General features: G+C 39.7%; 15 protein-coding genes across 44 annotated transcripts; 7 read left to right on the forward strand and 8 right to left on the reverse strand.

Moving 5' to 3' along the window:
- Positions 1-1,915: 1,915 nt before the first annotated feature.
- Positions 1,916-8,800, reverse strand: LOC147172095 (ferroportin). Its single transcript, XM_086078295.1, has 9 exons — positions 8,610-8,800; positions 8,349-8,454; positions 8,190-8,257; positions 7,210-7,369; positions 6,815-6,930; positions 6,527-6,653; positions 6,195-6,449; positions 4,265-4,939; positions 1,916-3,083 (listed from the first exon to the last, which is right to left on the reverse strand). Exons 2-9 carry the CDS (start codon positions 8,449-8,451, stop codon positions 2,782-2,784), a joined length of 1,806 nt encoding a protein of 601 aa, XP_085934421.1. The 5' UTR covers positions 8,452-8,454; positions 8,610-8,800; the 3' UTR covers positions 1,916-2,781.
- Positions 8,801-11,985: 3,185 nt separating this feature from the next.
- slc6a19b (solute carrier family 6 member 19b) lies at positions 11,986-16,747 on the reverse strand. Its single transcript, XM_086078342.1, has 10 exons — positions 16,549-16,747; positions 15,417-15,557; positions 15,207-15,344; positions 14,965-15,146; positions 13,435-13,545; positions 13,106-13,218; positions 12,897-13,025; positions 12,657-12,813; positions 12,248-12,452; positions 11,986-12,149 (listed from the first exon to the last, which is right to left on the reverse strand). The coding sequence occupies exons 1-10, from the start codon at positions 16,745-16,747 to the stop codon at positions 11,986-11,988; spliced, it is 1,539 nt and encodes a 512-aa protein (XP_085934468.1).
- Positions 16,748-17,898: 1,151 nt separating this feature from the next.
- Positions 17,899-103,768, forward strand: fhod3b (formin homology 2 domain containing 3b). Of its 3 annotated transcripts, XM_086078341.1 has the most exons (27): positions 17,899-18,393; positions 23,590-23,696; positions 30,358-30,422; positions 62,437-62,504; positions 66,286-66,391; positions 78,354-78,448; positions 78,901-79,012; positions 79,692-79,786; positions 80,147-80,290; positions 80,375-80,625; positions 84,762-84,899; positions 86,252-86,284; positions 87,528-87,635; positions 87,711-87,845; positions 87,927-87,977; positions 88,421-88,611; positions 88,863-89,438; positions 91,213-92,108; positions 92,284-92,442; positions 93,609-93,791; positions 94,450-94,569; positions 96,362-96,523; positions 97,722-97,912; positions 98,001-98,193; positions 100,810-100,996; positions 102,119-102,280; positions 102,559-103,768. In XM_086078341.1, the coding sequence occupies exons 1-27, from the start codon at positions 18,229-18,231 to the stop codon at positions 102,639-102,641; spliced, it is 4,776 nt and encodes a 1,591-aa protein (XP_085934467.1). In that variant the 5' UTR covers positions 17,899-18,228; the 3' UTR covers positions 102,642-103,768. The 3 variants fall into 3 exon arrangements, with proteins under 3 accessions (XP_085934467.1, XP_085934465.1, XP_085934466.1); XM_086078339.1 differs by lacking the exon at positions 84,762-84,899; XM_086078340.1 differs by lacking the exons at positions 84,762-84,899; positions 86,252-86,284.
- Positions 103,769-103,817: 49 nt separating this feature from the next.
- LOC147172098 (retinoic acid receptor RXR-beta-A-like) lies at positions 103,818-112,514 on the reverse strand. 3 transcript variants are annotated; one of them, XM_086078343.1, is made up of 12 exons: positions 112,329-112,513; positions 111,377-111,528; positions 109,316-109,469; positions 109,011-109,190; positions 108,746-108,790; positions 107,104-107,264; positions 106,811-106,940; positions 106,598-106,724; positions 106,476-106,517; positions 106,284-106,375; positions 105,093-105,198; positions 103,818-105,008 (listed from the first exon to the last, which is right to left on the reverse strand). In XM_086078343.1, the coding sequence occupies exons 2-12, from the start codon at positions 111,482-111,484 to the stop codon at positions 104,861-104,863; spliced, it is 1,293 nt and encodes a 430-aa protein (XP_085934469.1). In that variant the 5' UTR covers positions 111,485-111,528; positions 112,329-112,513; the 3' UTR covers positions 103,818-104,860. The 3 variants fall into 3 exon arrangements, with proteins under 3 accessions (XP_085934469.1, XP_085934472.1, XP_085934471.1); XM_086078346.1 differs by lacking the exon at positions 111,377-111,528 and having other exon boundaries at positions 112,329-112,514; XM_086078345.1 differs by lacking the exon at positions 108,746-108,790 and having other exon boundaries at positions 112,329-112,510.
- Positions 112,515-114,594: 2,080 nt separating this feature from the next.
- On the forward strand, positions 114,595-119,075 carry LOC147172099 (macrophage mannose receptor 1-like). 2 transcript variants are annotated; one of them, XM_086078740.1, is made up of 6 exons: positions 114,595-114,702; positions 114,825-115,184; positions 115,273-115,614; positions 117,107-117,247; positions 117,395-117,490; positions 118,210-119,075. In XM_086078740.1, exons 1-6 carry the CDS (start codon positions 114,663-114,665, stop codon positions 118,572-118,574), a joined length of 1,344 nt encoding a protein of 447 aa, XP_085934866.1. In that variant the 5' UTR covers positions 114,595-114,662; the 3' UTR covers positions 118,575-119,075. The 2 variants fall into 2 exon arrangements, with proteins under 2 accessions (XP_085934866.1, XP_085934867.1); XM_086078741.1 differs by having other exon boundaries at positions 114,878-115,184.
- An 8,858-nt stretch (positions 119,076-127,933) lies between these two features.
- Positions 127,934-135,542, forward strand: LOC147172100 (uncharacterized). Of its 2 annotated transcripts, none has more exons than XM_086078759.1 (15): positions 127,934-128,019; positions 128,904-130,353; positions 130,435-130,566; positions 130,666-132,756; positions 132,827-132,949; positions 133,037-133,180; positions 133,260-133,379; positions 133,468-133,623; positions 133,709-133,821; positions 133,907-134,039; positions 134,108-134,259; positions 134,344-134,440; positions 134,547-134,708; positions 134,783-134,946; positions 135,034-135,542. In XM_086078759.1, exons 2-15 carry the CDS (start codon positions 128,997-128,999, stop codon positions 135,130-135,132), a joined length of 5,043 nt encoding a protein of 1,680 aa, XP_085934885.1. In that variant the 5' UTR covers positions 127,934-128,019; positions 128,904-128,996; the 3' UTR covers positions 135,133-135,542. The 2 variants fall into 2 exon arrangements, with proteins under 2 accessions (XP_085934885.1, XP_085934886.1); XM_086078760.1 differs by having other exon boundaries at positions 130,669-132,756.
- Positions 135,534-139,821, forward strand: cyp21a2 (cytochrome P450, family 21, subfamily A, polypeptide 2). 5 transcript variants are annotated; one of them, XM_086078765.1, is made up of 12 exons: positions 135,537-135,787; positions 135,866-135,988; positions 136,089-136,178; positions 136,405-136,559; positions 137,621-137,716; positions 137,840-137,950; positions 138,031-138,117; positions 138,286-138,357; positions 138,475-138,591; positions 138,774-138,940; positions 139,169-139,272; positions 139,356-139,821. In XM_086078765.1, exons 1-12 carry the CDS (start codon positions 135,643-135,645, stop codon positions 139,601-139,603), a joined length of 1,515 nt encoding a protein of 504 aa, XP_085934891.1. In that variant the 5' UTR covers positions 135,537-135,642; the 3' UTR covers positions 139,604-139,821. The 5 variants fall into 5 exon arrangements, with proteins under 5 accessions (XP_085934887.1, XP_085934890.1, XP_085934888.1 ...); XM_086078766.1 differs by having other exon boundaries at positions 135,571-135,787; positions 138,478-138,591; XM_086078761.1 differs by having other exon boundaries at positions 135,534-135,988.
- Positions 139,822-141,447: 1,626 nt separating this feature from the next.
- On the forward strand, positions 141,448-145,093 carry LOC147172102 (allograft inflammatory factor 1-like). The gene is made up of 6 exons (XM_086078767.1): positions 141,448-141,543; positions 141,624-141,685; positions 141,792-141,858; positions 141,942-141,983; positions 142,059-142,224; positions 142,291-145,093. Exons 1-6 carry the CDS (start codon positions 141,525-141,527, stop codon positions 142,373-142,375), a joined length of 441 nt encoding a protein of 146 aa, XP_085934893.1. The 5' UTR covers positions 141,448-141,524; the 3' UTR covers positions 142,376-145,093.
- Positions 145,094-145,123: 30 nt separating this feature from the next.
- On the reverse strand, positions 145,124-172,603 carry LOC147172103 (uncharacterized). 15 transcript variants are annotated; one of them, XM_086078746.1, is made up of 33 exons: positions 172,466-172,603; positions 166,272-167,842; positions 165,886-166,161; positions 165,707-165,811; positions 164,977-165,095; positions 164,613-164,831; positions 164,441-164,528; positions 163,921-164,073; positions 163,421-163,518; positions 162,964-163,136; positions 162,762-162,869; positions 162,015-162,197; positions 161,766-161,900; positions 160,838-161,650; positions 160,386-160,580; positions 160,097-160,315; positions 159,749-159,970; positions 159,446-159,664; positions 159,171-159,365; positions 158,858-159,079; positions 158,591-158,755; positions 158,255-158,458; positions 157,945-158,142; positions 157,293-157,486; positions 157,039-157,104; positions 156,911-156,949; positions 156,264-156,326; positions 154,753-154,926; positions 150,869-151,246; positions 150,398-150,520; positions 149,969-150,079; positions 149,286-149,366; positions 145,124-147,855 (listed from the first exon to the last, which is right to left on the reverse strand). In XM_086078746.1, exons 2-33 carry the CDS (start codon positions 167,832-167,834, stop codon positions 147,826-147,828), a joined length of 7,131 nt encoding a protein of 2,376 aa, XP_085934872.1. In that variant the 5' UTR covers positions 167,835-167,842; positions 172,466-172,603; the 3' UTR covers positions 145,124-147,825. The 15 variants fall into 15 exon arrangements, with proteins under 15 accessions (XP_085934872.1, XP_085934870.1, XP_085934871.1 ...); XM_086078744.1 differs by having other exon boundaries at positions 161,748-161,900; XM_086078745.1 differs by having other exon boundaries at positions 165,886-166,164.
- Positions 172,604-178,367: 5,764 nt separating this feature from the next.
- On the forward strand, positions 178,368-184,294 carry LOC147172104 (potassium channel subfamily K member 5-like). Its single transcript, XM_086078439.1, has 5 exons — positions 178,368-178,634; positions 179,914-180,025; positions 181,935-182,101; positions 182,258-182,426; positions 182,510-184,294. The coding sequence occupies exons 1-5, from the start codon at positions 178,449-178,451 to the stop codon at positions 183,199-183,201; spliced, it is 1,326 nt and encodes a 441-aa protein (XP_085934565.1). The 5' UTR covers positions 178,368-178,448; the 3' UTR covers positions 183,202-184,294.
- Positions 184,227-187,348, reverse strand: LOC147172105 (serum paraoxonase/arylesterase 2-like). Of its 2 annotated transcripts, XM_086078441.1 has the most exons (9): positions 186,991-187,343; positions 186,846-186,916; positions 186,714-186,769; positions 185,647-185,809; positions 185,358-185,484; positions 185,075-185,278; positions 184,920-185,001; positions 184,717-184,845; positions 184,227-184,605 (listed from the first exon to the last, which is right to left on the reverse strand). In XM_086078441.1, exons 1-9 carry the CDS (start codon positions 187,065-187,067, stop codon positions 184,444-184,446), a joined length of 1,071 nt encoding a protein of 356 aa, XP_085934567.1. In that variant the 5' UTR covers positions 187,068-187,343; the 3' UTR covers positions 184,227-184,443. The 2 variants fall into 2 exon arrangements, with proteins under 2 accessions (XP_085934567.1, XP_085934566.1); XM_086078440.1 differs by having other exon boundaries at positions 185,358-185,809; positions 186,991-187,348.
- Positions 187,349-187,936: 588 nt separating this feature from the next.
- On the reverse strand, positions 187,937-191,069 carry LOC147172106 (serum paraoxonase/arylesterase 2-like). Its single transcript, XM_086078442.1, has 9 exons — positions 190,863-191,069; positions 190,713-190,783; positions 190,587-190,642; positions 189,997-190,159; positions 189,459-189,585; positions 189,040-189,240; positions 188,860-188,941; positions 188,616-188,744; positions 187,937-188,504 (listed from the first exon to the last, which is right to left on the reverse strand). The coding sequence occupies exons 1-9, from the start codon at positions 190,937-190,939 to the stop codon at positions 188,343-188,345; spliced, it is 1,068 nt and encodes a 355-aa protein (XP_085934568.1). The 5' UTR covers positions 190,940-191,069; the 3' UTR covers positions 187,937-188,342.
- Positions 191,070-192,403: 1,334 nt separating this feature from the next.
- Positions 192,404-200,965, reverse strand: LOC147172107 (casein kinase II subunit alpha). The gene is made up of 15 exons (XM_086077926.1): positions 200,821-200,965; positions 200,005-200,096; positions 199,734-199,815; positions 199,488-199,616; positions 199,304-199,415; positions 199,108-199,209; positions 196,190-196,240; positions 196,041-196,100; positions 195,890-195,973; positions 195,688-195,798; positions 195,510-195,611; positions 195,341-195,441; positions 193,505-193,653; positions 193,346-193,435; positions 192,404-193,262 (listed from the first exon to the last, which is right to left on the reverse strand). The coding sequence occupies exons 4-15, from the start codon at positions 199,586-199,588 to the stop codon at positions 193,147-193,149; spliced, it is 1,179 nt and encodes a 392-aa protein (XP_085934052.1). The 5' UTR covers positions 199,589-199,616; positions 199,734-199,815; positions 200,005-200,096; positions 200,821-200,965; the 3' UTR covers positions 192,404-193,146.
- On the forward strand, positions 200,076-204,633 carry LOC147172108 (uncharacterized). 4 transcript variants are annotated; one of them, XM_086077929.1, is made up of 10 exons: positions 200,076-200,969; positions 202,009-202,169; positions 202,242-202,294; positions 202,387-202,419; positions 202,969-203,016; positions 203,154-203,201; positions 203,310-203,351; positions 203,418-203,459; positions 203,531-203,839; positions 204,176-204,633. In XM_086077929.1, the coding sequence occupies exons 2-10, from the start codon at positions 202,162-202,164 to the stop codon at positions 204,211-204,213; spliced, it is 621 nt and encodes a 206-aa protein (XP_085934055.1). In that variant the 5' UTR covers positions 200,076-200,969; positions 202,009-202,161; the 3' UTR covers positions 204,214-204,633. The 4 variants fall into 4 exon arrangements, with proteins under 4 accessions (XP_085934055.1, XP_085934053.1, XP_085934056.1 ...); XM_086077927.1 differs by having other exon boundaries at positions 202,067-202,169; XM_086077930.1 differs by lacking the exon at positions 202,387-202,419 and having other exon boundaries at positions 202,067-202,169.
- Positions 203,100-205,432, reverse strand: tyrobp (transmembrane immune signaling adaptor TYROBP). 2 transcript variants are annotated; one of them, XM_086077933.1, is made up of 5 exons: positions 205,348-205,432; positions 205,254-205,271; positions 205,049-205,183; positions 204,928-204,974; positions 203,100-204,856 (listed from the first exon to the last, which is right to left on the reverse strand). In XM_086077933.1, the coding sequence occupies exons 1-5, from the start codon at positions 205,403-205,405 to the stop codon at positions 204,800-204,802; spliced, it is 315 nt and encodes a 104-aa protein (XP_085934059.1). In that variant the 5' UTR covers positions 205,406-205,432; the 3' UTR covers positions 203,100-204,799. The 2 variants fall into 2 exon arrangements, with proteins under 2 accessions (XP_085934059.1, XP_085934057.1); XM_086077931.1 differs by having other exon boundaries at positions 204,923-204,974.
- Between the last annotated feature and the right edge of the window lie 636 nt (positions 205,433-206,068).

The following is a 206,068-nucleotide window of genomic DNA, read 5'->3' on the forward strand; positions in this document are numbered from 1 at the left end:
TTGGCAGAAAATCGGCTGTGTTCCATCCCACAGCAGCGCATTACGGAGCGAACGCCCCCAATTCTACCTGGGCAAAATCTAGGAAAGTACCAAAACAAAGAAAACTAAATCCATGCACACAGTTAGACTGTTCTTTGCGTAAGACTTGCACTTGGCACCAAAATAGGCCCCTCAATGTTTGAAATAGAAATAGTGCTCATATTAGTGATGTAATTGTGCTCGTTTGCAGTAAAGCTTATTGAAACTTGTTATATGATCATCACCTTTCGAGTTACGGTGAGATCAAAGGAATGTTACATCGTTTAGAGTCACCAAGCACGTTCATTTTTCCCATATGGCCATTTTATCTTTTAGCGTTCTATCGATTTGTCCGCAGTCAGCAGCGAACGCTTGACTGGGTCCTTGCAAGGCCATTCATTTGTGCTGGTGTCCCAAATGTGCTGACTTATTGAAGTGACACATGAAAAAGGATCTATGATTTCAGTTGCCCTTGCTTATCTTATAATTTTCCCCTTTGAGTTGTTTGAGAAAGTACAATAGGAGTATACCTACTTTCATCTGGTGTGTGCTTTTTTTTTGACTCCACAAGCAAGGCACACTAACAAATGTGCAGTCTTAAAGCGTAAATTGACTTTATAATTGCTTGTATGCTAACAGTTGGGTTTTTTGCACACCCGCCTGCCTACCTACCAAGTGTGAAATTAAACAACCTCTTGTTATCTTTTCGTATTTGCTTAATTCTGCGAAAATGATAATACATTACGATCAACATGACATAAGGAATTGATCATGTAGACATCAGTAGGAAAGAAGCTCTTCCTCATCCTCTGTGTCTTGGCCCCCTGCAGGAGCCGAGGCGCGCTTGTCAGAGGGGAGCTGACGGAAACAGTCTGTCGTTGGGGTGGCCGATATCTTTGATGATTTTCTTGGCTCAGGACCTGCACCTTCTGGTGTCGATGTCCTGGTGCAACCGTGCATGTCCCCTTCAATTGTCCAGGTGGGTGGATTTTACAGTGGAGGACATGGACGATGGCCTCATCAGTACGCCTGTAGGAGCCAAAAGAGGTGGGAAGGGACGAAGGAGATGAAGTCTTTAATGAGTCTTTCGTAGCGTCTCATCATTGCTGGACAGGAAGACTTGAGTTCTTGATGCTTGCTTAGCGTAAGTCTCCCAATATTTTCTAATATCTTATGTGCTGGGTTTACTCTTTGGATTTTTTTTTCTCATGATTTTAGAGGCATACTTTCAGAGAATATTGTGCTCCTTTTCCCAGTTTCTCAGTGAGGCAACTGTAGCCTCCGTGTGCTACCACTGACCCAGTTTCCAAAGTAAACGAATTTCAAAGTGAGAATGCCTAAAGTCAGACTTGTTAGTGTGTGCACGTTAATCAGGGAATAGCATGAAAAGCACCAGGGATGCTGCAGGCCTGCAGCGGAAGGAGGAGGAAGTGATGAAAGCTCATTTTGCTTGTTGCGCTTTTTCACTGATACCCGGATATTTTAACCTCTGGATGTTTTCTTACACTTTAAATGATGATAAATTATGGAGACTTTTACATCGTTCCTGATGTCCTATTCGTAACACATGAGCCTAACTACTTCGAGTGTAGACTAGATAAATCAACATAAGCAGATAAAAGTACTGTTGCATGAAAATAAATTATAATCATAGAACATGATTTGGAGCTTACTGCCACATAGTAAAAAATCTGGCTGCTCAGTGCCATATATGTGGTACATTGTTTACCATGATAAATTACAGATAAAAGTAGACATCGTTAAAAAAAAAAAAATCCTTGTTACTACATTCATCATGTCAAGACAAAATGTCATTTGAATAATTATTTATTGTTTATTATGATGTTGATGTCAGTCTAAAATAAACAGTGACAAAACACGAGATGAAGAGGTCACAGTGATACAAATATATTGCAGAGGTGATGCTGGTTGTGGGATGTACATGGAGGCCATATGAAAACATCGAGGAGCATTAAATAATCCCAAAGCGGTATTTGCCCAACTCTTTTCTTGCTGTTTATTGAGGTGAGGTTATGGTGAGTTCATTTGAAATAGGAAAGTGTGGTTGAACACCACCAACAACATTTGGAAAAATATTTCATAACACTATGATACGAGATTTTAAATGCACGAGCCATTGGAGAAAGGTTTTGTGACTAAGTTTATATGGCATGTGTTTGCTTGAATCCTGCACAGGAAAATGAATCTGGTGAAGAAAATGTTTTGTCCATTAAAGTGGGAGCTGCCTTTCTTACTTTTATTTCAGCTTTATTTCATACGATCTCATGTGTAATTCCCTTTATTTTCCTTTATTGGAATATTTCCAAGTGGGTGGATCAGTAAGGTCTTGTATAATGTACCGGGTATGTCTTCTTCTTTTTTTTTCAGTGTAGTGTTTTCCTCACAACAGCAGTTCTTTTGTACGCGCAGGTTAAAAAAAAGTCACCATCCATCCACTTTCACAGAGAAAGCTTTAAAAGGTTCATTGAAAGCCTTGCAGTAATCCTATGGGGTTTACGAAGTACTGTTGTAAATTCCACTAGGACATCTCCCCTGGAGGTTTCATTGCTGCGTTTATAGCGGCCATTCATATTCATGATACTGTGTTGCTCCCATTCTATTGCACCTGAGTTCTGGTTTGCTGCTTTATCACATGCAGGCCCTGCAGGGAGGAAGCAGCTGAGGTGAGACAGACTCTGGCTGCGGTGTGCCGAAATGAATGGCTAAGTCACAGAACAGGAGGGAGACATTCATGTCACGTGGTCAGAGCGGACTCGGCGCTGGTAAAGCATCACATGCTTGCATTTGCGGGCCTTGCCGACGTTTTCGCTTGGCTTTGTGCGCATACAGGAAGTACATAGTGTGTCCAGTGGTGATGAAGAGCACAGAAATGAGAACTAGGATGCCAAAATGCTGTGGCTGTGGAGCAGAGATGACCATTATGAAGTGGAGCAGGTCCATCAGGTAATTCATAGAGCTCTGCACCCCATTTACAACACCTCGCTCGGACTCACAGATGTTCTCCTGCAACAGCTGGGTGACTGTCAGGTCAAAGGACCACAAACCTGCAACACAAATGACACCGGCCTTGAAAAACTTAATTTGTAGTCGTAACAGTGTACATCGTAATGATCACTTCCACAATAATATCCAAAAGTGCCTTTACAAATAAGGTGCAGTTTTGATTGACAGTGCAAGAATTGATCATCATTTCTTTATTATTGTGGTTGTAGTCCGCAGGTGGTATAGAACTGTCCTACTTACTGCATCACAATGAAAGCTATTTTGGATACCTTAATTAGTTAGACAAGAGTGAAAAATATTGGGAACGGCTCTCATTTTGATGCAATACAATTTTACATCACTGTAAACTATGAAGCAAAAAACGTTTTTTTTGCTTTCATTTGTATGAAAAGAACATTGTATGAAAAGATTATTATACCTATTAGCAAAAATTCACATATAATTGACAACCATTATAAGCGCATTTGGAAAAAATAAAATAAAATGGTGGTTGAGGACCAGTGCTATTTTTTTAATTATTTTTATCCCAGCGATAATTGTTTTTAAAGTGCTCTATAAATAAAGTTGATTCTAGTTCTTCATTCAATGGCAAACTAGCTGAGACTGATGAAACGGCACCTCTACTGGTTGCAGAAAGTGCTGCACTCTTTTTTTTGCCATATCATTCCCATGTTTCAAGAAAGAAAAGCGCTCTATAAATCTTATGCATAATTATTATTATTATTATTATTATAGAGCAGCGTTTCTAAATTATTTTTTAATTACCCCCCCACCCCCAAGAAAAAATTACATATTTTCACCACCCCCCAACTCCCTCTATAAAATTGCTTTAAGTACACTTCTGCAGAGGTGCTAATATGCTCCTTGCGCACTGACAATGAGAGCAGCACGCCCACCTACTATAGTGGATGAGCTTTATTCTATTACAGAAACAAATTAAATGAAAAATAATCTTGCACCCTCCTATCTGAGGACTGCTAGTTTAGTTCGGATAACATTGATGCTACGTCTACAGAACAGACATCATTTGACAAAACCCAGTTGTCTTATAATTCAGTGTAGTTAAGAGATTTTTTGTTGTTGTTGCATTTAACCAGAAGGTTTGGCACACAGATTGAGTATTGATTGTGACATTTAACAAGTGGGAAAACACTGGTGGATGCACTGTATAAAAGTAAATGAAATCCACTGAATGCCGAGTGTTGTTTTGTTGTCCGCTCACCGATGCGTGCCGTGATGACCCCCATGAACAAGAGGATAATAGAGATGTAAGACTCTGGCGCGCTACCGGAGGGCACGTTGTCAAAAAGTACAGTGTTGTTGGTCCAGTGGATGGAGGAGCGGTCAGGGAGAAGCGGCTGGTTGCTGCCTCCCCTCAGAGGAGACGTGTGTTTTTGTCTTTGGCTCGCCATCCCTCCAAGCTCCGAGGAGGAGTTCGAGGTAAAGTAGGGTATGAGCAAGCTAAGATCCATGGGGCTGCCTGGGGCAAAGACGGAGCACACACACAGGAGCAAGCAGCCCAGGTGGATGCAGCTGGAGATGATGCCAGTGTTGATCAGACCGTACGTCTTCCTCAGTCGCGTAAACATGACGGTGCCCATCAGCCCCGTGATGGCCGATACGCCCATCAGCAGACTGAGGAGGGAGCCGCTTATGCCCTGAGTGTAGGCGTAGCCGGTGGTGATGCAATCAAAGCCCAGTACGGTGGTGTAGAGGAACGCCAGGCCCATTCCCGCCAGGAAGACCGGCTGCTGATAGTAGGACCTCCACCCGTCCTTGCAGGTGCTCACAAGCCAGCGAAACCTCCGGAAGCACAGCGGGAGATAGGTGATTTCTTTTAGGTGAAGGCTCGCATCGCTGTTGCTTTCTGTCAGAGGTGGAACGACTTGACTTTCACCTGATGACAAATAATAAACAGACAATATATAGGGTACGTTTGTGCAATGTTTCACATAGTAATAATAATTATTTCTATCATTTAATTTAATTTAGATTTTATAATTTAATCTATAATTTAATATGAATAATTTCTGATAATTTCTCATTTCAAACACGGGTTCTAGGTTCACGGTCCTGCCATTTTTTTTGGGCAAAGTTAAAGTTAATAATTATTACAAGGTCGTCCAGGTCATACTAGAAAGTGAGCACCCCTTGACAATGGCAAGCCCCATGAAGAGACAGACCGTGAATGGAAAAACATCAGATTTTTTTTTTACAAGATTTTAAACAGATATTTATGCATTGTTATTTTATGTAGTTATTTGGAATAGGCTCACAACACAACATGATTTGGAATGACTGCGTTAACCAGAACAACAATTTACCGCATTCAGTCATCTTTGTTGTTTACATTTGCCTCAAATGCTTTGAGGTCGGAACTGGGAGAATCCAAGTCAGATATATCCGACTTCCCACCATCCTCTACTGCCCCATTAATCTTGTCTATTTTGGATGTAATTCCATTTTTGACCACCAGATGGTAGCACACAATTTACTGAGACGGTGTAAATTTGAAACAAGAATAACAAGAAGAAGAACAAAAAAGCAACGACAGTAGGTTTATTTTATAATGTACATATTTTTTTCATGATTATTGATGTATCTTGTGAGATAAATTCAGTTTGTTAGTTTGGAGAAAAAACGGGGTTGTTTACATTACATTAATGTATTGACAATTCCAAACATCCGGGCATTTCTAATATTTCCACAATGCAACGCAATGCTAATGTTTCCTTAACACTATGAAAACAAATGTCGTATTGTATTGCCTTTGCCTGTGACTTGCATACAAACGGCATCTCATCACGTTTTGAAATCAAAATAATCCTCACAAATCAAATTACAACGATCCAAAGTCCAATGTTTTTCAATGAGTGGAAGGCTTTCACCGAATTGGCCGCCATTTTGATTTGTGAAGTAAGCTCGGAATTGTCAATATTCTGCAATCATTTTTGATTATTCATTGCGTTTGTTTAAATATGTGTTTAAAGACTTGAGAAATTAAGTGCCATAAATGTTATACAAACATGTTTAGGGATTATTTGACTTCAGTAGGAACGACACATGGATATAAATGAGATGTATCGGATGTGACTACGGCATGGACGCTCACGTCGTGCTCAGCTCGCAGGGAGGCATTTGAAATGTCATACCTTGCGATCCCCTCCTGTCCGTCCCTTGCAGATTGGCCTGGTCCACCTCCACCGTTGGCGCTTTGACGGAAAGAGCGGGGACGATGCGGTACACCCGCGACAAGAAGAAGAACTCCACTATGAGAGACACGAGGTTCCATCCCAGGATGAAGCCACACCCAACTACGTTGGAAGCCAGGGTCATGACCTGTCCCACCGCAAGCGGCGCCAGGATGTTCGTCACCTGATCTATCCGCCTCATGGTGGCATTCATTCCTTTTGTCAGGATCAGGGAGGCCGAGGTTAATGCTTTCTTGCCCGCCGTCACCACGTGCGAGAACGAGCCGTCTTACCGGCAAGGTGGCCACGGTTGTAGCCGGTGATGACTATGATCCAGTCCCGCTGGATGGCAATGGTCAGCGCGGTGCTCGCAAGGTTTGCCACATCTGCCAGGACGATCACCACCGTATAACAAACTACCTTGTGTAAGTTTTGCGATGCGACATGTTATTACGGAAGCGCTGACGGATTGCAGCCACAAGCTCACAGCACAGAAACAACAACAGCAGCAATATCACAGCCGTTAGCCGTTATTGAATATGAGTGAACGGACATGCTGTCATTATGTCGGGTGTACTCACAGTAAGCCAGCCATCCCAGATCTGCTCAATCCTTTGCTTATAGGAGAAGACCAACATGAGCACAATGCTACAAATTGTCACTGAGATGTTCTGGATGAAAAGAGACGCATGTGCAACTGAAATAAGACACACAAAAATAAGACCTCAGAGCCTGGATGATATTTTTCATTCACGAAAGCTAACTTAAACCAGATTTCAGTGGCTGTGAACCGTGCGCCGAGCGTAGAAATCAAATCAGGAAGTGATTTACGCTCGAGACGCCGGAAAGGGAATGCAATTTACCAGCACGCGGCCCAGCCTCGAGATTGAGATGCACTGATTTATCACCCGCTCGTCTGATGCACAGTAATGCATGCTAAAATTTTGAGGTGGGTGTGAAATTGCTGCCCGCATACCTTTGTTCCTGGGATTGCGGTCCACCCAGTCTCCGATCAAAGCTCCCAGCAGGAGCACCGAGCCGGCCACCACCAAGCCAAAAACAGCCGTCAACAGCAAGTTACGTCCGTACAGCTCAATCAGGAACACGGAGATGGCAAAGTGCCACATTCGGTCGCCCTGATTAACACAACATCAACGGACAGTCAAGTCAGCTAAAGTGAGAATTTCCATTTTTAAAATAATATGCTATGCATTACTGTGGTGTGGTTCCCTTCACCAGCTTAGTCCTACATCCCATTCCATAGTAGTTTGTAATATTGGCGGACCAGCCACAACACCAAATGTTATGTTGCTAAACAAAACAGCAGCACATACTGAGGCACTTAAAGGGGAAGTCAACCCCCATTTTTTTCTTTTGACAATAATCCCACTAGTCTATGGTATTCTGGTTAATATTGCGTTAGTGGAATATGAGTTAAGCAACAAAATGCAGCCATTTTGCCACTTGCTGTCGAGTGAAAATGACATCAATGTTGCTCCAGTCTCAGGTAACAACCAATCACGGCGCAGCTTCAGAAAACAGGTGAGCTCTGATTGGTCGTTCCTTGAGCAACATTGATGTCATCTTCAATCGACACCAAGTAGCAAAATGGCCGCCCCCTTAGATGGATTAAAAACAGCTGGATTTTGCTTCATAACTCATATTCCACAAGTGTAACATTAATCAGAATGTCATGTTTAGACTAGTAAGGTCACATATATTATTGTCAAGAAACCTTTAAGGTTGATTTCCATTTTTGGTTGATCAGTTCAGTCCGGTCTGCCTAACCTGCCTGGGTTCTTGCCATTCGAGTCATTTTAGCTTTCATTATCTCCAATTTGATCGATGGTGATATGTGCACTTTGACACATAAGGGAAACAAAAACAACTTTAATGATGCTGCCTTGTGTTTTGCTAGATGTGTGTGCGTGTTGGTGTGCAGGAGATGATTCTTACCCACATTGACAACGCTCCACTGACATAGATGAGGAACTTGGGCCCCTTGAGGTAGATAAGCGCCGAACCTTATAAGAAATGCATTTAAAAAAAAAATGGAATGGAGGTACGTTTTTGATTCTGATCAATGAATTCCAAATTCTCCAAAGATGAGCTCACCTGGTATGCTCCTGGCTTTTTTGGCTCTCGCATCCCTGATGTCGTCAGGCTCGAACTCCACCACAACGCCGCCACATTGGGAGGACTCGGCTCGCTGGGACATTTCCTGTGGAAGGCGGTAAACTTGTTAACTCTTTTGTTCAAGTGTTTGAGGTTGACATCAAGTCGTCACCACTAACAGCTCGTCCGGTGAGTTATTTTGAAACGGAACTCGGTCAGCAAACCAAACGCAGCTGATAAAGTCAAACTTAAGTGAGTCACCTCGTTTCCGGTGTTACACTCGATCCTCGCTGCTGTTTCTTGATGATGTATGTTGTGCCATGAATCCTACATTGGGATGCTCGTCTTTCCTGAGAGCTGGAATTCAAGCTGTAGTAGTCTGAAAGGCTTAATAGCATCCCAGTGCTCAAGTGCACCATTGTATGAAAGTGCCAGAAAAGCAGAACAGGCAGTGGGACAACAAAGGCGGCCAGCATATTCCACAGCACGTGACAGCGGGGGAGGACAATGTCACCGTCCGCCCACTCCACAAAAAGCACAAATGTGTGGCTGCACACATGTGGGTGCGCACACGCATAGGCACATATACCTGCATATTGTACTGCATGCTATATTTCCATGAGTGTTTTCGGTGATTCGACACACGCCTGTCAAAATGACCCAGAGACATTATAACCGGCCCTCAACCTAATAAACCTTAAAAGTCTTTAATCTAGCTTTCTAAAAAAAAATTAAACCGTGATCAAAATATGTTGTGCACTAAATATCATTGGTCTAATAGCATAATTGCCTAAGTCACTTTTTTTTTTTAATGTTTTGACCTTGATTGTTTGTGGCCCAGTGGAATAATTGGAAGAAAAAAAACATGGCACAGGTCAGGTGCGCTGTCTTCTAAAATTGAGCCCTTAATTTAGCATCCTGAAGATGATTCTACCATGAATTGTATTGTGCACATGTTCATTTTGAAGATTTTGACAGAATCACCTCAAATGTAAATTTAAAGCCATAAAAAAAAGGTAATAGTTGCTCTCAAACCTAAACCAAACGTTGGGGACTCAAAATTCTTGCTGTATTTAGTTTCATGTTGAATATGTATGAGAGAGAGTGAGCGATATAATGTGCAACGTTTTGGCGCGAGATATGGATTAGTGAATTAGTTGTTGACAGAAAAGCAAATACATAAATAAATATCAAACATTTATGTAAACGGCGCTGCTGTGCCTGCCTTACAATTCACATAAAAATTAAAAATAGAAATCAACAATATTGCTTATTTTGAATGACTTTGACATGTAAGCATATGAAACGGATGTGGGCATGATTATTTCAGTCCGAAGCCTAAATTTGTTGTTTTTTGAAACATTAGCTATTCTTCACATGTATTTTTTTGCATTAGAGATATATTATAATACATTCATGTCTTGGTTAATTAATGAGAGGCTTGCCTTTGCCTTCATTTATTATTCAGCTAAATCGTTAATTTATACCATGAGGAGAAATACAATAGCGTTAATTGGCCTTAGATGATCTAGTCCCTGTCTCAAGACTTTATTTCTAAAAATAATGGGGGGGGGGGGGGGGGGGGGGAATGCCGTGAAATTTAAATTAAAAACGGTCATGCTTTGCTTTTTGATGTAGCAGACATATTACTTGTGCGATGTATTATTGCATGTGTACTTTAAAGATCATTATATTACTTTTCTCCTCAGTCATTAAATCATGACAAATTAAAATTATGGTTAAATCCCCCAAAAATACAATAAAATGTGCACAAAAGTTTATTAACATATATGTTATATGGTACACATTAAAAACATCACAAGCTAGTATTAAGGACTTAACATTTTTAATACAAAGTACATAAACAAGACAAGATTAATGATTGCTGGAGAAAAAATACAGAAAATAAACAACAGTAATGCTAAATTGCAACAGATTTATTTGACTGTACTCACACGCCTCAAAAATACTTTACACTTAACAAATCTCTATACTGACCCCTGCTGGACATATAGCTACAACAACATAAAGCTCTACTGTATTTTAGTTGTACAATATGCACCTTGTCAGATTACTGGAAACAATAAATGAGTATCTGGTTTTGAAAACAGATTCAAACAAAGCCTTTATGTCAGTTTATTTCAATGCTTAGCTGTGACTTCTTTGTCGTCTTTGCCCTTAAACATTTAAAAAGTGCAACAAGAGGTATAGCAAGACTGGGGATGCCTGCCAGGATGAAGATGATCACAAAGATCCATGGTGGATACGACTTCTCGTCCAGAGTTGGGAATTTCTCCTGAAAACAGCGATTATTGCAAACTAGTTACATATGGCGTAAAAGACCCTTATTCATAATACTTCCAAACAGATGTTGATAAACGTACATATTCGGGATCCCAGGCTTTGTAAGAGAGCTTTTCTGAAATTTGGGTGATGAAGTAAAAGATTACGATGAAGATCATGATGAGCGGGCTGATGAATCTCCACGTAGCCTGCCAGAAAATGTTTGGCTTGTGTCCAATCATGAACTCAATGTCTTCATTGAACCTGAGCAGACAAACATACAAAAATGCACGGTAATGTCATAGTCATAATCAATGTACCTAACAAATGCACATACTTATACCAGTGCTTTTGAGTTATTTTTGTTAACCCCCCAGGAAGAAGAACAGATTTTGTTGGTTTTATGTCTGCCAGGCCACTAAGAATTTTGTAGGATTTTTTTAGTAAAAGTAATGAGCCAAAAAAACTATATATTTTTGGGCTACATGAAAAAGCCTGGTTTTTGTTTTGCCTTTTAAAAATGAATGCTATGTAGCATATTGCCATGTGATTAGTGAAAAAGCGGGATTTTTACTAGGATTGGGTGCGTACCGATAACAGGTATCGGCATTGGGCCGATACCCGCTTTATTTCAAGGTATCGGTTTTCGTAACAGCCTGCTATTTTTTGGCAGTTTCATGGTCAGGAACTGAAAATTCGAAGAACAGAAAATAGCCATTCATTTCATACAATCTTAAAGATGTTTAAAAAATAAATAAAAAGCTGTTTTTTTTGGGGGGGGGGGGTTATATGTAATGAAAGGACTAGTGGTATCGGTACTTGGTATTAGCATCGAGGACTACTCAAGTTGATCAGGAACTGAAAATTAGAAGAACAAAAAATAGCCATTAATTTCATACAATTTTAAAGATGTTTTAAAAAATATATATATCTGTCATTGTTTTTTTTTTGGGGGGGGGATTATATGTAATGAAAGGATTAGTGGTATTGGTACTTGGTATCAACATCGAGGACTACTCAAGTTGATCAGGAACTGAGAATAAGAGAACAGAAAATTGCCATTCATTTCAAACAATTTTAAAGATTTTTTTTTTTAAATATCTGTCATTGTTTTTTTAGGGAAATTAGATGTAACGGAAGAACTAGTTGTATCGGTACTTGGTATCAGTATTGGTGACTACTCGAGTTGGTCTCGGTCTGGAAAAAAAGTAGTATTGAACATCCCTAATTGTCGTAGGATTTTATACAAAATGTAACGAAAACGGACATTTCGTTGGGTTACCTGAAAACAAAACATAAAGTGAAAGTGTTATTTTGTAAGGTGGAAATGCAATTAAAAAAGAGACCATTTTAATTACCTGTCTATCCCGTATATGTAAACCACTGAGATCATCTCGCAGAATCCGATGACCAGCAGTGGGATTGATCCTCCATAAGTGTCGAATAAAGACAGCCAATAGTTCCCTGAGCCTTGGACAAAGATCAGGCCCACCAGACAACACAGCACACATGTCACACCTGAGGAAGTGGAACACAATGTTAAGATGTTACTTACAAAAAAAAATCACAGAAAATCCCTCACATTGTTAAACATGTGAAACTCGCGTGTGACCTACCGGTGACGGCTTCTTTGGGCCATTTCTTTGGAAAAACCTTGAGGTCTTGCAGAGGTACCACAACGCCTTCAATGTTCCCAAACATCGACGATAGGCCGAGGCTGAAGAGCATGACGAAGAAGAGGACCGACCACAGCGGGGACAAGGGCATCTTGGTGATGGACTCTGTGAACACGATGAACGCCAAACCCGTACCTTCAACTCCCTAAAATAAAGAACAGACACAATTTAGCAGCAAAATACTGCCTGGCTATTGAAAATTGAAACTCTAAAAAAAAGAAACACATTTTAAAAATCCCGTAACCAATAAGGTAGGCTTTATAAACTGTTGGCAAGGTTACATAATTTTAGTATTTCACCTTTGTTCAGGCACTTTAGATATAAATAAAGAGAACAGTTGCGTTGTTACCTCACTGAGAAACGTTTTTAAATCACAAATGCCCAGCTCCAGCCCTTGAATAACACCGGGATGTGTTGCATTGAGTTGCTGTAAAGCCTCCGTGTAGTTGCTGTCAACGATGTATCCCTCAGGAAGGTCAAACGTGTTCAGGAGCGTCAGGATGTTCCTGAAATGTAAAAAAAATAAAATAAATTGCGTAAAATAAGACGTTTCAGCTCGTAGAAAGGACATTTGATGAATAATAAGCACTCATTAATGCAGGTATCAAATTGTTGCGTTGCCCTGAAGCCGATGACCGTGTAGATGACCGTAGCGGCAAACACAGATGTGAAGCCATTAATGATAGAGATGATCACCGCGTCCTGTTCACAGTTGTTACTGAAAGCATATGAACACATACAAGATGACGTTTTGCGTATATGTGCGTGCTTTGGAAAGCTGTCAAACGTTAGACTCACTGTACTGAGTTGTAGCTGGAGAAGGATATGAGGCCCCCAAAAGCCAGAGAGAAGGAGTAGAAGACCTGAGCACCTGCGTTCATCCATGTCGACGGGTTAGCTAGCTCCGCTAGCTGCAGATTGGAAGCAATTCATCGTCAACTTGATCTTGGTTTACGCAAGGATTTAAAAACGGACCCCAACGACAGGCCCCAACGAAAATATGAACACAATTGGTTAAAATTGGATTCTTAATGTGCCTGGAAGAACTCTTGTTTTCCCATATGAATCATTTTTTGCATTATAATTTCTTCACTAAAGTCAATCAGGGGTAAACATGGATAACTTACATCAGGTGTGAATAGAAACTTGAGTCCACTCAAAGATCCCTTTAGTGTCAAACCTCTGACCAGAAAGATGGTCAGCACCACATACGGAAGAGTTGAAGTCACATATACAGCCTGACAAGAACAAGAACATTATTATTCTTATTTTTTAAAGTATGTCACTATTGGTTGTCTCAAGGAGACATATTATTGATTTTCCGCACAATTTAAAACAACAAACCTGCAAGCTCATTCATGAAATTAGATGACAAAGACCAAAATTAAGGACATTTTCACTATAATTATTAGGGTTGGGAATCTTTGAATTCCTCACGATTCGATTTGATTCCGATTTTTGGGTGTACGATTCGATTCAAAAATCGATTTTCGATTAAGACCGCTTTTTGATTCAAAATGATTTGATCGACAATGATTTTTGCTTCAATTTATAGATGTTCAAGGAATCGTCACGATCTACTCCAGTCTGACTCGCTAATGCTAATTAGTGCTCTACTCGCGGCACTTTTATCACTCAAAAGAACGGCTCCACGCTGCAAAAAAACAACTTTTATTGGAATAACTAGATCGTGACTTTTTCCTTCTACTCTTTAATATGGCTACAACTTAACAGTGCATCAGACCGCGTGGAACCACCCTGCCCCTAAGTGGCCAAATCGGATACAACATGAACAGCGCTCTCAATAAAGGCACACACAATCAAAGGTAAGACAGTATAAAATAATTTAAATAAAATCGATTTTGGGACACATGATACTAAATGAGAATCGCGATTATTATGAGAATTTATTTTCAGTTAGTTTTTGTTATTTTAAAAGCATTCTTGTTTATATTTTTATTTCTTTAAAAGTGAAGTCAACCCTTTTATTTATTTTTTTGGTACAATATGTTCTATGCAGCCCCACTAGTCTAAATACGGTATTCTGTTTAATATTGCTTTATATGAGAATATGAGTTAAGGAGCAAAATCCAACCGTTTTTATCCATCTCAGAAGTCAGCCATTTTGCCACTTGCTGTCGAGTGAAAATGACATCAATGTTGCTCAGGTCTCAGGTAACAACCAATCACAGCGCATCTTCATAAAACAGGTGAGCTCTGATTGGTCGTTGCCTGAACCCTGAGCAACTGTGATGTCATCTTCAGTCGACGGCAAATGGCAAAATGGTCGCCCCCCCCCCCCCCCGAGATGGATAAAAACGGCTGGATTTTGCTTCATAACTCATATTCCAAAAATGTAATATTAATTAGAATGTCTTGTTTAGATTAGTGAGGTCCCATATAACATATTATTGTCAAGAAATGTTTAACTTCCACTTTAACATATTTTTCAGTTTGTATGGGTGTTATTATCTAACTCAGGCAGATTGTGATGACACATTTTCGCAAACAGGCAGATTAAAAAATAATAATAATAATAAAAAATATATATATATCATACTTGGAAAGCACTCTAGAGATTCAACTATTTGCATGTAAACATTATAAAGGGATTTTTTCCCATTATTTGTCCAATTTAAAAGGAAAGTATGCAGTACCTTGCCAGTCGTCTCGATCCCACGCACGATGCAGATGTAGAGCACAGTCCAGGCACATATGTGACTTAACAAAGTCCACCATTGTATGCCGCCATCATCTATAATACTCGTAGTTGTGTTCAGAGTCTCCCTGTACCAGAAATAATCCACTGGGGAGCTCCTTGCACACTCCGAGACCAGGCCTGCGATTATATATATATAACTTATTTCCTGCAAATATTTACGAACATTCTGTGAAATACCTGTTAAATTTTCGTTCATTGGACAGTAGCTCCAAGGCAGAGGGTCTTGAAACGAATTGAAGAAGTACCAAAGAATCCAAGCAATGATGGTGTTGTAGTACAGGCTGATGGTCAGAGATACACACATGGAGGCGACACCTGCAAATATATGTGTCCATTTTGTTTAACGTCCTTGAAGGCGTTCTACGACAATTTTTGAACGATGCTCACCAATGCCGGTCAAATAAGGATGAATAGACGACCACACCCCCAAACCGCCTGCCCTCAAACGCTGACCGATGGCAAACTCCAGATGCAGCAGGGGGATTCCCTCCAGAACCAGCAGGATTAGAAAGGGGATCATAAACGCCCCTGCGTGGAAGACAATTCCGAACGGTTATCTTTATTTACATCCTGTCATATAGAGGATGACATTGAATGACTCAAGCAAACATAAAAGCAGACAGCTGATGCAGCCTGTTCTGCAACTCAGAAAGCACGTGCACTTTTACAAGAATGCCAGCCTTTGTACAGAATATTAAAAAAAAACTTATCTTCCACTCAGGATATAGTGTTGCTGGTTCAGCAGTTTTAACACCTCTTAGACAAATCATTTCAGTCAAATACAGACTACAAAACATGCCCGTGTGAGCTGAAAAACGTTTACTGTGTTTATTTCTCAGGGCAACATATTTACATAATGCAATAAAATGGTATAAAATACACTATATTATAATGTATGCAAGAATATAAGTGCATCTCAATAAAGTGGGGGAAAATACATATTTTAACAGCTCAGTTCAAATAAGTAAAACTCATATAGATTCACTACACGTGATGAGGATGAGTCTGTCTGTGTCTTTTCAAGCATGTCCATACAGTATTCTTTCAATTTTGATGCAATATCATGAAAAACGCCTATCGTTATTGCAGGGCCTTCTACATGCAAATCATGTGTCATGTTGACATCAAACCACAACCTCTACTTGTAGTAACAATCAAAAAGTACATTAATAATCAATTGTGGAAAATGGTGTTATCTCAAAAACTAAAGCCAATTAAAAAGTGTCGCCATTGAAATATCTTTGGTACTCAAAAAAAGTTCATGTCGTTTTTGCCAAAAGGGTGCTGTCTTGGATATTTTTCATCGAGCACAAAATAGAGCTTTGCCAAACATGTAAGGAATATGCGTGCGAGATTGTTGTCACATGTAGGACACTTCCGGCAGCCCCTTTAATCCCCCCCCCCCCCCCAAGTAAATTTTATGGTTTATAATTCAGAGAGTAGAGTTTAATAACCATTCAGCAATATTACAAAGAATACATTATACATGGGAGTAAAACTTACTGAAGTCCTCACTCACCTCCTCCATGACTTTGACACAAATAGGGGAAGCGCCAGACATTTCCCAATCCCACACAGAAGCCCACGCAGGTCAACATATACTGTGCCTTGTTCTCCCATTTGGGTCTATCCCCCGCCTCGTCATGTTCCAGCTTGTCCAGCTGCTGGTGCGACAGTATCCTGTCATCCAGGCCCGGGTTGGGGACTGTGAGCTTCATCATGTGTCAATAACGCGATGCTATGGTGGTGCACTGTACTGGGATGTAAATGAGGGACTATATAGCGACCCTTTGTTACATATTGACAGAGAGCATGCATCTGGAGGTGTGACACCTTTTTGAAGCTCACACATGAAACTTAAGTAGTGTCTTATCTGACAGTGATGGGTCATTGCACTTGTAAAAATCTATGGGGAAACATTCCGTTTTAATAGTGTTTACTGTACAGGGTGGCCTTCAAGGCTTCTGTAATCATCGTCTTAGCACAAATCGTAAAAGTGAGAGGAGGAAGCAAATGGAATTTCTCTGTGTCCGTTTATTTATATGTTTGTCTCTGTGTCCATCCATCTATCTACCATACCACTGATATTTTGACATAATTTGACATAATGAAACAAGGACTTGTTATTCTGATAGCACTAGCCATGCTCATTGACAAATTCATTTGATTTGGAGGGATGAACTAAGGATTTTGAACAACAGGCTGGCTGTTGCAGGTCATCAATGATGTTTTCCTGTTTGCACAAATTGTTTTGAGAAAAACACTTTACCAAAGTGATTGAGAAAAACTATAGGCCTAAGCTCTGGCAAAGGCGAACAGGTGGGTTGGAGGAGAGACTTACAGGAATTGGGTCTTTCAAATAAAAGGATGGGCAGGAAATAAGATGAACATGACGTCAAGCTAGCTAGCTTTACCTAGCCAGCTGGCTAGCTTTACTAGATGTCATCTCATTTGCTCATCATTTTATAGTTAGGTAGCTATAAAGATAGCTAACTAGGTACCGTTACTATAATAAACTAGAAATGTATTAGTAAATTTAGATTTTATAAAAAAAAAAAAAATCTGTGTTGATGGACGGCTTTGACGTATTCATATTAATAATAATTTTAAAAACAAAAAAAAATAATAACCAGGTAGTTTATAAAAGATGCGTTGCAGTCTTTAATAACACGTTTTATTATAGAATTAAATTACCTAGGTTATATTACATTTGTAGTTTGTTTTGTTTGTTTTAAAGCACAGCTCTTGTGGTGCATCTCATTATTATTACGTGGGATGTGTTCATCAAAATGTACTTTTCATCACGGCCCCTTGAGGGCGCCACCACGCTCGTAACATGAGCCGTGTTCTGCTTCCAGCTTGTGCTTGGCGTTGGCGCATCGCTCTCTAGAGCAATGACCAAGAAGTGAAGTCCTCATCGGCTTCAGCACCACAACACTCCTGGATGCCGCATAAGAGAGAGACACAGAGCGCGAGACAGAGACAGAGCCCCGGATTTTGACTTCCTTGCACCGGCTGTGTCTACGACCCTGTCCCGGCTTGGTGCATGGGTGGTGTAAGGTGGAGGTGGAGGTGGTGGTGGGTGCCCCGCATGGAGACGCTGCGAGTAGGATAAGAAGAGACAGCTGCGGAGGAACCTGCGCCGGAGGCGTCCGCTGTTTTGACCCCCAATCAGTCGGCCTTGCATGGAGGACACGCCATGGCCACGTTTGTGTGCAGGGTGCAGTTCTTAGATGATACTGATCCATTCAACAGCACCAACTTCCCGGAGCCCAGCAGACCTCCAGTGTACACATTCAGGGAAGATATTCCTCTCATCAATCAGATTGCTGGAGTGCACCGATTGCTCCGAGCCCCGCATAAGGTATGCACTGTTGACATGCTCTTTAATGCTTAACCTGCTCCTTCACACATGCACATTAATAATTAGCTGAGGTTGCTACCAACAAATACAACATGGATGGGCCATTGAGCAAGTGCCCTTTACGGATGGGGGATGCTGACATGCACGGTAACACAAAGAGTGCTATATACAATAACTTTATGGTAATTTGGTTGTGATTTTAATACGGGGTGGGAAGCATCTGCTTATATTTACTTTAATCACATTAATCCCTCAGTTTGACCTAATTTTAGAAAACATCATGCCCAGGAGCATTCATAGTGCTATAGTGGTATACATCATTTTAATTTAAGGGATTGTTTTAAGTGCAGTAGCACCGTGGAGTAGTGGGTAGCGCATCCGCCTCACAGTTGGGAGGTGCAGGGTTGGGATCACTCCTGTGTGGTTAGGTTATTTTCCCTGCACTTATTGCATGGGCTTCCTCCTACACTCCCAAAACATGCATATTAGATTAATTGAAGAGTTTATTTATATACAGTACACAAAAGTACCAAAAGACCCAGACTTCATCGACTGTGTATTTCTTTAGATCAGTGATTGTCTAAGATAAGATATGGAACAGAAGCCTCGGGATGCTCCTCCCCTTTCTGCAGCTCACTCCCTGTGAGTAGATAGAAACCCTCCACTATCTGCAAGTGAGAACAATTAAAAACACTTAAGAGCAACATGCAGCTTTTTTCCCCCCCAGAGATGTTGCACACTTACAATTTAGATGCAGTTGTACACAGATGCTTACAAATAAATGCTGGCTCTGCATTAATGTCAGAAAAGTATTTAACTGTAAACGCATGCAACGTTTTTGAACATCAGAAATGAAGTGAGATTTTCAGCAACCAGGTGACATCTTTAAGATTTGGACTCTCAGAGATTAGGGTCGTCCCAGTGAAAACCTGTAAGAGAGAAAGGTGTTGTCTTTAAATTCTACCTGTTTATAAATAGCACGCTTCCAACACATGATGCCCAGGGAGTTGAAACGGCTCATGTGCAATCCCGGCGCATTTCCTGTCACTGTCATTCTGCTGTCTTTGCACTGGCCACATGTGTGCGTTTCGGGACTGATTGGGTTCTACAGAGGATCACAAATGATGCTCGTTGTGAATCAAACTATTGCTTTTATATATATATATATATATATATATATATATATATTTAATACAATTTATGTAGTTACAAGGATGACGTTTTAATGTTAGGGAATTAATGTACCGTAATATGAGGAAAAAAATAATACTACTATTTTGGTTTCAGTGCATCATAATAATGCATTGTCATGAATGGCTAAGTGCATATTCTGTTCCATGCCCGATGGACTTGTTCCAGATCTACCCTTATCTACAAAAATCAATTGATCAACAGTCTTTCAAAATGCTTTCCTCCTCCTCTCTTATGGTTCTTCCTAGTGAGTGACTTGGTGGCCTTGAGTCTGGTTTGCAGAGTGTGCCCAAAGTGAGAGGAAAATATTGCTCAGTTTTGGAGGATGGACTCTCACTTCTCACCAATTTCAATCTGGACACGTTGTTTTCCTGCATTTTTCTTCCACTAGAAATTATAGAGTCCCATAATGAGAAGTTATGTGAAATGTTGTAAAAATACAGGTTCCTCCTCAGCGCCTGTCAAAGGACCTTCAAATACTTTTACACATTGTTATGCACATTTGTGGTTGTGCTGGTCTCTCTGCAGTTTGGATTGTTATTTCTCAGCGCAGGATTTCCCGCAGTAATACTTCTGTAGTCTTGATTACAATTTGTCATAAAAATTGTGTTTTCAAGCAATCTTCTTGAAGGTGACATAACAAACAAGAAAGTACAGAAAGTGCTGTTTAATGGAAGTGTTTAGGGTAAAGTGCATATTATGCAGATGCGCCATGCATTGGAGAGAGATAGCACAGTTCAATTGTAAATTGCATAGTGTTTATTTTTAGTCTTTCTGCCTTTACTGCCTGCCTGGTCAGTGGACCACAGTACGGTGGTTGAAGGGAGAGGCTAAGGCTCAGTGTGAGTGCACACAACTTGTGGTTCCCTCTCTGGACTTGGTCACAACACAGGGCCACCATGGGTTCAAATCCTGGGTGGGGGACAGCTAAGAAAAACCTCCACAACCTCTGTTGATGTGATAACACTGCTCTTGGATTTATTTGCATTTGTCTACAAAATAATCCGACACAAATTCAAATTACTTGAGGAAAAGCAACAGTTATTAGCATTTATGCTAACGTTAGCATTGTGTGCAGGGCTTGTACAAGCCCATGTAAAGAAGATCAGATGATTTGTAAATGTTAGCATGATTGGTTTTATTTTGTATACATTCATGTTTGTTTGTTTTTAGCCTCTTTGTTACTTAAAAATGTACCTTTAGTGACCTCACTTGATTTATTTACATCACCACTTTTGGAGGTCACCTAGAGCAAAACAAAACAATAATTCATTGCCATAACTTTGTTAAACAAACAAAGTTACTGCATTCTACATTCTATTTTGCACTGAGGGAATGAGTAAACAAGGACCATCTATTTGAACTGTTTGATATCAAGTTTGTGATTCATGTTTTAGGGCTCACGTTACATAATATTATAAGCAGACTAAACAGTTTTGATTTCATCTGTAACTTTGTGGCAGCAATTTCTTTCTAATCAATATTGTTAATCAGTACAGTATAGTGCAGTGTTTCCAAACATTATTTGAGCAAAGGCTCAAATTTTACTTACTCATTGTACACCATTCAACAAATATAAAACATATACATATGTATACTGAAACAATGACAATATTGTCTAAATAATTATACTCACAAATTAACTTATTGTGAAATCTGAACCTGTTTAGCTAGCAACTGGTGGATACACAAATTAATTGGAGCTAATGCCATTTGGTGGAAGAACATTACATTTTTGAAATAAAGACATAATGTTTAGCGTTCAGTGAAAGTGGATATTGTTCCACGGTGCGCAAGACGAACGCTCATGTGACACTAGTTCCCTTGCAATGCCACATTCCGCCACCAGATATGCTACTGAGTTTCTGCTGCAATTCTCCTCCACCTGTCAACCAAAGAGGAAAAGTATTACTCTTGCTAACTAAAGTTGATGTTTCCAGGTTTGTACTGTATATTTCAACTTATTAGGAACAGCTGTTACTATTTAAGAAATGTACATTTTGGATATTTAAATCAAGTATAACTATGTAAGTATACGATAAAACAATATAAATCTGTATTAAAAAACAGCTTTGTCATGGTAAATACATTCTTACACCGAACTCTACTAGTGTAAAATATATATCTACATAAATCAAAACATTTTTTAACCCACTTATCTTCACCTAGCTGAGTTACGGCAAGAGACAGGTTATTTGTTTTTTTGTTTTGTTTTTTGCTTAGATCCTGTTTTTGTGCTCTTGCTGGTCATAGCAAAATATGAGTGCGCTAGCATTATTCGGTGCCAAGGAAACACTTTGAAATGAGTTGAGAGCGTCAGTTGGGCAAATGTACAGTCGTTTTTTTTTTGCCGGCCGCTTGTGGCAGGGTTTGCTCCTTATCCCTGCAGACGTATGTAGTTTAACTGGATATCAAAAGTATTTTCCCCTTTTTGGTGTCTGCCTCTCAAATAGTGTCCTCATGACACGTTTCATGTGACTGTCACTCACATTTGGGTTAGAGGCAAGTCTCTTGGCATAAATAAATGGTCAGCCTAACTTTGGTGTGTATGTCTGGATGTGCTAGTCTGTAATTTGCAGTCTGGAGAAGCGCTCTCAGGCCTCATCTGTGTTTGTTCGGCATAGCTGGCCTCGCTTGCCTTCTTTTTGTCTGCCTCTTTCGATTACCCACTTTACTTTGGGGTTGGAGCAGCAATCAAAATATGATTGTCACCCCCACAGAAGTGCAGTAATAGGATTGGCACATGTTTACTCTATCTTCATAGACTATTTTACAACGTCCTTAATAAGTGTATTAATCGTTCCTTTTTCAAGGACGCAATCCTTAGAATGTCAGCAACACAAAAATGATCTCACTTCTTATCATCATCACAATTTATCGTTTTGTGGTTCTCACCACACTGCAGTTGCCCTTTTGTGGTGGCGTAATAAAAAACACAAACAAGTTAAGGACAAACCAAAACATACTTTGGATATCCAGTAGGCGAAGAGATAAAGTTGTGTGTGACTTTGGATTTCTTCAGATACTTGAATCTTGTTTGGGCTGTACTGACTTTTACAACCTCCTGAATATTTTAAGCTCCACTATCGTGAATATTCTAAATCTTGTGCGGGTTTTTCTGTGCAGAGGCAAATTAGACCCAGTAGTGGTAATTTCACAGACTGGGCACTTGGAAGACTGCCACCCACCCCTGATTTTTGTGTCCACACATTCGTAGCTGTGAATAAAATATAGTAATGGTGATAATAACAATAATCATGGGTTCAATGAGTTGAATTCTAAACGATTCAGATGATTTGATGCCCACAGTTTAAATATTAATGAATCAGCGGTTTACCCTGTGCAGGCACTTAGACATGAGCGTAAATCGACTTTGTGCCACTAATGTATCACTCTGCCAGACGCATCTCCAATGACACTTCCTATGCTGTGCAGGCATGTCAACAAAAATAGACCCTCAGAAGTTAATTTGGAGGTCACCATCGCTCTGAATCTTGGATACCACAATCAACTCATGAAGACCTGACAAATGACACGTCCTCCTGTGTCTTTTTATCAAGCAGAACAGGACGATAGATAAGAGACACCATACTGCCAAGCTGCTACCAAATTTGTCATTGTTAAGTGCTGACAGGAGCTGATAAGAGGCCCCTCTTGACATCCACGGGAGCCTGGACACATCAAACACTTTACGCGGCACACACGTGACCAGTGCACCGAGAGGCCAGACGCTCGCTACGTTGGTGACAGGAAGAGGTCAATGACATAATTAAGTGGAGAGAGAGCAAAACAGGAGGAGGATCTCCTGGTGGAAGAAGAGCCAGATTCAAAACATTTGAAAATGTCATCAGCCGCCTCAATAGAGACAGCAGACACTCCACTTGATGTTGGAAACTGCTGCTTTTTGCACTGATCTGACGAAAGTGCAATTGAGAAATGTCATGCTATCTATGTATCACAACCTTAGCACATGGTCTTTAATATGTTTCTCTCTGCCCTCTGCAGCCCGATGACTGTGCACTTCAGTTGTCTCATAATGGAAGCTATCTGGACTTGGAGTCGACGCTGGCAGAGCAAAAAGATGAACTGGAGGGATTTCAAGAGGAAGGAGGGTAAGATTGTTTCCTTTGTCTGTGTGTGTGTGTGTGTGTGTTTTCCCTCTCATCGCAGAGCGTTCATGTGGTTTTAGTGCCGCAGTGTCTTCACAGTATGTTCAAAGTGGTAAAATGATCCTTCTCACGAAGCTCAGCTGGTTGATCTCGCTTACCCAAACTTGGCTTTAGGAGCTAACCTCGTGTGTCCATGATTTGAAGGGTTTGCCTTTCCAACGGCCTATCAGCACATGTGGAAAACTACAGTTTCAAATTTCATGTGTGCTTTTTTTTTTCTCAAGCTCTGTAAGCAAATAAAAAAATATATAACATATCCTGTTAATAGTCTTTAGGGAGTCGGATTAAATCTCTGAGGCACAATCAGTTTACTCTCTGCTCATATACCTTACACTGGTTTGACTTTAGGAACAATTTTCCCGCTAGAATGTTGGTCGAACTGTCATCATCATCGTCATAAAAAAGCTGGTATTAGGACTGAGCAACAAATCAAATTAATTCGATTAAACGTCATTTTAAATATCGAATCTTTGAAAATGGGCTAAATTGTGAAATCAAATTTTGTCTTCTGGATTATTAAAGGCTGTTGTTTTTATGTTCTGTTACTTTTAAATGTTATTGTGAGTTGTAATTTTGCAGAGCGGCGGAATGCTGGATGGGTGGTTTACAAGACATGCTTACAATAGCTGCCAACTCCTTAATTGGGGCATTAAAGCACAAATTATAAATGTTAAGTTTATGTTAAAATTGATTTAGAATCAGTATACATTATTGTTGTCTGAACATTTTGCACAGGAATTATTGAATAAATGAAACCTTTAAATAAATGTTTTTTTGGGTTTATTAGATTAAAATGGATTCAAATCGTAATCGTCCTGAATGACTGGAAAAAAAAATATTTTATTTTTGGGCCATCTCGTCCAGCCCTATCTGGTATGAAATGCAGTCCATGGCATATTTGTGTACAACTTCTTTATCAGAAAAAAAAACAAGACAGTAAGAGTTTCCATGACCCCCACAAGTCCATGTCCAATAAAATGCTTGGCCGCAGGTCAATGGTGATGTCATTGCAACCACTTTAGAGGTGTAGACATGTTTCATGAGTAATTGCCCTCATCACAATTCAGTTACCTCAGTCTTCTCATTAGAAGTGACTCGACCGCACAATTCCTAACATCTAATATGTTTTGTCATGACATACTTTCTAGACCTGGATGAAGAAGAGAAAGGTTGGAAATTGTGTTTGTGTTTTTTGATACACTTTTTTGGCCACGTTCTTTATTGACTCCATATGTTTTATGCACTGTGGATTGTGTTGACGTATCCACTCATACAGAGAATCACAATCCAAAAGGTTGGCATGCGCTTTCCTGGTCGGCTGGACCACAAACATGTATGGGATTTATTTATCTAACGTGGAATTCGCATGCTGCTCTCCAGACGACTGTCTTTCCCCGATTCCAAGTCAAGTGAAATGGTTCGGAGCTTAAGGGAAGATGGTGAGAACCGTGAGGTTAAAGTGGTCCGCGTGGTCCCTCCTCACTGATCCATCCTGCCAAGACGGAGGGTTTGCCAGCTGGCACAAGCTGGCATGGATGTGTGTCATTAAATCCACACTGTGTTGTCTGAGGAGGCCGGGGGTTGGTGAGGGGAGTTGGGTGAAGGTGGCCAGCCAATTATTTTGTAAAAATAGGGCAGTAGACCTCCTGGCTTTTTATGGCAATGATATGTGCAAGAGTACACCCCCAGACACCCCCCCACCCCTGCCGGGACAACCATCCCGCCCGCCCGCCCTCCCGCCGTGGTTCTGTTGTTGATTTGATGACTATTACATCTGATGAGGCCTTTTTCTTTTACAAGTCTCATATATAAAAGCCAACTAGAGTACTCCAAAGTACTTAAAATGTTGACCACATTTTATATCTACGCCAAGTCATACATGTTGACCTTGGTATAGCACCATTGCACTAACAAGCAGAGGTAACTAACATTTTTGTTTTTTAGGCCGAGCCATTATCCCGTTGGCCATTAAATGCAACTGTAATTGATATTAATGGCAGGTTACATTCCAGGGGCGCCTGTGTCATACGTTGGGTGTTCACTATCAGATTAAAGTGCGGTCCTCCTGACAGAACCGGGAGATATCCATATCACAAGGGCTTACAGGCCATAATCACTTCCACACCACCGCATCAAGCTCGGCTATAGAAGATTGGCTCTCGTAAATCCTCCGTCCCATCACCGATACGGTGTTTCTTGAAGCTATAAAGTCCAGGCATGCGCTCAGACACATGTGCACAGCTTTAGGTAGTCAGAGGGGCATTTAGGGATCGTGCTTCTGATGGTTTAATTGAGTCCCATCCATAGCGCCCTTCGTTCTTGTGTGACAGTAGTTTTAGGATCACATGACCTTTGCTGAGACTTATCATGAAGTCATCTAGAAAAGTATGCGCCGACGTTTAATTGTGGACAATTTGTTCGACCAGTAGATCCCTTGAAGATGTTTCTTGTAGGAATTTATCTGTGATCGTGATTTCATGGTATGACTTGGCTTTGCTACAACTTTTCTGACTTGAATACGTTTTGGTTATTCTTATGCAATTTGGCTGGTGATAGGAACATAAGAAGCATTGATTATGTACAGTAGGGTTCACTTTTTAGCATCCCTTCTGGGCGTTCAAGGTTTTTTTTATAAAGTCATGAAAATGTCCGTTTTTCATTGTATTTTCACGGGACCAAATAGCATGTTCTGTGCGCGACAAATGGGAGGCGGAGTGCAGCGTGTTGTTACCGGCGTATGTGTGACGTGGACAATTTGTGGGAGTTAGGAAAGCTACAAGCAAAATAATGTTTTGTTACGATACGTGAGAGCCAGAGAAAACTGCTGCTGAAATAGGATGGAATATGAATATAATATCTAATGCAAGCAAAAATGACATCCTGTTCATTCGTCTGTCTTTCACCACTGTTGGTGAAGTCAGCAGTTGAACGAGCTGCAGTCAGTTCGCCACTGAGTGTTCAAATTTGGTACTGAGCTGTGTCGGCCAACCAAAATCTTAGCTCACTGGTAGCGCTCAGCACTCGCAAACCGGAGATGTGATCATGGATCGGGTTCGATCCCTGATGCCGCCGGCAATAGATATTGAAAAGGTCTTGAAATCTACATCTTGGGGCGAACTCATTTATTCAAAGATGTCATACATATAACTATTTTAACATATGCCTCCTTTGTATGGGTAGAAAACAAAGGAAAAAAAGTATATTTTTTAAGTTTTACTTGACAAATGAATAAATTCAGTCATGGCATAATGTTCTAAGCTGTTAGCATCATTCCGTCTTGAGGCTGGGCCGAATGTACTCTTATTTTCCTTTTCTTTTTTGGAAAACAAAATCTGGTCACCCAAGATTATATGTCAGGACTAGTGACTGGTGGTGGTTCTTCGTGTACGCTGGCTTCCTCCCACATTCCAAAAACCTGCATGTTAGGTTAATTGAAAACTCATTCACAGAAAGGGAGGTATATGTAAGCAGGTCATGACTCAACCACATACTGTACATGCACAATGTAAAATATATCCAAGGCGGCGTTTTTGCTTGTAATTCTTGGAATTTATTGAGTGTTTTGGATATTTTTGACAAGCAGTTACGAGTCAAGCATATTCAAATCCAATTGTTCTTGTGAAGTTTTTTGTCACGTTCTTAAGGCTCTCAATGTTTTTCATTTTCTCTTGACCCACTTGGACATTGTAGACGGACTCAAGTGCGCATTAGATTCCATTTGAAGGAATATACTCTCGTGAAACTTAAACATCAAGGGGAAATAAAATACCACTTGGCCGCATTGTGTGCAGAGCTGTTTAAGGGTATCATTAACAGCGCCGTGCATGTAGTCATTGTAAACTGTCCCTCAACTCTGGATTCCTGGTAAGTCATTCGTAGGGATGTCATGCGACCAGAATTGTTATTTGCTAGCACAAGTGCGACTTGGTTCTTTTCCAAGCAAACTCGACTTTAATAAACCACTTTGCTGTATAAGTTATATTTAATGTTTATGTCAAATGATTCATGTCATAAAGCTAACGATCAATCCTGAAGTTCTTTTCTGACCGTATTAAAAATCCCACATGGTTGGAGTCAATAACGATTTTTCAGACTGGTGACCTCTCGGAAAAGACAATTATATTTAATCGGGATTTGACTTGGTGTGATCAACCATCACCTGGGCATGCATAGAAGAATGTTGGATCAAGAAACAAACATAAAGTTTATTAGGTACCACAAGTTCATCTCAAGGATTACTTCTGCAGCTTTGGGCTTCACCTCTACACGCATGCCGCGTTCTTTGTTGGAGTGCCCAGTTTTCATATTTAATTGGAGAAAGGGTGGGCCTCTCTTATATTCCGTGCGTGTTTGTTTAATTTGATAATGAGCACGCTGGCCTGTATAGCCTCAGGTGCCGTAAAGGGATACTGTTGCAGTGAAGCCGACAGAAAGCAGACGTTTGTGACTGAAGGCTTCTGGTTACCCTTTTGGATTAAGTTCCTGTTTGGCGTCTCATCTCGCCAGCCGCGTTGACAGATGTTGCTCCTGTCTCACATCTGCCTGTTGCTTGCTATTATATTTGCTAAATGCCGGCAGTGTGTGGACGTCCCCCGCTGCGTAATCTGCTTGTGTGCACCCCGGGTCCAGACTCCCACTGGCTGGAGCAGGAAAGATGTCAGCTTGAATGCACTGAGCAGTAATAATGCTTGTTTAGAGCAAGGCAGTACTGCGATCTGCCCTCTGAGTCTGAGTCTTTTTCTACTGTCAAGCCCACTGCTGTTTGAGTGCCACTAACAGACTGCCGCTTGGTGCGGTGCCAGTCAGAGGTTTCTCACAGTCTTTGAGCAGGAAGCATAAAAGATTATTTGTCAGAGCTAAATTGGTGGTGGAAGTAACTGTATCTGCGGTGCTCTTCACCATAGTTGTGTTGACTAGGCTTGTTTGCGTAATTAGTTTTTAGATAATGGAGATGATAACTGCTCAATTTGTCATTAAAATGGGTGCAGGATTTAAGTTTATATCAAACACGACAGCACGTTATGATTGTGATAGTGGGTGAAGCAGCATAAAATCAAGAATCCTGCATTCACTATATGGATGATAGTGATGTAACAAAAATGCCAATATTGCAGTATTAAAATTGCCACAATGACAATATCATTGTCGTCATGCTGCGATATTAAAAGCAGAACATCTGATAAAAATGCCAGGTTTTTCATTTTTGTTCCAGCACCCTCTGGTGGTTAGTTTATTAGGGCAGTTTAATTTTAATTAGGCATGTTTGGGCCACTTACATTTAAGACCCATGCTAATCGCCAGATGAAGGGAACGTAGCAAGCTTGAGCTCCTCCACAAATTGACTCAATTCACAAGTGCCTCATCAGCCTTAATGTTAAGTGTTATTAGTGATTGTAGGTCATTTATGTACGTTGATGTCAATGTTACTTGGGCTATTTTGTATAATTATGGCCTCAGCTAATAAGCATCGTATAGATGATACATTTACATGTGATTGCTCGTGTTTTGTCAATTTCCATTAGTATTTTCTGTTTTATAGAAACCACACACGCATATCCCACACAAACAACCCAAAGAGAAAACCTGGTCTGATTGCTCACTTGGACAAAGCTATGTTTTAACCGGACCAGCAAATATTTGTCAACATCTCCGTCAAAAAACATGACTTTTCGCCCGCTTCAGCCGAACACAGCATTGTGAACGACATAGATTATGAAACTTTGCGCCACTGAGCCACTAAAAGCACATGACAATAAAATGACTGGTCAAGACTATTTCTTTGTCACAGCTGCTATGTACAAAAAACATTTTTTTCTTCTTCAGTATGAGCTATGCAAAGTGGTTTTTGAGTTACGATTACAGCAATTTAATAAAACATTTCATTAAATAGTGCTGGGCTCTTACCATCCATTTGTTGAGCAATACATGTGTTCTTATCTACACGTAAGGGGGGATGACGTAAATTGTTAATCTTATTGATTGATTGTCTTACTGATATCAGTAAAATACTGAATTAACTGTTTTTGTATGATGTGATTTTATTTTATTTATTTTATTATAATATATGTATATGTATATATAATATAAATATTTTTTTAATGATTTTTTAAATTTATTTAATATGTGGACACACAAGCATTATCCTTCTAAAACGCCAACTTCCAGGAAACTTTAGACATAAATCCCAGAGAAGGCTTTTTAGTGGAGAACTGAATAGCATTGTGGTGAACTGCTGGCATCTTTCTCTTTGATTGTCACTCAGACATTGTAAGCTGTTGACAGGATGGTGATCGAGTCTTTGCATGTCTCCATTACCACTGTGGGCGGAGTTGACCCGTGGGCTGCTCCCATCCTTCATTTTCACCCATGGAGACCTTTTCCTTGTTGTGTTGCTTGCCCTGCTTCTTTTTGTTTTCTAGCAGCTGAAAAAATAAGAGCTTTAAATACACGCTTTGTTTTAGGTTTTCTCATTCCCATTGAAGCTGCTCTCTACTCTATTTTCGTTATTAGTACTTTTACGTACGGTTTTAAAGAAGATCATATTTGATTAAATCATTCAATTTCTGTCTTAATGAACACAGATTTTTATTTGTTTTCTTTTCAGAAGAGGCAGAAAACACAACCTCGTACTTCGAACGCAGCTGTCAGTCAGAGTCCACGCTTGCATCGGTGAGTACTGTAAACCTACACTGCAAACTTTAAACTGCACATTTATCACTCCTATAATCGTGAATTTTGCGCTGCATCACGAGTGTGGTATGAGCTGCCATTACCTCCTCCATTACCAGCAGCTTGTTTTATTGCTGCTGCACATAATGCACAGTGGCAGCTTTTGGGAAACAGCTTGAATCTTAATTTGAGTGCAAATTACCAGCATTTCAGCGACACTCTGCAAAACTGGGCACAGATTGAAAACATTTTACCTTTTTATAGTTACTATGTTCTGTCACTTTGTTTTATTGGGTCTCCTGGTGTCTGAATAATGGAAGGGACCTTGCTCAAAGAGCTGAGCGAAAACACATGCAGGCTTGCCCACTTGTGACATACTTTGTACACACACACACACACACACACACACACACACACACGCGCGCACGCACACGCACACACACAAACTCACGATGAACATATCGGCAGCTGCTTACACTTTTAAGAATATAAAGTCAGTCATGTTTTGGCACATGCTCCTGTTTTACAGATTCCTCTCACTTAGTTATGTAATTATTTTCAACTTTTACAAGCACAGTGATGTTATTTACTGCCTATTTACACTGTCAGCAACAGAACACATGGAAGAACACACACACGCACACACCAAATTTTTATTTTATTTTTATTTTTATTTTTTATTTTTTTGTACATAAATAAAGAAGTAGACTGAAATAAGGCGGCAAGATGGAGTTTCTGTCTTACCATATTCCAGAAACATGCATGTCAGGTTTAGTGAAGACTCAAAATTGCCCAAAGGTGTGATTATGAGCGTGAATGGTTGTTTGTCCGTACTGTATGTGCACTGCGACTCAGATTGGCTCCAGGTCAACCCGCAATCCTAATGAGAACAAGCGGTCCAGAAACTGGATGGCTGCATGGATTAAAGTAAACAAAGTCACTGTGGTCTGGGAACGAGTTGTCACTGTGTGAAAGCATTCTGGTGATTTGTTCTCCTTACTTGGACATGACCCCTAATGGAGTCTTAAAAGGATCATTCATATTAAAAAATGCTGAGTTGTTTTCCGACCACACTTACTGTGGATTTTTGTTCAGATTGGGTTACTTTTACCCAAAGTTGGGTTAATTATTTTGACCAAGCAGATTGGGTTGAAGATTTTGATTTAATTTGGGCAGATTTAAGAGTTTTTGGACAGGTGGATTGAAGTTGAAGTAAATTCAATGTAACATGAGAAAATATTTGAGGTGGCTGGCTCAGTAGGTAGCACTGCTGATTTTGGACATGGGGGTCAGGGTTGAAATCCCAGTTGATGGTAACCATCAGGTGAGTCTCTAGGCAAGAAACTTGCCAGCCACTGCAGCTCTTGAGCCTGGATAAAAATGGCAGGTTGTGTCTAACCTTGCCAGCAAGATGAATTCTCGCGATATTTGTGAGTTCACAATCTCCGGAGATTACATTTTGTACCGCTCCCGCTGATACGTTTGCAGCCGATCTTTTTCCGATCGGACCAATCACGCGTTGTGTAGGCAGGACGAAAACAATAAGCGCCTATGGCGGGGGGAAACAAACAAACCTAACAGACAAATGGATGCTGCAAATAATTATGTTCTCGCAGCATTTCCTACCGTTTCCTTGTTGAATATGAACAGCGAGAGGAGTTTCGTGCATTTGTATCTGGTAAAGATCAAAATCTTGATTCAACATGCTGAGTGAAATCCTCAAAACAATGCTGAGGAGACAAATAACCCGGGTTCCAGCAGTTTTAAGACCGTTCTTTGCGGATTAGGATTCAAATAGAAAAATTCACAAAAACAATTTTTTGCTTGAATTTTTGTTGAACATGATCCATTTGAGGAGGCCATTTGACGTTCACTTTTGATTTCTAATTATTATTCCCCCAAATAAATAAATAAAACAATAAAACAATCTCAGTAATGGTTAATAGTAAAACTAAAACAACTAAAAGTGAACCTTGACTTTTGTGGGGATTTAATTTCTCTTGCTGTGCATACAACAATGAAAAATCTGACTAAGGAAAGGGATATACGTCATTGGCACTGCTTTGTCAATGTCGTCTCCCATACTTTCCTTTATCTTAACCTTTGAATGTCAGAGTTTCACTGTATTATCACAATACAAATATGCTAGTTCTTTATAAGCGGACATATTAAAGTGATTTTAGAAAGGCCTCATTTTTAATCACTAAGTGTTATGAAACTAATATATCTTGTGGCCTTCTTTGTTTTACACCTTGTGGCCTTCTACCGGCATGCATGCTACGCTGAGATAGTCCAGTTCAAATCTGATTTAGTGCTTAAGCTTTCGTTTACCCGCTAAAGTGTCATGATAACATGTTGACTTGGATACCGAAGGTGTTTTTTTTTTACTGTGAAGTTGCTCCACAGAGCCTCATTCCGTCCTCCTGCTGTTGCTTGGTCGAGCTTAGCTCAGCCTGCAGAGAGGTAGACAGACTTGCTGCTCTTCCCTAAGTGGATGATGTCCATCTTTCTCTTTAAGTTGACAACCACCTGTTGTCCTTCCCCGGTCCTGCCCTGAGACTACCAATGAGGCGAGCTGATTTATTTATTCTAGTGGTCACTGTTACTGTAACTTGTCCGGACATTTGAGCCTGATTTTATCTGACTGGAGGGTTTACCCAGAAGCCCCACAAGTGCAGCATTACGAGGTGATTTTCCGCCTCAACTCGGGAGATCATTCCTGAGTTCTTTTTAGTTTTCATTAAAAAAAAAAAACGGTGTTGGTTAGCGCACTGCTCTTGTTGTTTATGAAGTCTTTGAGCAGAAGTCCTGTAAAATCTTGTAAGGGATTTTGTTGTGCCTTAGAAAAAGTGACTTCATATTATGAGGGGTCATCAGGATTCAGGACATCCACGAATGAAAATCTCACACTCTCACATAAGAAAAATGATTCACTCATATTCACTACTGAAATGCTCTCACACCCACTACCTAAACTCTCTGACATAACTGAAACGCTGTCACACACTCACACAACGGTATAGTTCTCACACACTTCTGAAACACCATCACATGCACAACTGTAATGCTCTCAGATTCTGAAACACTCTCACATTCACTATTGAAATGCTCTCTCATTAACTACTGAAACACTCTAATGCACAAATGAAACACTCTCACACAACTCCTGAAACACTGTCACGCACTCCTGAAATGCTCTCATGACTCACGTCTGAAATTCTCACACACACAACTGAAGCACTTTCACATTACTGTGAAACACTCTCATATGCACTACTGAAACACTCTCTCACACTACTGAAATATTCACATTACAACTGAAATGCTCTGACACTACTTCTGAAACACTCACATGCATTCCCTCAAAGCTCTCACACACACACACACACAATAAAACACTCACATTTATGACTCAAGTCCTATCACATGCACTACTGAAACAATTTCACATTATTCCTGTATTGCTCTGACAAACACAAGAGAAGTGCTCCTTTTAGATACGTATGCTGAAGTCTCGCAGGGAGACTGTATGACCTCTAAGTTTGGAGGCATATTTCCACCAAATTTTGTTCTGATTTCCAAATTGTCTGAACTTAATTCTGAAGATCCGTTACTTGGATTTCCCAGAAATGACCCGGCTGTGTTTTTATGTGTCATAAACCACAGGAAGACGTAATTCAGCCTTACTTAATCACTACCATTATCTCCTGTGTACAGTAGCCTACAACCTACATGGCTCTGCAGGGGCCTGGCACACATATTTGCAACAAAGCCAGTGCAGGAATGAAAGTGGTCACCTGAAGAGTTAATGATATATTAAACTTTGTTTTATAGATTCACTATGGCTGCACTAATTTGTTATAATATGGTGAACTTGGCATTTTGTTTTTAAAAGTCTTCCTTCAGTGCGCAATTTCCTTAGCATGAGTTTTTTGTTTTGTTTTGTGAAGGCAGCAAATACTTGGTGCAAACAGATCCCAAATGAATCACATTAACATCTGTTTCCTTGGCAATATGTCCAAGGAGGCATCCGTGTTGAGAACCTAGTCGTAGCTCATAGATCTATAAAAAAACAAACATATGATTTACAACATAGATCAATGTTTTCCTAATGTGAAACAGGATGCGCTCCATAGTTTTTAAATAATGCTTACCAAATGAAGAAGGAAAATTTTTCCAATAACATTGTTATGAAATTAGAATGAATTGGGGTCCTACTGACCAATGTGTTCACTATACAGACATGAATCATTTTGCTTAATAAATGGTGGGCAAAGTATAGTACAAAGGCCATGTATGGTCTGATCTGTTCTTAAAGCTGGCCCACCAAGCACATGATATGAAATCTAATGTGGCCCTTAAGCACAAATGTTTGCCCACCCCTGGTCTTAATGATGGTTTTTACTCGCATTTAAGGTGTTGGCATTCTCCCTCTAAATGGCACTTTATCTGTCCATATGCTGATCCCGACCGAATAGCGACAACCGTAATCAGATGCGGCACATTCGTAGTGGATTAGCTGCCTTGTCTTTTACAAGCTTTTATAATCCCAACTCAAGACATGATTGATTCATTGTGGCCGCTGATGACTCGCGTTGCTCCTCAGACTATAATTTATTCAAATTGATAGTTTTGATCTTCATGTTGACAACTGGAAACTCCAGTTGTCAATGACACTGAAAATGGAATTCAACGAGCAGTGCATTTTCTTTTATTATTGTTCCTTGCAGCTGACAGCATCTTTGCATACTGGGAAGTGTGGCCTTTTTCATGATTTTTAATGGTTTGTTTATGTGCATGATTATATGTAACCAATTTAAGTTCTGAACTACTTTAGTGAGGAAATTTGGAGTCGTTTTATATGACGTCAACTGCGCCGCTTCAAAGGGCTTTGAGGGTGAAGATTTGTTTTTAAGGTTACCATTTGTTTCAAAGTCTAGTTTAGGATAATGTCAGGCAATTGACTCTCGAGGCGAAGATCCAATGTTTTCCACACACGGTGCCAGACCGGTGCTAAGTTTGTTGAGTTTGTGGGCACCAGCTGTGAAGATGCCCATAAAAAACAAGGTCAGTTTGGAAAATCTCAAGTTGTTTTGATTGGGACCAAGACACTGTAAATGGTGTTAATCATGTATTTTACTACGAATTCATTAATTATTTAAGCGCAAGATTTTATGACATCTTTTATGTGCTGTTCATATATGTATTTCAGCAAGTTTAAAGATGAGGTTGATATTGCATAACTTCAACTTATTTTTCCAATCTTAATCAGGTCGTCTCATCAAATTTCTCTCCTTGTTTCTGCGACCAGAGCTTGCAAGCAAGCAGACGCAACTATAGTCGAAAACACGCATATCACGTGGCGCCTCAGGGACTCCGTACAAGATGAAATGGGCTATCTCTTCGACTTCCCTCCAAGAGACCCAAAATGGGATTACAGTCACCCTGGGAGGCCAACCCAAACAGCTTAGTGCCAGAGAGGGGAAATGTGAGGCAGCCAACGTCTCAGAGCGACGGGAAAGTGAACCAAGTCTTGATCCTCAAATCAGTGGAGGGATCGCTCGTATCACTCACCTCACACTTTTTCACTCAACTGTTTTTGTATTCTGTCGGTTTGGCCATTAGCCCAACAGCCCCGTGCTGTGCGATAACAGCAAAGCCTTGGTGTGTGCGTCTTTTTTAAGCTGCAGTGCAGAAGATTGTTTTCCCTGTTGTCCCAGTGCCCTTGGAACAAAAACATTTTATCTTTAGTGAAAAATTGATCTAATTTTTTCTTCTTTTTTTTTTTTAATGCTCTTCGCAGACAGTACAAGGCTAGGACAACTACAACAGTGATTTGTCTGAGGACAATCACATGCTCATGTTCTCACACACTCATACAAAGGCATGCGCGTTTTAAGAAGCCATCTGGTTCCAGTTGAAAGCCCCCTCAGCTCTGTTCCTCGCCCGTCCAAAGAGAAGAGAGCTGTCTACATTTCCCTCCAAAGAAAGGTTTTAGTTCTCTCGCTGTGGACATGAGGGGTTGAACAAGCAGACTGACCCAGTGACAACTTAAGATACGTTTTCACTGAGCAGTTTGGTTCAGTTCACCACAGTATGCTAATCTTTAGGCCCTGAATTTAGATTTTGATTTGGAATGTTGGCAGTTTTGGTCCTCCATAGTAGACAAGATAGTCTTCCATTGCTAGAGCTCTCCATGCAAGCCGGCGAGACTTCCTTTTTCGCCGAGCCGCTCACTCGACCAATGAAAGGCAGTTTGCAATGGCAGAGTCCAACCCAAGACACGCTTAGGACCACCTCCTCGTTTGAATAACATTTCGTCCTGGCAGTATGAACCCAAATTGCCAAAATTAAAAATAAATAAATGACTAAATAAATAAATAAATAAATAAAAGTGAGAATAAAAACGGACATACAAAATTTAAATTAATTCACAAATTAAATACAAATGTATTTATTCATGTGTATGTATTTTTTTTTCCGTTTTTATTTCCATTTATTTTTGGGGATTAAATTTTTTTATTATATTTTTTATATCTGTTTTTATTTTCACTTTAAGTCATTTATTTTTTAAATAATTTATTTATTTTTTAATTTGGGCAGTTTTGGTCCTCCATACCAGATAAGCAAAATTCCCCTGATTAGCTGTAGTAAGACTGTAGCAAGAAGAGCTGATTATACGACTCGACTCATCTTCAGCTATGTGGCAACATGTTTGTGCAATCACAATTGAGACAGTGTCGAGAGGTGTGTGCAGCTCCCAATAAATCAGTAGTTATCAATAAGTGCAAACACAAAGCTAGTATAGTAGTAGATAAGCCATATCTTTTGTATAAACACAATAGTGTTAAATAAACATTGCCATCATGCCTGTTAACTTCATATTTCATTGCATGTCTGCATTTTAATTTATAGTTCAAAAACTTGATGTGATAGGGGAAAACTGAGATCAGTTATGGATTCTGCCCCCAAAAATGAGTGAAAAAAAAGTTGCCAGACCTAACTCAACAAAAATTTACAGCACAAACTCTCGGGGTAGGATACCTATCTCAGCACGATCATTCATTCACCAATCAACCACAGAAGAGCAAATTACCATGCCACAGCCAAGCTCATTTTATTGCCTGAAGCCCCTCCCACTGTCTAACAACAAAACTACTCCACTCCAGTATTGTACAATATGCTTTAAATTGCCTTAGAATAAGTTGCACTAAACCAAGGCTACCAATCACATGTGTAACTGACCATAAACCTGACTACAGCTGCATAAGATACATGGGTGGGACGACATAGAGTGGCGACCATGTGAAGCAGAGCATGCTGGGAAAAGAGCACAGCTGTGAGACTGGCGCATTCAATGTTGAAGCGGACAGGTGTGTAACCTCAGTGGCCACAGGCTTTAAACAACTGTCCGCTCACTGGAAAGAACATCAGAGTGGTTTGTTTTTCTTTGACCAACGTATATTTTAATTCTGCAGAATATAGTTTATTGTATTTTAATGTCAGAGTTTGTGGTGTTATCGAGCAAAGGCTTGAGTGCTTCTGCAAGCAACCAGTGTCCACCCACTCGCTAGATTCTTCATGCGAGAATGAAAAGTAGTAGCACTGGAAAAATTATGATTTTTAAACATTCAATTGACTATGCAAACAAGCTTTAAATATATCCCGAGTGCCTAGAAAACTGTCACAATAGCATATGGCCTTAATTTTGTCACAGCCTATTTGGGCTGCGTTGTAGATGCATGAAAGTAATGCTTATAGAGAAATACTCTTTTCTAATTGTGTCAGTATCATTATTCTTTAGCTGACCAGTTCTGGTACAGTACTGTATTTATGGTATCCATGATGGTAGGCCACAGCAAAAAATGTAGCTTTAAAAGATTTACGATCCGTCATGCTTGAGTTTTGCATCGGGATTTATGGTTGGCTCCAGAATTCAAACCAAAAGAACTAGAGAAGCAGTAAAAACCCCGATGGCTAGTTCAGTACGCAACTGGCCTTCAGCCAAATCCCAGTGTGACATTGAATTCCATTCCACATCCTACCTCACTTTTCTTTCCTTCAGCTTTGATGCTGGCCACGATGTAAGGAAACGTCAGTTTCCCGTTCTGCATCGATCAAGACAATAAGCCTAATAAGACCAAAAACATATTTTCTGTTTGTCGTAACACTACTGTCAGTCATGCGGTCTTATGTGAAGCATGGCTGTTATTTCTTCTCTCGCTTTGGATCAACTGCTGTTGCCTCAGCTGGCTAGCTTTGAATCATTTACATTGCTGTTTGGCTTTCAAGGGGATTTATTGGATATTTGTCACATTTACGCGCTGAGATTGAGCCAATGTTGAGCCTGACATCAGCTGGAAAAACTGCCACAGGTTTAAGTTTAGAAGGATGTGACAATCTCATTCACACGACTTGTCACAAGTCCAACATGGTTGCCTTAAAACCCAGGAATGCCACTGAAGACCCAAAGAATTGCCTTTGTTTCTTTAACAACATTAACACTTATGAACTATCCGGGGAGAAGGGATTTATTGAGGCGGAATGTTTATTATATTTTTCATTCAGCCGTGTGCTGCCTTTGTAATTGTGTTTCATTTCCTGTTAAAATCACTTAGTTGTTAAAGTAATCTTTATTGATTTACAGCATTGACAATAGAGTGAAACATCCATTGTCAAAGTCCATCTGTTGCGGGATACTGGTCAAGTTGTTTTTGTATAACACTGCCAGTTAACATGCACTAACCTTCCCAACAACTATTCAGTGGCACAGTCTTCACTGTATTTAATCATCCCTGAGGCTATTGGTGGTCAGCTCCTGACTCAGCGCAGCATTTTATGTAGCTGGCATAGCACTGAAATACTCGGCAATGATGGATACTCCATAAAGACAGACACTGAGTTTTCTTCTTCTTTTGGTGTGCATTACTGCCACCCATGCCGGAGTTTGGCATCCACTATTGCTTCACAACTTTTACGTTGTATGGGTTTGAAGTTCTTTCTAAAAGTTCTAGTGTAACCTTGACTCGTCTTTTCTACGAAACCGTATAAGCTACTGGAAACAATAGTGGGTATACTAGGTATTCGTTTAATTTATCAACTGCAAACATGTCCAAGGCCAAGAAAGAGCTATGACTGTTATTTTTAGAGGTGATGTAAGCTTCAAGTGCAAGCCAGGAGTGGGATAAATAATATTTATATTGCAAAGCCTATAATGAAACATAATATCCTTTTCAGTGTTATTTGCTCAGCTCCTTGCCAGTTCTGTCATTCTTTTCCCATCATAAAGAACACGAGGTGACTGAGGTTCCTGGAGAATAAAATGTAACCTATAGCATGTAGCGTATAGTATAATGCATACGTAGCACTCAAACGTCTAAAACTAGAATGTTGCACAATAGAGAGATGAGCACGATCAAAACAAGGCAATTGCCTATTTACCAATGAATTTTTTTTTTTTTTTAAGATTCACAAGATTTTCATATAAAAAAAAAAGTCCACATCTTCATCCACTCCTGCATTAAAATGGGTTCTTCCTATGCCTGATCCCTGTACAAAGTTTCATGTTAGTCTCTGGATAATACTGCTGACAAATTTTGATATAATGACTACCCAAAGAGCAACCCTTACTGTAGCTAAACTGCTCGCTAGGCTTCTCACCGGACCTCTCTTCTTGGCAACAAGCAACCCTGAAACACTCACTCCACTTGTTTTCATTCCAGTCGTCAATGGAGGATGGGAGCTTGAAGCTCCAATAAGGAACTCAAGCACCAAGACATGGTTCTTAAGTGGACCACTCGAACGGGCCTTGCAGGACACAATTGAACAACTTTTGTATCATGCCCTAAAGCAAATGAAAATAGTGAAAGATGGGAGGCGGCGTGATTTGTGGGAGCATCAGCTAAGAGCACACTTAATCTGGTCAGCATTGTTTGGCAAGCAGGGATGGCTCTGTCTCAGTGCAGGTTAAAAAATGTTGGGTATGCATGCTGGTCAAGTAGACGTGGAAGAGTAGTTCTAAGGAATAGTTCAACTTGACATGTATTAATAACTTGAGCATCATTATTAAACACGCAACACTAAAATGGTTTGTTTAGACCTTTTGTATACAAGCCTAAATACAAGATTTGAATTTCTTTGTTTGGAAATGTGAAGATGTTTGAGTCTGCAAGTCATGCTCGTTCAATAGCCTCTCGACTCTTTCTGTTCTGTGTTGAATCCCCTTTGTTCAGCTGAGAAACCCCATATGAGGTTTCACTCCCATTCCGTTGCTTGAACACGGAGATAGAAATGGAATTCATTAAACTGTCACCCAATTTAGTTTGAGCTGATAGCTGTAGCTCATCATGCCATCTTTCCTCAAAAATATGATTAAATGTTTTTCTGTGATACCTGACCAGTCCAGGGGTTATCCTGTAGCTAGTCCCATGAAAGGTATTTTTGATATCTGCTAAATTAGTGTGCGATGCTGATAAAGAAAATGGATAGAGAATATTTGGATTATGTCATTTTATGTAAAACTTTGTGCTCTATTTTATGTCTCGTTTAAATGTGGTGACCAAATAGTTATTGCAAAGAAGGAACTTGTGAAATCATACATCTTTACACTGATATTCTAGCACACTGACTAAACAGAAATTAGAGAATTTGGATTTTTGTTTTGTCTGATGTGTTTGCCAGTTGCATATTTTGATACTTTTGTTTTCAGGTTTCATTGACCTAGATAACCACATTTTTATACCAACTTCATCTTGTCTGAGTAATTTACGCACATCATATTAATTTTGGATGGGCCTTATTTTTGTATAGAATGCAGCAAGTGCACATTTAGAACTATCTGTAGTGTCCTGATGAACCTTGTATCGATACCACACTTGCGCCAACTTTCCATTTGCGGCTCAATGCAGTTGACTGAAGGAGGCAGGATCAGCTGTGCTCTGCATGGAAAAAGTATCTGTGTTGTCTGGTCTTAATTATACCTTTAGCTTACGGGTAGCCTCAAGTCCGAACACTTTTATTCACTAGAGTCAGCAATGGTCAAATGCTCTAATATGAAACAACATTTAGTTTAATTGGATTCCTGTACTGAGTTAGTAATTGACTTTTTAGGCTAGGCAAAAAACAAAAGCAAAGCAATACTATGATACGAAAAGGTTTTTGAATGTTGTCATTATGTTAATAATAATGAAAGTTATGTAATTTTTTGGTGGTTCTTGGTGTAAAATTAGATTAGATTTAAACCCTTTAACCTAGCGGTGGAATAACACAATATTTTATTTTTGTGCTAACCAGTGGCATTTTGAACATCTGACATGTTTGTGGAGCGTGTTGCAAGCAGGAATGTTTCATTCGATTTGTTAATAAATCCACAGTAGAACATTTTGCTTGTCATCACCTGGACATCTTAAATGGCTCGATAATGCCAAGACTTTTTCCTAACTTGACGTTCGCTATTAGTAACAGTCTACAGTTTGCAGCAGTCAGCTACTTTAGCTTATAAACTATTTAATATGACACTGACTGCCTCCTCCCCTAATCTTTCTGAGCCAATGTGACATGTGCTTAAACACACTCCTTTTTCCTTTACTGGAGCACATACCAGTTGTTTACGACCCTGAACAGGATAAGCGTGATAGAAAATGGATGGATTTTGACTGCTGTCATTTTATTCCAGAATCTGCAACATTTAAACATCAGGTGCCATCAGTTCCTTGGCAGGCTCTAAATCTTTAGTCTCTCAGATCACAGATGAGGTCACCATGGGTTAACCCCATCTAAACCTGTGAGCCACCTATACAGGGGGTCCTGCACTGCTCACTGGGATTATACTACAGTATAGGGTTTATAGAGGTTTTGTCTAACGCTTTCTCACATCTGCGGCTGCGCACACTCGGCCGCATATCCTCTGAATAAGGGATCGCCAACCTTTTTGAAAGTGAGCGCTACTTCTTCGGGACAGATTAATGCAAAACGTTTGCTCAAATTACCTTTTAATTATGTTATTAATCATGGATGATATTCATCTACAGTATGTGAAGACACTGATCATGTGAATGGTATCCCACAATAATTTATCAATGATTTAATAAGGTAGGAAACAGATCAAAAACAATAGGCAACACTTCATTTTCAATTAATCACTTGTACTGTACAACATTCCTAGGAAATGACAATGTCCCATCACTGGTTTGCTATTTTTAGAACAGGCCCACGGGCTACTTATCTGGTCGTTGGAGGCTACCATGTTGGTGAGCCCTGCTCTAAATGGATGAATGGAGTGGCTTGTCACAGGTCACTACGTGATGGCTACGGCAGGCTGCTTAAATAAATCCCTTCTTAGTCAGATGAGAATGGCGGGAAGCTGTCACCTCCAAGTCTAGAGGGCAGGGTTGGGTGGACTGAGTGACTAGAGGGCCACCTCCCGTCTCAATGGAGTGATTTATGGACAAGTGACACAATCACAACTTCTGTAAAGCTGCAACTGAATACTGAAGCCATCAGATCCTGTCTGCCCCCTGCCACTTGAGTTTGAATTTAAGCGCATTGCAGGAGAGGAAATATTTTAGTAACCCTGTGGTGTGTGTTTTAAAACATGAACTGACCTTCTTTGAACAGCTCGAAGAGTAACGTGAAGTGGAATTCAGTCTTACCTTACTGTGGAAAGTTCTAAAATGAGATTCTTGTTTCATTACGTGTCTGGGAAATATCTCGTATGTCATTTTTATGGTTTAATTTTCGATTAATTTGCCACATCAGTATTTTTACACCAAACCACTTTTTGTGCAAACCCGTTTCTAAATCGGGAAAGGGTTTTTTTTGAAGCAGTGTGAAACACACGTAGGAATGTTCCCCCTCTAAGATGTCATGCGGTGCGTGACTCTGCACACGGCCAGGCCACGCTGGCTCACTCCCGCTGCAGACACCAGCCGGAATTCTCATTTCACTTCTTGCTTAATAGAAAATATTATAAGCATATGTCTGCATGCAACAGGTATTATGGAAGGGCCTGCAATATGATGAGCACATTTGCCTTGGACCTTGCCCTTGTATTGGACCCCATCCTCTTTTTTTTCACTGATGCTAGCATGTTATTGAAACATGACCATCATTTCTACTTTGTGGGTGCTTTTGAGAACAAAAACTTATGTGCATGTGGCTCTTGACCACTGTGAGTATGTATATATAGTTATGTTTTATCAAAAAGGAGCAGCATTAAAGATGAGACTGTGAAGTGTAATACTTTAGCATCCGGAGCTAAAGTGTTAGCTCATATGTTTCTATTGTCAGGTGTTGCTTACATCAACCATTTGGCGCATGTTTGGACCCAAAGCTGACTACAAATGTGCCCGATTTTGACATACATAATTTAAGGATATCATGTAGCTGATACAGTGCTCTGAATTGGATTCTGCAGGACATATCTTGAGCTGTTTTTGGTCTGTTCCCCATCAGGAAGGCTGCCTCAGCAGTGCCTCAGAGTGGAAATCTTTGGCTAGTGTTATCTTTGGAAAGTGTCGAGTCCACAGAAACCGGCAGCAAAGGAGTCCAGTGTCAGCTAACACATCCCAAGCTCACTATTGCATTGAATGACAAAGAGTGTGTGTTGCAGGCAGCAGAAGGAGGCGACCTGAAAAAAGCATTAGTTGTTATTCTGCGTTGAATAGACTCAATGAAGGGACATAAGGAGCGCTTTGATTGTTCCGGTGAGATAGTCCAAGATCAGGCCTTGCTTGAGGCACACTCGTGCTTGGGGGTTTCTGAGGCAAGTAAAAGCTCCATATGTGAAGTATATTGCTACTCAAGTCCCATAGTGAGGAGGGCCTCATCCACTTAATGCAGGAATCCATTTCATTCTGTCCATCTACATCGCTCTTCATGATTAGCCCAGAGAGCCAGCAGGAGATTGAATAGTCTCATATAGATCTCGCATGTTGTGCAGAGCGTGACAAATTAGCACCCTGCCGCAGTTTTGAATCTCTGCGGATGTTTGTCTCCACAAAAGAACATGGTTACTTCCTGACTTGGCAAACAGAAGGTTCTGGTGTAATGTACCATTAAAAGAAACAAAAAGCTTTTAGGCAGTCTTACTGGAGTATAATTTCAGACTTCTTCAACATGCAACCCATTTGGTACCAGATTAAAGAACCTTTTAGATTGAACATTTTATGATAACAAATTCACATGGTTTTGGATTATTATGACTCCAATTTTCTAGGACATGATTTATAATTGGATACATTCAATGAACCATAGACTATTGCATGTACATAAAGGATCATTTTTTCTGCAGACAAAAATACCGACCTACTGTTTTCTGATTTGACGAATATGTTCAGACCAACAGCAACGTCTACATTTATAGCACAGTTCCTTAGAGGAATTGCTTACATCTAACAGATTATTCTTGCTGTCATCACACGACTAAAGTTTGTCACTTGATCTTCCTGCATCACTAAAATAATCACTCTCATTTGTAGATAATCTCAACTATATAAAGAGCAATACTGAGTGACTGACCTGAATAATAACAAAACATTGTGATTTTTTTTTCTATTTAGAGAAGAGCCGGGTATTAGCATGCTAAATTGCTGATTAGAGACTTTTGCCATGGGCCTCACATTTCAAATGTTGCGTACTGTATTTTTATCTCATGCTTTTACATGTGCTTGAATGTATATTTAACCTCACCCCTATTTCTAAACTGGTCAGCTGGTGGCCGGGTTGTAGTGGTGTTCATTTATTTTCTGATCTAACCCACATGTATTCTGGGGATAGACAGGTTTCACTTTCTGAACATATGCGGACAGCAAACGGCAGATGTCCGCTTAGAAATGTGCTCCATGCTAACGGAAATAACAGATGTGCGATCTATAGTCTTATTCAGATTAAATGTATTCAAATGATGATGTTTTCATATTAAACCACATATGGTTGTAGGTATTACGTTCTCACATTTGACTCTCCATTATTTTAGCAATAAAAGTCTTCAGGTAAGCAGTAAAAACCTTTTCCCTAAAAAGCCTTTTTGCATTTTAGTTGTGAAATTTGCTTGATGTTGAGCATTTGTGGCAGCGGCTCTGATGATTGATCTTTGATTGGTTGGCAACCAGTCCAAGTTTGTACCCTTGCCCAAACTCATCTGGGATCAACGCCACTATGACTCTGATGAATGGATGGATGTTGCTTGAGCTTGCCAGTCTGGAACAGAGAACTTCAGTTGTCAGTCACAAGCCAGCCTCTGTGTTTTGGCTTTTCATGTCTGCTGGGCTCTGTATAGATGACCGCTGATTTAAAACATACCCAACATAGACATCTCTCAACCCCATTACTCATTTGGTTTGCTTCCTTGTCTGAAGTCATACGGAATCAGAATAATAAATCAAATGAAGGAAAATAATAATATTGTGCTGGAGGTTTCTTTCTGTCAAACCTTTTGCTCTTTGACATAAGTAATGAGACATGCGTATGATGAGATATGACCATGAAAGTGTTGGAATTCACTCAGATGATCATAAAGCCACCCTTGAATTCGTGTAGCTGTGGATTTGGGGGTTTTGCCATCTCTGCATGCTCCAAGGGAACAATGCATCAAAAGGTGCACTTAGTCCTGTAAAAACGCCTTATATAGCGCGGCGGCTACACTACAACGCAATGCTCACCACAGGCATAATAGCTGGCACAGCAATGCGTAGGAAGGTGTGATAATAATTTATCACACCATATTTTCTTAATGTTTCCCATACTCACCAATTTGCAACATGGCAGTAAGCCATATTGTGGGCTGTCCTGTGACACTATATTTATTCTTCATATGCTTTTCATTACTTGCATTTATGTATTAGGTTATTCATTAAAACAGATTGTAATTTTTGGTGATGATTGATCACGATTTGCAGACATTAAGCAACATTAAGTTTTTTGTCTTATAGTGAGCTTTGAAGAGAAAAAGGGTTAATGTCCATAAAATCCAAAATATTGGGGCATGGTATAAATCAAAAGAAATAATATTTTTGTTGCTTTTACTGCTTTAATGTCATGTGACATGATTTGTGGAATTGATAGTGGCGTCCACGGGAGATTAGTTGTGACACCAACTCAAGATTGACGGTTAAAATTGTTACATATCAAGTCCTTCAAACTCATCTGAAAAATAATTTATTTCTTGCATTGTGAGTTGATTGCGCTTGTTTGTGGTCTGAATGTGTCAGTTAGCTGTAATTGGATATGATGCCAGTATATTTTCTCCGCCGTTTGCTGTTTGTTTGTTCTGCCTTTGCGGTCTCAAATTGCTGGGATGCACATATTTTGGTTTCTGTCCACAACAAGGACTCAAAAGGCTTTCATTTTCTCCTGATCCAAGTCGAGTAGTCTCGCGAGACTTCTAAGCAGTATAATCTTAACAAATACATATTGTTATTATTTAGAGATGACTGTTGCCATGCATTGTCTATTTTCAATAGTTAGCCACAGTGGTCAGTAACTACAACTTGATTAGCCAGACAAATGTTGTGGGTTTATTTTAACTGGTTTCTATTCCCTCAACGGTGGGCAGTAAGATATCGGCCTAACATGAAGCAACATTGGGCTTTATTGTGCAAGTGTGAAAGAAACAAGTGGTAGTAGATGTAATCCAGTTTAACAATGGATAGTGTGGACTTAGCGAGCAGAAGTGATTTGCATATTACTGTGTAACAGCAAATATACAGTAGTGTATATTCCTTGTGAGTAAAATGAGACTATGAGGTGCAAAGAGCAGACATTTACCTGCGGCAACTCTTTGCTTGGCAGTTTGGATAAACACGGAAGGACTCAGTGACCTCACTGTCAAACAGAATGATATGGATCGCCTCTAGCTTTGGAGAGCACTCCTTGCCATCTAGCACCGCCATCCTAACCCCATTTGCTTTTCATCTTATGACCTGAAGTCATATTTTGAGAAGTTTCTAAAACAAAACAAGGCCAGAGTGGGTCAATCCAAAATGCATCAGTTGACGACTCGTTGGCCAGTGAGACGGAGCGGATCACAGCGGCCCTGTGAACCGGGTGTGAGGCTGTCACACACACATCACACACATGCAGCCCTTACGTCCCCACCCCCCTTACTATTGAACAACTAAACAAAATGCTCTAGTACAAACTTACTCTCCCACAAAGCCTGAATAAACTGGTCGTTCTGCTGCAATCATTCACATCGCAAGGGAGACAATTTTCTTTAAATTTGTGTAAATGCTTGGTTTGGGAAAGCTCATTTATAAAGGGATACTTTGTGGCTGTGTTAACATTAGCTGAGAGGATAAATAAAGAAAACAGGATGGAGGTCAGAGGTTAACCGAGGAGATACTGTATGGCAAGTTGAGTTAGGAATCTCGGTATAATACATCATGCTTCCTCCAGCTGATTGTTTTGACACTATACATAAAGTATATGCAAAACCCCAAAGCACAAATATATATTTTGAATTTAAAACCAAAAGTGTGAGGAATATTCACCTGTTTCCAAATTCAGGACAGATTATAAATATGTGAGTTTTCTAAATAAAGCACAAATAAATCAGAGAGCCCAGTCATCTGCCAGGATTTATTGCTGAAAGTGTCTGTCTAGCACACTTTACCTATATTATATTATCAGCCCAGTGTGAAGCACCAAATCAAGATATAAATCTTAAAGTGCAATCCCGACATTCTCTGGATTTAACATTTGGTGTGATGTCTCGGGAAATTCCTTGGCTGTCTCACCAAAAGATAAATCACAATGTTAAAATCAAGCATTTGTAGTGCTCAGAACAAAAGAAAGTAGAAGAACCAACTTTCACCACAACAATATTGGCTGATTTGTATGGCCATCATTACTGTAAATACTGTTGTTTTGTTGTGCTACTCAGTCAGTCGGTCAGTGGGTTAGATTACAATTTCACACACTGTGCAGCATCTCCACAAAGCTGAACTCATCAGTCACAAATGACAAGCTATCGAACTGGTTTTGTGAGCAGTGAGTTGCCCCCTACAGATCCGAAAACACAGTATATTTTTCTAAAGGGACAATTAGCACATGATGAAGCAGTGAGGCTCTAGGAGCTGTTGATATCAGGGAGTCAAAGGTCACTTTCCGAAGTGGAAAGTATCCAGTGGCAGAAACCTCTTCAAGTGGGAAAACTACACCAGTGCTTTCTGGGTCTCTTGGTGGCTAAGTTAATAATTGCTAATAGATTTGTAGTCCATTTGCCTGAGCCAACCTACTCCACTTCTTCACAAATTATTTTTAAAGGGGTAGTATATCTATCAGGTTGTTGTTTGCTCTAAAAGAACCAAGTCGGTTTTATTGAAACAAGGTGGAGGAGTGGATCCGGTCAAGCATGGAGGAAACCATTAAATTCAGAAGCAGAGCTGTGCATAGTCATTATTTTCCCAGGTAATATTACGCAGGCCCCCACATTTACGGCCGCCTTCATTTTGATGTTTGTAAAGGCTGTTTTTATTACACCTATAAAAACAGATTAAAAATATATATATGACTAAACATCATGATGTGACGTGATGAAATACTGTAAATGTTCCCATAGGAAATAATGGAAATTGAAATGTGTGTCAGAGTCTCAATGAACTGTATTTTAACTTCTTTTTTTTTATTTCGCTCTTTAACTGTCACACAAGTGTACAAAAAAAGGTTAACCACAGTGATCATATTAAGACATGAAAGCAATAAAACACTAATGACTTACTGATTTGATGAAGTTTTAATGCTTCGTCTTGCACAGCTCTTAATGTTCTTAATCTTCACAGAAGTGTAAAAATATGTTTTAAAAAAAGACAAACAATATATGCACAAAAAAGTATAACAGTGATAAGTGAGAATTTGCCGCAAACTGACATAGAAACTGCTCAAACAAACCACATCATGCAATTTCTGCCAAAGAGGAATTGGACTTTCTTTTTCAAAAAGCATAATCATTTAAAACCATCCTGTCATCTGAAAATTGAGCTGAGCCTTGATCCAAAGTATCTCATTCTTTCATTGTAAACCTGCTCGCTACAACTTCTTGGCTAGTCAATCGTGGAAAATGTAGCAAAGCAGTGATAGATAGATTTGGCAATTATATCCTCCGATCCTGTGATCAAACATAACAAAAACGTTTGAATGGGACCAAATAAAATAACATGTCCATTATCCTGACATGTAAACAAACATGTCCGTATCCACCTCTGGATCCCATTAACAAAGTTTCAATGTTTGTTTAAGTCATTGAGCAAAATGTACTTTTTTGTGCCCCTTATGCGCTAGCATTATGCAAATCTCACTGTTCATTTGAAGGCTGCCATTGTTCTCAGTCCAAACATATCTTGTGTTTGTAAGTCTGTAATGGTTTTGCTGTAGTCTGTGCTGCTTATCTAACTTTCTTGTTCCAATCATGTAATATTTAGAACATAGAGAGATTGTGTTGTCTGTTTAGCTAAATCCTGTGGCTTCTACAAAGAGCGCAATGGCGGCTTTGAGGCCTTTATGGAAGCCAGCTGCCTCGGTCAAGTGTTTCCAGAGTTCCATTTATCTGGGTCGAGTCAGAATCAAGTGACTCTGACACAGTTTTCAACAACTTCAAGAAATTTCAATATGATGGTTTCAATCATTTCATTCTCCCTCATTGACAAGGAGACATAAGACCAAAACAAATCTTACTCTTGTATATTTTGTCGAGCGAACACTGCAGTTGAGTACAAACTGAACCATTGCCCACGCCTATGAAAATCTTGACACATAAGGTGGCTTCATGTTTTTTTATTTAATGTCATTTTTCCTTGAACTTTTTGAGAAGAAAGCTACCATACATGTTTGAAGACTTCTAATTTGAAAATGAGGTTTGCTACAGAAGGGGAAATGTTTAGCAAAGAGTTGGCAGGCTAATACAATTGATATTTCCGTACTATCCTGATGCAGTGCAGGTCTGGTAAGGACAGAGAAGTGGGCAAGTAAGCGATACAATCAGTGCACAAGCACTAATACCCCCTACTGCTGATGGCCAGGAATATTTTTTTGTGATTTACTTAGCTATTTTGTATTCCATTTGCAGAGTTGGAGCTGTGTACCAAACCAGATATATTTTCAAAGCAGAGCTGGAAGGCCATGATGTATGAGATTTAAACAAAAAATGTCATGTTAGTGTCTATTTTGATGATTGTTCTATGATTGTGCATTAACCTGTTTGCCTATGTCCTCACTATGAGATCACCTTTTCAATTTAGAAAATTGTTTTAATGGGTTAGTAAGAGCACCTTTTCGTCAAGGTCTTCCTCTTTTTTTATGTTGCAGAAACACTCTTGAGAAATTGCACTGGTATTGCTCACAACCACTACCAGGTGTGCCTGAAACATTTTGGTGAAATTGGCAAAGGGTCAAGACGGAATAGAAGAAGGAGGGGTGGAAAGGAAAGGGGTGGGGGGTACTGCAAGAATAAAGTACCTAAATGTAAAAACATGGACCAGTCAGAATGTGGTGCCAGTGTGCTTGGCCCAAGTTGTCTGAACTTGTTATGCTGTAATTATGCAGGGCAGCTGCGTGCTCTCACATAAACATTATTTTCACATTTTCCTTAAATTCCCAGTGAATAATGCATGAATCTGAGGGCTTTCACACTTGCACCGTTTAGTCCATTTAAATCGAACATTTGCTTATTTTCCCTGTTGGCATGGTTGATTTGGTCAGGTGTCAACACACTAATCAAAGTTGGGCATGGTCCAAACCAACTCTTCTCAGTGGTCTTGGTATGGTTCCAGACAAAATTGGGGCCTGTTTGTTTGGCTGCAGCTGTGAGAAACCCAAAAGTTACGCTAAAAGGCATAGCACTGACATAACTACAGGTAGTAAACTGATGAAATCAGTGATTAACAAAATCTATTGTGGGTTTAGGATCGGTTGTATGTTATTTTCTTTACATGGGGTAATGCAGACTTTGGGTGTCAACTCAGCCAATGATGAAATTGAGGATTATGTCTATATGAAAGCATACGATTTGATGCTGATTGTTTGGTCTCGGTGGACATATTTACTCCACTGAGCTATATGGATTTAATGCCATTCAACGTTCATTTGTCTAATTGTTATTACGTAACACATTACTATGCATCCTCCTGAGCAATAGATGATTCATTAATTTGTAAGCAATGCAAATACTTGTACGGCGTACACTTTCAGATTGTGATAATCCAGCCTACTTTGTTTAATTCAATGATATCCAAAACTGCAGGATTCCCATTTCTGTTACGTGTGTTCCCATCGTTGCAGCCATGTGTAAAGCTTACCCCCTGCTGAGTAGTGATCAAAGTCTGTATGTCTTCTTCCTTCCCCTCGATGGGATAGTTAAGCATGTTAACTCATTAAAAAAAAAAATTAAAAACAGACTGTCCTCTAGAGGCTGATCCAATATCCATCCAATATCACTTTTGCAATGTTAATGATAATGAATTATATCTCATTTTAATGTATTGTGCAAGGTTGTTAGTCCCATATGTCCTTACTATTGCTGCCAGGAACTTCTTATCTCTGTCAGAGACACAAAAAAACACAAATTAAAAAAAGGTTGTTAGCACCATTTGTCATCCACATACCGTGAATGTCTTACATTGCAGTGTATTTTGTTGACATACTTTTTCACAGCTTTGGACCATAATCTTGGCAAAATCTCAGATGTTGATGCCGTGACTGACTGTCTAAATATGTGGAGAAAACATGACATTCTGTTTTGCCCAAAGAAGGCAGAGTCTGTAGTGCTGTGAGCCAGAACACCTTTTGTTTTCTTCCTTATCACTAACTGCAGGTGCTCTAAGCATTATGATCAATCCCTCCCCACCTTGACAATGTCACGCTCCTGGGATGCATGACTGGCTCCTAATGGGGGTTGTCCAAAATCTTGCCATTTTTACTCTTTAATGCTTAGACATGTTTGTTAGGATGTAGGTATGTGTCCACACCTAGAAAAGTACATGATCTCGAATTTCACTTTTTTAATGCTGCCGATATTTTTTGACAAATGGGATGATATATTTACTGTGGTTCGTAAGATTTTTTTGTTTTCCTATTGGGACCAAATTTCTACTTTCAGACCTCTTTGTGCACTGTAGTCTGTCCATAGGATTCTACTAGGATATAATCAGATGCATGATAGAATCACAGGCATAAGCCCTCTCTCTACCTTTGAAGGCAGCAGGCAAACGTGTTTTAACAAAATAGTTAAGAGGCAGTGTGGGTGGGATTATTATCATTGGCTTGCCAAGCAAATATTTAATCCTTATCTAGCAGCACCAGCTGGAGTGGGGAAATGTCTAATATGATCTACATGGGGTAAAATAGAAAACACATCAGTCTTGAGAAGTCAGTCTTGAGATGGTTCCAGTTCGGCGAGCAGGTTGACGGGAAAGTTCTCCTATTACTCTGATTGAAGCAATGCTTATCAAAACAAAATAAGAGGCAAAAACTGTTCATTTAGATGTAGGATATTAACAATGCAGGTCAATCCAAGCAAGACTTTTGTAGCTCATTAATTGCGGTAAGCTATTCTTGTTGTAAGCCAACAGAGCTTTTTTCTTAAGGTGTCTATGGTAGCTGCTAAGCTGACCCTTTCCCAGACTCTGCCACCTGTCAGCAGTCACATAGCCCTTCACACCAGCTTAGCATAGCGAAGCCGGTGCCAAGGCGAAGGAATGCGACATGACAAGGCACCCATGCAAGGCCAAGATCGTAGTGATAGCTCGCATATTATGCACTCGGAATAACATGAATGCTTCATTTTACGTCTGCGGTTAACCATCAGAGAATTTTTAATGAAGCTCATTTATCACTGAATGTCTTCCATGGATTATTTGCAAAACCTTTCACCGTAAAGACTTGCAGAGCCACATGCAAAAGGGGGAGGTTTACACACTATGAAAACAAAGTCATGAGCTGGCTAGTTAGGTGACTGTTGTCAGTGGTCGCTGGATCAAAGTTAATGACTTTAACTACACACAGCCAAGAAAAGAGATATTACATTGCACCTGAGAACATATCAATGTTAACATTCGCTACATGGCCTGCGACACGTAAAGCGTGGGTGTTCTTCACTTTGGCACGGGTTGTATTTAATTTTCCGTAGGTGTTTAGGTACGGATGATATTGCACGTGTCATCGTTAAGATTTAGCGCTCATGCTGACTAAAGCACAGTTCCTCTGGTTCCAGGTGTCTTTTCTTCAGTGTTTCTTTTTGGGCAATGCATAGTTTGTATGCATTGCTTGTTCTCTCACATGTTCTCATAAGAACTGACAGCAATGTAGGAAAATATTAAAAAATCATGTTTAAACTGCAGTATATTTTATGACAACCTAAAAAAATATAAAGATGGCTGACATGCCACTAGTATACTCATAGTTAGTGTTTAGAGTTTGGTACTTTTGTAGTCAAGACCACACCGACAGAGACCAAGACTATATTGAGACTAGAGAGTTTCAAGACTGAGACAACACCATGACTTTTGGAGGTCAAGACCGAGACAAGGCAGTCTAATCCAGACTTCCCCGTCTCCCCAGACACCTTGTATGCAGCAACATCCTCATTAGAGTCCCTTGTAATTGAGCCTATCCCATCTGATGATGGACAAACAGCCACTGACAATTGGGTGCAAGACAGTCAGACAAGCAGCCAAGAGGAGCGAGTGACTAGTTTTTGGTCATGTTTTCCCCCTTGGGGGGGGGGGGGGGGGTCAACTTCACGAAGTGAAATGAATGTTTTTAATTGTTGTGATTTTAAAATGAAACTCCAGTAACTCACTTGGTTTTGTCAGCCTCTTTCATTGGTTAAAAAAGAAAATAGAGAGAATCTGCTATTTCTGCCCAATACGAAAACCAGTTGGCTTCAATGAACTTGTAGTTTAACTGACACAGTTACAGAAATAAAGTTCACGACTATCATCTGGAGGTGGTTAGGTTACCACAACTTTTTAACGCATTAGATGATTTGATTTAGCTGCGGTACAGCTGGACCTGACAGACGGCCACCACCCCCAATCGGACCAGCCTGAAACGTTGATCCGCTAGTTTGTATGTGTGTCAGGCTTTTGTCTGGTGCGCTGAATGCTTGCATGCCTTTAGTCAGTATCTGTGTCAGTGGTGCTTAGCGCAGGGAAACCCTGCTGAGGAGGTGAATAGAGGGCAGTGGGCTACATAAAATAAAAACAGAGGAAAGAAAAAGGGTGGGAGTACTCAAGGGGAAGGGGGAGTGTGGGTCACCTGGTAAGGAATGAGTCATTAGGCAGGCAGGTCCTAAAGAAAGTTTTGCCTGTCCTCACATCTCTGTGAAGAACCAACTAAGGGTTTCATCTATTGAGTCAATCTGACAGCATCTGATAGCATCTTGATGTGTGGTTAACGTACATATTACACGGATAAAGCAATAGAGCTTTAACATGCCATGCCCGTCAAGCACCAGCAACCCCCTAATAAAGACTCTTTGAAGAAAAAGTCTGAGATACTCCCAAGATAAATGTCACTGCTTCCTTCAAGTAGAATTATCGTGACTGACAAAAAGCTCAACTTTGACCACATGTCGTATGTAAACACGTCAATAAACACCACAATCCAATTTCCACTTGGGCACAATGGGTGCTGTTGAGCTCTGTGGGGCAGGTTTTGTGTTTATATGAACTTGGCTGTGGTATGTCTTTGCATCAAATGGGCCAGGCAGGATCGGGTGTCGCAGCTCAGAAACACAAACTCACGTGTGCCCTGCTCCCATGAGATTACAGACACCATGCCCTCCACATGTTGTGTTGAGGAAATCCAGCTATACCGCACCTGTGGGGGAAATAGAATTAGAAGAAATTGCAGTGGTTTATTTGTACATTTCTATCTTCGTAAGAATATCTTCTGAACAGCAATCATTGCCATGTCTGCTTGCGGTGTGCTTATGATTAGATTATGTGCCGGTTTATTACTTGTTTGGAATTTTCAATTCTCCTCCATGTCTCTGCTTTTTGTGTGCTTCGACTTTCACGCCCTGTGTGTCTTGTGAGGCCTTCCTATGGCTCCCAGTGACAGAGGCTTCTTCAGTCTGTGTTGCCAGACTCAGTTTTCTCTAATCTAAACCATCATCACCACATGGCTTTCATCATAGCATCCAAAAGCATTTCCAGGCAACAGGAACAAATTAATGATTGCCTTTATTCCTTTGCGCACATTTTGAGCAGTCTTAATATGTGTGAGCGAGAAAGTGCATATTGGTGCAGACATTGTCTTAATCCAAGTTTTACTTGCCGCCAAAAGCCAAACACTGAATGTGAGCTCAGTCTTACCTGAATTGCTGCCAACAAATTTCCACCTGAGTGCTATAATCTGCTTTTATTGACCCTTCTTTCACCTTCTGTCAGGCAGAAGGGGGTAATTCCTGGCGAGTAGCACGCGCAACGTCAATGTCGGAAAGTCATAAAACCTGATTTTATCGATTTTTTCTTCTTCTTTCTTTCTTTATAGTCTGGAAAACTGAATTTTTACCAACACTTCAAACCAACAGGAATGTGGCTATGTATTAATTTGTCCTGTTGACTGAAGTTCATCTATACTGACAAATACCAAATTCTAACTATTTGCAACTTGTTTTCTTATTTACAGTATAGTTCTGGTGGTCTCCACCAGGTAGCTTGTAACCTTTATTGTCCTACAAGATTTGGGAATGTTTTCCCCGACAATGCAGTAGTTGCAGCAAACTGTGAAATCCAGGTTTTATTCAAATATCAGAATGAGACATGCTTAGCAACAATGGGCATGAATTAGGTTTCTTGTATTCCTCTTTATTTGCCACAGATTTTATTAAAAAAGACACTGAGGGCAGTGAGGAAACAGACCGATGCAGAAAAGTGGAAATGTGTAATAGCCTATTATACTTACAAATAGAGTTGCCACCAATACTGAACCATTTTTTTAATGATTTTTATTGTGACATTACTTGAGAATGTGTCCATTTTTGTCATGTGTTCCCATTACGTGGCTAGCTGTTGCTTACATTACACAAATGATATCTGATTGGTACACAAATGACCAGGTACTACTAGGAAGAGTCATTAGTTGTACCTGATTTTGCATTACCATGCTGAGGAGAAACAATAGCAAGCATAATAGTACTGGCTCCAATTAGGCATTGTACCACAGATTTACATTGATTTCTTCAAAGGACTATTTCAATACCCATCATCTATTTTTTAGTTAAATTTTAGAGGCAGCACCTTATGGATTTTTAAGCATTTTCCATCCTACATGTTTGATGTTGCTGGGGTCAAAGGAGTTTTTCCATTTCAATTTACTTTTCTCACTTTTAATCAGTGGTCAACCTCCTCTTCCAATAAAGAATTCACCATTGTCGTTTGTTGCGATCCATCTTTGCTTTAGCTTATAAGTGAAGCCAGAGAACAGTTTATTGATGTTGCCGTGGCTGTAATAAAACTTCTTAGAAATAATCACACAGATGGAGGATTTTATTTCCCCTGGCTATTCCAAAAGCAACCCAACCCTCAGTGCTTGCATGTTATGTTAGTCAGTTAGCAGTAAAAGCAACACAGCCCTCAAGAACAAAACGGCTAAATGGGGGATGACAAGGCCTGCATAATGAACGCCAACTGTAATGTAACTGGAATTATTTAACATTGTGTTTTCATATTGCAAGAAAGTTTACAATAAAACAGGTAGAGACCATCTTTCTGCGCTGTATTGTTTAAGCTGCACTTTTAACCACAATTTGCTTTGCCATACTGCCTGCAGCATTGTCTGGACCAATGAATTGGGGGCTTTTGACTGCATTAAGCCTGAATAGCCATCGTCACCTATTTTATTTTTTGAAACTTTCTTTGAACAGATGCAATTGAGCTGTGACTCAAAATGAATATAAGAACAGCCAGTTTTTCCCCTCTTTCTAATACAGTGAATCTTATTTTGTGGTATGAGGATTTACTCATAAAATATAATTAGACTCGACCTATTATTAAATCAAAATATGTATTGCATAAATCATCAAGCTGTAAATGATTCAGGCTTATTATGCAGCTCAATTATGGTTTAAGCACAGTCATACAAAGGATGAAGCCAGAATGATATTGACTGCCTTAAACATATGTTATCACTTGAGATTTATTTGGGTTCTTATTCCAAGATTTGCATTGGTACAATAAGAAAAGCCCTGACAAATGCAGTAAGCTATTAAGTTGGAAGTCTCAGCCGGTTTCAGGTAAACATGACTGTTATGGTTGAGGTCCTGAGACTTTTTTTTCTCTGAATGAATAAGCTCTGTGGTTTCGTCCCTGGCTAAGAAAACGCCTGCTCTTCGGTGTGTATCCGTGCCAAACGGTATGGAACTAATCTCTACTGAGCTATTTCTCATTAGAGATGGGCCTCTGAGCGCTTCATCAGAGGGTGGACCGTGGACGGGGACAGGGAAAAGATCTGTCTGTTCCTGCAGATGTGCCTTATTTAGTGTCGGGAAGGAATAACTTTCTGACAGTTTTATTGCAGTCCGGAATAAAGGAGAGAATAAGTCTTGAGTATATGGCTACAGGAAGATGGAAGTCTCAACCATGCACTCACATTCTTCTGGATTTACTGAAGCCCAGTCAATGTCAAGCCAGGTGCATATGCATCACTGTCATTGGGTCTTGCTGTGATCTGGTCACAGTCACTTGTTAAGCAGGGATGGGTGTCAGTTATTTGTTGGCTGATTTACATTCAATGTACGTGAGGAAGAGCAGTCAAATGTTCCAGCTTTAAACACTAGAGTGAAAGGGAAAATCACGGGGCTGTCATTTGGAGAAGTTCTATTGGAAGCTTTTTTCCTTTTGTCTTTCCACCTCAGGGATCACATTTCATTTTGTTTGAGACATTGGCATTTGCTAGAAGGGCATTCATTTGCCATCCAGGGGAAGCTTATAGTTTTAAAAACAAACTACTTTACCATTGGCCAAATCTTTATGGCAGAATTAATTCACCAGATGTTAATAAGATGTCACTATACCCCAACCCCCCACCGCCCCATTTTTTTTTTTTTAAATGTCCTCAAAGTGTATTGCTTTCTAACACCTTATGTTGAAAGGGCCGGGGCTTTGATGAAATGTATTAACTTCACCACTAGGTACATCAGCTATGATGTAATTATGATTTCATTTATTGAAATATATGATAGATTAACATACTACTTTTTTTTCTTTTTTTTTTAAAGGGTATATGTAAGACGCCCCAAAATTGTCATTAATAGTGTATATTTATTTATTTTTTAAACCACAAAAGAGAATATATAGTATTTGTGATTAGCATATGCCATCATTATGGGTTTGCAAAGCTTACTGTACCCATGCGGCTAACACAATGTAGCAGGCAAAACCAAAAGTAGGCTCAGGCACGTTCTGCTATTTAAAAACTCATTTATCGCCACCACTGCTCAGCTTCCCCACAGCTTACAGATTTATTATTTGTGGATGCTGTTGCATGTGACTGTGACATTTTCCATAAAAGACTAGCCCTGCTCATTAGCTATTTCAACCATGTATGGCACTGAATGTGCAAAGCATTTTAAGCTCTGATCCGCTTCCACATAATACCATCCCATCATAAATCAGAATCAGGGAAAGATTGTTAAGTGAACAAGAACAGTTTGCAGTCTGAGGTGTTGCATTTCAGCAAGCAAGTTCATTAATTTGAAGACTCTCGACCATGTATGGTCTCATTTCAGTTCACACTTTTAACCATTTCTTACAGTAAAACGTAGGAGTGACGTTTCAGTGAATTGTACAGTGAAACCTATAAAGTCTAACCCAATCTGTTGTGTGACATTAGTTGATTTCAATTTATTGTGATTTCAAAATCCCCAGAGGGATTAATTGAATTAATTTGCTCCAGGGTCAAACTGCCACCATCATCAACCATGTAATTAACTGCACAGGTTTGCGCAAAGTGTATTTTGTTGGCAAGGTTCTGTTCATTTTCACACTAGTCATTTATCATTGTGCTTAGTTAGCTACATTATATTTACCTGAGCATTTGCTTGGTCATTAATTTGTGCTTGTGATTGATATTTAAGATATGCTTGTTTTTCTTTTCTTTTTGCTAACTTTAGCTAGTAGCGCTAGCTATTACGTTAGCCCGGGTAACATTAGCTAGTAGCGCTTTAATCAATCATCTTGTTCAATGTAAAACAATATTATACTGTTCTAGAATGTTGTCTCTGGACTTAAGATGGGAATTGGGTGCCTGTGCCTTCAGTGGGGACTTACCCGACTTAAACACCTCCTACAGTGCGTAAATCCTCAACCATTAGATAATTGACAGAACATTACTTTGAAATTGTACACTTTATTGGCCCTAAACACAAAACACATGTGCACAAATGTTTTTTCCAGATTTGACTGACTTCTAAAAACAACGTAACACACAAACATCCCTCGCATATGTCTAGCAAATATTAAAAATAACATTCATTCATTCATATTCCGTCTGAGTACTGTAAGAAATTCACCAATGGATCTGGAACAGGGACATTGCAGTATGAAAAATAATTATTTCTTTGTTTAGGCAAGGACGCACTTTGTATTTCTTCCAGTCGACAAGTGTGAAGTGGCTTGTGCAGTGTTTGCATTAATGTCTGGTTTCCAACGTTGGGAAATGATGAAGGCCATCCTTCCTCAGGTCGTGGGAGCTCCAAAAGTGTCTTCAATGCAGCATTCTTTTGTGACCTAAAAATTAAAACATGGACACAAAACAGATTGTTTTACTTCTCGGATTTGTTAGTAAGTAAGTCAGTAAGCATAACTTGACCTTACATACCTGTCATTTTAAATGTGATACATACTTTTTTTTAAGGCAGCTTTATAAAAACGTATTTTACATTGCATCAACCCAGTAACTTCTCCTATTGTTGTTTGACAAAAAGAATGTAAACAATTGTCTCATTCCTTCATGGCAATCTTGCAGCCTCATTGAAAAGCCTGCTGGTGAGCTAATTGCTACTTTCTTATGGACTATCCGCACATTGCATGTTTTTTTTTATAATATACATCTGGCCTTTCAAGAAGAAATACTGTATATCACACTGATAATGTGGAGGCCTAAAAAAAACACACAAAAACTGGCAAAGTTCACAATCAATATTTAACTAATAACATGACAACATCGTAAATAAATAAATAAAGCCGATCACATTTCACAGAGATGCTGATTATTGGAACTGTCTAGGTTTGCTCTGCCCAATCAGTCACAGGACAGAAACATGCTGATGTTGTTGTGGGCCAGCTATCATTCTCTGTGAGGTGGATTTGCAATTTGATTGGTTAAGGTAACAGTCCCATTGCTAATTTAGTGCTAAGTTATATCAGCCAGCACTGCTTGCTAGGGCCTGAGCAGATTAGATTGACATGGGGCACATTGAGGCTGAAATCTCGTTAGGCCAAAAATAAATAGGTAAATGAATGAATGAATGAATATATAATTAATTAATAAGTAAATAGCTGTACACATACAGATCCAACATACACATATGTCAGAAATTGCAGTGAAGAGAAATGCTATACAAATTGAAGAGAGTACACTAAATTAATACAATTTAATGGAACAAATAATGTGAGTAATATTTTTTTGTTTTAAATGAAGATCAGTCAAAGGCCTCGTCGGCCCCAATGGCCCACAAGTGCTAGAATGACACGCAGTAGAGCACACTCGACTACCACCGCCATTAGCCTAGCAATATTGACCAAAAGGGGAAGAGAGTCTGCATAGATCATAACAACAGTTGTCCTCTGAGGGGTAATGAGGATGTACATTTTAAAGATCTTCCTGTTTACATGATGTCATCTTTTTACAAAGTATGTCGTGGTATGATGTTGCACGATTGTTGCATCAGTGAGCCTACGCGCTCAGTGGGAAAATGCTGTGTGTCATTGGAAAGGCACCCTAAAGACATCAGACCCAGCCCGCTTATTCTGTCTGGAAGGAGGCTGTGTTGTGCCCACAGAACTGGCAGCCAACATACATCCTCTGTCTTTCTCCTTCTCTTCATCCGCTAAAGGGATTTACTCACTCGCTGCCATGGCCAGCAACAATAATGAATGGGAACCTTTTGCTAAGAATCCCAAGCGTATGCACCAATCGGTGTGTGTTTCTCACACTTTAGAATGGGATTAGCAGCAGCTGTTTGTAAAGAAGAGTTGCTCATATGCACTAGGGTGTGTATATTTGTACGTGTGCTTTTCTGCAATGCAGCATTTAAGCATGTCTTATAGAGGAAAAAAGGAGACAAGCCTGTCTAGTCCTTGCTGACAGTCATTATGTTTTTAAGTGCACCTGTCCAATACATACACCAAAATTGTGCATCTATTATGTATGAAAATATACTAAATAGACAAGAAGAGGGAGAGTAACCACTGCATTAGGCCGTTAGTTGCTGTATCTGCAGCAACAGCTTCTGCTGAGTCAGAGATGGAACGTCTCACAAAGTGCTCAACACTGCCACTCTCTGGCAGCAGTGCAGGCTGCTTGCAGGGTGACAGATGACCAAAAGTTGTTGCAGGAAATGTTCACGACCATTAGAAGGACCCACACGGTTTTCAGCATGTTTCCACAACTGATTAACGGGAAGCTTGTTTCTTAGCCATTGTGGTGTTTCTGCCATGATTTTTGCATAATCGCAAGCTGCAGATTCAGCACTGTCAGCAGGAAAGTGCTCGCTAACTCTGCACAGATGTGGCGTCTGCTCTTCTTTTGCGCCGACTTTTTGTCTCGCAGCATATTTTTCACATTTAGCTACTCAGGAATAATTGCTGCGATTTGAGAATCGTCGGAAACAATGGAGTTATTTGTTATTCGTGGCACACAGTTGTACACTTAAACCACAGTTCATAGGAGGCTCATTTAGGGTAGGATAAAACAAATTTGTCTTATTTATTCACCATTTGCTTTGTGACAACATTATAGGAGGGTTCCTTTGTCCACATGTGTGACTGATTTATCTCTTTTGCTCTACATGCAGAAAAACTCTACAACTCCACTGGAAGGGAGCTGAGAAGAGCCCTCTTTTCCCTCAAGCAAATCTTTCAGGTAACTCACCCTTTTCAGCAGCTGCTTTCTTCCACTTCCACACTGGTAGTAACAATAAAGTGTCTATGGTAAAGCTGTTATGGAAGCAGTTTAACCCCCTCCAGGGTTGAGAAGGAGTCTTGATGGCCCCACAGTGTTGGGCTGCTGTCTTCCATGCTCCCATCTGAATGCTGGCCTTTATCAGAACATGCTCCAGCTCGGCTTTAAATAACAATGTTACTGACAGGTGAGAGTCGCAGGTGGTTTTATCATTGGGGGTAAAATTGCCAGGACAACACAGTCCTTTAAACAAGCTGTAATATAAGGGATAACTTTTTTGTTTCGTTTTTTTGTGAGCATTTAGCATAATTTGCAGAATACTCAAATCTACTCACTCACGAAATTTCAACAATTTTAAGAAATAATGGATTTGTTGGATCTCTAAATGGCATTCTACTTTTCTACTTTACTGGCTTTTTTTGTTAGTTTTTTTATTTATAAAAAATGACTGAGTACATGTTTTGCAGGCATATTTCCCCATACAAAGCAGTAGGTCAGATATGGAGCAATCATGGTGTTATCTAAAATGTAATATAAATACAGTGCTTTGTTATCCAGTGAATTCTCTACTTTATTTAACAGAGCTATTGTTTTTTTCCCCCTATTTTTACCTTTGTGTACTGTATACGTGATTTCCAACACAAAATGTCATCCACAATAACAGTCTTGCTCTATTAATTCCAATACTATCTATTTTAATTGAAGCACCGGTGTCTCTCGTTCTGTTACTGACTATCCATCATGAAGTTTGAACATTTAGCAATCATTTATTTACATCAAACCACATTTTTATTCCTACATGGACATTTGCTCTGTGTCATTAATACAGTATACGCCCCTTCATGTAGCATTATGTCACCTAAAAATTGAAAGTCTGGGTGCTTATAGACAATTGGACTCCTGCACCGCGTCATCACGACATCATCGTCATAATTCTGGAAGCTACAGTGAATGTAAACAAAGGATTACTGTCTTGCTGTTTACTGGGTGTGAATTTGTCACATTTCTTTGCAAGTCAAAAACAACTGGTGGGTTATAAGGGCAATCTAAAACAAAAATCTAGAGACCAATATCGATACCAATACACATTATAAATGGTTTGGATCCCAATGAAATTACAAGCCATCAGACGTCACTATGTGATCTCTGAAACGAGCCTTCCTTCTGCCTTTTGCCAAGAAGGGAACTTGTTATTGTGATTGCAGGAGGCATTGCTGTCTTGAAAGCAACTGTTCACCATATTTCTATTTGGCTGGCTAAATACGACAACTCAGAACACTGCAAAGCATGTCTTGCGTTTGCAGTCCCGTCGCCTACAAAATGGCGGCTACTGTGGCTCATATTCAGCCCTTGAGTTTCAGGGCTCAGACTGGCCCACTTTAGTTCTCGTTTTAATGAACATACACAATTTTACAGTTTGTATATCAATGTAAAATTTTATTAGCATTCCCTCCAACGATATTCATATTGCATTTGATCAAAAATGTCATTTACAATTGAATGCTCTTACAAGAGCACGATCATTGTTTATTTGAACAAGTATGTGAACATAAAATGGGGGGCGGGGGAATTCTGGTGCACTACTGAGCTGACTAACGCTAACTTGAAGAGAGCAACGGTAATGGTAGGAAGCTTTCCCATCATGCTTTGTTGCTCTTACTAGTAACACTTGTGATTGTGTTTTTCCTCTTTTATGTATTATTTTTGTACAGACAAGGTTTAATATAGTTATATTGTTATTGTTTCTATTAGTGAATTAAAGTTGTGCTACTTTTGGTCTTAACGCTGCAATATGGAACATTTCCCCCCCAAAAATATCTTTACAGTAGCCTTTTTATATGATCATTTATGACTGAAATGTTTTCTAAATACTAGATTAACACCTTAGCTGTTCACAATGGGTACTCCTGCAAGCATCTGGCCAATAGTTTTCAGACTGGATTCGGGTTCGAATTTCCCACGCCCTGTCTGCGGATAATGTGCTCGGTGTATGTGAAAAAGGGAATGTGCAGTTTTGTTTTTCATCAGCAGGTGTCTGTAGTGATTCGAAATTAAATATTCTACGTTCAGCATCTTTAAATGATTGTAATTCGGTGACACGCTTAGTAACAAAGGCAAGCAGTCAGTGCTATATATATTATAATGGCCTATGGAAGGAGCATTGGAGTTACAGTTGATTGACAATGAGACAGTCAACTTCAGATGACGTGGATACTCTTTATTTACAGGCTGATTTCAAAACGAATGTGTGGGTTGCTGCCTGCGTGATTTGGAAACAAATGTGCGGGCTCCTGCCTGCTGATTAGCGGTCCACCGGGAATTGTTCCGTCTCTCCAGATGGCCGAGGATACGTACACGGTGACGCGCATTGCACGCTAACCTAAATAAGTAAACATAGTTAGGTTAAATATATTTGAGTAAGCCTGTTTAGTTTAAGTAGTAGTTTAAATATGTTAGCCATGAAGTTAAGCGGTTACAGATTATTTTTGTACTTATTATAGTGATAGTCAGCTCATTGTTTTATTTATGGCATCACTGATGGTTAAAACCTTTGAAAAGAGTTTGTTTAAAATGATGTAATCATAGTCATTTGCTTTGTGAAGTAATAAAGCATTTTGTCCTGTCAGGGGTTGTTGCGCATGCAGTTTGTCCTACCAATTTAATCCGTAACAGTGTAGTAAATTAGTGATATTTTTTGTGTATTACGATATATATTACATATTTAGATTTTGGGGTGGTGTTGGGTTGATGTTCCTGTACAAAAGGATATGATAGCAATATAATGTATGTGTTTGGAAACTCAAGAAATATGACTTTTCTTGTATTTCCTGAGTAGTGATTTTGGAGACGTGAGGATTTCACCCCACAGTAACGGTATGATTTATACATTGAATATGTTGTGTGTTTGTCACACAGTTTTAGATGAACATTTCACTTTGCGTTGTTTGTATTCAGGGCTCTACACTAACTTTGTATTGCATTGTATTCGCACCACCACAGGATTTGGTCGCACACTTTTTGGGGGAGGTACAGCATGAGCATACTGCTGAGGCATAGAGTGCTTCGAGTACTTCAGATTACCCCGAATGCACTGCCGGTGGCCACATTGGTAGTCAAGCACCGCTAACAAAGTGTCATTTGTCATTGTTGAGCAAAATAGGAAGGACGTTTATTATCATGCCTTGTACGTGTGTCTTTGTTGGCTGTAATAGTCGGGGGAAGGCGGAAAAGGTTTCTTTAGACTTCCGAAAATTATTACAAACCACGGATCTGACGCCCTTAAGAAAAGTGAAAACAAAAACGTCCACTCCTCCATTTCTCCCCAAACTGTTGCTATGGTTGCAAGGCAGGGATGCTGTCCCAATGTCCTTCTGGATGAATAGAATAAAAATCCTCAGATTTTCACTATTTTTTGTCATTTAATGCACTCATTTATGATCATTGGGGGGGCACTTGATGGTTGGCTTCTCGACCACTCAAGCCAATGTTAACTTAAATAGCATGAGCTTGAGGTTAAAAGGCTAGATTTCCCACTTACATTCCAACACTCACCTATAGCCACACGATGTGCATTTAGTGACTGAAAGACGAGATGGCTCCTACAAGCTGTTGAAACGTGTTTCCTCCATATGCTCACTCGCTCTGATGCAGTGACTCACCATTACTGCTGCTGGGTGAAAGACTCAGCTGAGAGCAAGTATTGCCCTTTACGTTTTTTTATTCTTCTTCATCTCCTCTTTAGGATGACAAAGATCTGGTGCATGAGTTTGTGGTGGCCGAGGGACTGACTTGTCTGATCAAAGTGGGTGCTGAAGCTGACCAAAACTACCAGAATTACATCCTCAGAGGTACGTGAGCATCAGAACCGCACGGTGTTCTATTACATTGTCACACTTTCGCTTTGGGTCTGAAGGAGGACTTTACCAATCAATCCCCAAACACTTGTCTCTTCATAAACCTGTCCAGAAGCACGTGCTTACTATGTAAACTGATACCTCGGCTGTATAACCTTCTCACGTGAAAAAAAATATATGAAGCACTGTTGAGGCCTAGTCTAGTGGCTGGTTAATTTATCAGTCCCCTGGTAGAGAAGGTGAGAGACCACATGCTTTCAGGCCAGATAGTGGAGGACTCACTCACCCGCTGCAAGGTCAGTGACATTTAACTGCCTGCTATCAGGGTCACACATGCTTAAGTAGCTCATAAAAACCTGTTAAAATCATAAAATGTACTCCCCTTTATATTGTGTTTATCTTTTCCAGGGCTCCTTTTTTTCTTTTTCTTTTTTACGTATCTTGTATTTGTTTGATAAGCCAGAGCCAATAGTAACAGGCTGGCTTTATTTTATGTGATCCAAGTAAGGATTGCAAAATTCCAGGTCGTTGGAAGCTGTCCATTGTGATGTATGAGAATTATACTTAAATGTATTAAATATGTAATTCTGTAATATTCTTAATTAAAATCAGATGATAAATCAACCATTAAATCAAGACTGACCAAAAAATGCACTCAGTTGAATTTCATTTGTACATGGCAAAAATAAATGTTCGTCATTAGTTATTACAGTTTTTCTATACATTCTCATGGTAACTCCCGTGGAAAGCGCAACATTGGAATATGACCTTTTCCAAAAAAGAAAACACATCTTTGCAAATCGAACTGGATGCTTCACAAAATAACTTGTTTCAGCCAAACACATTTGTGCTTTAATGAGCATCCCTTAAACCAGAGTCATCCTTTAGTTGACCTATATTAATTCTTGGGCCCCTTTGTGTTTCTTCCATTAAAATGCGTCATGGCAGCCATGTGCAACCTTTCTAAGATTTGACCTTGGCTGGATGTCAGTGACAAGTTACCTCTGGTGCCCCCCCCCCCCCCCCCCATGTGTGGGTTATAAACATGAACACGACCCCTGCTTGCTTTCTGTTAGCCCCAGTAATGTTTTTCTCATTCACCGCACAGATTAAATTGTATGTGAGTGGCAGGAGGTTTTATTTGGACCCTCCAGCATTAGGGGGGGAAGTTGGTGTCACTTTGTAATGAATCATAAGACCACTTCTCATATTATTTCACTCCCTTGTCTGATCAAAACATCCTTATCACTTATTCGCTCCTCCTAGTATTTCAAAGTCAGTATGAGAAATTTAACACGGCCGCCCTCCCACAAGAACCTTTAACCCATTTTAATTCCTCATCTTATTTCTCTTGACTAACCGCAGAATAGTCCGTCTTTCTTTCGTGGCAAGTAGAACATGAGCAGGGGCACACACAAGCGTAGCTTCTAGTTGTGTGTAAATATGGCTGCTGTACATTCGATGATTGAATGAAATGCGGAACTGTCAGTAGGGCTCCTCGAAGACCCCTCTGAATTGTATGATGATGAAAGAAACAACCACTATGTCATTTTTAAACATCTATTTTCAGAACGGTTTTCAAAATGTCCAAAATGATGATGTCTTGTAAACGAACAACCACAACACACTTTTTTATCTGCTTTGTAGATTAATCTCTGTGTGTAAATTAAACGTCCGCTAAGGGTGAAACACTGACCGTTTGTCTCTTTTTTTTCTTTTTTCTTTTTAAATTGTGATGTCTTTCAAGTTAAAGCCAGTTTCAAAAGGTAAGCAAGACAGCCTTGAACTTTTCTGTCTGGAGTGCCTTTGAAAGCTCCCTCATGAATCAATAAAACTATCTTGGAAGATGGAAAAAGTATTCACACTTGCAGCTCGTGAGCATATATTTACAAGAGCAGGTTCCCAGACTTCACTTCCTGGAATAAAGCCATCTACACCCACATCTTGCTTTTTCCCTGCTTAGTTCTTGTTGCCCTGAAGGTGTCTGTGACCAGTTAGTGCTTTCAGGGTCCGGTCCCTCCTTGGGGCCTCCTCACACCTGGCTCGGAGGGCTTCCAGACTGGGATTTAACTTGCTGGAGGCCTGCAGTTCTGGCTCAGAGGCGACCTTGTATGCCTTCATCACCCCATCAGTGCAAATGGGAATGAGGTCACTCTTTCTGAGGTGCCTTTTTGTCATCTGGTTGGGCTACTTTATGCTCAGCCATGCTGCAAGGTCTCGAATACACCGGTGTAATTAAAGCCTCATTAGAGCTAGTCATTCTTCCATCCATAGGTGATTAACACTTAAATTAAGTTTATGGTGCTTACTTGCGACAAAGGAGAGCCTCTAAAATAGCACACGATGACCAACCTACAGAGGCCATTGAAAATAATAAATAATTTGCATAAAATTGGTGTAATCAGATTGATTTAAGGCCATTGAAAATAATAAATAATTTGTATAAAATTGGGTGTAATCTGTTACAGGGCTGTAACTATCATAAAAAAAAAAAAAAAAATACTGCACAGGGTACATTTTTTTTGCACCATATAGTAAGTGTAAAAATAAATTATAATTATAAATGTCTTGGTGGTAAATGATGATTTTTATTTTATTATTTTTTTACACTTTCATAATTTTCAATAATCATATGTATAAATAATCTCATGGGCTATGCAGTCTGTCAGTTCGAGTTTAATGTAACTTTAATTGTGTAACCTCAAGGGTGTTCAACATTAGTATCTGTATGCTCAGTTATTTTGCTTCTTTCACCTGATATAAATGGTAGCTGACTTTTTATATCTTTCAAACTACAGTGCGTTGCAGACATTTTCTTGAATGAAATTCTTTCCAGAAGGTTTAAAATGTTTCATTAATTTGGTTTTAAAAAAAACCCAGTAAAACTACCAGAAATGGTTTATTAATAAGATTTTTAGCATTTGCTGTAAGAGCAAAGCTCCTTTAAGTTGGTCAATTAAATAAAATAAAATTTAAAAAAATAAAACAGACCTGGGAGCAGAATCAGACAGACAAACCAATTACAGCCAACTTGAAGCAATTATCTTTCTGTGAAACTGTCTCTGTGGACAATTTTCAGCATGATCTATGTTTTTACTGACACCAACTCTGCTATTTCTACCTCTGCACTGTTTTTATGACGAAACACACTTAGGAACTAAGCTTGACATTTTTAATCTACAGGAATGTGGAGAAACTTTCCCTTATACCTTTTAAAGTCAGTGAGCATAAGGGGTAATGCTGCATGTAACACTTGGATAGCCTACTCAGAGGAACATAAGTCATTACATGCTGTATTATGTTGTACAGTGGATTACATGCTATAGCTTTGAGAGTTGGCCGTCCAATTGTATAGTAGATAAGTCATGCTCATGTTTCTTTTTGTGCTTTATCTCGTCTTTTTTGCTCTTGCGTTTGTGTCTTGAGTACTACAGTTAGGAGGTTTGCTGTCTTTCTTGACATGGTGGTTACAAGGCGAACCTCCTTGTAGAGGGGGTAGATGTGTGAACCCACGGCCTATTAAAACATGTAGTGACCTCACCAACAGTCTACAAGAGCACCTGAAAACACAACACCCTTTTTGTTGGAGTATAGAGCTTCTGTGGAACACAAAATATTCTACTGCATTTACTACAGTACTGATTTGCTCTATTTTAAAACAGGCAAATAATCGCAAATGTCCAGCACAATCCCTTCTCGGACTCTGGGCAACCTACAATTTATTGTCAATTTTTTCTCCTCATATTTAATTAAGAATGGACATTTTAAGAAGATTCAAACTGTTGTGTAATACTTTGCTTTGTTGCATTGATTCCATTTCCAGTTGTATGGTCATGATCATACTTACTTTTTTGCATATATTTGGACATGCAATGTGTGTCAGAAAAGCTTCAGGAGTAGCGTCTCTAAAGGTAGGTTTTAAAACCAAACTATAGTGTTCCACTTCAGTGTAGTCCAGGCAATCAACCAGCACATCTACAAAGAGATCTGGTGGTGTTTGCTTTGTTCACTGCACAATAAACGGCAAGAGTTGTGTCAGGACAACTCTGACCTTGGCAATGCGACTACTTGCAATGCCTTGAGCATCCGACAGTTCCTTGCCGAGAAGAACATTGCCATACTGGAGCAACCTCTCTACTTACCCAACTTAGCTCTGTGGAATTTTTTCCCATGCTCAAGGGAATCATCAAGGGGACTCGTTTTGAAGATTTAGACGACATCAAGATGGTCATGATGACAGCGCTGCAGTGGATCCCGGACAAATCCTTCCAGAAGTGCATGAAGGCATGGCAAAGACGGCTGGGAAAGTGCTTTAGACTCCAGGGGGATTACGTCCAAGGGGAAAGCTTGTAGTTGGTTGTTTGGATTTGAAATATATCTTTTGTGACATCATTTACTATTGGTGAGCATTTTTATTTTTCATTGTGAATCGAATTTATAGTTTTCACACTTTCATACACTTTCTCATTTTTGACAGAGGAACAATGTTGTCAGTCAAGTGCCTTGCCCCGTGCAACAGAATCCTGTCCTTGCTGCTTTGACCATTTGGTGAGAAATAAGTGAAAGCCCAGGCGTGACTGTCATAACGTGCTGCTGGAAGCTGTCGTTGGATATGATACACTGTATTGTGTCGTCTGGCCATGTTCTAAAGGCTTGGCTCTTCCAGAGAGGCCGGACCTTTCCTGTAGCCCGTCGTCTGCATAAACATGCATGCTGCTTATTACGGGAGCAGTGATTTCCATTTCTCGGAATGATGAACGGGAGCAGATGAAAAGACAGAGATGCAATCTCGAGGGTATAATAGAGGAAATGTGTGGGAGCAAAAACAGATATGACTGACACATGTACAGTGAACAAGCTTTGTAAGAGAGGTGCAGATTGCAAGAGTGTTCCCATACTGCTCTTAAACATGCATACACATAATTTCTTTACTTGTAATGTGTGTGTTTCCTGGGTGTTGGTTGATTCCCATACCGGTACCTATTCCATTGTTGTGTATTGTGATTGACTTGCTACTTGAGAAACGACTACACATTTGAGCAAATGAGTGCCACACATGTTTTCATGCTGCAATTGCTCACCTCCACGGGTGACATTTAGCCTCCAGTATGGTTTTCCTCCAAATGACTTCATGCGCCATGCTCTGGCAACTCAATTGGCGTGTTCAAGAATCAAAAGCTTTTGACTCGGCAACCTTTCAAAGGAACCCTGACCTGGTGACATTGCTTTTGGTTAGCTCATACAAGTAACCCCCACCCCACCTGAGTTGAAACCTAGCAGAGCCCCTTCATGTCCTTCTCAAATGGGGTAGACAATTTAATCCCACCTGCATGACCTTCATACTACTTTCTTCTCCCTTCATACCTGCAAGCTTTTAGGAAAGAAGAATTTGCATGTTGTTACTCTATGTTGCTGTGTCTACTAGATTCAAAACTAGACTGGGTTGGGTGATGATCGCTTGGTGCATCCAGTAGTCTACAGCACATCCTCAATTGAGCACCCCTATCTCATTGAATGTTTTAGCCGTCCTCAGAAGACACCCTCAACAAAGGAAGTCCAAACTGGAAGCGCCAAAGCTTCAGTTTTTCTGGTTGAGCAGTGATGTGGTGGATCTTCTAATGACCGTTGATAGTATCCTGCCTCAGTTGTTCAATTTGAGTCAGGTCTGCGCTGTACTAATAACTAGGGCTTTTGATGGACTACTCCAGGATTTGTGGTATTACTGGTAGTGGAGATACTGCCAGATTTGCTGGGTCTAATCTACATTCAAACTGAATTGATGTGTCCCTGTTGTTTATCCAGCAGACGTTTGAGGCTTAGTTGTTTTTATCGTTATCACCATACAACAAGATGCATGCCTTTTGAGCTTCAATGTGATGGTAAAAGCCAGTGGCAAAATGGTGTGGTCATTATGATCTCCCGGCCTGTGTAGTTTGGCAGAACCAGGGCTTTGACCAGCCTTGTGACGAAAAAGCAGTTTACAGACTCTCATAAGACACTGATCCAAAAGCATTGGCAAGATCTAAGAAAACCACAGGTAGCTCTTCATTTAACTTGTGGACTACACACATACTGAGAAGCCTTGTCTCCCTGCACTGAGGTATCGACAGTCATTTTTCTGCAGGAATACTCAGACACTCAAGGTAACAACAAATGAAACTCACCTTGCTTCAAGTTCTTTCCTGTCCACTTCCAGTTCCAGGATTTGTTGTCTTGGCCCATCTTTTGGAAAAAAAAAGAAAATAAATGTAACCCACTTATGGCATTGGTTCCCCGCAATTTTTTTTTCTTTAAGAAAAAGCACATGGTTACCAGTGCCAATTATGCCTCTATACTGTCTATTTCTTTTGTTCTTTTTTTCTGTAAACTTACATTTCGAGAATGTCATATTGTATTTTGTCTCCAAAGTCTCTCCCTTTTTGTATTTTGTCTCCAAAGTCTCTCCCTGTGCAAGGTATGATAGGCGTAGACACCAGTCGAGCTTTCAACAGGTTTTCATGCATAGCATCTGAGGTATCACTTTAAATATAGAGCAAGTTTTGGATGTATAGAGAGTGCAACATACTTTCTCGACTACTCAGGATTTTTAGTTGTTCACAGCCTCCAGAGCTGACCCACTCCGTTGCTGTTAGATTTGTTTGTATGTCATTAGGGAGTTTATTTGGGCTACGGCCCACAGTGAGTTGTCAAATTCCTGCAGACGTGTGCTTCACTTCAAAATGGCATCCTCCTTTTATAGTATTGCCGCTTTTGTGGCCTCAGTGTATGTCTGGCAGTCAGCTTGGGGACTGGAAATGTTTTGGCAGGGTCAAGTTGTCTTGCTCTAATGTCTGAACTCATGAGTAGGTTAACCATGAACATGTCTTACTTTAGACTCGACTTTGGAGGTTCCTTTTGTGTATGTATTTATGTTTTGAAATAAAAGGTATTGATATTATCTGATGAATCCACTAACATGTTGCAGAGGCTTTTAGGGTGTTTGAGCTTGTTTTGGTTTGATGGCTTCTATTAACTTTGCGATTCTCATCTGTTGTTCCCAGTCAACTTCCTATTCTTTTTTTGTTATGTCTTTAAATGGATGTTAATGTTATTGCATGAGATGTTAAAGTTGATGTCAGCAAATTTAGAGATGAAGAATCTACATTAAGCAGTTTCTATACTCCAAAGAGCTTTGAGTGAAGCGTGTCCAGTTCACGTGCATGCACGGAGGTCTGCACGTCTGACCTGTGAGTGCAGCTGCTTGCTAATGCACAGCATAGCAAGATAACAGCCTGAATGCGATGAAGATTTGGCTCCTCTCCCAAAGTGCTGATAAAATAAATTCTCCTCGATGACGGACAGTCCAACTGACCCAGTTTTGTATACATTTCAAAATTAAAAACCAAAGGGGCCAAGTGATGAATGAGTTTGGAAAGGAGGCTTTTGTGTTGACTTTACGCATCTTTCCAGATAAGGTCGCTCGGCTGGAGCCAGCTGACTCATGTTGGCGCTGCCACCCAAACCTCAGAGATTTTCTCACCTTGGCAGCGGTCAGGGAGCAGCCCTTCCTGCACATTCCTGTGGATTTGCAGCATAATTGCTGCGGTTTACGAGAGAGAGGTCTTTAAGAAACACTTTCAGAACCACCGCTGGAGCTCAAGACGCTGGCTTCAGGTCTTTCATACAGAAGGTCTTTGCTTGTTGTCCTTACGGCCATGTGTTTTCTTCCCAGGCTAGCCTTTCCCATCGTGGATACATTTAAATTCCAATCATTGAAGCTTTGAAGGCAGCTCACCGTCTGCCAGCATCTCATTACGTGACATCCAAGCAAAAGGGGGCAGAGCTATGTTATTGTTGTACTTTGTGTGAGGTATTTTAGAGCTGCTCATGATTAACCCAAATGGAGGCCCACATTTTTGGCCCCAGATCGGTGCCTGAAGTGGACGCTGTCCTGCACGGCTTCAGCACTCACATGCTCTTCTTATTAATTATCCGAAGAATATATTGATGTTGTCTGTTAAACAGCAGGTTTTTGAGGTGGGGATCAGGATTGGCTATTTGCTCTCATCCATGTTATTACAAGAAGATCCATTAGATTCATTATTTTTACATGAAATATATAAAATAATGACAAACACTTCAGTTCATTTGAATCTTAATGAAGTTTTTTGGGGGGAAGGCATGGCATTCGTGGCATCAACTGATAATGTATGATTGTCTTCATTTTTTCTAAAGCTGTGTATTTGGCCACCAAGGAAGTTAAGAGTGAGCCCTCAGAACTCTGCTGGGCAAAAAGTGACCACTGCAATGTTTGATCTAACCAAGAAAATCTATCAATATTTCCTCTGATCTGTCGCCGTGCCTATTTGCTAGCTAAGACAGGAATTTCTACCACATGTATGTTTAGCAGAAGCTGGAAATATGAGGTATTATTTCTAGTACCTGGTGAGCCACAGTTATGTAAACCACTGCTGGATGTTGCCGTGTTATTGTAATTTTTGACTACGGCAAGAAATGACAAAAATGTGATTCCATCCATCCTTTTTTATAGAGGGATGGCCCTCATTATGGTCATGGGTGAGAGCTGGGTGCTATCCGTGCTGACTTTGGGTGAGAGTCGGAACATCACCCCACCTTACCTTTGCTCTTTGCTCACCAGGCAAACCACCACTTGCACTCTACATTCAAGCAGATTTATTAACCTCTTTATTCCCAAATTCTGCACTGTTTGGTCGATTTTGTGTTAAATGTTCAGCCCCAATGAATGATAACTTCATCCTAATATAATTTAATAAGTTGTACGCTGCACCTGTCATGTAGCATATCACATTGTGCCGTCCATACAGTACATGTGTGTTTATTTTGCTTTGTTTACTGTCTACTTCCAGGTTAGCATTGCACATAAAAATCTGTTCTAAATGCCTTGCCTGGATGAATAAATATGCTGACAAGTAAAAACAGGAGCCCATATTTAGTGTTAGCATGTCTCTTCGACTAGTTTAGTTGCTACTGTGTGTGGTAAAAGCAAGCTAAGAGGGACTACTTGAGTTTTTCCTACTTGTATGTAGCTTATTCAAGTTTGGTGTGCCAGCATTTTTCCCCATAAAAACACCTAAAGAATTAGGAAGTCTGCTTCACGTTTTGGACAGACAGGTATTTTTTTTCCCTTCCAGTAGCAGTTTCATGAATCATTTAATCATAAATAGGGGGAAATAAGCTTGCTTCTCACTGAGGTGGCCGCTATGTGAATAATTAGATGTTTCCCAGGGTTGCATTTTCCATAATGAATGGTAATTTTAGTTTTTTCAAACAAGTTACAGTATCGTATGCGGTTTCATGTATTTACATTTAAATGTTCTTAAACCTCCGCTGGCATGAACTAATTCCATTACTAAGCATTTTTAACGACTTTGAGGGAAAGATCACCATTGTGCTGTTTTTGGTACCGTGTATAAACATTTACACATTTAATTTCTCGATCTAATCCAAGGGCTACACAAAATCCTCGCGTGTGTTATGATAATCTAAGTATCGGCTCATTTAGTGGTCGACTAATGCGTCATCTGGTAGCAACTGAGCATTCATGTTGTATGATGACACATTGAAGAACCTCATTAAGGTCATGCATCTTCTCCTCAACCTAGTATTTGCTGAAAACCTTTGCGAACCACGCAGGATATATTCAGCACTCAGGTGTAGTCGAGACACAAACATTGGCCCAGTGGTCACATCGTAGGCCAGCTAGAAAAGAAGAATGTAGCTCATCATGGAAAAGTCTGGAAAGTGCGTTAGTTTTGAGTTCTTAGCTGTTTGGATGCTGCATTCTGGAGTCAGTCAAGCAGCTGTTCATCATGCCTTTACTGCTGTCACCCATCCATCAGCAGTGCTCCCAAGCAAAGCGGGAGCGTTAGGGGAGAGGGTGACACTTGAGTCCACGCTGACTGAGGAGGTTAATCATGTTTTTCTAAACACACTCTGATGTGGTCTGCCCCGACTCTCCACATTGTCCACGCCGCCGCTCAGGGCTGGCCGCGCGAGAGGACTGTCAGGAATGCTCGGGCTTGACATGTTGTGAGTAATTAACTCGGATTGATAAAAGATGAACTGTAGCATTCACACACGCAACGGCCAGGAGCGCTTGGCAGCTGCACCTGAGAATTCTGGCTTATCTATGGCACACTGATAACTCACCGCCCCTCCGAAGATGAGAAGTTATGTGACTGAAGGTGCAGCCTCACATCTCATCATGACATGAGAAGCTGTTTAACATGCCCAAGTGAAGATTAGTTGCTAACTACTGAGGAGCTCTCAGTAAGCCATTGTAAGTCTTGGGCCGAGCTGTTGGTCAGATAAAACCTGCTTTATTGGGTCATCGTGCCCACAAGAAATGTTATATTTATGCTAAGTTCCTGCTTGTCTATTATGATTTAGGAGTAAATCTCTTAAATACTAATGTTAGTCTTGTCTTGTCTAAACAGGTTCTTTGTCTGACCCATGGTTTTCAAAGCCAAGGTTTATTTAGACAAGAATTCAGATGATCTCAGATTTTTGTCCTAAATCTAATAGACAGTGTCATTTTGATAAAAGGGTAAAAGTAGAAGTTAGTAGTAGAAAGAGTAAAAGTAGAAGCATGATAATCAATGAATTGCTTCGTGTTATAGTTGTTGGGTAATTTTAGCAATGACATGAATTTGTGGCAGAGGACAGCTGAGCTCAAAGGCCAAGGCACTTCTTTTTTTTTTCTTTTGGTGTCAGAGCAAGAATCCTTTTGAATCCCAATGATTTAGATGACATTTGATGGACCGTAGTAGACACTTGGGACTGCAATTGTTTTTGCAGATGCGGAACTTGAAACTTAATTTCAAGTAAAATGGACCAAAAGTTGAACAAAAAATCCAGAATCTGAAATGAAGATAGGACAAGATGACAAATTTCACACACTAATATTTTATTTTTGCCCTTTAAAGGGGTTTTAGTGATGGCAAGCCCAAGTGAACAAAAAAAATGGTATTGGTTTACTACATCTTTTACTTCTGACAACCCATACCTTAAAGTCATGGTAAAGCGTTCACTATCGTATTGTTTTGTTTTTTTCAGGTGAAAATGTTAACCCTTTAACAAAGTAATCTATTTACATTATCAGATATATTTGAAATCAACACAAATCTATGGGTGAACAGCTTCCTGGAACAGAATCTATTTGACTTCAGATGCACCATTATATAACTCAAGTACCTAATTGATTTTGAAAGGTGTCTCGTTGGACCTGGAATAACTGAGTTTGACATTTTTAACAAATTCTTTCAATGTTGCCATGTTTAATGTTTCGATACCTTTGTTGTCCGATCCTCCCTCCCCCTTCCCATTAACTGATTAATGGAGGTAGTGGGGTCAAGCTGGGCTCATCCTGTTAGTGTGAACGCATTAACCCCTTGTGTGTGTGGCAGTGACCACTGAGGCTCTACTAAGCACCTACTGTTTTGGGGGAAGAAGCAACGTTTGTCAGTTCAGCTGTACTTCATCCCCTTCCCCCAATTCCCTCTTTAACAGAAGCCCCACACTTGTCTGACCCGAGCTCTTCCCCACTGAGATCCCTTGGCTCTTATTTTCCTTTTATTTATGTATCCGCTTACACATGGAAGTCATGTCAGCGTCCATCGAGGCGGTCTGCTCAAATATTTTCCTTACAGTCATGTCGGCTGACTTGAGGGATGAGTGCGCTGAGTTGTTTTTTCAAGTTTCTCCTGGACAGTAGCTCAAGTTTCTTTGTGGGGCACAGCGATATAATTAACACCTTTCGCAACAATACACATCTGTCAATAATGCTGTTTTTGTCTTGATATTCGTTATTTCAAAATTATTATTTCTCTTGTTTTGAGAAGGACACTCCGTTCTTACAGAGAAGACAATAACAAGACTTGACTGGATTGATGATTAACTAAACTTTCTCCCCATCTCGTTTTTTTCCCCTTTCCAGCTCTTGGACAGATCATGTTGTTTGTGGATGGCATGAATGGCCTCATAGCACATAAGGAAATAGTCCAATGGCTCTACACCCTTGTTGGAACTAAGGTAAAAAAATAAAATAAAATAAAAAGTATGGTTTGAGTTCTATCATGAGTCTACTAGTGCCATATGTCCACTGCCTGATCATAAATAGTACATTCTAAAATGTCACACTCCTTCCTTCATGTTAGTGTAGTCAATTCAGCCCCCTAGTGGCTAGATTGTTCCACATACAGCAACTATGAGTCGAACTCCCCTGTTGGAACATATTTTAAATTACCGTACTTCTATTTATATTTATAGAAGCCCCCGATTTATCAGTAACCTCATTCCCATGTTACATATCTATTCAATTAACATCCTATGCAATTTTTACTTGGGGTTTCTTTAGACCATCATACACAAACACAATTTCCTGCCAGGCTGTTAACAAATCACCCAAGACAGGACACGATGATGACATGACTTGATTTGTGGAATGTTTTTATTATCAATTGTGTCTCACTCCCGCTGTGCAGTTCCGTCTAGTGGTGAAAACGGCGCTGAAGCTCCTGCTGGTGTTCGTGGAGTACGCAGAGTCAAACGCTACCCTGTTCATTCAGGCTGTGAACACTATGGATACCAAAAGAGGTAAAGTGACACCCAGGAAAACCAGAATATTAAAAACAGAGTGGATCAGTACAAATTAGTACAGTCTTATTTCAATCATTTTTGTACAGTGAAGTCACTAATTGCAGAGGTATGCATCCCATAATTAGATCAGTGCATTGGTAGAGTTAAGACGTAATCTCATTTAAATCCACGTTGAAAGTATGCAGTCCCCTCCAAAAGTATTGAAATGGCAACGTCAATTATTTTGTTTGTGTTTGGGTTTCAGAGCAAAATATGAGGCAAAAGTTCAGAATTAAAGCTTGTATTTCAGGGTCTTTGCATCTAGGTGTGTTAAACAAGGCAGGACAGAGCACTTTTTGTTTGAAGCCAACCACTTTTTATTAGTGCTAGATTTTAGCTTTGAGTTTTACACGTGAAAACTGTATTTGCTGTTGCGCAACAATGAAGAGCTGTTATCTATGGGAGAAAATGAAACCATCTTGAAGCTGAGAGAAGAGGGAATTCATCAGGGATATTGCAAAAACATTGGGAATGGCCAATACAGAAATTTGGAATGTCCTGAAAAAGAAATAAACTACTGGTGTGCTGAGCAACAGACACCTCGAGATGTAAATACAATGACGTCAAAGCTGGAAGTACAAATGGATGTCTGATTCTCCAATGATTAGCATCTGCTGTCTCTATTTTACTATTTCAGGCACAAAAGTATGGGGGAATATCATGGAGATCCTGAATGAGAAGGACGGAGTAGATACTGAATTGCTGGTGTATGCAATGACACTCATCAACAAGGTCGGTAGGACTCAAGTAAACTGTTTATGTGCACTAAATTGTCAAACGTCTTGAGAGACGCCTTCAGTTCATCATTCAGGGTTTGGACTAGGCCCCTCTGTTTTCCATGAATCTGAATTCTCATCAATGTATTTTGAACAGTTATTTCCAATGTTTGCGGACCAACTATATTTTCTTTAACCTACGACTCACTTGTAGATTTATTGGTCAGATGTGCTAATAAGATTTCCAACTCAGTCTTGTCATTTTCTTCACATTGCTTAACTTGGCTTTTCACGTTTCCCCACATATCCCAGTTTGTGCTCCTTTCATCCACTTTTGCAATTTCTGATGCAGCTCTTAAGTGTGTGGTTGTTTCAGACTCTGGCCGGTCTGCCTGATCAAGACTCTTACTACGACATGGTGGACTGTCTGGAGGAGCATGGCATCGAGGCGTTGGCACAGAGGCACCTAAGCAGGAAAGGCTCTGACCTTGACCTTGTAGAGCAGTTAAACATCTATGAGGTCAGGAAGCTAGCTCCTCATTTAGCAAACTATTGTGATGGGTCATTGTGACCGTTAGTTGACTTGTGTCTTGATTTGTCCCAGACGACTCTCCGGCGCGAGGACGGTGACGATAGGCAGTTGCCACCGAACGACAGGAAGGAGCGCCGGCGAGCGAGCATGGGTGGCACCAACGAGCGGCGCGGTCTGGAGAGACGGCGCAGCCGCAGACATTCTCTCCAAAACAACAGAGGGCACGTCTCGGCGCCGGCGCCGGCGTCGCCGTGTAGCCCTCACGCTCATAGAAGCAGCTATCTGCCCTTTGGTGATCAGCATGTTGAAGACATCAGTGAAAGGTGAGGAGCACAGAGGGAGATGCAGGAAGAAAACCAAAGGCTTCGATTTTGACTTCAACTATTGTATTAGGCATTGCAAATAAATGCACTGCAAAAAGGACAGTAGAAAATTTAAGAAAAAAATATAGTAAAATAAGAAAATTACTACTTCAAATAAGCAAATTATCTGCCAACATAACATTTTACTTAAATTTACCTAAGAAAATAATACTAGGGCCTCTGATGTTGGTTAGTTGTCATGTTAAAATGTGGCAAATGCTTGTTTTAAGCCTCACAGTACTTAAAACTGGCTGTTAACACTCAATGCCAAAACTGCTTGATCAAATAAGATAGTTAAGTAATAACTATCTTAAAATAAGCACAATGATCTTGTCTGTAAAAATAACTTTTCAAAGCAAAATAAGCAAATATAGGTTAAATTGAAGAAATTATATCTTTCTTAAGATTTCAGTTTTTGCAGTGTGATTCAGATATCGTAGTTCTGAACTTTATGAAGCTGCATCGCAATAAATTATAATAACATGGAAAGCTTCATTTCAGGAGTGAAGCAATACTTGTCTTTTTCTCATTTTTATTTTCAATGAATATGAGGCATTACAGGATCAGGATTTCTGGGTCCGATTACATATGCCGATGCAAATATGACATTATAATCGTTGGCAGTTTTCATCTGTAGTTCCTGTGCAAGTTGTAACATTTGAAGTAAAAGTGTGTCATGTTTAGCAAAGGTGGGCACGTCAATGAATTTTGAGCATCCCTCATTCGTTAATTGTCGTTCGTCAACAAAACAGGCGTCCGTCATTGACGGATTGATGGATAACATTGACGAAATGTCCATCTCTGGTGTATACTGAGCATCTTACCGAAGTATTTTCAAGCATTTTTGCAAATGTTTAAAACATGCTAGAGAAGGGGAAAAAAAGTTCTACATTATTTTAATGAAGAACTTTGTGGATTTGTGCATCGTTACTCTTGCATGTCAGGAAGTGAAGTGGGACGCTGACATTGTACAGCAGTCTTATACTGTATTGATGGACATGGGACTTTGACATGTGACGAAGCAGGGTCCTCACATTAAGTGACAGTTGCATCTATATCTTTGTTTCACCATTATAATATAACCAACTTTAAAACTATATAATTGTGGCCCAAGGGAATGTGCATCGAATTATCTGGAGCCATCTATCATGGAGCCGACCGGACTATTGTAAGTGCTCTGTCGTCGTGTTCCCTTTGAGTTATTGTCACTTTCCGTAACCGTCTTTCCTAGCATCAGGAGACAAGTAATTTTCATCACTTTAACTTTCCTATTGGATTAGCGCTCCCTGACCGTGAATGGGATGGAAACTAGATGGACTGAGACACTTCTCTTCATTAAATATACCATTTCTAATTAAGATGGACCTGGTCCAAATAGATTAGGCATGACTGTCTGAAGTATGTTATTAACTCATTCACTGCCATTGACGGCTATAGACGTCAAAAATTCATTTGAACTATTTATTTTAGTTTGACAGTTTCTTCCACTTTTGTTAACAGGTTAAGAGTATGAAAACCTAGGGAAAAAAATATTGCACATTTAGACCATATAATATTTGTGATTAATCACGAGTTAACTATTGAAGTCATGCGATTAATTACAATCGCCTGACGCCCTAATTTTTAATAATATTTTCCTTTTTCTTTTCTTTTTATTTATTTTTGAAAAAAGATTATTTAAATAAAGAAAAGAAAAGATTATTAAAAATTAGGTCGTCAGGCGATTACAATTTTTAATTGTAACTAATCCCATGACTTCAATAGTTGATTAATCACAAATGTTATATCTGGTCTAAATGTAATTTTTTTCCCCCTAGGTTTTCATACTCTTGTTACCAAAAGTGGAGAAAAAATGTGAAACTAATAGAAATAGTAAAAAAAATTGACGTCTATAGCCGTCAATGGCAGTGAATGAGTTAATTATTACTAATTTTTGATAACATCTATTGTATGTCTTTCTCTAGCTAGGTTTTCTCCAGTACATAAAATTTGTCTGTATATGCACTCTAAATGTCTCATGGCATTATTGCGGGAAGTGGTGAAACAAAAGCAAACATGCACTCTAGGTTTATTGTATTGTTTCTCATCTTTATAAAACCAACAGGATGAAAAGGTTATTCTATCCCTGTTCAGTCAGCAGACAAAAATCGGTTCAAATTTCAATCTTTGCATTAGTATTTTAGATCTTGCCCCCTTTTTTTTTAACTATCACCTGATTACTGCCACCCTTAATGCATCACATCCCAGCCAGGTTTTGAAATAGCATACCAATTAAACCTTCTGGTAGCTCCCAGGTCTGGCCGGTCATGTGATACCTGACCACTACAGGAAATTCTAGCGGCCTTTGAAGATCAACGTTTTTCCATTTTGTTAATGAAAGCCAGAAGAGCCGTGCGAGCGATGGATCTAAATAGCAAACGGGCAACAAGACTCACGTGTGAGAAGGGAGAACAGGAAATAACACTGAGCGTATCTCCTACAGCCTTTCACGCTCCTATCATGGAAATGAATCACCTTCTCCTCGCTCGCAATCACTAACAGATTGTGTTTGTTATAATATTTGACATACATGTAAATATACCCCCTGTGTCTTTCTATTTTTACCTTCACCAGGGATGTTGTATTCCCATTTGCTTGCGTTTATTACCGCCTCAAAGATCAAGGTAGAAGGTTACCGGGATCCATAAAAGTCATTAAACAGTACTGCCACCTGGAGGACACATTTGGCCTACTACATCCCATTCTCTTTCTTTATTCATCTGCAACCTCTGGTGACAGGTCTTTTCTATTTCAACCTGAATTTATGAGAGCGCTAATTCAATTTTAGTCACCGTTCACATTGGGAGGACAGCATTTAAAAAAAACAAAAAAAGCATCCAAATTATAATAGCCATATGTGTATGCAGGTTCAAATATTTCTCTGACCAAAGGTGGAATCCTGGTAGGTTATTGCGCCTTTTGGCGCGGTAAATAGTAAATCCTCGTTGAGACGGATGCCGCATGCGAAACTAGCAAGATAGCTGGGGTGATGGCCTCTTCGTTTGTTACATTGAGAAGCAGCAGAAAGTACACAATATAGGCTACGTCACATATTAGTTGCCATGGCTTCTTATCATTATTATTTTTCATTTTCTTACTTTCATACTTTTATCGGTTGGCAAATACTTTGGGTGCATTACCGCCACCTTCTACAATGGAATGCATGTGACAATGATTTAATCCGATTAGGGATTGGTTATGGAAGCGAGGCCGAGCTCTAATTATAATATTTACAAGTTGCACCTGAGTATAAGTTGCAAGACCAGTCAAACTATGAAAAAAGTGTGACTGATGTGTCCGAAAAATACGGTAATACGATATAGCAGTGGGTGGTGCATGAAGGAACAACCAGTTACATTTCAGTCCATTTCAGTGATGAAGAACTATTATTTTTAACCATGCGAGTCGGTATGGAGCCACTGGAACCTTTCAATTGCTAGAATCATACTGGCCCGTCTATTTCACATCCTCTCTTAACCAGAAAGTAGAATGCTAACTAACTAACAAATTAAATCAAATACGAAGTTCTCTGGATTGTTCTCATCCAGATCCACAATTTGTGCTCAGCATTCAATGCAACTGTCTAAAAAATGATGTGTAATGTACTGGGTGGGTGTTAGGTCACAGAACACAAATAATAACCTAACAAACTTTCTTGCACCTGTTTCTCTGTCTTCTCCACTTGTAACTACTTGCTTGCTGCGTGTGTGTGTTCAGTGTTTCCCACAAAATTACGATAGGAATAAACTAAATCGAAGCACGAAGATTTCTAGTTTGTTTTGAGCCTGTGCTCAGTCACACGCAATGTCACATGATAAACTGTACTTTTATGTGTTTACATACACTCATTTTGGATTTAATGGCTTCCAGAAGTGGAAAAAGTGAATGTTGAAACAACGCACTGAGGAAAATGTTACGTGGGAAACACTGAGATTTGTCGCCATGTTTGTGTGGAAAGTCATGTTTGCTTCCGTCTTTTCACTTTGCCTGTGTCATACTTGTCGTTCCTACGTCCTCCCTTCCCTCCTTTCAACCCTCAAACCATCCCCCTACCACAGAGATGAGGAGGAGGAAGGAGAGGAGGATTTGGAGGAGGATGAAGGAGAGGAGGATGAGGATGATGATGATGATGATGAGGAGGAGGCAGATGATGAAATTCATCCAGTCACTGAGTCCTCTAGGCAGGACCATCACAGGTATTGTAGGCTAACTCCGTCCTCGATTGGACACAACACATTCACAGTCACCTTTTGGTAGACAGTTAGCACAAGTCGCTAACTGGTTTGTATAATACTAAGGACCACTTTCACAGCCATCAACCTCTCAATAAAGCATAATAAAGTTCTCAATGGACTGACAATAAAGTAGATACAGTTGTGTGACTCTGCAGGGTTTTTTTTAAGGTGTGTGACCTCATCATTGCTACCACAATATTTAAAGCAGGCTTGTGTGAATCACCCACTGTGATAAACCTCTCATTGTAATTCTTGGTGTTTCTTTTTTGATGCTCTTTATTTTATTTTATTTTTATTTTGGGCAGTCCTATGGTTTCAAATTGTTTTGGTTAGAGATTTACTGCGCTTAGCCAGGATTAGCGTAGCGCCGCCATAATCAGTCAAATGGAAAATTGTGAAAAGAGTATTTCATTCTTCTGGTTTGGCTCAATGAAATGGTGCTCAGTTCAGTTGACTGTTGTGTTTTTGTGCTTTGAATCCCCAAAAGACAGAAAGTACATTAGTTTAAGGACCATTACATTGTGTCTTGTGCCTATTGCTAATCAACAACAACAAAAATAGTCTAAATTCCAAACCCTGATGTCTATGCACCTTAGATTTTTAATTGTAGATTGAATTGATGGTAAAGTTGCTCCTTTTTTGTTCCTTCCTGCCTCTTTCATGTGTTCGTTGTGTTTTTTTTCCACCACTGTTACCAAAACACCTCCTTTCCCACTACAATTTGTCTGACATCCTTAACGATGTGTGGTTAAAGGGAAATGAAGAAAACGTTGTACTTACCTTCTTTTCTCAATTGCTGGAAACAGTTATTTTGAGATTTTTATCACTCATCTGTCCTTTCATTTTTGATCCAAGCCTCTGTTAACACAAGACAAGTCAACAACTATATTTTAAGAAGGGATTTTAGCGTGAGTCACCCTCTCTCTCTCATCACTGGTTTGCAGAGTTTTATAATAGTCTTGAGTCTAAAGTTCACTGCATACAAAGGGGAATTACAAGAATAAAGTTTTGACTACATGATTCAGGAAAAAATACTACGAGGATGTAGTACACACATAGAATGCATCATTTTAAAGATAATTTCCCAAAAGCTTAAATATGCATTTATATTCTCGGCATCTGATAGCTTTATTTTTTTTTATTTTTTTTTAACTTTAATATCACTCCTTTGTAGCGTATTACATTTTTGTTAGCTTTATCTTGTATCCCTGCTGTCTGTCTCCATCCACCGTACTTCTTTTAAGTGTGACACTAACTACTGTCTCATTTCAACTTTTTGGCTCTTCTCGTTTCACACTTGCTCCCATCTTCAGTCTGACTCTTACAAAGACCTGCTGGGCTGAAAGGTAAAAAGCAGTCATACTTGAATGATGCTTTGTTATAGAAAGTGAACCTTTTACTACATCAAACAGGAACTTGATTCCTGGTTTCTATTTTTATTATTGGCCTTGCTGTTGTTTCTACTTGTTTGCCAAACTGTTCATTTGCCTATTACACTTTTTTGCTGCTCTACCAATCTTGTAAATGCTCCTCCTTACTCCTATCTAAGGTTGTGTTGTATTAATAGTTGCTGCTGCCTTGAACTTGTCATATTGTTTGGACTGTGCAGTAAGTTTTAATATAAAGTCTACTGGCCAGCTTGTATCATTTAAGAGTCGCCGATAAACAGTTTAGAGGATAACGTTTTTATAGTAGCCATAATAAATATTTTAGCAATGCATTCAACCTCTCATATTTGCAGGTCAGTGTTTACAAACTCACATTTTTTGTTATTGTTGTTGTTTTTAAACTCAATTACTGCCATAAATTCATTTTTTTTAAAGATTAATAAAAATTTAAGGCGATTACAATTTTTAATTGTAATTAATCGCAGACTTCACTTGTTAACTCACGATTAATCACAAATTTTACATCTGTTCTAAATGTACAATAAAAAAATTATAGGTTTTCATAACCTTCTTAACAAAGGTGGGGAAAAAATGTTAAACTAATAGAAATAGTTCAAATGAATTTTTGACGTTTATAGCCGTCAATGGCAGTGAATGAATTAAAAAAATAAAAATAAAAGATTGTTAAAAATTCAGGGTGTCAGGCGATTAAAGTTTTTAATCATGATTAATCGCATGACTTCTCTAGTTAACTAAATTTCATATCTGTTCTAAATGTACAATAAAAAAAATCTAAGTTTTATACAAAAAAGTGGGAAAAAATTACAACTAATAGAAATAGTTAAAATTAATTGATGACGTCTATAGCTGTTAATATATCCTACCTTCTGTTATTATTATAAATGTTCCACCATCTTGTGGCACCTTGTTTTCAAGGAGCTATGTTAATGTGAGTTGAGCAGTTTAATTTGGACAAAAATAGGGCTTTGCTGCCATGGTGTGGTGTTTTGTTGTCACTGAACTACATTGAAGCGAGTTGAGGAGTTTCATTAAGGCAAAAATAATCATTTTGCATATATAGGTTATTATTAGCCCTGTTTTGAGGGGTTGTCAATTGCTCCCTGATTTTTTTACTATCTGTGGTGGGGCTTGGTCCCTATTCCCAGTGAATAATTGTGTTCATGGCATCCTCTCTTTACAGGGTTACTTCCAATGGAGCACCACATCCAGGCACGCACCAGACTCCAACATCAGCCAGCCATGGCTTCGCTAGTTCGACAACCTGCACGCCAGAGTCTAAAACTGACAGGTTGGCCTGAATAATGTACATTATGTAAATTGTCAACAACACCCTCCTAGTAATATGATATCTTTATACTTGTAGGCCTGCTTTGGGAGGCCTGCTGAGCTCCTCGTACAGGCAGCATCAGGAGTCTTTGGCTGCAGAGAGGGAGAGGAGGCGCATGGAACGAGAAGAGCGACTGCAGAGGATCGAAAGGGAGGAGAGGGACCGCTTCAAGTCAGTCTCACCTTGCAAAACACAGCACTGTCATCATGTTGCCAATCCAGACAATCATTTTTTTGCTTTATCCGTCCTCAGTCGAGACTATGTTGACAAAAGGGAAGAAGCAAGACAAGCCAGAGAGGAAAGGTGGGTTTTATTTGGCGCACTTGCGTTTGCATTGACTGACAATATTGTTGCAGTTGTAATGATTGATTAAAAAAAAAAAATCATCTACTGCTTTAATTCAAATAGAGAGCAGATGTAAAGAGATCTTCACAGGCTGAATTCACCATTAAGATATCCCCAAATTAACATGACAACTGTGTAATTGGCTTTTGGCATAGATGTGGCCCACGTGCCTTGAAAGCTTTATAGCTCAATGTTCCATCGTTGGGCATTTCACCCCTCGAAAATTGAAATGTCTGTGCTTTGCAGAGGTGGCAAAAGTATTCACACTGTAAGTAGAAGACTAATTTACGTCAATAAAAGTAAATGGCAGTTGACAGCTGTATTTGTTAAAGCAAATTTCATTTATGTGGTCACCAAGTCAAAGCGTCATCGTAATTTAGTGTTATCCTCTGCCGTGGCAGGTTAAAGGCCGTGGAGAGGCTAGCAGCCGACGAGTATGAGCGAGAGCGGCCCAGGGTGCCCGTGCGAGGCCGCACGGAGATCACGCTGTGTTTGAGTTCCAATCCCGCCGTCCGCTCGGCATCCCGCTGTGTCACCACGTCATCCATCGCCTCACATCAAGACAAAGCACCCGATGCTCAGCAGACGTCAGGTAAAAGGTTTACCTTTAGTCGTACAATGTAGAATATACATGGATGTACTGTCATGTTAGGAAGGAGAAAAATATGCACTTATTTAGATATACAATATCAACCCAAGTGAGTTTTTTTCCCCTGGCAATGGTTTTAATGTGATTATAATAATAAAAAAATGCATATGGATTGAATGTACTCCAAAGAAGGTTCTGAATAGTCAAATTTTCACACACTTTACCTATTTTACATTTTCCAAAATTCCTTGCAGGAAATGAATCCATCCCAGCATCAAAACCTGGCTCTCCAACAAGAACAAAAAGTCCAACATCAGAGTTAACGGGATCAGAACTTTGTCCCTCACCTCCATCGCAACCAAATATGGCTGCGAGGGAGCCGCCAGCAGACACGGAGGATGTTCCTGACACTCAACCAGTTCAGAATGTAGCTGAAGAGCCAGAGGGGTGTGAAGAGGGAGGAGTGGGGAACGAAGAGAGACAGGAAGAAGGGAAGCTTGAGGAGCAAGGGCAGTGTGAGTCTGGGGGAGAAGTAGAAGAGCAGGTGGACGCGCTGGAAGTGGCTGATGAAGTAGAAGTAGCTGAGGAAGCACAGGTAGATAGTATAGCCGTGGTAGCGGATGTAGAGGACGTTGAATTAGAAGAGCATTGTGAGAGGGTTCCGACGATTGAGAGGGATGTCGAGGAAAGTATCGTGCTGAGCGAGAAGGAGAGACAGAACGAGGAAGTGAACGAGAAGGACAACTGCTCGGCATCCAGCATCTCCTCCACCAGCAGCACTCTGGAGAGGGAGGAGCGGGAGGAAAAAGTCAAAAATGACATTGAAGCAGGTATTACATGCAGCTTTTTTCTTTGAATAAGGGATAGGAAAACTTGTCATAAAAGGGCCGCATATCGATACGATTTTTAAAACAAACAGATGACCAGGTCATTCGTAGATGAGGTTAAAAAAATAGTTCAAAATGTCCAATACTGTATAAATATGGGTAAAATATTGTAATTGATTTTGATATTAATTATTATTGTCTTCAAATTGTATTTGATTATTTATAATGATTAGCAAATTATTTAATAAGATGTAGTCTGTATAAATACGTCAAATATTAATTAATTATTAATAATTAATTTGAACTTCTATTAGTTTAACATTTTTCCCACTTTTAACAAGAATTTAAAAACCTAGAAAAAAATGTATTGTACATTTTGAACAGATATAAAATTTGTAATTAATCATGACTTAACTATTGAAGTCATGCGATTAATTACAATTCAAAAAATTAATCACCTGACGCGATAAAAAAAAAAAGGATTATTAAAAATTAGGGGCATCAGGTGAAAAAAAGTACAACTAATAGAAATTGTTCAAATGAATATTTGACGTCTATAGCCGTCAATGGCAGTGAATGAGTTAATCAAGTAAATACTCAATAGATAAAGTCATTTTAAAAAGGTAGCGGTGCAACAAAAGTTGATTTCTCAACAACTAATTGATGTTAAATTAATCAATAATTATTTTTAGAATAAATTAATCAATTAGTTACCTTGTTTAATTTAAAATTTGCCAATACCTCAGAATTTCAGCCTCTCAGCAGTAAATATTCTCGAATTTCTGTAGTCCTCCATAAAAGAAGACTGATTATTTTTGTGTTTTATTCAAATAAAACCAAAAATTGCATCTGTTCATCATCTGTACAATGGTCAACATTTTTACTGATTTAAAACAATTTTTTAACATGTTACGAACCAAAAAAGTAACTTTTTTTTTAAGAGAGAGAGCTCAGTATTGTTCATTCGGTAATCTTACCGATTCAACATGTCATCATCATTGCTCTCTTCTTTTCTTTTTTTTCCTTTTTTTTCTGTGTGTGTGCCTGTGCGTGTGCATGTGCGTGCGTCCGTGCGTGTGAGTTTGTGCTCATTAATTCACCTGAAACCTATTAAAAATCCCATACCCTTCACCTAAAGCGAACTTCAGAATCCTGATAGAGTCGTGAAGTTGTCAGGAGACCCGAGGAATGATAAAAAAACAAACTAAAGCCTTTTTTTTTTTTTTATAAAACCGATTCATCAATTAACCGACAGAATAAGTGATTATTTAAAATAATCGTAAATAGCAGCCTTCAAAAAGGAAAAAATGTTTATGTAAATTTTTACCAAACTCATTTTAACCCCTTCAGACCCATAGATGGTTGCAGTGGACATGACATGTCGTGTCTAAACCAATAAAACGCATAATTTGGATGATGTCAACACTTCTGGTTCATGATTGGATCTTAACTAACCAACCATAATTGCAAGTTGATTTGCATGATGTTCATGTTAAAAATGTTGCCTATAAGCTTATATATTTTTAATTTTAATTGAACACGTTACAGGTATGTTATCCTGGCGTCCACTATAACAACTTAGAACATGATACCCCCCCCCCCCCCCCAAAAAAAAAAATCCATGTTCTTGTGTGGGAAAGAGTCCAAATCAAGCAAAAAATAAATACATTTTGCCTAGGAGAAAAAAATGCAGATCTAAAGGGGCTATGAGAAAAAACAGTGAAAGAACGGCCAGTGGGCCTTACGTTGTGTTCATTGCATGTTTTCCTCCCACCAGGCCAGTGGAGCGAGTGCATTGAAGTCTCCGAAGAGAACGACATCCTCAACAACAAGCGCTTCATGCTGGACATGCTCTACTCTCACACCTCCAACAGGGAGGACAACAACGGAGGCGGAGAGACAGAGAAAGAACCTCAATGTAAATGTGAAAAGGACCCAGAGGTGGCCGACCCCGCTGTGGCAAGCTTGGCCAGCAGGATCTCCACACTGGAGGCTCACAGACAGGCCAGAGAAGAAAATGTGAAGAAAATGGAGGTGGACATTGCGGACAAGCAAGGCACTGTACGGGCCGTGGCGGAGAAATTTGGTGATTTGGTCAAAGGGCTGACGTCTCCGACTGAAGCGGAGGCGTCAAAGGAGCTGCAGCACGCTCTGAGTGACACATTTTCCGGCAGCATCCCGTCGGCCCAGAAGAAGGAATCGGACCAAATCTGGGACCAGCTGATGGCCGTGCCCAGGGAGCTGCGCATCAAGGAAATGGATTTCACCGACCTTCGGGACGAGGATGACGTGGATATTTTAGAAATGGACAGCATGATGAGGACCGGTGATCTTCTCCCGCTGCCGCCGCCGCCGCCGCCGCCTCCTCCATCGTGCAATGCGCTTCTACCGCCACCCCCGCCTCCTCCCATCCTTGGCAAAATGGTGCGCCCACCTCCACCCTTCATGCCACCTCCTTCCTCTCAGCTCAATCGGGGGGATGTTCCGCTATTCCTCAAGAAGAAGAAGACAATTCGGCTTTTTTGGAGGGAGGTGCGCCCCATGGAATGGCAGTGCAAGAGCCATAAGTTCTGTAAGGACTCACTGTGGTCCAAATTGGAGCCGCTTAAACTGGACACATCCAAGCTGGAGCAGCTGTTTGAATCCAAATCCAAGGAGCTGCCTGTCACCAAGGTAACAAATGAACAACTCACTGATGAAAAATTGTGGCCACCTCTACTATTTCAGTTGCTCGTCCCTGATCTACACCAATGAAATGCTGGAACGGGATGAATTAGAACTAGTGGAAAATGTATGAACCTTCTGCACGTGGCTCAGTGAAATGGTTGTCTTGCGTTTTGTCTCCTAGAAAGCAGCAGTTGACGGCAAACGACAAGAAATCATAGTCCTGGACTCCAAACGCAGCAACGCCATAAACATCGGTCTGACTGTCTTACCGCCTCCTCGCACCATCAAGACGGCCATCCTCAACTTTGATGAGTATGCACTGAACAAAGAAGGTATTGAGGTAAGGACAAACAACACACGTCTATATTAATAATGCTCTCAAATATTATTACAATTAAAATATATAATTATATATTAACTCATTTGCTCCCAAAAATGCATAAATGTGTTTTATTTTTAAATGTTTAAGGGTCCCAAAGACTGATTTTTACGTTTATTTTTTATTTATTTATTTTATGCTTGAGCACACCAAAAGAAGGCTTAGATGCAGCCTCTGAATTGCAGAGAACGGGTGAGGCAATGGTAATATTTACAAAAACGGCCAGCAGGTGGCAACAGAGTATAAGAGATCAACCAGGGCCATGTTGCAAACAAGCTGATGTCCCCACAGTTCTAAACAGATTTTGGAATAATGATGAAACTTAGCTATATTCTAATGCTAATTGCTGCAAAACGGAAACAGATGAAAGAAAAAGTATCATCTTTTTTGGCCGGTTCCATGTTTTTATAGCAATAAAACAAAATATTCTGTGGGCCCTGCGAAATCAGTCAAAACCCAGTAAAACAGCCGGGAGCGAAGGGGCTTGCTTCAGTGAAAATAGCTAGGAGTGAATGAGTTAAATATATATTATATAAATATATATTATTACAATATATATAATTAATAATAAACTGTCAGGAGAAATGCCGGCAAGTCGAACTGGCTCCAAAATAAACTGATGCTGTAGACTGATGCTGCGCCAACGCAACCAAAATGCACAATTGGATGTCCAAATAAAGACAATGAATTCACCTTGTGGAAAAGTGTTGCTATATCTTACGTCTGTCTGGCAGCAATTAATCACCATGATGATTAAAATGCCGACCAGCACTTAAAAATGATGTGAAGGACATCAAGGATGAATGTTGTGTCCCTTCAGTATTATGTAAGCTTTAGACAGATCGCTCTTCACAAAGAGTTCCGCTTCACCTTTCGCCTTTTGGATTCTTTTTTTCTCTCCAAGCTAGATAAAAAGGTTGAAAGTTTACACGTCACGCATATTTCCTGGAATGTGGAAACATCTTAGATAAACAGCGGTGGAAAATGTCAGGATCAATTTGTGTCCTCTCCCGTTCTGATTTACCTCCAGACGTGTTATATGAAAACAAGGCGATGAGGACTTGATAAACGATCCCCCCCCCCTGGAACTCTCCGTCCCCCTCTCTTGTCATCTCGTCTCCTCTTAGAAAATCCTGACCATGATCCCCACGGAGGAAGAGAAGCAGAGGATCCAAGAGGCTCAGCTGCTCAATCCCGAAATTCCCCTGGGCAGCGCTGAGCAGTTCCTCCTCATCCTCTCCTCCATCAGCGAGCTGTCGGCCCGCCTGCAGCTGTGGGCCTTCAAGATGGACTACGAGCTTATTGAGAAGGTCGGCGCCTGCGCTCGCTTTAATCACATGCACGTGCATCCGTGAAAGTAGAAGCAGCAAATAAAGTTCAGCGGTTTGCGTTCTCAACTCTCGGGCTACGCTACTCTATACTGACACTGACGACCTACCTTGTCACCATATGTCATTGGCATAGGTGGCTAAAGATACATGAACTCATTCACTGCCATTGACGGCTATAGACGTCAAAAATTCATTTGAACTATTTCTATTAGTTTCACTAGTTTCCACTTTTGTTTGCAAGAGTATGAAAACCTAGAAAAAAATGTACATATAGAACAGATATAACATTTGTGATTAATTTTTAGTTTAAATAATTAAGTAATCAAACAAAAAATAAAATGTAAAAAAATTTGGGGCGTCAGACGATTACATTTTTTAATTGTAATTAATCGCATGACTTCAATAGTTAACTCTGTTATAAATGGGAAAAAAACTAATAGAAATAGTTCAAATGAATTGTTGACGTCTGTAGCCGTCAATGGCAGTGAATGAGTTAACGGAAGTAGAATGACTATTAAATACCTCTGAAGATTTTACAGGTCTTCCTAATGGGGCAACAAAGCGGGAGAATGGTTTAAAAAGAAAACATTTAAGTGTATTTGTAATCGGGAATGACAATGAGTTCTTGTGTTTCTAGGAAGTCGCGGAGCCTCTGCAGGATCTTAAAGAAGGGATGGACCAACTGGAGAAAAACACAACCCTTCGCTACATCTTGACCACACTGTTAGCCATTGGCAATTTCCTTAATGGCACTAATGTGAGTAAACCTCAAATTATAATGTGCTCATTGTCACTTTGTGGCCTAACTTTGGGTTACATGTGATTTTCCTTATTATCCTTAAACATTGCTTGACAATTATATGTTATATGTGACCTCACTAGTCTGAACAAGACATTCTGATTAACTCATTCACTGCCATTGACGGCTATAAACGTCAAAAATTCATTTGAACTATTTCTATTCGTATAAAAAAAATTCCCACTTTTCTCAACAAGAGTATGAAAACCTAGGAAAAAAATGTACATTTAGAACAGATATAAAATTTGTGAAGTCATGCAATTAATCACAATTAAAAATTGTAATCGCCCGACGCGATTTAAAAAAGACAAGATTATTAAAAATTAGGGGCGTCAGGCGATTAAAATTTTGAATCGTAATTGAATCGCATGACTTCACGAGTTAACTCAAGATAAATCACAAATTTTATATCTGTTCTAAATGTACAATAAAAAAAATCTAGGTTTTCATACTCTTGTTAACAAAAGTGGGGGGAAAATGTTAAACTAATAGAAATAGTTCAAATTAATTTTTGACATCTATAGCCGTCAATGGCAGTGAATGAATTTGTGGAATATGAGTTATGCAGCAAATTTTTTTTATCCATCTCAGGGGTCGGCCATTTTGCCACTTGCTGTCGACTGAAGATGACATCACAGCTGCTCAGGGCTCATTCAACGACCAATCTCACTTTTTTCTGAAGCTGAGCTGTAATTGGTTGCTACCTGAGACCTGAGCAACTGTGATGTCATTTTCACGCGACAGCAAGTGGCAAAATGGCCGCCTTTTGATATTGATCGAAATTGCTGGAATTTGCTGCTTAACTCATGTTCTGTGAACATAAATTTAACACAGCAATGAGATTTTATTTTTTTGTTGACATCAATAGTGCAACATTAACACTGATGGTAAGACCAACACGATGGCGTAGTGGTTAGCATATGAAAAGTTCTGGGTTAACTGCTCCAAAAACATGATTTTTGTGTTAAACGAAGATACTAAAGTGCGCAACCCTGTCTGAGTTTAAATCCCCACATACAATTTACTGTACTGTATTTGTATTTATTTATTTTTTTACCATAAAAACATGGAGCGATTGTCAACAACGAAGAAACAGATGGCCTCAAAGAAGAAAAAACAGGAAAGTAGGGATATTTTCAGAAGCTGCCCCTCATGCAGTATCGGCACTTTCCTAATATTGTGACTGACATCCTTTCAAAGCAACACCGGACAGTGTGTGAGAAAGCTCTTTCTGAGAAGAAATACACATTTGAGGGATTGTGTATTTTCTGGTGTTGTGTGTGAGGAACACACATCTGAATTTCTGCTATGTGCTTTTGTGAATGAGTTTATGAGGGACAAACACGCAAGGGGAAAGTACAAGTCATGGACATCAAAAAAGGCAGTTCCCATAAATAACGTCTGGAATTCTTGTTTTCAATTTGACATTTAAAGCTGGCACAGGAACAAAGGAGGTTGTGTTTGCGTCTTTCATGCTATGTGCTGGCTTGAAATCCACTGAGGCCGGCGCGGCAATCTGCCCGCCTGCAAGTAGATTGCGGTTCCTGATCATCACAACCTAATGAAGCTACATATCTTCTTGGCACGCTTTGATAGCCGCTCTGTGTCTTTGCCAGAGAGGAAATGCGCTGCAATTTGGTGCTCTTGTTGGGCCTTTTGATTGTTTCTGTCAGAATGCGCAACCACCACCCACCCCCCGCCCCCTCCCTTTTCTCCTTTTTAAGTGTGCTTGTGTTTGCTTGCTCTCCAGGCCAAAGGCTTTGAGCTGAGTTACCTCGAAAAAGTCCCTGAGGTTAAGGACACGGTTCATAAGCAGTCCCTGCTGCACCACGCCTGTGCCATCGTGGTGGAGAAGTTTCCAGACAGTTCCGACCTCTACTCCGAGATCGGAGCCGTCACCCGTCTAACCAAGGTGGGAAATTCAGCTAACGGTGGACCCTCACAAGTCAAATGCTATATATAGTCGGGCTGAAATTTTATTAATCATTAATAATTAATTAATCATATGATTTCAATAATTAACTCCATTTTCAAAACGCATCCATATTCCTCACAAGGGTCGCAGGGGTTGCTGGAGCCTATCCCAGCTGTTTTCGAGCAGTTGGCGGCGTACACCCTGAACTTGTCGCCAACCAATCGCAGAGCACATGAACTAGTTAACTTGTCATTATTCGCAAATTAATCACACATTTTATAATGTACAATAAAAAACAATTCCCAAGTTTTTCATACTCTTGTTAATTACCGTAACTCTTTTACTGCCAAACGTTATCCAAAAAAACAACCCCGACAGTGCCAGCCGGAAAACGGAATATTGTGTGTTATGACTTCATAAACATGTTTCTACCTTATTCCGTTCTTTAGTAATCACCATTTGAAATTGGGTAATTTGAGTGACATCTCGTGAAAATGGATCATTCTCATCATCCTTGAAAACGGTCTATTTCCTAAGATCCGCCATGTTTTCATGTAATTTGATACTACCCGGGAACCCATTGAAAAGAAATACAACGCGGCCATCTGCTGGCCATAGTTAGTGGGTGTTTTGGGATTTTCCGACCCCATTGGCAAAGCAGCACTGCACAAGATGTTGTTGACGTTATTGGGGGTATAAAGTGGGCGTGACCTTAACGTCAATGAGAAATGTTGGCAACATAACAGTGGGAAAATATGTGAACCTATTTGTATTAAGTTAATAGTTATTTGAAGTTAAAAAGATGTACTGTAATAAGGAGTGTGTATCACTGATTTGTCTTTTGACCATTTTTCTTACACTAGATGGTATTAGCGTTTCATGTTGGACTGGTTGGTGCTGGTTAATTTTCAAAATGAAGCAACTTGTGGAATTGAGCACATTTTTAAATTGTAAATTACAACTTGTGTAATAGTGCCTCCTTTGCACAACGTTGTATGCCTTTATTTTGTTAAGTTTTATACGGATGCACATTGTCGTTAGTGATGCCGTATTCCTGCAAACAAATTGATGTGTTACGCAATTTAATTGCTGAATTAAATAAGGCCTCACGTCTAATACAATTTTCAAGGGTCCACTGTATGTGCTTGAGAGAGAGAGAGATACAGGTACACCATTGCCTGTATTTTTTTTTCAGGTGGACTTTGACCAACTTCAAGACAATCTGGCCCAGATGGAGCGAAGGTGCAAAGCATCATGGGATCACCTCAAGGTCATCGCCAAACACGAGATGAAACCGGCGTTGAAACAAAAAATGTCCGACTTCCTCAAAGACTGCGCGGAGAGGATCATCATTCTGAAGATCGTACACAAGAGGATCATCAACAGGTACGCACTGATTTCATTGCCGCTTACCTGTTGCCATTGTTGTTGTTGCTGGTTTAGTCTTTTATGCGTGTTTGATGTTCTCCTGCAGGTTTCACGCCTTCCTGTTGTTCCTGGGCCATCCCATATACGGCGTCCGCGACGTCAGCATTCATCGCTTTAGCAAAATCCTCAGTGAGTTTGCACTGGAGTACCGCACAACCAGAGAGCGCGTGCTACAGCAGAAACAGAAGAGGGCCAATCATCGTGAGAGGAACAAGACCAGAGGAAAATTGATAACAGATGTGAGTGGACATCGGTCACTTTTACTTTATTCCTCATCCATTTCCTTCTCCCTCTCTTTGTTTCCTTTGAACTGTCTCCACTCTCATCAAGCTGCTGGTTGATGCATACCAATGGCGTGTTGTGCAATCGGTTACTGAACCTAATCCAACTCCTAAAACTACCAATATGACCTTGCAATTAGGCATGGGCCTTTTACTAGTTTGGCAGTTTACCATGGTTTTAAAAAGTCACGTTTTCAAGAGCAGCTATTGCTAAGTCGAAAGGGATGCTTACATAGATGCCTTTCGATTAGTGTGCTCTGTCCTAAAAAAAATAAAAAATAAAAACATATGCCATTTTGTACTTGTTAGCCCAATTGGCAACATGAGTAGCCCACGGATCTGTCAAAATAGCAGTGACGTGCTAAGAAGAATTAAAACAGAAGAATCGAATAGAACAGAATGCCTTTTATTGTCATTTTACAGCAGGTATGCAAATAATAATATAAAATAACATACATTTTTTTGTTTGTTTATTTATTTATTTGAAGTTAAAATGGTACACATTTATTAATATACTAAATATTTTACATTTTGTTTAAAAATATAATAGATTGTGTAAAAAATAAATACATTTCAGGGCTGTAATGGAACACTGATAGCACAATATTTTTGTTCATGGTTATCAATCCTTCTACTTATCATATCATAACATAGAAATTATCTATCCATCCATCTATCTAATATCAGCCATGCTTACTTGCAATGATGAAAACCATCAATAATACAAAAATACAATATAACAAAATGCAACTGTCCCACATTTGTCATCTCGAGATGTTCAGAATCATTATTTATTAACATGACAAAAAAAAAATGTCATTGAATACAATACATCGTATTCACTATAGATACTGATTTATGTGTGCAGCTTTCTGCAGACACATTTTGCAAGTCAAACTTGGAAAATGCTGACGTCATCAAGCGGCAGCTCACTCTCCTCGGCTGGCCCTCAAAGGGCAAATTTCAAATCTGTTTTTCAGCTTCTAGTTGAAGTTACATCAGCCAACACGACAGCCTACAGATTCTGAAGGCCCTCATTTTAGATTGGCATAGAGGCTGAAATCTGCAACGCTAATATACCACTCGAAGCTAAAAAAACAAAAAAAAACGCTATGAAATGAAGGGAATAGCCTATCAGAAATTAACATATACAATTTAATGGCCAAAATGTTAGAATTAAGGTTGAAAATGTAGGTCAGTGCTTCTGATAGAATTTAGGCCGGCAGACAAAGAAAGACCTTGCTGACACATTTGTGATGACATCAGCAAGGTCCTCACATGGACACGTTACTGTAACAACAATCAGTCAGTTGCCGTCCCGTCCACTCCGATTGTGTTGCATCAAAAGGCTTGAGTAGGCCGCAGCAAACACCTCGCACCATGATCACAATCCCTTAAAATCAAAAGCCTGAGAATGTCTGGAAAGGGGCCCCAATACAAACGTGAGGCGTTGCTGTACAAGGAATGGCAAGCCCGTGTACATTTATGGTGTTCAAACAGGTCCTCATTGAGATCCAATACAAGAACTGCTTTCTGCCTTCTTAAAATAAAAATGTTGTACAGTATATTTAACTCATTCACTCCCAGCCTTTTTCACTGAAACAATCCCTTTCAGCTCGCAGAATATTGTGTTTTATTGCTATAAAAACATGGAATCTGCCAAAAGTAAGATTAGTCTCTTTTTTCATTAAGAAAAAAAAGTATATTTCTTTCTTCTTTTTTTTCCGTTTTGCAGCAATTAGCATTAGAATATAGCTAAGTTTCATCATTATTCACAAATCCATTTAGAAATGTGAGTAAAAGCGCTTTTTTTCCAACATGGCCCTGGTTGATCTCTTTTGCTCTGCTGCCACCTGCTGGCTGCTTGTGTATTAACTACCATTTCTTCAACCGTTCTTTGCAGTTTAGAGGCTGCATCAAAGCCTTCTCTGTGCTTGAGCATAAAAAACGTATAAATACGTCTTTGGGAAACTTATGGTTTATTATTTATATTATTATTTATACGTTTTGGGGAGCAAATGAGTTACGAGTCAAACCTCGCCATCACAGTATATTGTCATACTGCTTTTGACAGCCAGAGAAAATCAAAACTCAAATCTTAACTCTCTCCGTTTCGAGTAAACGCTTCCACTCACTTTGTTTGACCGCTCCCTCCCTTCTCTCGTGTCTGTAGAGCGACGGCGAAGGTGACAGCGAGGTAGGGCCGCCGCTGCCTGCTATCGGCCACATGAGAAACCTTTTGCAGTGACTAACATTCAAGACTTGAACTTGATTGACAGCAAGTGCACGCACATACAGTAGTCATGCAGTTAAAGGAAATAATTGTTGGTTTTGCAGTTTTGACACTAACGCTTCGAGGAGAATTGAATGATATAATACACATTTTTTTTGTAAGCGATTACTGTTTATAGTGTGTTATTAATGAAGTTATTGTAGAGTGCTGACTGTCAATATAAGAAACTGTTGACTCATCAAGCCTGAAAAGTGCTGTGTCATAAGCGGTCTGACCAAATCGCGGCAGCATTGATCCGTCGATTCTCACCTTGTTCGCTACGTCCTCCCCTTTCCCTGCAGAGTGGTCAATTTGGTGGCGCTCATCCCGACACGCCCGAGAGGCAGCCTCGGGGCATCCAGTACGCCGAGGACGCCGCCGAGCACGAGAACATGAAGGCCGTGCTGAAGGGCGGCGTGCAGAGCGGAGACGGCGAGACGTCCACGGTGCCGGGCCTCCGCGCTCGCACCCGCGCCGGCGGCACCAGAGGTGACTATAGTACATACGATAACAGAACAGGAAGCCTGGCGGGCCGCCTTTCAGCGCCCCGCGGTTTTTTATAGACCAGGGCTCAGCAAGCTTTCCTGTCAAAAGAGATATTTTAGGCCCCAAAAAATAACCACAAATGTGTCTGGAGCCGCAAAGCATTGGATGATTGTGATGAAAGAGCTGATTGAACGTAACAAAAAAAATGCAACAACCAATACTTTGACATTTATTTTTTTCTACCTTTCGTCTTTAGTTTGTGGATTTTTTTTTGTATGTGTAATTTTTCATACTTTGTTTTTCATACATTTTCATAAATTCCTGAAATTTCTGCTTTTTCCTCATCCTTTTTGGACATTTTATGATCACTTTTTGGACCTTTTTAATAATTTTTTAAAAAACTTAAATCTTTTTCTGACAACTTAAAAATTCATTTTCATACATTTCTGAAATGTTTGCCAATTTTATGGACATTTTCTGCCTCTCTTCTTCCTATTTTAGGTATTTTATGGCTTTATTTTTTTGACATTTTTTCTGTCTTAATTTGCCAGCAAATTTCTGACATTCTCGGCAATTTTGGGGACTTTTTTTTTTAACCATAAAATGTCAACAACAAAAAATTTGGGATTTTTTTTCTTTGTTTTGGACATTTTATAGTGTTTGCTGTTGGACGATTTCTTTTATATTTTATATTTTTTCTGACATTTTTGGCAATTCCAAAAATATTAGATGTTAATTTTCTTGAACATTTGCTTTTATGCTTTTTATTTCAATTCTGTGACATTTTTGGCAATTTGATGGTAAATTTCTGCTTTTTCTCATCCTTTTTGGACATTTTTAGGAATTTTTTTTCAAGCTTTTTATAAATTTTTCTGACAACTTAAAACATTTTGACATTTTTAGGAATATTTAATTATTCTTCTTGTATCTAAATCATTAATTAATTTGAAGAATATTTTATCTAACAAATACATATGTAAAAAGAAATTCTACCAATTTTTCTAGCAATCCACTGGGAGCCAAATGTGGTTCGATAGCCTCAGGTTGCAGACCCCTGTTCGAGCCAAGCTTGTTCCTCCAAACGTCATCCCGTCTGTCATCCTCATCAACTTTTTGTGTTTGCAGCACACGCGCCGCCGTGGTGCATCGCCAACGACGACGCCGTCGCCTGCACGGACGACACCGCTGACGAGATCATGGAGCGAATCGTACGCTCGGCCACTCAGGGGCCGGGACCCAGGACGCAACCTCGTGAGAGGCGGCGCTCCAGAGTCAATCGCAAATCACGTGAGTCAGTTCTGGAGCCTTTTGCCAGAAGGCAGGAAGTTCACGCAAACTTGGGTTGCTACACATACATACTTTGGTTATTGTTTTGCTATATTAGTGATTCTCAAAGATAACTATAATTAAAACATTCCTATAATGGTATTACATTTATAAATCAAAATATGTTGAAGAGTAAGAAATCTAAATGAACCAATTTCAAGTCATTTTGCAATTTGCAACATAATGTTTCATTTGAAACTTTTCCTGATAACGCCCGCTTTGTTTTCTGCTTTGTGAAGTGAGGAGGACTCTGAAGAGCGGTTTGACATCGGAGGAGGCCAACGTCCTGGGCTTGTCCAGCGCTTCCGACGTGCAGGTGTGAACAGGACTCGAGGACGCGCGTTCGCACCTCCTGTCCCAACATGGACGACTTTTTGGATGAAGCAGATTGTGACCTCTGAGCTTGGCTTCTGGCAGATCCCTCCTGCACTCCTGCAGCGCTTGATCTCTTTAGCACCTCTGCGTGTTCCAAGGATGTCAACATTTACTACTGTGCTACTTTCGTGTCCAGAAGGCGAGCCTCTGGCGATCAATAGAATGTGTGAAACATTTCACAAAAAAGATAAGCAGTAGCACATCATGCCCGATTAAATCAAGCAGGTTGAGGGAGTCAAATAGGCTGTTGTCCCAGCTGCACATTTCAGTGCCTTTCTAAGACGCTTATTTATTCAAGAGAGATTTTCAGGGACGTCCAATCCGATGAGGACTGAGCATGAGCTGGAAACGGCGTTCGATCGATTCATAGTGAAGCTACGTTGTATTTATTAGGACAACTTTTCCCCGTCGCCTTACATATCAGTTCATGAGAACTGTAAAGTGAAAAACAAAGACATCTCCTTCAACTGGCAGCACTGGAGATTCTGTTACAAGCACTCCGCTTTCAAATGAATGTGAAAATCACCATTTAACTTATATTTCTAAAGTGATGTGAAAAAGGAAGGTATTTTTAAATAAACAAATGTAAGCCAGTTTATCTCCTGTGCTATAATCCAGAACATCCTCCAACATTTGCAAGTCCCAGTTTGCCATTTAGAACGGGAGCATAGCCATTGAGAATCGATCACAATGAAGAAAACACCAGCAGTAGATTTTAGTCAACTCTGTTCAACACCTTAGATTGCAAGTGTCGCATCTAACTTCCTCCTTATGGCATTTTTTTTTAAACTAAGCAGACAGATGTGTAAAGTCAGTGATGCAAAATGTATTTTTGCTCCATTTGTAGAATAGTGTATCATAGAGTAAAAGCAGTATTATATATGTAATTTAAAGCTTTGAAATGAGTCCGTTTTGCAAGTGACTGTTTAGAATGAATTCTGGTCGTTTGCTCTGGACACTTGACTGCTTTGATGACATTGCACTAGTCAACTACACACAGACACAAGCAAGGCTTCTTCACATGCAGCCTTGCAACAATGTCGCGATTTCAAATAAAATGCTTGTGAAAACTTCTGTCGGATTTGTCTTGTTTTTAGGAAAGGACACACAAGGAGTCACAAACTGAAGTCATGTTCAATTTTATTTTTTTTTTAGTCCACACAATCCATGCGTCAAGGAGCACATGGAGGTCAAGTTGATCAATAACTTGAGGTGCTCTGGACCTAATGTGACCATTTTGCTTTGAATAAACTGCAGAGACAGTACAATGGACAGAACAGCTACCTAGCAAGGAAAGAAGGATGGAAGGAAATACAATGGAGCATAAAAGGATCAAAATAAAAAGCTGAAACACTTGTCAGCAAATCCAGTGCAACCCAACACATGTTCTGCTATCTGAAAACTTGAAAATAAAAAGGGCATGGGTTAAGAATGATATAATTTGCATCTCCTGATCAAAATTCAAATTAACACACATTTTCCCTGAACATTTACTTTTTGCACAGTACCTCAGAATTGTATAAATTACAAAATGGAATATTCCCTTTCCACCAGACATGATTTACTTGGTAAAACCCTGAATGAGTGAAAGGCAGAAAGCACTTAACATTTTATATTGCTACATTTTATTTAAAACAACAATAAACAAAGCTCATGTTTGCATATCCTCTTAGGTGTGGGGTTTTCAAACCAATAGTCGCATTTTCTCGGAAATAGCACCAAATATGAAAAGGCTCCCAGCGGTCAGCTGGCAGCTTTTAGAAAGTCAAGTGATTGGCCTCAGAAAAGGGCAACGACGTAAACAAGTCTAAATGGAGGGCGGACATTTTGTGTCTCTGCTAAGATTTCATCTTGTGGAATAAATCCAAGTTGACTAGAAAGGATTAAAAAGAAGACTAGGTCTTCGACGCGCGCTCCCGTTTAAAAATAGATCCACTTAAGCAGCGTGTACAAAGCTCATATAAAATGGTATATAGCCTGTGATGAGGGGAAGAAAAAATTAAATACTTCTTTCGACATGTAGCACCAGCCGGCCTGTTTGGTCTAAAAAAGAGCAAAATGTGTGCAGCACTAAAACGAACAAACAGGAAGTGGAACCCAGATAGCAGTGAGACAAGCGGACAAATGTTTCCAAGTTAAAGTGCCACTCCAGTCTGCACGCTCCCTCTAGGCCAGCTGATGAGGAGCTTCAAGCATCTCCATGAGGAAAGTGTCAATGGGCGTGTCGCCGATCAGCTTGAAGAAGAACAGGTGCTCCAAGCACTTCAGGCCGATGGAGCGCAGCGCCGGCAGGCGAAGGAGCAGCTTGGCGAACCTGGCGCACGCACAAAATGCATGCTGGTCAAGTGCCTGCTGGCGATTTGTTTTGAAACGAGACCAAAAAGGGACGTGCGTCTACCTGCCCTGCTGCTCGGGGTACTTATGTTTGCAGTAAGCCTCCAGCGATGCGTAGACCTTCTCTCGGAGCACCTCCACTTCGCCCGTGTTGGACAGACCTTTAGCATCTGCAGCGCAACAACAAATTCAGCGCAAAAGAAATTTTAAACAAAGACATATACAGTATATCCCAAAATAGCCTTTTCACTTAAAATTGCATGAAATTAAAGGCAATTTTCTATACATCTCATTTCTAGTTCCTTAAACGGCCACAAGAGGACACCTGATACGGATACTTTGAAATGGTTGTCCAAAATATGGCCCTTGGGCCAAAACCAGCCCATCAGGAGGTCCAATCTGGCCCATGAGGACAGAACACAAACCGCAGATTTATACCACGGGGCGCACCGATGACCACTTAAATGATTTTCTGAAATGTAGCTTTTACTCAAAAGTTTGCAGAAATTTCGCAGATAATAAATGGGAATATTTTCCAAAAAAACAAGACATATTTTTAGACCTGTTATTCATAGCTTATTAGGCCATGAACAAACTGGTCCGACCCACCTGAGATCAAATTTGGGTGAGAGTGGCCCCTGAATTCCAATGAGTTTGACACCCCTGCCTATCCCTAATATTAAAGGGGTACTTGACTCATTCAGCCATTTTCAACAGTAAGAAGATATTTTGTCTGTAATTAATGTGATAACTTCATTAGTTTTCACGTACAATGAATACCTTTAAAAAGTAATTTTGCCACCTGCTGTCGACTGAAGATGATGACATCACCTGTCCTGAGGAAACAGCCAATCATGGCTCAGTTTACTGACCCAGAAAACCGTGAGTGGAAAAATTTGTTTTTAAAAGGCAATAATTGTACATGAAATATAATGAAGTTATCACATTAATTCTGGTCAAAATATTAACTTTTTACTGCTGAAAAAAATTAATAAGTTATATACACACACACACCCATATACAGCTGTTTTGCATGTAATGTTTTTTTTCTGGGCAGTATAAATTATACAAAAACATCAAACATACTATAACAAAATAACAATAATATAGAATAACATTTTTGGTGTAAAAAGCAAGACTGTTGATTTCACTGTATTTATTTATTTTAATTTTATTTTATTTTGAAAATCCTGAAGGTACGTGGTGCCATTTTTTACGCATTAATGTCATGAGAGCGCGTCACGAGCAAGCTAACCTGGGTTGAAGAGGACGATGGCGCGAAGGCAGCCCAGCTCCGTCTTGTCCATTTGCATATCTCTCATCTTGTTGACCAGCTCGGTGAGAACCCTGAATGACAACATTTGGAGAAAAAAGGCTCTCAAAATGTGCAACGCGGTCAGGGTTTTTGTTTTTCCACACAAAAAATATGAAAATAACTCTTTGTTACCTGTCAAATATGGCGCCAACCTCTGCACTCTGCACACTCTCCCTGAATTCAAACAAACGTGACGATAACTATGGAGGACCTTCGGGCTCACTGACAAAATTGTATCCGGCCAGCGAGCGAACCTGTCAAAGATGGCCCCGACTCCTGCGCTGTGAGCGCCGTCGCGCTGCAGCTCCGAAGTGAGTAGAACGCCGTCCTTCAGGCCAATGGAGCGGTGGGAGAAGGAGGCGATGAGGAGCTCGTTCCAACCTGCCGACACCAGTTTGGTGTTACACGAGGACGGTGGCGTGAAGCCCTTTCGATTGGCCATTCAAGTCTACTTGCGGATGAGGTACCTGCGCGCAGGAGGATGACCTGGTCATCGAGGGGCAGCTCACAAAAGTGAGGGATCCTCTTGGCCCATTCCACCAGGGCGAAGAGCTGCTTGTCTGCGGTCTGGCAGATGTTGGTGACCGCGTCGTGGGGCTGAAACGCACAACGCTGCGAATTTGTTTCTGGATCAAGTTCGACCAAAGTCGCGGAACAGATTGCAAAGTTACGAGTAGGCTTGTACCAGTGTTCGTTGGGAACTGGCCGTCACGCTCAGTTCGGTGAACACCAGTTTTCCCAGATGTTTGCGTGCACTCACCGAGTTGCCCGCGGAGCCTCCGTCAGAGTGCAGCTCGGTCTTCAGCTCCACCGCAGTCTCCGCCTCCAAGATCTTCTCCACCGGCATCTCCTCGTTAATGCCCATGCTGAACTCCAGCTCGCCTTCCCGCTCGCGGTTCCTCTGGCGCTCCTCCTGAACCGCTGCAATCACACCAGGCGGGAAAGATGATTCACAGATGACACTTGTTGCTCGTCTTTACATTTGGATAGGAGAGGTGCAACCATTTTTTTACACAGAATGACTTTTTTATGCATACTTTTAGGTATTGAAGTCGTGCTTAAGATTAACACAAAATTAGCCACATCATTGGGTTCATCTGCACATGAAAACAAGAATCACGTACTATAGACAGTTAGCGCTGCATTTTGAAATAAAGGGAGAAAAAGTACTTAAATAGTATTTAATTAAAAGGTATTGCACGTAAATGTTCAATGAAAATTACACCTCAATAAGAATTTAAAAACAAGCTGTTTTTAAAAAGATTAAATGAAAATGTATTTGCACTAAAAAGCTGAATAGAACTGACTGCAGGGACATGAGCCGCGTTTCCACCGCAGGAACTTCGAGGTAAATTTACGGGGCCGGCCTCGTATGTGCGCGTCTCCACTGCAGGAGCCTTCCCAACCGGGCCACATTTACAGGAACTTACGGGGACGGCCCGATGAACTTCCCAATCGTGCTTTCGTATCTGAACTTTTTTTTTTTTGAGTAAGCGTACACATTACCTATTAATTGCGACCTCAGTCGGTCTGCTGTGTGGACGTAATGCGTCCCCAAAGTGACCCGCATGCGTAGAAGAAGATACGTTACTCATACGTTTGCGAAGTAAACACGTATGGTCCAGTGTGTCAGGGCTACGGACTTTTATAAGTCGGTCGTCGGGGCTCATATTGGCCGTTCAGACTCGGGTCGCATTGCAAAAATTCGGATATGTATCCGATCTAGGACCACATATGAAAGTGACCCAGGTTGGATATGAAAAAAAAACATCGGACTTGAGCCATTCAGACTGACATAAAAAAGACAGATACAGGTCGCATTTGGGCATAAAAAATCGGATCTGGTCGTATTTGAGTCAGGAATGAATTGAATTTCTTATGGGAGACACTTAAGGGAAACGAAAACAAAGTGAAAGTCTACCAACATATCAAGGAACGAATTGCATGCGACTGCATTTGCTCCGATGGGAGAAGCAGCTGCAAGGGGACATTATGAAAATGGCAAATACAAAAAGCAGCACAGATCAAGCGCTGATCGATCATTTGGATGTTTGCAGCCATAATCATTGATACCAATTATATGACAAGTGATTATGTGGTCAACTTGAGAACAGAATGTTTCGTTCTGTTCTGTTTCGTCATCCTAAATGTGAATAGTAACCCAAGCTGGAAAAGATTGGAAATATTTTCTTTACTGTTGATTTTGAGCTGTTCCTTAAAGTGACTTCTTTAGTTCTAGCTACGTGTAACATACGCAGATATAATGAGTGGCTGTTTAGCCATCCTGAATATCATGCTTGGTAGCTGTAAGCATCATTTAAGCTCTACACGTTGAATAAGACAACACCAAATCCAAGACACATTACAGTACAAAAATTAGCTTTAAAATATTGATGCCATACTCATCCGACCCTCATCTTTTCCATCTTCTTTTATCCACCTTACCACTATTGAAAGATGGAGAAAGGGTAGAATTGGGGAAACGAAGGGAAGACACGGGTTAGATATATAAACCCAACCCGCTGCATCAGTCTCTACCATATTTCTGAAAACATTTCTAAACTATTTTAAGTCCTAACACCGTTCAACTACTTTTGCTTAAGTTTGTTTTTTTGGTTTTGGTTTGGACTTTGAGAGACATGTTTTGCTAAACGAATTCCCGCATACCTTCCCTCTTCATGCCCATGGCCAGGCACTTCTGGTAGCGGCAGTACTGGCAGCGGTTGCGCTGGCGTTTGTCCACCAGGCACTCCTTGTTGTCCCTGCACGTGTAGCTCAAGTCTTTGCGGACCGTCCTCTTGAAAAATCCTTTGCAGCCCTCGCAGCTGTAGACACCATAGTGCTTGCCTAGCGCACCCCAAAAAAAAAATAAAAATAAAATAGAACAGGCGTGATGAGAAATGAAGAGATAAGCCCAAACAAATATTTACAGTGGTTTCAAATGGAGAGAACGGCGCGGTTGGTTCACTCACCGGACGAGCGGTCTCCGCAAATGACGCACAGGCGCTTCTGAGACAACATGATTCCCGGGCTGTGCGCGGACATGGGCCTCAGGCCGAACGGAGGCTTGATGTCCTCAGAGCTGCTGATTGAATGCATCCCTGACATGGCACCTGAAGCGGAGAGCTGGACACACACGGGTCGCAGACACAATTGACATGTGAGGGATTGCAACCTTACGGAAATACGCACAGAAAGGAGTTTCAGTAACATCAGTGTTGAGGAGTTCTTCAGTTTACAAAAGTTTTCAGCTCAAGATCCCCTCCAAAAAAATGTTTTAGAGGAAGTGCAAACAGCAAAGTGTGTGGCCTTAGGGATGATTGATAGCACTTTTTTTTAGACCAATACCAGTACTCAACTAGTAGTCAGTGGTCACCGATACAAGTACTTTTGATACCTAAAACCACCCCTCTCCCCTCAAAAAGAAAGACAAATCATTTGAAATAAAGACCTAAATATCTCAATGTAGCAATTATCCTTCAAATTAAATGAAACTAATGCAAATTTTCTATTAATCTAATACTGATTTCTAGTTCCTGATAGTAAAAATGGTCACAAAACGCAGTTGCGAATACCACTGTCTTGAAGAAAAAAAAGGCCCAGTATCGGTACTCGGCCATCCCTAGTGGCCCCCATAAAAAAAAATGGGGGGAAACGCCTGGGAAAAACTCTCACATGCTTGAAAAACATCAAGTCCAATACTTGTGGTTTGGCACCCACAGATTCACCGATTCACAGATTTGTTATTAAAATACTATTTGTATTTTTTTTCTATCATTTAGTAATATTTATTTTGTGGGGACAACACCCTTTTTCACACACAAAAATGAAAAAAATGTGGTGTTGGTGGTATATCCCTACTTTTTCTATCTATATCTATATAGTTTTTATTTTATTTATTTTGGGGGAGTTAAAAAAATCTGTGAAATTATAATGGTTGGTAGAGGGTAACAAGGGAGTCCATTTTCACTCCCATCCCATCCCACTCCCACATAAAAGAAAATGACACCCCATCCCAGTCCCGGACTATTGTGAAAAATAATAATAATAATAATTCTGTCCTGCCGCACCCCGGTGAAAACGACTCCTGTCTCGTCATGCTACTTTTCAGAATGACTCCTACACCCATTATGGAGATCAACTACGTAATAGATCAACTACATAAAAATAAAAAAAACACACACACACATCGGCATGAATTTTCTGAACTTTTTATCCTGTCCCATCCCAATCCCGTGATCAAAGGTAACGTTGACTTCCATCCCGTGGCCTCTAACGGCCAGCAGCGGCGTCCACCCTAAGACCGGGAGGTCGTGGGTTCAATCCCTGGCCGGGTCATACCAAAAACTATATTTTTTTAATTGGACCCATTACCGCCCTGCCTGACACTCAGCATTAAGGATTGGAATTGGGGGGTTAGATCACCATATGATTCCCGGGCGTGGCTGCTGCTGCTCACCGCTCCGTCAGGGGATGGGTCAAATGCAAAGAACCAATTTCGCCCCATTTAGGTGGGTGTGACAATCGGTGAATCTTAATCTTAATTATATGAGGATTTTCACTATTTGAGGGCCAGCAAGGTCCCTATCCCTCGCACACTTATTAAAACACATTATTTTAACTCATTAACATATTTTAACACACCAAAAAAAGAAAAGAAAAAAAGAATAAAATATAACAAAAATCCTATACTTCTTGCATTGTATGTTAGTGAGAGGTGGTCTTTAAGTGTGTTATACTGTCCTCCCTGCATTCGATGCAAAGCTGAAAAGTGCCGAAAAGCGAAACCATGGCTCTCCTTTCTCACAAGCAAGGGCATTATGATTACTGTACTTTAAAAACCCTATTGTATAATGGCTGTGTGATACAACCCGAAAACACTACATTTAAATTCATGCGGTACATAAAACGACACGTACCGGTCGGTATATAAAAACTGCCCTAATAGACTTTGATTGATGAGAAAATGCATAAATGAAAAGTATATTCCGACCAGATTGCCCTTGCATGTTTTGCTTTTAATGGTAATTCACCTGGCTGTGGCTGATGGGTCCAAATCCAAGAGAGTTAATAGAGAACGGAGAGCCAATGACATTCGTGGGACTGTTGGGTGCTGAGCTGTTCGGCTGCTGGGAAGACATTGCTTGAATAACACAGGATGATGTCCCGTCAGATGGATATCAGTCTGAGGGTGATAATTAGATATGAGCAGCAATTATTACTGGAACGTCATTGCCACCACTTGCATGTTAATTGAGATCCAATACGATTTAATGAAATAAAATAAGAGCTGTTGTTGTAATCAAACATTGTCTTCTTTTTTTTTTATTCTGTCCTGCGTCATTTTGAATTTCACCATTGCATAACTAAGAAGCTGTTAAAGGTGATCGTTGTACACAACAATGCATATTTGAGCAGCCTGTTAACCGCATGTGTTTAGTGTTTCATAGCGGGCAATGTCACAAGTTTGGGAATGTTAACACGTTTGCTAGATATACTGCTCACCATATGCACTAACTAATACATAAACGTAAGGCGCTCGCCATTTCTGTGAAACTCAACTATAATCAAATAAACGTCTTAAACACATAAGGCGGATTCGTCCGTGTATCTCTTGAGCCAACATGAAGTCAACAGTACGTCCAGTACATCGATTGGAAGCTCGATCCTTGGCTAGTAACATTAGCCAGCTAAAATTAGCCGCATACCTGGGTTCGGATTTTACGTGACTCAGATGACTAAAAAACTATTCGTTTAACACACACATTCCCACGAAACAGCTTGATTGGCAATAAGAACCGCTTCAAATCCGCGTGTGCGTCGCAATTTAATCCACTTAGCGAATCGTCGCAACGATTAAGGCTAACCTAGCTAGCTTGGCTAGCATTAGCCTACCGCTAACTACATGGTGGTAGTCGCCTAGTCGGGCGAGCGAGATAATGGCAACGAATGTATTCGCTTGCAGGTTCTGGGGGAAAAACTCACCAAACACACAATCGACGCATTGTTGGAAAGCACGCGTCTGTGTCTTGATCGTGCTTGCCGAGAAGCGACAGCAGACAGCGAGGCCGTCGCTCAAAGCCAGTTGCCTTCAACTTGACGCTGCTGTTGTTGTTTACTGGCCATGGTGGCTCAGTGCCAGCTCCACTCGAGCCAAAATGTCTCCTGGGACCACCCAGTAGCGCGGTCACGTGACAGCGCCGCACAGGATGGGAGGGACGGAAGATGGGGGGGAGGGGGTCTTACTGTATTAATTAAAAGTAGACCATCACGAGGAAGATTATGATTATTTAAAAAAATAAACTAAAAAAATAAAAAGCCGTTAACGTTAACAGAAGAATCGTTGTTGAAAATTCAACATGATGCACTAAGTTCCTTGCATACACCGATTTTTGTTTAATCAACAAAGTTAAAATTGAAAAAAAAAAGAAACGGATCTGGTGTGTTCTTCCGCCAAGGCCAAGCCACCACCTTTGTTCATATTTCCTCAATACCATATCCTTTTTTATATATAAAACTTGCAGGATGGTAGAGTGCTTATAAAAGTATTGATTTACTCCACTAAAGGCCATGTAATGTTCTATAACAAATGTAACTTTCTGGCACTATATGTGCGGCGCATTAATATGGCTTTGTGGCTATAAGATCCGGCTTCTACTTTTAAATTTAGCACATTAAATTAAGTTCACGAACTATTTACATTTTTACCTTTTTGTCTAAACAACTCACCTCAAAGAATTATTTACCTTTGAGCCCTCGAACATACGCTAACAATAGAAAACATGTATTTATATGTGAAAACGTATTATGCATTTAAGTTACAATAAATGGCCGGAGGGGGGGATTACAGTGTAGAATTGCATGTGCGCTGAAATGCTGGGGAATTGAACAGTCGAAATATTGAATAGAAAAAATGACATATAGGAATGGTTTGAATCGGTGGAGAAACATGTGTGAAAACGACGACGTAAACTATCACCATATGGGTCATTTATTGAGAAAATTGAGGGATTTGGAAATGTGAAATAGTTCCCAAGATGTCTTTAATCAAATTTACATTTTGGAGTTGAAATTATAAAAAAAAAAAAAAAGTGAATCTTCCACAGTTACTGAGTCACTGACTTATTGACTTTAGCTTTCACAGTGATAGGAGGAGGTAAATATGCAAAATATCTCTTTTGGTTGTGGTTTGGATGAGTTTGCCCCACAGAGGGTCTCTCACATAATAATTTATTTGCCATTGGGTTTTTTGTTTTTTCACTGAAAGCCCTTCTTGATGCAACATAGCATAAAATAATATAATATTTATATTGATGATTATAATCTGTCCATCTTGCAATATGGTCACACAATTTGGGCTGAAGTGGAAGCGGCAAAGGGACCAGGAGGCCAAAGGGACGAACTTACATTGAGAACTACAACGTTCTGTGAACTACTGTGTGACCAGCTGTTATTCTTATTTTTGTGTTGTTTATTTCACTGTTTTTAAATTACATTGAATTCTGGGGAGAAACTCAAAATAAGACTTCTTTCTGCTCCACTTTAGTCTACAGCGGAGAGTATTTGAATTATATCAAATGGTTTTCCCTTTTATAAATGAATGAAATGAAATTAAACCTACAGGGTACACCGAGAGGTGTCTTTTTTGGCAACAGGGAGGGAAAAAACAAGCTAGCTCTTGCCATGTTTATGGATTGTGTGAGCAAAATCTTAACTTAAAAAAAAAAGGCTACACTACAGTACTGTATATCCGAATACAGATTTATAATTTACTGGATCATGTGAAAATGTGTGTGTGGGGGGGGGGTGATAATGAAAATAATGAGCTTCCGATTGAGAGGCATTCAAAGAAATAAAATAGTGGAAGTAGCTGTTCATACAGCAGCATCTGATGAAAAGAGTGCTGCAGGGCAATGTCAAGCATGAGGATAAAAAACTAGACAATGTCTGAATGTCTGAGAGACAGAAGTCATAGTTTTGAGTACACTTCCACACCAGCAACCAAAAACAGATGGCAATCAGCACTTAAAGTCAAATACAAGCCTGAGCAATCATCCGATCGGCAGTGGCACCATGTGATCTAATCTCACTCATGTTGAACATTTTTATGAATTGGTCATCAGATTCCTGCCGATTGCGTCAACAATCCGGGAGCCATGTTTCAAAGAAAGATAAACGAGAAAAACTGCTTTGGCAAGAGACGTTTCGAAAGAGGAGTCTCTCAACAAGAAAAGTGGCATTCTTATTGCAAATGTGGCGCCGTTGCTGCTGCCTCATCCTCGTATACTTGTAGTATTTCTTCTTGGAAACACATCCATCATGATGAAAACAACAACCCTTTATCTACTGCTAATTTCAGGTTTGTAATTTTTTTATTTAATATTATTTTGATATAATGTGCGTGTAGGCATTTATACACTATAATATTTACCACTCAAGAATTTCTTTCGGTAACCTAACAAATTAGCTGTCATTCCACAGAATTCTGCTCCTTTAAATTGTCGTTTTCCAACGTCCACTACATCTCGCTCCAGAGGAACTACGAAGACGCGAAGGACTACTGCAGACGGATGCACACGGATCTTGCTACTATCAACAACATGACGGATATGAAGGATCTGATCGCCTCTGTTCCAAATAACACGGTCAGATCTTGGATAGGACTGGAGCTGGGAAATGTATCACAGTGGCATTGGGCCCGGCCTCATCAAAAAGTAGATTTCTTGAACTGGAAGAAAGGAAATCCACAGGGATTGGGTCAGGATTCATGCGCAGCTATGGATCCACAGGGAGAATGGTTTGAAAGTGAGTGTGAAACCCAAAGGAGCTTTGTTTGTCATGGTAAGTACAAACTTAGAACTATATAATCCTAAAATTGTAGTCATTGTTGGACCAATGTCACAAATCATGCTTTGCAAAAATCTGGCAGGCAACAGCGATGCTCCAAGTGACTACAATTTTGTTGCCAACACTAAATCATGGAGGGACGCCCAAAAGCACTGCCGGGATTTATCTTTGGATCTGGTCAGTGTCGGCTCAGCAGCAGAGAACAAGGAAGTCCAGAATGTGTCCGCAGCTCAAAATGTGTGGATCGGCCTCTTTCGAGATTCATGGAGGTGGTCCGACGGGAGCGAGTCATCGTTCCGCTACTGGAAACCGCAGCAACCAAACTATCGCGAAGATCGGGATTGTGTTGCCGCTATATTCAAAGATGATGGCCAGTGGAATAATCTGAAATGTAGCAGCCAACGTACCTTTGTCTGTCAAGGCCGTAAGTTCACTCATTTGTCGTCAAGAGCTACAGCTGTGGGGACGTTTAGTAACTTGTATTCAAATTTTAAGTTATACAAGTTTACACATCTAAAGAAGTTTCCAATAAAGAAGAAAACGTCGCTTTTTGTGGCCATTTCTGAAAACTATAGGGATTGATGCATATTTATGCATATTCATACAGAAGACAGCACTTGAGAAAACAACTCCCAATAATATTATGTATAAATGAATACAAATTGAAAATCCCTCATAAAAGCGCTTGCTAATCCAAATACAATAGGCTATTTTATAGTAGGCCTAATAACTTGCTACCATTGAAATATGTCCCCGAACAGTAGAAACTGTTGCAACTGAAAACAATTATGTCATACGGGCTGGTGGTTTACATAACAACACTCTTTTTGGAGCCTGAATGAAATTGAAAATGACAACATTATTGTCTAAACTAATGATTAGCAACCACTGTAATGTCTCCAGTGGCTAGAATTTCACATTGAGTAAGTAAATGTGTGAGTAAATTGAGCAGCAAATCGGTCAGTGTTACATTTCCAGTATTCGGCCTAATATGCATTAAGCAGTGCAATTTTAACACCGTTAGGTAAAAAGTTACACTGTCAGAGTACATTTCCTTTCCAAATGCATTCCAAATTTCTGGCTGACATTTTAATTTGAACACAATACAGTGTTGGAGTAACACTGGTTAAGGTTGAAAAAAGTAACACTTTGAAAAGCGTCAGATTTACACTCATTAGTGTGGACACATAAACACTTTTCTAGTGTTAGATTTTAATCTAACACTGGTGATTTTGCGGTGTACAGCGAACCTCCTACTATTTGTGGAGGATCGGGACCAAGCCTGGCAACAAATAATGAAAATCCGTGCCTTGTTGGAGATACTGAATCCCATCAGTTTCGGTAACTAGTTGTGCTAATTGCTATATGTCAAATCATGCAGTTAGGACGCAAGACTGCACCGTATACTTTTTGTTTGGTTGTGTGCTGTGAGATGTTTCTAATAATGTCAATATGTGCCTTGGCCCACTGTAGGTTGGCAAAAACAAATCTAAACTCTTGAAAATGGCAGCCATGCGCGCTGGGGTTAAATGTTTCATCAGTCAAAATATTTATGCTAACACACAGCACCTTTGTTTGTACTTGTGTACATTCACTACACATCTCCTACATCCAGTGGAGTCATTCTATTTACCCAAGTATTCATACACATTTCATATTTTTAAAATAGAAATGTTGGCCTTCTGAAAAATATCTTCATTCATACACAGTCAATAGAATTGAAGCATCAGTATGTTGGTACATGCAGACGGCCGACCCTGTTGAGGTGTTCTGGAGGCCAAGCTTGATTTGATAGCAGCCATTAAAAGTAAAATAAATAAAGACGTAGATATTCATTTAATCTATAAAAACACATATTATGTATATGCAAATTAGAGTGGCATCTCTCATTGCTATTGTGTTATCTTTTGGAACAGCCAGCAAAGTTCCAGCAACCACTCAGACAAGCACAAATGAGACGCTGCCAACGACTGTCACAACACCTCCAAACAACTCAACTTCAGGAGTGGTTACATTTAATTCCACAGCAGCTACTTCTACCCAACAATCAAATACAGGTACAGTATGCGTCACCGGCAAGCCACAAAACAAAAAATACCAGGTGTCATGTGTGAAATGAGAACTATATGCAGTGCAACTGCAATGCAATGAAAACATCGTAAAAAGGTCACATTTCTCTGCAACTACTCAACCCACGCCTACAGGTGGTGTCTCTGCTGCTACGACGCAGGCGGGGACACGGAACACAACACAGTCATCCACTGTAACACCCGCTGGAAGTAGTCCTCCTTTGACTTCAGGTACACTTAGTGTAAAAATAAAATAAAAAAATACATATGGTCAATATTCAAACACATTTCCCAGGGACATTATTTTTTAAACACTAATCTATAGAAGAATTAGAAGTTTTTCCAACATATTTTATTACAAGTAATTATCCGTTCATTTAAAAAAATATATATATAAACAGAGACTTTATGAAGAAAGAAAGAAAGAAAGAAAGAAAGAAAGAAAGAAAGAAAGAAAGAAAGAAAGAAAGAAAGAAAGATAATCGTGTTATGAGTTATGCTGCTTTCTAGTGGACAGAGGAAGTATTGCAGCTCTGTAAACTATTGGGAGAAAAAGGATACAAATGGTGGCACAGAAATCTATGGATTCACTTGCATTAACCTGATTTTCTGACTAATTTGTATTTCTTTTTTTGGTATATATTTTTGTGTGTTTTATGGATAATTTTTTCTTCTGTTTTTCAGGATTTTTTCTGTTTTCGACTAATAATTTTTTTCTGTCATTAAAAAAATATTACAGAAACAAAATAGTAAAAAAAAAAAAGGGGGGGGATAAAAAAAAACAGGAGGTAAATTAATTAGAAAAACAGAGGGAGAAATCCACAAAACAAAATAATTTGAAAAAACTGAAATTAAAAATTATGATTTCCATACAAATGAACAAATAATGTGAAAAAAATGTGAGTTGATTTCCTTACTGACCTTTTGCCCTTTCTCCTCTCCTCAAACAGGAAACCTGATATTAATACGTGAAAACATGACTTGGATGGAAGCCTTGAGTTACTGCAGAGAGCACTACTTGGACCTCGTCTTCATCACTGGGCAAAGCACTCAGGATGAAGTGGCGCAGATGGCACAGAATGCCACATCATCCCATATTTGGCTTGGTCTGCGCTACACTTGCACCTTTGACCTTTGGTTTTGGAGCGGTTCATCCGCTGACTGTTACCAGAACTGGGCACCTGGACAAGGACCACCAGAGCATGTATATGAATGTGGAGTAACTGGTGCCATGGTGACCACAGGGGGGCAGCAATGGGTGGGCTTGTCTGAGACACAGCAACTCAACTTTATCTGCCAGGACTGTGCCGGATAAAGACGATTTTTGAGTTTGCCTGGATGCAAACATGAGCTGGTTCTACTAGTTTTGTAGTGTTATACTCACAGTCACAGGTTTAATCTCTCTGTCATTCCCAGTGCACTTGTAATGAGACTGAGAGGATACTCGAGGGCTGCCTCCTCCATTGTTTAGTGTGAATGTCATTAAATATGAAAACATTGTGGTGTGCCGGCCAACACATTCATGAGTGACATGAGAACATTGATCCGCTGCTTTCACTCAGGGGTTAATATTTGCATGTTGACCCCGACTGCTTGAGCTCAAGATGCTCTTTTTAGGACCACCATGGACCCAATGCAGACGGCCGGCTGCCCCCGCTGACCTTGTCCACAGTGCTGAGGTCTACGGCGATCAACTGCAACCGTGGGAATAGTTCACAATATTCTGAACTGCGTTCTTGAGCATAAAACTGTGGAAAATGAAAATTAATCTTTAAAAAAATTTAATACAACTAATAAACAATAACTTGTGGCTTCATATCCACAGCTGAACAGTTTCTTCATTTTGCTTAGATTATGACGATGATGGCCATTCTATACATTCTGATTACGTAATTATTGTAAGATTAATCAAACTGGGCTACAATAGTTTTCACGCTCATCTTCTTTAACAGGTAAGAAAAAGTGGCAAGTCTTGAAGGCATTACATAATGTTTCTGTGATATGATTTGTATGTATTTATTGAGGATGTCATATATACTAAAGTATCATGCCCCTCTGGCACTTTGTTCTTTTTCAAGAAGAGACATATTTGACTTCTGACTTAACTGTTACTGGCTTTACTGACATGACGTGCTTCTCTATTGATAATTCCGAACATGCGGGCATTTCTTATATTTCCGCAATGTAATGCAATGCAATGCAAACGCTTCCTTTACAAGGTGAAAACAAACAGCGTATTCCTTTGCCTGTGACTAACATACAAACCAGGTTGATTGTTATAGTAGTAAAACAACATTTCATCACATTTTATAATCAAAATAATACATACAATGATCCCAAGTCCAATGCTTTTCAATGGACAAGAGGAGTAAGACTGCCATTTTGACTTGTGTAAGCTCGGAATTGTCAATAAGGAAGTAAAACAACAACCAAGACCAAAGAAAAGTATTTATGACAACATAGAATATACTATATAAGTCGTATCAGACTTCTTTTATATCAATAGCTACAATGTATGTGTTTTTTTTTTAAAGAAGTTAAAAATACAAATATGGAAAGAAAGTTGAATTTAATTTTTCCAAATATGATTGTAAAAGATACACAAGAAGGAAAAGGCCTTATAATGCATTACAATACGTTTCTTCTATCTTCAATTGAATTTCCCCAATGCGATCTATCTATCTATCTATCTATCTAAGCTAGCTAAGCTAAAATAGCTAAGATACCTAGCTAGCTATTTAAAGTCTTTAAAAAAAAAAAGAGTACTCTATAGTGTACACTACAGTAAAATAAATATCTTCAACATGAATACAATATTAATTTGCCTTCACTACTTGTATGAAAATACAATGTTAGCTAACCTACACTTTGCCTACAAATGTGTTAGAATATCACATTAATGAGCACTTTAGACTTAGGATAGCAATCCATCAAAGTTTGAAGATGCAGACTAAATAGCAGAATAGAAAAGGATTTTCACATTATAATAGTGCATTTTGTGAATGAAAGACTTTCGTAATAAACATTTGTGAATTTTACATTTCTATTCCAAATCACAGGAAATGAGATTCAAGTATAATTTCAGCTAATCTCAATAACCTTGTAATCGTATATATTGCATTTGGAACTGTTTTTTTTTTTTTTTGCATCCCCAATAAGCCTCTTGTCATTTGTCAATTACCAAGGCCCATTACGCATGAGTGTGTCATAGCTTAGTTTGTGCGCTGGCCACTCAGCCTCGCATTAGTTCAATGTTAATGTCCCATTGGGTCCACTCCGTCCGTTTGTGGACTATCTCCACCCCGGAGCCCCCTCACCATCTTTTCTCACCCTCCTCTCCTCTTGTGTGCTGTCCAGCTGGCTCTGACCTCTGACCTCTTGACCCTCACTCCTGACCTCTGGGGAACATTCCCACGCCACACCCTTTTGTGTACTGCTCCCCATGGTAACTCAGTGGGCACTCCCTCTGCATCTTTAGAGATGACGACTATGACTAGGGCAACTTTCACTTTAGCTCGCAATAGTGTAATGCGGCCTAATCGCACTTACCGGCCACATCATTAGGTACACCGTAAAATGAAATCCTTTTCAGAAACATTCTACCGAGAAAGATATCATTAGTCAAGAAAGCTAGAGGTTGAATGTTTGTTGTTTGGTTGCAGAACTGCATTGTGTTATATGTTAGGCTTTTTATGTAGCTAAAACAGGATCTGCAAAAATAAAGATAACTGAATGTGTTGATTTTAGCCATCCTGATATTATTCTTTTTTTTCTCTAAAACGTCAAAATCGGAAACACTCGAGATTAGCACTTTTTAACTTTACATCTTGGTACCTGTCATGCGCACTGCTGTCATTCTTTTCTTCTCCGGCTTGGAGCCCCCATCGGCACGGACCCCTCCCTTCTTTTCCTTCTGTCACTTTCACAGCTAATTGTAGAAAAGGAGATTTTCTCCTTTGAGGCCCAGTCGCTTAGGTAACCCCGCTCCTGCATGAAATGAGATGGATAGATGGGAAGCGGCAGCGAGGGGCACATGAAGAGCAAACGGAACAGGCAGCGCTTGGGGTCGGATGCACAGGAGTTTGGACTTACCAGAAGGTACATAGAACCTATTAGAGTTTATGTATTAATGGAAGTATTAGTAATAACCCGGGACTATCATGAAAATGCATGACTGAAGGTACATGTTTTTTGAAGTTCATTTGTTGAATGAAGCTGAGACTTTGGTTTAAAACAAACTTTGATTTTAAACTGCTTTTAATTTGGAGCACAAAATCCTAAAACATTGTGCACAATTTATGATATTTGGCTTTTAAATTCGCCTTGTATTATTTCCTTTCAAGCCACTACAGTGTGCACTGAGAGGACAAAAGGATGGTTTCGCAGTGACCGGGAGTCTGGAGCTGATTGTCCAAACGCAATTCTTGTGCTTCACATCCAGGAGTTGTGGATGGACATCAGGCCCCTGACTCTCACTAATACACTTTGTTTCCGCAGTGATTGACTTCCCAGGAGGAACTATACTTCATAATGATTATAATTTCTAACAAATGTTTATTTGACTTCCTATCCAGGTTAGGCTCAAAGACGAGTTGACTCATGAAGCTGACACATTTTATGTTTTATGTACTATGTCATTTGTCTTATGTTGATTGAATGAGGGTGAATAGAATTTTGACGTGGACTGTGCTTGTCCTATAATGGGAAATTGTAAGAAATGAATTATATGCTTATAGACTTCCAACAGGTGTCACTCCAAAATGCATGACGGCACATTAGTTACAACATTAGGTACACCTTAAAATGTCCCCCCCCCCCCTTTAAAATTAAATGAATTTACTGTCCCACCCCAAAAAAAAGTATATCAATTTGGATTATTCTGAGAAAATGGACTATTTATATACACCTAAACTTCACATTTTACTGACAATTTTAATATTTGTATATTCTATGTGATAACATATAAAGAGGTTTTTCCATGACTTATAATAAAACCTAAGATTTGACTCTTCTGTGTGTCTTTTTTCCCCTATTGTTTTTAATACAACTCATTTAGGTGTTTAAGCAATTCAATGTTTGATTGGGTTTTGACTTTTATCAAATCAGGTCATGATGATGACTTTATGTTTTTTGTCATTGTTATTGTTTGAGAAGACAAAAGTGAAGGAAGAGAGCAGCATGAGGGCACGAGAAACATACAAGCAACAAGTGTCCAAATAATATCGGGCTCATGAGAATTTAGGTGCACCAAATATAGAAAATGGAAATGGCTATAATTCCTACATGGTAAATGCAAAATATATATATATATATATATATATATATATATACATATATATATATATTTTTTTAAATCAAACTTCTTAAGTTCCAGATGAAACTTTACACTTCAATTACATGTTGATTGTTGCATTTCAAATCCACTGCGTTGGTGCGTAAAGGTAAAGGTATAACAACTTTGTCACTGCCCAAATGCATCTAGACTTAACAGTACAAAACTGTTTAGCCGCAATGTATTATCAACAAATGTAGCATCGTTAAGAGATCTGTAACAGTTAAGGTAATGGAGGGGGATGAGTGAATCAATATGCTTGTATTAAAAAAAACAAAAAAAACAAAAAACAAAAACATACTTCTTAACATAAAAGGGTTACAGTGTATCAAGCTATCGTGAGACACATCCAAATGAAAGCATTACTTTTATCAAGCAGTCAAGGGAAAAACAGCTTGTAAATCAATCTGCAAGATGTCATTGTAAGAACAGGCTAGCTCTACAATGTAGCCCGAGATTGGCTTAAATAACCCAGAAGTGAGACTGCACTTTTAGTAGATTTTAAGGGAAATCTACTTTGGATCACTGCAGTGGCCAGTATAAATAGATATTGTGAAGTTAAAATTTACACTTACAGAAAAAAAAAGAAAAAGAAAAAAGGAAGGGAATTGAAAAAAACACAACTATTGTCACCAACACACAAAGTAAATTACATTTTGTTTATTATTATCAAGCATATTTGTGTTGATTGAATAATAATAATAATAATAATAATAATAATAATACTTATTATTATTATTATTGTTAATGTTAATGTTAATATTAATGTTAACATTAATATTAATATTAATAATAATTATTATTATTTTAGCAACCATCCAATAAAGTCAAATTTGGTCTTATATTTTCTGCAGGTTGTAAAACCAAAGACAAATTGATAGATTTTGAAAAACATTTTTTTTGCAACTATTGGGAATGTTCAGGTGGTGAAGTAAGGAGACAAAAATTTCCATTTTTGTCGTCTTGCACAAATATGCAGTAGCCTACTATAAACTCTATACGCATAGATCTTTTCAAACTCGCTCATATTTCCCTCCTGGATACCCAATAAATGTGGCGGTAAGCTTGTTGCCCACAGCTACCCTATGAAAGCTGCATGAAAAAGAAGGAAAAAATAAATCAATGGTGTCCAACCACTTGTAGTTGCTTGGCTAATTAACTGTAGAAAACTCCTCATCTCTGATGCTTTTGCATTTTTTCTTCCAAGAGCAGCAAAATCATCACTGCTTAGCACAGGGAATGGTATAATTTGTAACACTTTCAAAGTAAATGTCAGTATAATGTAGAATATTTTAAGGTCTTTAAAAATTAGATATATACATGTGTTGTTTTGAACTGGCAGATAAACCAGAAAGAATAATTAGCTGGAGGAGCTGGTGCCTACTGTAATGACATTCTTAACCTGTACATACAAGCCATAACCACTGAGTAGCGCTGTTTTGAAGATTTGTACTTATTCTGCATCTTAAAGTAAGAATACGTTCAATCTTATGAGTTCCACTGTCTGTAAAAGAGCAAGTGTAATGTGACTATTTTTTTTTCTAATAAAGAGACACACATCTAACACATCTAATGGTTGCCCAAATCTTTTTGCTAAGACCTGTTGGGCTCTGAATTGTGGTACACTGTAAAAGGTTTCCACCTGCTGGAACCCTTGACTAGGAGCACTTATTAGTCAGTCTGAGTGTGGAGGGGAAAGTCAAATGTTGGATGTCCAGTTACCTCGATAATATCCTTAGATTAAAAAAAAAACAACTAATCATTAAAATGTGGCAAAAGTGTTGTTCTTATGTGTATCCAAGAGTCTGACAGCAATGGCCGTTTCTGACAGCACAATCCTCACTGAGTTTGTGGCTGAAATTGAGGACCCGAGGAGCTCTCCACTCTCAAGTAGGGGGAGCCGCTTCAAGTGGCATAAGTAAAAGCCCCATTCATCTGCAATGTAAACAATGCAAGGAGACTTTGGAGTTGGAGTGAGTACCACGTAGCAATGGGATACCGAAATCAGATGGATTTGGCCAAATGTACTTGAATTATCACTTTAAAGAAATATTCAAATCCGTCATTTCATGCCCATAGTGAGTAGGAATGTTGTAGGTACTGAGTTGTTGTTGTGATTCAAACATACAGTGCAAGTAGAACCTAAATAGCTTGTTCTTTTTCATCACCTGAATTTAAAGCTTAACTATGTAACTGGATTGGAATTTTGCATTATAACAACATAACTATCACTTCCTCCCCACAGATTCTACAACATTTGTGATCTTTTTTGAAGGACAACCGGTGGAGTACAAATATGGATTATTTGGAAGAGATTATTATTATTTGCTACAGAAGAGCAAAATAATGTTTAGTTATATTTTGTAAAATGTGTCATTTCCAGTCATTTCCAAAATTATGCTATTCCCATTTTTATTGTCAATTTTTTTTTTAAACGTATTCCTTCTAAACATTTAATAAAAATCTGTGTTTAAAGTAAAGTTATAGCAAAGAGTTGTCTAACAAACCTCTAATCTATCAAATCAAACGCTGTTAATGCTGTCATGTCCCTCCAAATAGGGTGACTGAGTTTGGTGAGCTGCTTTGATTTAGCTTTCCAGCTGAATATATTTATTTTAGAGTTTTTTCCCCCCCTCATTCTTTCACTGGCCTTGCCGTAAAGAAGCTGAGAGGGGTCTCTGTGCTCCACACAGTCGTCCTCCTAACATCTGCTGGACAGAGGACAGATTTGGGGCAAAAATATGCTTTCTTTAACATGTTATGTTCCAAAATGTCTTCTCCGCCTTTCAAAGACACACTATGATTAATATGTTGAGGGCATTAAAGTTAACCAGAGAAAGCAACAGACAGAAAGAGCGACGTAGAAGCGAGGAACAAGCGAGGGCTTATGCGTTGATATTATTCTAATCTCAGAGGCCGAGTCCAATGTAAGCAACATGGGAGGACTTGAGCATCACTTCAATGCGGACCCATCAATGGCTGCTCTGTCCCAGCCTCCGACCATTAGACATTTCATTACGTTTGAATCTGGGGAGGATATATGCCAGAAGTACTCGCCAAAGCTGAAACATTAGTCACCTGCAAAACCCTTGGAGGAATCTCTTTCTGTAAATTTGAAAAATGGTATTGCAACACCAAAACGAAATGATGAGTTTCATTAAGCAAGAATTCATGGACATTGGTAACACAAATAAAATAACATGTATTTAATCCACTTCAGACCCACTAGATAAGTATATTTAAATAACATAAAACATCTACCGCTCTCAACAAATGTTTAAAGTGTGGACTCCATACTTAAATTTATATATTCTGCCTGGTTGTTGGTTCGCCACAAGTGCTTTAGTGTCAATAACACTATTGAGCTAGTACATGACACATTAAATACGGTTAAGAAGCCGGTGCGACATGTTTTCTCAGAGCTGTTTGTATTTTGTCAGGTGTGGAGTATCGTTGATTAAGGTCGGGCCAGGGCAGGGTCAGCAGCGAGACGGGGGTGCAGCGGGGGTGGGCAATGAGGAGTGGAGTGGTGCAATTTGCACTTGTGAGATGTGAGCATGAGGTGGAGATACTGATGACATTTATTGGGCATTTACTGTATGACAAATGTGTTTCAGTATGGATGGCTGGACGGACAGACAGATAGATAGACACTGCTGTCTATATGATTTTGTTTGTTTGTTTAGTCTTATCGTATATTTTTTTCAAACCTGTTTTAGTATTTTACTAATTGGAAAGCAAGGGCAAGTATGCAACATAATATGAGTACTATTTTATTTCATTCACTTTTTTTGTTGTGAAGAGGCTTGTGTCCTTGATGTTGTCACTCTAGTTTTGTCATATAGGCCTTTATTCTGTCATTATGGAATTGAGCATGGTCCTAACTGGAGTTACTGAATGACATGTCAGAGTGTCTAGTTTTCCTGTTAGTTTTATATATGGGTCATTCCAGTTGACAGTTAAGGGTTTTATCAGATCCAGCAAAGTTAGTTTATTATAAAAACACATAAAATACATTTCCTTCATTATTACTCTCTATTATCTACATCCTACAGAAAGCTTTCTACATTCGTCAATCGTCACAACAGATGATGGCTGGTCGCATCACGTAACATTTTCAACTTAGATCAAAGTTATGAGGCTAACAATTAGCCATGTAAACAAAACAAGCTAGCTAGCCACACAAATAGAATTATAAAGAAAATATGTATTTGTTGGACAAAATTAATATTCATAATTTTTTTCAGGTCAAATCACATGATGTCCAAATATGACCACTACATGCCAATTGCTAAAAGAGTGACTTTTTGACAGCGTTATAGGTTCTCGACTGTCTTGTGGATGATGTCTTTACACGTATTTCAAAATAAAAGTCTCAAATGAGTTATTTATTTTTGGTCACACCACATGATAATCATAAAATGGGCATCATCACACAAACGTATCCGTCAATGACCCCATATAAAGACTTTTATTTTTTCACTTCCGTGCCTGTCTGCTTTTGGGTCCAAATTCTACTCCTCATGTGACATTTTTATTGGAGGAAAAAAAAAAGAGAGAAATAGAGACCAAAATTAATTGAATATGCTCTGTGATCAAAAGTTTTATCAACTGGGATGCGTGCTGCAGTGGTTAGAAGTGTTGCACCTCTGCAAAATGTCACTCACTCATGCTTGCTTGCAAAGCCTGGCTTAACTTTTCTTCATGTGGTTTGCAAAAGGAGCGATGGTGGGTGGCCATTTTGGTCCAAGATGCAGAGCCTTCACAGAGCATTCCTTAAAATGTGCTGGATATTTGGTCTCTTACATAACTGTGGCGTAGTTACATCTCATTAATGCCAACAGACGGCCAATTCATATAGCCAGAGGTTTCTGTCCCCCAGAGTGGCCACTGAATACCTGCAGTGTTATGTTATGTATTGCAGCCGAATCATGATTCCCACACCGGACATTCATTCAATCACTGTGTGTATGTTTATACGTGTTTGTTTGTGTATGTGTTTGTACATGAGTCATACCATGTTACATGCATACAGTTTTGCATAACGTGACAAAGAATTTTTTTTGGGAGAAAATTCCAACTGTAAATTGAATTGAACATAAATGATGATGTACTGAATTGCACTAAACAGGGTGATCTCAGTTGAGATATTGGTAAACAATGAAAGACTCATGGTAAATCAGAGATCTTAAGTCAATGGAAATGTACCCATTTTGTGTCTAGTCAAATATTTTCAGAAGTGGGTGAGTGAGTGAGACCACTGGGGGGTGGAGTTGGGGGGAGAGGATGCGGGGGTTCCTTAAGTAGGACCGAACTTTATCCCTTGCACCTTTCTTCTTCTGCTCAACTCCCACCCTGCAAGTCTGTGTACAATTTCCCAATCAAATGGAGGGAGACAAACAGAGATAAGATAAAAGCCATCAATCAGGTAAGTGCCTCTGCCCCCAATGCTCATTTGGGTGGAGAAATGAATTTTTCGGTACTGATGTCTTTTAGCTGCCAAATGCATTCTAGCAGAGAACTGCTGTGTATATTGTGTGGAAATTGCAGGAAATAGGCACAAAATACATCTACTGTGAGCAAGTTTTTGTGAGATTTGCAGTGTAAAAGCTAAATTAAAATAATTTATATATATATATAAATTATTAAGTTAATTTCAATATTTTTTTGTTCAGATATTTTATGCTCATGCAGGTCTTGTAATTTTTCATCCTTCAATTACTCAGAGTGTCTGGTAGTTGTTTTAGCTGCACATATCGTTATTGCAAAAGATAACGTCAATTAATTTGTAATAACTTGCACCTTCCCTTTATAGAAGTAAAAGTGATGTGCTTCAGTGCAGTCTCTTAACTATGAAGAAGTATAAAGTACACGCACTTTTAATTGAGGAACACAAAATGTAGGTCATCGGCTGTTGCAATTTGTTGACATTCTATCGATTCCATTCAATGCTATAACATATTTCTTTATGTGTATTTTATTGGTGGTGGCAGCAGGGGCTTATGTAAGCTTCTGTGGGGTGAAAGACAAACAATGTCCCACAGTTCTATACAGTCCCCCACTGTTAGTTCTCCACTCAGTTTCACCATTAGACCTCTTCCTTCCTGTTCAAAACCATCTAAATTGGCCTGGGCAAGCAGATGAATGAACTATTATGGGCGTGGGTCGGAACACTGTCACATTATGCCAGCTCATATTTACATTAGGCATATTTTAAACTGACATACAAAGTGCAGTTTTGATGAAATGTGAATCAAGGATAAGGTCGGTCCACTAAAAAGACACAATTAATCATTTTCTTCTGATTTGTAGGTACAAGCTGGCTGAACCCCTCAGAAGAAGTTCACACTCTTAATATTAACATACAGAGATATTCCGAAGTCAATCTCTGGTTACTGCCTCAAAATGTTGTTTACACTTGGACTTCTCCTCCTTCTCACCCCATTTGCTTCACTTCAAACCAGCACCAATCAGAAGAAAAACTCCACAGGAAATGCCTTGACTAAAACCAATGTTGCTCTCACAGTTCCAAAACCAAAAACCAGCACCGCTGACGCCAAACTGACCGGCCGCCCCACCCTAAATCTAAACAACATCAATCCGACAGTTTTACCGACTCCTCTCCCCAACCAAAAACCTCCAGCGATAAACTCTACAGCAAGCACAAGAATCAAAGCCAGAACAATAGCAAACTCCACTACTGTGTCCCCACCAGTGAAGACAGCCACGGCTTCTGTAACCAAGAAAGACAAGCTCACAGTCCCGGTTAATCAGACTGGTTTAGCTAAATCCACAAGAGTCAGTGACGTGAAGGTTACAAAGGACAATCCTGGACCCACTGCAGCACTCAATGATCAGTCAGCAACCACAAGGTTAGCATCAGTCAACAGCACTAAAACCACTAAAGATAAACTCCAAAATTCCGTCAATCAGACTGCTTTTGAGAAATCTCTTTCGTCCAGCAAAGGGAAGATTGCCAAAGTCAAGCCAGGCCCCACCGTAGTTCAAAATGCTCAGTCAACATCCACAAAGTCAGCCAGCGGCACCAAAACCACCAAAAACAAGTTCACAGCCTCTGTCAATCAGACTGTTGTTGCGAAATCTCCCTCCACTGGAGAAGTTAAGAACTCAAAAGAAAGGCCTGCCCCCACTGTCCAGACTCCTCTCTTAACTCCAGCAAAGGCCTCTACAACCAGTGGTTCTGCAGCTGTCAAAGAGAAGACCATGGGCTCTGATCATCAGACTGTAGGAGTCAAGGATATGAAGAACTCCAAAGTTAAACCAACTTCCACAGTCCAAACTGCCACATCTGCAAAGACAATTGCAGCCAGTGCCCCAGCAGCAGCAAAACCCCGTACCACAGGCTCTTCTGAGACTACTGTTGTGGTCAAATCACCCTCTACTAGTGATATTAAGAATTCAAAAGACAAACCTGCGCTCACAGACCAAAATACAGCTAGTGGTTCTGCTGCTGTCAAGACCCTAGCCCCTGCGGATCAGGCAGCTGTAACCAAGGCTACCAGCGAGACCAAAGTAAAGACTGCCCCTGCACAGCCAATCAAGGTGGTTATTGCTAATGACTGTGAGTCAGGCAACACCAAAGAGCATGAAATGAGCCTGAAACCTGGTACTCCACTGGTCATGACACATAAGATCAGTTTGATGCCTGGTAGCTGTACTGGCGGATGTGAGGCTGAGATGGTTGAGTTGAAAGGACGCTTGGCCAGGCTGGAGAGAGAGATGTCATCACTGAAGGACAAATGTATGGTTATTAGTTTCCACTTAAATGGTTGCTAGTGTCTGCTTTTTCATATAACAAATATATTTTTTGTTTCCCGATCAGGTCCATGTTCTTCCAATTGTCCAAATGATTGTAGTGGGAATGGAGAATGTCAGAAAGGAAAATGCATCTGCCAGGAAGGATTTATGGGTCCTGACTGCAGTAACTGTGCCCAAGGAGCTGAGTGCACTAAAAGTAAGTGAATGTCTCATTGACTGAGTGATTCAATGTGATAAAAATGTGTTGATCTTAAATTCAACCTCTAACAATGATACCTCTGCTCTGTAATGCCAGAAGAAGCCAAAGGGATTATAAAAGTAAAACTGGACACAGAAGCCCAAAAAGAGAAGAAAGAAAGAACCACTATCAAGGAGAATATAGAGGACAGAACCAATACGGTAGCACAGGTGCAACTGGGGAAGACTGACCAGAAAAAGGGGGTTGATGCCCAGGAAACTGACACTAAATTAAAGTTAGCCACTACTGCTAAATTAAATCTTGCAAAGGCTCAAATAAACTTGGATGCTTCTGAAAAGAAAACTACAATAAAAGGTTCCGCAAAGACTACTGTCCCTACTGTTGGCCAGATTTTGTTGAAGCATGAAGGCAGAAAGCAAGAGGAGGCCCGCAAAGGCAAACCTATGTTCTCGGGTGCTAAGAAGACCGAGTTGAAAGTCATCAAGGAAGGAACCATGGTTAAATCATATTCAAAATCTGATCAACTCAAAGATGAACCTCAATCTAACATAACACAGAGTGATGTAACCAATTTGAATAGAACAGCAAAATTTGCCACAATTCTTACCAGGATTGTGGCAGCAAACAAAACCTTAGCTGGAAAGGACACCAAGGAGCAGTCCACACTAATTGTAAAGAATTCAACTCAATCATCAGGGTCAACGCAGATTAAAAAGGTAAAAATAGATACTGCTGTACACTCTGTTGATGGAAAGACTGATAGACAGACAGGTACTACAAATGTGCCTACTGTTGAGGACTTAAACATAGATCCTACCAAAACCAAACCAGGGAGATATTCAATAACTCATGTTAAAACTGGACATACTGTAGTATATAGTGATGACAGAAAATCAGATGCTAGCAAGACCGGAAAGGAGAGAGATGCTGCAACAGTGCACTCTGTGGATGGCAAGTCCGGAAAGGGGGGAGCTACAAAAACTTTGCATTCTGTTGATAGCAAAACTAGCCAAAGCAGACATACTACAACGGCACAATCTGCTGAAAGCAGAAATCCAGATGCGAGCAAAACCGGAAGAGTGAGGGATACCGTACAATTGAATGTCAAGAGTAATCAAGGGAGACGTACTACAACTGTCCAGCAGGTTGATGACAGAAACGCAGATGCTGGTAAGACTGGAAAATGGAAAACTACTCAAACTTTGCACTCTATTGATGGCAAGATTGAACAAGGCAGACATACTACAAATGTGAACTCTGTTGTTCGTAAGACTGAACAAGGCAGACATACTGTGCATTACGTTGATGACAGAAACACAGATGCTAGCAAGACTGAAAAAGGGAGAGATATTGTAGAAGAGCATTCTGTTGCTGGCAAAACTGGACAAAGCAGAGATACCATGACCAGGCAATCTGTTGGTGTCAAGACTGGACAAGGCAGAGGTACTGAGCACTCTGCTAACGGCAAGACTGCACAAAGCAAACATACGTCAACTGTGCACTCTGTTGACAACAGAAACACAGATGCTAGCAAAACTGGGCAAGGTAGAAATACCCTAACAGTACACTCTGTTGATGCCAAAACTGGAAAAGGAAAAGATACTTCAACTGTGCATTCTATTGATAACACAGATGCAAGCAAGACAGACAAGAGTGTCACCCTGAAGAGTCAATACATAGTGAATGCCTCTGTTGCAGCCACTTCAGACAAAGCTCGAGTGTCCCAAGGCCAAACACCTACCCATGGTGGCTCTATGGCAAGTACCACAAGGACAGGAGGATTAGGTTCTGTGAAGGTTGTAAACATCTCCTCTCACAGCTTCATCATCTCATGGTCAGCACCACAAGGAATGTTCAAGAACTTCACTGTGATCAGAAGAGAGCCGCAAACAGAAGGCGATGAGGAGGAGTATCAGGAGTTTGATGAAGAGGGTTTTGATGGAGACAATATTCACGCAGCAAAGAGTAAAACTGAGGTCCAGGTACACAAGGAGAGCACTTCGTCTTCAAGTAAAGTTGTTGCATCAAGAAGCAAAACAGAAACCAAGAGGATCATGCTGGTGGTGCCTGGCAATGTGCGGTCAGTTGAGTTCAGTAACCTTCGTACTAACACGCCCTATGCCCTGCACATATATGGAACTGCAGTGGGCAGAAAATCCAAGATTCACACAGTTACTGCAACGACAGGTAAAAACAAAATGCACCACATTGTTACTAGTCAGTGAATGTGTTCAACCTTCTCGTCTTTCTTTTTTAGGTCCCGAGCCAGCCACTGATATGCTTTTCAGTAACATAACAGAGACATCACTCTTGGTTTCCTGGACCAAACCCAAGACGTCAATCACAGGCTACATGATTACGTACACCCACATTGTCACAGGTCTGTCAAAAATGCAGACCACTGAAATGCATAACAAGTACCACCGGTACATCAATGTTGTATTACTTATATATTTTTTCCTTCAAGGTGAGACCCATTCAGTGAACTTGGACTCTCAGCACACTCATGTGGTTCTTTCCAAGTTGTCTGCTGGATCATCCTATATAATCACTGTTACCACAACACAAGGCAGAGCCCAGAGTGATGCTCTTGTGTCCATTATCACCACAGGTACAACACAAGTTCCACTCACCTTTGTTCTCCAATTGTGAAAGTCTGGCACATTTAGAAATGTTTTTGTCATCTGCAGTGCCCGCACCGCCGTCCCAACTTCGAGCCATCAATGTGACAGATACCAAAGCAGTGCTGCAATGGACTCCCAGCTTGGGCAAGGTAGACCGTTTCATCATCAGCTACGAGTCCTCCAAGAGTGAGTGATACGACTATAACCCTACTGTCTTGATGATAAAATCTTATTGATTGCAAAACCAGCTAAGTGATTCTCCTCCTTGCCATAGCTCCTAATGTGACTGTGACAGTGATGGTGTCTGGAAACTCAGTGGAGCACCAACTGAGAGGCCTGCAAAGAGGCACTGTGTACACCGTCAAAGTCCTGAGCCAGAAGGACAGTCTGCAGAGTGCAGCCATTACAACGTCTTTCACCACCGCCAATGGTGAGTAGATGCCAAGTAAAGGCTTGGATCAAGCTTGTGTAATCAGATTCAGAAATGATCTGAACATTTCTGTATCTCTTGTAAGTGGTGAAAGCCAGCGAAGTGGGAGCTCGCTCTGCTCTGATTGTTTGGAGAAGTTCCACTGTGGTTTATCACAGCTACAGACTGATCTACCAAGTGGTAGGAGAGGAGGCAATGGTGAGTCGTAGTCCATGATTATTGTTCCTCTGCAATTAAACGAATCCATAAGATTTGACTGTAAAGATGTATATGTTTATACTAGGAGCTAATCCTGGAGCCCACCATCACAGAGTATAAATTGACAGGGCTGTTACCCATGTCACGCTACTATGTTCTGGTAGAGGGCGAGAGAGATGGACTTTACACATCAATTGTAACCACCGAATTCATCACAGGTAAACCCCAAACCCAAACACGTCCATCCTCTCCAGCAATAATACTCGTTATTTCCCCTCCGCACCAGGGAAGCTGCGTTTCCCCTACCCAACTGAGTGCTCTCAGGAGCTGCTGAATGGAGCTCTTCAGTCAGGGAAGGTAGACATCTACCCCCAGGGAAAGGAGGGCCAGGTCTTCAGAGTCTACTGTGACATGGAAACCGATGGAGGCGGTTGGACGGTGAAATGAACTGATGTTATTGAAATAACTTGAGAAATGAGAGAACGTGTTCATCTAGAAGACTCAAATTGTTTTGTTTCCTAGGTGTTCCAAAGACGAATGAGTGGAAAAATAGATTTCTACAGAACCTGGAGTGAATACAGAGTTGGCTTCGGAAACCTTAGTGAAGAGTTCTGGCTTGGTACATTTGATGTTTGCTTGAATAAACACAAAATCAAACAATCAAATGTCACTTAATGGTAGTATTAGTATGTACATGACTTTCTTTCTCCCACCACCATCAACAGGAAATGAGATTCTGCACAACTTGACCAGCATCGGTCCCGTGAGCTTGAGGGTAGACCTGCGATCCGGAAACGAAACGGCTTATGCTCACTATGCTAACTTTTCAATGGATTCTGAGGAGAATTATTTTGCCCTCACAGTGTCTGGATACACAGGAACAGCGGGTAATATATTTTGCTCAAATTTGCAAACTATCAGCGAACTTCAGTGTAAATAACACATTGTCATTCTTGGCCAGGTGACTCTATGAAGTACCACAATGGCCGTCCATTCTCAACCCGGGATAAGGACCCTGACTCTTTGGGGATCCACTGTTCTCGGGCCTACATGGGAGGCTGGTGGTACAAAAACTGCTACAAAACCAACCTCAATGGGCTTTATGGCATCAACACTAATAATCAGGTACAGTCAGCAGCTACTGGACTTTTCTTTTTCTGTGTCTCTACCCACTGACCAAACTGAATCCATGCTGTGGTTCATCCAATGCAGGGAGTGGTGTGGATAGACTGGAAAGGTAAAGACTCCTCTATTCCCTTGACTGAAATGAAATTCAGACCGTCCAAGTTCTCTCCTGCGACACATGGCTAAGGATCAAGCTCTCAAGAAGAACTCCAGATGAAGGAGGGGTTTCATTGTTGTTGTATGTCACTTTTCGCCAGTTTTGTTTTGGAGAGTGTTCCACTTCAGAGATACATTCTGTTACATTTCGGTTCTTCTGTCAAGCCCATCCAGTTCAACAGGGTGGCGTTTGACTCATCTCACTACTACTGTAAATATGCACTGTCTCACTCAGTTGAAATAAATGTGGGTCTGATGTGGACTGTTTTTACATTAAACACATCCTGTTAAGGGAAAATGAATGTGTCCTCCTCCTTCGAATGAAACAAAAACATTGCCAGTTAATCTGTCATGTTGCCTAGCGCGTGTTATCATGTCCTTCGCCAGGACAGATTTTGACACAAAATAAAACATTTAGAAGCCCTTGATACTAGCAGCTAAAACCCACACACATGCAATCGCCGTGAGAGATGTGCTTTGGATCACTATAAATGGGGCGAGAAGTTGGATGATAAGCTCTTCGACGAGGAGCAGCGTCACATGAGACGCAAGATGGCAACAGAGGTGCTGGTGTTCATTGTAGGAGCTGCCCTCCTCATGTTGGTGCTAGCGCTCCTGAAAACTTTCTTCAAATCTGCGGCAGGAAACGACTCCCCAACATGTCCAAATGGAAAAACTCTACCAGGTAACTGCAGAATACTTAGCATGGATGTCTCCGTTTCATTCTTCTTATCAGAAAAAGCTTCTTTGTGTTCCTTCCCAGGCCCAACAAGCCAATTCCTTATAGGCAACATGATGGAACTGACTCACAACCATCTGCCAATTCACCTAACCCGTCTAGCGCAGCGCTACGGACACATCTACCGACTTAAATGTGGAAACACTTGTAATCATCATCATTTTTCTTGCTTGTTTTCACAAGTGAACATTTTTGTATGCACCGTAGACACGCACACAATCAAATCTTTCTTCTTCTTTTTTTCCAGCCATGGTGGTTCTGAACAGCAGTGAGGTCATAAGAGAAGCTTTGGTGAAGAAATGGTCAGACTTCGCAGGGAGGCCTGTTTCATTCACCGGTGAACTGCAGACATGTTTTTCTCATGACAGTAAAAATCCTATTTAATGTGGACAGCACAGTATAGTGGTTGGAATGTCTGCCTCAGGGTCGGAGATCCGAGTGCAATATTCCTAAAATATGAATTTTAGGTTAACTGAAGGCTCAAAATTCTCTCATGGTGGACGCGTGATATATAAAATAAGTGGATGGATAGTTTGATTTTAATTTGTTATCTTTTTTCATAGGAGATGTCGTGTCTGGTGGAGGGCGCTCCATTTCTCTGGGAGACTACAATGACGAGTGGCGGGCTCATCGCCGCCTGGTCCACGGCGCTTTGCTGCGATGCTGCCAGCAATCTTTGCACGAGGTGATAGAAAAGCAGGCGGCGCATCTCTGCAAGGTCGGTACACACAACATAACAACGGAAAACAGTTTAGAGAAAGTTGTTGTTGGTGATATATTCTAAATTGTACAACTACTACTTTGATATTGGCAATGACTAGTAAAGGGGTTTGCAACCTGCGGCTCTGGAGCCCCATGTGGCTCTTAAGTCCCTCTCTTGTGGTTCCCTGTGGGTCTCTAAAAAATATAGTATAATATAATAGTTTTTTTTTTTACATATTTATTTTTATATTTTTTAGATAAATATTTAAATTAATTAATGGTTCAGATAAAAAAATAGCATAATTAAATATTCGAACAATGTGAGTCCAACTTTTTAAATTGTCAGAAAAAGATATGAAAGGTGGATAAAAAAAAATTATTACCTAAAAAATTCCAAAAAGTGACTATAAGATGTTCAAAAAGGAAGAAGAAAAACAATTACCATAAAATTCTATGAAATTGCCAAAAATGTTAGAGAATTAAATAAAAAGGCAGAAAACGTTCAAAAAGTAACCCTAATATGTCCCAAATCAAAAGAAGGCAAAACAACATTACCATAAAATGTCTTTAGAATTACAAAAAAAAAAAAGGTCAGTAAAGGCAAAAAACCCCGTTTAAAATGTAACTATAAAATGTCCAAAAACAAAAGAAGAAATCCTGAAAGTTACCATAAAATGTCCACAATATTGTTTTAAAAAAATAATCAGAAAATTTATAGCAAAAAAAGGCAGAATTTCCCCCCAAAAAATTGCTATAAAATGTTCAAAAACGGAAGAAGAGAAACAGAAATTTACCATATGTTCATAAAATTGCCAAAAAAGTCAGAAATTTGACAAAAAAAGCTCATAAATCTAAAGTTGTATGATAAACCAAGTATGAAAAATGACTCCCAAAAATATCAAAAACAGAAGACGCGTGGTAAAAGAAAATGAATCTCAAAGTACTGGATGCTGCATATTTTTCTGTTATGGCGCAGCAGCTTTTTGTTATTACTTTGACCTAAAATGGCTCTTTTGACAGTAAAGGTTGCTGACCCCTGGGCTATTATAATACAATATGTGTTCTATCTATCTTCAGGTTCTGAAGGCCTATCAAGGCAGTGCTGTTGATCTCGCCGAAGATTTCACAGTGGCAGCCAGTAATGTGATCACCACTTTGACTTTTGGAAAGGAAGTGAGTTTGTGTTATTTAAAGGGAGAGGGCAAACTGAAAGAACACAATTCAGCCAAGTCATTCATAGGTCTAGCATTTTGTTTTTTAAGCATTGATCTTTATTTTGTTGGTGAATTGTTTTAGTACGACAAGAGTTCTTCAGAGCTACAGGAACTACACAACTGCCTCAATGAGATTGTGGCTCTATGGGGCTCCTGTTGGATTTCCGCCCTGGACTCCTTCCCTTTGCTGAGAGTCAGTTAAAGAAATAATTATAATTTAAAAATCAGTGACAAACATTCAAAAATCATGTAATGTCATTTGTTCTCCCCAAGAAATTACCCAACCCTGTTTTCTCCCGTCTCATTCGAGAGGTGACCAAGAGAGACAACATCATACACAAACACCTCAACGACTACAAGGTCGGCGGTCACTCGTTTCATTGCAATACGGTTTGTTTTGAGAGGAAAGAGCGTTATGGGGGTGGGAGTCACGGGGATGTCACTTCTCCAGGCTCATTTGGCGTCTTAATATCCTTTCACTAAACAAATAGTCGTATCTAGTCATCTCTTGTTTTGTCCCTTGTGCAGTCACAAGACAACAAACCCGAAAGCACCATCACAGGCTACCTCCTCAAGGGACTGGACGCAAAGAACGGAGTGGTAATCAGGCCTTCGTGATGATTGTTTTATATGAAATCCATTGTGGTGGCGGATAAAGGCAAACTGTCACTCTCCAAATAACATATGGACGTTATATGTTGTTACTGTGTTGGCCAGCAGCTGCTGACGGACACTCATGTTCACATGGCCACTGTGGACCTGCTCATTGGAGGAACAGAGACCACCGCGGCCTGGCTCAACTGGACCGTAGCATTCCTTTTGCATCGACCAGAGGCAGGTCACTTCAACATTTTCATTCCTCATTTATGGAGACAAGATATCTAATTTTAAATAATAATTTAAAAAAATCCTGTCATGAATATAGCTTGAAAATGAGTAGCAAAGCATATTTATTTATGTTGTCCAAAACATCCCAACTTCATTGTACTTACTTGCTCCTCTCCTGTGCCCATCAGATCCAGACTCAGGTATACGCGGAGCTGTGCACGGTACCAGAGGGTCGCTACCCCAAATATAGCGAGAGGCACAAACTTCCCGTCCTGAGCGCCCTCGTCAACGAAGTGCTCCGACTCAGGCCTGTCGCACCTCTGGCCGTGCCGCACAGAGCCATCCGAGACAGCAGGTCAGCACATTGGATATATGCAAAAGACACAGAGGAGCGCTTAGTCGACTAACCTGGCGTGTACTGTACGATTCCTAATGACATTGTATGTGGACAGTACTGTCAAAGATGTTCAATGGGACAAACAGGGACCAGTAATAAGGTCTTCTGAATGGCATCGACTCTATGAGGGACAAATAAAGAAAGCGATACTGAATGCTTAATTCAAAAGCAGTATTCCTTGTGTAGTATTGCAGGTTATTTCATCCCCAGGGACACGGTGATCATTCCAAATCTATTCGGAGCTCATCATGATCCTTCAGTCTGGACCGAGCCGTACAGCTTCAAACCTGGTATAGTACTTTTTTTTTTCTCTTAAAAAAAAAAAATTATAGTATGTTTCCTTCTACAGCACACCTTCCCATTTGTCTTTCAGAGCGTTTCCTGGAGGGAGGAGGGGCATCCCCGAGAGCCCTGATCCCCTTTGGAGGAGGCGCTCGTCTCTGCCTGGGGGAGTCAGTTGCCAAAATGGAGCTTTTTCTCTTTACGGCCTATTTGCTAAGAGATTTTCACTTCGTCCCCACTGAGGCCTGTCTGCCCGACCTGAGAGGTGTTGCTAGTGTTGTACTCAAGGTCAAGGCATACAAAGTTATTGCATGTCCACGACCTGTTCATAGTAATTAGTCTTGGATTATTCATGTAGTTTTAAACTGTAAAATGTACAATAATTAAAGATTACGCACTTGCTGGCAATGCCACTGATGCTTTGAACTACAAATCAGCATAATTTACTATTGAGGTTTTTTTCTTCTTATGTAACTATTATTGCAGTACCGTTCAATTTGGTTCATGAAAATGTTCATTTAAAAATAAACAAGGTATCAAACTTTTGAGCATATAAACGTGGTTCTCTTTTAGTGTGTACTTTTTACAGTTTTAAGTGTGCCAGTGCAATTCAGCTGCATATTTTTTTTTATCAGTTAGGCAATGCAACACTAGTTAAAAAACAAAAACAAACAAAAAAAGGTTACTAAACTGATAAACGCGGTGTTTTTTTCAGGGCACCTTCAAAAGGGAACATCGCCACCATGTGGCAAAAATCCAACATTACAACGCTGTGACCTGAGTAACACGAGTTGCTTTGCATTTTGACCTTGCGGTGACCAGAGCTTGCCTTTTTTCACTGGCAATGACATGACAGCTCGTCGGCATTACCCTTATCGATAAAAATCGGGTTTCTAATTAAGTCCTGCTTTTCTAGACCAGAACATCATTGACAGTGACGGTCTTTTCAGCACAGCTGATTGGTTGGGATGTCACTCAGTTTGATTACAAGTTATACACAAAAATAATAGTTTGTTATTAATTGTTTTTATGAGTTTGTTTAGGTTAAATATTGAATCGATAAAATCACAATTACCTTTTTAATAAAAGTAATATTAAACATTGAGATTTTTTAAGTATTGAAAGGACAGCTTTGAATTATAATTTTTTTTAAACCTAGCTAGCCGCTAATCTGAAGCGCCACCACCCTTACAGTAAAGAGAGACCGCTGCTCAAAGTACGTCACTTTAACGCCTCACGAAATAATTGCAATTCTGTCTATTCAACACCTGTCCCTAAATAAACTTCTTTCTTTTTTTTTAAGTAACAAACAACAACACTTACCTGGCAGGAATTGCAGGCTACACATGTATCCCACAACACAAATTAACTGACATCAGTTTAGAGACCCAAGTAACAGCGTAGGAGTAGTAATTGGGGACGATTTGAAAATTCCTGGGAAGAAACTTTAAATGCAAAATAAATAAATAAATAATAATAATATAATGAAAATTAACTACTTAAAAGTTTATAGTGGTTCTTCTTTAGCACATGCATCACTATTCCGATCAATTGCAAAATAAATAAATCATATTTTATAATATTAATATATATTTATTTCATTATATTGGATAAGATGAAAAAGATGTGGAAAATGTTGTTTTGGAATTGTGGTCTTAAAGGCCATCAGTGGACTCAAATCATGTTACAGTTACGCAGTTTGGTGAAAGTAACTCAGGAGTCATGAACAACATTCCAATTTAAAGATATTTTGATGACTTTCAAATAACACTAACAATAATATATATAGGGAATCCTCCATTTATGACATCCTGACATAAAATGTTGTGGTCAAACAAACAGTACACAATGAAGACTACGTCATCATGTGGCACAAGGCGGCACACTCAGTTACCACAGTACTTCATTTTGTATTTATGAGATAGACTAAGAGTGTAAACTGAGGCCCTCCATGTATTACATTTTTAAAGTATCTTAGCCAACACTGTACATTACAAATGCTCAAAAAAACGTCTTTCCTGTAGTGATGCCATTTGAAAAAAGTTACTTTGAGAAACTCCCTATATGCTGTCACTAAAAGTGCGAATGACACTGCAACATCGTTGCAATGCAAACGTGCACGTGTTGTGCAACATGTCTTGTGAAAAAATGTGAAAGTCTGATTGCAGCTTTAACTCGAACACAAGTTCACTTCCTCTTCAAGTTCACTTTAGAGAAGCAACATCAGGCTGCGACTAGCTTTCCCTTCCGCAGAGCACAAATGGACAGCAGGTCTCAAGGTTGGTTATTTAATCATTTATTTGTCTAATATCGTTTACCCGATAGAGATGTCATGTTTCCAATTGTTTGTTGGTGGCAGGTGGTAAAGCGTTTGGCTTCCTCAAGTCTCACCAAGAAGACACACTCAACGCCATCAATGAGGTGAGACGTTTGGATGTTTTTCAAGTCAAAAACACAATGTTGAATACTGTACCTAAAAAATAATAATAAAATAATAAAAACTGATTGTGGTATTTTCTTACCTTAGGCTTTTCTGTCCGATGAGCAGTATGCAGACGTGGAAGACCTTGCATGCAAGCTTGACATGTTCAAACGTAACAACTTAACTGAATTTGCGGAATAATTGCAAATGTTAGTAGGAGTTGAATTCTGAATGAAGTGTTTTCTTCCTCTCCAGAGAAATACATGGAGTTCGACCTTAACGACAAAGGGGATATAGGTAAAACTTTGGATCCATTCATTACAATTCTAGACGCCTTGATATATGATTATCACTTATTATTATTATTTTTAGACATGATGGGCTTAAAGCGTATGCTGGAGAAACTGGGACTGGCCAAGACTCATTTGGAGTTGAAGAAGATGATGACGGAAGTGGTTGGAGGAGCATCCAAAGACACAATCGGTTACACTGACTTCCTAGATATGATGCTGGGAAAAAGACACGCCATTCTAAGACTGTGAGTGGAACTGCAAACCAACTAACTTCCATACATTACATTAACATGTGATTTCCTTGATTTCAGAATTTTGATGTTTGAAGGCATGACCAAGGAGGAGAAGAAACATGAGGGACCAGCTTCTCCCAAAACGTTCTCGCAATTACCCTGAAGGATCTTTCACCATCAAATGCCACAACTAAAACATAGGTTCCACTTAATATTAAGGATCTGCACAGTAATCGATGAATTTGTGTGTTAATTAATTGTTTATTAATTGTGTCTTGAGGTAAAATGGCGTCGACTACTTGGGAATTCAATCTCAACTAGTTTGTGAGGTTGTCCAATTTGTTAAAATATTTGAAAACAATCGATTAATGAACTGTACATTTTTGCCATAATTAAGGAAACGTATCCAAATGTGCTATTATGCAACTGTTGTAAATTATTTGTAGTCCAATATTTACCCTACTTCTTCTAAAGCAGGAGTGACAAATGAATTTTTTTGTTGCGGGCCACGATTCGTTGGACCATTATGACTGTGAATCAGAATAAATGTATATTATATCCTACTGTATAAAAATAAATTGATTAATAACTAGTTTATAAATCACTGGCCATTAAAAAAAAACTTTGTACAAATATAGGTAACAACAATGTTTGCAATATCAATTTTAAAAGTGAAGACAATTTGCAAATTTGGTATTTTAGCAAGAAACATGAAGTCAATGCGGTCATAATTTGCTTCTGCGGGCCACATAAAAGGATGTGGCCGGCCAGATCTGGCCCCTGGGCCTTCAGTTTGACACATGTTTCTTGTTTAAAAAAATAAAATAAAATAAAATGAAACACAGTATATAAGTAATTGTGAAACATGCCTTCAATGAAAAGCAAAAAAGAAAAGAAAAGGGAATCAATAAAGATTCAATTTGATGTAAGTTGGACGAAATATGTTACAGGGATGTGATTTGACCAAAGTGAAATTATCTGAAAATTTAGCCGGGGGTCTGGGGGCCGCGGGCACTCAGCTAGGTCCAGAGCTCATGGGTTTTCCGTGTTTTTAAGTACTTTCAATGCACTCAGATGACAAAGAAATAGACGAAACAACAGCATAAATTTTCAATGTATATTGAACTATCCCATATAAAATTGCCGTTTTAGTCAACTCAAAATCAGTCACATTCAAAAACATTGGACTGCCTTTGCTTTTAAAAACTATCACTGAGAATATCATCATATATATTTACCATGCAATAAATCATTTAATCAATCATTCTTAATTTAATACATAATGCATAACAAAAACATAAAATACCTCATGCAGCAAGCTCTGGTAAAAACACAATCATGCATTCGGATTGACTAAGATCATCTCTGTAACTGCATACATCAAGATAGTCAACATATTGAAACCTGAAAAGTGCAAACATGCAGCATTCATTTGAGTTTGTGTCAATGATTAACCATGTTAAATATTTATGGCCATTTTTATTACGTTATAATATTTTCGAAAATTTGATTGATTAATTTGAAAAGTTTACCACCGACCTCAAAATTCACGACTTTATCAGCAACTGGTACAGGTTGTTGGGGTGGATCACGTCTCTCTATTACCGCTTCCGATTGTGATGTCAATAAGGGATGGAGGCCGTAAAGTTTTGGAGTTTTCGTTTGGGCACCGAAACTTCCAGCGATGGAATAATTTGTTGTTCTTGACTGGAGTTCTTTCACGTGTTTTTTGCTCTTTGCGTGACTTTCAAGAGCTTTGAAACCTCTCCCACCATAGTCAATGGTATCATGGCACCAAATGCAAAGCGCTTTCCCGGCACGATCGATCTTCCGAATAAAGTCACTGAACAAATTCGTCACAGTCTTCTTTCCAACATTTGTAGATATATCCTTCTCTAACCAGTCCCATCGAAACTTGTTTTTTACGATCTTGTCAATTTCCTTAACTCGCGGAGCATCTTTGCGTTCGATCACGAACATCTTTCTTTAAACACCCGGCAAAAACGTCTGAAAAATGAACAATGGCATACTCCTATGCCTTTATAACAAGCGCGTTTATTGGTCAACAAACAATGGCATACGCCTATGCCTTTATAACAAGCGCGTTTATTGGTCAACACGGAGACTTCAGCCAATCGCAAGATCCGTTTCATTTCAGTTACGGAAACACTAAAATGGAATGCTGTCGAGAGACGAAATCGGATTTTTTACCACTTAAAAAAATTGTAGTATTTTATTTTTGAAGATAAAAAAAGCGGAATTCCGCGAATTAGCGGAAAAATCACATCCCTTGTTAATATACATAATGCTTGCATATTTTTTTCTACCACCTGTGTTTTGTTTTGTTTTAGTTGGCGGATTATACAAAAACCTTCAAGCCAAATCAATCAAACATGTTGCATGGATCAAGAAAATAACAGATAATAATTCTTGCAAGTTTCATGGAAATCAATTATGTAGGTTTGTGCTAAGAAACAAATTATTTTCAGAAAAATATTGCCTCTAAAGTAGAAATAAAATTTTAGAGGAAAAGTTGTGAAAAGCCTAAAAACATTAAAAACAAATACTCCAAAGATATTTGTTTGAATGTTCATCATATTCTCAAACAAACAAGAGGATGTATTTGAATAAAACCACATCACATTATGCGCCCACATCAAGCGTAACGACCCTCTGTAGAAAAATGACGCGGCTCTGTACATTACATTTGATGATGAACAAAGATGTTGCGCATAATTATCAAATCCCTTTGAAATTTGACACTTTCAAGAGATATTTCTAAATGTATTGTTTCCCAACCTTTATTGAAACCCCCTAGGCATGACAGTTCACAGAGAACAATTTGCATAGTAGCAAACAAAAACTGTGAAAAATTAATAAATAAATAAAAATGTGGCATTAAGAGTCAGAATAATGCTTATTTCATATTTTTTTTTAATAAAAGACAAAGAATCACAAAGCAACAATATTTTCCACCATCTAAAATCTATTTTTCCCATGTGAAATTCTAAGTTTCTTCTGGGGAGGTTGCTGTTGTTGTAGCTACCAAGTTTGCGACCGAGACGAGGAAACACGTGGACTAAAAGGGACGGACGGACAGACGGGTGCGTTTGACAGCTTCTATCGTCTACAGAAAAAAAGCACATTAGACAGCAAGTGAGATCAAATCTACTCGGACTATGTGGTAAAAGGCTTTACAAACTTTCTTGATATAAACTTTGTGACATTTCTAAATGGAAGCAGCTTTTTCCCTTGAAACGTCACAGTACATCAAATCACATCAAACAGTTGCTACTTTACAAATAAATTACTGTATAGTAGAACATGTTTAAAAAAACAAACAAACAAAAAAAACATGTGCTCCTATGACAAAAAAAAAAGCCACATTTACCAGGACAGCTGCCTTCGCCTTCCACTTGCGCTTTACTGAGATGAGCCACAAGCGCAACGTGTTCCCCCAAGAGTTTAGTTGGAAATTGTACAAAAAATTAGCACAATATTAAATTTGGCGGTTTTCTAGAAACTGAGCCCTCATGAAAAAAATATTTTCCCATTCATTTAAAGGGGTTTGGGTCAGAGGAAAATATGATTGTAAAATAGATTATTAAAAGGGGAAGTAGACCCTTTTTTTTGGACAATATGTACTATGCAGCCCCACTAGTCTAAATATGGTATTCTGGTTAATATTGCATTAGTGGAATATGAGTTAAGCAGCAAAATCCAGCCGAGATGACATCACAGTTGCTTGGGTAACAACCCAATCACAACTCAGCTTCAGAAAACAGGTGAGCTGTGATTGGTCATTGCTTGAGCACTGAGCAACTGTGATGGCATCTTCAGTCGACAGCAAAGTAGCAAAATGGCCACCCCCTGAGATGGATAAAAACTGCTGGATTTTGCTTCATAACTCTTATTCCACAAATGTAATATTAACTCATTCAAACCCAAAAACTTATTAATACATTTTTTAATACTTTGTCCTTTACTCCCAAAAATGTATTTATACGTTGTTGTTGGTTGTTTTTTAAAATGTTTTTTTTATGCTAGAGAATGCAGAAGGCTTTGATACAGCTTCTGACATGAAGAGGTCGCTTAAAGCAATGGGCGTTATTACAAAAAAAACGTCCAGCAGGTGGCAGCAGAGTATAAGAGATCAGCCAGGGCCATTTTTGCAACAAGCTCTTTTTGCCAGTGTTTTCAACAGGTTTGTGAATAATGATGAAACTTTAGCTATATTTTAATGCTAATTGCTGAAAAATGGTGACAGATACAAATATATTTTTATCTTTCTAATCTTTTGGTGGGTTCCATGTTTTTATAGCAATAGAAGAGAATATTATGTGGACCTTGCAAAAATCTGTCAAAATCCAGTAAAACTATTGAGAGCGAAGGGAGTTGCTTCATTGAAAATGGCCGGAAGTGAATGAGTGACTAGTGAGGTCACATATAACGTATTATTGTCAAGAAATGTTTCCGGTTGACTTTCACTTTAAAAAGGAAGCCTTTTGAAGTGACCTCCATTTTTGTACGTATTCCTTCGAAATTCTCGTGAGAACAGGCTCTTTCAAATGTTTTGACTTCACACGGCTGAATGTGAATGTACATTACAAGCAGGGACAGATATAAATATATGGACATTCCTCATACATTCTGATTGAGGTCTGTGGTCTTGTGACATATATTAAAACCTGAGAGAAACAGACCGAAGCTTTAAACGTGCATCAACCAAATGTATTCAAAGCATCATGGCTGAGGGAAGCACAACGTTAGCACGGGCTACTGAATGGCGGCCTAATTGACATGACGTCCCACAAGAGGAATCGAGTAAGAAACAAATCATGGAAGAAAGTCTTCAAAAGAGAACTCGACTTTAGTCAACAGCACATTTTCAATCAGTGGGGGATATGAATAACTTAAAAAATTCAATTTGTACAAACACTATAAAAGCATTACACCTATAAAATAGAGAAATATGTCAAAATAGATCAAGTCTTAATTCAAACTTTACAAGAACATGTAGGCTACAGGTTGTCGGCTGGTCGAAAAAGAAGGAAATTTTGGTTAATTTTCCTGAGCAAAACCAAACAGCTGTCCGAATTAGGGCCCAGAATTGTCTTAATGTGAGGTACACAATTTCATCCAATGTTTGTCCCGAACGCATGAATAAACAAGAAGAAAGTCCCCTGGTGAATAGTCCAAGGGAATGAACACTGACAATCGAAATTAACTCAGAAACAGTGCATTTGTGAAACAAACAATTTTTAAAAAGGGAAGTAAACGTGTTTAAAAGCAAACATATCTGCTACAATTTTAGAGAAGGAGAAATAAGTCTTAAAACAATGGAAATGGATGTGAGAAGTTCTTCAGACCCTTCGTAGGTGAGGTTTGATCAGCACGGTGCAGCCCTCCTCTAACTTTCTATGAACAGCTCAAAGCATAAAAAGAAAGAAAACAAACACAATCTACTCAGATTCTGCTAGCGGGTGCACATTCAGAGATATGTGTGCGTGTATTAAATAAGAGTGGGTCCGTCAGCGCGTGTTGAGTTGCTGCACTCTGACCAAGGGACGTGAGAGATGGACGGTCAAAGGAGTAGCTGCTTGTGGTGCCCAGTTACAATGCTGATGCGCCGCCATCTTTCCCCTGTAAGAGACATAGTCCAAATTATAATCATTTAGGGAATAGTTCAAAATGTAATCTTGACATAGAAATGGCCATAGCTAGCTGGTAGGTATTTGAAGCTAACATACGTGTATAAGGTTGCAAAAGTGGTGGAGAATTTCCAATACATTTTTTGTTGTTTTTTTTCAGTAAATTTCCATGGGGACATGGGGAATTTGGAAAATATTTACTTAATTCAAACATTCCATTGGAATTATGTCAAATTATATAATTCTATTATATTTGTAATAATATATTTTTTCACAAGTATCAGATTTTTTCATGGAGTGTGAACGGTACAATTCCGATTTTTTCACACCTGGGCCTCTTTCGTATGTGGACTTGGCTGGCGGTAAAACGTTGCGAGTCGGGTTACTTCCGAGAACACTGCAACGTGCCGTTGTTTTGGGTTTACGTCACTCGACGTGTGCTCTTTGCGCATGCGAGTCACATCACGGGCGCGTTCGTTCACATTAGATGTCGCATTTGTTTTTTTAATGTGAACAGTACAAAAAAAAGATCGGATTTAACAAAACATCCGACATGGGAATCACACCCTTCAGTGTGAACGTGAAGAGACCACACTTAACTTATGTGATATAATTAGTGATTACTAGACCTACGGTTATATATATTTTTTTCAAAACATGCACGTTGATGTGATACATCTTTTTTTGGCATTTTATTGAAATGACTCGTGGGTTTTTAAAATGAATTAACATTGAAAAATTCTACACACTGTCTCTTTAAGAGCCAACCATCAATTTGATATATTCCTGTTATCTTCCCATAAAGCCCATAAATCTTAAAAGTCCTCGCATTTTGCAACCCTTCTTGTGTAAAAGTGCATACTGCAAGAATGTGTTTAGGTTTAACACCAGAGAGTGAGTTCTTCCACCTTGTTGTGCTGAAAATGCTGTGAAAAGTACTTTATAGCTCACACCAGACATTGGCACAAATGGTGTCACGCTTGAGGATGGAAAACTGTGACTGTGTGAAGTCGCACAGTTGTGACGATAACCTGAATAAGTGTGTAAAAAGCAAGGGGGAAATGCGGCTGCGGCAATTTTGCAAGAACTCAGTAAAAGAGCCCGCCACTCGTTTTATGCAGATTAATAAATAAAATATTGAAGGCATTCTTTCCTCTTAATCATTAACAAATGTCTGTCCTGGAAATTCTTTTGTGGAGAAGATGCAGAATATGTACTGTATACTTTTCTTTTAAGATGGAACCGAACATTTATGCTTAAACAAGGTCTAAAATGGCACCATATCTTATTTGATGATCCCCTCTAAATCCTCCTGTTCTTTGGTCTCTAAATATTTATGGACTACATCTTTGGAATCATGTCACTGAATCTGCTTCATGACAACAGGCTGGTCAGTTAAATGGCGTTGATGAAGCTCTGTACCTTATCCTGGTCCACTTCACTGTCGGCAGTTATGACAATTCTTTTCTCCACACGGGTCTCTGAGGAGCCACTTTTCACAATCTGTTTTAGGGAATACGGCAAACAATGGATATATTAATTAGTGCTGTCAAAGTTAAAGCGTTAACTAATTAATTAATCACAACAAATTATTGCATTAATCATTTATTAACGCAGATTATTCACCCTATTAATTTGGATTACAGATGATCCTTTAGTTGACAGCAAATTGTTGCGTTAAAGGTTGTGTTTGAGCAATGCATGCATTAAAGAAAAGTATTGAATAAATGTTTGCATATGACATTCAGAATATTTGTTCATGTCAAACTAATGGGGTCATTTTTTTTTCCATTTTAAATTATGCAAGTAATTAATTGATTCTAAAAAGAGGAGGATGAGCGTGTGCAGTAGATCAATTTTTTTTTAAAGATGTCCCTCGTTACATTAAATGTCGAAAAAATTAACACATAACAGTTGCTCTTTAAAATTTGACAGCCAAAAAATGTTGATTAAAAAAGCCTTTTTAATTAAGCGACTTATCGCAATTAATCAAAATTCTAAAATGTGATTAATCTGATTTTTTTTAAAGTAATCGTTTGACAGCTCTAATATGAATCATTTGAAATATGAGAGCACAAAAGCAGTTTGAAAAATCAGCAGCTGACCTTGGAGATGTGTGTAGTGGTGGTAGTGACGGTGGTGCCACTGACGGTTTCGGAGGTCTGAGAGACAGACACGGTGCTTTCTTTGTCCTCTTCTGTCCCATCAACTCCACCCTGAGAAAGACAAGCCCAAAAAATTTACATGATTGGTCATAGACAACCACTATATATGCCATCTGTATTTTGTCGTGTTTCAACAGGCAAATTGAACATACAGTATATTTGATCATCTATCTATGCCAGTGACGTATAGTGATTGGCTGAAAACTTAAATGTTTTACCACCAGAAGACAGAAGGTACACACAAAGGGAATTATCATTTCATGAGCGTCAACCAGGTATGGGGCTCTTCTTGCTGCTGCATCTCCCTTCAGGCGACTAACTGACAAATAGATGAAGTGAAGTGGGCGAGTCCGGTTCTTGAGCCCCTACCTTTGCAGACTCGTAGGTGACGGTCTTGGTTGGGACGATAGGGACTTCTGTGGTGGAGATGTCACTGGGTAAGGAGTTGGGGACAGCTGTGATGGTGACTGTTTGGGTCTGCACCAGAGGCGGCTGTGGATGGGAGCATAGCCCCCCGTGAGTGGCTGTTTAACCAGACACCTCGCACCCCCACCACAGCAAACTTCTCACACCATGCATGCCTTTAGAGGCCAGAAAGGATTGATTCACAATGAAACAACCGCATCTTCGAATCATTTCCGTCACCAGTGATTACAAAATGAAAGCAGAAAATGTGAAGTCTCAGAAATGAGCGAAAGATGACAGATAAAAGATGGTAAAAGAAAGTCAGCCTAGCGAGAGCACCATCACCATACCCGAGAGCCCACTGTGCAACAACTCATATGTGGCAAACAGCAAAAAGCGAGACAAGGAAAAAGCCTGAAGGAGACAGGAGGCTACCTGGAAGCTGCGTATGACATGAGGACCACCGCTCCTGAAATAGGAAGCAGGGGAAGATCCAACTATATTCCCAGAGCGCTCCAAAAATCTGGGACACGGACCTTCTTCTTTCTGGGTCTCGTCTAAATATTGACTGCTTGCGTCGAGGGAGGGAGGCAGTTGCACCATCTCCACCTCTACCATTGGCACCAGGGATGATACAATCACCACAAGCACTTCCTGATCACATGACTTGTCAAAAGGAACTCGGGGAGCCACGGCACTATGACCGAGGCTAGCAATGAGACTGGACTTGTTGGAAAAGCCCAAATTCGCTGCGGTTCCCGTGAGTGCAGCTCTGGTCTCTGAACCTCTGCACAGCGGACTAATGTGCAAGCTCTAAAAGAAAAAAGAAAAATACCAACCATTTAAATTATAACCACGTGAATATACCGTGTGTACTTCATTAGTACACCCACTTTCTATAAGTCCTTGAGCTTAAATGGGAAGTCAACCCAAATAATTGTTTTTGACGATAATATGTTCAATGCAGCCCTACTGGTCTAAATATGGTATTCTGGTTAATATTGCGTTAATGGAAAATGAGTTTAGCAGCAAAATCCTGCCGTTTTTATCAATCTCAGGGGGCGTCCATTTTGCCACTTACTGTCGACTGAAGATGACAGCAAGTGCCCTGAGATGGATAAAAACGCCTGGATTTTTCTTCATAACTCATAAACCAAAAATGTCATATTTAGGTCACAAATAACATATCATTGTCAAGAAATGCTTATGGTTGACTTCCATTTTAAATGACACGCTAAGGCAACATGTACAATATTGGAAATGCTACATCTTAACAAAACATGGATGTACTGTGGCAGGTAGATCTCAGTGACAAAATTCAATTAACCCAAGAGACTAAAAGCTGATATGACAACAAACAATACAGGTTGAGATAAATATTTTTATTAATACTGGGACAAAGAACCCATATTCATTGTTACTATCAAACCTATTTCGGTACACCATATTTCCTCAAAGAGTGGCCTGGGGATGCCCGTTGATTGGTCCACAGAGAATTGTTCTGTTTGGAATGAAGTGTGTAACTGCTCTAAATGAGCAGTTTGCCACTGTGACCTTTTGTCAATAGTGGCGTGCAGTCAAAGGCGGAAATAGGAAATAATTGTTCCCTACTCAAATTTCTGCACCTTACAAACAAAAAAGCACAAGCGCTCTGGTGAAGTTAGAATATGTTTGCACTTGCTGTTTGAACAGTCTGTTGTCCATTTTGTTGATCATGTTTTACCAAATAAATTGTTTCTTTCCTAAACAAATTCTCATAAGGTAGTTTCACACGCCTTTACACCTGTGGTGAAATTTGTTTTATTATTTTTTTTCTGTGGTGGAAACTTTAACCAAATGAAGGTGTATCGTATCAAACAAACTGTACCACTTGTTAGATTATTGGTGGCAACGAATGCTATTTTATTTTATTGCAGGGAAAAAAAGAAGGAAAAAAAAAAGAGTCATGTATGTGGAGGGAGATTTTTGAAGAAAATTCTAAAAGATAATGCAGTCGTTGATTGAGACATCTATTAGAGCTGAGGTCACTATTTGAGGACGTATGGTAAACTACAAAAGACAACAAAACAAACAAACAAAACAATTGTGCTACTATTGGTTGCTTACATCAGACAACGATCTAGATGTTCTGTAATTATACAGAGAACATAGCAAAATTAACTTTTTTGCTTTTTTTCTCACTAACAAGTACATGTCAATAAATATCTTGATACATGATAAAATGCACACACAAAAATATAAAATGCGTGAATACACAACCCGTGATGTGTAAATGGAATGCGTTTATTCTTTGGTCATGCACAAGGACTCATGCAGTTGCTATATACTGCCTTGTCCAACACTAGTGAACGACCCTCCCCCCCCAAAAAAAGTTTAAGTATTACAATTTAGCTGCCTTGTGGATTCTTATCACAGCATTAATAGATTGTGAAAAATATTTTGATGAATGTCTCAGTACACCAGAACTATTGGCTGATTTTAATAAAAATGTCTTTACTTCACAGTGTGAATAAAAGTAGGTAACATATGCTATATAAAATGCTAAATAAAAATATGTTTGATAATGAGTCCAACAAAAAGTCAGAAAAGATGTAAAAGAGTGTTGGATTCACATCCAGTTGTAATCAGTCTGTTTGGAAATAATAGTGTCAAGAAACAGAAAAGGTGTCAGTCTTGTTCCATGAAGGAGAGGGGGAAAAAATGGCTCCTCGAGTGGAGCGAAGGATGAGAAATGAGGAATGCTACGGTGATGTCAGAGAGGAGGCGGAGGACGGAGAAGAGAAAGAGCGAGATGGCAAGGTGATTGGGTTCTGTCTCCGCAGGTCACACTCACGCCTGTGTGGGACTTCCACAGAGTCCAGACGGCCCCTCAGCTGCGTTTGGAGTAGAAGTCTAGCAGGGGGCCGCGCGGGAGGCGGGTGACAAACTGAAGGGGGTGGGGGGAGCAGGGGAGAGAGATGAGAGGGAGGAGTTTTGATGGCCATTGAACTTGCAAAAATGCCAAACGTCAGTAGTTGAAATTTTGAAATTGTGTTTGATTGATCGATTGAAGGTCATGTTATTTCAAGCATGGAACTGCTAGCACATGCATTTTAACATGCATTTAAAAAAAAAAAAAGTTTAATCCCATGTAGGACTCTTACTTAAAAAAGACAGAAAGTCATCCTCACTTTTACCATTCTAGGCAAGAACCATACTGTATGTCGTCGTCTCTATACTACAGTTAGACAATTATTCTTCCAAGTATTGTTTTAAGTGTGTTGCATAACAGCTAGCTGCATTGTGTTTAATGACAGTAATTTAATCTGGCTATATTTGTTGTTGTTGATTCTCCAGCTCATTATAGATAATATTATTACTTGGTGCGGGTTCTCCACAAAAACAAATTAAGTGTCCAAGTGCAGACATTATGCGAGCAGTTAAATGGGAGCTACGCTAGAAAGTATCCTAATCCTTCATCCATCTGAAAGGCGATACTTGGTGTGATGTTTCAAATCAGATTATGCAAGATGCAATTCATGATTACCATTTATTCTAGTTATGATATAGTTACCGATTATGATGGTGGCTAGAGGGTAAAAACATCGAGCACAGCTGTGAATCAGACCTTCTCTCTTCAGGAACAAACAAAAGGTTTGGAGAAAGCAGCAGTGGGAAGAAAAGAGTGCAAAACAAAAAAGTCGTAGAAGCAGGAAAAAGTATGATGAAGAGAGCAGGGAAGGAAACTTTGCAGTGTGTGAGAACGTGCAAAAGTCATTTCAGGCATGCCATGCATGCAATGCCAGAAACGTCAGAAACATCCGATGCATGTGCGATGAAGCATGTCGGTGGAAAGCCGAAAATGCCTCATCCACATCAAACTTGACTGAGTGAGAATATACAAGTGTAGACCCTATTCAAACCGTCTCACCTTCATCAGATCATGCGTGTGCTGCATCTTACATGCCATAGCCATGAATAGGTCTGAACATGCGCACACAATCATTTCCCATCAAACTATCTAACAACCAAGAAAGCAGCCTGGAAGAGCCTCGTCGAATATTACATAATATAATTCCAGTCAATTGATCACATGGAACAGTGATTAAAAAATAAAAACATCCAACTTGCACATGGTTACTAGCACACACTCTGCTTTCCAAACACACACAACAACCCTGACAGCTGTCCAACTATTAGTAGATCTCTGATATATGATGATAGGGCGCATGCATATACAGTATGCGTCACATTTTCTGTATTTGATTCATCATGTGTGTGTGCTTGTCCTTTTGGTTTCCTTTCATACAATGATGTGTTGTTTGGTGTGTGACACTTACCCCATCTGCACTGGGCTGACCGTTGACACCCAGGGTACGTAATGGTGAGTGCGTGGACAGACGCTTGTCCCATTCACTGGGCTTGCACTCTGGCACTGCTTCCATGAAGTTCCTCTTCAGCTCGCTGATACTGGCGTGATGCCTGAGCAGGTCCTCCTGGGGCTTGTCAAACTCCTACAAAGGGAAAGGCCGGGTGAAGGGAAGAAGGGCCGTAGGGTTTGAGGAATATGGAATATGGCAGTAGGGCGGGAGGAAAGAGGATGGGGAAAAGAAAATTAATCAAGGATTATCATTACCTTTGGTAAAGGCTTGATCAAATATGACTAAATAAGCAAAAGCAAAGTTAGTGATTGAATTTCGATAGTTAATGAGTCACATCTTAAGTTAACTGGAATGTGTGATTTACATTATTGATCAACGGGATAAGATTTATTGTGCAACGCAGCGTTCTGTGACTTGTTTCATTGATGAAATTCCAACCTGTGCCATGATTTGTCAAACAGAGTTGATTGTAAAGCTTAAAATTTAGATTTAGTGGTTGGCAGAATGCTTGCAAAAATCTGGAAAACATGCTGCAAATCAGTGTAAGTGAAAACTGGGCTTCATTAAAAAAAAGAAGAAGAAAAAGGTTGCATTCAACACAAATGAACAAAGCAGCAATAACACTGAACATTTAGCATCAAGTTGACCTCTATGGATTGTGCAATCACACATAATGTAGCCAAAGCTTGAGTAAGGAACTACTGCTAATCATTGCCTACGGTGCATAGAGCAACTTCATGTTAAGTGTCCCCAACTTAGCATACATAGCACCAGAACATCATTATTTTTATTTTCATTTTCTAATCGCTAATAATTCATGCTAAATTAGAATTCCATTAGTAGATTAATTTTAGTTGCAAAATTGCAGAGACTGCCAGTGCATGCGTTTCAAGCAAATTAGCAAATGAGGTGGCGAAAGCATGGCGAGAGAAGCGCGTAAGCATAACAGGAGGATCCTGATGATCTGTTGTAAAAAATAAAATTAAAAAATAAAAACTGTGTCAAAATCAGTCCAGTTAGGTCAAAGTCTAAACCATAAACTACATACTTTCTATTTGTACATTCCCAATTGAGTAAGAAGAATATAAAAATATATAGTTAATGTAATTACTATTAATATTGCTTTGTGCTTTAGGTTTTAGAAAGAAAAAAATCTTCTTGTGAATCATGTTTAGCTTGGTTACCCTCACTAGAAGGATAGTTTTATGGACTGTAAAGTACAATCAGTGCAAGAACAGCCCTATTGGTCGAGGCCTTCAGCGTTCAGCAGCACACTCCTGGAAGAAGTGGATTAGAGCCGGCATAAACACACATTTGTTAGGTTATTTACATCGCCAATCGGACGTGCTGAATGCTGATGAGAGTTCAAAATCAAGCCTTCATGCAAGCGTGATATGAAACAGCAGCCAGTGCACCAAAGAGCAAGAAAACAAAGCGAGAGACGTGACATCTCCAGTGGGGATACAAACCTCCAACATTAAAAGGCTATGTCTCTTATAAATTGAGTCACCCTCAATTTTCTTAGCTCTTTTCTGTGAAAATTGAACAGAACAAAAAGGGAGGAGTCAGGGTGTCAGTTTCCTATGAAAGTAGCTACATGTCGGACATGCACACTATGACGTTCACTGAAGTGTTAATAAAAAAAAAATAAGATAAGGAGCCGCAAAGAGTCAACATGCAAAATAGTTTGAGGCTAATAATCAAATCAAATCCCTACAGGTATAAGTCCTCTAGTCTGATGTTACATAAAGAAACAAGCATGTGTGATGACACTAGTGGGAATAAAAAATTGGTTAACATGCCCTGTTTTTAGTGCACATTAAATCCATGCAAATGCATTCTAGTGGTTGCAACTGCATGCAATGAGGATAATAATGCCATTAAAGGCAAATGTGTGTACAACCTTGAGGCAATAATACAATTATGTAATCATAGTCCATATGGCTTGCAAATATTATATCCATTCTTGCATGTTCTATAAAATAAATTGAAATGACTCGAACTATATATGGCCGAGCTACTTGGATGCATATGAGAAGAAGATGAAATTATTGTTTTGGACGGAGCAAATTGTCAGCAGAAATGGAGAAATTACACACACGGCTAAGAATCTGACCTTTCGCAACTGCACCACCTCTCTGCTCGTCACCTCAGACTGCGAGGAGAGAGGGAGACATGTTAGCATACCTACCACTTATTGTCTTGAATGGAAACATGTCTCAGACACTTGAGACCGACACTAACCTGAATGTCCCCATTGATGGAAAGTGTCAGTGAGGAGTCAGTTCTCTGGTCAGTCCATACTGCTGACTACAGCAGCAAGAGACATAGTTCAGAGAACATTCCCTGATCTGTCATTTAGCATTTTTTCATTAATGAAAATATTTGAATGCTAATGCCTATTTTGGAGCTATCTCATGACATATTTCATGAGGCATCAGTTTTTCGAAGAAAAATGAAAATACTTGAAACTTTTAACGTAAAAATCAAATGACTACCTTGTCCTTGGTTTTTGATGGCTCAACAACTTCTAAAGTGACCTCAAGCTTCCTTTCCGCTTTGATTCCTGTCCTGATTGGAGTGGAAGTCTGAGGCTGGTCCAAGGGTGCCATTGGAATTCCAGCTTCTGCCAGAGCGGCTTGGGAGAAGACTGGTGCGCTGACAGGACGGGCGCTTCTCTGTGTGGTCACCACTGAACACAGTACAGACAAAGCGGAAGGGATCTTGCATTAGAAATCAATGTTGTAAAACGAATTATCTAAAAATATATATATATCACACACAAACTCCACACTGCCAAACTGCCACTTTGTACATATCGCAATCTTCTAAGGAATGAGCACACACACTGTAGTATACTTTACCTTGAATTTTCCTTTACAGACAACCTGAGCAGAGCACACACAAAATTCCGCCAAGTGGAAAGAATGACAAGCAGCGGTACAGTTCTTGTTAGGAAGCAAGAAGCTACCAAGCTCAATGTAACTGAGAAAGTGAGATTAGGAAGCAAAAATTCTTCAATCTGATGAACAAAATACTGTCGGACGTCCTTGAGTGACGGTCAAGCATTAATCCATCTTGATTTGATGTTAATAAGCAAGGGTCAAAAAGCAAAACCATGTGCAAGTAGCACATAAATTGACAGAATACCTGGCTTTCTGAATCTGCGGCCAACATCTAGTAGAACAAACCAATCATCATGGACATGGGTGTGTTTGAGGGGCCGTCTTTCTTCCTGGATCTGTTTCTCAAACTGGGGTCTCGCAAAAACAGAATTCCTTGTTTTGCTTTCAGAAGTTTTCACGCTAGGAACTTCTGCCGGGAATCTGGGGCGCTCAGGCACGGCAGCTAATTTCATAGAATATCATTAAATACTGAACATTGGGACACAAACATTTAGAATGAACTTCAGCAACCATAATCTATGTAGCCATGACGGACTGAGTCCTTTCCAATATACCTGTTTTCCTAGGAGGCACATCTAGAAGAGTAAACCAATCATTCTCCAGCTTTCTCCCTATTTGAACTGGCTGCGGCTGCTGCTGCAACGACTCTTGCATCCGCATCTGTTCCACTACAGTAATTCTCTGCAGTGAGTTCTGCTCTATGACTGCAAAAGCTTTAGATGCAGCTACATCAGGATACTTTTGGACCGGTTCAGCCACTATTGTAGAATAAAAAAAGTCTAAATCAAGCTTAGCCACAAAAGGCGATCTATTTCATTTATACCAAAAAATTATATATATGTGAACAGAAACTAAATCAAACTGTGCTTTGCGTGATGTAAAAGACATACCTGGTACTTTTACTGCATCTAAAAACCCAAACCAGTCATCATCCACCTCTCGTTGTTGTGGTTTCCTTTCAACTAACTTCACTGGCAGCCTCACCTTTTCTATGCTGGATTTTCGTTTTGTTTCTTTAACTGCGGTCACATTCACAATATTCTCAACCACAGAAACTGACAGGAAAAAATAGTACATAATGCAGATTTAAATTAAAGTTGTACAGGATAATTGAAAGTTTTTAAATTGTTCATGACGATACGTTTAGCGATGATTACCTGATGGTAAAGGAGCTGTTTTTTCTATGGTTTGTTGTTGGTACAATTCAAACCAATCATCTTCTCCTCCTCTCCCTGATGCTGGTCTCATTTCAGAAATTTGTGTTTCATCAAGCCTGGTGTTCTCACCAATTATCTTCATCTCCCATGTTCTAGTCTCAGTGGTTAACACCTCAGCCTCAAAAGGCTTCCTCATAGCTGGAGTAATTTCAACAGGCGCATCTGGCACAGGCAGACAGTCAACAGGAAAAAAATAATGTTTCTATTGGCCAATCAAAGGTAAATAAGCTGAACTCAAACACAAACTGTATACCTGGTGGTAGTATAACGGCTTCATCACGAACAGCATCAAATGCCACAAACCAGTCATCATCTTTCTCTGGCTGTGGTTGGGATGGAAGCGCTCTCATCTGGTCCAAACCAACCGGTAGCGGTTTCAGCTCTATCGCTTTCACTTCAATCACAGGTCCTACATCTGGATAGATTTGAGCTGCCTTTGCTCGGGAAACTATTTCAGAGGCGAAAATTAGATTCCTCTGGTGCACTGATATGTGTGAAAAGCACAAGACGAAAGTGAGATGTGGGTACCTGGGGGTACAAAGGTCGTTTCTATGGGAATAACATCCAACAGTAGAAACCAGTCATCATCTCTCTGTATGACTGACGGCAATATTTTCAGCTCAGGATACATTTTCTTAGAACCCTCTTCTTTTTGCACCACCTCTCCTACTACAACCTCCACTCTTTCTTCAACTACAGTAGAAAAACCTTTTTCAGCATATGTCTGAACATATCCAGCCTGGGTCACTTGACAAGAAGAAGGATGTGAAAATATTAAATCAGTGGCGGCTCCATGTATTAATGAAGAGTATGTTTGGATGTTGGCAATACCTGGTGGTACAAACTGTGTTTCTCTGGTGTGAACATCCAGCAGTAAAAACCAATCGTCGTCTATTTCTCTTAGACTGGCTAGCGTCATTGTGACCTCATTTTGGCTCAGATCCTCTTTTATTTCTGTTTCTTTAACTATTACAACATCCATGGGTTCATCTCTCATTTCAACTGGCACATCAGTCAGAGAGACATCTTCTTTAGCAGACACATCAACAGCAGCTACAAGAAGAAGATACAAACTCTCAAACTCGACAGATGGATTTTTAGATAGAAATGCCAGCAAAGCTCAGCGTGATTGTTTGCTTTAGTAAAGATGTGAAGCAGTACAGGGGACGTTAGCAATACCTGGTGCTACATAAGTGGTTTCTTTGGAAACAACATCCAGCAACACAAACCAATCATTGTCTCGTTCTTTCACCGGCTGTTGTTGGATTTCTTGAAGATATGGTGGCGCCTCTTCTCTTATCTCTGTCTTTTCAAGTTGCACTTCCCTAATCTCTTCAAGTTTTTCAACCATAGAGAACGAACTTTCTGCTTCTATCTTGTCGGGTTCCTTCAAGGTAACTGGTGAGTAAAATATGTGAGCATGAGACCAAAGCAAAGCTTAAAGCAGCACAGGGGAACACAGCAGTACCTGGTTTTGCATGTCTGGGAACACCATCCAGCAATACAAACCAGTCATCTTCTCTTTTTAGAAAGGTCTGTGGTGGAGGAATGTCTTCTACTGGTCGCTCTTCTAGTAAGACCCTTTTTTCCACAACTGCTGTAACCACTGATTTTGAAGTTAAAAACTCCCCCTCATCCATCACAACACGTTTCGTTGATGTAACTGAACAAGGTGAAGAAAAACAAATTAAATACTTGGACACAAGTAAGTTGCACCAAAGCTCGAAATTAAGCAAAGCTGGTTGATGTGCAGGAAGCCGTTGATAAGAGTTTTGTTTATAAATGCAAAAGACAGTTGAAAATCCATAGTCTCAAATTAGGAAGCATCAGGCTATCCATTGTTTTTTGGTTAGCGCTACTACTGACAAAAAAATGAGCGAGAAGATTTAAATTGCTCAATGCGAAATGCCATTACTGTACCTGATGGTTTGATAATAGGCGTGTATGGAGGACGGTCAAATAGCATAGACCACATATCCTTATCTTTGTTTGGTGAAGATCCATTTTCAATGTCACCAACTTCCCTGTCAGCTCTTTCCTCCAATATTTCTGTCTTCAATCCAATCTCACTGTCTTGGCACGTCTTTTCTGAGATTATCTTTAGAATTGTATCTTCCATAGCTTCAAGCCTCTGCGGCCTCTGATCCACAAAAGCAACTCTCTTCTTAGTCCTTACCTCGCTCTGATAAGAGACCTGAGAAGAGGAATTGACAGGTTGAAAATTAAACTTTTCCTCCACCTCATCTTTCCATTCCTCTTCTATCTGACGTAGCTTCTCTCGCAGACTATAATCAAACAAATTCTCATCTAGTCCTTTTTCAGCATCGTCTTCTTCAGGCAAAAGGCCCTTTAAAAACACCTCTTTTATTTGCTCCTCTAATTCATCTTTTTCTTCGTCCTCATTCATGTTCGCCACAATCATCACAGAATTTTTCAACACAGTCCGTGTTATGGCTTTACTTTCTTTCTGCAGTTCCTCCTCCTTTAGTTTGGTAACTTCTTGTTCCCCTAACTCCTCTTCTATCACCTCCTGAATCCTATCTGACATCTCTTCTACTTCTTGGAGCCTCTCTTCTAAATCTCTAACTTTCCTCAGCCTCCTCTCCAAATCTTCCATCTCTTCTAGTTTCTCCACCACCATCACCATCTCCTCTAGCCTCTCAATGACCTCCTCATCTGTCAATTCTTGCTCTTGTACAGACATAGCCTCCTCCTCATTCACGTCGCGCTGGGCTGCATTGAGGAGAAGCAGGAATGGAACACAAAACGTGATGCAAAAATGAGTGTTATGTCTCATTAACAATATTCAAAGTCTGCTTGCAATTCATACCATCACACAGTAACTCACGCTGAGGTTTATCGACAGTTTTATACAAGGACAGGCTGGGGATTCGATCAAAGTAGTGGAACCAATCATGAACTCGTTCCTGTGCTGGTCGCAATAGCCTGTCAATAGAGCTCATGCTTGCCAAGCTGAAATTAGCTGACAATATGAGAAGAGAAATAATTTACACCAAATGAACAAAAAGACAGAAGTGTTCAATAAATGCACATTGAGCACACTTCTGAAGCTAGCAGGGATTACAAATGCTCATACCTGGCCATTCTACAAAATCAAAAGATGGGGAAAATGGAAAGGGAGGATCTCGTTCGACCAGTGTAGACCATTCATCTTCTTTTCTCGTCTGTAGTAGAGCATCAGATGAAAGCTCCCACCATGGCCGACTGCCTGCCTGAGTATTCCACGACTGAATAAATGTCTGTTCAGACTCACTTCTGGCTGTGAAGAGATGATCGATTATGTGATGATGTTTTCTGGTGTTTCAAGTTACATGAAAAGTGTTTAAGCAAGATCTTGGTGAGTCCAGAAAGCAGAGGTTACCAAGAAAGCTCAATGGTTAAGAGTTTCTAATTTGGCCATTCAGCACAAATGCGATGCCCAAAAACGGCAATGTTGTTTCAACAAGTCATTGAAGCAGAGATGGTTACAAAAAGGGGAGACAAGTTAAGATGATGAGAACAAAGCTCCTGAAGTAGGTGCATAACAAACATCAAGCTGCAAATTCTGAGCAAGCCACAAAAACAACAATGCCAAGCCTGAATCAGTCAGCGCATTGTGCAGTGACCAAAGACACCCTGGGATCATGCCAGGGGAAAGACAAAGTGGTTGGCTGAACAGTGCAATGAACTGACATCGGCATCCATAGTTGAATGGTCTTTCTGGTCAGAGCGTTAAACATGGCAAAGGAACCATGGATTGGTACATTAAAGGAAACCGTAAAGCCATTAGTAAGCACAAATAATATATGGTGCTGGGGGCAAAGCTCCACACAATTCCAGGTACCTGGAAATTCTATGGAAGGATGAGGGTTTTCAGAAACAAGCACCGTCGACCAGTCATCAACCTCACACCTGGTTGATGCTGTGAGGCTCTGGAGAGTCTTGTCTACAGCTGTTGGACCGAAAGAAGCGTATCTTTCTGTATCTTGTGCTCCATGATGAAATGTGTGTGTACTGTAGCACACAGTTAGGGCTCCGGAACATACCTCCATCTAAATTGCGGGAGAGGCGTTTGCTTGCAGAGCGTGTGAAGCGGGGGGCGGGGCGGTCGATCATGGAGCTGGCTTGCCGGGTCTGGGCCTGGGTGCGCCCGCTGTACCTGAACTTGGAGCCCAGGACGAGGAAGCGACGTGACGAGGGAGGCTCAGTTGTTGAAACCCTGAGGAAAAGGCACATTTCTTCCATTTCCATTGACCATGGAGCAACAAGCCAACAGATGCACTACTGTACATTATTTCAAATTCCAAAATTGGCAGTGTTGCGTAACTTGGTAAGCAACAACTTTGACCCTTAGATGGTTCATTCTCAGGTCAGGGCGAGTGCACCGTAGCTAGAGCCAACTTCACGGATTAGGCTGCAGTTAGCCAATTATGCAGAGGGCAGGCATGTGTTGGGCAAGAAGGGGCATGACATCCAAAGTGGGCAAGATCAACCTGTTCTTACCTGAAGAAGGTGTGATGCTCAACGCAAACTTTCCACAACTTCTTCGAGGCTTTGTAGTTTGGGAGTTTGAAGCCGATAGTGCTTTCATACTGCTCTTGCTGTGTGCCAAGAAAACAAAACAATTAAGGCAGGGTCAAAAAGGGTCACATTCAGTTGATCACATTAGTCTGGCAAACAGCATGAAGCATGACATTTACCCCGGAGCAAGGTCGCATTAGTGCATTCTAAATCCCGTGCAGTCAGACCGACTACTATATTGAATTTCAGTCATTTAAAATATTACGACTAGGAATACTTTATAAAGCCTAAAAAAGAGAGAAAGGGGAAACGTCCCTCAATTAACACAGTAACTAATACATCAGGACCAATATACAGTTACAGTATATATAATACAGAGCAAAAAATATATATAGAATTTTATTTTTTGTTACCAGAAGACCCAGTCATGATATGCAAAAAAAAAAAAAGGTGTAATTCAACAAATGCGTATTTTTATTTACCTCAGACGGCCGGATCTTAATGAAGAAGCTGCTGCGTTTGTAAGAGATCTTGAGAACTTTTGGCCAAGGGAAACGGTTGATTCTCAGCTTGTCTTTGTAAACCATCAGACCGCCAGAACAAACTCCAAGTGTAATGTCCACACCATCAAGATCCTGCAAAAGCACAAACAGTCACAGTGACAGGCTATTACATAGTCCTGTGGTTTCAACACTAGTCCACTGGGGGGCCGACTTTCAAAAACTATGAGGTCATGGAGTTCAAAAGGTATGTACTGAGACACCTGGCATAATTTCTCTATTTTTTTAAAGCTTTTATTAGTGTTGCAATTATAGCGTTTGGCCATGTTATCATACCAAATGTGTTGTATTGCACAGACATGGTATAACAGAGGTGGTGTGTTCTTTGTAGTCAAATTGCAATACAGTTAAATTATTGCTACATTTGGTGGTGGTGAATATGACACGCTGAGTTACAACACAAGTGCAATTAATGACACTCTTGTCTCTAACAGAATTTTACCTTGGCTTGGTGAAGGTCCACACCATACATGGCAAGTTTCTTGGCATTTTCCAGGAACAGCATGTCTGCTTGAGCTGGAGTCATTGACCTTTCACACAAAAATGTTTCTGAATCAAATCTTGTATACAAGTTCTGATTCTTCTTCCTTCAGTTTTTCCTTCTGGAGGCTTACCTATAAGTGCGATGTAACTCCATCACCTTTCCCTCCAGCTCTTTGCTCTGTCCAGGAGCAAGAATAAGATTTTTAACATAGTCAGCTCCATGGACTTCCGGGTCATATTCACCAAGCTCCGACTGTGCTGTGTAAGAGCCCAGCAGGGATAGGGTGACAAAGGAACATGGAAGAACCCCATCCATGATGTCCTTCCTCAGCTGGAGACACAGATAGTACCTGGAAAAGAGAAGATCTTCTATAATGTATCAAGCATTAACGAGGTAGTTGACATTCGTTCAAATACAAGTTTGCTTCCCACTCCTAAATATGAATCTAGAGGCAGGCAAGGTTGTCTAACAAAAACATAATATGTGAAATTCACCTTGTGAGGTCTTCAGTAAGCTGTGCCGGGTCAGGAGGATAGAACCTTATGTTGAAAGTAAACTCGTAGACAGCACCTGGCACCTGTTTCCTGATTTCCTTGGCAGGTTCCAGCCATGTCTGACAGGGGAGAATATATATCAGCAATAAATCATAATACAGTACATCATATGGTCAATTTAAATTGTTGCCCGATGTATTGGATCTAATTTTGAGGAAGAAGGAACTTGGGTTGGTTTGATTTAAAACACAATAAATTATACACAGATCAAATAGGATTCGATTTTTGAAAACTGCATTTGTACAACATGTAGGTTTTCATGAAATATTGAACATCTAGAAATCATATAACAAAGGTGTTTTTTGTTTTTTTAATACTTTTCAAATAATGTGAAAATCTTTTCTCTCTCTCTGGGAAAACTAAATACATTTTGACAAAGCTTGTTTATGTAATATATTAACTTTTTATATGTTCAATAATTTATCACTATAAAATGAACTGTCAAACTAAATGGTAGAACTGGTCCTTATGTTTGTTGTCAAAAAGTAATACCACAACCTCTGCGGGTATTTCAACTTTTTTTTTTCTTATGCAGAGTTGTATAGCGCAGAAAAGGTAACCCCAGAAAAATATAACAGCTTGCAAGCACATATCTCAGGTTGAAAGTTTCCAAACACATGAGTGGCACACTAACAAAATCCAAGCAAATGATGTTAAGTTTAAAGCTGACCTTGCTGGTTGGTGTTTCCCAGTGAGCAAGACCAAAGTAATCTTTCTCCAGTAGGTTGAGGTTGTCACACACTTTAGTGATGAGCTCATGTCCTTTAGCATGTTTCTAAACGAGAAGATGCAATCAGAAAGACGAACCCGATCATTTGTGAACAGCCTGTAACGTGTGTGATCTCTTACATCAAGCTCACACTCATACTGAGTGTCATCCAGCAAAGTGACTTTGCACTGAATTGTTTTCTGTCGTTTGGAGCCTTTGGCATCGTCACCCTTCTTCTCAGTCTTCCTTTCTTTCGCAGGCTTTTCGTCTTTGGGCTCCTCATCTCCCTTTGCTTCCGTCTCCTCTGCTTCTGCTTCTTCCTCTTTCTTCTCTGCACCCTCCTCCTCTTCCACGACTTCCACTTCTTCTGGCTCCTCCTTGATTGCACCTTGTTCCTTGGGTTCCTCTGGAGCTGGCTGCTGGAGGAGTCAGAACGGGAGAAGAGGTAAATGCATAACATGAGTTTGAAAATTTGAGCTCAGTAACAGGTTTGAGGAAAACTCCTCTTTGCAGTTTTTGCACTGACCTGCATCTCTGCGCTGCTGAGTGAGTGCTGATCAGGAGCGTGTTCAGTCTCTGGCTCAGTTTTAAGTTCTGGTTCTGGGGCAGCAATTGGTGCTTTCACCCGCGCCTCACTTGACCCTTTCTCCACGTCCTTCTTGCCCTTTTTCACTTTTTCTTTTTTCCTCCCTTTGTCTTCTTCCTGTTTATCATCTGCCTTCTTCTTCCCCTTTTCCTCTTCCTTCTTTTTGGGCTCTTTTGATTTCACCTCTTCTTTCTTTTTGGCCTCCTTCAATGCTTCCTCTTCTTTCTTTTTGGTGTCCTTCAGTTTTTCCTCTTTCTTTTTGTTCTCCTTCAATTTGTCCTCCTCTTTCTTTTTGGCCTCCTTCAATTTTTCCTCCTCTTTCTTTTTTTCCTCCTTCAATTTTTCCTCCTCTTTCTTTTTTTCCTCCTTCAATTTTTCCTCTTTCTTTTTTTCCTCCTTCAATTTTTCCTCCTCTTTCTTTTTTTCCTCCTTCAATTTTTCCTCCTCTTTTTTTTTGGCCTCCTTCAATTTTTCCTCCTCTTTCTTTTTTAATTTCTCCTCCTTCACCTTCTCCTCCTCCTTCTTTTTTGCCTTTTCCTCCTCTTTCTTCTTGACTTTTTCTGCCTCCTTTGCCTTCTCTTCTTCTCGCTTCTTCTCTTTCTCCTCCTCCTTCTTCTTTGCCCTTTCTTCTTCCTCTGCTTTTTTCTTAGCCTTTTCTTCTTCCCTTTTCTTCACCCTTTCCTCTTTTTCTTTTTTCTTTTCAACCTTTTTATCAACTTTTTCCTCCTCTTTAGTCTCCTTCTCAGGCTCTGTTTCAGTGCATTTATCTTCTGTCCTCTTCTCTTGTTTAGTCTCCAATTTTTCTTCTTCTATTTCTACAGCTTCCTCTACCTTTGCCTCTTCTTTTTGCTCCGCTTTCTTCTCCTCTTCTTTCTTCTCGTCCTCTTTATTCTCCTCCTCTTGCTTCTTGTCCTGCTCCTCTTCCTTTTTCTCCTCTGCGGTTTTCACCTTCTCTGTATCCCTTTCTTCCGTTTTCTTCTTGGTTTCTTTCTTTTTCTTTTTACTACCCTTCTTCTCTATTTTCTCTGGCTCAGTCTTTTTTTCCTCTTTTTGTTGTTTCTCTTCACTCTGTTTTATCTCTTTCAAATCAGATTTCTCCTCTAGGAGAGCATCATTCTCTTCAGTTTTCACTTGTTCTTCTTCCACTTTCCCAGCCTGTTCTTCTTTGTCCTCCTTTTCTTCCCTGGCTTTCTCTGCCTCAAAGCCTTCTCCTTCTGAGCACTGTGAGCGGCGTTTAAGAAAAGAGGAAAAGAGGCGAGAGAGGCCTTTTCCAGCAGAGGTTCTGGTGCGAGGCTTCAGCTGCTCTTCTTCAGGTGAGGAGGCTGCATCGGCAGAGCCAGGCTCAGCAGCCTGTCCCTGTGCCTTCTTGCTCGACTGCTCACCCTCTGGCTCTGGTGCTGTTGCCTCGGGACTCTGCTTGTTCTCAGGTTCGGGTTCAGCCGCGCTAGCCTTCTGCTTGCCTTCAGTGTCCGCCTCGCTCACGGCACTTGCCTCTGTTGTCATGGTAGCCACTGGGATGGAGAACAAGAAACTAGTCAGAAATGTAGACAGGTCGCAGTGCTTTTCAGAAAGTGACAGAGAACAACACCGCTGCACTTGAAACCAAATAAACAAGATTAGGATCAATGAACTATAAGCTTGTGTGTCGTAAACATGCGTAATTCTGTTTGGCAAACATGTGCTAATAAATAGCAACGCTACACCCTTAGTGAAGTATATAAAACAAAACATTTTATTTTAGTTATTCTTTCTGCTTCTAAGGTTTCATAACTAATAATACTAATACAATAATAATATGTCTATTTTGTCTATTCAAAAGCATTCATACATTGAATTACTATCAACAAACAATTATGATGTTTCTTTCCCCTTTTAGTGGCATTTAGCCAACTGTCAACCACAGACTACATTCACGATACACACTCATTCATACAGTAGACATCCTGCAAAGCACGCACATGCACAGAATCCTACAATAGCTGTCCTTGTTGGATGGTGGGTCCAATATCACAATCGCCTGTTGCAGACTCATTAAATCTTACGGTCACAAAGGAAGCATTCTACACTGTGTAGGTGCCTATTAGCATCGCTTGTACTATCCGTCCCAACCTGCGTAGTTTTACCTTCTCACATACAAGAAGAGCTTGATGGCAAGGAAACGCGCAATGTTTAAAAAAAAAAGTGCACACACCAACTTTTTCCAATAAATGTTTTTATAGTTAACAAGCACGACCGTTTGGCTCCTGACCCGTCCAGTTATTCAACATAAAGAAAACCTTGCAACATTTAAAAATGACACCTCCAAAAAGCCTCATTGTAACTGTACACTTGACAGTTGCAGCAAAGCTGCCTTGCAGTTTAATGAACATGACTTTGTTGGGGTTGTGCAGAGGACAGATCTCACATATTTAGAAAGGCCTTACTTGCCGATTAAAGCCGTTGACTGGCTGAAATAAACAGCCAGCATTATGCAATCACGCAACCTCTGCTGGCTGAGATAGCGCCCTTACATTAGCGATACATCTCGCCTGAACTAAGTCCTGCCTAATTGGTCACTAATGTTGCCGTGTTAATGTCCGCCATATGAGTTCAAGGCCCCCGCTGCCGTGTATGAACTGGGGGGAGGGGAGATGCTCGTCAGGCAGACAGAGGGGCAGGCCAATCTTCCAGATGTACAGGGCCGCCCCAAAGGGTGCATGCTTTGGCCCACTATACCATGCATGCACCTCCCATTGGATGCAGGGGGGAGGGGGGTACACACACACACACACACACACACACTAAAATCCTCTTTAGCCCTCCCATTGTTTGAGTCCAGTGACCAATAACTACACTGCACTCTATAACTAATCCTGACTACCCTTCCCCCCAAGAGACCCCCCATAGGCCTTTTCCCGAGGTCACCACGCTCACACACTCGCAACTATGCATCAGTGCTCACAGCCTCCACTGGGTCTTTTAATGCTCTGTCATCTCAATTCTGATTGTCAGGAAGCAGACATGCTCCTAATGGACCAGCTGAGCTTGTGCCTGCTGCCTCCTCCATTTTGAGTTGCCTATCTAACATCTCAGCTATCGGCCAGCTGAGCAGGGGGAGTCTTAATCACTTGACTGATGGAGATAACAGAAGCGGTCTCGCTACATGAAGTGCAGCGTCTTTTTTTTACTTTTTTTGCACCGTGGAGCCAATCAAATAAATACCACTGTACTGTAAAGAAAAAGGCTGCCCTCAATACTACATAATTAGTCTCTAATAAAGTAAATTATAGATGAAGTAGGCCACCCTCAAGCAAGAGTGAGTTGAATTAATTCCCCTACAGGAATATTATGATTGAAATGTGATACTGAACTTCTTTAAGTTATTTTTTTTCTTGGCCACACTTGTCAAGTCGATTTAGAATTTGTCCAATTTGCCGAGAAAAATTCAAACAATTTCAATGTTAAATTCAGTCTCATGTCATACGTGTGTGATGCTTCACAGGTGCTCTGACATGGTGTGCACATGTGAGATGCAGTGAGACAGGAGGGCTGAATGAGGAAGAGGAGGAGGAGGTATAGTATATAAATAGCTGTTTGCGCTCAGGACGCTTGGACTCATTAGTTCGCATTTACTGACGAGCTCACATCTATTTATATTCACATGGCACGCATATGCACATATATACATATGCATCTATGCTTGGCCCAACATGCATAAAATTCTAGCAATTAGTGTTAATGTTCCCATCTTGCAATCTTATACACATGAGTGGGAATGGTGATAAACATTCCGAACATACATTATCTTGTCAATTTAAGGTAAGGAAAGCATTTCACCTTACCTGCCACTAGGAGTAGGCTTAAGGAATTAGCAGGAGTTTAGAGTTAATCGGGCCGAGTGAGATTATCTCTACCTACCTGGCTCCACTGACCATCTCACTGTCTCGATTAGCGATAGACAGATATGGGGCTTTTTTTTTTCGGGGGGGGGGGGGGGGGGTACACCGATTGTAGTAAATAATAAAAAATAATAATAAATTAAAAACACATAATAATAGTTCCCTAAAGTTAATTGATCTCTCATCAGCCAAATATCAGCCCAGATGATCAGCCTGCCCAATAATTGCTCTCTCCCTACATTTTCCATGCACTTGGACTCACTACCAGCTCCCGTGTGGGTATGCAGCTTGAGTCTGTGTGGGTGTGCAATGGAGACGAGATGGTAAAGACATCGAGGCAATCAGCTATGCTGATTCGTGGTTTTACAAGGAGCTCCACCCTCCTGGCTAAAAACTAAGAGAATCAGGATATTTGCCCTCAGACCACATGGTTACTCCAAAAATTAAACTTGCTCAGCAAACAAATGCTGACATGCATGCACACACATGCCTTTTTACACTGGAGTAAAAGTTCACTTAATGCAAACAGGCATGCCTAACAACTTTAGCAATATTTACTACATGAGGATTGACTGGCTATAGCAGACATTAGCCATCCATCCGTTTTATGAATCCTAAAGAAAGAAAGAAAGAAACTTTACAACACTAAAATCTGCAGTGTCATTAATGTGGGAAGACACAATTAAATGGATATTAAACCTGAACAGGTACAAGGTCATTCTAAGACATTGAGGCCTTGTTGGGTACACAGTTACAGAGGCTTATTTCAGTGTTAACTTATCCAAACCCAGTTCCCAATGAATCAATACATACAGATGGCAAGTGCTGCTGATAGTGTAACATGAACCACCAAGGGAAATGAATGAAGCAGCCGGATTGATTTAGTATGGTCGCACTGTAAGTGATTCCAAAACCATTTCCAACGTTGGCTCAGCCAAAGCTGCGAGAATAGTGTGCATCACAGCACATTGAGGAAGAAGGCTTCCAAACGTTAAACATTTTGTCAAGAGATTTGCATGTAACATTGCCAAATATGCTATGACAAGAAACATAATATCATCATCGACCATGTGCAACACATGACGCAAAGTGTATCCATTTAAAGTATGATGAAAAGTGAGTGAATTCTACAGTCATTCACAAGGAAAGGACTGTGCATGTGGAGTTTGTTTATTTAGCACAACACAGTAGTAGTCTAACTGCCCAAACGCATCATAACTCCCAAAAGAGGATTACCAGCAGCAAGCTCCTATGGGACCTCAATAACCTCACTCTCACACAGCAGAGCCACCGACATCCTTCAGCATCACTTACATGCTTTCAACACTGCTGATTCAGCACTATACTGGAGACCCCGAGCAATGGAGTGCCATCATTTCTTAACCTCGCTGTTTCCTCTTGCTACTGGGTGCACCACATGAACCCAGACTGCCTCTGCCTCATCCTCCACACGTGATATCTGCAGCTTCATGAAAGATTATCTGACTATATTTATCCAGCACTATCATCAATGGAGATGAGGCTTATTGCACGGTTGTCACTTAAGTGTGTTAGACAGCTATTTTTATATTCTGTGCCAAGTGACTGTGAGTATTTTAAAGCACCTCCCCTCTTGAGGTGAAAGCGAGTCAAGCAGAAACATTTAATTCAATAGCAGAGGCATCTTTAAGACAGCGTGAAGCACAGCTGCACGTCAAATAAGTGGCTTGTGGAACAACCGTTATGTAAGATAATAATTATACAGAGGTGCCGACATGTATTGAAAATTATCCAGCTCGTTTAACAGAGAAAACATTTTTTTTTCAACAGTGAACCAAATCCTGAAGTATTACTTTCGATGTATTAATTGGTGTTAAAAAGAATGCACACGGCAATATGCAATGTAATTGTATGCATGTTTGAGAGGAGTGAAAACATGCGCCCCCAGCCATCTTTACCCATCCAACTCACATGTAAAGATAGCGACTACTTTTGATTTGTGATGTTCCTTATTCCTTTTTCACCCGAGAAAACGCACAATTCATTGTTGCATTTTTATCAGAAATAAGGCTTAGAAGCAATTTAGTAATGCACCATAGATCTGATTTTATTTGGAACTTATACCGCAAATAAGGTGCAGTTATGAGCGGTCTGTGTCGCTCCACCGTGCAGCGGCTCTTTAAACAGTCCGAGTACGAAAATGGCGCCGAATGTGCGGCAAAACAAAAACAAACAACTAACCCTTCGCATCATCGTCCTCGGTATATTCGGACTCACCTGCTGCAGGTTTCGCATCAATGGAAAGAGCAAAGAAAAAGTCCAAAAGGACAAAAATCCCCTATTCGGCACGTTCAGATAAGGAACAATGTTGCGGAGCCACACATGCTTTGTTGTGCTGAAGGTGTCCGACGCTCGTAAAGGGGCGGAGCCTCTCCGAGGCTTGGACCCCTCAGCACCCAGCAAGCCCGCCTTGACGACTCATGCAAGGTGCACACCAACTTAATAGATGCTATTTCATGTAGGCGACATACATATACCCGGATATCATAACGGAATAAAAATGTAACATATTAATCACCATAATGTATTTATGCTTCTCTCCATGTATATCTATTTTTCAATGTATCCATCCAGAGCTTCTGCTGGGAAAGGTCAGCTCGGAAGGTAACTCACTGAAATCCAAAACGTTTGTATGCTGCTGGAGCCTATTCTACTACTAACCATAACCATCAACCATGATTGTACTATCATTAGGCCCCTGAAGCCAGAGGGCAGCCATCTTACATTGCCACTGTTACTGTCAACGTGTTATTTTTTTGCCGCTGAAAACACTGTCATCAGTGCGTGTTTTACGCTAGGATCCCTGGATGGAATGAGAGCCAAACTTCATTGTTTGCATGGGCCATTTAGTTTATCTCAGTATTGTGAATTGTGAATGACAGAGGTTAGGTTTACATTTTGCAGCGATTTAAAAAAAAATATATATATTCTTGATAGTTTTGACAACATGGAGACAAATCTCTCAGTACCACTCAAACGATATACTTTTTAAGAGAAAATGTAAAATCACATTCTTATCATTTTCACATTCTCACCATTTTCAAAAAATAACACGAGAACGCAGCGGAAAAAAATCAATGTAAGATGGCCGCCGGTTGCTTTACTCCTACCGATGGCGAGTAAATGGCATTGTTAGGCAAGTGGGCTTTGGGCAAGTGGCGGGGCACAATCGCAGCCAATCGCAGGGCAAATATCAACACAGTCAAACAAAACTCATATTTACACTTTGGGACAACTTCAGACTCTTCATTTGATCTACCATGGATTTTTGTTTGCGTGTGTGTGGTTTTTTTTTTTTATACCAGCAAGAAACCCACGCAAGAGAGGCCAGAGCCCTGTTGTTGTCCTCATTTTGTTTCTTTGTTAACTATCTTTGAATCACATGGTTCTATATATGCTCAAGCGCTGAGCCATCTTTTAATATTTATATGTATTATATTTAGGTTTAACTTACCAAATATGACTCTTTACACTATAGAGAGGTTAGCACATGTTAGAGGCTTTGGAGATAAATTCAGAGAGGCCAGCCAGACTGAGATGGTTTGGACATGTCCAGAGGAGGGATAGTAAGTATTTTGGCAGAAGGATGCATAGTTTCCAAATGCCAGGCAGGAGGTCTAGACGACCAAAGAGGAGGTTTGTGGATGTAGTTAAAGAGGACATGAAGGTAGTTGGTGTGAGAGCAGAGGATGCAGAGGACAGGGTTAGATGGAGGCAACTGATTCGCCGTGGCCACCCCTGAAGGGAAAAGCCAAAAGGAAAAGAAGACACTACAGAGAGCTTAACCAACAGTCACAGAGAGAATATCAGACCAACCATAGTACCGACGTGAAGTGTAGAGTCCAACCCATCAATCCGAATTTCAAAAACAAACAAACACATTCATACTTGTGTGCACACATTCAAGCCGTCTTAATGGAGCCCACCCATCTGCCTGACCCCATTAGGGCCATACGGCTGATAGGCAGCGGGCGGGAGGGAAGGGGGTCAATGAAGGGCTTCATTATTCCCTCTCAGACACCATCACCTTTGTCTCACAGAGACAAGTTCATGTGGTATGCCCAGCAGTTAGCTATTCAAACAAAGCTCTTACCAGTAAATAGGTGATTCTGTTAATCCAATGAGTCCAAATGGGCCGGTCCGCAGAGGGTAAGCCAAAAAAATATACCTCCAACACAACAAAAAGTCACTTTTTTTGTAGACTTTAGTCACAGAGCAAAGTGACGCAACGTCAGGGAAATGTTGTTAAACATTTACTAATTTATTCCCGGAAGAGACCCGACTAATCCTGCCCCGATACAGAGGGAAAGGCAGCACTTAGTTTATTTGTTCTGTTCATCTCGCTTGGATGTGCCCAGGACTGAGAGAGGAAAAACAAAGGGCAGATGAAGGAGTGGTGTTGCAGCCCAGTTGCTTAGGAGACTGTCGTGCGCTGGTGCAAGAAGCAGGTGTTGTGCTGGACCCAGGAGAGCAACGGGAGACAGAACCGAGAGGGGAGGAGCGGCACTCACAGACCCACAATCCCCCTGAGACAACGCCAGACTGGAACCACAGACTAACAGAAACACGCTCGCATTCACGCTCCGGACACACCCTAAAAAAGTGACGCGTCCTCAAAAAAACCCAAAAAAAAACAGGCACACGTACATGTATAATGATGCAGAGCATCATTCAGCACCAGCAGAGTGCACAGTGGTGGGGGTGGGGAGACGACTATGTTTGTTTGGAACATCTTTATCCCTCTCTGGCTCAGTCGCTCAATGATTACATAATAAAGTCCCACACTGCATTCACCCAAATCATCTCCCTTTGACTTTCAGCGCTGCATCTGGACGCATGTTACACATCAAAGAGCAGTTCCCTCCCGCATCTTATGTAAAACTACACGCCGCTAGGAAAACGCTGCAAAATATGACTCTTAAGTGCACGCACGGAAGCACGCTCGCCATGGTTTTTGTTTGTGCTCCCGCCCTGAGCTCTCAGGAGCACTAATGGGATAGCAACGGCAACATCAATATTCATGAGGCACTGTTATATCATGAAGAATTCATAAAGCAGGAATGTTGCCCCAGTCTACAAGCAGACATCTTTGGTCTGGCCCGTGTTTATGAACTTGAATCAAGCCACAGTTTTTTTTTGTACAGTTAGTTACAGTCAGCCATCAAATGAACTCGTTTGAGCTGCTGTATCTTGTAAATAAATATATAACAAGAAATATTGTAAATATTATTCAATAAAGCATTGAGGCATAAATGAAATGCCTCACAAAAAAAAAAAAAAAGGTTATTGCTTGGTCTGCTTGGTATTTCAGTCAACTGCACTGACCAAACAGTGATGGCCATTTTTGGCCATCTGAGTGTATTATCCTTTAATTCTAATGGCTTGCTAGTGTGTGCTGCCACCTAGTGTACAAACAAATGAGCACACTTTTCAAATGCATGTCGTTTTGTTCAGTGAGTCAAGTCAGATTGAAATGCACTTTGCACACAAAATTATGATATATTGCAATATATATATATATATATATATATATATATATATATATATATATATATATATATATATATATAAATATTTTTTTTTTTAATTAATAACATAAAAATATTTATTTGCATATTGGACGGTTGGTTAGCCCGGCTGCCTCACAATTCTGAGGTACAGGGCTCAAACGCTCCAGGTGCTCTGGCTTCCTCACAAAAAAAAAAGAAAAAAAGAAGCACTTTATAGTTTATACTCATTGAAAACTCGAAGTTGTCCATTAGTTAAAATGAAAATGAGTTTGAATCGTTGGGTATGTACATGTTGAAGTACAGCAGTGAGTCTGCCTCTCACCAAAAGTCAGTGAGTCATTACTGAGGACAAATCCTATGGAAAATGCATAGATAATTCACTTATTTCCTACTACATGGGAGAAATCCCATGTACAACTGTCTATAGTGAGGCATGTGGCAACCATTTTAATTTAATTAGCGTTCAAAGTGTTGTCTTTTAATAAAAAGGTATACAAAAATAAAACATAAAACTCTTGAAGCAAGAGTGAAGGAATCCCACAGCATTTCCTAGCTACCTTAACATAGGGCTTGCAAAACATTTTGAGAGCATGTGTTCTCATAAGATAAAGATGTGTTTGCGTGCACATGCCTCTGGGTGATTCGGTGACCCCACCCCTCCCTCCAAAAAGTGAAGAATGAAAAAAATGCCACACTGCAGCTGTTGCACACAATTACAATGTCCTTACCCTGTGTTACGTTATTTGACATTTGCAACACACAAGCGGCATTCAAATCAGATATGAGACCGTATCATGTTTTATAAGGTTAAAAGGTCATGGATACTCACAACATGTTCATGTCAACGTCCAGGCGAGTGTGTCCACATGAAAAAGCAAAAAAGAAGACTGTCATTTGAGCAAAGAGACAAACAGAATTGGCCTAATGTAACAATGTACTGGTATATTAAATGTAGACTATTCAATGTCAAAAGTCAGCAGGCTGCAAACATAATAAAAAAATTATGCGCATTTGTATATATATATATATATATATATATATATATACATATATATTTCAGGAACAGAAAAATAATGCAAACCTAAATTGTTAATGTTGAATTAATGAAAATGATAACTGAAACTGAAAATAGGTATGCACTCATTAAACAATTGCGACAGTGTTTTATAGTATTCTTAATATTTGATTCATGTGTTATCGAGTAAGTGCTATAGCAAAACAAAAACATTAGTGGTGTTTATACACAGAGCCTTGGAGCCAACCGACTCACAGCTGAGTCAAACCACAAGGAAGAGGAATTTCAGTTTAAAAGATTTGAAAGTACAGACTGCATAATCAAATGTTTCTTACCTAAGCGACGACATGTTTGGAAAACGCGTTGGCGCCATCTTTAGTGAGAAGCCATTAGTTCCGGTGTTTCCCTCCACAGGAGTCAGGCGGGTTTCCACGGAGGCGGTGACGCAGCTACAATGACCAAGCAAAACCGTCGGCCTGAAGGGTGGAGTTAGTGTAATTACCAAATCTAGCTCTTAAAAAGAAAAATGACAATTTAAGCGCCTATATTATGTTGCCATTTAGGCTAAGTTATGACATTACAGGTGAGGGCGTTGTTTAGCAAAGTGCTGCGCATGCGCAGTATAGGGGATTCCCTTTACAATTGTCAACATGCAGCACACTACTACTGATTAGAGTGGTTTAATTCGAATTCCATATACAAATATTTTTACTTTTATTTTCAGATATTTTCAGAGCTTTCAGAAAGACTACGCGGTATCATATTATTTTGACGCTAAAAACATTTTATGATTAGAATAGTCATATTAGTAAAGTTGCAGTGCTATTGTCACCTTTCTTTCCCAAGTGTGCAACAACGTTAAATAAAGTACAGTAGTGGTACAGTATTATCACGCATTGCAGTGTGGATCCACCCCACTTGCTTGGATTCAAGCATACTGTTTGCTTCTGGGTAATGATAATGAAGATAAGGGCAACCGTCACTCGTGCGGTAACTTGTCACGGTACAGGGACGGCTGCAGGATTTTTCTTCTCTCCCAGGGCTAACGGGGGCCTTGACCGATACATAGACAGTTGAGAAAATAATTTTGATTTATAAATATATTTTAGAATATCAACAGTTTTCTTGTTAGGCTATAGCACCCCCTAGGTGTAGCGCCCTACCTGTTACTTTTTAAAATTGAAATTCCAATGAAAAATCATCAATTCATGGATTATACACCTCTTGTGAATTTTATACTGATCAGCTCCAACAGCAAGTTTTGCAAAAAGTAGCCTGGAGAAACAGCATGTGAAGCATATTGAGAGGTCAAATTAAGTCTTCGTGCATTTTAAATTCATCCTGACTTAAGCTATGTCATATTTGTCATTTTATTGTTTGTGATAAGTGGGTGTGGCCTTGATACGTTTTCACTGCAATTAAATAATGACGTTAACATTTTAACACCCACAATAGTGTACTGTTGTTTTTGCATCTGCATTGGTTTTCAACAAATCTCCTTCAGGATCAACCAGGTACGCGCATGATTACGTAATCCAGGTGACTGAACAGAGAGGCGTGTGCATATGCTTGTGTGTGTATCAAGCAGGCCAGGAAGTGTTTTTCTCTCCAGGAAGAGCGCCGAAAACGGAATGAGAGACGCTTGCTGGATGGGGCATAAAGTTATTTGTTGAATATGACTGACCAGGGCCCCCTTTTAACATCATGTATCATCTTTTACTTGTCCATTGGGGCTGCGATATTTCAAATGCTTGAGGAGCCAAACTGGGAATTGGCCAGGAGCAAATATATGTTTCAAAAAGAACAAGTTTTGAAGAAGTACCCCTGCCTTAGGAAAGAGGATCTGGAGGAAATTATTCAGGTATGGACTTCAGCTATCGCACAAATTGAAATTACGCACAACAACAATTCGTCGGATTTGATCTGTTACGCGCCACATGTTCATAACGTGGTAGCAGGTAGTAGCTACAATATTTCTGTTCGCTAATAAAGAGTTAGCGTGTTAGAAAACACAAAAAAGTGATCCAAAAGAAAAAGTTCATTTTGGATGTGCGTATGCTACAATATTTCTGTTCGCTAATAAAGAGTTAGCGTGTTAGACTTAAAAAACACTAAAACGTGATCCAAAAGAAAAAGTTCATTTTGGGTTATATTTTTTTGCTCGAGGACAAAGCGTGGGGATATTTAAATTACTGGAAACACGGGCAGTAAGCATGAACCTGCACGCCCCATTCAAACGTTGGAATGTTAACACAAGGTGTGTCTCGTCTTCAATGCTTTAACAAGCGTTTTTACTTAGAATACGTCACAGTGTCGCCCTTTTTATTCCCAGGTTCAGCCAAACTTACACATCTAATGGAACCCAATGCAAGGCGTGTCACAAAATTATTTTTGTTGTGGTTTGCAGTGAAATACAACGTCACTTTTTTATACTGTCTCTATTGCTAGCCTTATTGGTGTATGTATGAAGGTATAGTGGCTAAAACTGTCATGTCTGGGAAGATCTGGTTTTGGTTGAGGGTCCCGATTGGTCCTGAGTGGGTTCCAGCCCTTCCACGGGTTGACCAATCCGGGCCCTCAGCCACTTATGCCTGGCCCCAGGTGTGGCTAGTTACCCAATTAGTGTGAGTGTATTTAATTCCCGGGTGGTGGTCAGTCGGCGTGGGATCATTGCTGCTTGTCACGGTCAACAACGGAGTTTTGTCTCTCATTTTGATTTTGTATCGTTTCAGTTTGTTGTTTACTTAGCATTAACCAGTACCCTGGTTAGTGTTTTCTGTAAACTAAAGCACGCCAGTTTCGCCCGCACTCCTGCTGTGGTTCTCCTGCCTCCCTGCATTTTGGGTCCTCCACTTCACACGCCGACAGACACCCACGCCGATCCGTGACCACACCGTAACAAAAACACGTTTAGGGGTAGAATCTCCGCTGTGGCTTGCATGAAACCATACTTGTGATTCTCCAGCTTTCAGCTTCCTACAAATTGTCCATAGGTGTCAATGTGAGTGTGAATGGTTGTTTGTCTAAAAGTTAAACCAGTCCAGGGTGTAACGAAGTTACGCATTGTACCTGCAGAAAATGGATGAATTGACATTTGTGTCCTTGTTAATTATATGTGTGGTTTTTGAAATGCATTCCAGGTAGTGTCAGAGGCTGCAGGCCAAGGTGTGATCATCACTGGAAACAAACATCACAACACGTGGGACTGGGGGAACTCTGTCATCTTTGCAGCGACCATTGTCACAACGATAGGTTTGTGTGTTGATTATTTCAACTTGCAATGGAGGTACACTTAAAATAGTCATTGTAATAAGAAAAAAACCCACATCTATTTTGTGTGTACAGTAGATAGAATAGTTATTGTCACAATTACATTATTCATTATACAGGTTAATTTGCACTAAAAGTAAGAAGAAAGTAAGACTTTGGTCTAAGTTGCTTATCTGAAATTATGTAGTTTTCATATGGAAGTGAGATTTTTTACACCAGCATGGAAAACATTTGTCCAATCGGGCGTGGGTGCAAAACTATGTGTGAGCTAAAGGCCCTCTGACTGGCTTCCACATTGGATTGAATATCCCATTGATTGATTGATTTTAAGTTTTATGAAAATAAATTAAAAATTAAGGTACATCGTGCATAAGGGAAATCTCATGAGTGTTCACTTGAATAACCCTGCTGCTTTCTACTGATTTCATCAATAAAAAATGATTTTGTTATGATTTGTGACAGGTTGGACCCCAAAGCAGTAACAGAGTGTGGAAGGAATTTACAAAAATTAAAAAATGCTTCACCAAAAGTTGCTCCTTTGCTAAAAAGTAAATCTGATCACATTTTCTGAATCGATTTGATTTTGATACTTCCTGATTCAATCCGATTCGCTTCACTTCAATCCGATATTGGTTTATTATGGAACATCAAATCTTTAATATCAAGGACATGATAACTCCTCAAACATAAACTCCAAATAAAATTGTGTGGAGGATTAACTGGTTAAATTATTTAGTCTATTAGTGAATGTAGCACGTGTTGTAATCACGTTACAAAAACATTGACATCAGCAAGGATGAGATGAAAATATTTTCATAATTATAATTCAATCATTTTAAATATAAATTGAAATAATTCTGAATTGTCTTAAAATGCAATAAGTCAGGACTAATTTAAATAAATGTAAATGTGAGGAAATACTTTAAAATTCACGTGAATGGTAAATTTCAAGAAAGCAATAAGATACCAAAAATAAATAGGCCTTTAAAATGATATTTTCTTGTGAATTTATGGGAAAAATAGATATTAAATAATCGATTCATGGATTTATGAATCAATATCAGGCTCGAAAAGGAAAAACAAATCTATTGATTATTCAATTTTTTTAAACCCACCCCTAAATAGCAGGAAAAAAGACAAAATTAAAGCTACCGGTGACTGATCAACAAAAAGTGCTATAAATAAGTTACAAAGGTAGTACTACCAGAAAAACTGGAAGAAAGAGTGAGTACAAACAAAACCCCATCAAAGGTAGAATTCAATATGGGAGCACGGCACAACTTCTACAACAAATGACTAGGGACAAAGGAATGATCCTGTGTCTTTCTAGTGTGGTGGGAGGGCGTAAAGTTATTGATTACAAAAAAGAAAAAAAATCCCCGGTGTGCACATCACTTGCAGTCACAGAATAAACTACAACAAATGCCAGGATCATTAACTATCAGAAAACTATTTTAAAAAAACCTATATGATGAGGATATTTCTTGTTTTTTTTCCTTTTAAAGGAAATACAATTAGAATACTTGAATTCTCTACACTCTAAAAAGAGAATTGTTGAACCAAATTAAGATAAAAAAAAAAATCACTTCAATTGGTAATACACGATTGAATGAAGTTAGTCTGAAACGAATATATTACAGTTCATTAAACTTAATATATTCACCTGAAGTAAATTAATCCAAATTATTAAATGTAATCTACTCATAATTAATGAAACTTAATATATTCACTTTGGACTATCTTAATTCAATCGCGTGTCACCAATTGAAGCGATTTTTTTTTTTTTAAATTGGTCAACAATTAAATTTGTAGTCTTAAATTGGTTCAACAATTCTCTTTTTAGAGTGTACATATCCACCACAAAAAAAAAAAGATGTGTTGTATCCTACAGGTTATGGTAATGTTGCCCCAAAGACTAATGGAGGTCGCATTTTCTGCATCCTGTATGGCCTGTGCGGCATCCCGCTGTGTCTGGTGTGGTTAAGCAAGCTGGGCTCGTTCTTTGGAGACCGAGCAAAACGTTTGTCCCAGGTCCTCATCAGAAAAAACGTGCCAGTGGTAAGACTTAACTCATTCATTGCCAGCCCAGTAAAAAATAATCTTTGACGTCTAAAGCCGTCTATGGCAGAGAATGTTTTAACTACTGTGAAAGGGTTTGGATACTTTACTATCAAAGTTTTGAAATCTCTTCTTTTTTTTTTTTTTTCTTATTAGAAACGTGTTCAGCTTATCTGCACCGCTATATTCCTGTTATGGGGGCTCTTCGTGCACCTGGTGATCCCTCCTCTTGTTTTCATGTCCCTGGAAGGATGGAGCTACTTGGAAGGCCTGTACTTCTCTTTCATCACCCTCACAACTGTCGGCTTTGGAGATTACGTGGCAGGTTTGGCGTCACATCTTCGTCATGGATTTCTCTCTGTTGCACTTTGAGCGTCCTGTGATTTGCTACGTGTGCATTGATTTCAGGTGTGAATCCAAATATTGAATACCCGAAGCTATACAGAGTGTTTGCGGAGATATGGATCTACATGGGCCTGGCGTGGCTGTCGCTGTTCTTCAGCTGGAACGTGAACATGGTCGTGGAGGCTCACAAGGTGTTTAAGAATAAAAGACGACACAAACGGCAACGCTTCCACGATGAGGAACCGAAGCCTGAAGAAAGCACGCCCATGTCGGAAAGGCCGACCGTCATCGATATTTTTAGCTTCTTGTCGGACAAGGAGGAAGACTACAGCACTGTCATCAAGGAGATTGGAATGAGCGCCAAACCGAGTTCTATTGACGTTTTCAATCGGTCCAAGAGCTGCAGTGACATCTTGACCACCAACATCGAGATGCTGGATCACTCGCCCCGACACAGATGTCTGATGAGCATCAGTGAAGTGTTTATAAACCCGAAGGATGACGACAACCAAGATAAAGCCAATCGGCCTCTTCCCCAAGAAAATTCCACTACAACAGAACCAGCAGAGTGCGCGGGAACCGATGACAATGTCAACGGGAAAACGGATTCGCCAAAGGATGGCATTATATTTACTGTGCCAGCCTCAGGAAGCGCAAAGGAAGAAATTGCACCGCCAAGTGATAGTGTGAATCGGTTTACAATTTCAAAAGTAGCAGAGGAAGATGAATTACTTAATAAAGATGAAAAGGGATAACGTTTAATATAACATCATGAACTGAAATGATTATGGACACAAAAGTATTAACTTTACAACAGAGACAACGTGGAGTTGATAATCGTCATCCCCAAAGTGCTTGATGGGGTTGAGGTCAGGGCTCGAATTCTTCGACACCGCACTGACTATTTGTATTGCGTTTCACAATGTCTGTAATTTATTTGTTTTGTCTTCATTTGCGCCAAATTGTGTGTTAACATGACTGGTCTGGCCATCTGCCGTACGGGGCAGATGCCTGGTTGACCAACATCTTATTATTATTATTAATCTTACTTTCCTCCATTATAACCCAAAATACCAGCACACAATTTAGAAAGAGCACAACCATTAGTACATTTACAATACAGACACCAAATTAAACCAATCAACCTCAGTGGGAAAGCTACACGGTAGCCAGGGTTGGTCAGGTTTCTCAGGATTCATTTATGAATACAAATTTGACACAAATCTACTTTAGAATACTGTACGTTTGATTCTTGCAGTCAATTTCAATGATGAATTATTTTCATGGCAGAGCAAGCAAACAACATGGCTGAGAAGACTTGTTTACCATACGCTACATCCAGTCATGTTTTCATGAAATAAAATGCGCACATATCCAGATCCTACAGGAATAAATCTATAAAAAAAAAAAGGTGTTTGTGTCATTGTGCTTTTTAGATATGATTTTAATGAATAGGCTATTAATTACACAATGTAAAACGGTGTTGACTCTGATTGGCTGTTAGTTAGCATGTGCATGAGATAGAAGTACTCTGTAAGCAAAGCTTTATAAATAAAGTTGAGTTACATAAATTAAGCTCAGCAAAATGTTGCTTTTTATTTTATTTTACTTAGACTGGTTGTGTTAAGAATGTGTTTAGCAAGGTTGTGGATATGTGTGCACTTTTATTTGATAAAAACCTGACTGTGGGTGGTAAGACAAACAATGGGTTGCATCGTTGTAAGCCAATACGTGTACGTGCCTACACGTGGATGCGCGTGTCTAAATAAAAATGCCAGGGTTGATTTATTATTATTATTATTATTATTTATTTTGTGTCAGTCCAGCCCTGTCTTTATTATCAACATTTTTTTTACAGGCACAATAAAATTCTAATGAAGTTATTCAAAATTCAGTCTTTTTTTCCTGAAATGACATTTCCTCGCTAATCTATGACATCGAGAGGTTTTCCTTCTCTTATCCAATGCATTTTTTTTTAAGAGTCTTGATTTAAATGCCTACTCCAAATCACAGCATAAAGCTTTATGAAACACGGATCCAATGAGCAGTTTCCCTCCATAGATCGTAGCTACAGATGAGCCCATAATCACATGACCATCATCGGCATACACCTGAGTCACCGCTGGCTCCTCTGACAGAATGTTCTGGATGCGGACGACCTGACAAACACAGCATCATGGGAAGTACAATCAAATAAGGAATAGTGGATTTGGAGGGCAACGTCACAATTTCAAAGAGTTTCCAAATGACAGATGAATGACCAGGCTAACCTCTGATCCAGGTGGATTTTTGGGGTCAAAGTAGAACATTCTTATTAGGTTGATGTGACAGCCTAACCACAGGTCACCTGTTTTCGGGTCGACTTCAATGTTGTCACAGAGGGAACCCAAAGCTAGAGACTGGTGGGAATGTAGGAGATGAAAGTGGAATGATTTGACATGCATACTAGTATTTTATTTGTTTTGTTTTTTACCTTTATAGTGGTCAATTCATTGTCTTCTTTCCGCTCCAACACATGTATATTATGGGCTGTTATATCAGTCACATATACATGCCTTTTGAAGAGGCAGAAAAAAATCTGTGTATAATTATATCTCAATTATGCAACTTTTAAAAAAACTCACCAACCTTTTATCAGGTGAGATGTTGATTCCATTTGCAAAGTAATACCCACTAGAGACCACTTTGGCCATCTCTGGACTGTAATACACAACATTAGTCAAAGGTTGACCCAGCAGAGGCTCCACTACGGTTTTCACCAGTGCATCTGAAAAATAATGATCATTGGTGGCATAGAACTGATCCACTCCCAAAGCCACGATATCATTCACGCTAGAGGAAAAAAAAGAACATGGTTGAGTTTTGTAAAGTTATGTTATTATAAAAAAAATGAACGTTAGCCTTAGAATACCTGTAAAGAAGTTTATGTTTGAAGGTGTTACGATGCAACAAGGAGGGTCCCCGCTCAACAAATTCAAACAACTCGACTTGGCTTTTGTGATGAGGATGGTTCACGACAAACAAGTACACTGTGCCATCTGAAAATAACGAGGGACAAAAAGACGACTCCATATATACATGTATAATCAATATGCAGTAAAAGGAGTTTAAAAGTAGATTTTGTAAGAATATTAATCTCACAGGCTTAATAGCAGACAGTTTTGAAAATAAATAAATAAATAAAGCCGGATTGCTCATACTGGTTGGGTGTGTGTAGACACTGATGCCATGAGGGTTGAATGTCTCCAAGTCAAAGTTCCCTGAAATGGGCAGCTCAACTGGTTCCATGGCAGACGCCTTCAGATCCAAGAGGAAGATCTTGCCAGGAGCGTCAGAGGACGACACGCCAGGGTACTTTAAACCCTGTGAACATTGAAAATAAAATATACAGGGAGGCAGCTTTAATTTACCTGTGGGAGAATGAAAACATCTCAACTCACAGCTCATTACAGCCTAAAACAGTGGCTGCAATTATTATTATTATCATTTTTACAAGTGCCACCTAAAAACAATTAACTATTCTAATACCATCATAATGACCCCAAAATTGTACTTAAATAAATACTTGACAAACGGTTTTAATAAAATAAATGTACATAAAATTTACAGTATTGTGCTAAAAAGGTACATCGAACTGTACTTAACGAGTATAAAGAACTGTATTAAAAAAAAGTGTATGCACAGTTTTAACATTGAACTAAGTGATTATTTCACATACCACTAGAGAGAGCCCATGTTCCACTAGTGGTACTCATACTACACTTTGAGCACTGCGGTGAAGAAATTTGGATTTACTTAACTCATTTGCTCCCAAAAACATATAAATACGTTATATTTTAAATATTACTGTGTTCCCAAAGACGTATTTATACGTTTGTTTGGTTCTAATCTTTCTTTTTGTAGGTGTCATGTTTTTATAGCAATTAAACATAATATTCTGTGTGCCTTGCAAAATCAGTAAAAATCCAATAAAACAGCCGCCGGGAATGAAGGGGGTTGCTTCAGTGAAAATGGCTGGGAGTGAATGAGTTGATTAAATCAGTGAAACTAACATATATCATTTGATTATTTTCAAGGGGGAAATTAGACCAGAGCAATATAAAAAAAGAAAATAAGTCTACTGACCAGGATCTTTTTAAGATTGGGTTTTGTCTTGGATTTCTTGGTTAACAGTTTTTGCTGTTCATTCACTAGCACAACAGTTGAGATAAAACGTGAAACGAAGACAAGTCAAGAGAGAGGTGAACATTGGACCAATTCAACTTACATTGCTGATAAAAGCGAGTCCATCTCCAAAGACAGTTATATCCTCTGAACCATTATCTGGGGGGGGGGGGTGCACTTTTTAATTGCAAACTTAAGGAACACGTTGAGATGTTTAATTTTCACTTGATCTTACTGAGATTCTTCAGCAGTGCACAATTGGGGAGGTGATTCTTGACAGGCTCTCGAGACGCAAGATACATTTTCCTGCGAGGAGGATGTTAAGTGCAGAACAGAAGTATAGAAAAAATACAAGCGCGTCCAAAGTGAATGGTGCTTACCTCATATTGACCATCCTCTCACCAAGCAGCATGTAAAACAATGTTACAGCCACTGAGACTAATCCCAGTGTTTCCATGTTTAAATCGCACAGCACACTGTACAAAGACACCCAACTCTTTGGTAGCCGGCCGAGAGAGAGAGAGAAAGCGTAAATAAACAGAGGGACGAATGACCTGTACTAGGACGTATAAATCTGTGGCCTTTCCAAGGAGAATGTTAAAAAGAATAAATCAAGATAAGATCCATTTTATTCAAGTCCAACAGAATAGAAACTGACAGCTGATCATCACAGGATGTGAACAGGGGATCATAATTATGGTTTGCAAAGGCACTGGATGCAATCTTAACACTGGAATCTGCTAAATACACAAATCAATACACGCCCACATTTCAAAGGTCCCTTGATGCAACTTTAAAAAGAGTCTCGTTTGGTTTTCTTTCGTCATTATGACCAAGCATTTTTGTTTTTATTTCAACGTGCCAGTTGCAAGTGTTACAGATTACAATGATATATGATATGATGATCATATGAAACCACTGGACTTGTGGGACTGTCGCTCCGTGCCATTGTCCCTAATCTCAACTCACTTTTGAAGTCTCACTCGACAATGAATAAATAATGACAATGTTCTAAGCCCAATCTACTTTTCGCTTGTGAACATTTGTTTTCCAATGGAGTTGAAGGGATTGAACCCTTGCTGCGACCACGTCTCCGATTTGCGAGCGCAGAGCACTACCAGTGAGCTAAAAATAAATAAATATATATATAATAATAATAATAATAATGCTCAAACGATATTAAAATGATGTGTATGCCGCAAGACAATTTCCTTTGGTTGCACTCCAGCCTTTTTTTCCTCCTTCAGGAAATGCACGCAATTTCTGCCTTCCTCAACTCCTGTCTGGAATTCAAGAGAGTATAATAAGCAACAGTGATGCACTAAATTTCATTTGAAAACTTTTATTTCTCTGCACGTTACGGTTTTACAGCACAAAGTTTGAACAAATACGTGTTTTGTGTTTGAAGATACAATGCATTAGCTTTCCTTTAGCGTTTGTGGTTGAATTTATCCGAAAAGAATTTGCCAAGCGCACTGCAAAAAGCTTATTCACCTGTCCATAAAAAGAAAAAGAAAAAAGAAAATTTAAAAAATCCACCGCAGTTTTTAAAAACATCACCAACACTAAAAAAAAATAAAAGTACATTAATGTTGCCTTACTGGGTTCCAACAACATATTTACAAAGAGAGAGATGTGCATTTTTGGAAAAACAGTGGTAAAGACTAACTTTTTTATTTTATTTTATTTTATTGATGTCTCCTGCTGTTTTGTCAGATGCACACACCACTGCCTAGTCCAAATCACAGCATAAGGCCTTATGAAACATTGATCCAATGAGGAGTTTCCCTCCGTAGGCCGTTGCTACAGATGAGCCCATAATCATGTGACCATCATCAGCAAACACCTGCGTCACCGTTGGCTCGTCTGAATGAATGTTCTCAATGTGGATAACCTGGATGACACGACATCATGGGAGATATGATGACTTAAAAAGGTCAAAAGATGTCATTGTAATATTTGGATGTTGTGGATCGGCATTGTTGGAGAGTTTGAACATACGAACCTCGGAGCCAGGTGGATCTTTGAGGTCGTAGTTTAAAGCTTTCAATCCGTTAGGATGGCAGCCTAACCACAGGTCACCTGTTTTGGGGTCAACTTCAATGTTGTCACAGAGTGAGCCCACATCTACGGCCTGGTGACAAAATTAAACTTAACAAAATGATCTGGTTTGAGTGCAAGTTTTGCATTATTTGAAATAATTCTCTATAATTAATTGTCAAAAAAAATTTCGGATTGAAATGATTTACCATCACGGGGGCCAATGCGTTGTATTCCTTCCTCTCCAGCACATGCACTTTATGGTCAAGTAGATCCATCACATATACATACCTATTAATGACATAGAATAAATGATTAGTTCATGACAACTAATTAGCTTTAAGACTATCATTTAAAAAAAATGCAAAGCTCTTGAAGAGGCCGCCAACCTTTTATCGGGTGAGATGTTGATGCCATTTGCCAAGTAATACCCCCCAGAGACAACTTTGACTGTCTCTGCACTGCAATACACAACGTTAGTCCAAGGTTGACCCAGGATAAGCTCCACAATCGTTTTCAATTCATGTGAAAAATAGTGATCGTTGGTGGCATAGAAACTATCCACTCCCAAAGCCACGATATCATTCACACTAGAAAAGCATAGAAAAAAAATATGAATTACAATCAATACCTGTACATAAAATTGGATTACATATCTGATATGTACTGGTACAAAATATTTGAGATCAACCAGCATCATACGAGTTGTGCTTGACCTAAAAAGTTCCAGGTTATAAAAGTTAAAATTGAATAAAAAAAAAAAAATACAATAAATAAAAATATAAATGTGATGCCTTGAGAGGTGCACCTATGAAGAAGTTCATGTTTGAAGGTTTTCAGATGCATCAGGGACAATTCCTCCTCAACAAATTCAAACAACTCGACTTGGCTTTTGTGGTGAGGATGGTTCACAACAAAAAGGTACACTTTGCCATCTGAAAAAACAACAACAAAGCATTTCGTTTACAAGAATTGATAACTCAGAGGGAGGCCAGATATGGCTTCACAAATGCCTTGTTGACATTCATCAAGCATTATCTGGTGTTACTTTGGGGGCGCAAAGAAAACTGCATTCTTGAAATGAATGTACATCTTTCGCCAGCAGATTAAGCAGAAAATGAATACAATAGAGTGCAGTAATCCCAGGGTGCATATTTAAACCAAGGTTGGTTAATAATACAGACACACCAAGGACAAGGTTTTGCAGACGCTTATATGGGTTAACAAGTTTGTACGCATGTTTAGCGCATCAACTCTCATGCCGACCGCTTTTGAAAAGAAAAACTGTCAACTGATATTGTTCTCAACTTTTTATCTTCATGAATTCAATGCAAGACTGCTCGTACCAGTTGGCTCTATGTAGACGCTGATGCCGTGAGGGTTGAACGTCTCCAGGTCAAAGTTCCTCGGCATGCGCAGCTCAGTTGGCCTCATCGGAGAGTCTTTCAGGTCGAGGAGGAAGATCTTGCCAGGCACATTAGAAGAGGTTATTCTGGGGTGCTTTAGGCCCTGCGAAGAACAGAAAAAACGCAGACAAAAATGATGACTGATTAATTGTGTGTTGATCTGTATGTGCTGCAGGGAATTTGGTGCGCTCACTAGTTGATTTTGGACTGTTTTATATGGTACATTGTTTGTTTACAATTGAAATCCCTTCATACTAAATATGTTGAGCAAAAAAAATAAAGAAAGAAAGTGACCGGACGAATACGTGCAATATGAATTCACATGTACATTCAAAAGGCAATTTGACACTTATTCATATATTGTACAGGTAAAAGAAATCCTAGCAACAACAAACAGAAACGTCTGCAGTCAGCTCGGTCCTGTACTGGCAACTGTGCGTAATGTAAAATGATAAACAATCACTCCTCCCCAGCGTGGGTCAGTTGAGGACAGAAAATCGTTTAGTGGCTCATTGGAGGCAAAACCTTACAGTGCTGACAAAGGCGAATCCATCCGCAAAGATAGTGATATCCTCTGAACCGTCATCTACGAGAAGAGCACATTTAAACATTTATTTCTTGTAGAATAATAACAACGTTAACGTGGATTTGCTTACTCAGATTCTTCAGAGGAACACAATTGGGGAGGTGATTGTTGACCAGCTCTCGAGAAACAAGGCCCCTCTTCCTATTGTATACGTTTGAAAAGTTAGGAAAGCACACTAAACAATAAGATTGAATGGAATTCCAGTGGACATTTTACTCACCTTAAGGTGACCATCCTCTCACCAAGAAGCACAGATAACGCCGCTACAACAAATGCGACGACGCCACACTTGCCCATATTCAAACCGCACGACAAGTTTTACAAAGTGGTGAAATACTTTGTAAACTTTTCGACACACGGCTACAATCAGACGGGGCGTGCCGACGGATGTATAAGGACTCGCAAGTCGCAATGCCGCTTGCTCGCCGTAGCGACAAGTGAAGCCATCGGCGGCCATTCTGCGTTGCCACTCACTCAGCACGGTTAACTCAAATACAGCACAGTGATTTCTCAGCGACATTTACGTTATTTTCTGTGTCCACTGCGAAATGCCAAAGTGTGTGGCGTCCGGTTGTAGTAATAAGTCTCGGATAAGCGCTACATTCACATTTCATTGTTAAGAATGCGATTACATTTTTTTCTCTTGCATGGTATAGCTCCAACTTCGAGTGTTACACAGTTTCGTCTGCATCACGGAAGAACCATGAACAATGAAATTAATTCAAATGCAATCAGGAGCACAATGTTGCGTGTTTCAGCGAAATTGAGTAATAGTTGTCAGTTAAAGTGACAACGTAAGATGGCTGCCCTCTGGCTTCAACCGCTTGTGCGTAACCTAAGCTATGTTTTCAAGGAATAACATCGCTCGGTATGTTTACTTGCAATGTTATATAGATATAATCAGATATGTAGATTTAGAGTGGATGGATGTTCTTTATCACCCGGTGTCATCGCCAGTCAACTGTCTCTGTCCCACTTATATTATGAATAATATAATTTCCTGCATGTTACATATACTTGAATGCAGCATATGCTCTAACAGGAAACCGGAAACTCAAAATTCAGACGCTTTAGTTTATATTTGTATGGTTTTTTTTAGTATATACATTTTTTTTAATGATTACATTCGGGATTATTGTATTACAGAGAGAATGCATTGTTTTGCTGTAAATTTACATGGAGGTGTGGATATGGATATAACGTTGCTTTGACATCAATGCAAAATACCGCGAACACTACAGCGGTGGCAAAATGAAGGTCCTCCGTTTACGACGGTCCTTTAGATAAATATTTACTGTAGCTAGTTACAAAGTACTGTACTGCGTTTGCGTAGACATTTGATAGACTACGGACTATTTGCGTTATTTTTTTGTTACGTCGCCGTGAAACTAAGATAGTGTCCTATACTGTAAAGCCGTCGTAAGCTGAAGACCTGCTGGCTAGTTTTGCTGGAATCTTTGTAGTAGTATCTACTTTAAAACCCAAGTCATGTTGTCACATTGGAAGGCCATAAAATAGTTTGGAATGCCTTTCAAATCACTGATAGGAGGAAATTAATATTCTAACACGGGGCCAAAGTTTGGACACACCTGCTCATGCTATTGAATGAACGAAGGGGTCTTTTTGACTTAAAATGTTGACCAGTTTTGTTTTGAAATTGTAAATGCTAGGGTGCTTAAATAAACTGCAATAGTCACCAGATCTGTGAAATATTGAAGCGCTATAGGGAAGTGTTAAATTAAAAAAGACGGTACCTGCAAATACCTGTTGAAACTGTTTATTTTTTTTGAAGTTGTTTTCTGTAGGTGATGACTCTTCCCAACATAAAACAAAAAGTTACAAAATTGTCTATGTCATCAAAATCATTTGTAAGAGACTTCATAAAAAAACAAAACATGAACACATACATATACGTACAGAAGTGACCGTAACATAAAATTGGCAAACTATCGACCCCGTGATATTCAGCATTGGGTGCATGCAACCTGACAATTACTGTAGAATATCTACAAAAGTCCAATTCTTGAATAATAGCAACTAACAACTTCATAAGACCGACAACTCCTGCACATAGCAATGTGTGTGTTGTGTGTGTGTGTGCACAGCACTGAGCACACCAGAGTCCTGACTGTCGCGTGAAGTCGTGGGGAGGTTCACAGTGTCGTACAGCAGGTTCCCGCATCAAAACAGTTTCAAGCAAGACTGTATATTTGGAACATACAAAATAAATTTTATTATCCATTCTCTTCATGTCTACATCTTATTAGAATTGTCAACACACCCAAATTAATTCTAATAATCCTGACAGGTGTAACAATACAATGTTCTGCCAAGTCCAGGTGTCAAAATATAAATGAACGTGAAAAGCAATTTAAATCCTCTTTGTTATTGTTGACATAAAAAGGGGAACCGTGGCGCGGGGGCCACAGTGAGAACTAGGCAGGATGTGGCCATGAGCACACACAAACACGGGACGAGGGGCAATAAGGAGGGGAGGGGGTCCCTCAGGGCTGGGCCCCAGTGGCTGCAGGGACTTGTGTGGCCAGAGTGTTTGGGGCGGAGATGACGGGTGATCCAGCGATGTTCGCCAGCGGCTGTGAGGAGGTCATTGAGCTGATGCCTGGGATACACAAGAAAGCTTGCTTACTCATGTGGGCTCCAACCGCGGGAACTGTACCCCACACTGGGGATCGCGCAACCTACCAGCCATCATACTTGAGGAGCTGACTGGTGTTGAGCTGGCCGCCATCCCTCCAGGAGTGGCCCCCCTTCCCTGATCTCTGATGATGGGATCTAAAATGAAGGTGGAGTTTAGTCAACTAACCCAAGCATTACAGCACCAAAAAAAAAAAGCGCACTAACAGAAGTATGGATGATCCATGGCCTCTTTGGCTGTCAGTCGTGCTTGATGGTCGTAGCGCAGCAGTTTGTCCAGGAAGTCCAGTGCCTCTGTGCTGACCAAGTGCTGGTTCTCACTATGTACAAACCTCTCCCACCTTTTACGAGAGTGTCTAAAGAAGGAAGGGAAAACAATTAAGTCACTTTATATCATAGGAAACCCCGCAGACCACATTGAGCCACCTAATTATGGACCCCCAACTGTGAACCCCTTTTCACACTGCACTCAGGAGACCAAAACGATCATGAGAGAGGCACGAAAACCAGATTTTTGTCGAGTCAGCTAGACGTACTGGGACTCGTCACAAGCATGTTACTAGGTCGCTCAGAGTTCACTGCTGCGTCTGAAATTTTTAACTTTTGTTTTTGAAGCACTTAGCATATTGGTGACAATGTAGAAGCCTAGATTACGTGAAAATGTTCAGTCATTAAGAAAGTGGACAGTAAAACTTGCAACAAAGAATGGACTGAAAAAAATTCCATCTATTTCCCCTCCAACCAACACTCTTAATATGCCAGATGACGAAGCACAGGAATTTATAAGAGACGATTCCTCAAAATTTACACGTAAAAAGAACAAAAATAAATGCACTGAAATAATCATGTCAAGCTGCAAGCAGGATTTGTGCTTCTTCTATGACAAAATGCAACAGTGTGTTCAGAGTGACATGGATTTTGACCTAGACTCACATCTTAGTATGTTGGGGAAGAGCTCAATTGATTTACTCTGGGTTGTTAGTAGATGATACACTCTTTGCCAACAACAATAAACAATAAATACAATTCAAAACCCCTATAATCCATACATTTTTTTTTAAAAGTAATTGTGTAATGTGAGTTTCAAATAATAAAGCCTTTTAGATTGTGGCATAATTACAGCATAACTCCAACTTCAAAAACCCATTCATTTGTTGAATTGATTACTTTAACTTTGTTCTTAAATGAAGAGCAGCAGAACAACTTGGACAACAAATGTAACGCTTTGAGTTGATGACTGAGACCACAGTAGAAACCCGTAAGTCTAAAAGTGGTACAGTTTGCAGTACAACAATAAACAGTCATCCTGGGTGATGATTGCTTTTTCCTGGCAGACAAGAACTAGAAATTCCTGAAAAACACCACTTTGCAAATAACTTCTCATTTCTGTACTGATGTCAAGCACGTTCAAAGGATGAGTAGTTTAACGTGATTTTAGTGTGACTATACAGTGGTTAACTTCTCCATGTAAGAATGTTAAACTGTTAATTAAAACACTATGCATAAAGATGCTAATAAAAAAGATCAAGCTAATTACTTAATAGAAAAAGCTTATAACATGGTGAAGTGATAAATGAGAACGAAGCAACCTCGCATGAGTGGTACCTTGACATACAAGTGCACCAATGCACCACTTTTTCACGTCACGAGCCATCGCTTGGTCACTTTTTTTTTGGCAAGGCAGGAGCTCAGTCACGGAACAAATCATTTTTGCAAAGCAGGCAATGTGGATAATAAAGCAGGGCCCACACAGCTGGAGTGGAAGGGTAAGCTTATGTCTGCTTATTTTGATATTTCTGTCGGCCTATTACAACCTAAAAGTTGAACGGTTAAATGAGAGAAAAGAACATGATTGAATTCTCCACTGACCACAAGAAAGGTACTGGTTTTACTGTATTTAAAATTAGATTGAAGACATACCATTCACATACAATATTTTTTAAGCTAGATTTTTGATATATAATAAATGTAACATAAAAAAAATCTATCATCAATGGGATTGGGAAACTGAAAATGTTTCTATCAGGACGTTCTTTGTCTTACCTTCCCAAAATGTCGTTGAACCGTGGATCCAATTCAATGTTGTACTTGTCAATGTAGTCGTACAGGTCCTCTGTGCCTAGAACTTTTGCAATTCGCACAAGCTGCAAACAAATGCAAAAGTTATCAGATTACAACTAAAATACATTGAAAGTGCCTGCGGGCGTCCTACCTGATCATAGTTGTCGTGACCGTGAAAGAAAGGCTCCTTCCTGAAGATCATGCTGGCTAACATGCAGCCCAAACTCCACATGTCAAGACTGTAATCATACATCTGCACACGGCAAGAGTGGTTATAGTTTGCATTTATCCCCCCCAAAAACCACATAAGACCATAACATCCTTCTCACCTGGTAATCTACCAGTAGTTCAGGTCCTTTGAAGTACCTGGAGGCCACTCGCACGTTGTATTCCTGGTTTGGGTGGTAGAACTCAGCCAAGCCCCAATCGATTAGGCGGAGCTGAACATTTGCAACAAAAGATACAAGAGATGGGTTCAACATATGACACTGAATCTGATGTTGTCACTTCTGCGTCAACGTGAGCCAGTACCTTTCTGTGTTCGTGGTCGATCATTACATTGTGTGGTTTCACATCTCTGTGCATAATGCCCATACTATGGCAGTAATCCAGAGCCTAAATAACAGCAAGGTAACCTGTCAGAATTACATCGACACGGAGCACACAAAAAAACATTACTTACCTTTAAGATTTCATACATGTAAAACCGTATGTCAAAATCAGATAGGGTTTGATACAATTGCTGCAAAACGGAAAAACACACAAGTTAGTGGCTTGTAATCAGTTGAATATTGTGCTCATGAGTGTGATGAAAAGTAAGTCGATGCATACCTTGAAGTCTGTGTTGTTCACATGTTCAAAAACCAGAGCAGGGGTTCGGGACTGGGAAAAAAATGCCAATGAATACATGCACTTCAAGATCGATTAAATATGTCTCATTTCAGCTAGTAGCAATATATTAAGCCATTGTGTGTTTTCATTTTGCCTTTGGCGACACTTTCGAATAGAAGGATAGTTTAAGACAGCGGTGGGCAAACTCGGTCCTTGAGGGCCGGAGTTATGCAGATTTGGGATGTTTCCCTTCTCTAACACAGCTGATCAATCAACAGGATTGTTATCAGGCTTATGCAGAGCGAGCCGGTGAGCTGATCATATAGCATCTGTGTTGGAGAAGGGAAACATCCAAAACCTGCAGTACTCCGGCCTTCGAGGGGCCGAGTGTGCCCACACCCCTGGTTTAAGAGAACATTATCCCGCATAGGTTATTGGAAGTACGCAACAGAACTGCATACTGAAATTTGAGCAATTTTGTCAACAATGGACTCTTTGGCCAGATTTTCAGACATCTTTAATAGATGATCCTGATGGTTGATTAATATTATTGTGTGGTGTTGAGTACTGTATATCAAAAGTTTTCCTCTGATCTGCTCAGAAAATGCTTGGGGCCAACAATCCTAAATGTGAAAATTATTATAATCACAAATCCTTGTGTATGTGGTCAACACAGTCGGCCGATACTGTGACATGAAATGAATCAAGAGCCAATTAACAAGCAAGATGAGAGAAGAAGCGTGCTATTCGTGTTGTTTGTGGTTGTGGATACTGAGACCACACTAACACATTATTATACAACTAAAAACTTTAAAATTTAATGAATTGATAGAGTTTAACCGCCTTAAAATATTGTACAAAGACCATCATGAAATTTTACCAGTCAATATACAAACTGAATTTATTAAAAGGGAAAGAGTACAAATTACGAGGAAGACACTTTTTCCAAACCTAAATATACAACAAAACAAAAAGAACAATGCATTTCAACTCAAGGTGTCCTTCTGTGGAACAAACTGGATTGTAAAACAAAATCTTCTCTTAAGTCTATTCGGGTTTTTTTTTAAAGCATAAAAGCACAATTATTGCAAAAATTTATGTAGCACAAGGACACACAGTTGAATTATTTTGAATTATTTTATTGTAACATCTTGACCGCTCTGTCATTAAATTTTTGTTTTTTGGTACGTTTTTTTTGTTGATCAGGGGCAGACCAAACACTTTTTTACTTATTTCCTTCCTTTTCATTTATTTTTCTTTACTTTGAATATTGCTTTATATTGTCTTTTTTCTTTTGAAAATGAATTAAATTGATTGATTGAACAAATTTCACCACAGTCAAAAGGACGGGAAGAGCTCACAAGTGCAACGTAATTACCAGATAAACAAACATCTAGTTAGTGCCTTGCTTCTACTTTTTTATTACCACTCTTCTTTGTATTTTCTAGCAGTCTGGATAACCAAGGGTAGTGATTCACAACCAGGCTGGCGTGGTAAACGGGAGTGAGAAATCATCAGGGCCCCGCGAGAAAATTAATCAGTTTCCCTTCATTTGCCCCAAAATTTTTTGTTACTTCAAAATATCTTTGTTCATTTATTTATTCCAGTGATGTAGGGTAACAGGCAGAACAATTACATTAAAACATTAGGTGGCAGAAGGTACAAAAAAAACCTGTGGACATTAGACATTAGACTTGTCATGTGTGAGCCACCACGGCAGTCTGTGTGTCGCTCATGTAAAATAAAAAGGTTGACTATCATTTACGTGTCTCTTGTGGCACATTTGTGTGTTTTTGAAATCAGAAGATATTAAATGGCGTCACATAAGCAAATCATACTTTTCCTACACTTTATCATGTATTAAGTTACTTTTTTTAATATTATGTACATTTTATTTATTTATTTATTTATCAGTCTAGATTATTAGTTCAGTGACCATGCATGCTTAGCAATCACGTCAGCACATGACACAAGAAGGCAAGGATTTTTATATTTATAGCCTATAAGTGTTTGCCATAAAGATCCAGTCTAATAATGATTTTACTACTGTGTTGCGTAGTTTATAAATAGATTATAGCGCATTCCAATTTATATACAAACTCAGATGACGTTGCAACGAAAAGGAACACTACTCCGTCGCATACCTCAAACACCTCGTAAATCCATGGGTACACTGCTGTCAGCTTCTTGCACTAGCCATCATATGCTTATCACTTGTGCTCATGTATATGTGATGAGGGCGATATGTACAGTAAGTAACATTTGAACCATTTGCATTAGTAGCCTGGAAATAGGATTAATTTGCTGGTTAGTCGCCATCAAGCACATTTCTGATGTGGGGCAAACAGACAATAGAATGAACTAATCAGCAAAGAGAGGACGTGATGTCAGATAAGTGACTTGTGAAGCGTACGTCTTATTTTGAAATAAATGTTTTCAATGGCGTCAGCTGCAGGGCTTATATTGGCTCTATGTGTTTAATGCTGAATTTTGAACGATATGAGGATGGACTTGTGGCGCCACAGAGTGACGTTGCTCATGAAGAATATGTCACACCAAAAAAAACGAATGATTGCATGGTTTGTTTTGAACTGGACTCAACAGCGGTCAATAGCAGCCTGTCCAAACTACCTTTCTTACCTTCAATAAAGTTGGTGTGGCTTGCGTGAAAATATCAGCGATGCAGTATTTATTATTCCTCTTCATTTGTCATTGACGTTAAGTGTTTCTATATCATATTGTAATAGTTAACTGTTAAATTAAGGACAGTTAATATGTTAAGATGTTGATTAAAACATTGCAAGTCCACTTAATAAAGGTTTTATGATGCCAAAGTTTTGGAAGTTGACAAGTGTCACACAACCCATTGTGGTGAACCTTAAAGGTCCAACAGTACTGAGATGAGTGTGAATACATACCACGGGATCCTTGACAATATCTAAGAGTGAGATGATATTTGGACCACCCCGAAGGTTCTCCAGGATCTTTATTTCTCTCTTGATTTTCTTTTTTTTTACCGGCTTTGAAAGGACAGAAAGGAACAATGATGGAATTACAAAACAGTCACGAGATATTTTGCTATAACGCCAGTCGACATTTTAAGGAGTGCCATACCTTTAGTATTTTGACAACCACTTTTTCATTGTTTGTAATGTTTATAGCTTCAAACACCTCACTATATTTGCCTCGACCGAGTTTTCTGACTAGCTGATAGTCGTCCTGGTTTCTGCAAGGTGACAATGTCAGAATTAATAACACAACCAATTCGAAAATATTTCACAGCGCGTCTTTGCCTTACCCCCACTCAACAACATGGGACTCATAGTCCCAGTATTCCCGAGGCCTCTGTGTGTTTACATCGGGGTAAACTCGAGAGCGGCTTGGAACAGGGCCAGACATATTCTACACAGAATCTTCTTGAAATCTCCTTAAAGACAAACAGCAACAAGGTCATTGAAGTGTAAACTCCCTCAACAAATACAGTCGAAGATTACATCTACATATTTGGAATATTTTTTTCCCTGCGTACAGGATGACACAATACCTGGGAGGTTTCCTCCAGGAAGATGGTGACAGATGAATCGGAATGAGATTGGTTGAGAGGCCTCTAAAGTTCGAGAGCTACGCTGGCAGGCAAATATGACAAAACATATTTTAAAAGCATGGACAGACCCATTTACATAACACAGAGTGACTTTGACAAGTTATCAGGACAAAAAAAGCTAATGTAGATTTTCTCAAATAGAAGTAAATACATTACAAGGCGATAACTTGTAGACTACAATCAGACTTACTGTACCATTAAGTCAATTCACCTGGCTGTTAAATGGGGGCATCAAACCAGTTTAATCAGGACGTACGGGGTTCGATACAGTCATCACTGGGGGCAACAAGCAGACAATACCTCCTGTAATGGGTGGGGGGGAAAAGTAGGTTGATTTGAATCAATGCTGTCAATGAGGCAAACTAAGCTAGCGCACGCCATCCATTTTGGCTAATTCGACTAAATATCTTTGATGTAGCCAAGCAATTCATCCACTCGAATGATGTGATCAGGTGTCAAAAAGCCTCGTGCGGCCAATTTGCCCACTTCACGCTTTAACGAACGAGGCGGTCGCACGCCAAAACCCCTTCGGTCAACGGCCTGCACAAGTGCAATGCAGCTACGGAGCTAACGTTAGCTTAGCCTAGCTTAGCGGGGCAAGCCGGCTAGCTGGCCGGGCTGCTAACAAGTTAGCATTAGCTCGTCAAGTGTAGAGGCAAAAGCCGGTTGCAAGTCATATTTTACGCCACAAGGACGTGAGCCCGACACAATTTCCATTTTTTGGCATCGGAAAAGGCAAACCCCCGATTTGTATGATTATCGTTTATGTTTAGCCGAGCCACAAGCTTCGAAAAAAATTATTTCCTAGAGCTAAAAAGTGCTAAGCTAACAGGCTCATGGGGGGAGTGAATAGCCTGCTTGGATGGCGAGGCGACTGACTGACAACGCCTTAAAAACACACCCCGCGAAGACGAATGTGGCCGCAGAGAGGTAGCGAGACTGCGCTACGTGGTCCCCGCCGCCCTCGAATGTGGAATGGTCAACGGTGGTCACAAACGTACGACGATTCGTGCTCAAATACGATTACCTCTCAGCGTTGCTGGGACATCAATATGGCGATGCTTGGGATCAGGAGCTTAGCTCGGGCGCCGTCGGCGGCAGGGGGCGCTCTCCCTTTTCTTTCCCTCCCAACACTTTTTTGGGGTGGCATATCCGCAACAACAGGTCGTATGGAAGGTGTGCATATTTTCTCTTCACTTGGCTACATTATTAGAATTTTCTACATTGGATAACACACAATGTCTTTAAACCATTATTTCCCAACTTTTAGAGTGGCAAGGAACCAATTTTACCTGTGAAAAATCTCAAGGCACTGCACCAAAAAAAGTCAACAAAAGTTTGAATATTAAAATAATGATAATCTCGCCTTAAATTTCTCCCAGGTTGGATTTCTTAAGGTAAAATGTGGGCCTGTTCAATTTATAACAGAACTTGCAATAAGCCATGATACACAGGTTTTGCCTCTCACTATATGCCACAGGCATATATATAGTAGGGATGTAACGATATCCAAACATTACAATATGATATCATCACGATATGAAGGTCATGATTTGATAGTTATCACGATATTGTGATATTTAAAAAAACGTCACAATATTGTAAAAAATAAAAGAAGCTCATACTAAAAACACAACAAAAACTCAATGTTGTGCTTTTGTACATAACAGCAATGCATATAAACAACCTACAATTTCTAATAACACTTAATTGAATTTCCTCTACATATTGACTCGGTTCACAAGCATTACGTTCCCGTTCATCTGACCATTAACGTGGATTTTAAACATAGAAGGGCCAAAACAAGCCTTGTGCTGTTTTCTTTTTGTTGTGTTGAGCATCCATTCAAATATGAATAAACAAACCTGTTTTGACTAAGTAAGGACTAGAAAGTACAGATATCTGTTTTTAAATGTAGCAGATAAAAGTACAAATTTGATTTCCTACCACTGCTGAATGTCCATCAAGTTACCTGTGAACAAGACCTTTGTTTTAGCAGTGGTTACATCTGTTTACAATAGTGATACTGTAGTGGTAACAAGGAACAATATGAAGTCAGTCTTTAATTTTGTTAAAACGATACTCTAGTGGGGGGAAAACCATTGCCAGGGGCTTTTCCCTGAGATAATGAACCACATATGACCACTTGAGACAAGACATTTAATTGATGCTGTGAATGGAGCTTTGTCAACTTTGCAAGATCTTCTTTGCTCAGTCAAGCCATGCACCGTCAAACAAAGACAATGGAGTCAGGTCCGAATCTCTCATTAAAGGGCAAAGTTCTGCGAGTGGAGAACAACATGCAGAATAAAAAGGCGCAGTTGCCATTCGGAATCCTCACAGTGGCTGCTGGACACCGACATCAACAATGAGGCTGTGAGTTTTCAAATTGAACCTTCTATTCCTGGCTGGAATATTCACTAACATTTGAACTCTTACTATTTTCAGTGTCATATGTTGGCTGATTCTCCTTCCGATTGTGACAGCAGTGCCAATCAGAGGTGAGCCAATATGAACAATTGAACCTTTTAAGAAAGATATATTCATTTGCTGACTTTCTCACAGATTCACTAACTACTTTTTTTTTTTGTAGCACGAAGAGAAAATGTTATAAGCTTTCTGAGTGGTGAGAATATTCATGCCAGATTTGTCACAACACAACATTTGTTGTTATTGCCATGCTTAATGTTATATAGTTTATATTATTCAGTATTGTTTGTAATTCCGACAATAGGCGTGTCAAATAAATTTTAATTTGCGGGCCATTCTTGGCCTAAATTGGATTTCAAGTGGGCCGGACCAGTTTGTTTGTGGCCTAAAAAGCTATAAATAACAACAGGTCAAAAGATGTAATGTTTTTCGGGTGCAAATCTGAAAATATTCCCATTTTTTGATTGTTATTTTATTGCAGAGTAATCAGAAAATACTGAACAAAACTGAGTGCAAAATTTTTGAGTAACAGCCTCATTTCAGAATGTAATTTAAGTGTTTGAAATTGCAAAATCAGCAACAACAGTTAATTTTAGTGAAAAAAAAATTGCCGTTTGTGTTCTGTCCTCACGGGCCAGATTACACCCCTTGATGGGCCGGTTCTGGCCCAGGCACTGTATGTTTGACACCCCTACCCTATAGAACATAATTAACAATAAACATCCATTGTTCATTGCTGTTGTAGATGCCCTCAGCACAACTACGGGAAAGACCAACTATGCAATTATGACAGGTCTGTGACACTAATCAACAGATTTACTCATAAAAAAAAAGAAGTATATATTAAGATTTGTCTTAATAAAAAACAACACATAATAGTTTTTTGTTTTTATTAGTTTGACCTTTGACATGATTTATCTTTCTTTGCAGCACACAAAAACCCTCCAAATGAACCTGAGAAAGGACAAGATTCTCAAGGTACTCTTAATACATTTCTACTGTTTATGGATCAGTAGAGGAAAAAAAAAACTGTATACTTTGATTCACTTAACTTGTGCATTCACTGTTTTCAACATTCATTCTCAGATCTTTCGGACCAATCTTTTGAGAGCGCCAACCAAGATGCAGGTGACGGTAACTATGCTTAAATCTGGACTTCAGATCAAACTATTATTAATTATAATAATATTGCAGAACCTGCTGTATCTGGTGCAAACCTTGGAGGTGAAAGCAAAGGTACAGTTTTCATTATCACAATAGATTCTACCCTGAGGTTGTCAAATCAACATTTTTTGATGCTTCTAAAGACCTTGACAGCGACGAGACGCCTCGCAGACAAATGGGAACGCCACGCGTGAGCAGGCGACCAGATCAAGATCAACAAAGTGGAGAACACGCGGATCTAAACAGTGAGGAGGACGTTACTGATGGTGTAAACGTGCCAAGTGTCGTGTCTACTCCAGGCGGCAGTCTCAAGATGAAAGCATCCGCCGGAGGCGACACGAGCAAAGAACTGGCGGACACGGACAGTTTGGAGACGAGACCTGCCTCGGTTATCGGTTGCAACATTTCCTCAGAAACAAGAGAATTTGTCAGCTCTGAAATACAACCATTTGGTAAGTCAATGTATTTTATTATTATAATTTTTTTAATTTCAATATGTCAGTATTATTTCAACCTTCTTGGTGTTTTATTTGTGTACAAGTTACTTGTCAGTCCAATTTTCTGAATGCAGTGTTGACTGTAATTGTTCCCATCTTCTGTTGACTCATTCGCACCCATCGCTTGACTCACAGTCAGCAGACTAGCTGATGCCAAATGTTACCCAAATTTAGATTTGTATTTATTTAGACCTTTTCAAGGCAAAATGCTCTGAGAATATGTGTGAAAAGTAGACTAATGTACAAAATTGACAACTTTTGTCCATTCATGTTTTGTGTTGTCCTCTTCAGGCCCAGGGTTGCGGGGAGTTGGATCTTCTCCCAGCTGACTTGGGACAAAAGGCAGACTATGCCTTGGGTTCACTCACATGGAGACAGACAAGCATTACTAAAGTGAAACAAAACTGCTAAGTTTTGTCATCTTTTTTTTCCTTCAAAAATGGAAACTGGGCTTTGGTGTTTTTTTTTTTATTATTATTTTTTAATCTTGATAACTTGTATGACAGTAGTCTTTAAAAGTGTACACATTTGGTTGTAGCACAAAAAATAATAATTAAAGAATAATTATTATTTTTTGATTCCTTTCTGTTTTACCTACAAAAGGTTATGTTTTTAAATGTAAGCCAAGAGAAAAATTTAGTTGTTTTTTTATCTAGATAAAAAAAAAATTATGCAGGTTTATGTTTTCAATCATCTTGAAAAAAAAGAGCAAATTGTCTGGAAAAATAAAAGCATAAGGGACAAAATGATGCAAGCTTCACTTTCTTTTCATTTAGTGTCTGTAATAAATGAATTTATATTGTTGCACATATGTATTCTATCATATCAAAATAGCACATGAAAACTAGCAGTACACAACGCAACAATTCATAAAGTTAATGCAATGGAACATGAAATAAGAAAAAACAAACACTTTCATTTCCTGAAGTGTTGAAGTTCACTATACACGTCTGATTGAATTCCATGTAACTCCTACAAAACAAAAGCACATTTATATACCATCAGTTTCTTTTCCGTTCTTAATGACACAATTTAAACTTCACCTGATAGGGAGATTCTGTTATCTCTTCTGGTTGTACATGCCTTTTTGCTGTTAGTTCATTAAAAAATAGGCAAATTAATAACACATTTGCATTAAAACTCATAAGTCAGTCTAATGCTCACCATCCTGCTCTGTCCTTCTCTTGTGGAGGGTCAACAAGTAGAAGACAGAAACCGCAATGAAGACGGTCAAGACGACATCAGAGGCAATAATGCCGACGACGGACTGCATGCTAATAACATAACAAGAGCCACATTCTACCAAACACAAAAACATAACTGAAACATAAAGCAAAACATGATTGTGACTAACATAACACAAATGTACCTTGTTGTCCTCCAGAGCCTGAAAAACATGCTCATGATTAGGGCATTGAACAAATAGCCTACAAGAACGTTTAAAGACGTAGCACAGCACTCACCAAATAGTGAACCCGAAATACAAAATGTGTCCATCATGCTGTATTCAGTTCCATCCATAAAGTGGAAGTTGTCGATCAGCAGCGATGGAGGAAGCGGACGTAGAGAAGAAGTGAGGCTTGCATGTGGACATGTGATTGTATTTGGAGGAGGAGGGAATCCATTAAAGAGAAGTTGCTATTTACGTTTCCTCATTTCACTTATTTTCATGCTTAGTATAGAATATCTGGAAAATGTGAATTTTATTTGTTGCAATAATGGATACACAGACATATATTAAACTGTATATACAATATGTATTTTGTTATTCTGTGACACAAAGGTCATAATGTTGGGAGTAAAAAAGAAAATACAATTGATAAAAAAAATAAAGGCAAAACATAAGGGGGAAAGTTCACATATGAGGAAAAAAAAGTCATAATAAAGTGAAAACATTAGGTTTGTTTTTTTTGTAATAAGATAATATGAGAGCACAGCCATAATAATATTAGGGAAAACATCAAATTATTTCAGAATAAAGTAAAAAAGTCAAGTTGTTTAGTCGCAGTCCTCAGATTTTTTATTTTTTATTTTAAACTGTTAATGATCTGGTCACCATATATTGATAATTCCTTGTGTTAAGATGACATCAGTGCTTTTTGTCTGTGTAAATATGTGCTTGCTTCTTCTTTACCATTATTGGTATTTTGTTCATTATCATTGTTGGTATATCGTTTATTACCA

Source organism: Leptonotus elevatus, chromosome 6, assembly GCF_054856555.1.
Source record: "Leptonotus elevatus isolate MCC_2025b chromosome 6, RoL_Lele_1.0, whole genome shotgun sequence".
NCBI classification, from domain to species: domain Eukaryota; kingdom Metazoa; phylum Chordata; class Actinopteri; order Syngnathiformes; family Syngnathidae; genus Leptonotus; species Leptonotus elevatus.

Coding starts and splice junctions, on each gene's coding strand:
- LOC147172104 (XM_086078439.1), top strand. CDS start 178,449: ATGACTGACCAGGGCCCCCTTTTAACATCATGTATCATCTTTTACTTG. Junction 182,102..182,257: donor TCAGAAAAAACGTGCCAGTG/GTAAGACTTAAC, acceptor TTTTCTTATTAG/AAACGTGTTCAGCTTATCTG. Junction 182,427..182,509: donor CTTTGGAGATTACGTGGCAG/GTTTGGCGTCAC, acceptor CATTGATTTCAG/GTGTGAATCCAAATATTGAA.
- LOC147172102 (XM_086078767.1), top strand. Junction 141,859..141,941: donor CAAGCTTGACATGTTCAAAC/GTAACAACTTAA, acceptor CTTCCTCTCCAG/AGAAATACATGGAGTTCGAC. Junction 141,984..142,058: donor TAACGACAAAGGGGATATAG/GTAAAACTTTGG, acceptor TATTATTTTTAG/ACATGATGGGCTTAAAGCGT.
- LOC147172103 (XM_086078742.1), bottom strand. CDS start 167,834: ATGACAACAGAGGCAAGTGCCGTGAGCGAGGCGGACACTGAAGGCAAG. Junction 161,901..162,014: donor TGATTTTGTAGAATGGCCAG/GTATGAGCATTT, acceptor TCATATTGTCAG/CTAATTTCAGCTTGGCAAGC. Junction 156,327..156,910: donor AGGTGGTGCAGTTGCGAAAG/GTCAGATTCTTA, acceptor CAATTTTCACAG/AAAAGAGCTAAGAAAATTGA.
- slc6a19b (XM_086078342.1), bottom strand. CDS start 16,747: ATGAAGCTCACAGTCCCCAACCCGGGCCTGGATGACAGGATACTGTCG. Junction 15,345..15,416: donor TCCTTATTTGACCGGCATTG/GTGAGCATCGTT, acceptor ATATATTTGCAG/GTGTCGCCTCCATGTGTGTA. Junction 15,147..15,206: donor AATGAACGAAAATTTAACAG/GTATTTCACAGA, acceptor ATATAATCGCAG/GCCTGGTCTCGGAGTGTGCA.
- fhod3b (XM_086078341.1), top strand. CDS start 18,229: ATGGCCACGTTTGTGTGCAGGGTGCAGTTCTTAGATGATACTGATCCA. Junction 79,013..79,691: donor CACTATGGATACCAAAAGAG/GTAAAGTGACAC, acceptor TTACTATTTCAG/GCACAAAAGTATGGGGGAAT. Junction 98,194..100,809: donor GAGGAAAATTGATAACAGAT/GTGAGTGGACAT, acceptor CTTTCCCTGCAG/AGTGGTCAATTTGGTGGCGC.
- tyrobp (XM_086077931.1), bottom strand. CDS start 205,405: ATGGATGGAACTGAATACAGCATGATGGACACATTTTGTATTTCGGGT. Junction 204,975..205,048: donor GAGAAGGACAGAGCAGGATG/GTGAGCATTAGA, acceptor ATGAACTAACAG/CAAAAAGGCATGTACAACCA. Junction 204,857..204,922: donor GAATCTCCCTATCAGGTGAA/GTTTAAATTGTG, acceptor TTTGTTTTGTAG/GAGTTACATGGAATTCAATC.
- cyp21a2 (XM_086078761.1), top strand. CDS start 135,643: ATGAGACGCAAGATGGCAACAGAGGTGCTGGTGTTCATTGTAGGAGCT. Junction 136,179..136,404: donor GAGGCCTGTTTCATTCACCG/GTGAACTGCAGA, acceptor CTTTTTTCATAG/GAGATGTCGTGTCTGGTGGA. Junction 137,951..138,030: donor ACTCCTTCCCTTTGCTGAGA/GTCAGTTAAAGA, acceptor GTTCTCCCCAAG/AAATTACCCAACCCTGTTTT.
- LOC147172108 (XM_086077929.1), top strand. Junction 202,420..202,968: donor TGTTATAAGCTTTCTGAGTG/GTGAGAATATTC, acceptor TTGCTGTTGTAG/ATGCCCTCAGCACAACTACG. Junction 203,352..203,417: donor GAGCGCCAACCAAGATGCAG/GTGACGGTAACT, acceptor ATAATATTGCAG/AACCTGCTGTATCTGGTGCA.
- LOC147172105 (XM_086078440.1), bottom strand. CDS start 187,067: ATGGAAACACTGGGATTAGTCTCAGTGGCTGTAACATTGTTTTACATG. Junction 186,917..186,990: donor GAGAGGATGGTCAATATGAG/GTAAGCACCATT, acceptor TCCTCCTCGCAG/GAAAATGTATCTTGCGTCTC. Junction 184,606..184,716: donor AAAATCCACCTGGATCAGAG/GTTAGCCTGGTC, acceptor TGTGTTTGTCAG/GTCGTCCGCATCCAGAACAT.
- LOC147172107 (XM_086077926.1), bottom strand. CDS start 199,588: ATGTCTGGCCCTGTTCCAAGCCGCTCTCGAGTTTACCCCGATGTAAAC. Junction 196,241..199,107: donor ATATTGTCAAGGATCCCGTG/GTATGTATTCAC, acceptor TTTTTTTCCCAG/TCCCGAACCCCTGCTCTGGT. Junction 195,442..195,509: donor GTCACGACAACTATGATCAG/GTAGGACGCCCG, acceptor ATTTGTTTGCAG/CTTGTGCGAATTGCAAAAGT.
- LOC147172095 (XM_086078295.1), bottom strand. CDS start 8,451: ATGTCCCAGCGAGCCGAGTCCTCCCAATGTGGCGGCGTTGTGGTGGAG. Junction 8,258..8,348: donor AAAAGCCAGGAGCATACCAG/GTGAGCTCATCT, acceptor ATTTCTTATAAG/GTTCGGCGCTTATCTACCTC. Junction 6,654..6,814: donor TCTGGGATGGCTGGCTTACT/GTGAGTACACCC, acceptor AACTTACACAAG/GTAGTTTGTTATACGGTGGT.
- LOC147172098 (XM_086078343.1), bottom strand. CDS start 111,484: ATGTCTTCCCAGCAGCCGAACAGCTCAGCACCCAACAGTCCCACGAAT. Junction 106,941..107,103: donor GAGGCTCCGCGGGCAACTCG/GTGAGTGCACGC, acceptor TGTGCGTTTCAG/CCCCACGACGCGGTCACCAA. Junction 106,725..106,810: donor GGTCATCCTCCTGCGCGCAG/GTACCTCATCCG, acceptor TGGTGTCGGCAG/GTTGGAACGAGCTCCTCATC.
- LOC147172100 (XM_086078759.1), top strand. CDS start 128,997: ATGTTGTTTACACTTGGACTTCTCCTCCTTCTCACCCCATTTGCTTCA. Junction 133,181..133,259: donor TGTGTCCATTATCACCACAG/GTACAACACAAG, acceptor TGTCATCTGCAG/TGCCCGCACCGCCGTCCCAA. Junction 134,040..134,107: donor AACCACCGAATTCATCACAG/GTAAACCCCAAA, acceptor CCTCCGCACCAG/GGAAGCTGCGTTTCCCCTAC.
- LOC147172099 (XM_086078740.1), top strand. CDS start 114,663: ATGATGAAAACAACAACCCTTTATCTACTGCTAATTTCAG. Junction 115,185..115,272: donor AAGGAGCTTTGTTTGTCATG/GTAAGTACAAAC, acceptor AAAATCTGGCAG/GCAACAGCGATGCTCCAAGT. Junction 115,615..117,106: donor TACCTTTGTCTGTCAAGGCC/GTAAGTTCACTC, acceptor CTTTTGGAACAG/CCAGCAAAGTTCCAGCAACC.
- LOC147172106 (XM_086078442.1), bottom strand. CDS start 190,939: ATGGGCAAGTGTGGCGTCGTCGCATTTGTTGTAGCGGCGTTATCTGTG. Junction 190,160..190,586: donor GATTCGCCTTTGTCAGCACT/GTAAGGTTTTGC, acceptor TGTTCTTCGCAG/GGCCTAAAGCACCCCAGAAT. Junction 188,745..188,859: donor ACGCATTGGCCCCCGTGATG/GTAAATCATTTC, acceptor TTTTGTCACCAG/GCCGTAGATGTGGGCTCACT.